The sequence below is a fragment of the Pelobates fuscus genome, chromosome 5, assembly GCF_036172605.1.
Source record: "Pelobates fuscus isolate aPelFus1 chromosome 5, aPelFus1.pri, whole genome shotgun sequence".
Lineage (NCBI taxonomy): Eukaryota > Metazoa > Chordata > Amphibia > Anura > Pelobatidae > Pelobates > Pelobates fuscus.
The window spans coordinates 339625681-339914038 of NC_086321.1; the positions used below are offsets into that span (position 1 = coordinate 339625681).

At 42.6% G+C, this 288358-nt stretch overlaps 1 protein-coding gene across 1 annotated transcript; it reads left to right on the plus strand.

The window, feature by feature from the left end:
- Positions 1 to 12661: 12661 nt before the first annotated feature.
- MMP24 (matrix metallopeptidase 24) lies at positions 12662 to 225596 on the plus strand. Its single transcript, XM_063455799.1, has 9 exons — positions 12662 to 13146; positions 159034 to 159182; positions 167677 to 167793; positions 184330 to 184634; positions 188033 to 188194; positions 210441 to 210655; positions 212621 to 212759; positions 216960 to 217226; positions 224449 to 225596. Exons 1-9 carry the CDS (start codon positions 13027 to 13029, stop codon positions 224784 to 224786), a joined length of 1812 nt encoding a protein of 603 aa, XP_063311869.1. The 5' UTR covers positions 12662 to 13026; the 3' UTR covers positions 224787 to 225596.
- The last annotated feature ends 62762 nt before the right edge of the window (positions 225597 to 288358 follow it).

The following is a 288358-nucleotide window of genomic DNA, read 5'->3' on the forward strand; positions in this document are numbered from 1 at the left end:
GGGGGTGAGGGTGGTGGGGGTGATGGTGGTGGGGGGTGATGGTGAGGGTGGTGGGGGGAGTGATGCTGAGGGTGGTGGGGGGGTGGTGAGGCTGAGGGTGGTGGGGGGGTGGTGAGGCTGAGGGTGGTGGGGGTGAAGCTGAGGGTGGTGGGGGGTGAAGCTGAGGGTGGTGGGGGGTGAGGCTGAGGGTGGTGGGGTGTGAAGCAGAGGGTGGTGGGGTGTGAAGCAGAGGGTGGTAGGGGGTGATGGTGAGGGTGGGGAGGGGTGATGGTGGTGGGGGTGAGGCTGAGGGTGGTGGGGGTGATGGTGGTGGGGGTGAGGCTGATGGTGGTGGAGGGTGATGGTGAGGGTGGGGAGGAGTGATGGGGGTGATGCTGAGGGTGGTGGGGGGTGATGATGATGAGGGTGGTGGGGGGGGTGGTGAGGCTGAGGGTGCTGGGGGGTGAAGCTGAGGGTGGTGGGGGGTGAAGCAGAGGGTGGTGATGGTGAGGGTGGGGAGGGGTGATGGTGGTGGGGGTGAGGCTGAGGGTGGTGGGGGGTGATGGTGAGGGTGGTGGGGGTGATGGTGGTGGGGGGGTGATGATGGTGGGGGGGTGAGGATGGTGGGGGGTGGGGGGTGAAGCTATGGGTGAGGCTGAGTGTGGTGGGGGGTGATGGGGAGGGAGAGCCTACCTTTCCCTGGTGGTCCAGTGGGTTCCCTGGTGGTCCAGTGACCACTGCTTCCGGTCTGCAGCTCTGCATAGCTGCAGACCATGTAATCTTGCGAGATTTCAGAGCGTTGCCGTGGTAACCCGCGAGTCACATGGTCTGCAGCTCTGCACACTGCGGAGCTGCAGACCGGTGCCTGCGATGGTGGCCGGGCAGCCAGGAGGGGCCTCGCACCTGGCGGCATACCGGGCAAGCCGCCGGGCCCCCTCCTGGTGTCAGGTCCTCGGTCACTGACCGAGGACCTGACACACTCTGCCCACAGGCGGTTTAGGCGGCCGCGAGGCCCCAGCCAGCGCGAGGCCTTAAGTGGCCGCCTAAACCGCCTAATTAGAGAGCCGCCTCTGACAGTGAGCATCAAACAGCGAAATACAGTAATTACAATAATATTCCCCAGTCTCTCTTTCTAGACTGTAATCCTACAATCCAACCCTTTACCAGGTCAACAGTAATAACCCCACCCTCCACCAGGTGGTCTCCAGCCCCTCACCGGCTGCCTGTGATTACCTAACCCTCTTACCCGGGTGGTCCCCAGCCATTCACCGGCTATCAGTAATAACCCAACCCTCTTGCTCAGGTAGTCCCCAGCCCTTCACCGGCTATCAGTAATGACCCAACCCTCTTGCTCAGGTGGTCCCCAGCCCTTCTCCGGCTATCAGTAATGACCCAACCCTCTTGCTCAGGTGGTCCCCAGCGCTGCCAACAACCCAACCCTCTAACCCGGATGGTCCCCAGCCCCTTACCGGCTGTAGCGTCCCCTGCCCGCTAGGCAGTCAAGCTAAGATTCTTAAAGGAACAAAACACATACACCGGCTATCACACACAAGCATACGAGCACTCAGGAGGCAGATAGACAATCGACAGGTTCGTTCAAAGAGGCACCGGATAAGAGATTACCTGTCTTGTAGCCTTCTGGAAGCCGGAAGTGGACACGGAGACAGACCGGCACAAAACAGGAGAATACAGACAACAGCTGTATTTTTGGAGGTGATCATGCTCCGGTTGTCCCACTTTCCGGAGGTCCGCTCCGGTCCGTTGGTTTCTGGCTCTCCAAACCGGCAAATCCGGGGCCCACACGTTGGGTGCCAAATTAAGTGGAAATCAATCAATAAATTGATTATTTTGTGTATCTGCCCCTGTCCAAATTAAGAAACAGTGCGTGCATGCTCCCTGAAGTAATTCACACCAGACACACGTTTCAGGTTAATGAAAAACTTGAGGAATGTTTATTAGAAGGGGGTGGCATGCCCCTTATAAAGCAAAATTACATCATAAGCATTGTCAGAGATAACATAGAATTATACATCAATAATTGGTTAGGGGTGAAGTGGTTGATTTATTGCTCGTCCTACCGGGTGTGATGTCACTGGCATCTTGCGGGTCTCCCCCAGATTCCAGCGCCATCTTGTTAGTGAGGGTATTATTCGATGACTATGGGAAACTCCCTGGCCCTAGCGGCCATTTTAAGTAAATCACATATGAAATGATAACTGCTGATCAAGAACTTATATAAAGTAAATAGACATTTTACTAGCTAAAAATTAGGGTAATATTTCATGTCCACAACAATCCACAAGTACATCACGAAGATGGCTCCCAAAGATGAACTGGTAAGATATTGCACGAGACAGCAACAAAGAGAGGATGCAGAAAAAGGAAGAGGTTCCATGGCAAGACAAACCTCTCCATGGGGTGTACCACAGGCAGATAGTGGACATGGCTCCAATACGAAATCCTACCAGTGGTTAGAAAATGCAGGACTGAAAGACAGCACTGAGGCACTAATCCTAGCTGCACAGGAACAGGCACTGAGCACCAGATCAATAGATCTTCAACCTATTATTTCTGTAAGTTTTCTTGTAATTGTCCTATTTATAGTTAAATCCCCCCTCTAATAATATTGTAAAGCGCTACGGAATCTGTTGGCACTATATAAATGGCGATAATAATAATAAGTGGGCAAGGATGGACTGATAACTCATGGGACAATAGGAGATCAGTACCCACCAACTTGCAATCTACACAAATATACATTATGCCTACATACACACACAATGTATCCCCACAGTTCCTCTTGTCTCCCATTAAAAATTAATTTTACTCACCTTTTTTCCAGAGCCACGCCAGTCTCCCCGCTGATGCTCCATGACTGAGATCATTACATTTAACAATCTCAGCCAATCCAATGCTTTCCCATAGGAAAGCATTGGTAGGCTATTGCGCATACGCTGTATACTGTGCAGCACTGACCCAGGAAGCACCTCTAGTGGCTGTCTGAGAGACTACTAGGACTAGTAACTAGAGTTACTAGGCAGCAATGGAAACAATGCCTTTTCTCTGAGAACGCAACATTTACATTAAAAAGCCTGCAAGGACATACTATACACGCCAGAACAACTACATTAATCTGTAGTTGTTCTGGTAACTATAGAGTCCCTTTAAACTTGCCTCTGATATATTATTCCACTGTGTTTTTATATTAATATTTGTGTAGCATTTTTTAAGTTGATAACCTGCATTGCGCTCAGTGGGGGAACTAAAGTAGAGAGGGCCCTGGTGCAACATTTTTTTTGAGGCCTCCCTATCACAATGATGGAAAAAAGGTAGATCCCCATCTATCGTACAACTCCCACAGTGCTTTGCCAGCTAGGTATCTACCATTTGCCCTTTCTTGCAAGGTTGTACTTAATACTGAGCAGTGTTTGTATGTGTGAATGCAAGTATGTCTTTGAATTTAGTAAGTGTGTGTGAATGTAGGGGTGTATTTGTGTATAGTGTTGTATGTTTTTATGTACTATTGCTATTTAAAAATAGTGGTTTGCTTGTGTGTAGTGTTTGTATTTGAATGTAGGGGTCTATTGTGTATATCCTTTGGCTTCCAATATCATTTCTATGCGGAAGACACACAAATCTATCTGTCCTCTCTTGATCTCTACCAGTCCCTCTTGACTAGTGTCTCTGACTGTCTCTCTGCTATTTCTAGCTAGATGGCTGCCCACTTCCTTAAACTCAACTTGACGAAAACTGAAATTCTGGTCTTTCCTCCCTCAAGTGTTCTTACTCCTGTGTCTGTCTCCAAGTCAACGATGTTACCATTAGCTCCACCACGCAGGCTCGCTGTCTAGGTGCTCTCTTTGACTCCGACCTCTCCTTCAAGTCTCATGTTCAGTCTATCACCAAATCCTGTTGTTTCCATCTCAAAAACATTGCACGCATCCGACCCTACTTAACGCCAGATGCGACTAAGGTGCTGATCCATTCCACTGTCCTTTCTCGCCTTGACTACTGTAATCCGCTTCTCAGTGGTCTTACGTGCTTCCAACTTGTGCCGTTACAGTCCATAATGAATGCGGTGGCAAGGCTCATCTTCCTGTCCGCCCGCCAGCCCGCACCACCCACGCCACACCCTTCTGTCAGTCCCTACATTGGCTTCCTGTAAGATACAGGGCCCAATTTAAAATTCTGGTTCTTACTTTAAAATTTCTACATAATGCTGCTCCCACCTATCTATCCTCCCTAATACACAAGTATGTCCCGTCTAGGCCCTTACGCTCTGTTGAAGACTTACGTCTATCTTCTCTCTGTATTTCCACCTCTGATGCTCGCCTTCAAGACTTCTCGAGGGCTGCACCATTCCTGTGGAGCTCACTTCCCTCCTCCATTAGATGCTCACCCAGTCTCCACTCCTTCAAAAAATCATTAAAAACCCACTTCTTCATAAAAGCGTATCAATTAAACTGTTAATAGCTCCCGACTGATTCCTCTCTTTCAACTGTCATTAGTCTAATACTATCCTTACCTTTTTGTGTCATTTTACCCCACTCCCTCTAGCATGTAAGCTCATTGAGCAGGGCCCTCAACCCCTCTGTTCCCGTGTGTCCAACTTGTCTGGTTACAACTACATGTCTGTTTGTCCACCCACTGTAAAGCGCTGCAGAATTTGTTGGCACTATATAAATAAACAATTATAATAATACTAATAATATAAGCTGCTGTAGCCCCAAGCAAAATAAAGATAATCCAAAGTATTTATCCACAAAGCGCAGCTCAATTATAGGGCCACTAGTGTAGCTCAGGTTTATTCACAGAGCATCCAAATACAGATTTTTCGGGACCACTGCACCTTTATCAGTGTTAAATGCCCCTGCCATTATGGAGTCATGAAGGAATTTGATATATTGTTTTTTGCACAACTGCCAATTGCTTCAATCTGGATTTTTCACCTTTTTTTGGCCCAACAACATAAACACAGATGTGTGCAGGATGGACTTTATATACTTGAGTCTTCTTATTTTACCTAGATTCAATAGGAAATAATATATATACGAAAATTGGTCTCTGAGCAAGTCTATACATACAACTTAATTGGTATAAAATAGATGTTAACAAACACAACTATTTCCTTGTGTACAGTCACATCACTGATAAATATAGGTATTTCCATGTTTCCAGTAAAATGTCAATGTGTGCAAATGTGCAATATAACCTTTAAATGTGAACAGCCCTTACTTCTTGTGCCAATTTACCCCACGCCCTCTTGTGTGTAGGTAGCGGTTACGTGTGGTGCGACACAATACATCACCCCCATTCAGACCCTTAACCCAATCAAAACCAGGAAACATATATGTGTGGTATAAAAAGGCCACAGCTTTTATTTATATTTCGTTTATAATTTATCAAACATATTTATAAAACCAACCATAAATAAAACAAGGTATAAACATTATTTAACTTGAACTAGTCCTTGCCAACCGTACCACCAACCCTCTAGGGTACACGCCCTACCGAGGCATCAGCCCTCCCCCCTCGTCCATGATACCTGGCCTTCACCTTGGCCTTCCAATACCACATGCCAACCCCTGGCCACCATTCCTGGCACAGAGGGCACGCGCAAATACCCAAACCTTTCCCGAGGTTAGGGGAGGGGACCCGACCCAGCATCCTTCTTTTTCTTGTACTCCTCTTCCCAATTGGTTCGGCAAGGACCATACCCGCCAGCTGTGACAAGATATTGAACACCTACAGAGGAAGGAAACAAAAACAGCAAAAAAAAGGGGAGGGAGGGAGGGAGATTGTCACCTTGCCGTTATTTTAAGATGGCTGAGGTGAAGGGGACAAAATGTCCGTTATTTATACAACCCCACCCAAACCCTTAACCTAAATGCCACACCCATTTTACACCCACACCCACCACACCCACACATGCCTCCTATCCGGCTAGCTTTCAGCCCGCCTCCTCTGGGCCTTGTGTGTAGGTAGCGGTTACGTGTGGTGCGACACAATACATCACCCCCATTCAGACCCTTAACCCAATCAAAACCAGGAAACATATATGTGTGGTATAAAAAGGCCACAGCTTTTATTTATATTTCGTTTATAATTTATCAAACATATTTATAAAACCAACCATAAATAAAACAAGGTATAAACATTATTTAACTTGAACTAGTCCTTGCCAACCGTACCACCAACCCTCTAGGGTACACGCCCTACCGAGGCATCAGCCCTCCCCCCTCGTCCATGATACCTGGCCTTCACCTTGGCCTTCCAATACCACATGCCAACCCCTGGCCACCATTCCTGGCACAGAGGGCACGCGCAAATACCCAAACCTTTCCCGAGGTTAGGGGAGGGGACCCGACCCAGCATCCTTCTTTTTCTTGTACTCCTCTTCCCAATTGGTTCGGCAAGGACCATACCCGCCACTAGCCCCGCTGCATTTACGCCTAAATCAGCGGGCGCGACCCCCAAGCAACGCCATGGCCTGTTCCAACGCATCCTGCAGCTCTAGGTTAAACAAGTCCAAACCGACATCAGTGAGATGGACCCCATCCGGGCGGAAAAAGATAGCCGCCTCCCGCTCAAAAGTACGGTGTCGAACTGCCAAGCCCCCGATACCTAGCACAAACTTGGAAACCCGTTTATTAATCTTTATGCGACAGCGCTCCATAGCACCCTGATCGCGTGCGCACTTCCAATAGTTCCTGGAAACTATTCCTGACCATATTAAGCAAATTTTTGGAAAAAGTACTCGCAAGCGCGCCAAGTCTCGCCTGATCAGCTCCCCTAAGCCCCACGCGGGCAGCGAACCTAAATCGTTCCCTCCCAGATGCACCACCAAGATATCCGGGATTCCTAATAACGTGGATAACTGCACGACCTCAGGCAACAGCTGACCCCATTTCATGCCCCGGAACCCGAACCACCGGACCTCCGCCAGCTCCCGAGGTATTCCGAGCCTTGTCCCACCCGGGCGAACCCCAGCCCGCAGGTGGGCCCAGTAGATGTAGGAATGACCGATTATCCAGATCCGTCGGCCGGGCCCTGTGGAGAAAACACAAGGGGAATACCGATCAGCCGAGTGGGCCGAACATAGGACCGAAACCTCCCCGATTCCCATCTACCAATCCTTTGAATGGCCTGGTCCGAGAAACCTAAACGAGAGGCTTCCGTAGCGGCCCCAATCCGAAAAGAGTGACCCCCAAAGTCTGAGCTCGAAATACCCAGATGTTCGAGTGCCAGACGGAAAACCCGGAGAAATTGGAAGCGGGAAAGAAAAGACCCATCCCCATGGATTAACAATGGGCCTACAACATCCGGGCGACACAGAAGGTAGGATTGAAAAGCTGCGACGGGACAGACAGCCGAGCCGGGAATGGCGCGAAGGGACACCCATGCCCCCCTACCAAAAATGTCAGTTTTCGACTTTCGCACCAGAAAACGCACCGTATCATCCACGACCGACACATCATGGAACAACAAGCCGCCTGGAATCCGCTTGCTAGGGCTCACAAGTTCCCCAATCCGCAGAGCACCAAAGAAGGCGAAAGAGAAAGCCACCCGAAACAAACGCGCTTCAAAATCGGACAAACAGACCCTGGATAAGACCGACGCAATACCAAGTAGCAGTGCGCCAGAAACCGGTCTCCTGGAATCCCGAGGCTGCGGACCTCTACGCCAGCCACGCATAGCGAGCCGGACCATGAAATCTTTGGTCACATCCGGCACGCGAGTCAGGTTGAACCAGAAGCTCAGACCTGATAGCTTCCCTGATACCGTGGCTGGGGAACAACCACTAGCCTCCCAAAACCAGAGCAACCGTAAAACCCCCTGAACCCTCTCCGCAGATGAAGAAAACCCACCTTGGTCCTGCTCTAGAGCGACCCAGTCACCCCATGCCTTACCGTACCGGGCCCAAGTAGCATCCGACACTGAAGACCGAATCCATTCCCTTATTCGCTCAGGCCAAGGGACCATAGCTCTCTGGGACAGGGAAGGCCCATCGTATCTGCTTCGGGCGCGATCTGACGAAACACCTGCCATTGGAAACGAGAAAGGGCGTCAGCCGTGGTATTCTCTACACCGGGAATATGCACAGCGCGACATGTAACGTTCAAAGACAGGCAACGCAGTACCAAGCTCCGCAGGAGCCTGACCACCGGAGGAGAAGAGGCTGTCAACCGATTAATGGCCTGGACAACGCCCAAATTGTCACAGTGGAACACGACACGCCTGTTCTTGATCTCCGGTCCCCAAAGATGGAGAGCCACCACAATGGGAAAAAGCTCCAAGAACGCCATGTTCCTGGTCAGGCCCGAGTCGAACCACGATCTTGGCCAAGGTTCTGCGCACCATTGTTTTCCCATGATAGCCCCAAAACCCGACGAACCCGCGGCATCCGTAAACAGGTGCAGCGCTGAGTTTGCTACCTCGGGCTGCTGCCAGTAAGACCTACCATTGTACTCTTCCAGAAAAACCGCCCAAACCGCTAAATCCTCCCTGAGCGGTTTGGTCAGGCGGACGAAGTGGAACGGCTTCAGTATCCCTGACGTGGCAGCCGCCAGGCGTCGGTTAAATACTCTACCCATGGGCATAATCCGGCAGGCAAAGTTTAATTTGCCCAACAAGGACTGAAGTCGTTGCAGCGTGATCTTCCGCAAGGAGCTCGCCTCCTGGACCACCCCACGTAGATCAGCCAACTTGTCCAACGGAAGCCGACATTCCCCGATGACCGAATCAATCTCGATCCCGAGGAAGCTCAAGCACGTGGAAGGGCCAATTGTCTTGTCAGGTGCCAGCGGCACGCCGAACATACAGGCCACATCCGACACTGCTTGTAAGATCTGGGAGCATATCGGGGAATGCGCGGGGCCCACACACAGAAAGTCATCTAAGTAGTGAAGCAGGGAATCGTAACCGGACTCCATTCTCACTACCCATTCTAGAAAAGAGCTGAAGCATTCAAAATAAAAACAGGATATAGCACAACCCATGGGGAGACACATATCCACATAATAATGACCTTCAAATGCACATCCCAAGAGATGATGACACTCTGGGTGAACTGGTAGGAGGCGAAAGGCAGACTCGATATCAGTTTTTGCCATAAGTGCCCCGGGGCCAGCGGCCCTGACTATGCCCACAGCAGCATCAAAGGACGCATAGGAAACGCGGCATAATTCAGCTGCAATGTCATCGTTTACCGAGCACCCATGAGGGTGCGACAGGTGATGAATCAGCCGGAACTTTCCCGGTTCCCGTTTGGGCACCACGCCCAACGGTGACACCCTTAGATCGGGGAGTGGCGAGTCCCGAAATGGGCCCGCCATTCGGCCCAGCGCCACTTCCTTCGCCAGTTTTTCCCTGACCACCCCTGGATATTCAGAAACAGATCTCAGGTTTCTGCAAAAACCGGAGACCTGCCGAGGCCGGTGAGGGATCCAAAACCCCTGCCCAAATCCCTCTAGCAATAAGGCAGCCGCCTTCTTATTCCTATAACGATTTAGCCATGGGCGCATCGCGTCGACGTCCACCGGCGTCTTCGCTCTTAGCGCCCACGGAGTCCCCTTTGTCGCCAGTTTTGGCTCGTTTGAAGCATTTTGAAGCGGGGTGAGACCCACCGCACCCCGAACACTCATGCTTGAAGCGGCAACTAGACCCGAATTTGCATTGGCCATCGTTATATTGCCAACAGCAGCCTGTTTTTCGTTGCCCGGCCGACGCTGCGGTTGAAGAACCCGCGCCGGCCCCCCCGAGAAAGGACGACAGGCCCCCTTGATGTGAGGCTGGGCGGGTCATGATAGCTAACCACAAGCCAATGTCCATTTGATCCCAGCCCATGGAAGGCCGAACCGCTAAACGTTGGCGGAACTGCTCATCATACCGCCACCAACCTAAACCGCCGTACACCCGACAAGCGGTCCATATGACGTCCTGGTAGCAGAATAGGGAAGAACATTTGGCGGGAGTCTTCTCACCTATCACGCTGGCTAAGATCGAAAAGGCTCGGATCCAGTTTCCGAAAGTTTTCGGAATCTTCCGGTACCGAAACTTTTCTTTGTCCTTTTCGGACTCTTTGGCGTCAGCGTCAACCCGGGGAAGATCTTCCATAGGGAGGAGAGAAAAAATTTCAACAAATTCCCCCTTGTCTATTTTGGCGCGCAATTCCGGCGTGAGATGGAGGCCCAGAGGGCCTGACCAGCACATGTACGCCGCACCGTGCGCAGCCGGAGCAACCCCCAAACCCGAGAGAGCAGCGGCGTCCCCGGCCGTGCCCACTGCAGATTCCGGCGTCACCGGCAGTAACGCCGAGGTTGAGGGGATGGGGGCCTGTGTTATATTAGCGGGCATTGGCGCCGCGACTGCAGAAGGATCAGACCCTGCGGAACCTGCCCAACCCGCCCGAAGTTGGTTATCTAACGACACCGGGGGGGAAGCCCCGGGGCGATAACCCCGCTCAAGGGTTAGCAAAACCTGCTTCATCGCCTGGAGTACAGAACCCAATTCTTGCACCTCCCCTGCGCCAGCGCCCCCCAAACCCGACCCCGTTATACCAGAGTACTCACCTGCAGGAGCTGAATTGGCAGGTAGTAGCGGGACTTCAACATGCCCACCAGGCTGCAACGGCCCCAAGGGAACTGCGACCGCAGGAAGCACTGCACCAGTCACAGCATCGGGGGACCGACTTGTCAGCCGACCAGGGGTGACCTGTGAAGACAGGACAGGTGAAAAAGAACCCTGCCCACCCAACCCAGGTAACTGGGGACCCGCAGAAGTGGCAAAGACTGTGTGTAAAACTGGCATGGCAGAAGGAGCCCCAGAGGGGGCAGCATGGACCATGGGTAATGGCGGGGCAGATGCAGAGGGCATCACACCCATAGGGAGGGGGCCATGGGGGGTAGGATGGGCAGGAGATAGTGTTGGAAGAGCTTGATGGGCGGCTGAGGATGATGAGAATGCAAGATGAACGGATGAGGTTGATGGGAGTGCATGCTGTCCGGCTGAGGATGATGGGAGTGCATGCTGGCCGGATGAGGATGATGGGAGTGCATGCTGGCCGGATGAGGATAATGGGAGTGCATGCTGGCCGGATGAAGCTGATGGAAGTGCCTGTTGAATGGATGAGGCTGATGGGAGTGTGGTAGTGGCCGGGCCAGGGGAGACAGAGCGGGGAGGATGATAAGGGGGGGGGCTGTGCCCACGAGTAGCCGGACCTGGCTCCATACCCCGACCCCCCGAACCCCCCAACCCCCTACTGGTTGCCCTGCCGCCTCGCGGCCTACTCACCACTCCTGAAGAAGAGCCGGCCGCCGACCTCACTTGCTCGCGCTCCGCCTGGGATCCACCATGAGCCGAGCGCCTGTCAGGTGCTCGGGTTGTCGCCATTGTTGAGCTGGAGAGTGATCTCGCGGACGACCTCCTGGAGGCCCGCGAGATCACAGGAGCAGGAACCGGCGCGGGATGGCCATCACCTCCCCGAGAAGCGGCAGCCGCACGGGTAGCTCTAGACCGCCTCGGGGAGGAGGCGACAGGCTGCACAGACACGTTGCCGCCCGCGGCCGCGGGGGACCTGGCGCGCGGGCCGGCAACGGGGCTCCTGCTCCTACCCCTCACCCGACCCTCCCGCGAGGGGCTATAACGGGTAGGAGGACGCGCCCGGCGGCGCGGAGTACCCTGGCTGCCGACCGAGGGAGCAGCTACCAGGGAGGCACCCTGCAGCCTTACCAGCTGGGCCTGCAGGTGCCGGCCACCGTCCTGGAGGGCCTCAGCCCGAAGAGCAGCAAGGATTCCGTCAATATCCATGCTTCTGGCCGTGGGGTAAGCAAAGCAACACAATAATAGGAAAGAGATTGTCACCTTGCCGTTATTTTAAGATGGCTGAGGTGAAGGGGACAAAATGTCCGTTATTTATACAACCCCACCCAAACCCTTAACCTAAATGCCACACCCATTTTACACCCACACCCACCACACCCACACATGCCTCCTATCCGGCTAGCTTTCAGCCCGCCTCCTCTGGGCCTTGAATGTAAGCTCGTTTGAGCAGGACCCTGAATACCCTGTGTTCCTGTGCGTCCAGCTCGTCTTGTTGCAAATACGTGTCTGTTAGTCCACCTATTGTGCAGCGCTACTTAATTTGTTGGCGCCTTATAAATATTAATAATAATAGTAATAATAACTAATATACACAACAATGTGATCTCTGTGCAGATATTATCAGCATTTATACAGTGCCGACTTCCTCCGCAGCTCTTTACAATATTTTAAAAGGGGGGAATATAACAATACATGAGAAAATAACAAAATACTACTGGAACAATAGGTTGATGATGACCCTGTTCCAAAGAGCTGACAATCTGGATATATGCCAAAGATTCCACAGCAGCTGCAGATACATTTGACTATTGATGTACACAGAGCTGTACATGCAGGGTAGTATGTGTACATGTGCTAAGCTCAGCTGATGAGTGGCTGTGCAGGTATTTCATTGGGGAGAGAGGATAATGTAGCTCAGCATCCTTCTCCTCCCAGTGACAGTGAGGCCAGCCTGCATCCTCTCTGGCCCCGCCCCTTGATTCCCATTGGCTGCTGCTGAGTGACTCTCCATCCTCCGTGTGCCTGTTACTAAGGCATTTTCTCCCCCCCACCCAGTTTGCTACTATGAGAAGGCGCCGTGTGATGTGAGCAGGGTGCTCGGTGCGCCCGCCGAGGTCAGCCCGCCCCTCCCTGCCATTGTCCCGGGGATGGGCGCCTTACCTGTGCACACAGTGCGGCCCTGGCTTCCTGATCAGTCCCCCAGCCAAGCTGTGTCTGCCCTGGGCGCGGCATCAAGGAGCCCTACAGCATCCAGGGGTGTCATGGGTCCTAAATAAATCCCCCCCTTGTGCACCCCAACACACAACTGCTTCACCCCCTCCTCTCTCTCTCTGCCTCCCCAGCTATGGGCATGTGATGCTGTGACCCCCCCTTTACCCCAAATGTAGCAGAGAGACTTGGTACCCCCCCTCCCTACCTCCCCAAACACAAACCAGAGCCACCGTTATGGCTGAAACTGGAATCCAGAGACGGAAACCTAAGATTCTGGGATTTTGTATCAAAACCTGTTTTTTACAATTTTTTGTCGTCTCGGTTTTTGGAGAGGAGAAGACCTTCATTGTAGAGGTAGGTCAGTGAGTGGCCCCTGGTACCAGTGTGCCTGGACAGCCCTAGTGTAATAAGATGCTCTGTGCTTGTATATATACAAATATATATGAGTTAATATTGTACTTTACTGTGCAATGCATTCTAGAACCTTATGCATTAATTTGGAGACAATCAGCTTGTTCTTGCTATATACTACGGGCTACTATGTCATACAGTATCTGTATGTAGACAGTGATTAAATACTGTATCTATAGACATGTTATGTCTAACACACACACACACACACATATACAAACATATAAATATATATAATGTGTGTTTAATATGTGTGTGTTTAATATGTGTGTGTGTGTGTATATATATATATATATATATATATATATATATATATGTATGTATGTATGTATAAACATGCATGTGTGTTATTGTGTTTGTATGTAGGGTATGTATGCATTCTATACATTCACTGCCTAATGCACATGTTTCTAACAGGCCGGCTTTATGTTTTATTGTACATTGTGCTGCAGGCTTTGACTGGAACATAATGCTTTTTCTAAGCATGATGAGGAGTATATACTTGTATATAGTTCATCATGCATAGTATAACGCTCGTTGCCAGGAATTGGCTTTCCTACGAACATTAATAAATAAAAAGGGTTTGAGTTTGATATAATTTAACCGACATGCATAGCGCATCTTAAGAAAACTATGCCCCAAGGAGCTCGCCGTTAAATGGGCTTATTGTAGGGTCGTGAATTTATCAAGCCTACTCAGCACTTCACAGCACTCCTGTGCCTTACGTTGGAGTTTAATTACTAAGAAACTGATTAGGTTGAATAAATAAAACATATTTATAAAATGTACTAAATTTTACCAAGGCCTGAATAGTCAAGTTAGGAATATAGAAGAAGTGGAGAATTTCTCGTAATCGGCTACATTGGCCTAAATTTTTTATTTATTTTTACCAAAACCACTGCTTTGTGAATAAGCCCTATTTGCTGCGTTCAGCGTTCAGATGATTATATCTCTGCCAATTATATATATATATATATATATATATATATATTTTGTGTGTGTGTGTATAAATATAAATAATAATAATAATAATAAAATATTTATTTTTTAATGGGACTGGGAATTGAGATTTGCTGAAGCTTGTAAAAAAAAAAAACGTATGTATTGTGCTCTTTTTTCTTTAAATTCAGATTATGTTGTTAAGACCTACTCTGACGTAAGTGAGATAGAAGTAGTCTTGACAGAGCTGAAAGTGGAAATAATAGAAGATGCACATTAATTAATCATTATGTTACAGGCCTCTCTGGCAGTACAATGCTGTGGAAAGAATTCATAGGTGCAAAGGTTTTCCTTCCTCGATGGGGAGTAGAGCGCTTTGGTATCCCCAAATTATCAATTATTAAGCATTTGTAGAATGATAAGATATGTGCATAATTTAAATATTAAGATCATGTCTTAAAGGATGACAGCAAATAGTAAGCTTTTTAAGTAGATCTGTCACTTGTCATGTATGTATGACATTGATTAGTGATTATATATGTAAATATTGTTTGCGAGCCCATCAGCTCATCCTGTCTTAAACAAGGAGAGCCGTGCTACATTCTTATGACATTTAAATGGTAAATATGCCAAAGTGAATTACGTAAACTGGACCGTATGCTGTTCTATCTTGTGTGTGGTTTGTTATCATGGCAGGAAACTAAGAACAACATGTTCAAGGTGGCATTTAAGAGTGCCCAGGTTTATTGGAAGGCGTTCTCTTTATTAGAAAATAACAGACAGTTGGAGACAGATTGCTACTCGAAAACAGCAGCACCTGTGTGACAAAACCAACAGAATTCAGACACGGGTTCTCCAAAAATAGAATTTTTTTTCCCCCTTAACAGACGATATATAAATAGAATTGTAGAATGAGCGGGACTAGGGAAGGAGGAGGTGAGTGGATTGGCTGAAATCAGATGCACTTATCAGCATCATTTGTTGCTAGACAAGCAATAAGGACCAGCACAGTGCAAGGAAGACATTGTCATTAAGAAGAGAAAAAAGATTGTACGCACATTCACGTGGTTAAAACAAATCAGTCAGATCACCTAGTAGCTGTAGTATGTTTGCTATGGCACACTTGGAGCGCATATTGGAGATATTAAGGCCATGGCAAAGGTTTGCTAATAATTATTATTATGATAATTAAAAATATTATAATATTTTAATTATTATTCTTAAAGGGGCAGTCCAGACCACTAAAGCAATTTAGCAGTCTAATGTGCTTTATGTGCAAAGAGTGTGTCCTTTTTTTTTATTTTACAAAAAGTGCAAATTTCAATAGAAATTGATACTTGTAAACATTAACATTGTCAATCAGAAAACTGGTTTTGTTTCTTCCTGGTTCTTTAGCTCAGTGGAGCTAAGTTAAAGAGGAAGACAAGCGCCCACAGCCCCTGCCTTGCAAAGACTTCTCATTGAGCTGCATTGGGAAGTCTGTGATTGGACAGCCACAGAAAGTCTGGGCTGGGAGAGAAGGGGGTGGCTTTCAAAGGCTGCAGACAAGATCAGCAGTTTTTGCAAGATGTTTTTAGACATACATGCATATTTAGATGCATTCATGTTTGCATTGGGGGTGCATTTACAAAACAGTAATTTTTTACATTTTTATTTGGGCAGTTTAACATTTCAAGCTATAACTGAATTCCGTTGTACTGTACAATGCAAGTATGAAATTTAAAGTCTACAACAAAATGTAATTATTTATTAATTATTTATATAGTTATTATAGCCCGCAGTTCGGAGCACTGATTCGTACATTCCCAAGAATCAAGTACAGCATGCAAGTAAATGCAGCGGTTCATCAGCCTAGTCTAGATGAAGGGTACAACAGGAATAATTTTATTCAGGCCAGATGGACGGCTTTTATGCAATTCAGGAGTACAATATACACGCCCACAAAAACTCCCACAACACGCCCACGAAATTCTGAATCACCATGACTCATAAAATAAAATACAAAATATAAAAAATACATAATAATACACATAAAACTGATAGAAACCCCCATAAATGTCATATCCCCGGATAGCCTGGATCTGAGCGCCCAAGTTGTCCAAATAGCGCTCAGATCCCACAAACACAGCCAAATCACCACCGGGGTAAAGTTTTGACCAACCGCTCATGAGGTGCCTGCCCGAAACAGTTCCATAGTTTCTGTGGTAGCGGTCGGTCAATTTCGGGAGTGCCAAACCGAACAAAACAACTAATGATTACCCTGGCTTATAGGTAGGGTTTGTTCGCCTTCTTCGTGGTAACAAACCTACCTAACAGCGCTCTCCTGGCTTGTCTAAGAAAAGAAGCAGGCGTTCGTGAAGTTGACCGGTGTTCACGGGGTCGAGTGTCCGAGTTCCAGTTCCAGACACTCGACGACCAAGTCACGCTGCCTCTTTTCATGCGACAAGATGGCTACAATTTTCTCCAGCATGTGGTGTTCGGTTATACGAACGGCAGCCACACAGGGAGCACACTTAAGTCTGTGGTTTTCTTTGAACTTAATGAGCCAGTGGGTGGTCGGTGTTCGGTAGATTTATTTACCGAACGCAGAAAAGTAACTTTTGGGGAATAAAATATGTGGTTTTGCAAATTAATAACTTGTGCTAATGAAGTATGTAGATTGAAATAGTAAATTTAAATAAAATGGATGTTAATCTCTGTCTCAAGCTCTACATGTGTCTCAATGTTCCCAGAATGCTGTGCATGGCATCCCACAATGCCTGGCTTGTGGTCTCATTGTACCCATTGTGGGGCGCCATGCTTCTTCTTGTTTGAGTGCCTCAATGCATGTTCAGCCACCATATCGGTAGTTTATGCCTCTCAAGTCATGCCATTGTGTCTATAACAACATGTACAATGTTGTTAAACCTAAATTTAGCAGAGTTAAAGAAGAAAAGAGATTTACAAACTATTCATTAACATATCTCCAAACAATAGGATGTATGAAATTGTTCAGATTATGGTGAGAAAAGGGGTGTGTCACTGGTGACACCACTTTCGTGACTGGTTTTTCCATAGAATACTATCACCCAGCTGCTTCAGTAAACGTTGTGAACAATTCGTTTTTGTTTGTGTTCATATTCCTGCCATTGCGGACCACCATCTGGGGTGTGGATAGTCATATTTTATTTAAAAAAATAATGTTTTGAAGTGGCCACTTTTTTTTTTATGAACCATTGAGATAAAGAATACAGAAAAAGAGGGTCAATGAAGGCACCCAGGTAGGGCATGCTCCCAACTGGCCCTGTTTAGGCGGGACAGTCTGTATTTTTCTAGCCCAAATCCCTTTGTCCCCCTTTTTATCCTAATATCCCTTTTTTCTATGAACTCCATATTGTTGGTTTGTATAACAGAGCTCCAGAGCAATCATATTCACAGTAATGTGTCTTAAACTACATTAAATGTGTTTGGAATTCAACCTGCGTAAATAAGATACATTGTACTTTTTCTAAATTATATTTTAGTTGCATAAATTATTAATAGTAAGCCACCTAAAAGTTCTCAGAACAGCCCCGCCCCTGGCCACATCCCCACGCACACCACTAAAATTAATGTGCTCCTCTTTGTCCATTTGAAATATTGGGACGTATGGTCCCATCTAAGATGGTGGCAGCAAAGGATAAGGCGGAGGTACTCAGCCTGCTCTAAATGCTTACATGCAACATTCTGCAGTACATGCCAAAGTTGAGTGTAGCCATGAACAGCATTTGATGACATGTAGGTGTTTGTACTCAATTAGAGCAGTAGTTTTAGAGGTAAGGACTAAAACAATTAAATAAGAAAAAACGGTTAAAGCACATTTTAAAGTCTCATATTTGTGAATGATTAAAGGAGCACTTGTATTAACTGTGGTGCAAAGAGTCTTTGGACTCTTTCTCCTTAGTTACAGGGCTATTTACTAACGTGAGAATTGCAGGGAATTCAGAGTGAATTTGAAATTGAAGGACAAAGTAGCCAAACTAAAAGTATAGCTGACTGGGAGAATGTTTCTAATTCAGCTACTTGGACCATACATTTGAACCCACTTCCATCTTAGTCAACAACCCTGTAGTGTCAAATAATTTTTTAGATGTTTTATAAAAAACAAAAAAACAAAACCCTCCTCATGTCTAAAACCTGCGCCCATTGACTGTGGCCCATAGACTGTGGCTTGACTTATTGACTTATATGGACATGGTACACTAAGAGCGCTTCGGGCGGGGCCTAAATGTGGTTATTTCAGATTACATGCTTCTAGATTCTAGTTTAACCCCTTAAGGACCAAACTTCTGGAATAAAAGGGAATCATGACGTGTCAGGCACGTCATGTGTCCTTAAGGGGTTAATATCCACACAACGAACAGCGTGTTAAAAAGGTCACATTTTCACATCATTGAAAAAAAAAAAAATTATTGAAAAACTTCAATTTTTATGTTTGACATTTATAGACCGTTTATGCCATATAAGCATAGTCATGTACATTATTTATCGAAGTAAATTTACAGTTAAACAAAAGTCAGGTATTGTGCTTTTGCACATTTATCTGAAAATATTTTTAGTTAAATCAATAATGCATGATGCTGATGTTTTAATTCTTCAAATTTGCATAATTTGAAATAGTGAGATATAATTAGCGTTTATTAAAAAAAAGTTAGATTCACGTAAAAAAAAAAAAAAAAGATTTTAAATGAATTACCTAAATAAAATGATTAAAAATAAATTTATTTTCATATACCCTGAGACAAAGGATTATGAATTAGGAAACTTTTATCAAAACAAAGCATAGTATCAGAACTTGGACGTAGAACAGATCATTAGTTAATATCAATTTCAGCCACTGTAAATATATAACGTATAAGATGTGCCTGCTTTGTGGATATTTAATAGGTGATTTGCAAATATTTTTTGCCATTTAGTAATGTGATGCCCTGACGTAAAAATGACGTCTGATCTCAAGCTTAGTAATCAGACATTTAATGCCGACATAACATATTTTTGTTTTCCATCTCAACAATGGTCTTGCCAATAGATGAAGTGTGACCAAATATCGACCCTTAGCTCTCTGCTCAGACCATATCGATCCAGGTTATGTAATCATATTTTGTACAAGCTTTCAGAGTAAGTTCAGTAAAAATGACGTGGAAAATTAAGATGTCTAATTTTTTTTTTTCTGGAAATAAAATATCTTGCCAGTTAAGAGCTGGCAATCAATAATGACATCATCTGCATGCTACTGTAGCTAGGCCGTAGGAGTAACGTAAACACAGAAGATACGGCTGACTAATCTGGTATTTACACAAACACTAGACAGCATCTGTGTGCCTCCGTGATGATATCTTTTACATTTAAATTTTACACCTTAATCTAGTCGTTGATATTGTGCACATTACAGCTGATTTAAACGTATTTCTATAGATAAGGGAAAAATAACTTTGTTGTCGCCACATTTTTTTAAAATCGAATTTCAGTCGGTGGTTCACAAAGGCATACAGAAATATTGGCAGAATTCCATCAGTGTTAGTCACTTAAGTGTGGGATTTAAATTTTATAACAAATTTTTAGGCCAGAATCGCCTAATTTGAAATGTTTTCCAAATCAGCCATGGTTTTAATTTTTATTTTGGTGTTAAATGTTTGGTTAAACAGGCAGATTTGTCATTTTAGTCTGTGGTGCTCCAGGCAAGTGGAACATTACTTTGTGGATAATTGCATAATGATCAAGTACCTAAAGGGACATTGTAGACACCAAGGACACTTTACCTCATTAAAGTGGTCTGTGTGCAGTGTCCCTGTCCCCGTATCCATGCAATTCTAAAACCCCATAGGAAAGTATTGCTTAAATTCTTTCCTATGGGTGAAGCCCTAATGCAATCATGGCGTTAGGTTCCCCACCCCTGCTGGCTGACGTCTGCAGAAGAGGGGCAGAAACCGAGCATGACCCAGCGCCAAGGGACATCGGCACTGGAATCAGGTAAGTGACAAAAAGGTTTTTAACCCTTTGTTGGTTTTGGGGTGAGGGGCGCAAGGGGTACTGTAGTGCTAGGAATGCAACTTTGTATTTCTAGCACTATAGTTTCCCTTTAAACAGATGCAATATCAGGGATTTAGTAAATCAACACAATCATTTTATTACATAATAAGACCACCAAGTGGAATTTAAAAAGAACGAAAGAAAAATGAATTATTGAGTATGGAGCAGCACTTCTGTACTAGAATGTTCCATAAAAGGAGCTTTTCTTGAAATATTTATCAGCCGTGTAGCATATGATAATGGAAATGTAAGGTGATATCTGACTAATGATAGAAGCTTTTTCTTTTCTTTTTTTTTTTGTAAGCTATGGGTAGGAAAATAGACCACCAAGATTGCAAATTAGAAAATGGGATGGGCTTAAAAAGCAACTTTCATTACCCAGGGTTTTTGAATATTATTTGGACAAATCCCCTCTACCTAAACATTATGTATTTGTGAGGTTTGAAAAATAAAATTAAAGGGATCCTACAGTGCCAGGAAAACAAAGCTGTTTTCCTGGCACTATAGGGTTAATAGGTCCCTCCATCCCTTGTGCCCCCCCTCATGCAGGGCTGAAGGGGTTAAAACCCTTTCAGCCACTAACCTGAATCCAGCGCCGGTGTCCCTCGGCTCTAGGTCAGGCTCTGCCCATGCTCCGTCGGCGGGGGAGACCTAATGCGCATGGACGGCAATGACCACGCGCGCATTAGACCTCCCCTCAGGAAAGCATTATGTAATGCTTTCCTATGGGGAAAATCTGACACTGGAGGTCAGTGAGGGCGTCCAGTGTCAGATAATGGACCAAAAGTCCTTTTGGATTCCAGAAGCCCTCTAGTGGCTGTCTGTTAGACAGCCACAGAGAGCAGACTTAGAGCTGCAATGTTTTACAATGTTTTTTACAATAAGCTGAAGTGGTCTGGGTGCCTACAGTGTCTCTTTAATGTAAAAATCCATACTTCTTTACTCTGCAACTGGGCAACTCCGTCTTGGCTATCTTGGCCCTCTTTGCCAGAAGTGCTGCTCTTTGCACGTGGTAGTCCGCATCAGAGAATAGGAGAAATCAAGGCTGTGTCTTCATTGAACTGGATTGTAACATTATTAGCAAAGTCTTAAATATACATGTAAAAAGTGTATCAGGTAAAAAAGGGGGGTTTTGGAGACAACAGATTGAAGGTTGAGTAGGTATGTATAAATGTCTCTAGAAATCCAAGATGACACTATTTTTTCATAATATATGCTTTACTGTTATGTATCTCTGTAGTGACAGCCACTAGAGGCGTCCTTAGCGAAAAAAAATTAGGCTGCAGGTACAGTCTCTTTGCACTAGAACTGCTACATTACACTGTAGTGGTTATGGTGCCTAGAGTGTCTCTTTAGATTACTCCAGCAAGTGTACATTTCATAACAGATAGAGACATCAATTCATTTATACTCCTTTGTGCCGGTTATGGTCACTGACCGTGATTTGCGCTACGCCATACCTATATGTAGGTTTTATTTTAAACAGCGTAAATTATATTATTTTTCTTCTTCTGTTTTTCTGCAGCCTTCGTTATCTACTTTCGCATAAAAGAGTGATTTTTTTAAAAATAACATTTAAATTTATATCTGGCAAGTTGGATATTTTTACATATATATTAGAATTCACTTCATATGACTCATGTTTTACTTATCTACTATTGTTTGACTAGAAATTACTACCGACGTATAAATTGAATGTTATTTTCACTTTTACTTACTTAGTAACAGTTCCAATCTGGTGCGGAGCGACAGATAAGATTTTTGTTTGTACAAGAGAATAGTTCAAACACAAATTTAAAAGCTGAATTGCAATAGACGATCATTATTTTATAGTATATGTATTTAATATTTGGATGTTTGAAAAAATTATTTGCAAAACACAACATTTAATGATGTTAGACAATTGATCTTACGTCTTAAAGACATGATCTCGCCATCTTAGCTGTTAGCTTTATTCTTTTGTTTACAAAGTAATTATGGTGCCCTCATTAGTCAAATAGATAAACATACAGTAAGTAGCTTATATCCTGTTTTCACTGTTCCCAAGAAGACATTATTGATTTTTTTTTTGTAACAATAGAATTAGGAAATGCAATTTCTTTAAGGATGACTGAATCTTTCAAAGGGAAATATTTTAACTTTAATCGTGATTCAGTTCTTTAACCATACAAGTTCTTCTTGTGCAATCTAAAGGAACTACATACTCTAAACATTATACCATCCTACCTTATTAAAGAAAACCTGTCACAATTATGTATTATTATGTAATATAAAATAATATATGCTTTATAGCTTCTGTGTCTATTATTTTGTAATGCATTCATAAAAATAAATACCTGTATTGAGTTCATCTTCTCGTTAATCTTTCTCTATGGATGTGGCTATCTTTAAAGGGACATTGTAATCACTGTAACCATTTTCTCTTATCGAATTGCTTATAGTTCCTGAAGTCCTCTGGCGCTGTCCCTCCATTCTGTGTGAAACCATTTTTTGTTTCTCACTCTATGTTGGTCCCTGGCCATCCACAGCCCAGCCCCTACTGGAGGTGTGGCTAAGGCAGAGATCACACACTTCCTCCTTGCCATGCTGATTCATACCTGCAGTTCGTATTATGATAGGCCTAAAGTGGTCAGCTGATACTTTCAGCCAGTCAGAGCTGCCCATGGCTGCTCAGGCTAATGTTTCCTCATTTGCCCAAACAGCACAGAGAGTATGGGTTGCTGGGGACTCCAATTTATCATTAATGAATGAAAGGGCAGCTCCAGGGGACTCTAGACACTATAACCACTGCAATCAGATGAAGCAGATACAGTGGTTACAGTCAGGGCCGGATTTTCCTATAGGCTAACTAGGCTTCAGCCTAGGGCCTCAAGATCAAGAGGGGCCTACATTCAAATTGTTAGCAAAATTGAAATTACACTTTTCTGAAAACAGTGAACACTAAAACAGTGAACCAAAAATAAGGAGAAATTCTACGCATATGATATGACCGGTGGCGTACTAAGGGTGGGGGCGGGTGGGGCGGTCCGCCCCAGGTGCCACTTATTAGGGGGGTGCCCGGGGCAGACTGCAATGCCCCTCCTGCCGCGATCACCGAGACCGGCGGTCTGCATTTTTGCAATGTGCAGAGCTGCAGACCATGGATCTCGCGTGCACTGCTCAATCAGAGCGTTGCCGCGGGTTACCACGGCAACGCTCTGATTGGGTCTCGCGAGATCCATGGTCTGCAGCTCTGCGGAGCTGCAGACTGGAAATGAGGGCCACCGGACCACCAGGGACCCCACCGGACCACCAGGCATCCCCCACAGGACCACCAGGGATTTAAGGTAATTTTTTTAGTCACCCCCCCCTCTCCTCATCACCCCCCTCCCTCATCACCCCCCTCCCTCTCACAATCACCCCCCTCTCCTCATCACCCCCCTCCCTCTCACAATCACCCCCCCTCTCCTCATCACCCCCCTCCCTCTCACAATCACCCCCCCTCTCCTCATCACCCCCCTCCCTCTCACAATCACCCCCCCTCTCCTCATCACCCCCCTCCCTCTCACAATCACCCCCCCTCTGCTCATCTCGACTTTTTTAAAATGTATTATCCGTGCCACATCACAACATGTTTCATTTAACATATTGATATATATCACAGTAATTATGTATTTTATTGTCTCTCAAGTAATTTACAAACTTAAAAATGGGAGGTGAAAGGGCCTTATAAGTGGAATAGCCTAGGGCCTCGTTTCATCTAAATCCGGGCCTGGTTACAGTATTCCTTTAAGTCATCTTTTGTCAAAAACACCAGTTATATGACTAAAAAAAACATGCAGGTAAGAGGTAGGGTGCACTAACTAATCAGAACATTCTGTGAAAGCACCAGTTACCTGACCAAGGAGGGCAAAAAATGGGTGCCCAGATGGAGCAAAGGTTAGTGAGCAGATTAATTGAAAAGTTAACATATATTTAATAATTAAAAAATAAAACACATCAGCACTCAGTAATGTTAAATATTGGCTCTTCCTTTTGAGGTAAATATATCTCCATCCATGGGATTTCTGTCTAAAGGCCTCATTACCTTAAAGGGGTACTCCAGACCCCCAAGCACAGCAAAAGAACCAGATTTTAATAGAAATGTAAACCTTTTATAAATTCACTTGGTTACACCCCTTTGCTTTCAAGCAGACAACAGGTCCTGTTACTTCCTGGTTTGGTTAGCTCATTGGAGCTAAACTTAAAAGGCAGCAATTGCCTTGTAAAGACTTCCCATTGAGCTGCATTGGGGAATCTGTGATTGGACAGCCACAGAAAATCTGGGCAGGGTTAGAAGGGGAGGGCTTGCAAAGAAAGGAGATCTGCAGTTTTTGCAAGTTGTTTGTAGATATAACTCCAATGAAAAAATGCATAATTAAATGCATGCAAGTTTTTATTTGGGTATATCTACTAAGTGTTTTTTTTTTTATTTATTTTGTATTTGGGCACTGGAGTGTCCCTTTAACAGGATGATGCCTTCAGGGACATGTTCCTTTCGGAACCTTTGCTACTAACATTTGTTACTTTTGCATTCAATTTCACAAATTCTTTAAATTTCTTCTCTCCTTGTCTTCTCCCTTTCTTAGCTCTTCTTCCCATTTACACTTCTGAACTGATATAGTCTGAGTATTTTTACTTAAAGCCATCTGAGAATATCATTATCGAGACAAGTGGGATTTCCTAGTATTGCACTTAGATACTTAGATATTAAAAGAGGGGCAGATCCCCATTCCCCAAAAGGTCCGCTGGTTATTATTTCTTACATATACAGTACACATACTAAATTCTAAGAAAAATGTATTTTGTAGTGGAGCTTCAGCACTCCAAAGAGTATCTACGCAAACAGTATCTCCCAAGTCCCGCAAAGTGTAGAGTGATTATAACTCTCTTTACCCAAGCATCAGCCAAGACTTGATGAAGGGTAAAACAGCTTTTATTAAAGACAACACTGATTTATATACACAGATGAGCATCGGGTGGGGGCCAGGAGGGAGGACAATAGGTCCCCCCTTATTGTAATTTAGGGCCCCCACCCTATGCTCAGGGGTGGGGGCCGGGGGGAGGACAATAGGCCCCCCCCACATTTTTATCTAGGGTCCCCACCTGCCGCTAATCAATGGGGACTGGGGGGGAGGACAATAGCCCCCCCTTATTATAATTTAAGTCCTCCACCCACAGCTCATGGGTAGGGGATAGGGGGAGGACAGTAGGTGTCCCCCCATTTTCATTTAGGGCTCCCACCCGTCGCTCAAGGGTTGGGGCCGTGGGGGGCGTAAGGTCCCCCCCATTGTCATTTAGGGTGGGCAAAAGGTCCCTTGTTCAGTTTAATAGCCCCCACTCACGTGGCACGGGTGGGGGCTCGGGAGGGGGGATACTAGGGTTTTTGTTTTGTTTTTTTACAATTTAATAGACATGCCCCTACTGGTGGCATAGCAAGTAGGGGCAGAATTTACTAATACTAAGTAGTCTTGACTAAGTATTGGTAGATAACTCCCTGATACTGTGGGAATTAGGGAGTTATATACTAAGGAGCTGCAATATGCAGCTGCGTTCGGATCATAATTTCATTCATTCTAATGGAATTCCGATCCGAACAAAGTCCCGAATTGCGTCCTAACACAAATGGAGAAACTGTTCTCATTCTGTTAGGACGAAATTCAGTGGTTTCGCCGGCGTTCTGTCTAAGTGACAGGACGTTTGGGAATACTGACAGGAAGCATTGCAAGATCATGGAGGAAAGGTACGAATTGTGGGAAAATGGCTTTCACCACAGGTAACGGAGCACACTTTATTCCCCCGCTGGTCAAAGCTGGTCAAGCGTACGAAACCTCCATAAGACAAAATAGTCCCTACTTTGTCTTATGTTTTAAAGAAAACTAGAGCAGACAGGAAGAAATGAAGAACAGATCCTGACAGAGGGAGAGAAGATGAATCAATTATAGAAAGGTAAGTTCGGCATGACAGTGCCGCTTTTGTAAACTTTTCTTTAAAGACAAATGTATTTTAAAATAAACTTTTCTTTAAAGACAATTGTATTTTAAAATTAGGGTTACCATGAGAACCCGGTATTAGAATCAGTTGTCCAATCGCACTTTGGAATCTTCACGATGGGGCATTAAATGATTGCATTTTCTCGCAGTCAGCTCATTTAGGAGATTTCCAGGTAGGCCGCTGCAAAAGTAATATTACCACTGCAGAGCACAGCAGCATTATCTGACTGCAGTCGATAACTGCACCGTCAAGGAGATCAGTACAGTGTCAGCTACAGTTTAAGAAATTCTTGGCGTTGTGAAGGAGGGATGGTTTTGAGGCTCCCATAACAAACACACAAACTGATTATTTGAAGTATAAAAATTCAAAGAAAGATTATTATATTACTAAATGACATAGTCAAGTAAACAATAAATACATTTGCCTAAATCAGAGGAGGACCACAATTTTCCTGTATTTTGTGTCAAATGTGTCATCCTTTTTTTCAATGGATGCTTCATTTAGGGAACTCTCAAGAGAGGCATTTGGGGGAAGCAACGTCAGATAATTATTGCAATAAAACAAAAGTATTTTTCATTACAAAATGGAGAAATATAGAATGGAAAATCTAGAATTTTAAAAATCATAACTGTGTTTTTTTTTGTTTGTTGTTTCTTTTTAGCTGTGTTGTGTCATTGTTCTTATGTATGTTTCTTTGGGTAAGCCTGTTTGGAGTGTATGTATAGAATGGTGTTTGTATATACATGTTGATTGGTTTCATCCATTTTAGAGACGGCTGGGGGAGTCAAATTCCAGGGATGAAATCAAGCGACCCACCATCTTAAATCACTAGATATTGCTGCTATTTTTTTTTATAAGAGATTAAAAGCAAATTACTGGAAACGTTATCAGAACTGAGACGATTGATAATAACACCCATCATCTGGGTGAGTGCTTCCCAAACTTCAAGGCACACCAACAAGCCTGTCAGAATCCCCTTTGGAAAATAATTGAGGAGATGCCCAAAACATAGACTCTTGGTTTACCTTGAGCACTGTTTTGGGGACCATTGACTTAGTGCCTAGGCTATAGGATGGGGTATTAAAGGATCACGATAGTGTCAGGAAAACAAACTCGTTTTCGTTAAAACCCCTTCAGCTACTTATCTTAATCCAGCGCTGGGCTCCCTTGGCGCTGGTGACCTCTCCTCCCACTCCGACGTCGGCACCCGAGTGGAGTGGAATGCGCATGCGCAGCCAGAGCCGTGCGCGCATTAAAAACGCCCATAGGAAAGCATTTCTCAATGCTTTCCTATGGATGTTCTGCACGCTGAATGCGATTTTCGCATTTAGTGCCACTTAAGCGCCTCTAGCGGCTGTCAGGAAGACAGCCACTAGAGGCTGGATTAACCCTGCAACGTAAATAGAAACTGCTATGTTTACATCTGAAGGGTTAAAGCCTGGGGGAACTGGTACCCAGACCACTTCATTGAGCTGAAGTGGTCTGGGTGAATATAGTAGTCCTTTAATGCTAATAGATACAGAACTGTTGTTGCATTTCCCCACTCGAAATCTCACCAATTAATACACTGAAAACTATGAAAATTAGACTGTGTTATATTTGAATTAATTCTTTCATAAAAAGCCTTTTATACATTGTTCTCTTTAGAAATTGTTTCCAGCTATGCTTCATTCATGGTAGTAGCAAAGGTGTAAGTTTATATTTTTGTCTGCATTCTAATTCTTCCAATTAGCATTCCAAATATATATTTACATATACTTAACATAATATATAGGACATGGTTTTTTAAAAATCTGATAATTCATGTACTGTTTTATTTGCTTATAAAAGGGGTGATACCATAACAATCATTTTGCTGATAATAAAAGTGAACAATCACTTGCTATATAACTTTGTCAAATTGTCTATTTTTTTATTTCTTTTTTATTTTTGCTGTTCAGCAGTTGTAAGGGTAATTCAATAGATGGTGAAAGGCTACCCACTGTGACAGTCACGCTGTGACAATTTTGGCACTATTGTAATTAACTTCTTATTTCCTGTTTTCTCCACCAGTTATGAAACATTACAAAATTATTATTTTTTTTTAAATTGCAAATAAATAGCCAGCCTGCAGGAGAAGGCTAAGCCAAGTGCATGCTGGGAAATGTCAGACTAACGAGCGAGAAAGTAAATGCAATTTGAAATGTGTTATTTAAATGGCACTTTACAAGTGCTGAGAAATAATTGGATTTGAGACCAGAAGATGAGGCTTGTAATGGCTGTAAAGAAAGTTTTTATTTTTTAAAGGGACAGTATAGGCACCCAGCCTATGTTATCTTCATTGCATTTTCATTTAACTCCACCTCTTGTTGCTGTCTTCCATATAGCCACTATAGGCGCTTCCTGGTGTATCATAGAGTTTAACTCTGTGAAATTATGCTTTGCATGACGATGTCCCGCGTTTTGAAAATCCCCATAAAAAAAGCATTGATTCAATGTTTTTCTATGGGCAAGCCCTAAAGCGTACGGTATGTGCACAATTAGGTTCTCCCATTTTCGTGACGTTGCGGAAGGAGGAAGATCCAGGGCCGATTGACCTCTTTGCTGGAATTAGGTAAGTGAAACAAAGGGTTTTTAACACTTTCATGACTAGGGGAAGGCCTCCGAGGCAGAGGGTCACTATAGCATAAGGAATACAGTTAGGGGTTATGGCTGCCTTCCCTCAGTTTCAAACTGTTTGGTAATGGTTTGTCATCCTACCTGTTAATTATTCACCTGGCACCTTTGATATCTTAAAACCGTCTGGCACTGCGGCTTGTCTCTCGGCAGCTGGAAACTTGTTTCACTGTAGCTAAGTCCGGGAGTGCTTGTTAAAGAATGCTAAGGTAAGCACCTAGCAGAGCTACCACCTACCCAATAGAGAGACGGATAAGGCAAATAAGAAATTAAACCTTTAAAGGAACACTATAGGGTCAGGAATACAAACGTGTAGTTTAAAATACTATTTAGGTCCCTGCCCCCTTAAATAGGATAAAATATTGCCTTTATTCCAGCTAGCGCGGGTCTGCCGGCAGTGGCCCTACCACTGATCCACCTCTTTGGCTGACATAATCAGAATTGACGATCTTAGCCAATCCAATGCTTTCCCATTGTGGTTAAAGACAAAATCCGGTCGATCTGTCGATCTTGCTGGCCTTTGAGTGTCAGCTGACCACCCACAGCCAATGGATTTGATTCTGTGCGTCAAAATGTTCACACTCTTGATTCCAGGCTGGCTAATGACACATCGATGGTGCGACCGGAGGTGAAAGGCTGCGCAAGCGGAGTGAAGGTACCATAACCACTTCAAATCACTGAAGTTGTCATGGTTTCTTTGAATAACCCTTTAAATCATTATATAATGGTGCTGGATAGAGATTTCTGATGATGGGACCTCTTAATTACTGACGGCCATTCTGTGGCCATGTATATTGTAATTAATGTGGACCCAAATCTCACTCTCCCTCTTTCTAGGTGCTTAGAATATTCTGTGGGTATAAATCTATCACAACGCTTTGCTATAATGTGTTTTTAAATTGCAGTAAATGTATTTGCAAATGAGTTAGATTGAGAAATGGAGAGCTGAAGTCTCTAAAATGTAATTGCTGGCAAATAATGTATTTATTATACTTGGATTTTCAAGGATTTAGCTGCTCCCATAAGTCTACAAAAATCTGCTGGAGTATGTCTTCATTTAAGGACTTAAATTAAAAATACATAACTTGATGTTTTTAACCCAGAGGTGATATCAGATAGGAAGGGGCAGCAGTGTTCAATTCTGCCTACTATGTGTACTTTTTTCTATGAGTCTGCTCTTATTTTTTTGTAGTATGACCATTTTCTCCCCCGTTGGAGGAACAAATCTTTGAAGGACCTTTGTTGCTGTGGCATCAAATCCCTTTAGCCTATCAAATTTTTCTGCTCGTCTCACGTGACTTTAGGGTTCTTTTAAAGAAACACTAATGTTAGCAATAAATGTATGGATGTTTAATGTTTAAGTGTTCTTGAATAGAATTCTGGCCCTTCTAAATATTTGTGGGTGCCTTAAAACAGCACTGTCACTGTCTAGGGACTTTGCAAAAGCTAATGGTCCATCACCGGTGACGACTGGATGGTTGACATTTCTAGACGGCGGTAGCTTCGCCCAGTATCTTGAAGTGTCTAGAAGTAGTCACTACTTTGTCTCAGTATATCTTTTGACAGGGTTGGAAATATTTTATCTTTATGACATTGTCATTATGCAGGGAGGGGTTATAGTGTCCCTTTAAATCTCGCCTTTATTCTGGCCCAGTCTCCTTGGAGCAGTTGCTCTGTCCTTTGTGAAGTTATCAGTAATAATGACTTTTGTTCAGTCCAGTGCTTCTAACAGAGACGCAGTGATAACAGAGGGAACATATGCAGCAATTGACTCACTCTGGCAATTGGATGCTTCTCACAGAGAAGCATTGAATCCAATGCTTGTATGAGAAGCACTAAAGACATTTATTATCTTCATGCTGAATGTGATAACGCTGAACATGAAGACCTTCAATTTTTAAAGGTCGTTATGAGGAAGACGTGGTTTTGGACAAAATGTAAACAGTGCCTTTTCTCTGAAATGACAGTGTTTTACAATATCCAGAAAGAGTGACAGCGTCAATGCACAAAATCACTTAAACATGAAGGTTATTTTAAAGAAACAAAATATGAATATGGCTATGTTTTAAGTCATTAAAGATTCCCATTCAGTATAGCTGGTGGAAACATACAAACATGTAGATGTGTTGGCTTCTCGTGGATGCTTCGAGGCTCTTTGTTTTCTTTTTTTCCTTTGATTGTTTCAAAATTGACTATAAAACCCTTTAAGTCGGTTTTTAATATTAAATAGGTGACTGCAATTATTTATTTGCATTTCAATCAACCGAATAAAGTTTATTTTGCGTTATTACAAAAGTTTGAATTTCTTGCACGTTTCCTTTTAGCATCTTTATTGCGGTTTTCTTTGTAAGATCTCGGAGTCTGAACTCAGGAAGTAGGTTAATATCTCTCAGCTGAATTCACTTAATAATTACTTCTAAGTGAAAATATCTATAAAGAGGTTCTTTCATTGCCAACGATACTAAAAGCCAGTTAGGACGCCATAAACATGATTTAGATTTAATGCTTGTGGGTTCTGAGGTGCTGGATTTATCACAATGCCCTATAGTTAAACGTCTGATATGTGAATAGACTAATATAATATTTTTCGCATCTCTTTGTGACTGTCAAGTTTGTAATTAAAGTTGATTGGGTGCAAAGGTGCACGGTTAATTCATTGCAACCTGCCTACTGTCACCTGAAACCATCAGGAACTTCGGACGACAAAATGAATTTATGGCAACCAAAGCCTCTTCAAATATATTGAAGAAACATTTGTATTTTTGGTCAATATAAGATACTACTAAAAATTTGCCTTAACTTCGTTTAACTTGTCACTCCTAATTGAAGCATTCAAGATTTGTCCTGTAACTTCAGGTAATATATTTTACTCCATAGCTTTCGTTAAACATTCCTCATTACACTAGAGGAAACATTAAATAATAAGTATTTCCACTGTACAAGAACGGTGAGAAATAGATCAGAGATTTCAGGTCAGGTATATGTGAGTATGGGTGCAGCCAGCCATCTTAGGACTCTATAGTAACTGTGGTGGAATCTCGGTAAAAATAAATTTAGTAGGCCGAGATTACCACGTGGCATGTGTACGTGCACATGCTGACGTATCGATCAGTTGGTTGCACGAGGCAAGATACGATCAGTAGTGTACGGAGCATGTGCAAGAATACAGGATATAGTATTCCCCCTCCTCCATTGTGCTGGACAAGCCATGCGGTCAAACAGGAAGTTAATTCTTATTTGTGTTGATTGGTTAAGAGAATGTGCGGGTGGAGCTTAATATGGGAGGACTTATATGCCTATATAAGGAGCCTGCACTATTGTCCGGGGCTCAGAACTTGCTGTATTTTGGTGACATTAGTCCCTCTGAGTCCCGATCGGTGATCCAATAAAGAATCTCTTCCTTCCTGAAGAAACCTGTGTCCATCTCTCTGTGCTTGGCTTCCGTCAGTTTCTCCGGTATCATTTGGTGCATTGGCCGGGAAGCTCATCGTTCAACGGTAGCTGAGAGGCAGAGGCGTGAGACGGTCTATCTTTGCCCACGTTCTCTACGGCTGCACCCCTGAACTTCTGCGTGGACCTCCCTTCGTCTCGGCGCCACTGGGCCGTTGTCCAGGAGATCATCGGCCTCTACGTGAGAAGTGCTGGGGTGTCCCCGTCGATGAGTGTGAACTCAGGTTCAGGAACGAGGAGGTAAGATAACTGCTGTTTTAGACGGCAGGACCCACTAGGGGTATACCGATTGTGCGGTAGGCCCAAAGGGGTTTTGAATCTGTGTATCTGCCCCCTCTGTCGGAGGGAAGGAGCGAAGGCGCACCGCTCGATCGAACGCTCTTTAGTCAGACCGTTTGATTTGGTTAGTCAGGCGGGGTTCTGGTGTAAATAGCCCTAGCCGGACACCGGTGTCTTGTCTAGACTAGCGTTCTAGGGTGTATATTACGTTCGCTAGGTCGGAGGGACCGGGAGACTAAGCGGCGCCTGTGTAAATTCGGTTCGCTAGTTCTCATCCTATCTGGGCTAAGTGGGAAGGCGTGTAAATTTGGAACCCACTAGACTTTTGATAGTGCGACTAAGAGGCGCCTGTGTAAATTCGGTTCTCTAGCTCGCTATATATGTGGTGATTGGGCAGTGTGGCTAGCCAAAACGGGTGTATATAGTTTTAGGTAGTCCATTCAAGGTACTGGCCAATAGTTTAGTTGGGAATTGTAAATGTGTTAACGATTGTTTTAGTAAAGTGTATATCTTGTTAGATAGCGCGAGCTCAGCCGTCTAGTGAGAGTGTTAATAGTGTGTTGCTGTATTATAGTGCACGGTACCATAACCCTGTATATTTACTGACACTGTATATAAGTACTAATCATTGTCGTCCATTGCATGTTTAACACCATAACCACTAATAATTGTATTGTGACCTTAACTTGTGCTTTGACCTATGCTAACCGTACTGTAACCGCTATTTGTAAAAGACGATGTTACTGGGGTGTGTTATAGACGGGTAATTCGTATATAGAGAATTATAGCGTGGGTGACTGTATAGTTACGCCAAAGGGCATAATATTGATTATATAGTGACTGGTGTAACAGCTGTGTGTGTACGGGAATTCCCTGAGTGTTTATTGTTATTGTGTACGTTTCACTTGGTAACCGTACCACGTGGTGCTGTTGCCAGAGGAAACGGGTGTGACTGTTGAATAGTACGCGTGTATAGTATTCGTTGTCGACGACGTTCCATTGTTAAGTATGGGTGCGTCGCAGTCAACGATTCCGGATCCCTTAGGTTGTATGGTGAAGAATTTTAAAAAGGGATTCAAAACTTGTGATTTTGGGGTTAAGATGTCTCCTGTACGTTTAGTTACTTTGTGCACTAGGGAGTGGCCTACTTTGGTTGCGGCATGGCCGCCACGTGGCAGTTTGGATCTAACTCTGGTACAGCGCTTACACGTGGCTGTATCAGGTAGGCCTGAACTTTACGGCCAGTTTCCTTATATTGACTGTTGGAGACAGGCCGTAAATGACTCGCCAAAATGGCTCCAGACATGCCACGAGGAGCAGTGTCGCCTCATGGTAGCTAGGACTTGTTCGTCCACTAGGACTGGTGTTAGGCCCATTTTGGACACGCCCCCTGAGTCCGAGATCCCTTTGCCGCCCCCTTACTTTCCGTTAAGAAGAAGTGACGCAAACGCAGGAAGCCCTGCACCCCTCCCCTCATTACCCTCATCCACTTCCGCTTCCTCCTCCAGTACAGGATCCACCCCCCCTCGTACTAAATCTCCCCTTCCGGAACCAGAACCCACCCCCATTAAAAACGAATATCCTGATTTGGCGCCACTTCAGACTTCCGGTCAAGCTTCATCTAGCTCGGCTCGAAGTGTTTTATTTACGACCTTTTCCCAAAACCAACCTCCCACATCCCCATACCCTACCTCTCCCCGACCGGAACCCATGACTGACGCCTCTCTACGTAGCCCCATCCAAACCCGACAGTTGACTGGTGCCCAACAATTAAAGCACTATCAGATGCCTCTTCGCCTAAATCCCGGGTCAGCTTATATCGATGCCGCAGGTCAAATGGCACACGCTGACCCAGTCTTCGTATATGTCCCATTTACCACTACCGACCTTTTAAACTGGAAGACCCATAATTCCTCGTATACTGAGAAACCACAAGCCATGACTGATCTGTTCACCTCAATAGTACAGACGCATAATCCGACATGGGCTGATTGCCAGCAGTTATTAATGACTTTATTTAACAATGAGGAAAGGACAAGAATAAATCAAGCAGCCATTAAAGCATTAGAAGATAGAGCCCGTGCTTTGAACCAAGCTAATCCAGCAGCATGGGCCGCAACACATTATCCCAACACTGATCCCGATTGGAACGTAAATGGTGCTGATATGGTTCAACTCAGAGCCTATAGAGACGCTATAATTGCTGGCATGAAAGCAGGAGGAAAGAAAGCCATTAACATGTCGAAGACAGTTGAGGTGATCCAGAAAAGCGATGAAGCGCCCAGTGTCTTTTATGACCGATTATTGGAGGCATACCGCTTGTATACCCCCTTTAATCCGGAAGACGCAGACAATTCCCGAATGGTTAACTCCGCCTTTGTCAGCCAAGCATACGGAGATATTAAGCGCAAGCTACAAAAGTTAGAAGGGTTTGCAGGTATGTCCATCACCCAACTAATGGAGGTAGCTAATAAGGTTTATATGAACAGGGATACAGAAAGTAAGAAAGAGGAAGAGCGCAAGATGCGTAAAAAGGCTGATATGCTAGCGGTAGCGATCGCAGGCGTAGATAAACGGGGCCCAGATAGAGGCAATAATAGATGGAGTAGGGAGCCTTTGAGTAGGGATCAGTGCGCGTATTGCAGGGAAGAAGGGCATTGGAGGAACGAATGTCCGCAAAGAGAGCAGTACGAGAGAGACCAACCCAGGGCAGGCTACGGAAACTTTAGAGGCAGAGCGAGAGGTAGAGGAGGCCCCGGAGGGAGTAATGGTTATAGAGGGAGTAATGGGAACAGAGGAAGTGTTAGGGAAGACAGGTATATTCCAGCAGCGCAAAGGTCCCGCGATAGAGAAGGTAGGGACTTCGTAGGATTGGCTGACACGGTCATGGAGGACTATTGATACCGACCGGGCTCCATCCCCCTTGGTCGAGCGGAGCCTATGGTCGATGTATCAATAGGGGGAAAAAGGAGTGCGTTCATGATCGACACTGGTGCTGAACATTCAGTGGTGACTAATCTAGTTGCTCCTCCATCTGGAAGGACTATTACTGTGATAGGAGCAACTGGAAGAAGTGCTGAAGGACCGGTTCTTAAAAGTCGACTCTGTACATTGGGAGGCCACGTAGTAAAACACCAATTCCTTTATATGCCTGAATGTCCAGTCCAATTGCTGGGACGTGATATGCTATCAAAATTACAAGCGCAGATTACGTTCCTACCAAATGGAACAACATCCTTAAAGTTTAATGGACCTTCAGGTATTATGACTTTATCCGTACCAAAGGAAGAAGAGTGGCGACTTTATACAGTGTTGACTAGCCAAAACCCTAGGAGTGATGAGACATTATTTAACATACCAGGAGTTTGGGCAGAGAACAACCCACCAGGACTGGCCCGCAATATTCCACCTATAAAAATTGAACTAAAACTTGGGGTTTATCCAGTGAGCCTAAGACAATACCACATCCCACAGAAGGCTAAGAAGAACATCCAATCCTATCTGGATAAGTTCATACGGTATGGTATCCTAAAATTCTGTACTTCCCCCTGGAACACCCCATTGCTGCCTGTTCAAAAGCCCGGTACAGATGAGTATCGACCTGTGCAGGACTTGAGAGCAGTCAATGATGCGGTTGTTAGTATACATCCAGTTGTACCCTATCCATATAACCTGCTTGCTTTAATTCCGGGCGGGGCTACTTACTTCACAGTCTTAGATCTCAAAGATGCCTTCTTTTGCCTCCGAATTGCCGCAGAAAGTCAATGTATTTTCGCTTTCCAATGGGAGAACGCTGTAACGGGCTCAAAACGCCAAATGACTTGGACAAGACTGCCCCAAGGGTTTAAAAATTCACCTACCCTATTTGGTTCAGCCCTAAGTCAAGATCTACTGGATTTCGAGTCTATCCCAGGAGAATGTGTATTGTTACAATATGTAGATGACTTGTTGATAGCAGCAGTTACAAAAGAAATCTGTCAGCAAGCAACGCACGATCTACTGCACATTCTCTGGAAGGCAGGATACAAGGTGTCCAGGAAGAAGGCTCAGTTGTGTTTGCCAACTGTCAAGTATCTGGGATTCCATATCTCTGAAGGTCAAAGGATTATGGGGCCAGAGAGAAAAGAAGCTGTCTGCCAAATACCAATACCCAAGAATAGAAGACAAGTGCGAGAATTCTTGGGGGCAGCAGGCTTCTGTAGGATATGGATTCCCAGCTATGCGATACTAGCAAAACCTCTGTACGCAGCTATCAAAGGTACAGAGCACGACCCCTTCTTATGGACCCAAGAACAGCAAACGGCATTTGAAGATGTGAAGAAGGCTTTGATGAGTGCCCCAGCATTAGGTCTACCTGATCACACACGACCATTCTACTTATATGTACACGAGCAAAGAAGAATGGCTGTGGGAGTATTGACACAGTACTTGGGATCATGGCAAAGACCTGTTGCCTACATGTCTAAGCAACTGGATGCAGTGGCCAGCGGACTTCCACCTTGTCTAAGAGCCGTAGCTGCAGCCGCCCTGCTAGTAGCTGAAGCCGATAAACTCACTCTGGGTCAAGAACTTTATGTACGAGTCCCACATGCAGTACAGACGTTGTTGGATTACAAAGGAAATCATTGGTTTAGTAACAGCCGTATGACCAAGTATCAAGCAATGTTGTGTGAAAACCCAAGAGTGCATTTAGAGACTGTAAACACCTTAAATCCAGCTACCCTTTTGCCACAACCTACTGAAAGTCAACATGATTGTTTGGAAGTAATGGATGAAGTATTCTCAAGTAGACCAGATCTTCGTGATTTTCCCATCCAGAACCCCGATGTTCAATATTATACCGACGGCAGTAGTTATGTGAAAGAAGGGATCCGCTATGCAGGATATGCAGTAACAACAATAGACAAGGTGATAGAAGCTCGGCCACTGGCGAAAGGAACATCAGCACAAAAGGCAGAATTAATAGCACTAACACGAGCGTTACAATTGGCTGAAGGTTTAAGAGTGAATATCTATACGGACTCTAAGTATGCGTTTTTAACCACTCATGCCCACGGAGCTTTGTATAAAGAAAGAGGACTACTGAATTCAGAAGGCAAAGAAATCAAGTACGCAGCTGAAATCCTACAACTATTGGAAGCAGTGTGGGAGCCGAAAGAAGTCGGTATCATACATTGTCGAGCGCATCTGAGAGGAGATGGTGATGTAACCAAAGGAAATCGGATGGCAGATAGTGCAGCTAAGCGTGCTGCTGAATCAGGAAGACAGGAGTATGTGGGGCATATAGCTGCTCTAATACCAACCCCACTGTCTCAATGGACTCCAGTTTATACAACTCAAGAAGAGGAGTGGTTAAAGACTGAACCGGGAAAGTATTTGGAGAACAAGTGGTATCAGCTAGAAGATGGAAGAATAGTCATACCAGCATCACTAGCGGTAGAAATTGTCCAAAATTATCACAACGGGACACATTCTGGGAGAGACAGTACTGAAGAATCTCTCAGGAAACATTTCTACATACCAAGATTGTCCAACTTGACTCAGGCCATTGTACGCAGATGTGTAACGTGTGCTAAGAATAATGCAAGACAAGGACCAGTAAAGCCACCAGGAGTCCAGTTTATGGGGGGACTCCCCATGTCCGATCTACAAATAGACTTTACAGTGATGCCTAAATCGGGTGGACATCGTTACCTGCTGGTAATTGTGTGCACCTATTCAGGCTGGGTAGAAGCATGTCCTACTCGTACAGAGAAAGCAGGAGAAGTTGTGAGATTCCTGCTACGAGAAATAATACCCCGATATGGACTACCCTGTTCTATAGGATCGGACAATGGTCCAGCTTTTGTTCACCAGTGCCTACAACAACTGACTCATATGCTTGGTATAAAGTGGAGGCTTCATACTGCATATAGACCCCAGAGTTCTGGTAAGGTAGAGAGAATGAATAGAACTATTAAGAACCAGTTGGCTAAAATGTGTCAGGAAACCCAACTTAAGTGCAACGTTCTCTTACCTATAGCTCTATTGCGAATCCGCAGTACCCCTACCAGAAGGATGGGCCTCTCTCCTTTTGAAATTATGTATGGACGACCACCTCCCGTACTTGGTAACTTAAGGGGGGATTTGAGTCAGTTGGGAGAAGGAATTACTCGGCAGCAGGTTGTAGAGTTGGGTAAGACTATGGAATAATGTACCGTTAGGGCCCAAGTGGAGAGGTCCTTATGTTGTTCTTTTGTCTACCCCTACAGCGATAAAAGTAGCAGAAGTGACTCCGTGGATACATCACTCCAGGGTTAAACCAGCAGCAGTCGATTCTTGGCAAGTTACAGCAGATCCAGAGAATCCCTGCAAGATCCGGTTGAAACGCACTACTCAGTCGGAGTAACGAGGAATTATTGTGGATTACAAATTTTATTGTTACAGGTGTGAGTGAGAAGGCCATAATAAAGCCTGTCCGCTTACCAACACATAGTGTATAAGCCAGGAAAGTCTCGAAGGGACACCTGTGAAGACGAGCAGAACTCCATTCCCTGCAGCCCTCACATCCTGGAAGCTGAGGTTCCATCGCACGGACGAAGACTGAGGATGACGGCGAAAGATGTGCTTTTGATTGTGTTTATTTATATGTGTTTTTATATTCAGGAAGGTAGAGGTACCGACACTCCTAGCTGTGAGGTATGCATTAAGACTACGAGAACAGGTAACCATATTTCCCAAACCCTAATTTGGCATTCACAATACGAGTGTAAAGGAGATGTATCGAGATGTAGATACTTAAATATAGACTATAGTGTGTGCCATTTAGGAGTAGGAGAACCTAAGTGCTTCAGTCCGGAGTATCAACCTCGTACAATTTGGTTGACTCTCAGGAATGGAGATCCTCAGGGGACCCTAATTAATAAGACGGTGTTAGAATCCGTACATTCTTCGGGTGTTCTGCTATTTGATGCGTGTAAAGCGATATCGAGTGGTAGAAAGCCGTGGAATGTATGTGGGGATCTTAGATGGGAGAGGACGTATGGGTCTAATGATAAATATATTTGTCCCAGTAGTAAAAATAAATATGTAAGTCCTAGATGCCCAAATAAAGACTATAACTTTTGCCCATATTGGTCTTGTGTGGGGTGGGCGACTTGGGGACAGACAGTAGATAAAGACATGATAGTGACTAAGTTGCCGACTAGCCCTTATTGTAAGTCTATGGAATGCAACCCAGTCCATATACTTATTAATAACCCCGACAAGTTCCTAGATAAGTATGGCAATTTATTTGGGTTTCAGATATACGGGACGGGTTTAGATCCTGGGACATTATTGTTTATAGGAATAGAGACTGATACGGTATCCTCCCAGACTCATCAAGTATACCATTCCTTTTATGAAGAGATGAGTATAGATAATAAGATCCCCCATAACGCTAAAAACCTGTTCATTGACCTAGCTGAAAGTATTGCCGGTAGTCTTAATGTTACCAACTGCTATGTGTGTGGAGGTACTAACATGGGAGACCAATGGCCTTGGGAAGCAAAGGAGGTAATGTCCGGTTCTGAGGCAGTTGACCAACTAATATCTACACAAGCCGATTATCATTTGAGTGTTAGAGGTAAATCTGAGTGGAGATTAAAGACCTCCATCATAGGTTATGTTTGCATAGCAAGGAAAGGAATAATGTATAATACTTCTGTAGGAGAATTAACTTGTCTAGGGCAAAAAGCTTATGATGATGATACAAAGAATACAACTTGGTGGTCGGCTTCAAATGTCTCAGAACCATCTAACCCGTTTGCTAGATACGCCAATTTAAAGGATGTGTGGTTTGATCTATCCATCACATCTACCTGGAGAGCCCCAGCAAATTTGTACTGGATCTGTGGTAAGAAAGCCTATTCGGAGCTGCCACAGGACTGGGAAGGGGCATGTGTGTTGGGTATGCTCAAACCATCCTTCTTCTTGTTACCGATTGAAACAGGTGAGACTTTAGGTGTTAAAGTGTATGATGTGAATCATAGGAAGAAAAGGGGACCCATAGAGATAGGCACCTGGGAAGATAATGAATGGCCTCCCCAGCGTATCATAGATTATTATGGGCCAGCCACGTGGGCTGAGGATGGTACCTTTGGTTATAGAACCCCTATTTATATGCTCAACCGCATTATAAGATTACAGGCGGTGGTTGAGATTATCACTAACGAAACATCACAAGCGCTCAATCTTCTAGCGAAGCATAACACCAGGATGAGGACAGCAGTCTACCAAAATAGATTAGCCTTGGATTACCTTTTGGCAGTAGAGGGAGGTGTATGTGGGAAGTTTAACCTAAGCAATTGCTGTCTTCAAATAGACGACGAAGGGCAAGCAATAGCTGAGCTTACTAGCCATATGGTTAAACTAGCGCATGTGCCTACTCAGGTATGGAAAGGGTACAATCCAAGTAGTTGGTTTGGTAGCTGGTATGAGTGGTTTGGAGGGCTTAAGGCAGTGGTAGGTGGAGTCCTACTGATTTTACTGTTGTGTCTACTCCTACCGTGTCTTATACCCTTAGTAGTTAGGTCTGTGCAAAGCCTGATAGGAAGTATAGCAGAGAGGAAGGCTGCTGCACAGATAATGGCGATATATAAGTATAAGGCTCTAGATCAAGGAGAACCAATGCAGGAAGATGAGTGTTAAAAGATTCACATCATAAGATAAGTCTGGTCTGGTTCAAGGTAACTTGCGGTGTAAGCAAAACTAAGGTTATGTGATGCCTCAAGTAATTGTAAAATATCAAGAGGCATCAAAGGGGGGAATGTGGTGGAATCTCGGTAAAAATAAATTTAGTAGGCCGAGATTACCACGTGGCATGTGTACGTGCATATGCTGACGTATCGATCAGTTGGTTGCACGAGGCAAGATACGATCAGTAGTGTACGGAGCATGTGCAAGAATACAGGATATAGTATTCCCCCTCCTCCATTGTGCTGGACAAGCCATGCGGTCAAACAGGAAGTTAATTCTTATTTGTGTTGATTGGTTAAGAGAATGTGCGGGTGGAGCTTAATATGGGAGGAGTTATATGCCTATATAAGGAGCCTGCACTATTGTCCGGGGCTCAGAACTTGCTGTATTTTGGTGACATTAGTCCCTCTGAGTCCCGATCGGTGATCCAATAAAGAATCTCTTCCTTCCTGAAGAAACCTGTGTCCATCTCTCTGTGCTTGGCTTCCGTCAGTTTCTCCGGTATCATAACGACCTGATTAAAGTTACAGACCTCCAACACAGAAGTTTGTCTTTAACCCCTTAAGGACACATGACATGTCTGACACGTCATGATTCCCTTTTATTCCAGAAGTTTGGTCCTTAAGGGGTTAATAAGATTAAGAGGTGGTCAGTCCAGTCTTGTCTGCCTTCCAGTTTGTGATTCATTCTTACAGTCAGAATCCAAGTCTTGCCTGGATTGTGTGTGGGCCAGTTCTGACCCTCCATGCAGGGCTGCCATCAGAAATTTTAGGGCCCCTGACACAGCTCAAGATCTGGGCCCCCAGGGCCAGCCCCGAGTCCGCCCACAAGGATGAAGTGTGTGTGTGTGTGTATAGTGGATGCGGTATGTATGTCATGGATGCAGTATGTATAGTGGATGTAGAATGTGTATAGTGGAGGCGGTATGTGTGTCATGGATGCAGTGTGTATAGTGGATGCAGTATGTGTGTCATGGATGCAGTGTGTATAGTGGATGCAGATTGTACGTTTTGTGTAATGTATGTAATGTTTGTATGCATGCATTAGATGCAGAGTGTGTGTGTAGTGAATGTAGGTGTGTGTATAGTGCATGCAGAGTGTGTGTTTTTGTAGTGGATGTAGTGTGTATAGTGAATGTAGTGTGTTTGTAGTGAATGTAGTGCGAAAATCGCTCTCTCTCTCTATATATATATATATATATGTGCTTCTCTATGACAAGCGTTCAGCGTCGACATGCAGAGCATGGAGATGTTGAATGTCAGTGCTGCACATTTTGCAACACTGACACAGGAAGCGCCTAGGTGTTCCTAGGCAGCAATGTAAACACTGCATTTTCTCTGAAAAGGCAGTCTTTGCAGCAAAAACCCTGCAGTGGTAGACTATTCTCACCAGAACAACTACATTAAGCTGTATAATATAAATTAAGCTGTAGTTGTTCTGGTAACTATATAGTGTCCCTTTATGTTTGTGTGTGCAAAGGGGAAGGGACTGCAGAGGGTGCCGAAAGGAAGGGGCTGTAAAGGGTGTGAGTGGAAGGGGCTGCAGAGGGTACAGAGGGGAATAGAGGCTGTAGTGGGTGCAGAGGAGGGACAGGATGTAGTGGGTGCAAAGGGTAATAGGAGCTGCAGTGGGAGCAGGGAGGTAGGGGCTGCAGGAGGTAGGGGCTGCAGTGGGAGCAGGGGTAGGTGCTACAGATGGAGCAGGGAGGTAGGGGCTGAATTAGGTAGGGGTTGCAGAGGGAGCAGGGAGGTAGAAGCTGTAGGGGGTATGGGCTAGGGGCTGCAGAGGGAGCAGGGGGTAGGGGCTGCAGAGGGAGCAGGGGCTGTAGGGGGTATGGGCTGCAGTGGTCGCAGGGGGTAGGGGCTGCAGAGAGGTAGGGGCTGTAGGGGTTATCTGCTGCAGTGGTCGCAAGGGTTAGGAGCTGCAGAGGGAGGTGGGGGCTGTAGGGGGTATGGGCTGCAGTGGGTAGGAGCTGCAAGGGGTATGGACTGCAGTGGGATCAGGGGCGTAGGGGATGCAGTGGGAGCAGGGGGGTGGGGATGCAGTGGGAGCAGGGGGGTGGGGGCTGCAGTGGGAGCAGGGGGGTGGGGGCTGCAGAGGGAGCAGGGGGGTTTGGGCTGCAGAGGGAGGAGGGGATACAGTGGGAGCGGGGGTAGGGGCTGCAGAGGGAGCAGAGGGGTAGGGGCTGCAGAGGGAGCAGGGGATGCAGTGGGAGCAGGGGGGTAGGGGATGCAGTGGGGGTAGGGGCTGCAGAGGGGCTAGAGGCTGCAAAGGGAGCAGGGGGTAGGGACTGCAGAGGGAGCAGGGGATGCAGTGGGGTAGGGGCTGCAGTGGGAGCAGGGGGGTAGTGGCTGCAGAGGGAGCAGGGGGTAGGGGCTGCAGAGAGAGCAGGGGATGCAGTGGGAGCAGGGGGGGTAGGGGATGCAGGGGGGGGGTAAGGATGCAGTGGGAGCAGCGGGGGTAGGGGATGCAGTGGGAGCAGGGGGGGTAGGGGATGCAGTGGGAGCAGGGGGTTAGGGGCTGCAGAGGGAGCATGGGGGTAGGGGCTGCAGAGAGAGCAGGGGATGCAGTGGGAGCAGGGGGGGTAGGTGATGCAGTGGGAGTAGGGGGTAAGGATGCAGTGGGAGCAGGGGGGTAGGTGATGCAGTGGGAGTAGGGGGTAAGGATGCAGTGGGAGCAGGGGGTAGGGGATGCAGTGGGAGCAGGGGGGGTAGGGGATGCAGTGGGAGCAGGGGGTAGGAGATGCAGTGGGAGCAGGGGGGTAGGGGGATGCAGTGGGAGCAGGGGGGTAGGGGGATGCAGTGGGAGCAGGGGGGTAGGGGATGCAGTGGGAGCAGGGGGGTAGGGGATGCAGTGGGAGCAGAGGGGTAGGGGATGCAGTGGGAGCAGGGCGGGTAGGGGATGCAGTGGGAGCAGGGGGGGTAGGGGATGCAGTGGGAGCAGGGGGGTAGGGGATGCAGTGGGAGCAGGGGGGTAGGGGATGCAGTGGGAGCAAGGGGGGTAGGGGATGCAGTGGGAGCAAGGGGGGGTAGTGGCTCCCAAAACCCTCCCAAACCTTACCTCTCTGGTGGTCCTCTTGTAAGTCTGCTCAGGGCAGCTCCGCATAGCTCACTGTGACTGGTGATGTCACTTCCTGCAAAACAAGCCTCACGGAGCTGCCCTGAGCAGTTACAGGCAGCTCAGTGAGGCTGTGTTTGGAGACAGGCACACTGTGGGGCAGCCTAGTGGGGTCTTTGGGAGGCCCCTTAGCTGCCCCTCAGTATGCCCTGCACGGAGGGAGAACATTTTTAGCAGCAGGGGCCCGCGGACGGCTGTGCGGGCCCCTTGCTGAGTGCAGGCTGGCTGGGGAGATTGTTTAACTCCCCAGCTCAGCCATTACTTACTGTAGCAGTATGTGGGGCTGGGGCCCCCCAGGACCGCCGGGCCCATGACAACTGTTATGGTTGTCATGCCCTGATGGCGGCCCTGCCTCCATGCCATGATTTCTGAGAAGCAACCAGATATATGATATGTTGATGTGTTTAAGTGAACTGAAACACAGATACATAGAGAGTCATCAGTAAGCAGGAAGCTATCATATTCAAGTCCAAGAATGACGTTCAAGGTAGGGCTGCCACATTTTTGGGGAACAAATACAGACCATGCTAATTTGCATAATTAATTAGTAAGTATGCATGATCACAGGACACATCATCACCTTATGGTACATAACATCTCAGAGATTGACATTAATATAAAAAAAATTGGAATGGGAGAAATCCCATAATCACTAATAAACTACTTACAATGTGTGTACTATGTTTGACTGTGCATGTAGCATTATGTATGTGTAGCAGTGTGTTTATAGCAGTGTGTGCATACAGTGTCCTAGTGTGTGTGTCAATGTAGACTGTGAGTGTGTTTGTCGCAGTATGTCACTGTGTGTCTGCTGTGTCGCAATGTGCGTCATTGTGTGTATATAGCAATGTGTGTACCTGCCATGTTTAATTAAGGTGCATATTCTGCCTCTGTTTCTCTCACCACTCTTTCAAAGCCCCGTTAGAGAAAAATACTGGCCTTTGCATTTGGCAACCCTACTTCAAGGACAGGCATTAAATAATAGTTGAGAAGAGAATGGTTTGAGGAACATGACAAAGAGTTCAAAGTGTTGCCTTGGTCTACAAGTTCCCCAGATGTCAATCTGATTGAGCATCTGTGGGATGGGCTGGAACAACAAATTTGATCCATGGAGGTCCCACCTCAAAACTTGCAGGACTTAACGGATCTGCTGCTAACGTCTTCATGCCAGATACCACAGAACAATTTCAGAGGTCTTGTCGAGTCCATGCCTCATCAGAGCTATTTTGGCAGCACAAAGGGAGACCCACACAATGTTAGGCAGGTTACTTTTGTGGCCGATCAGTGTATAAATTATCTATAAAAAAAACAGGATGTAAAGCAATTTGTGTTTCTACCAAATTTGTGTAGATTGTGGGAAAGTTTGATGTTACATGTGATAATTGCTATCCTAACTTGTGTATTCAGCATCTTTACCTCTTCTGCCAGTGCCTCTCAAACGTGTCCTCAAAGACGCCTATAGACCCACTTATGGAAACAATAGCTAACTTGGCCCTTAAGCTGTTAGTAGACTATGTTTCCTGTGATGCTTGGAAAGATGTTAAACGAAGCTTTCAGTTATCTGAAGACCTCAAAACTTGGCATATCAGACCAATAAACGTGACGTAAATCTATCAATTCTCTTGTAGATGTAAAATGGAAACTAGCATCTAAGCAAACCTTCAACCAAGATACATTTCTGCAACTTGGCTGTGTACTGCTTGCGTGGACTGAGCATAATAATTTATTTTTCCTAGAAAAAGAGAGCTGCACATTACCATAAAAAGATAAGCAGACCTAAAAACCACATAAAACATTAAAGGCACAGACATGCTAAATATGACATTCTCATCACAAGACCACTTGATACATAGCCTTTGCTGTTTGTTTATTTCCAATTCCATATTTCTCAGTGCTTCAAAAGTACCCTTACACCTTAATTTTCTATCTTTTTTTTTTTTTTTTTGCACAGTTATTTTCATTCTAATGGGGTTCTTCTTTTTTTTTTATTCATTATTGAAGTACGCAACAGATTAATTTCCAATTTCCGGCTAGGAATAAAGATGTCCCACACCACTTTCTAGATTTATTCACAAAGGTTTTAGCCAAGACCTTTGTAGTACATATTTTAGCCAAGCTATTTGATGTACAAATAAGCAACTGTTCGCCTTTCCTATGTAAAAGTAAACCAGTATGGTATCTTTGTGATAAAATGGGGCAAGTCATGATAATATATATATAAAAGTCTTTTAATGAAACTGTGGTTAAATAAAACAAGATCAGGAGATCTTACTTTTGTGGCCGATCAGTGTATAAATTATCTATAAAAAAAACAGGATGTAAAGCAATTTGTGTTTCTACCAAATTTGTGTAGATTGTGGGAAAGTTTGATGTTACATGTGATAATTGCTATCCTAACTTGTGTATTCAGCATCTTTACCTCTTCTGCCAGTGCCTCTCAAACGTGTCCTCAAAGACGCCTATAGACCCACTTATGGAAACAATAGCTAACTTGGCCCTTAAGCTGTTAGTAGACTATGTTTCCTGTGATGCTTGGAAAGATGTTAAACGAAGCTTTCAGTTATCTGAAGACCTCAAAACTTGGCATATCAGACCAATAAACGTGACGTAAATCTATCAATTCTCTTGTAGATGTAAAATGGAAACTAGCATCTAAGCAAACCTTCAACCAAGATACATTTCTGCAACTTGGCTGTGTACTGCTTGCGTGGACTGAGCATAATAATTTATTTTTCCTAGAAAAAGAGAGCTGCACATTACCATAAAAAGATAAGCAGACCTAAAAACCACATACAACATTAAAGGCACAGACATGCTAAATATGACATTCTCATCACAAGACCACTTGATATATAGCCTTTGCTGTTTGTTTATTTCCAATTCCATATTTCTCAGTGCTTCAAAAGTACCCTTACACCTTAATTTTCTATCTTTTTTTTTTTTTTTGCACAGTTATTTTCATTCTAATGGGGTTCTTCTTTTTTTTATTCATTATTGAAGTACGCAACAGATTAATTTCCAATTTCCGGCTAGGAATAAAGATGTCCCACACCACTTTCTAGATTTATTTACAAAGGTTTTAGCCAAGACCTTTGTAGTACATATTTTAGCCAAGCTATTTGATGTACAAATAAGCAACTGTTCGCCTTTCCTATGTAAAAGTAAACCAGTATGGTATCTTTGTGATAAAATGGGGCAAGTCATGATAATATATATATAAAAGTCTTTTAATGAAACTGTGGTTAAATAAAACAAGATCAGGAGAGGCACACGCAATACCAAGAAACACTATTCAAGTACATACCCCCCAAGTGTCCCTATTTAGGAAGGACAGTCCCTATTTTGGGTTCCTGGTCATTTCTGTGTATTGTGGAAATTTTAAAAGGCATTATATTTAATTTTACAGGTTTAACTCCTTAATGACAACTTCTGAAATAAAAGGGAATCATGACGGAATATTTCCGTCATGTGTCCTTAAGGAGTTAATATATGTTTTGAAAATGCAGAAATAATCGTATCCAACCGTCTACTCTAGGTTGTGTCAAATTGATAATTTTACTTTTTATGTATGGATTATTTTACCACTAGGTATGATACATATACAATTCTTAGAACATTGGTTTGTTATCTTCCCAGATATATTTTATTTCCTCTTCCTAGGTCTAGAAAAGGAGTTGGCGACGCTCTAGAAGTGTGTAGATGTAGTACCATATAGAAAATAGTACCTCTACCGATTCATTGGATAGTCACCTGTTTGGGGGCAGATAGAATCTAGGTAAGGAAGGAGTGAAATTCTATTTTTTTTACCTGGAAAAGCCCAACAATCATCTATATAACATAGAACACGAAGTGTACTATACCTAGGTATGATCTCAGGTCCATTAATATTCGTATGCATGGACTGACATAGGAATTCGTTTTTTTCTGTCTTTCCCGAAGAGTCATCCCTGCTCCAAATCATTAACATTGGCTTCATTTCTACACTGAGAACACATGTTGTGCTACTAATTTAATTAGGATATCAGGACAGCTGGGAGATTTTGACCCATTGGGTTAAAATGGTGTACCTGCCAGTATGCACTACACCTGCCAGTATGCACTATAACAACTTCCATATATAATTTATAGAAATGGGCAATTAGCTTTTATATATTGCTGTGGATTATGCTTGGTGATTATTATTATTATTCATGATTCATGCCAGGGAATGAATGTCACTGAACACTCTTGGAATCATTCATGATGTGTAGGATCTTCTGGCTGTGGATTAGATTGTGGGCAAGAGTTATAACCTTTTTAATTAACAGGGATAGCAAAAAAACACTACTTTTAATTGACTGTTCCATTACTCGGTAATTTAAGACATGTGTCTCATATTGCATTTACCTGCATAGTTATATTTTGCTCTCAACAATTATAGTGACAATAGCAAAAGGTAAATCTAGAGGGACGTCTTTGTGTTCTCAATCATGGTTTCTTATCTTCGTGTCAGGTCCTAGAATATTCTCTTTTTTAGCTCTTTGCTTGCTTTTGACTGTTTTATCTTTCTAAGGAAGCAATGAAGGCGATGTTGATAATGACAAAAGTAAATAAAATAGTCCGGGCAAGGCACATATCCGCATTGAAGTGGTCTGCAATAATTACCTGCTAGGGTTAACTCCTCCTCTAGTGGCTGTCTACCAGACAGCCAGTAGAGGGACTTCCGGGTGCTTAGACGACTTTTGGTTGTCTAAACGACGCTGGACATCCTCCCGCTATGCATGCAGATCTCCAGCGTCGCCAGAATCCCCATAGGAAAGCACTGAATAATGCTTTGCCATGGGGAGAACCTAATGTGAGCGCGGCCATTGCCGCGCATGCTCATTAGGTATCTCCCGCCGGAGGCCGGTGGTGGGGGAGGAGCTTTGGCGGAGCTGAGCCAGCACCAAGGGACATCGCGCTGAACCCAGGTAAGTGACAGAAGGGGTTATTAACCCCTTCTTCACCACGGGAAAGGACCTTGACAGAAGGGGAAGCTAGAGGGCCAGGAGAATAATGAAACAAAGAAATAAAGTATATACACTAAGAGAAAACACGTATACTGAGATAGTTCCAGGTGAACTTCACAACCACCTGTGGAAATATGTTACAAAAAGACAAAAGTGGAGACCACCCAGAATACGTATAATAAATGAAATACAAAGGGACAACCTGATATGGGTCAAATTCCCTAGAATGGGATCTGTGTGAAAATGGAAAACACTTTCATAGCGTAAAAAAGTAAATATAAATGGTGTTTAAAGTGAGATTAGAAATGCACTCACAAACAAACGGTTATTCAGGCCTTTCACCCTCTCAGGGGTAATGTGATGAGCACAGAGGTCCTCCAGCACGATATATGTGGATGTAAAGAATGCAATATAGTGAAGAATGTTTAGAAATATACAAATTCACATTTATTCATTGCACTTACAAATTTTCAGCATAAAAAAGGCATCTCTCCATAAACATATGGAACTCCTGGTGGTGATAGTCGAGTATCCACAGTCCAGAGTCAGGAAGAAGATACAGCATACAAATAAAATTAAATAAAAACAATTATAAGTACATAAGAAGTGTAGTAATATCCAACGCGTTTCGTCCTATTGGATGTCGGACTTCTTCAGGGATAATAGTAGATCCACTTCTGAGGGTTTATGTACCCTTCAACATCCTTTTCTTAATCCGGTACAGCTGTTAACGAGCATGCGATTCACTGTGAACCGCAGAAATCCGGCGCGAAATACAGGAGGCTTCTCCGACAGTTCCGGGTAGTAGTACGCATGCGCGTAATGTCCGCGCATGCGTCTACTGAAAAGACCACTGCCTGTGGGGGACAAAAGGCATAGAGAGGCGAAAAAACGCCTGAGAACCAAACCGAACATTTATTGCTACAGATTCTAATGAAGTAGAGGAATTACCGAAAATATTACATCATACATACTAATTATACATATAAATTATATCTTTCCTAACAGTATATATGCACACATTTGTATACATGAGCACAGAATAAACTGCATAATATGGATTGTACATATATATATGTACACAGCCATATGTAAATATAAATTAATACATGAGGATGGATTCAAATCCAATTAATATAAACCCACTTAAAGGGACATATAGCCCCATAATAAGTTAATTAGTATACAGGAATACTGGATGTGATTATTATTATAGGATTATTATGTGTTAAATAGAGAGTAAAGCTCAATTTAAAGGGCCATGTATACCTATCATATATTGTTGATATACAAGAAAAAAGGTATAGATTAAATTGGTTAAAGAGCTTCTTTATACGTGAATTAAGGAATGTATTATTTATAGTGAGGAATGTAAAGGTATATTCTATATATTTACATATAGGTTGATATATACATATAAACATATAAACAAAGAAAAATAGAGAAAAATAATGACATCTGGTTACAGATATTTGGACAACAAAGAGAACCATTAAGGAAATGATTAGATGAGACCCTGTAAATCTATTTCTTGGTTAAGTCCCATATTCAAGGTTTTTAGATTAAAAATCCACCAAGCTTCCTTCCTGATTAGTTCCTGTAATTTGTCTCCCCCTCTCCATCCTGATTGAACCAAGTCTATTCCATAAACTTGCAGAGTATTCCAAGAGAATGAGGGGCAGGAATTGCAGTGTCTTGGTACACTGTGGTCAGTTTTATTTTTGCGTATGTTGTTATAGTGTTCCAATATTCTGATGTGTAACTTTCTGGATGTACGTCCGATATATTGGGCACCACAGCCGCATTGCAGTAAATAGATTACAAAAATAGAAGAACAATGAATATAATTTTTTATTTTATATGTTTTTTTCGTGTATGTACCAGTGAAATCTTGGATTTTCCTTTTAAGATGTGTACAGGTAGAACAATGGCCACAGCTGTAAAACCCTTGTATTTGGGTCTTAAAAAAGGGGTTACATGGAGGAGTGGTAGGTAATAGACTGGGTGCCAATTTGTTCTTTAGATTGCTAGATTTTTTGTAGATTACTGTGGGTAAGTTTGGTAATACATCTTTTAGGATCTCATCTCTTTTTAAGATGTACCAATGCTTCTTGAGGATTTGTTCTACCTGTCTAGCTTGAGAATTGTATTGTGTAACGAACGCAAATTCAAATTTGCTTTTAGTATCATTTTTGTTGCTCCTATTTTTTCCTATATCTGTACTGTCACTTATCTCCTTATTTCTGTTTTTCCATTTGAACCTGTTTTTTATTTTTTGCTCAGCTGTTAGTAGTTCCAGACCCTCTTCATTTTTGTTAGTCAGTAGTAGTGATCTATCAGAATTTAGTACTTCAGATTTAGAAGTCTCCATTTTTTTCACATTATACCCTTTATCAGTATATCTTTGTTGTACAATCTTGGACTGTTCTAGGAACATATGGTTGTCTGTACAGTTCCTTCTGAGCCGGGTAAATTGGCTCTTAGGAATGTTTGAGAGCCAAGGAGGATAATGAGTGCTGGAGTACTCGATGGCTGTGTTACAGTCTGTGGGCTTAAAATACGTCTTAGTTTTTAGTTTGTTTTGTTCTACATATATGGTTAGATCCAAGAAATTAATAGTGGAATCACTGGATGTGGAAGTAAATTTTAAATTATAATCATTCTCGTTAACTTGACCCAAAAATAAATCAAGGTCTTCTACAGAACCATCCCAGATGATTAAGACATCATCGATGAAGCGCCGCCACAGGACCAAACCACACCCACCCCGTTCCGCCAACTTGATGTGCTGACGCTCCCAATGGGACACATACAAGTTGGCAAAACTGGGGGCGAATTTAGTTCCCATGGCGACGCCGCACCGCTGAAGAAAAAACTGACCATTGAACCAGAAGAAGTTTTTGGCGAGTACAAATTGGATACAACTCACCAGAAACTCAATCTGGGCATCCTCTAAAACTTGTGGTGATCTAAGGGTATCTTGAATACAAGCAATACCTTTCGCATGGGGTATGTTAGAATATAGGGCTGTTATGTCTGCTGTCGCTAGAATATATGAAGATTTCCACTCCATGGATTGTAAATCTTGCAAAATATGCCTGGTGTCTTTAATGAAAGTATGGTGTAATGGGACATACGGCTGTAAAAATAAATCCACATATTCTGATAATTTGCATGATAAGGAATTAATTCCACTAATAATGGGACGTCCTGGTGGTTTTTTTGTATTCTTGTGAATTTTTGGCAAAAAATAAAAAACTGCCACTTTGCAATTTGGGTTAAAGATGTATTTAAACTCATCTGTAGCAATAAATGTTCGGTTTGGTTCTCAGGCGTTTTTTCGCCTCTCTATGCCTTTTGTCCCCCACAGGCAGTGGTCTTTTCAGTAGACGCATGCGCGGACATTACGCGCATGCGTACTACTACCCGGAACTGTCGGAGAAGCCTCCTGTATTTCGCGCCGGATTTCTGCGGTTCACAGTGAATCGCATGCTCGTTAACAGCTGTACCGGATTAAGAAAAGGATGTTGAAGGGTACATAAACCCTCAGAAGTGGATCTACTATTATCCCTGAAGAAGTCCGACATCCAATAGGACGAAACGCGTTGGATATTACTACACTTCTTATGTACTTATAATTGTTTTTATTTAATTTTATTTGTATGCTGTATCTTCTTCCTGACTCTGGACTGTGGATACTCGACTATCACCACCAGGAGTTCCATATGTTTATGGAGAGATGCCTTTTTTATGCTGAAAATTTGTAAGTGCAATGAATAAATGTGAATTTGTATATTTCTAAACATTCTTCACTATATTGCATTCTTTACATCCACATATATCGTGCTGGAGGACCTCTGTGCTCATCACATTACCCCTGAGAGGGTGAAAGGCCTGAATAACCGTTTGTTTGTGAGTGCATTTCTAATCTCACTTTAAACACCATTTATATTTACTTTTTTACGCTATGAAAGTGTTTTCCATTTTCACACAGATCCCATTCTAGGGAATTTGACCCATATCAGGTTGTCCCTTTGTATTTCATTTATTATACGTATTCTGGGTGGCCAGGAGAATAAGTTTGTTTTCCTGGCACTATAGTTTCCCTTTAATCCTCACTTAGAAAAAGTATAAAAAATATAGTAAATAATCACAGGGGAAGCTAACGCAACAGGGGAGAAAAACTTCCTAATGCATTTCGGACTTTTTAGTGCTTAATTGCCACGGCCCCTGGCTCGTGGCTGCACGTGGTCGCACCCAATCGGTGCGACCACGCTGACAGGTTGGAAGACTTACCTGTTCAGCAACGAGCCGGGAGCCGGCCCGCTGGGGCACCCGTACCCTCCAAACGCGGGAACCAAAATGGCGCCGACCACGAGGTCGCGGCCATTTCTAGTTCCACCTCCAAAGGTCACACAAAAGACTTTGATGCACACGCACATTCTGGGGTCAGAGGCCAAGCTCTGACCAATCACCAATTTAAACCACTGAATTTCCCTAGCTCATTGCCCTGTCGTGGTTTCTGTTCCTGGTTCCCAAGAGCGTGTTTTCTTGTCCTTGTTATTGATATTCCCGGTATTCTGACTTTGGCTATTCCTGACTATTATGATCTCTGGTTTACCTGACTTGGCTTTCTTATCGATCTCGTGCATTTCTGGCTTCCTTGACCTCGGCTTTTCCTTGACCATTCTCTGTCTTTCAACGTATTTATCCGACCAGCAAAGATCAGCCGAACCCCTTTACCAGCATGACACAGTCCCAAGCTTCACGATTAGGCCAGTTGCCGCTATCACAAGTAAGTGGTTTCCAGGATTGTGTAGACCTCTAATGTTGGGTGGTAACAATGCAGTGGGAACTGTATTGAAGGAGCTGTCTGCGGTGAGAAATTGGAGTTATGTAGAAACTTTAGGCGGTTCGCGGTCCTTGATGATGTAGCTCAGCTGCATGGGTCTCAGCAGCCTGCTGCCTGCTTCCTGTGGTAACCGCTTTGTAGGTAGCCAACCTCCGCATGGATCTTCAGTGTCGATTGGTAACACCCCCAGACGGGCCTCAGGAGCCATGTGCGGCTTGGATAATATTGCCCAGAATTGCCTGTTAGGGGCGTCAAGAGCCCTGAGGGACAAATTATTACAGTCCAATGCTAAAATGTTAAGAATCAAAATTGTTTAAGCCCTTCTCGCAACTCACTATCAGGGCTATTTAATAATGTGTGAAATGTTGCAAATATAAACAGAATTAAAAATTTAATATAATTGGAAAACTCTTCAATTACCTTATATGTGTACTTTGACTATTGGCTAACATCAGCCATCAATCAAGCGATACAGCAGGGGCAAACAGTACAAATTGTGATATAAAAGACAGGAAAAGATAACTATGAAAATAATAAATATAAAGCAGTCTCTTATTTTATATACGGTAACATGAAAATTAGACATGTTGGAGCGGAAAGCACAACGTATAGATAGACACAAGGATAAAAACACATTTTAAAGGGACACTGTAGACACCATAGTGTCAGGGTACCTGAGGTCTCTACCTCTGAGAGAGGTAGAGACTTAGAAGTTTATCCGTCCGGACGGCATGTCCTCTCGGCCTCCCGCGGTTCACTCGGTCTTGCTAACGCCGGCCGCGAGGGAGTCACTTCCTTTTATAACAGGAGGACCGGAGGTAGACGTCATGACGCCAACCCGGAACGTCCTGTCACTCAAATCTCGGGAGACGAATCAGGACTCGCCGGAGGCGTGTCTTCTCTCCCTAGCCAGGATACTTAACAGTGGCTCTCTCATTCACTCATTGCCCTGTCGTGGTTCTAGTCCGCCTAGTCACACAGTGCTTTGTTATTCACTTGTCCTTTGGTTCTGACCCGGCTTTGTTGTTTACTCTCCTGCCTTTCTGTTATCCTTGACCCGGCTTGTCTCTCGCTTACCTGTTCTCTCGTCTCCTCGACCTCGGCTTGTCTCTGACCATTCTATTGTAGTTATACGTTAAGTCCGGCCATTCTAAGGACCGGTATACGTATCTGCTACTCTTTGTACTCTGCGTGTTGGATCCCTGACCCGATCCTGACATTACGACAGGGCCATGGATCCTGCAGGTACAAATTGTCAGCTTGGTTCTCCTGATCCTAGGTTTGACGCCATGGATCATAGGATGGATCAGATGGCTCTAGCACTACAGGCGCTGCTGTCTCGCCCTATTAATCCACCTGAGGAGATGCGTAATACGTCTGCTTCTTCTGTGGGTTCGGGGCTAGAGGTAGCTACTGTAGGTGCTTCTTCCCGAGTTACCCCACCTGTACGTTATGCTGGTTCTCCTGAGAGGTGTCGTGGCTTTTTGAACCAGATCAGTATTCATTTCGAGCTACAGCCCCGTTCATACCCTACTGATAGGGCAAAAGTGGGATTTATTATTACCTTACTCATTGAGAAAGCTCTGAGATGGGCTAATCCGTTGTGGGAGAATGATAATCCATTAGTCTATAACTATAATTCCTTTGTAGCTGCTTTTAAAAGAACTTTTGACCCTCCTGGCAGGAGGGCCAATGCAGCCAGATTACTGTTGCGCCTTAGACAAGACAACCAAACACTTGTGGATTATGCACTAGAGTTCAGGTCTTTGGCGTCAGAGGTAAAATGGAATGAACAGGCCTATATAGATGTATTCTTAAATGGATTATCTGATGTAATACTTGATGAGGTAGCGACAAGAGAGCTTCCCGAGAATCTGGAGGACTTAATTTCCTTTATCTCTCGTATTGACGAACGTCTAAGGGAGAGACAGAATACTCGAGATAGAACCGCTAAATCTTTCTCTAGACTAGCACCCTCATTTCAAATTTCTGAAACCAAAAATCCACAGGTTTCAGAACCTATGCAGTTAGGCCTTACTCGTCTCTCAGAGGAGGAGAGACAGTACAGGAGAAGAGAGGGACTGTGTATGTATTGTGGGGCCAGAGGTCATGTACGTTTGAGCTGTCCCAGCCGTCCGGGAAACGCTCGCACCTAAGTTTCTCTAGAGGACAGACCTTGGGTGTTTCGATTTTGTCCTCTACTCATAACTACAAAGAACATAGACTCCTATTACCGGTCTCTTTAACTTGGGAGAAGGGAACTTTAGAGACTATGGCATTGATAGACTCTGGCGCTGCTGAGAGTTTTATCGACCAAAAGTTTCTCACCAAACACACTATCCCATCCCAGTTAAGGAAGACACCCTTGGCTGTTGAAGCCATTGATGGTAGACCTTTAGTTGAGCCTGTGATTTTCCGGGAGACCACACCTCTTTACTTAACTACTGGTATTCTACACAAGGAGGAAATATCCCTACTACTCATTTCATCCCCTTCTGTTCCCATAGTCCTGGGATACTCCTGGCTTAAGAGACATAACCCCGTTATAGATTGGAGATCAGGGGAAATAGTTTCGTGGGGTCAGAATTGTCAAGAGAATTGTTTAAAGAAAGTGTCACCTCTTTGTAGTGTCAACTCATTTAATAACGCTACCGACTCTACCAAAGTACAGATACCGTCCTTGTATCAAGATTTAAAGGCAGTATTTGACAAAAGAAAGGCTGATACCTTACCACCACATAGGCCTTTTGATTGCAAAATTAATTTACTTTCTGGTACCATGCCTCCCAGGGGTCATGTATATCCTTTGTCTACGAATGAAAACTTAGTTCTAGAAGAGTATATTCGTGAAAACCTAGACAAGGGGTTCATTAGAAGATCCTCCTCTCCTGCTGGGGCTGGATTCTTTTTTGTTAAAAAGAAGGATGGTTCTTTAAGACCTTGCATTGACTACCGAGGTCTTAACAAGATAACCATCAGAAATGTATATCCGATTCCCCTGATCACCGAGCTTTTTGATCGATTAAAAAGTTCTAAAATTTTCACTAAGTTAGACCTTAGAGGTGCTTATAATTTGGTGAGAATCCACGACGGTGACGAGTGGAAAACTGCATTCAATACTCGATATGGGCACTATGAGTATACTGTAATGCCTTTTGGTCTCTGCAATGCCCCGGCGGTATTTCAGGACCTTATTAATGAGGTTCTTAGGGAGTTTCAAGATGACTGTGTGATTGTATACCTTGATGATATACTTATACATTCCAGGGATATTGAGACTCACCACGGACAAGTCAGAAGGGTTTTGCACAAACTTCTTCAGCATGGCTTATACTGCAACTAGAGAAATGCAGCTTTGACCAATCCCAAACTACCTTTCTTGGTTATGTGATTTCTGGGGAAGGGTTTGAAATGGATCCGGAGAAGCTCCAATCCATATTAGAGTGGCCTTTACCTAAGGGTCTCAAGGCTATCCAGAGATTCATTGGTTTCTCTAATTACTACAGACGTTTCATTAAGGGATACTCCTCTATCATTGCTCCCATCACCAATATGACCAAACAAGGGGCTGAGACTAAGAATTGGTCTACTGAAGCACTTCTGGCTTTTAAGACACTCAAGGAGCTGTTTGCTTCCGCACCAATTTTAGTTCACCCTGATACTACTCTACCTTTCCTACTCGAAGTTGACGCTTCTGAGACTGGTATAGGTGCTGTTCTGTCCCAAAGGTTGGGTGTAGATAAACCATTACATCCTTGTGGATACTTTTCCAAAAAATTGTCAGGTACTGAAAGCAGATATGACATTGGTGACAGGGAACTACTAGCGGTTATAATGGCCTTGAAGGAGTGGAGACATTTGTTGGAGGGTACTTTGCATCCTGTTACTATTTTGACAGATCATAAAAACTTATCCTATATTGGAGAGGCTAAACGACTATCATCTAGACAGGTTCGTTGGTCCATATTTCTCACTCACTTCAACTACGTACTCACATATAGGCCAGGTTCTAAGAATTCTAAAGCCGACGCCTTATCCCGCCAATATGAACCTGCTGCCGTATCTGAGCCGGTTCTGTCCTCTATAGTACCCAATTGTAACATTATCGCTAACACTACTCTCAAAGTTCATTCTCCGCTACTTGATCAGATAAGGAACTTGCAGCATCTGGCACCTAGACTGACTCCGGCTTCCAGACTTTTCGTCCCTCCTGAACTCCAATTGGAGCTCTTACAGTGTCTTCACGAGAGTAAGGTGGCTGGTCATCCGGGTGTTCGCAAGACGTATTCTTTGATCTCCAAGGATTTCTGGTGGCCGTCGTTACGGAAGGATGTTAAGGATTTTATCGGGGTTTGTGTGGTCTGTACTAAAACTAAACTACCGCATTCGCTTCCTTGTGGCCTTCTACAACCTCTGGAAATTCCTGACAAACCTTGGTCCTGTGTGGCAATGGACTTTATTGTGGATCTGCCTGTTTCTAAAAAGCACACGGTTATCCTCACCGTAGTCGATAGGTTTACCAAGATGGCACATTTCGTACCTTTGCCTAAACTCCCGACTTCCCCTGAATTGGCGGAAGTCTTTGCTAAAGAGATTTTTCGCTTGCATGGGATTCCTTCGGAGATCACTTCTGATAGAGGCTCCCAATTTGTTTCACGTTTTTGGAAGTCGTTCTGTTCTCAATTAGGCATCAAATTGAATTTTTCGTCCGCCTATCATCCTCAGTCTAACGGAGCTGCTGAACGAACCAACCAGAAGATTGAGCAATACTTACGTTGTTTTGTTTCCGAACACCAGGACGATTGGGTCGGTTTGATTCCTTGGGCGGAGTTTGCGCACAACAATCTCGTTTGTGACTCTACGCATTCAAGCCCCTTCTTCATGAACTATGGCTTTCATCCATCTATTCTTCCCCCGGTTTCTCCTTCCCAAGGAGTGCCGTCGGTTGATGTCCATGTGGCCAATTTGAGGAAGTTGTGGGATCAGACTCGACAGATTCTTCTACACAATTCTGTACTGGTTAAGAAACATGCTGACAAACGTAGAAGGGCGGCTCCGAATTTTGTTCCAGGCGATAGAGTGTGGTTGAGCACTAGGAATATTCGTCTTAAAGTTCCTTCCATGAAATTCGCTCCTCGTTATATTGGTCCCTACAGGATCTTGACTCGAATTAACCCAGTGGCGTATCGTCTAGCTCTCCCAGCTACTTTACGCATCCCGAATTCCTTTCACGTGTCATTGCTGAAACCTCTAATCTGTAACAGATTCTCCTCCACAATCGCCCCTCCGCGCCCTGTTCAGGTGGAGGGTCAGGAGGAGTATGAGGTTAACTCCATTATTGATTCTCGTGTCTCCCGGGGGCGAGTACAATATTTAGTTGACTGGAAGGGATATGGTCCTGAGGAGAGGAGTTGGGTACCACAAGAGGATGTTCATGCTCCTCGTCTTCGCAGGGCATTTCACTCCCGCTTTCCATCTCGCCCCGGCTCCTTCCGCCCGGTGGGCGTATCTGAGAGGGGGGGTACTGTCAGGGTACCTGAGGTCTCTACCTCTGAGAGAGGTAGAGACTTAGAAGTTTATCCGTCCGGACGGCATGTCCTCTCGGCCTCCCGCGGTTCACTCGGTCTTGCTAACGCCGGCCGCGAGGGAGTCACTTCCTTTTATAACAGGAGGACCGGAGGTAGACGTCATGACGCCAACCCGGAACGTCCTGTCACTCAAATCTCGGGAGACGAATCAGGACTCGCCGGAGGCGTGTCTTCTCTCCCTAGCCAGGATACTTAACAGTGGCTCTCTCATTCACTCATTGCCCTGTCGTGGTTCTAGTCCGCCTAGTCACACAGTGCTTTGTTATTCACTTGTCCTTTGGTTCTGACCCGGCTTTGTTGTTTACTCTCCTGCCTTTCTGTTATCCTTGACCCGGCTTGTCTCTCGCTTACCTGTTCTCTCGTCTCCTCGACCTCGGCTTGTCTCTGACCATTCTATTGTAGTTATACGTTAAGTCCGGCCATTCTAAGGACCGGTATATGTATCTGCTACTCTTTGTACTCTGCGTGTTGGATCCCTGACCCGATCCTGACACATAGCTACTTAATTTCAATTAATTGTGTCTGGAGTCTCCTGGTGCTGTCCTTCCATTCAGCATTAAATTAATTTGAATGTTTTAATGATAAACATGCATCTCGAGCAAGTGATCCCCTGTGTTCAGCTTGGGCTAATGAGGAAGCATTAGCCTGAGCAGAAATGGGCAGCTGTGATTGGCTGAAAGTGTCAGCCGACCGCATTCAGCCTATCACAGTTCCACTGCAGGTATGAATTGGTATGACTACAAGGTAGTGTATAATCTCTGTCTTAGTCACACATCCAGTGGGGGCCGGAGATATGAGAAGCCAGGAACTCTCATTCCGTCTTAAAGTGTTTTAAAATGGTTTGTCGCTAGCTGAAGGAACAGTGCCTGGGGACTCCAGGCACTATAACCAATTCAATGAGATGAAATGGGTTAATGGCCTACAGTGTCCCTTTAAGCAATCACAGATTTCCAATGCTTCTGGTTTGGCAAACATGATATTATATGCAGCTTTTCCACCATGGATAATTTAATCAAGATAATACTGCAGTAAACCACATTTTTCATCTCATGCAAGATTTACAAATTGACATTAAACAAGCTTCATTGATAAATGTGTAGCTAATGCCACACATTGCTGAAATAATACATTTATATGTTTGGATTTAAAGCAAATCTGATTAAAAGTTTGATCGAACATTTCATCTGTCACATTCATCAACTCAGTTTGAGCTCAACCAGATGGTAACGATTGTACTGATTCCTCAGATAAGTTTATCTCATTCATTGGATGCTGATTTGTCGTAGCCAGTAACATAATTATAAGGGAGCATCTATGGTATGGTAGGTCTCTTGTATAAATATTATTATTATTATTATTATTATTATTGGCATTTATATTGCACCAACAAATTCAATAGCACTTTACAATAATAGGGGGGAATAGAAGATCTGTAGATGTACAGATCTTTCAATGCGACTGCCTATCCATCACTTGACAACTCCGCAAAATATAACATCATTAAGGCACCCCTAAATCTTTTGGAAAAAGGTACCCCAAATACTCCTTAGTACAGACTACATCAGAATGTTCTCCCAGGTTTCCATCAAGAAAGTGATAGTTGGGTGAACTTATCAATTATAGAAATGCACCACATATATATTTTTGAATGTTGCCTCTTGGTTATGGTGCCGGTGTTGCCTTTTCCGGGAGACCAAGAAAATGATTGAAGCTGGCCTCAAGACAGACAAATAAATAATTTTCCAGGATTTGCCACACCAGGCATAAAAAAGCATAACTTGGGATATATATTTTATAATAATATTATAATATAATTAATAGGATCACTGTAATCTTTTTACATTTATATTATAAAAAAAAAAGATTATATAGCTTATAATGATAATAATATTGAATAATAATATAACTAATATCTTTGCATTTATATTATAAAATGTAAAAAAGATTATATAGCTTATAATAATATATTAATAATATAAATGAATAATAATATAACTAATATATTTGCATTATATTATAAAATAAAATGTAAAAAAAAGATTATTTATTATTTATGAAAATGCGTTTGAAGAACAAAATTGTAAATATCTGAAAGGCGATACAGTCATTTTACTCTGGTAAATGCTGAGAAATTGTCGAAAAAAAAAGAAAAAGAAAATATGATTACATCTTTTAAGAGTTATGGATCGGAACAGCTGTGTGTACCTTTTCTGGAACAGAATTTGTTGTTGATGAGTAAGTACATGAAGTCATCCTCCCAGAAGACTGTGGTTCTACTGTTGACTCTATTATGAGCTCATGCTACGATGGCATACAAATATCTTGCTATCAAATTTCATACTGTATTGTTACTAGATAATGCTAGTTTTGTTTCATAATAACGACAACATTTTATTATTTAGATTTACAAAGCATCATTAATTATTTTTTTTCCAGTGTGCTTATCCATACAATGATCATTCCTGATAACATTTCTAGTTAAGTATTATGTTTCGGATATGACTTCGTTCCGTAGAAGACTTTTTCTATATATTCTGATTTATGTATACTTTTAATTCAATTACTGAAAATCCAAAGTGGTTCTTTTTGCAAACTGATCTTTATTATATTTTTCAGTAATACAATTACAATAGGAAAAAAGGGCAGCTGTAGGAATGAAATTGATAAAGGTGCGATAGAAATCCTAACAGTACAAAAACACAAACTAGTCTAAAGTTTAATAGCTTAATGCTATTGTCATTCTTACGTAATAAAATTTGCATTGTTACCATAAGTAATGGGTTGGTAGAGAACTCTATATATATTATATTCTTTACAAAACTTTAGTCAAGACAGATCAGTTGTTCAGTCTAACTAAATCTCAAATCAGTCAAATTTAACACCCAATTATGCAATGCCATCTTTACTTTGGGTAAAAAAGTTGAGTATCGCGCAGTCCTCATTTCATTTAATTTATTTTGGGTTTAGTTTTGAACACTAAACTAAACTAAGATGTTTATAGAGGGCTACTTAAGAATGTGGCAGACCCTCTTTAATTAAAAAATCCTATTTAACATTACTGAAATCTTTCTCATATGTGATCGAATCAAGGACACTGTCATCAGTGTGTCTTTGTATTCACATTCCTACAACCTCTTCAGCATTTGTCGGATATTCCTGGGTAAATCTTTGACAATATTGAAGGGACCAAGTACCAGTAGAAATTTATTTTTAAATATTTTTTTCCAAGTTTTTTTTTTCTAAGTGTCAGAACTTTGAATTTTGTACCACACTGTAAAGATACAATTGAGATTGCGAAAACAATTATGTACAAACCCTTTAACCAAGGTGGCATGGGCATGCCCGACGTGACAGGATACTACAGAGCTGCTCACATAGCCCCCCTACTCTCAGCATTCCATCACACCAAACTACTGACTTGGATGAAGATCGAACAAGGCTTTGCAGAAGGACACTCGCTCACACATCTAGCATGGCTACCCAGAGATAAGCGACCCACATGCAGAAACATACTACCCACAACAAAACTCACCTTATCCCTATGGGACAACCACAGAACCAAGCAAGGCCTAATGAGACATATCTCTACAGCACTACCACTAGCATCTGTACCAATCCTGATACCCGATTTCAATTACAAGCTCTGGAATAGACATGAAGTACACTCTTTATCCCAACTACTCCCAAGACTTGCACCTCAAATCATTCACGGATCTCCAAGAAGAGTTCCACCTACCCACCATAGCTCAATTCTCATATACTCAACTCCAATTATGGATCAGGCTGAAACACAAAGAACAACCACCTGCAAAGCTGACCACACCCATAACAGAAGTAGAGAAAATATGCCTCCAACTCAAACCACCGAAAAAAACGTATCTCTATCATATACGCCTCCGAACACACCACGCCAACGTAGCATCTCTTTCATTCAAGGCAACATGGGAAAAATAATTCTCATATAAGCTAACAGACACGCAATGGCGGAGAATACTACAAGCCCAGAAGCGAATGACCCTATGCACATCGCATGTGGAGTTATCACGCAAAGTACTATACAGATGGTACCTAGTCCCCACGCGTCTCAAACACAGCTACCCAAATGTACCAGATACATGCTGGAGGTGCCAACCAGACAAAGGCACAATGTTACACACCTGGTGGCACTGCACGAAACTCAAAACATACTGGCAGGATGTCGCACATCTTGCACAACAATGCACAGGTATACACATCCCCCTTAACCCGGAAACATTCCTCCTACTACTACCACCGAAGGGACTGCAAAAGATGCAACAATACTTACTATACCACATACCCATAGCTGCCGTCAGGGTAATCAGCAGACACTGGAAAGACACAAAGCCACCCACAATCACTCAATGCATACTCACAATAGAAACCAACTGCAAATATGAACTGATGGCCAGACGAACACAACCAAGCGCAGAACCCTGGTGTAAAGTTTGGGACACCTGCAAACAATACATATCCCATATCAAGCCCTGTGAAATAGAGGGCAACCTAAGCAGACCTCTACCCTCTCGCTCCCCACCACCCCCCACCCTTCATAACGCCCCATGAATACCCCCTAACAACGTCAAAACCCACCTGAAGGAACCTATTCATGCCCTACTATACACTAGGCCGAGTACGACCCACGTAGCACCACTGACAAACAACAACCACACTACATGGCCTCATCAGAAGTACTACAGTATAGGGGCAACAGAGTAATGTGCTTTATGTTGGGAAATGTACGATGAATAAATCTGTTTGCTTCTTCCCCGTAACCACCCTTCCTTTCTGTACCCTTACAAAATTTGAAAAAAATCACTAAAAATCGTCAAAAAAAAAAAAAAAGATAATATTGAGTTAAGCTCTTAAGCTCTCGGGGTTTCTTTTTTTTTTAAATTCTTTATTTTTGTTGTGCAGGTGGTTACAAGTTTTGACAGACGCCACAATGGCGTATCTCAGGCTTTCACAGTAGTCAGACAGTGGCATGTTAATTCGCACAAATTTTTTGTTTTACATGCTTAACTGAGCAGGTACTTTAACAGAGTGAGGTTAAGTAAATTATTACAAAATATAACAACATTTAGCAAAATAATGATGCTAGTAGCTGGAAATTGTTAGGTCATCTATGTTAGTCTAGGTATGGTGTGTGAATTTGCTTTGTAGAGTAACAATAGGTGCTTGCACAGTGGAGCAGCAGTGCCCCATGTTTAGTATAGTGTAGTTTAGCGAAGCATATTAGAGACAGGCGTAAGTGATATGCTTTGTGTGATAAGTAGCGTAACAATGCCTATTAGAAGCAAGCGCATAGCAAATGCAATACGTAGATTACAATGTAGTCAGTCACATGCAAAATAAGGCAAGGAATAGTAGATTGGTCAGAACAATAAAGTGAAGACATAAGGCTATAATGACAAAGTACTGTCCTGCACATGGAGTAATCTAAACTAAAATAAACTAAATTGACGTCGCTTTAACTTTCTGCTCTTGGAATAAAAGTAAGACGCTGTATCCAGCGTAATGGCATTCATACCATACAACACTAAGGGAATCACTTAACTCGCTTAGGACTTTGTCAGTATTTATGTAGATGTCAGAGTAATGGCGACCTGGTCTGAGTCAGGTTTAAGAGCGATCCCAGCATGACATGCTGGTCTGGCATGGACTCGGCTAACGGAGGGTGAATGTTTAGTGCAGAGCAATCAGGCTAGATATCATGCGCTGCCTCTCTATAGGTGAGACAGGGAAAGAACCATCATAAACATATTAACCAAAGATAAAAATTAAACACGCTTATAACATGAGCCGTAAGACTTTTGGAGTTATAGTTATAGACACGCCTATCTATATTAGTCTAGCGGCACACTGCTGTATATAATTCAACTTTTATCATAGCAACAAGGCAGTATATAAGGCAGAGTATTAAGAGAAAATAGAAAAAATAAAAATAAAATAAAATATGGTCTGTCATGGTGGCAGGCTTGATATGCCAGCACAGCTAGGCAGTCATTAGGCCTTTATCCTGGGCTATAGGCTTACATGTGTAGTTAGTTCATGCCGTGCTGCCAGTGGTCCGTCGGGTGACAGGTGCAGTGTAGTCAGGTACAGTCCTGAAGTTTGCCAGGAGTGGCCAACAAACGGACCCATGAACAATGGTACACTGGCTGAGTCAGCTGTGCTGGGCTGGGCTCTCGAGTGTCCCTTAACCCACGCCCATTGCTGGAATATTGTTGTCCCCCCGAATGGCGTTGTGAGGATCTTCCTGCCAGAGTGAGAGTCGACCTGTAGGTGGGCGGTTGAGGCCTGTAAGCTGACCGTTTAGGCCTGCAGGGTGTCGCAGCCGTACGCTCTGAACATTGAGGTGCTCAGCGGCCCCTGCGGCTTTGCGAGGAATTGCTTGAGAGGGTCTTCGCTTGGGTCGTGGTTGCTTGATGGCTTTAGCTGTTCTTTCTGGGCACGATCCTCCCAGTGCACCTGTCTGTTGAGTTCTCAGCCCCGAAGGGTGGCAGTAAGCTTTGGGTGATTCTGGGCCAGTTGTGGCTCTTTTCTCCCCTGCTCTCTGTGTTTTGTGGGCTGGTCGGGTTGGTCCACCTGCTTCGTGTTTCAGGCCACCGGGAGGTGAGTGACGTCGCTTGTTGGTCTTCCCTGTAGTTTGTGCCCCTCTGCGCCATAGTTTCTGCCAGAGGTATTTAAACAGTGCATCCAGCCGCTGTTCATAATTCTCCAGCAGGCCGCATGTTAGAGGCGCGGTAGTCGCCATTTTGGCTTTGGCTGTGTTTCAGTGAGGTGCGTCCGGATCAGGTAAGTCCCGCTTGAGGCAGAGCCTGTTAGCTTAGCAGTCGATTGGTAATGCCGGGATATCCCTCACCGGCAAGGGGGGGTGAACGGAGCCCTATTCGCCGCAGCGTTGTCCTGCAGAACCGCCGGGGGGGAGGTCGGCCGCCTCTCCCGCGCCTGCATCCGCTGGTAGGCCGCAACGCTGAGTCCGCTTTATGGTGCCGCTCCGAGCCCGGCGGTCCCGCCTCTTGGGTCTCGGGGTTACACCAGCATTCTGCTGCTTCAGATTAATAAATTCCGCGTGGAGAGTTAGGGGTAATTCGGTTAATTGTAGGTTCTTTTATGGAGCTCTGGCTTCGTGCGGCCAGTCTGCTCGGCGGTCAGGCCCCGCCCCCTCTCAGGGTTTCTTAAAGAAGTTTCAACATCATATCATAGCAACACCGGCAGGGTATTCAATAAACTAAGAATTCAATGTGATTTCAAAGTGAATTTTAAATTTAAGGCCACAGTAATCGAACTGAAAACATAGCTGGCTTTGAGAATTGTTCCAGTTCGGCTATTTTGACCTTAAATTTTAAATTAATGTTGAATTCTCACTGTAGCAAACTCACCCCTTTAACAGAGTTTGCCATGAGCTTTTGGAGGGGGCTGCTTGCCCGCCTCCTGCCCTGTGATTATGGTCCCTGGGAGATTTGGCCCTTCAAGTGCAACATTTGGGCATACTGTATTTTATTATACTGCCACTGTCCCTTTAAGCAGCATATGGAATTCTATTGGACTGTGTATGTCCCTTTCAGACTATGGCCCTCTCATCAGCCCATGCTAAACTTAAACTCCATGGCGATTTGACTGTGTTTGTGGCATCTGAGCGCCGTTCAGATATATTGAGCGCTCAGATCCAAGCCATCTGGGGGTGGGTTGAATGTGGGGGTTCTGTTCAGTATGATAGGAGTTATGTATTTTTGTGTCTTTTTGTGTCTTTTGCTAACATGTGCTCAATTGAGTCTGCCTTTATCCCTGGATATAATTGGATTACCTCTCCATTGTCTCCAGGATAGAGGACTCTTGTGAAACTGGTTTGGGCCGGAAAGCAATGCTGGCAGTGGGTTTTATTAATACTTTTGCTAACTTTTGAACCCCTGGTCTGATTCGTACCATTTTTTGATATGTTGTTCCCCTGAATGGATTGACTGTGAATATGTAATTTATGTGAATGTGATGTATAGTTTTAAAGTTATAGTAAATTTGTAAAAACTGTATTTCTCTGCCTGTGATAATTAAATTTCCCATTGTGTAAGATAATTGTATCACAGGCAGAGGGAAGGAATTTACTGTGGGTTGTAACAGTTTTTTTATTGGTTATTTTATACCTCCCTGTGGGCGGTCTTGTATGTGCAAGACCGTAATAAAAACCAGGCTGGGTGTGCCAGCACAGTCAGTTCTTCTTCACCCTCAATTTGAAGTGTCGTCTCTTATTGGGGGAATCTGCTACAAGAGATTGCTATGCTCTGCATATTCCCTTGCTGTAATCACTACTAAGCTCTTGTAAGAGCTTGTTCCTGCTTCACTATCTTGGAGGAGAGGTTTAGCCCCTGGAGCCTTGTCGTAGGTCCAGGGTGGGCAGGAGACGGCGAGACCCCAACCAAGCTGCGGCGGTTCGTGGGGTCTGCGGTGCTTATGGTGTCTGGTGGAGTGCTTGTAGCCCTCGGGAAGCACTAGGAGCATCCATCAATGGAGGTACTCAGTCGGAGTGCCCGTCGATCCGTTACACTCACTTTAGTGAATAACTCTAAGGGAGTGTCATTTCCTAGAGTGGATTATTGCAGTAAAGTTTTTTCAGGTCTCAATGTTACTAACTTTGCTCCTAGTGGCTGTGATAAGTTACATCTAATAAAATAGGAAATAATAAATTTCAAATATATTATTTATATATAAAATAACACTCCATTTTAACATTTTGATTTAAATAAATAAATGTTTTCGATTAAAAATAAATATTAAAAAGATATAGAAAAGATACTCAACTTTTAAGTTCCTGCATTGGCTGCAAAATTTTAGGAAAGCAGTATTAGCTGTCAGCTCTTGCCAGACCAGGAAGAAGCTCTGCCAATCAGAGCCTCCTATTCTGATCTATGTGATGAAAAATAAAACCTAAATTACTTTTTCTATAATCTATCAGGGATTTATGTGATGTGTTAAGCCCTCTGAAATGATTTCCACACACCACATTGGATGGGTAGGACGGCTGAATAAGCCAAAAGCAACCATACCACTGCCTCTATTAGTTTATGGGCAGATATGTGCACTCTTTTTAACAGAAGATAACGACAATAATGGACTACAACATCAGTTTTGTCAATATGACTGTGCCTTGTGCTTTGTCCAAGCCTCCTGACTGCGCATGCACACCGACCCAGAGTGAGCAGGAGAGGACTTCAACAGAGTGCACTCTGAAAAAGGATCTCGGAATTCAAGTTTTATGATAAAGAGTATTGTAGAATTTGATTGTCTCTGTTTAGCTATATGGGTTCACTGACTACGAATATAATAATAAGTCAGAGATTTTGAGAGGAATAGTCTGTGGTTGGATGGTGGGATATTCCAGGAGAATGCACAGATCAGGGAGAATTGCTTTGATCTACCACTGATTTTTATTTCTGAACATTACTTCGTATCATCATTGTAAAAAAATCAATGCCTCTAGACTTAAAGGAACACTATAGCGTTAGGATTAAAAATATGTATTCCTAACAGTATAGAGCCGTAGTCACCTAAACGGTGACTAGGGCCCCGTTCTGCGACAAATCAATGGTTAATTAACCATTTTTTTTTCTTACCTTAATCCTCTTCCATCAAAGTCAGTTTCTGAATGGAGCCAAATGCGCATGCGCGGCCAGAGGCGCGCGCGTGCATTCAATCCCCCCATAGGCAAGCATTACTAAATGAGGACGTCCAGCATCAAATAAGTGCGATTTTCTCGTGTAAATCGCGGAAGCGGCTCTAGTGGCTGTCAGGGAGTTTTTCTGAAACTGCTATGTTTTCAGCTGCAGGGTAAAAACTAGGGGGACCTGGCACCCAGACCACTTACTTCATTGGGCTAAAGTGGTCTGGGTGCCTATAGTGGTCCTTTATTATGGGAAAGATAATATATTTTATTAAATGGATTTCTGTCATTAGAACAAGGCACATACTTGCAATATGAAACACAACACGAAGGTGCGGAGGCAGTCTTACATATGTTCATGGGAACATTGCCTATTCCGTGTTCATGAGATCTCTCCTGTCTCCTTCCAATTGGGCAGTGGGTGAGTGTGCTCTTAAATGGTAAGCTCCACAGGCAGTGGAAACAAAAAAATGGTAAAGAATTTTAAATTTGTGGGCTGAAACAAACATCATTAACAACAGACTTAGGCATTTCTTTTCAGACAAATACGTTTTCATCCAGATTTTCAACAACTCACCCATTCTTCTGAAAGAGGAATGGACGAATGCAAATTGCAGCAAATGAAACAACGAACGAATTGCTTGTTGGTTGAAATTGGATGGACTTTCAGTGGTGCTCCTGAAACAGGGAAAACAAACATGGGAGAATACAATAGAGGTCTCAAATCATGATAGGGCTGCAAGGATTGAAGCATTAAGGAGTCATATTCTATAGCAATTCTGGAGCATTCCCAGGTATTCCGATATAGGAGACATAGAAAATATTTAACACCTTCAAGAAACGAGGTATAGCAAATTATATCATTTCATGACAATCCTGTGAATCCACTGCGATAATCGAGTTGGACAGAGTAAACTTCAGAAGTATTCACTGTAGCACTGTTTGTAGATAGAATCCCCTAACAGGTCTACAAAATCTGTAGCACTGTGATTGCATTTAAATTTGCTGTTAAAGTAACTTGCTTCCCCACACCATCCAACGACAGACATATTTTCTATGCAGGTACTAAGGAAGGATTAAGAATCAAGCGGATTAGAGAAATAGCATTTGTGCCTCTGTTAAATAAGAAATAAAATTGTATTTATATCTAAAATGAGAATCGTGTGCAAGTTTATGTTCTACTTCAACTTATGGTGTACGGGGGAGGGAATAAAATAATAATGCTGTATCGCTTAAATAATTTGGTTTAGGTAAAAAAAAGCAATTCAGTTTACCCACAACCATGCACTGCTCTGTGAAACCGAAAGTTCTGAGATAAAAACATCTGTTGTTTCTTGGGGTTGCTATATAACACTTACGGTTGGCGTGGTGGTTATGTTGCCTAGAATCTCTATGCATTTGTGACGGACCGCCTGGCACCCCGACTGGGTGCCTCCACCAATCGCTGCTTCCTAGCTGTCGCCGAGTTCCATAAACACTGCACCGGACACCATAAGCACTGTAATCCCTTAGCCACCGCAAGCTTTCCTTGGGTCTCGACGTTCCTTCTCACTGTGGAACAAACTCTTGCATCCAGCTCCCAGTGAGAAGACCTCTCCTCCAAGAGAGTATAGCAGGTATAGCAGTGTAGCTCTTACAAGAGCTAGTGATTATAGCAATCCAAAGAACAATCCCAAGATCAGGGATTATAGCTGGTATAGCTTTCCCCTACAAGCACGAGACAAGGCTCTTTGTTGAGGGTGAACTGGAACTCGTTTATTGGCAGCCATAACTGGTCTTATATGCAGGTCCCCATGTAAGGGGCACTCCCCCCTGGACCTGAGAGTAGACTACAGTAAAAACACACACATAATTACATTAGCTCTCAGGTCCAGGACACTCCCACATAAAACAAGATAATCCCTCCTCTTTGCCTGGGAGATAATTAAGTCAAGCACTGTATTAAACTTAAATATCTCTAGGCACAGAAAACATACATTTTTACAAAATCCCCAAAATACCTTTAAACACACAAACCCCCCACACAGTTACATCCCCTGATAGCCCTGATCTGGGTGACCAACATATCCAAAAATCACCCAGATCGGTTCAGGAATTTCCTGGAAGTCATAATTTTACCGACCGCACGCATGGTCCCCTAGCCGAAAAATTGTTTAATAGAATCGTGGCTAAGTACCGCTGGGGACCGTCCGGAAGCCGCGAAGTCTTCATGCCGAAAATAGTTCCACGGCGTTCGTGGCTAAGACCACTATTCGCGATTTTGGTCCATGCGAACGGCCGCCAGTGAGCTAGCGTTCGGTTCTATGCACACGAATGGAAAGTGCCGAACCAGGGAGAATAAAATATGGGTCTTTACTGACCTGGTCCATAGTCTTTTGGCAGGAGGCTGGCAGGCAGGCCTCTCCAAGAACACGTGGCAGAGGCATTTCTGCCACAGCACTCTTACACGGTTTCATGCCAAAACATTTAGAAGTGGTTAGACCAAAAATAAAATGGAGTTCTTTTCAGCACATAGAGACTGCCCTCCCACAATCATAATGATAATGCAAAATTAAAACTTCTGCATTGATAAAGGCACTTTTGTTCAACATGGACAGCAGTGATAAGCACAGATGGCTTAAAAGAACACTATTGCGCTGGGAATACAAGCATTTAGTATCCTTGTATCATAGTGTCATGTGTGCATTTTAAAAAAAGGAGTTCTGCTCACCTTTATTGTCCACTGCGCCAATCTCCCTACCTAAATCTTGACAATCTTAAATCTTCCTGCTTCACAGGGAGCTGTGCGGAAGGAATGGAGGGAGGAGGAGGTTGGACCGCATGGAGGGGGAGGGAGGCACAGAAGCTGGTGAAGCTACCTCCTTGACATGAGGTTTTCCATGTTGGGATGTCTGAGGTGGTCTAGTGGCAGATACTATTGCGTAATAGCTGCAGAGTTTAAATGTGCCAAGGGTAAAGGGAAAGGCTGTTTTGCTTTAGGCTCAAGGCCCACGTCCTGATTGCCACCACCTCCTGTTTTAGAGCGGTCTCGGAAATGCTTTGTATGGTCCGGTATAGTCTTTTTGGGCTTTCTGATTTCATAGGACGAGGGCAAATGTCAATGTTCTTAAATAATGGAGCATAATAAAAAAAAAAAAAAAAACTTGCTTTGCATAGTATAATAATTGTTTTGAATATGTTTATTTGAGTCACACAAAAAGCGCAGGCAAACTTTTTTTTTTTTTGAATTGCTAAAATAACATTTGGTTGCCTGCGCAGAGGCATATAGATCAGATGAGGCATGCAAGTTAGTAAGGTAAATTGGATGTACATAGACTTTTCAAGATTTGGTATAACAAGGGCATTTAACAGGAATAAACATGCTGGTAATGAAATTAGGTATACATTAACTGTGCAAGATCTGTTTTGGCTGCAGAGTAAACTTAAAGAACTATAGCCATATGACTGCCAAAAGGGAAGCTTAATTATGATTAAAGGTTGTGCATCTGATATGCGGGTGTGAAGTATGAAATGGTCGATAAGTGCAGGATGTGCTTAATTGCATGGCTAAATGTTCAGGTCTGTATGCGTGAAGTAGGTTCTGCTCGAGCCAGGTGCATGCGCTCTAAGGTACAGTGTGAGCATGTCAGCATACGTTATATATGACATCTGTCTGGCTATCTAGTTAACAATAATAAACGGTATTAAGCGGTTGCCCCGGGGGGCTCTAAAATGTAAATAGCAAGGTCATCTGTTGAATTATGCATATATTACCTAACTAAAGAATAAAGGTATATTGCGATGCATAGCGGCCTGGTAGCGCAATCACAGGTATTAAGGCTTCCCCATCTAATGGATTTCAGAGGCCTGGTGCAGACAGGTCATATAGTTAAAAAATTTTGCAGCAGCTAGGCAATTACAACTTAGGTATGCCATAAAATGAGTATGCAATCATTTATGAAGACACGGAAGTGGTTTATATGCGTAACTGGCCAGCTAACGGTCCCTGAATTCTTAAAGGGTCTGTATAATGATGTTACCTGAGTAAAAATTAAATGCATGCGTGGAAATAATAAAGTAAAGAAAAATAAATAAATGCGAATGCAAACTGTAGAACGGCCGGGTGGCCCTGTCGGGCCGTAATGCCGTCTAACTGGGTCGGCTCAATATGTAGACTGGAGTCACTTCACTGGAGGAGGCGTTTTATCGCCCAGCATGCGGGGGCCATCCCGCCCGGAATCACCAGCCTCCCGACCACCCCCACAGACTTCCTAGTGTTACGGCTTCTGCTTGTGTTGAGGCAATATAAGCATTTGTTTGCTGCTCTCCGACTTCGCTTCACCACTAGTCCACACAAGGCATGCATGGTCATGCTGGGCAAGTTACCCACATCCAAGTCCCCCAGACACCTCCGATATGGCGCACCCCCAGTCCTTCCCCCCCCTCAAGGGTGCCCCCGAATCAGCCGAAAGCTCCGTCACGTTGTGGGCACTCAGATACCGGGGTAGTCCAGCGGTCTCCCCCCCTGTAGAGTCCGCAGGACCCCCGTCTCCTGCACCTCCCCAGCTGCATCGGAACCCCCATGGAGCTCCAGCTCCGGTATGCCTCACCCGCCTCCGGTCTCATGCTTGGTGCCGGCACGCGCCCACCCGGCCACCGGTCCGCCGGGGGGCTCATGCATCTCAGCTCCACAGGGCTCACAAAGGTAGGGGCATGTTCTCCCAGACCACCACCTAATCCAGGGACCGGGGCCGGCTCCATGCCGATCAGTTTGACACCCGGGGGAGTTCAGCCGCGGGGTTCACCACCTCGGGGGTCGAGGTGTCTCGGCGTGGTACTCTGGCGTTTGTAAGCGTGGCATGTTGTGTGGCTGTGTCGGTTTGAGTAGTCCGGCGGCCATTTTAACCCCGCGCGGGCAAGCTCCCCACGCCGGGTAATCCTCCAGTTTTTGAAGCTTGGACTCCTGGGCCGGGATCACCCCCCCGGCCAGGGGGGGGGGGAGCAGGGCCAGGCCGGGACCCCATCCTTCGTTCTTTCATTGTGTGTTACGGTCGTCGTTTGCCCCAGGCCTCAGGGTTTTTTTCCGCCCGGTTTGGGCTGCCAGCATGGCAATTGGCACGTCCCTTTACTCCTGGGCATGTCCCCACATGGTTGTCCATCTTTTCACCAGGTTCTGGTGGGTTTTCTTTTCATTTATCAATGTTTTAAGCGGCTAATAGCCAGAGCTCGTGTAGATGGCTGCCGCTCGGCTCGGCGGCCCGGCCCCGCCCTAGTATAATAATTGATCAGTTAAACAGTTGATGAGATTCTGAACAAAAATGAAATTACTTAAGCGATAATGCATTGTACTTAATGTATTTGTTCTACACGGTGTCTAGGATATAATTAGGCTATACCGAAAAGCAAATAAGGCTCATGTCTTTAGGCAGATATGAAAATAATCGACTAATGTTGCCTCTTACAAAACTTGGGTGTCAGCTGTTTCAATTATTGGTATTATCATTTATATAACGCTAACTTTTCCGCAGCACTATACTTTGTTCTAATTAAATATAAAATAGCAAATAAATGATGCAGCTACCTTTTGTTTTTTTTAACATATAATAATTCACATAGAATGCTAGATTTTCAGTGTATTTCTTATGCAATATATGTGAGGCAATATAGGAAAAACTTTGTCATGTGTACAAGTTGATTTTTGGCATAATGTAGGTGAACATTTCTGCATTCTCAGGTGATAAGAAAGCAAACGCATTTTGCCTGTTGCTGGGGCCCAGTCTGAGGCTTCAACATTGAAGTCAGGAACTGAGGCAGTGGAAGAGGGGCCGAGCAGATGACTGATGCTTGGGCAACTGTAGGGTTAAACCGTTTGTGAATTGTTTATCGTCTTAAGATAAGACAGTGCCCAGGACATCCCCAAGATTTGCTTCCTGATAAGTGGGACGCCGGTGGGAGGTGGGTAAAGGGGGCAGGCCAGTGATGTGATTGTGTCACTGGCTACACCCAAAATGAGCAGACCCACCTAAATTACTGGCAGGTCTGTCTGGTGTAACTGTGGGCCAGACTGACTGCCAATCAAAAAGCCAGCCCACTGAAGTTGGACCATGCAAGACGCACTGTGTCAGTGCTCTCTGCAGGGCCACAGTGCTCCAAGTGCAGAGCGAACACTTCTAATGATGTGCTCACTCTACACTTTTTGGAGACATTTCCCTGGTTTCCGGCTTGTCAGAACAGCGCAACAGGACCCTATTTATCCAGACTGGTCTGCCCAAATCGGGGTGTTTGGGAGGCATATATCCATTCACCATAACATAGTTGTACTCTTTTGACCTTAAATTTTAAAGCGGCACTGTCATGCCGAACTTACCTTTCCTCAATCTCTTCCTCTTCTACCCCTCTCTCAGGATCTGTTCTTCTTTTCTTCCTGTCTCCTTTAGTTTTCTTTAAAACCATAAGACAAAGTAGGGACTCTTTGTCTTATGGGATTCCTCCGCTTGACCAGCTCTGACCAGCGGAGGAGCAAAGTGTGCTTCATTTCCGCTGGTCAGAGCAATTTTCCCATGATCCCTAGCTTTCCTCCCTGTTCCCACAATGCTTCCTGTCAGTATTGCCAAACGTCCTGTCACTTAGACAGAACGCCGGCAAAACTGCCGAATTGCATCCTAACAGAATTCTCCATTGGTGTTAGGATGCAATTCGGTACTTTGTTTGTATCGGAATTTCATTCTAATGAATGAAACTCCGATCCTATTCATTGCTGTGGCTGCATCTTGCAGCCGCTTAGTAGATAACTCCCTAATTCCCACGGTATCAGGGAGCTATCTACTAAAAGGCTGAAAGACCTGAATTGGTCTTTCAGCCAACTTTACTAATACTAAGTAAAAATTACTTAGTATTAGTAAATAATATGCCCCTACTCGCTATACCGCGAGTAGGGGCATGTCTAGTAAGCAGTGAGCAGCCTGTGGCTGCTCACTGTAATAAAAAAAAACCCCCAAAAAAAACCAATAAACACCCCCCCTCCCCTGCGCGGGGGTTAAAGATTGGGGGGGGGGGGACCTACTGTCCCCCCCCCGCCCCCACTCCTGCGCGGTGGGTGGGGGCCCTAACAATAAGGGGGGGGGGGGACCTTCTGTCCTCCCCCCCGGCCCCCACCCCTGAGCGGTGGGTGGGGGCCCTAATAAAAACAATAAGGGGGGGGACCTATTGTCCTCCCCCCCTGGCCCCCACCCCTGCGCGGTGGGTGGGGGCCCTAATAAAACAATAAGGGGGGGGGGACCTTCTGTCCTCCCCCCCGGCCCCCACCCCTGAGCGGTGGGTGGGGGCCCTAATAAAAACAATAAGGGGGGGGACCTATTGTCCTCCCCCCCTGGCCCCCACCCCTGCGCGGTGGGTGGGGGCCCTAATAAAACAATAAGGGGGGGGGACCTACTGTCCTCCCCCCCTGGCCCCCACCCCTGCGCGGTGGGTGGGGGCCCTAATAAAACAATAAGGGGGGGGGACCTACTGTCCTCCCCCCTGGCCCCCACCCTTGCGCGGTGGGTGGGGGCCCTAAATGACCCCCCCCCCATCAAGGTGACTAGGGGTCCCAAGCCCCTAGTCACCCCCCACCCAAAACATTCTATCCCCTACCTACCCCCCTCACCCTAAAAATAGTGAGGGGGGAATAAAATAACTAACCTGTAAAAAAAAAAAAATTAAACTTACCATTTGACGTCTTCTTTTTTCTAAATTCTTCTTACTTCAGCCCCCCAAAAGGCCAAATAAAAATCCATAAACCCGTCGCACTTTAAAAAAAAAAAAAAAAAAAAACGAGCGCAAACAAAAATTAATCCATCTTCACCCATGGAGGGCACGCCGCGTACTGAGCTCCGCAGGGCGGGTCAAGGCTTATAAAGCCTTGCCCCGCCCTGCAATTAGGCTTAGAACACAATGATTGGTTGGTTTAAGCCAATCAGAGTGCTCTGTGTCATTTTACACAGCGTGGGAAAATTCAAAAGAACTTTCCCACGCTGTGTAAAATGACAGATCACTGTGATTGGATGGTTTTCAAACCATCCAATCACAGTGCTCTGTGTCATTTTACAAGCGTGGGAAAATTCCAAAGAACTTTCCCACGCTTGTAAAATGACACAGAGCACTGTGATTGGATGGATTTCAAACCATCCAATCACAGTGCTCTGTGTCATTTTACACAGCGTGGGAAAGTTCTTTTGAATTTTCCCACGCTGTGTAAAATGACACAGAGCACTCTGATTGGCTTAAACCAACCAATCATTGGGTTCTAAGCCTAATTGCAGGGCGGGGCAAGGCTTTATAAGCCTTCCCCCGCCCTGCAGAGCTCAGTCTGCGCGGAGCCCTCCATGGGTGAAGATGGATTAATTTTTGTTTGCGCTCGTTTTTTTTTTTTTTTTTTTAAAGTGCGACGGGTTTATGGATTTTTATTTGGCCTTTTGGGGGGCTGAAGTAAGAAGAATTTAGAAAAAAGAAGACGTCAAATGGTAAGTTAAAATTTTTTTTTTTTACAGGTTAGTTATTTTATTCCCCCCTCACTATTTTTAGGGTGAGGGGGGTAGGTAGGGGATAGAATGTTTTGGGTGGGGGGTGACTAGGGGCTTGGGACCCCTAGTCACCTTGATGGGGGGGGGGGTCATTTAGGGCCCCCACCCACCGCGCAAGGGTGGGGGCCAGGGGGGAGGACAGTAGGTCCCCCCCCTTATTGTTTTATTAGGGCCCCCACCCACCGCGCAGGGGTGGGGGCCAGGGGGGGAGGACAATAGGTCCCCCCCCCTTATTGTTTTATTAGGGCCCCCACCCACCGCGCAGGGGTGGGGGCCAGGGGGGGAGGACAATAGGTCCCCCCCCCTTATTGTTTTATTAGGGCCCCCACCCACCGCGCAGGGGTGGGGGCCAGGGGGGGAGGACAATAGGTCCCCCCCCTTATTGTTTTTATTAGGGCCCCCACCCACCGCTCAGGGGTGGGGGCCGGGGGGGAGGACAGAAGGTCCCCCCCCCCTTATTGTTTTATTAGGGCCCCCACCCACCGCGCAGGGGTGGGGGCCGGGGGGGGGGACAGTAGGTCCCCCCCTTATTACCATTTTTTTTTTTTTTTTACAGTGAGCAGCCACAGGCTGCTCACTGTTTAGTGGACATGCCCCTACTCGCGGTATAGCGAGTAGGGGTATTGGGGAGATTTTAATCTCCCTTGTCCTATTATGGGGGTCATATTGACCCCCATAGAGTGAGGAGGGGACCTGGGGGGCTTATGAAGTGGTGGGGAGCACTGCTCCCTGCCGCTTCTATAGTTACATATTACAAGGAGGGAGCTGCACGCCGGTAGCTCCCTTCTTGTAATAAACTGAACGAACAAACTAACACTGATACTCAGTGTTAGTTTGTTCATCTGATTTTTTCTATTCATTCATTCGTCTGTCTGATGAATGAATGAATAGATGAAATTCCCGTTCGCATGTCCAGGTGTTTCACTGGGCATGTGCGGGAATCTCACAGTCTGTGTAGTGTGGGTAGATGACGTGTCCCACAGGGACTTCACCTACCCACACAAAGATGGCGGCGCCCTGAATATAGATCGGGGCAGAAGATAAAGAATTAAAAAGAGGTAATGTGGGGGGCTTAGGGGCATTTGGGGGTGACTAGGGGGTCGATTGGATGTAGTGGAGGCGGGAGGGGGGTTAAAAAAAAAACGGGATTCGGCATGACAGTGCCGCTTTAAATTCAAATTGAATGCCAACAATAGCTAAAGGAAACTGACTGAAATTCACTAGTAACTTTTTTTTTTTTTTCATATGAGGCACCGTTTTCTATTATATCATAATTAAAGATATGGCAAATGGCACCACAATCCAGTTTAATTCAGGCACAGCCAGGGCACACATTGCAAATAAGTGTGCAAAGTATAAACATTATTCAATTTATTCTCTTCTGTGTGTATGCTCTCTCTTTGCTGACTGCCAGGTACAGAGAACAGAGCTTATAACTATGTTTGACAGGGGGCCAAGATGGCGGTGCCTATTTGCTGGATAAAGAGTTGTGGATTTCTACGTTTAAATTTATCTCCACAACTTGTAAATATTTGTTAAGTATTTTCTGGTGTAAAATGCCCTATTGGGCTCTAGGGGGAGATTCCCTCTCTCTCCTCTCAATTTGCAGAATAACCGGAAAAATAAAGATTTGTACCTACCTGGAATCCAGCGCTGGGCAAAGTTCCCAAACTTCTTCAATGTCACTGGGGCCTTGTGCAGTCCAGTCAGCTTCTGATAGAGAAGTCTGTGATATTGGACCATCTTTGTACCATCACTGGCCCTGCTGAGAGCTCATGCACATGCTCCTGGCAAGCAAGTGGAAGGAGTGGAGAGGGAGGGAGGCTTTTTTGTTAAAAAAAAACAACAAAAAAACAATGTGCAATGTAGGGAGCTCAATGTCGGATGGAATAGAAATATTCCCCTTGCAGGTGCTCTGTCTGCAAGAGGAAGATTTTCACGTCTGTAGGCAGCTGGCAGTGCATTCTGACAATAGAGTTTTTTTTATGCACAGAATTAACACTGGCAGCCCGGAACAGAGTCACATGTGCTGGGGGTGCAACAAGCCCCCAGCACACAATTACAAATATCTCAGTATGTGTTGTGCTTCAAACCCGAAAAACATACATACTCCTACCACCATGACCACTTAAAATCACTGAAGTGGTCATGGTGGTTAGAGTAACCCTTTTAACTGTGTTTTATACAGTACCCAGTGACTTCCTCCTTTTCTTAAATAATGCCACTAGTTTTGTAGTTGTGTTTTTATACTTTTTTTTCTATAATTATTCAGCTTTGAAATATTTTTCATTCTCCTTTTGTGTTGTATTATTTAAGATAGTCTTTCAGTCTGCTCTCTCTACAGGTGCACTAATTGCATTAAAATGTGTTAATTTTCAATTTGCTGTGTTCGTTAATGATTTATTTTTTTATTTTTAGTTTTTGTCAATCATATTTTATTGAAATTTTTCACAGGTATCAATAATATCACATAGCTCATATGTCAAACAGAGTTTTGTGCATAACATTTGCTAACATAGTTACGTCTAGTGTGGTCTTGAAACATTGTTAGGATACATTTCTCAGGGTACCAAAGCTAGCTAGGTTTTCTTTCACTTAGTCACGTATTGGTCACAATTGCATGCCTCTTCAATTAGTGGTACGTGTTCTCCTCCCCCCTAAGATTGTCAGCTTAGTTCCTGTTTTGTTACAGCGTGGGTATCTCTTTAGTACACTGATGCCTTTGTCGCATTGAGTCAGTAAAGCTCTGTGCATGCGTGGTTACCGCGTGAAGTACTAGCCTCAATAGCATGCGGAGCGAGTTTGGTCGAAGGCTTCTTAACAGGGAGGGGGGGGATATTCGTCGCCCCTTGTGATTCCCTTCTCAGTGGGGTACCATGTCAGGGCTGCTAGCTGTGTTAAGGGGTCAGGGTTTGTTCGTGGACCCATGTCTGGGTGACTTTTGGCTCCTGTGTCTATGTGTGTGTTTATATCTGAAACGTGTGGGTCTGCCTGTTTGGCAGTTACCGGACTTGTTCCATGTGGCCGGGTTTTGGCTCTAGTCAATATCTGCACCTAGCGTCGCTTGTCTGTCTGGGTAGAGTCTTGTCAGGGTAGGGCTAGCTTCGCCTTGTGCCCTTGTTAATGCTTTATAAGCCAATTTCAGGTAAAGTAAAACTGTGATGGATGTGCCTGAAATTTTTCCTTGTGTGAATTTTGGAAACAGGCTTTGCATTATTTGATTTTTCATTCAGTGAGATTTAGCTTCTAGTTAAATCATGGTGCGTTGTGCAAATATTTGAAAGTGGCTTAATGCCATTTTGTTTTTTTCTACTGCAACGTATCAATTTTATTCTATATTAGGGATAGCTAAAATCTCACAATTTATTTTATTTTCCACAAATTATAAAAATGAGTCAAACGGAAACACCCAGCCTTTTCGTTACCCTTCATAATGCTGTATGAAAATGAGAACTTGACCACCATACTGTTTGGCCACAATTCTTTATTTATGTCGTGACACATTGTGTGGCTTGCGCAGTAGCCGATATGATCAATATGCTCAAATGCACTTTGTATGCATGACAAATATATGCATAATCTCTCACAGTTTTACATATTTATATAAAGAAAAATAGAACTACATAAAAAACTTTAGAAAAACGTAGGTACCATTGAGTGAAGGCAGTATTGTCCCTTGACATCCACACGGGCCATTGCGTGTTGTATCGAAACCAGAGCCGAGGCGCCAAAAGCAGTCTGGCGGTCCAAGCCCCGCCCGTCGGTACCCCCGGGCGACCCCGGGCCAGGGCTCTGTAACGGCACCCCCAGGCATAAAAGGGTTAAACCGCAGTTTAGTAGATCTTCCCCTTCCAGAGACACAGGCACAGCTACCGCAGAACCCCAAACTCCCGAACAGGATACAAAGTAGCACTCCAAACTCCCGAACTGGAACCTCACGAATAGCTGCTAGCAGCTGAGCAGGAAAAGCACCCAAGTGGCTTACACTCCTGGCAATCAGTCTCTTACAGCATACAGTAAATCCCCCCCAAGAACGAGACAAGGCTCTGTATTGAGGGTCAAACAGGAACAGACAGAGCTGTGGGTTTATTTTTTCTTATATACACATTAGTACCACCCACAGGGTTTTGGAAAACAACCAATAAACACATACAATACACTCAGACACTCCCACACAAAATCCTCTCCTCTGCCTGTGATACAATTACCTTACACAATGGGTAATGTAATTATCACAGGCAGAGAAATACAGTTTTCCCACATTATTCATAACTTTAAAAGTATGCATCACATTCACATAAAACTTACATTTTCAAAATCAGCATACTCCAAATACAAACATACGTCAAAATCATACAATTTGCCCATTGGTTCAAAAGATAGATCGCAGTCCCCTGTGACCAAATGAAGCATGGCTTCTCTGCCCAAAACCAGTTCCACAGAGTCGTTCATCCTGGAGATAACTGGGAAGTAATCCAATTATCTCCAAGGACAGAGGCAAAACTCCATTGAACACATGGCAGTAAAAGACAACAAAATACATAAAAACATATAACTGTGCAGCCATTGCACAAAACTGGTACATTCAACATATCCCCAGATAGCTCAGATCTGAGCGCACATTATTACTGAATGGCGCTCAGATAACACACACACAGTTCAATTGCCATGTAGCCAAAGTCTTTCCCATAGTCTTTCATTATACGAATGGGCTCCATGGCATAGCTATCTGGGGTATCACCGCTCAAACAGGGCAAGCACCGAATGACCCGACTTTCGTGTCTCTGCAGGGGAAAATCAAGCGTCCCAACATGGGGCCATAGTCTAAAGGCAGCAGGCGGGCAACCAGGCTCCTCCAATGCACAGTGTCGAGATTGGTCTCGTCACAGGCTCCTTAATGGCTTTAAGCCGTGACCCCGACCCGGTTCCACCCCGGAGCACCCGGCCAGGTGCTATCGTCCACCTCCGTCCCGTCCCCTCTGCCCAGCCCTGTGTCTGTGGGGATGTTGCCACTCCTAAAGGGTTACTCCAACCAAAAACAATGTTTTGTTAAAATCATTGTTTTTTTTGTAGTAAGCCCTACTGACATGTTCCTCCCACTGCCCTAAAAAAATACAGAATAAACTTTCCTTAGACCACATGTCAAGGCCAAGTTCTCCCTGAAGCCCCAAGGTTCATCTGGTGACATCCCTTCCTCTCCCTGTGGAGGGACTACCCAAATTGCGGGGCTGAAGGGAGGACTTGGCCTTAGGCTGGAATCTAATGTAAATGTATTCTTTATTTCTCTATACTTTAGCATATCAGAAGGCCCACTGACGCCTGACAGATTCAGGTAGCTGTCAAGCAAGTCACTAGTTTGAAAGCTTGTTGTGGGATGGTGCTATGGAACACCTGGCATCATTACCACTTCAGCATGCTGTAATGGTACCAGTGATTGGAATATCCCTTTAATATATACAAATCTGTTATGAAGACATGGCTTATTGCATTATGTTGGCTACTAAAATCTGAGTTTTATATTTTTTGAGTCTTCGAATTTGAAACTAATTTATCAACTGGGTGTTTTATCTTTAAATGAGCTGTGTTTCCGTCAATTACAAGTTTTGTTATCTTCTACTCTGTGAAATTTCTATAAACTGCTTACAGTTTATATAAAAGAAAATGTAATTGGTGTTTTTAAGCTTTTCATTAACAAACAACTGGAGGTAAGCCGTGCGTGCGTGATGTGAGAAAATATTCCCTAATGATAAGAAATCTTTGTCTTATACATACCTGAATCATATTGTTTGGCATAGCTAACTTCAGTGTTCTCTGAGAAAATATCTTTGAAATAATAATTCATTATCCAAACATTTTTATTGGAAATTATGCACCGTGTCAGCAGCTTTATGGGTGTCCGGACTACATTACCGAATACCCTAGATGACAGATTCAATTTAAAGAAGATAAACAAAAACGATCAAAGTGTCATACAATACATATATCTGAAGGTGAGGACATCATGGGAGAGACGCCAGAAAAACTGTTGTTAAACAAATACAAGCAAACAGTAACCATGTGCCCGTTTAGGGAGGGTAACACAGGAAGGCTGAACAAGTTTGGTCCGTTGGTGGAATATAGGGGTATCGTCCCCAAGTTAGAAAAAAGAGGATGAGGTAGCATCCTCATTAAAACCTGTATTCAAATGTTCCACCCCTCTCTACCATTAGAGTCTACTTGAGGGCCGCCCCCGAAGGTTTCTCAGGGAATACCAGCTAGTACATTGAAATTTATTTTATTTATTTTTTTAATAAGTGCTCTATAGTCGATGTCTAAAGTTTGTATGTAGGGTTCCCATTTTTTTAAATGTTGATAAATTACTTTCTGTATGTTGGGAGGCATCAATCTAATCCATTCTAAACACATGGGACAGCTTGGTGTGGCACAATGCTGGGTCGGCTTGTCAATTAAGATCCATGTTTGCAGAATGGCTTTCCTGGCTGCAGCCAGCACTATCTTAATAAACCTGGTGTGTCTTGAGGTGTTGTCAGGAAAAATTCCTAAGATGGACAGCTCCAGCAGCACTGCAAAGTGCAGAGTAGCCTTTATGTATTCTTGCACTTCTTCCCAAAGCACCCTGATTTGCCGACAGCCCCAGAAGCAGTGCAGCAAGTTAGCCCCCCACCTCCCCGCACTTCAAGCTGCTTGAGAAGGTTAAAAGCCTTTTTCTATATTAAGTGTCAGGTGCTAGGTAGGCATGCAGTACTACCCACAGATGCATCTCTTGCTATAGAGGAACTAGAAGAAATTCAAATTGTCTATTTGCAAGAACACTTGCAGATACAGCTGTCCTAGAGAGAATGATCTAAAATTGTGCAATTATGGCCAAGTAGACTTGTTGAGTATTGAACTTGGGATGGTTTTCAAAGCAAGGCATCAAGGGAGTGAGTAAAGTCATTGTCAATGTAGTGTGGTAGAGTTGAGGTGACATAACCTCGAATTTGTAGCTATGCGAACAGAGGTATGTGGATTGATAGAAATTTGTCCTGTAATTGTGTTAAGGTCCATATTTTTTGAGTGGAGAAGTCCCCAATACAGCCTGAGTGCCATGTTTTTAAAGGCATGTTGGCCATGCCATCATGCAAGTGGAATATGAGGAAACTAGATTTTCCATAAGTTGAATGTGGAGAAAAAAAGGATTATGCTTGACATTTTCCAGGAAAGTTATGTAGGGTGTGTGAAGTAAATTGTTGTCCCAAAGTAGAATTGGAAAATGTTTTGTGGCCCGAAATCCAGTCAAGTGCATGTCGATATCTGGCTGCCAGATTATAGCCAAGTAGATGGGGAATGTAAAGACCTAGATTAAACCATGGTTGCTGCAACTGTCTCAGGGCCACCCACGCCCACCTCCCATGCCAGAGGAAAGTAATGAAAAGGGAGTGTAACCTATTTACTTCATGCTTAAGGAAGATCAGTGGTAAAGTTTGAAGTGGGTACAGTATTTTAGGAAAAAATACTGAATGGCATGCCCTACCCGAAATAGTGTGGGACAGATAGTCTATTCCCGGAGCTGATTTCAAACCTCCCAAAGGCCAATGGAAATATTAAGCCTATAAAGGTCAATTGCCTTTCTGGGTATTAAGGCTAATAGGTATTTGATGTGGAATGCAGACCATTGGACAGTCTCTAGTATAGGTGAAGTTTGTTGTGGGTGTGATTCGAGGCTCAAGGCAGACTATATCCACCAATTGACATGGTAGCCTATAAGAGGGCCATAGTATGTTATCTCATATATTATAACAAGGCAGTATGTTGCTGGATCAGTCACATATACTAAGATATTATTGTCAGGATTACTATTTGATCCAGCACGTAGAATTGTGTCACACATAGGACTAAAAGTTAAAGTATTACCGAGCCTTAGAATGGCCAGACTTAACACACCAAAGAATAGTCAGGATACTTGCCGATGTCGGGGGACACAGAATGGGACTCAAGAATACAGGGAAGTCAAACGGAGCCAAAGTCAATAACCAGAAATAAACACTCTGGAACACACTCTCGGACAACCACTAGGGAAACCACGACAGGGCAATGAGAAAAAGTAAATTTGATCTTAAATAAGTGTTTTACAGTTCTGATTGGCCGAAAACGGTCTTTGACCCCCAAAAGTGCACACACGTCTCCCGCGTGACGTCACGCACACGCAAACGTCGACAATTAAGTCACAGGAAAACAATGTCTGTGCCTCTGTGAATACTATTTCAGCCACTGTCTTACTGTTGGAGGTTGCAGGTATATGATGATATCACAATAAAACAAACTACAGACTCCACAAAGGACCAAAAAGGTGAATAAACCGAGATTGAAAAAGAAGTCTTATAATCATTTGAAAACACAAAATACCCAATAAAATTATAGATATTCTATGTAATAAAGGCATCTTTAACTAAATTTGAATTAATGTGAACTAAATAGATTAAATATTTTTAAATCATATTTTTGTTCTATAATTTTTAATACATGGTACAATGGAAAAAAAAAGGTTTGCTAACGATACTAATAGCATTTCTAAAGGCATGACTCGTCAGCATAAGTATACTAAAACATAAATACACAATCATCTATGTTTTCAGTTCAGGCTGTTGTCCAAAATTTTGTAATTGAATTTCAATTGACTTTGGAGTCCCGACAGTTCATACTTGCGAATAATAATGTTTCAAATACAACTATGTTTATAAAAACAAAAAAAACAAATCAGAAGAAATTGCTAAAGGTTATAGAGACAGGGAATAGTGTACTTTTTTAACTCTTGTATTGGATTCTATTTTTGTGATATCAAATTATACTAACAGGGCTACATACTAAACTAAGAAGAATAGATGATGGAATTGCAAAAACTGGGCAAAAGTCCTGAATCGAGAGAATTTTCATCTCATCAGCTTGTCTGCTTTTGCCTAAAATTTGCAATTCCTTCTGGAGAATTTACAATTGGCTCCAGAGGCAGCCCTGTTTGGCATTCTCCCTTGCTTCCCTATTGATCAGGCAAAATTCATACAGATTGCCTTGGCACCTGGAACGTCGATCTTCCACCAGTGTGTTCACCCAACTCCACCGCCACTGACTTTGTTTAAATCCAAGATATGCTGTTTGTTTTGTATAGATTGGATTGAGATGTGCCTTCATAAGGACATGCTTACAAATGAGTTTTTTTTTTTTTTTACCAATCATGGTGTGCCCATATTAATTCCTTAGACCGGGCATGTGCTATTCAATTACAACTCCCACGACTCTTTGTTGATCTATTGCATTCAAAGAATTCTGTGTATTATAGGACATCAACATCTGGGTGGCCAGAGTTCAAGATCGCCGTTTTAGAGCCATCTTTAAAGATGAAAGTTAAAGCCACATCCAATTGCTACCATGCCAAACTGATTAAAAGTCGACATCCGATTTCTGTTTAGATTAATTCACGTTGTTATCTCGTAGCTTACACATTGTATCTCGTAGCTTACAAACTCCCAACCTACAAGACACCATGGCTCATACAACATTTCCAGAAAAGTAAAGGTAAAATATGAAACAGAAAATGATTATTTTATTGCTTTACTTAACTGTCGGGTTTATTTGTTAAAGTGACCATTCAAGGTGAATTAAAAGTGAATTTCACATTTTCACGTAGCTGAATGGAAAGCATAGCAGAATAGTTTGTCTACTTTGACCTTTAATTCGAAATTCACTTTGAAGTCACCTTGAGTTCTCACTTTAGTAACTAACCCTGAACGTTGATTTCTATTACATTGTTTAGAAGCCAATGGGACATCTGTACTTTATGCATTGGTGTTTCATCATGCTGATCGTCTATTATTTGCACATAACGATATGTCACCACTTCGCTGTCCATCAATAAAAATGATTGACAATAAAATTTGCAATTCCCTTGTACATTCTTCCCTATTCCCACACACATACAGGAGAAAAATGGATCAAACATATAGAGTGTCAATTTTAATATATAAACAGGGAAAAGAAGAAAGGGAAATAAATTGTGATTGTTGCCTTTTTCTAGATAAGAAAATATTGTTGCTTTGAAAGTCCGTATTTGTTAGTCTTTATGTTTGTATTAAAGGGATACTATAAGTGCCAGGAATGCAAAGCTGTATTCCTGACACTATAGCTCCCCCCTCCCTTGCACATCTCCCCCCTCTATGACGTGAATAAAGGGTTAAAAACATTTCCAAGCGCTGTGTCTCTGACTTCCCACGACGAGCGGGTGCTAATGCGCATGCGCTGTAAATGCCATGCATGCATTAGACCTCCCCACAGGAAAGCATTTAATCAATACTTTCCTATGGGGAAATATCTGATGCTGGATATCCTCATGCAGAGCCTGAGGACATCCAGCGTCAGTTACCGGACCAATGGTGCATTAGGATCCAGGAAGCGCATCCAGTGGCTGTCTGGGAGACAGCCCCTGGAGGCAGACTTAGTAAACATTGCAGTTTCTCAAGAACTGCAATGTTTAACATTACAGCATTAAGTGCAAAATGGACACTGTACCCAGACCACTTCAATGAGCTGAAGTGGTCTGGGTGCCTATAATGTCCCTTTAAACATCAACTATCTAAACATCAACTGTCTAACTATGTATGTATAAGCTAAAAAAATATGTGATTAGGTACTTATATAAAACCAATTTACCAATCTAAGTTAAAATTATTTAAATTAATTGTTTTGTATGAAAAAAAAAAAATAGACTAACAAAATATAATAACCCAGAGCATTCTTATTCAAACCCCAAATTGTAAATCAATAGAGCAAAATAAATCATCAAAAGTATTAATGTAGCCACAGATAATCAGTCCAGTGAATACTCCAGTCTGGCTACATGGGACTTGGCAAAAGAACAGATTAGAATTTATGAAGAATTGATTTAATTTGATTTGAAAACTCAAGCCTTATATACAGTGATCTGGATTGATTATATGACTTCTAGGACTAGGGATCGACTTGTACACATGATCGATAATACTAGCTTGTCCTGGAAGCTCTTTTATATGTGTTTCATTTCCACTTCATTCCTTGATTAATAGTCACTCTACTTACTCTTCCTATCTAAACCCCCAAACTGCATCGTCTTCCCCCAAAAATGCCCCCCCCCTTTCCTCTCCCCCTCCCCTCCCCCCTTAAAATGTTGGCAATATTTCTGAGAGTATGTAAAATAACTGTAATTAAGGTTGTGACTAAGAGTGACAGGAGGAAGCTAAACGTAGACCCCAGAGATCTCAACAGAACAAAGTACATTGCTTGTCTGCTGACAAGTATTCTTACCGGGGAAAAGCATGGCAGGACTGTCAATGGAGAAGAAGCGAAGACATAGAATAGGTTAAAGGTGTCACATCCTGAACCTGGGCTGTCTTTCTTCATAGCGCATATTAGAGGATGTTGCCACGCGTGCAGCTTTTTGTTTGTGATAGAATTTCTTTTCAGACAAGTAATGTGTTTAAAGGTAAACATTAGGCAAAAATAACGTTTTTTATGTATTTTGCATGTATACTGCATTAAAAATCATTCTGCAATATTGCAATATAGAGCCGTATTTATCCCATAAATCCATATCCTGAATTTAAAATGTTAAAGGGACACTATAATCACCCAAACAACTTTAGCTTAATAAAGCAGTTTTGGTGTATAGATAATGCCCCTGCAGTCTCACTACTCAATTCATTGCCATTTAGGAGGTAAATAACTTTGTTTAGGCAGCCCTAGTCACACATCACTGCATGTGACTTACATGGCCTTCCTAAACACTTCCTGTAAAGTGAGATCTAATGTTTACACTTCCCTTATTGCAAATTATGTTTAATTTAGAAGTTCTTATCTCTTGCTCTGTTAGGAGCCTACAGGAAACTCCTGTGTGTGATTAAAGTTCAATTTACAGAGCAAGAGATAAAAACTTTTAAAGTAAGTTCACATCTGATTGACTATATAACAATTTTTTCATGCAGACTGTGTGAGTCACAGCCAGGTTAGGTGTGGCTAGGGCTACATGGACAGAAACAAAAGTGATTTTAATCCTAAATGACATATAATTGGGCAGTGAGTCTTCAGAGGCATAATCTATAGACAAAAACTGCTTTATTAAGCTGAAGTTGTTTTGGTGACTATAGTGTCCCTTTAAATAAACTGATAGCAACCAATTTGCTGCATTCATGGGCCATTCTCAGTAGGGATGCTGAATACTTTCAGCGACATAACCTTTGCAGTGATGTAAAGTTGTTATAGTGCTGAGACTGATCCTGTAAATTTAACAGTAGAGCTCCATGTACAGTGCAGTCTTTAAATATTTGGACAGTAAAGCTTTATTTATCAAGTGGCTTATAGTGAAGTACATTGGATTGGAAGAGTCACTAAGAAGATAGAATGGAGACTGTCATCTGTACTTTCCATAAACAGTGAAGTGTGCGGGAATTACGGTCCTCTTTAAAACATAATCCCTTCTGCAAATTTTCATAATCTTACAATTGTCATATTGATTATGTGGTTGCAAATCATTTGCATTTAATAACTGCAAGCCACAGACATCACCAGATGCGGAGTAAATTCCATGATCATGCTATGGCAGGCGTAAATTGCTGCCATCTTTGTTAATTTTTTGTTTTTGGGACATTTTCTAAATAGTCTTAGGAAGTCTAAGGAAGTCCAATACAGCTGTTGTGGATTCCAGATGGGTGATGGTCTTGGCCAATGAAGATTATTTAATTTTCTAAAATCTTGAAAAATCCCTTGGTTATAATTTGACTAGAGTTCTTGTCCTAGCAGTCATCTTGAGATCTCCCCAGGTAGTTGTTATAACTTAAACAGACCCCCATTTCAAGTATGGATGTTAAATCTTCTGCTGAAACTCCATAATTATATTATAAAAAGCATATTATAAGGATGGGGTTAGACTAACTTGAAGGTCAGGCTAAACATTGGATGAGTATTGTCAAGGCAAGTCTAAGATTCAAGTTCTACAATTTTGAGGCCCTAAAAGAAGCCATGGACACATTACAAAATTCTAAATTCAGAAAACCAGGAACCAAATCTATTGAACGGACATCTTTGACATGTGTGTACAAAAATGGTATTGTGCACACACAACTACCTGGGAGGAACACATGTATGTACCTACTCCACCAAACATAGAGCAAAGCAAGACTCACTTGGCAAAAAACCTACCAGGAACATACAGAGCATAATAGATTGGATTGGATATATGTGGCAGTATTTAACAAACGTGGACTTTAAAAAAGATTTTAAAACAACAGCACATGGAGAGACAAAACAATATAAGAACAGCCCGGTGCAAACCATATAAGCACTCCCTCAAGTACTTTAAATATTCAAATGTATATAGAATATAGAATGCACACCATAACAATCTCAAAAAAATATTTAAATTTTATTGTGTACAAAAAAGTACCAGAATGTAAACATATAACAAAAATGAATATAAACAAAGTAACAGAAGTAAAGGCAGATACAATAAAATAATAGTAATAAATTACCACAAAAATCCTTACAAGCCTCAGACAGAAACACGAGTAACCAAACCCCCCAACATTTCGGCACCAACTGGCTGCCTTTATCAAGGATAAATTATAACTTTTAAGATTTTAAGATTTTTTCAAGATTTTAGAAAATTAAATAATCTTCATTGGCCAAGACCATCACCCATCTGGAATCCACAACAGCTGTATTGGACTTCCTTAGACTTCCTAAGACTATTTAGAAAATGTCCCAAAACAAAAAATTAACAAAGATGGCAGCAATTTACGCCTGCCATAGCATGATCATGGAATTTACTCCGCATCTGGTGATGTCTGTGGCTTGCAGTTATTAAATGCAAATGATTTGCAACCACATAATCAATATGACAATTGTAAGATTATGAAAATTTGCAGAAGGGATTATGGTTTAAAGAGGACCGTAATTCCCGCACACTTCACTGTTTATGGAAAGTACAGATGACAATCTCCATTCTATCTTCTTATCCTTGATAAAGGCAGCCAGTTGGTGCCGAAACGTTGGGGGGTTTGGTTACTCGTGTTTCTGTCTGAGGCTTGTAAGGATTTTTGTGGTAATTTATTACTATTATTTTATTGTATCTGCCTTTACTTCTGTTACTTTGTTTATATTAATTTTTGTTATATGTTTACATTCTGGTACTTTTTTTGTACACAATAAAATTTAAATATTTTTTTGAGAAGGTGTGCATTCTATATTCTATATACTTTAAAAAAGATTTATCATATGTTTGTTAGCAATGGTTTCTTTTTTTGTGTCAATCAATTTTTATTCAGTAGTCAAAAGGTAACAAAAATAGGCATAGTAAATACAATTTTTGATCTTTACAGTGGTGACATAGTTAAACAGGTATACATGAGGTTAGCTATCAGTACACATTAGTGGGGTATGTTTGAGTGGTATTCAGGTTAACATAGTCTTTCAGCTCTGAAATGAGGTCAGTTTCTGGTATGCATGAACACGATTTTGTGGAGGGGCAAACCTCCAGGACAGGTGTCATCCCTTCTCCATATACGTCAGGGTTTGTGTGTAGACGCAAAGGTGAAAAAACCCTTTAGGCGAATGTTATCCTAAGCTAACGTTCTAGTGGGTGCGTTTGGCATTAGCCCTCTTGCGGTCAGCCTCGTCTCCATCCCTGTAGGATGTTGCTCATTTCCTGTATCTGTTCGGGTGTTTTTGTCTCATGTCTTAGTTGTGTTCTGGCTTAACGATGGTTAGTCCGACCTCTCTTATTATCGTTCCCCAACCACCCTCTTCCCGTTGGTCTAACGGTCCTGTCTGTACTGTAGATGCCATGGGCATCCCTGTCTGTGTGGTGTGGTAGCCAGGGTTCGCCCTATTTCGGTCTCGTCTAACTCTCTGTTCAAAGTCCAACCCGTCGGGTTGTGCCGTCTCTCGTCTGGTGTGTCAGGAAAAGGGGGGGTGCAGTAATGGGTGATTGTCGGGGTAAGGGGTTGGAGGGGAAGGGTAGGGGTCAATGAAGCTTCTGGCCAACATCCCGGGTGAGGTCCCCCCGGGCGTGCTCTAGTTCCATGTTCGGACAGCGCACGTCTAGGTCACACGTCCTTTCGTACTGGGCCCAGTCCTCAGCGCCCGGCATGTCTCTGTGTCTTTATGCTCTTCCCGTGGAAATGTAGTGCCTCCACGGGTACCATTGTAGGGCGCACTTGTCCGAGCGTCCCTGCAGGGACGCAGTCAGTATTTCCATCTCGTAGATAGATTCCACCTTATCAACCCATTGGCTAAAAGTGGGCACCGAGGTCCTATTCCAGTGCACGGGGATTAGGGCTTTTGCGGCATTCAGCATATGGATGGTCAGTGATTGTTTATATTTCCTGATGGGGACTGAGGTGTGGTGAAGGAGCATCGTCATAGGCAGTAGGGGGAGATCGCATCCAGTTATTTCTTTTATTTTCGAATTAATCTGTCGCCAGAATGGTACCAGTCGGGGGCATGACCACCATATGTGCACGGTCGTTCCCACAGCTGAGTTGCATCTCCAGCATGAGCCTGCGTTGTTGGCGAAGTGTCTCAGGATATCAGGCGTGCGGTACCAGTGGGACAGTAGTTTATACCCGGTCTCCTGGACCTTAGAACTAATGGAGCATTTATGGGTGAGTAGTACGATCTTGTCCCATTCTTGATCCGTGAGTTGCGTGCCCGTGTCCCTTTCCCATTTGCTTCTGTGGCCCAAGGGGGTGTTGTCCATGGTTTCTCGTAGAGTTTTGTACAGGAGTGACACTCCGTGGTCCAAGTGAGCTCGATTTGTACACAGCCGCTCGAAGCTGGTTAGTTGTCTGTGGAGATGGTTCTGACCCGCGATTCTGCCTATATACGTCCTCACCTGGTGGTAGCGGAATTCGTCCAGTTGTGTGGGTCGTGCATCTCCCAATAAGTCGGGTAATGGTCTGAGCGTTGCTCCTGTGCACCATCGGCTCACATAAATCCAATCGGGTTGCGGGTAGCCCTGGAAAGCTGCTGGGGGTAAACCTCCTGCCAACTCCGGGTTGTGGGTGATAGGGGTCAGGGGGTTCGGTGACGTGGTTAGTTGCAGAGTGTGGCGGGTTTTGCACCATGTCTTGAGGGTCGCGTCGATCATGGGGTTGTCTACTCTTAGTTCCGGGAAGGTGGCCTGGCCCAACCATAGTTTAGATGGGAACTGGCCTTGTGTTTGCTGGAGTTCCATCGCCACCCATTGTTTCGGGCTGTTACTTACGTGCCAGTCTACGATCCTATGCAGGTGTGTGGCTTGATAATAAGATTGAACCGACGGTAGTCCCAATCCGCCGGCCGTCTTAGGACGTTCCATGACAGTCTTACGGATGCGTGAGGGTCTGTGATTCCATACAAATCCGCGAATGGTCGAGTCCGCGTCCTTGAAGAATGTGTGTGGTATAGAGATGGGCAAGGTGGCGAAGAGATATAGCAGCCGTGGCAGCACGTTCATTTTGACCGCGTTAATACGGCCAAACCAGGTGATGTAGCTCGTCGTCCATCGCTGCAGGTCCTGCTTTATGCATTTTAGGAGGGGAAGGAAGTTCAGCTGGTAGACCTGTGATAGGTTTTTGGGCAGCCAGGTACCTAGGTAACGCAGTTTCTCTGTGCACCAGGAGAAGGAGAATTGGTCGCTGAGTCTGCGGGCGCCTTCTTCCTCCCGCATTATCGGCATCGCTTCCGACTTATCCAGGTTGAGCTTCAGGTTGGACACTAATCCGAAGCTGCGGAATGCCTGTAGGAGGTTGGGGACAGAGATCAGGGGCTGTTCAAGAAAGAACAGCATATCATCCGCATATGCCGCTACTCTATGTTCCACCTTACCTATGCGGACCCCCGTAATGCCCCCATCCCGTCTGACCGCCTCCAGGAATGGCTCCAGGGAGAGGGCAAACAGGAGGGGGGACAGGGGACATCCCTGGCGAGTCCCGTTACATATGGGGAACGGTCGCGATAGGCCTCCGTTCACTCGGATCCTAGCAGTCGGTGTCGAGTACAGGGCGGAGATCCAGGTGCGCATATGTGTCCCAAAGCCGAAGTGCCTTAGTGTCTCATTCAGGTATATCCAGTCTACTCGATCAAACGCCTTTTCGGCATCTGTCGAGAGCAGTACTGTATCTCGGTCTTTGGATCTCACGTAGTGTATAACGTTTAAAGCGCGGATGGTGTCATCTCTGGCTTCTCGCCCCGGGATGAAGCCGACCTGATCTGGGTGTATTAGGTCTGGTAGGATCCTGGATAGTCTCAGGGAGAGCGCCTTTGTGAACAGCTTCAAATCTGCATTGAGCAATGAGATCGGCCTGTAGCTGGAGCAGAGTGTGGGATCTTTCCCATCTTTAGGGATCACCGTGATCGTTGCCGCTAAGGTGTCCGATGGAAAGGCTCCGCCATCACGTAAGGCATTGAGGCTCGTAAGGAGCTTGGGCAGGAGGACCTCTTGGAATGTCCGCAGGTATGTCAATGGGAGGCCGTCTGGGCCCGGTGCTCGGTGTGGTTTTGAATGTTTCAGGGCTGCTGTGAGTTCCATTAAGGTCAAGGGTCCGTCCAACTCCTCCGCAAGGTCCGGTGTGAGCTTGCGCGTGACGTTTTGTGATAGGTAGTCCGACACCCTCCGGCTATGAAGTCTCGCTGCATCTCCTGTTCGGGCCTGCGACTGGTGGTAGAGGTCCTTGTAGTATTCCCTAAAGGCTTCCATAATCCCCTCAGGCAACCTCGCGGGTCGTCCCTGCGGGTTGTGGATTTTGAGTATGTGCTGTGTTCTCCTCTTTTCTCGGAGCATTTTCGCTAAAAGCTTGCCGCTCTTATTGGAATGCTCGTAGAAGAATCTCGCGGACTTCCGCAGGGTGTGTAACAGGCCTTGAGACAGGTGATCGGCCAGTGCCCTGCGGGCCTCCGTGAGTTGTAAGTACACATTGTCATCCGCAGATGATTTGTGGGAGTCTTCTAGGCCGGCTATTTTTTGGGTGAGATCGGAGATGATTTTGTTTCTGTTTTTCTGTCGTTGTGAACCCAGGGCTATGAAGTGGCCTCTGATGACACACTTATGCGCCTCCCATAGCGTCAGGGGGGACATGTCCTCCGTGGCGTTTGTGTCGAAATAGTCGGTGAGGGCCCGGCAGGTTGAGATCCGAGCTTCCAAGTCATCCAGTAAGGTCTCATTAAGTTTCCAGTGACGTTCCGCGGGTCTAAACAGCGGGGATTTCATCCGGATTTGGATGGGAGCATGGTCGGATTGCTGCATGATTCCAATTTTCGCTTCCTGGAGGTGGGTCAGCCGTTCTTGGGGCAAAAATACATAATCAATTCTGCTATAGCGCTTGTGGACCGCCGAGTAGTAAGAGAAGTCTTTGTCTTCTGGGTGTGCGACCCTCCAGCAGTCTTGGAGCCCTGCTTTGGTTAAGGAGTGTCTCATGGAGCGCAGGCAGTGATCTGGGATCGCGCTTGTGCCGGTTGAAGAGTCTACGTTTGGATCTAGCGGGGCGTTGAGATCCCCAGCCATGACCAGCAGGCCCTCCCGGAATCTCTCAAGTTTGGTCAGGGTTTTAGCCAGGAAGACGTGCTGCTTGCGGTTAGGGCTGTATACACATGCGAAAGTATAAGGGATGTCAGCAATGGTACCCTTTAGGAAGATATATCGACCATCTGGGTCCTTGCATGTATCCGTGAGATTGAACGGTATCGTGTGCGCGAATAGTATCGCCACCCCTGTCTTCCGTGCGTCTGGGTGATTTGCAAAGTAGCCTTGCGGAAAGCGCCTATTTGACAGAGTTGGCGCATCTCTCTCTCTGAAGTGCGTCTCCTGCAGGAACGCAACGGACACTCTCTCAGCCCAGAGCCTACGCAGGAGCTGCGCACGCTTCTCGGGTATGTTGAGCCCGCGGACATTGTGCGACCACAGTGTAAGCTGCGCCGGTCGAAACTGTGCCATGCCCGGTGGGTACAGGGTCCTAACTCAGGGGTGGCCCGGCTTCGGGGAGTGGGTGGGGGGAAGAAGGGGGGTTGTCGGGGAAATGTGTACGTCTGGGGTTGGGTAGTCCGTGGGCGTAGTCAGAGCAACGTCGAACCTCGGTCAGTTGGGTTGTTCGGGGGCCGTCTGTGGGTCGTCCCTCTGAACTCTGGCCGGTATTTACAAAGTAGGTCAGTTGCGTGGGGTGCGCGGAAGGCTCCCTGCAGGGTATGTCGTCCCTCTGTGTAGGTTGTGTAGTTCGCCGTCTCCGTCGGCTCTCTCCTCGCCGGTAGTGGCAGCTGCGGGGTAGTGTATGTCTGTCAAGTGGGCCCTCCCGTCTCGGGCCGTGCGGGAAGCAGTCGCCCCCCCCCCGGTCTCAGTCCGCCTAAGGCGCGGAGTTCTGCGGCCCTCACCTCTGTGGGGTCACCCGACTCAACTGGAACAGTTCAAGTCAGTCTCAACGTCTCTCTAAGTCTACCGTCAGCAGATAGTGTGTCAGTTCTCTGTCCCACTCCCTCCCCCTCGGGCCCGTGCAGGGACATGGCCAGTGGAGGCCCTAATTCTCTCTGCTTCCTTCTATGAGGTGTGTTGTATGGGGGGCCCTTAACGTATATGGCCGAGGAGACTGATCGTTCGGCAGATAAGCGACTCCTATAGTGAGCCGCAGAAACAGTTTATGTACATATGATAAACATGGCAAGGTACGGTGTTTGCCTGAGAGATAAACACCTCCTATCCTGTGCATGAGAGACAATTTATATACAGATTATGCAAATTGCTAGATAAGACGGTAACGTGAGAGTTTACTATCCCTATTCTGCGCTACATAAACCGTATATGTACCGAATATGGATATCGGTAAGTAAGGTGATAACATGAGAAATATACAATTCCTATACCGTGTAACAGAAACAACGAACGGACAAAGTATGCATATTTCTAGGTAAAATGATAACAGGGGGAATAAACCGCTCTTGTTCGGTGCTATGGTAGCAGATAGGGAACATGTTGGTTACCGTGCTAAGTAAGATGATGGCTTAACGGATTAAATAAACACCTCCTATCCTGTGCATGAGAGACAATTTATATACAGATTATGCAAGTTGCTAGGTAATACGGTAACATGAGAGCTAACAGTTCCTATTCTGCGCAACATAAACAGTGTATGAGCCGAATCTGGGTCTCTGTAAGTAAGGTGATAGCATGAGATATATACAGTTCCTTTACCATGTAACTGAAACAACGTATGGGCAAAGCATGCATATTTCTAGGTAGAATGATATCAGGGGAGATAAACCGACCTTGGTCGGTGCCAAGTTGGCCGCTAGGGAACATGGTAGTCACCGTGCAAGGTAAGATGTTGGCTTAGCGGATGAATCGCACCGTTCAGGTGCAACATGAACACCACAGGCATACATTATACATAATCTTTCCATAAGTCCCCCAGAGACGCAGTCACCCCGCTCCTCGTCCAGACCAGCCACCGTATGCTGTTGGTAGGCGACATAGCCTGGGTTTTGGGTCTTCGGTGCAGGGTGGGTGCGTGTCGTTCCACCCACTAACCTCCCTCCCCGTCTGCCACTCTCTCCTCCCAATGGTTTCTTTTTATACACCTCCATTAAATATAATTATATTGTTTGTTGTAGTGACGTATATAGCAGAGGTAAAGAATGTCAAAGCCCATCTGCCACCAGAAGTGGATAGTGCCTACTGTTACAAAATCATAACAATCACCATTATCAATCATGTACTTTCTTTGCAAAGAAAAGAAAATATCTGTGCCAGGAGTCATGGTGGCATGATCCTTCAAGATGGCTGCTCCCGTCTCCTGTAGCAATAGTAAATATTTTTCTTATTGTCTGTGCTGCATAAAAATAACAAACTTTATACAGGGTTACATGAGCAAATATTAAATGACCTAACATAAACCAAAATGATCACAGCTCTATTATAAAAAATGATGCATTGTTAAAATGAGCATTGAGTTGAGCACAGTTACAGGATTTGATGGGAATATGGTTTTGGAAGGAAGGCGATAACACAATGTGGAGAGAGGACGCTTTGTTTAAAGATGGTGAGGATACTGGCTACAAAGTACACAGATCAGATTAAATTGCTTTGGGGGCTGCAAGTTTGACAACAGTATCTTAAACTTAAATAGCCTTTTATCATCAAATGCCATTTAAATTGGCTGTAATCAAACGAGATCTGACACAACATCACAGTAGCTTAAGTGATGACGATGAAGCAATTCACTTTCCTGCCTTTTGCTCTAATTTCATGGGAAGCGCCTTTCTTCTGTTTAAGAATTCACAGTAATATTGACTTGGATAGCTGACAGTTTTAAAGTGCAAAATAAAAAAAAACGGAAAGCTTAAATTCAGACAAATGTTCCATTTTAATAAAATCAGAGTAAAGAAAAACAGAAATTAACACCTTAATAATATAAGGAAGTCGTGATTGACTGGTAATCTGTCTCTAAGAGAATAATAGAACAAATATATATATAAAAAAAATGATAAACTGTAGTTTAACAGAAAGGAGAAATACATGTATGTTTTTTTTTGTTTGTTTTTTTAGCTTTTTTTCTATAGCAACACTATAATCTTAGCAATCTTTTTGGGAGGCTGTCTTGGTGGAGGAGTACCCTTTGTAAATGTATATTTAAACTATACATTTCTGTTAATTTATCCCAAATTTTTTTGTACTGTCAACTGTGTTGATATGAGTTCACGGACATTCTGAGTTTTTTGGGGGGGGGGAGTTTGCTTTCTGTACCTTACTGTAATTTGCATAGTGTCATCATATGCTTTATAGTACCTTATTGCATTTGAGTTTAGATCACTGTATTTATTCCTTAATTACGTAACTGAGTTCCACCATAGAACTAATAGGAGGAAATACAGTAATACATGCACACCCATTAATATAATAAACTAGTATGGATATAAAAGACAATATTCAAACATTTTTGAAAATAACACTATGTAGAATTTAGGTATATATCTCTCTATATACAGTTGTAATAAAAAAAAATATTCAACCCCCATTGAAATGTAGCCTACATGAAAATAAAAAGGTTTCATTTTCAATGAGATGTTAACTTTTTTTTTTTTTTTTTTTTAGTTTTTACATCCTGATTTGCAAATTGAATTTCAGACATAGGATGCTCCTACAGGACCTTAAGGCTATCAAAAGTGCAGGAGAAAAGAAATTCAAAATTATTCAGAATATGTGATAAAGGAAGTTTAAAAATTAGGTCTCTCTTTACAGGAAGTGTTTAGGAAGACTTTGCAAGTCACATGGAGGGAGGTGTGACAAGGGCTGTATAAAACAAAGTGATTAAACTCCTAATCTCCTAAATTGCAGATAATTGAGCAATACACCAACACTGCTTCATTAAGATAAAGTTGTTTTGATGCCTATATCATCCCTTTAAGTGTAATGCTATGGTGTCATTTTTCTCCTAAAGCACATATGCAAACTGAAAATCTATGGTGGACAGGGGACATTACTTACATGTTGAATTGGTCACTTTAGAGGGAACATTGTCTCTGTAATGTAATAATCTGCCATTTCTGCCTCGTGTTTTATATCGTCTGCAGCATATGATCTTGTGGTTGTGTAATATACGGCAACCTGTTTTGTTGACAGGCTGTGTTCTCTCCTTATGGTGAAATAATTATCAGGAGAGATGAGGGGGAGAATCCAGCCTGACTCACCCGTGTTCCCAGCTTTGTTGTTAGTGATTTGGGTACACTGACATAGACATAACAAAATCTGAGTACAATGTAAAAAAGAAAAAGAAAACAGAAAAATTGTGAAACCCTACAGAGTGAAGGCATCCCGATATTTAATTACATCAGCTATTAAAATGTGACGATGGTTGGGATAGAAATGATTATACATTATCAACTGTTCTCTGCTCCCCAACAAAGTCTCATTGACTTGTAGTCATCAGTTGTAATTATGCCTTTCTGTATTCCAATGCAGAATTATCTGACTCTATATAAAGTACGGGATAGGTGGACAGTGGATTAACCCCTTAAGGACCAAACTTCTGGAATAAAAGGGAATCATGACATGTCACACATGTCAGGACCATTATAGGCACCCAGACCACTTCAACTCAATGAAGTGGACTGGGTGCCAGGTCCCTCTAGGGTTAACCCTGCCTGCTGTAAACATAGCAGTTTCAGAGAAACAGCTATGTTTACATTAGGGTTAATCCAGCCTCTAGTGGCTGTCTCTCTGACAGCCTCTAGAGGCGCTTCTGCGCTTCTCACTGTGACTTTCAGAGTGAGAAGATGCCAGCGTCCATAGGAAAGCATTGAGAATGCTTTCCTATGGACTGACTGAATGCGCGCGCTGCTCTTGCCATGCATGCGCATTCAGCCGATGACATCGGAAGGAGGAGGAAAGTCTCCAGCACCGAGGGAACCCAGCACTGGAGAAAGTTGAGTGTTTAACCTCTTCCTCCCACTTCAGCCTGGCGGGGGAGCCATTAGGGTGGGGGGGGGGACCTATTAACACTATAGTGCCAGGAAAACAGGTTTGTTTTCCTGGCACCATAGTGGTCCTTTAATGTGAAACTGGGAGTATGCAGGGAATCTGTATTTATTAGATATTTATGTATATATATATATATATATATTCGTCAGAAAGACAGAAACAAAAGTATAGGTGAGATAGGTGCAGAAAGTATACACAAGTCACGGTACACATCATATTTTGGTAGCAAATAATGAGAAATAAGGAATAACATATCAATGCTAACTGTCAGGCGTACATTTGTGCTTATTATTATAGGTACGGTTAGACAAGGTCTGAGGCTGATGTCACATATTACTACTGAGCATATAATAATGACAGACCGAAATCCAGTCTATCAGAAAGATTGCCAGGCACCGCCATGGCGATACATCAACAATCAACAATATCTAGAGTTTAAAGTATAAACAAAGTCTAAGCGATTGTAGTAAACTGCCATCCAAAAGATTGCCCAATAAGAAAATAGTTGATACAATAATAGGTCGAGACCGAGGTGTTAAAACTGGTGTACATTAGAGGAATTAATTACCGTATATACTCGAGTATAAGCCGACCCGAATATAAGCCGAGGCCCCTAATTTTACCCCAAAAAACTGGGAAAACTTATTGACTCAAGTATAAGACTAGGGTGGGAAATGCAGCAGCTGCTGGTAAATTTCTAAATAAAATTAGATCCTAAAAAAATTATATTCATTGAATATTTATTTACAGTGTGTGTATATAATGAATGCAGTGTGTGTATGAGAATGCAGTGTGTGTGTATGAGAATGCAGTGTGTGTGTATGAGTGCAGTGTGTGTATGAGTGCAGTGTGTGTGTATGTGTGTGTATGTGTGTGTATGTGTGTGTGTAATGCAGAGTGTGATGCAGAGCCTTGGTGGGAGGTGGGCATTTTTATTTTTTAATTATTATTTTAATTTTTTTTTTGTTTCATTTCATTTTTTTTATTATTATTATTTTTTTATTTTATTATTATTTTTATTTTATTTTTTTTTTTTTTTTTTTTATTATTATTAATATATATACATTTTTTCGTCCCCTCTCCCTGCTTGCTAGCTGGCCAAGGAGGGGGGCTCTCCTTCCCTGGTGGTCCAGTGGATGGGCACTGTGTAGGAGGGGGCTGTGGGGGCTGCAGAGAGATGTTACTTACCTTTCCTGCAGCTCCTGTCAGCTCTCTCCTCCGCCGGTCCGTTCAGCACCTCGGTCAGCTCCCAGTGTAAATCTCGCGAGAGCCGCAGCTCTCGCGAGATTTACACTGTGAGCTGACAGAAGAGCTGAACGGACCGGCGGAGGAGGAGAGAGCTGACAGGAGCTGCAGGAAAGGTAAGTAACATCTCTCTGCAGCCCCCACAGCCCCAGTCTGTATTATGGCAATGCAAATTGCCATAATACAGACTATTGACTCGAGTATAAGCCGAGTTGGGGTTTTTCAGCACAAAAAATGTGCTGAAAAACTCGGCTTATACTCGAGTATATACGGTATATATGCAAATGGTCTTTTCTCTTAAATTCCCTTCCACCTATCTAGCAGAGGCAGACACGTCACTAATTTATATTTCATTAATTGATGGCCTTATTATTATTATTATTATTATTGCGATTTATATAGCGCCAACAGATTCTGTAGCGCTTTACAATATTATAAAAGGGGGTTTAGCTATAAATAGGACAATTACAAGAAAACTTACAGAAGCGAAGGGTTGAAGAGGGCCCTGCTCAAACGAGCTTACAGTCCATAGGAGGTGGGGTATAAAACACATTAGGACAGGGAATAGGAATCAAATTAGGTGGGAGTGGAGCAAAGCTGGAGGAGAGAGTAGAGTGCTGCCCTTTAGGAGAGAGCAAGAGACAGGTATGTGAGGTAGAGGTTAGTCTGGGGGGCCATAGGCTTTCCTACAGAAATGAGTTTTAAGGCACTTCTTAAATGATTGAAGACTAGGGGAGAGTCTGATGGCAGTAGGCAGGCTATTCCATAGGACGGGAGCCACCCGTAATATATATGCAAGGTCTACAAAATACTTAAATATCACAATAATATACTGAATGTACATATCTAGTCTTAAAGTTCTTACAGTGGGGACAGTGCTTTGTCTGTTCATATATACAATTTTAGCAAGTTTTTTTTATTTCTGTTGCTGGCACTAATTCTTCCTATGTCTTTCTAAATATATTTATTTATTTTTGCTGAGCAGTACATGTCATTTATGTATGTATGTCATTTATCCGTACTAGTATGATTGTGTAGCACGTTTGTGTGTTTTTAACTTGATTTTCTCAATTTTGTCCTCCTCCTTTGTCATTCCAGACCCATACTTTATACCCATAGCGCTCTTTCTTACTGTGTCTGCCTTCCCTGTCCTCTCTTCTCTTTGTTGACCTTTTCTGCATTTTGTTAAAGCCATTTTTGCATTTTGATAAAACCATTTTCTGAGTTCAAATGTCACATCTTTAAAGGACAAAATATATGAATATGCTGTATTTTTCTCTCTTGCTCTGTAACAATTCACAGAGGGTCACCTTCGTGATTCCAGGCACGTTCATATATAATTAAATTGACAAGAAAACAAAAAGAGAAAAAAAAATTGCTGCAAAATGTATTTTTTTTCTTTTCTTCTGAAGTCGTGTTCATTTTTTTTGTGGACGATTATTTGCGAGCGTTACTGTCGCCAATAACGACAAAATAATCTGGACCTTCAAAAATAAGCTGGAACTTCTTAATATGCAAAAGGTTGAAGTATGAGTCATTGCTGGGTTTCCAGCAGAGCTAATTTCTTACGCCTTTACTCACCATCCTGATAAACCTAGACAAGCCCATGTGTTGGAAAGGGTCATGGATGCTGTGTCTTCGGAGCTGCTTCCCAAACCATTTAATTTTCTATAGCACAGCAATGGCTAGCATATCCACAAAAAAACATAATCCTTAAATATCTGCCGTCGTTAGCCATTATTTAAACAAAAATGGTAATTCTGTAACCGTTGGTTATGATCACAAAGAAAAAAAATTGTATAGAATTAATCAGAATCCCTCAATACACCTTATCATTGATGAATATCCTATTTTTAAATTATACCTTAGTTTTATAATTTTGTGCAAACTTAATATCACAACCGATGACCAAAATAATAAATTCCAATTATTTTGGGACTCAGCAACTCAATAATAGCTAATTATTTGTTTTACCACTGTATCTTTTTTAATTTTTTTATTCTTTATTTTTGTTGTGCATGGATTTAGACAAAGGCATGCTTGCAGTGCACAACAGCTTCAGCAAGTGCATCAACATGAGATAATCAACAAGTACATGGCATATGGAAATTCTGCACGTTTTTATATTAAAAGTTAAAACTGACTAAGGAAACACAGGTAGATACAAGTAAGACAGAGTAAAGTATACAAGGCTAATATGCATGAGTGATATACCACCCCAGAAGGCCCTTAAGATAAACGTCCAAAATGAATTGTATGAAGCTGAGGGATGAGTATACCCTAACCCCACCATGATGCCGTCCGGCTGAGTGTGATGGTGTATGAGCAGAACGTTCGTGTAGCTGTTCAGCTGATGCCCTCCATAGGCAGTATGCTGACCCAGAAAATGGAGTGAGTTATCAGGCTTAGAGACTGAGCTGTGTTCAATGCGGTGCCCGTGTAATAGGGTATCTCCTCCCGCTTCTGCTGCTCTCTTCTCCGTGCTGTTTCCCGCTTGAGTCTCGCACTGCTGGCCCTGAAAGTACTTAGCTCGGATGCAGAACTGTTCACTACGCTCCTCAGGAGCCGCCAACGCGGCCTTGTCCACCTTTTGCGCTTTCTGCCGGCGCCCGGCACCACGGGTTGAGTCTGAAACCCTCGGGGAGAACTCTCGGGTAAGTGCTTTTGTGATGTTTGCAGGGCGGGGATATGCAGCTGGAGGGACAGTTTTCTCCAGAAGTCCTGGAAGGTGTTATTTAGCTTGGACAGCACTCTGTCAACGTTGAGCGAAGGGAATGCGGCATCCTCCATTTTAAGTATGCTATAAGGTAAGTTCTCGCTGTTCTCAGCTGTACCACACTTCCCAGCTGAGGAAAGAGAGCCTCCAGAGTAGGGACCGGGATCACCCCACTGGTCCATAGGAGGGTAGCAGGGCGCCATCAGGATCTATTGCCAGAGATCAGCCTGATCGACCGCTTCTCCTTTCAGCAGCATCTGGTAGGCCTCACTCCAGTCTGCAGAGGACTCCGTCCGGAAGGCTGCCAGTGACCGCCGGGAGCACCCACCCAGTCTAAGGTGTTTTTTAGAGTCTACGGTGTTTTTTTTTTTCTAAACACTTTAGACACACCCAGGTAATCCCTAAATCCTGGACTGGTAGGGGGTCCTTGAGGACTGGGTTGAGAACCCCTGGCCTAGAGTATATGTTTTACTCGGAGCTCCATGGAAATATGTCAAGCCATATGTTACTTTTCCCTCTGTTCTAGCAACAATATTTAATTTGCAGAATAATTAATTTCTGTGCCTGTGCTCCACATTTGCTGCTTTTGGGGTTGTAACGGAGCTTACTATGTCCTCCCTAGACAGGAGTGCCAGGGAATCGATGCTCCAAAAATTCCTTTCCCAACATGTAAACCCCAACTTAACTATGCACTGTCCAAAGAACGCCTGGATTCCCAGTACCCTGCCCACATAATAGTACATAAAATTTGATTGGGTTGCAGCCATCCGATTCAGGACAGAGTTGCACATATCTTTGTGGCTGCTTCTGGTCAAGTTTCAAGCTGTCTTAGGAGCCCCCAGGCTGGTAGCTCCCCCAACTCATTGATATCCACAGATGCCACATCACATCCCCCACATCCTCCTCCCCAAAGAACGCCGTGATTCGTGGTCAAGGAACCGAGCAATACCAGGTCAAAGTGAATCACTATTGAACTATTCATCGGATCAGAACTATGCAGATATCTGGTGAATAGTTTGCTTGGTGTGAGAATAGGTCCAGACGATCCCCACAGTGCAAACAGCTCCAGCTGGGGGGTAGAAGTACCCGGGGCGTCCATACCACCTCCCCCATGCCTCTTCCCCACAGTGACAGTAACTATCTGGGTATTTTTCAAGGGTTCTAGGGCAAGGACCATAGTCTGTGAGGTGGAGTGTGGCCTCTAAGCCCCTTCACGAGTTCTAGGAACAGAGGCATCCGTAACAGAGGTTGTATCTCTCACTTACTCTACAGGAACTCAAACTGGGGGAGGCTGCAATTGCACCGCAGGACACATCTTTAACAAGGCAGCTATACTTACTTTATGTGATCATTATACCTGTACATAGGAATTCATTTTACATTCTGGTGGCTGCATTCAGTAAAATACTAATGTGTTCCTTACAAATAAGGGATGTTACTATTTGTATATATAATTTGCTGTCATGCCTAATGTATTTAGCACAATCTGCTTGTAAGCTAATATTTTAGACCCAGTATAATCTGTATGAAAATGTATCCACCACTTTATAAATAAATCAATACAATGACAATTATTTTAATTTGCATAATTTAAATTGATAAAAAATATCCCTGAACATTATTCTGTATATAAAACGATTTGTAGATCAGAGAAGCAGTTTTGTCTAAGAAATACATGAAGAATGAAGATTTTTAAAGTCACCTTTTAAAGTCCTGCTTTTGAAGTGTGTTTTGCCAGTCCCATGATCCAACAGGAAGAACTGATTATATCAGTGTCCTGTGACTGTCCATGATAAGCTATTTCATAAACAGGTCCTTATTAATGGAAATTCACTTTAATTATTTGTATTTTGAATTATAATCGTTATTGGTCAAAATGTGATTATACATTCCTTTTAGAATGTTTTCTTCCGTCCCCCCAGTTTATTTTATTTTAATTGTATTATTTTTCTTTTCTCTCTCTCTTATTGTTATCTGTATATTTTGTCAGTTGTTCGTATTGTTCATACTGCATGTTATAAGTTTATTCTTATTTTGCAAAAAAAAAAAAATGTTGTAAAAGAATTTGACAAGAAAAACAAATCTTGACAGTTTTAATGCCTTATTGATGAATGCAAGATTATTTTATTGGTGACAGGCGAAGTTAAAGAGGGTAGTTTGGCAACACTAAGAAAGTATGTTTGAAAGATTATATTATTAAAATGAAGATTACAATTCAGCCTGAGTTCCTTTACTTTAGATATGATGCACCAGCATTATTAAATCTATTTTACTAAGGTAATTGTGTTACATTGCATCTTCTTGTCACTTGGAGACTGTTGAATTATATTAATCTTTATGCTACCTGTCACTTTGTATATAATAAGCACTTATACCAGGGTAACAATATGGCAGCTTCATTTACTATTATTCAAAGTCAGGACAATCACTCAGCCAAAGGTTCTTGGGCTATATACTGTGCGTATCTGAAGCATTGTATGAAAATGACAGCAAGGTCATACATAACAAATTTGTTTTTTGTTTTTTCTTCCCAGGAACAAAAGGTATCATGTCGGCACCCTATAGAGACTGTCATGATATCTAATATTTGTGTTAAATTTCAATTTTATTATTTTGTCTTTCAAAGCTTAGTAAAGGTAAAGCATTTTACAGCATATTAAATTATTCCCGTTGTGGGCGATTATAGAAAACAGTAGAATTGAACATAGGCGTAAGCTGAAAATACTGCACTAAACTAAAGATTTAACTGGGAGATAAAAGACATAAAAAACATTCTATAGCAATGAATATATGCCTATTTAGGCAATACCATGCAGTGTAGTACAAAAATAGCACATTATTATGTGGACATAAACAGAAATGTTCACTTCTATCGAGTTGGGAGATAGAGAATCAGAGAATCAATGCATCTCTGTGGGAAAGTTCAGTGTCTCCATGCAAAGCTTGGAGACACTGAACGTCAGTGCTGCACACTATGCAGCACTGACCCACAAAGCACCTCTGGAGGCCGACTGAGGAGTGACCACTAGAAGTGTTCCTAGGCTGTAATGTAAACATGGTCTGTTACAGCAGAAAGCCTGCAGAGGCATGCTATACTCACCAGAACTACTACATTAAACTGTTGTTTTTTCTGGTGACTATAGTGTCCCTTTAAAGTTTCAATTCTTTGTCAATCCTCCAATATTTATCACTCAACAAGTGTAAGGTTGATTCATCAAACTGATAATTTCAGTGAACTGGAGAAAACAATTGCAAAATCTGAAGATTTTTTTTCTAAACCAGCCATTTTGGCTTACATTTTTGATTTTCAACTACAATTAACTCTTTATTGTACATGCATATATTAAATATAAAGGGGGCCCAATGGTCAAGTTGCAGCCAGTCCGTCTTTGCTACTGAATGTCTTTTGTGCCGTTTTTAACGTAGTTCTGTTGTATTACGTGGCTTACGATTGATGACGTCTGAACGTGTATTATGCGCAATATGGTAGAACACGGCGATTCATAGAGATAGATTATCAAACATCTTACTGAAACTGTGGTAACCCAGTTTGGATAAAGGGACATTTTTAATGACCGTAAAAATGCTTTCAATTGTCGGCCTTTGTTAAAGATCACAGCTTATGCACAGTAAAAGATAATCACCATTCTTAACAAAGTTAAGGATAAATAGTCATAAAATTAAAAAGTTCCCTTGATCTCACATTTTTTTATGTTCTAGGCTTCCAATATTTATTTGTAAAATCAACAAAACCTGGCTGAAGAAAGAAGACATGTTTTCTTATCAGGTCTTGGCAGAAACGCATTATCTCGGGAGGATTAAACCACTTGGTGCCTTCTGTGATAACATTGTACATAGACATGTAAACAGTGAGATTTTTTTCGAATCTCTGTTCAGAGGAAAACGCTCAGTGGGTTTGCTATTAACTATAGAATTGCATACTATAATGCTTTGGAGTTAAGATAATTAATGCCCATGCAGCAGGTCTATTATGCCAAGTTTTAGGAATGTAAATGTCCTTGAAAGCAGAGGTCAAGTACTAAAAAAAAAAATCAAAAAAATAAGTTTGGGAAGTTCTTGGGTTCGTTACCAAACTTACATGTTAAAGGGAAAGTTTAAGCGCCAAAATCACGTCATTTTAATAAAATGTTTATGTGTCATATATGCTGTCCTTTCTGTCTTGCAAATGAAAACAGTGCCGTTTGTGAGAAATGTCACTGTTTACATTTTGAAATTTCTACGTCTACTAGTGGCTGTCATCTGTACAGCCAATAAATGCTTGCAGTTCAATTAGATTCAATCAGCCCGGGCTTTGGGATGTGTGAGCTGTGCGTCAGAAACACAACAGCTTCCCTTTCTTATATACCCTTTAAACTCGAAGTGTCCCAAGATTATGAATGTGACTCTTTCGACGTGAAGCATCTAGACACGACATCGATGTCATAGGTTACATTTGTTTTTGCCAAGCATCATCAATGAAATGGACTTTGCCAAGATTTACCAAAACAAAATGAAACAAATACATACGGTGGTTTAAAATGGAAGCAAGTAAAACAAAATGGCAGTAGGTGGGCCAGACAGCCGGTGGGTAGGTGGAGAGTTATTTTGGTGGCATTGGGGGGTGGGGGGTGGCAGTGTGGAGAGATGGCCATTGGACAGGCAGCCTAGAAACTCACTGTTCTTTTAGACCTCACAGATGAACCCATTTCACACTCCCCAGGGATATATCTACTCCACTCCATAAATCCACTCTATAGAAGAGCTCATCATGTCCTGTGCAGTCTATCTTGAGAAATACAATCTGTCTGTTTTTATTGGACACGATGGCTGTCCCCTGGAACTGCCACCCCAGTATCTGCAGGGCAGGGCCAAAGATAGTGCTATCTTCTGTCATGTTACAGATGCATGCGGACCTGGCAGTGGTGGTTCTCCACCCCTTCCCATTACCCCCCCCCCCCCCCCCCGTTTTTAATTTTTTCTTCTCATAGTATGTCACCCTTTTTCCTGTACCCCATCCTGTTCCATACATCCTTTCTCCTTTCTACACTCCAGCCCCCTCTCATTTTAACTTACTAAGTAGTAAAAATATCAATATTTGAAAACAGAATACTCCTACAGAAGCTTTGCAGTAGAAGTCTAATGTTTTATAGACACAGATTTAAATATCTGTAACTTTATGTTCTGTTTGTACAGGTATACCTTTACTTTAAAAGATGTATACGTTGCTAATTATCTCTCTAAATTGAGGGGCATACGTGAAGTTATGCAGATGATTAATTTTGCCTGAAAACAGCAAAACAATAAAAATAAAACACCAAATACATGAATTGAGTTTTGTTATTCATAGAAAGCTATTTCTGCTAAATCTCTATTGACGTACATTCAACATGAGTAACAAGATAGTACAGTCTAGCGCGTTCTTCCACACTTGATTTGTCTGTTTAAAAGTCATGTAATTTATGAAAATAATATTCCGGATGCAATGCGGGGACATTTTTAGATGTGTGTCATTGCAGTCTATTACCCCCAATGAATGCATTACTTACCTCTAAATAAATGTTCCATATATGTTTTTGTCCTTATATTCTAGAGTGCTAGAACTAGGAATTACTGTTGCTCAACAACCTTGAGAATAGTGTTTGAAAATGTATCACCAATGTATTCTAAATCGTAAAATGCAGCCAGCAGTGAATTGAAATGACATAATAATGTTACTTTACACACATTTATAGAATAAAGTGATTCTAGGGCATTCCAGGCTAATGTTGTTTACCGTCATTGTTTCACTAAAACATTACGAAGATAATTAAAGGACCCCTCTAGGCACCCAGACCACTTCAGCTTAATGAAGTGGTCTGGGTGCCAGGTCCAGCTAGGGTTAACCCATTTTTTTTATAAACATAGCAGTTTCAGAGAAACTGCTATGTTTATAAATGGGTTAATCCAGCCCTCAAATCCTCTAGTGCAGGGGTAGGCAACCTACGGCACTAGTGCCATGCACGGCACTCCAAGTGTCTTTGCACGGCACTCAAGGCTGCTAGAGCCAAGCAGGCTCTGGCTATCAGGAGTCCCAGTGAAATTTCAGATATCTGCTAATACGAAAAGGTGGTGAAGGACAATCCTCAATTTATGCATTGCAGATCACTTCCTCCCAACACTTGTGAATGGGAATCCACAATGTAGTAGAGCAGCCTGCAGCTGCTTTTGCAGCTCCTGTCCTTGACCTGTACCTGGCCAGCTTGGTCCCCCCAGGGAAGCCACCTACACTGCTAGATTTACACAGAAATGCACAAGAACCCTCCCCTCATACAAACAATACTAACAGCCCACAAACAAACATATATATACAATCCACACAAAAGTAACCTGCTAACAATCCACATACATGCACATAACCCCACATGCAATACCCCAAACAGCCCCACACGTACACACACTACCAAACACACAATGTGACATATCCACCCACACACACAATTCCACAAGCAGCCCCCATACACAGCCCACATTCATATGTATCATACACAATACCACAAACTCCTGAACATATACAATATAATAGCTCATATACGCACAAATACAACAATACAAAATTACAGTATGTGACAGACCCCTCTGTCTTGGAACTATGCTCTATTCCGTTGCCTTCGTCTATCCTTCGGTTAACCGCAGCTTAATTGGTGAACGTTGGGAGTTTGCTGTTCATGTTACTCCAATATGGTGGCGGCCATTTTAAAGTCCCGAACGGCCAGCGGTGTTCGGCACCCAAACTATGGAACTGAAAACGGACACTATTTTGCATGGACACCGCTGAAGCCGCCGACCTCCCTTCTTTGCCATCCAACACACAAACGTCGGTCCGTTCAGTACTTTCCGGCATGAATAGACGCACCCCAGATAGCCATCCCATGCAGCCCATTCATATAACGAAAGACAATGTGAAAGACTTTGGCTCCATGAACTGTATGCATAGGATCTGAGCGGCATTCGGTAATAATGTGTGCTCAGATCCCAGCTATCTGGGGATACGTTGAATGTGGGGATTCTGTTCGTGTAATGTAAAGTTATTGCTTTTATTGTATTTTTATGTTCAGGTACAAAATGGAGTTTAGCCTCTATCCATGGAGATAATTGGATTATTTCCCAATTATCTCCAGGATAGAGAGGAGGGTTTATCTACATCAAAGGAGAGTGTTTATGCTTGTGCCACTGTGATTGGCTACTGTATCCACATTGTCCCAGTCTTCCATCTGGTCCCCTAGGGGAGTGTCCACCAGGTGGGAGACCTGCATAAATACCGGGCAGGTATCCCTCAATAAACCAGATCTCTGCTTATGGAGGGTTACCTCAATACGGAGCTTGGTCTCGTACTTGGGGGTATTGGATCATATGATTTACTTGTTCGGCTGTTTGCTTCGTGAAGGATTTCGTATGGTTCCGTTAATTGGAACTGCTGTTAGCTGCTTCTTCATTCGTAAAGGGAATGTCCTCAGCGGTATTAACCCCTCTTATACCAGGGTGTACCGTAACACAGTATAAATAACACAAGCAGAATCCGGCAGCATACACACCTCAATTTAAAAAAAAATAGGACCGGCACGCTACGGGACATCACAATCCTATATCGGCACAGTGCTGCTAAAAGGTTGCCTACCCCTGCTCTAGTGGCTGTCTCATTGACAGCCGCTAGAGGCGGTTGCGTGATTCTAACTGTGAAAATCACAGTGAGAGCATGCAAGCGTCCATAGGAAAGCATTGATAATGCTTTCCTATGAGACCGACTGAATGCGCGCGCAGCTCTTGCCGCGCGTGCGCATTCAGCCGAATGGGAGGAGAGGAGGAGGAGAGGAGGAGGAGAGCTCCCCGCCCGGCGCTGGAGAAAGAGGTAAGTTTAACCCCTTCCTCATACTTTATGAGTTTGAACAATTTAGACATGTTAAATGTTGGATTTTTGGGGAGTTTTTCCACAGTAATATAAAAAGTGGCATTTGTACACCTTTTCTCTCATTCTGGGTCAGAACGTTAGAAAAGTCCCTTTTCTCCTTTGCAGGTATTTTTGATGTTTATTCACCTAGTTAATGCTTTTTTAAAAAAATCTCTAAAAAATACAGTTTTTACAACAAATAGTATACAGGTGATTTTGTGACCTAGCTGTTTTCCGACAGCTCGCACTTACGAAATTTCCCTGAGCATAGATTCGAGGGATTCCCTGCTCTTGTGCGTTTGTCTTTGTTTGGGGAAATGTCCCCGAACACAGGCATCGCTGCCCTGCATCTACCGAGCAACTTACCATAGGATTACCTACTAAAATTGCATACCCCCGCGACTCTCACACCCCAGGCAGGGGAGGGACTTGGTCCGCATGTACAACGGAGTCAGAGAACTAGCGATACCCACCCTTATACAGACCCGGAGCTGGAGGAGAGTCCTGTACCGGTACACTGTGGCTGATAATCATTGGGACTTCCCTACACATGTCTCACCTCTGCCGGGGATCAGATGACTGGGCACCCAAAACTACAATCGGAGCTCCTTGTTACTCACGGGAGGCACCGAGCGATGGGACATGCTCCTGAGACTCCTGAATCAATGTAGAGGACGTGTATAATACGCTGTGATTGTTTAGCTACTGGTAATCTTACTTAGCCACCTTGCCAAGCATAGCTACACAAGATATTCGACCTCACAGGTTGTGCAGTTCCCTACCTCTTGGTTTAAGCCCCGGTGGTATAAATTGCGTGCACTGCTATCCGAAAGCAGCATGTTACAACTCCCATTATTACTGTGAGCTACATCCTAGGTTCAATGCTGCCTTTACCTATATCTGCCCAATCAGTGCACAGTCATCACCACTCACAGTATGTATAGCAGACATACCACAAAGCACACACCTCAACTTAACCTGTACGGTGTAACTACCAAGCCTGAGTCTTACTATATAACATGCGTTGATTTACCTCGTAATTGATAAACCTCACTAAATGGAATAGCTGGTCGTTACTAGTTAGAATAGCATGCTTACTATGCATAAAGTATCTATATACGTGACCTTACCTAACTGTTTCTTGTTTCAAGTATTGAACCCACTTTTAAGCTACGCGTAACAGAAGTGACCTTTTACATTAATATAAAAATTGTGCAAATATTACTATGTTTCCCAATGTTGTGAATGTCATTGAAAAGCATGTGGAATGCCTTTGGGGTACCACATACGCGTTGTTATATCTTTATGCACTACAAAAATAAATTTAAAAAAAAAACCCTTATAACCATAAACATCATAAACATCATACATTATCGAGTTTCAGGCCCTTCATTCTCTCTACTGTTATCACCTTTCCTTTTAAATTAGTTTTGTGCTTACTGTGTATGTTAATACACCACCATGCTAAAAAAACAACTTTTAGTTTCTCCCAGATTGGTATGTATTAGTTTTGATATTTTACCACGATGTAGTAGAATGTATAGCGTGACGCTATACATTCTACTACATCATGGTAAAATATCAAAACTACTAATGTCTAAAACACGGATTCCAGGCATTGCAGAACAACTCTCACAGTACCTGGCATGCCACAATATCTTACCTCCTGATTCTGGCCTCATGTCTGACGCAGAATACTGTTCCTTTGTGTCTTTTTATAGTACTCTGTACTAACTCACCCTTTTGAACACAGGACTCAATGCGTCACCAACATGACTCTGTACCCATAAGATCCATTGTCACAGGTTAGACAAAGATGCTTTCTTACATCTATATAAATTCCCAACTATGACAAATTAGTTCGCTGTCATGGTTCTGTGATACCCAAGAGGGTGTTATTGTGTCTGTTGATCTTTGGTATTACAACCCATATCTAAAATGAAATAATTGTGGTGGTGGTATTAAGGATAATGGAGAGTAAAAAATGGGTCGCAAGAGAATACTGAGAACGGGCAGCAACTGAAATAGCCTGCCCTTCGGTCGGTCACCGCTCAATTCTCAAGCTGTTTTTTGCTCATCTTGTGCCATTACAGAGAGAACTTCTCTGAAACATATCAGACTGGTCCCACCCATACGGGCAGTCCAGATCCGAAATGCCAGCAAGTTCCCTCTGCACGAGAGACACAGCAACCCCAGACGATCGTTTCAGCCTTGTAAGGCATCATCAGTGAGGCATAGCTGATATCTCCCTAGGCACCGTGAGCAAGGGGTCCACGTCTGGATTATCCCTTAAACTTGTGGAGAGCAAAAAATGGGTCGCAAGAGAATACTGAGAACGGGCAGCAACTGAAATAGCCTGCCCTTCGGTCGGTCACCGCTCAATTCTCAAGCTGTTTTTTGCTCATCTTGTGCCATTACAGAGAGAACTTCTCTGAAACATATCAGACTGGTCCCACCCATACGGGCAGTCCAGATCCGAAATGCCAGCAAGTTCCCTCTGCACGAGAGACACAGCAACCCCAGACGATCGTTTCAGCCTTGTAAGGCATCATCAGTGAGGCATAGCTGATATCTCCCTAGGCACCGTGAGCAAGGGGTCCACGTCTGGATTATCCCTTAAACTTGTGGAGAGTAAAAAATGGGTCGCAAGAGAATACTGAGAACGGGCAGCAACTGAAATAGCCTGCCCTTCGGTCGGTCACCGCTCAATTCTCAAGCTGTTTTTTGCTCATCTTGTGCCATTACAGAGAGAACTTCTCTGAAACATATCAGACTGGTCCCACCCATACGGGCAGTCCAGATCCGAAATGCCAGCAAGTTCCCTCTGCACGAGAGACACAGCAACCCCAGACGATCGTTTCAGCCTTGTAAGGCATCATCAGTGAGGCATAGCTGATATCTCCCTAGGCACCGTGAGCAAGGGGTCCACGTCTGGATTATCCCTTAAACTTGTGGAGAGTAAAAAATGGGTCGCAAGAGAATACTGAGAACGGGCAGCAACTGAAATAGCCTGCCCTTCGGTCGGTCACCGCTCAAATCTCAAGCTGTTTTTTGCTCATCTTGTGCCATTACAGAGAGAACTTCTCTGAAACATATCAGACTGGTCCCACCCATACGGGCAGTCCAGATCCGAAATGCCAGCAAGTTCCCTCTGCACGAGAGACACAGCAACCCCAGACGATCGTTTCAGCCTTGTAAGGCATCATCAGTGAGGCATAGCTGATATCTCCCTAGGCACCGTGAGCAAGGGGTCCACGTCTGGATTATCCCTTAAACTTGTGGAGAGTAAAAAATGGGTCGCAAGAGAATACTGAGAACGGGCAGCAACTGAAATAGCCTGCCCTTCGGTCGGTCACCGCCCAATTCTCAAGCTGTTTTTTTTGCTCATCTTGTGCCATTACAGAGAGAACTTCTCTGAAACATATCAGACTGGTCCCACCCATACGGGCAGTCCAGATCCGAAATGCCAGCAAGTTCCCTCTGCACGAGAGACACAGCAACCCCAGACGATCGTTTCAGCCTTGTAAGGCATCATCAGTGAGGCATAGCTGATATCTCCCTAGGCACCGTGAGCAAGGGGTCCACGTCTGGATTATCCCTTAAACTTGTGGAGAGTAAAAAATGGGTCGCAAGAGAATACTGAGAACGGGCAGCAACTGAAATAGCCTGCCCTTCGGTCGGTCACCGCTCAATTCTCAAGCTGTTTTTTGCTCATCTTGTGCCATTACAGAGAGAACTTCTCTGAAACATATCAGACTGGTCCCACCCATACGGGCAGTCCAGATCCGAAATGCCAGCAAGTTCCCTCTGCACGAGAGACACAGCAACCCCAGACGATCGTTTCAGCCTTGTAAGGCATCATCAGTGAGGCATAGCTGATATCTCCCTAGGCACCGTGAGCAAGGGGTCCACGTCTGGATTATCCCTTAAACTTGTGGAGAGTAAAAAATGGGTCGCAAGAGAATACTGAGAACGGGCAGCAACTGAAATAGCCTGCCCTTCGGTCGGTCACCGCTCAATTCTCAAGCTGTTTTTTGCTCATCTTGTGCCATTACAGAGAGAACTTCTCTGAAACATATCAGACTGGTCCCACCCATACGGGCAGACCAGATCCGAAATGCCAGCAAGTTCCCTCTGCACGAGAGACACAGCAACCCCAGACGATCGTTTCAGCCTTGTAAGGCATCATCAGTGAGGCATAGCTGATATCTCCCTAGGCACCGTGAGCAAGGGGTCCACGTTTGGATTATCCCTTAAACTTGTGGAGAGTAAAAAATGGGTCGCAAGAGAATACTGAGAACGGGCAGCAACTGAAATAGCCTGCCCTTCGGTCGGTCACCGCTCAATTCTCAAGCTGTTTTTTGCTCATCTTGTGCCATTACAGAGAGAACTTCTCTGAAACATATCAGACTGGTCCCACCCATACGGGCAGTCCAGATCCGAAATGCCAGCAAGTTCCCTCTGCACGAGAGACACAGCAACCCCAGACGATCGTTTCAGCCTTGTAAGGCATCATCAGTGAGGCATAGCTGATATCTCCCTAGGCACCGTGAGCAAGGGGTCCACGTCTGGATTATCCCTTAAACTTGTGGAGAGTAAAAAATGGGTCGCAAGAGAATACTGAGAACGGGCAGCAACTGAAATAGCCTGCCCTTCGGTCGGTCACCGCTCAATTCTCAAGCTGTTTTTTGCTCATCTTGTGCCATTACAGAGAGAACTTCTCTGAAACATATCAGACTGGTCCCACCCATACGGGCAGTCCAGATCCGAAATGCCAGCAAGTTCCCTCTGCACGAGAGACACAGCAACCCCAGACGATCGTTTCAGCCTTGTAAGGCATCATCAGTGAGGCATAGCTGATATCTCCCTAGGCACCGTGAGCAAGGGGTCCACGTCTGGATTATCCCTTAAACTTGTGGAGAGTAAAAAATGGGTCGCAAGAGAATACTGAGAACGGGCAGCAACTGAAATAGCCTGCCCTTCGGTCGGTCACCGCTCAAATCTCAAGCTGTTTTTTGCTCATCTTGTGCCATTACAGAGAGAACTTCTCTGAAACATATCAGACTGGTCCCACCCATACGGGCAGTCCAGATCCGAAATGCCAGCAAGTTCCCTCTGCACGAGAGACACAGCAACCCCAGACGATCGTTTCAGCCTTGTAAGGCATCATCAGTGAGGCATAGCTGATATCTCCCTAGGCACCGTGAGCAAGGGGTCCACGTCTGGATTATCCCTTAAACTTGTGGAGAGTAAAAAATGGGTCGCAAGAGAATACTGAGAACGGGCAGCAACTGAAATAGCCTGCCCTTCGGTCGGTCACCGCCCAATTCTCAAGCTGTTTTTTTGCTCATCTTATGCCATTACAGAGAGAACTTCTCTGAAACATATCAGACTGGTCCCACCCATACGGGCAGTCCAGATCCGAAATGCCAGCAAGTTCCCTCTGCACGAGAGACACAGCAACCCCAGACGATCGTTTCAGCCTTGTAAGGCATCATCAGTGAGGCATAGCTGATATCTCCCTAGGCACCGTGAGCAAGGGGTCCACGTCTGGATTATCCCTTAAACTTGTGGAGAGTAAAAAATGGGTCGCAAGAGAATACTGAGAACGGGCAGCAACTGAAATAGCCTGCCCTTCGGTCGGTCACCGCTCAATTCTCAAGCTGTTTTTTGCTCATCTTGTGCCATTACAGAGAGAACTTCTCTGAAACATATCAGACTGGTCCCACCCATACGGGCAGTCCAGATCCGAAATGCCAGCAAGTTCCCTCTGCACGAGAGACACAGCAACCCCAGACGATCGTTTCAGCCTTGTAAGGCATCATCAGTGAGGCATAGCTGATATCTCCCTAGGCACCGTGAGCAAGGGGTCCACGTCTGGATTATCCCTTAAACTTGTGGAGAGTAAAAAATGGGTCGCAAGAGAATACTGAGAACGGGCAGCAACTGAAATAGCCTGCCCTTCGGTCGGTCACCGCTCAATTCTCAAGCTGTTTTTTGCTCATCTTGTGCCATTACAGAGAGAACTTCTCTGAAACATATCAGACTGGTCCCACCCATACGGGCAGACCAGATCCGAAATGCCAGCAAGTTCCCTCTGCACGAGAGACACAGCAACCCCAGACGATCGTTTCAGCCTTGTAAGGCATCATCAGTGAGGCATAGCTGATATCTCCCTAGGCACCGTGAGCAAGGGGTCCACGTTTGGATTATCCCTTAAACTTGTGGAGAGTAAAAAATGGGTCGCAAGAGAATACTGAGAACGGGCAGCAACTGAAATAGCCTGCCCTTCGGTCGGTCACCGCTCAATTCTCAAGCTGTTTTTTGCTCATCTTGTGCCATTAAAGAGAGAACTTCTCTGAAACATATCAGACTGGTCCCACCCATACGGGCAGTCCAGATCCGAAATGCCAGCAAGTTCCCTCTGCACGAGAGACACAGCAACCCCAGACGATCGTTTCAGCCTTGTAAGGCATAGCTGATATCTCCCTAGGCACCGTGAGCAAGGGGTCCACGTTTGGATTATCCCTTAAACTTGTGGAGAGTAAAAAATGGGTCGCAAGAGAATACTGAGAACGGGCAGCAACTGAAATAGCCTGCCCTTCGGTCGGTCACCGCTCAATTCTCAAGCTGTTTTTTGCTCATCTTGTGCCATTACAGAGAGAACTTCTCTGAAACATATCAGACTGGTCCCACCCATACGGGCAGTCCAGATCCGAAATGCCAGCAAGTTCCCTCTGCACGAGAGACACAGCAACCCCAGACGATCGTTTCAGCCTTGTAAGGCATCATCAGTGAGGCATAGCTGATATCTCCCTAGGCACCGTGAGCAAGGGGTCCACGTCTGGATTATCCCTTAAACTTGTGGAGAGTAAAAAATGGGTCGCAAGAGAATACTGAGAACGGGCAGCAACTGAAATAGCCTGCCCTTCGGTCGGTCACCGCCCAATTCTCAAGCTGTTTTTTTGCTCATCTTGTGCCATTACAGAGAGAACTTCTCTGAAACATATCAGACTGGTCCCACCCATACGGGCAGTCCAGATCCGAAATGCCAGCAAGTTCCCTCTGCACGAGAGACACAGCAACCCCAGACGATCGTTTCAGCCTTGTAAGGCATCATCAGTGAAGCATAGCTGATATCTCCCTAGGCACCGTGAGCAAGGGGTCCACGTCTGGATTATCCCTTAAACTTGTGGAGAGTAAAAAATGGGTCGCAAGAGAATACTGAGAACGGGCAGCAACTGAAATAGCCTGCCCTTCGGTCGGTCACCGCTCAATTCTCAAGCTGTTTTTTGCTCATCTTGTGCCATTACAGAGAGAACTTCTCTGAAACATATCAGACTGGTCCCACCCATACGGGCAGACCAGATCCGAAATGCCAGCAAGTTCCCTCTGCACGAGAGACACAGCAACCCCAGACGATCGTTTCAGCCTTGTAAGGCATCATCAGTGAGGCATAGCTGATATCTCCCTAGGCACCGTGAGCAAGGGGTCCACGTTTGGATTATCCCTTAAACTTGTGGAGAGTAAAAAATGGGTCGCAAGAGAATACTGAGAACGGGCAGCAACTGAAATAGCCTGCCCTTCGGTCGGTCACCGTTCAATTCTCAAGCTGTTTTTTGCTCATCTTGTGCCATTACAGAGAGAACTTCTCTGAAACATATCAGACTGGTCCCACCCATACGGGCAGTCCAGATCCGAAATGCCAGCAAGTTCCCTCTGCACGAGAGACACAGCAACCCCAGACGATCGTTTCAGCCTTGTAAGGCATAGCTGATATCTCCCTAGGCACCGTGAGCAAGGGGTCCACGTCTGGATTATCCCTTAAACTTGTGGAGAGTAAAAAATGGGTCGCAAGAGAATACTGAGAACGGGCAGCAACTGAAATATCCTGCCCTTCGGTCGGTCACCGCTCAATTCTCAAGCTGTTTTTTGCTCATCTTGTGCCATTACAGAGAGAACTTCTCTGAAACATATCAGACTGGTCCCACCCATACGGGCAGTCCAGATCCGAAATGCCAGCAAGTTCCCTCTGCACGAGAGACACAGCAACCCCAGACGATCGTTTCAGCCTTGTAAGGCATCATCAGTGAGGCATAGCTGATATCTCCCTAGGCACCGTGAGCAAGGGGTCCACGTCTGGATTATCACTTAAACTTGTGGAGAGTAAAAAATGGGTCGCAAGAGAATACTGAGAACGGGCAGCAACTGAAATAGCCTGCCCTTCGGTCGGTCACCGCTCAATTCTCAAGCTGTTTTTTGCTCATCTTGTGCCATTACAGAGAGAACTTCTCTGAAACATATCAGACTGTTCCCACCCATACGGGCAGACCAGATCCGAAATGCCAGCAAGTTCCCTCTGCACGAGAGACACCGCAACCCCAGACGATCGTTTCAGCCTTGTAAGGCATCATCAGTGAGGCATAGCTGATATCTCCCTAGGCACCGTGAGCAAGGGGTCCACGTCTGGATTATCCCTTAAACTTGTGGAGAGTAAAAAATGGGTCGCAAGAGAATACTGAGAACGGGCAGCAACTGAAATAGCCTGCCCTTCGGTCGGTCACCGCTCAATTCTCAAGCTGTTTTTTGCTCATCTTGTGCCATTACAGAGAGAACTTCTCTGAAACATAACAGACTGGTCCCACCCATACGGGCAGTCCAGATCCGAAATGCCAGCAAGTTCCCTCTGCACGAGAGACACAGCAACCCCAGACGATCGTTTCAGCCTTGTAAGGCATCATCAGTGAGGCATAGCTGATATCTCCCTAGGCACCGTGAGCAAGGGGTCCACGTCTGGATTATCCCTTAAACTTGTGGAGAGTAAAAAATGGGTCGCAAGAGAATACTGAGAACGGGCAGCAACTGAAATAGCCTGCCCTTCGGTCGGTCACCGCTCAATTCTCAAGCTGTTTTTTGCTCATCTTGTGCCATTACAGAGAGAACTTCTCTGAAACATATCAGACTGGTCCCACCCATACGGGCAGTCCAGATCCGAAATGCCAGCAAGTTCCCTCTGCACGAGAGACACAGCAACCCCAGACGATCGTTTCAGCCTTGTAAGGCATCATCAGTGAGGCATAGCTGATATCTCCCTAGGCACCGTGAGCAAGGGGTCCACGTCTGGATTATCCCTTAAACTTGTGGAGAGTAAAAAATGGGTCGCAAGAGAATACTGAGAACGGGCAGCAACTGAAATAGGCTGCCCTTCGGTCGGTCACCGCTCAATTCTCAAGCTGTTTTTTGCTCATCTTGTGCCATTACAGAGAGAACTTCTCTGAAACATATCAGACTGGTCCCACCCATACGGGCAGTCCAGATCCGAAATGCTAGCAAGTTCCCTCTGCACGAGAGACACAGCAACCCCAGACGATCGTTTCAGCCTTGTAAGGCATCATCAGTGAGGCATAGCTGATATCTCCCTAGGCACCGTGAGCAAGGGGTCCACGTCTGGATTATCCCTTAAACTTGTGGAGAGTAAAAAATGGGTCGCAAGAGAATACTGAGAACGGGCAGCAACTGAAATAGCCTGCCCTTCGGTCGGTCACCGCTCAATTCTCAAGCTGTTTTTTGCTCATCTTGTGCCATTACAGAGAGAACTTCTCTGAAACATATCAGACTGGTCCCACCCATACGGGCAGTCCAGATCCGAAATGCCAGCAAGTTCCCTCTGCACGAGAGACACAGCAACCCCAGACGATCGTTTCAGCCTTGTAAGGCATCATCAGTGAGGCATAGCTGATATCTCCCTAGGCACCGTGAGCAAGGGGTCCACGTCTGGATTATCCCTTAAACTTGTGGAGAGTAAAAAATGGGTCGCAAGAGAATACTGAGAACGGGCAGCAACTGAAATAGCCTGCCCTTCGGTCGGTCACTGCTCAATTCTCAAGCTGTTTTTTGCTCATCTTGTGCCATTACAGAGATAACTTCTCTGAAACATATCAGACTGGTCCCACCCATACGGGCAGACCAGATCCGAAATGCCAGCAAGTTCCCTCTGCACGAGAGACACAGCAACCCCAGACGATCGTTTCAGCCTTGTAAGGCATCATCAGTGAGGCATAGCTGATATCTCCCTAGGCACCGTGAGCAAGGGGTCCACGTCTGGATTATCCCTTAAACTTGTGGAGAGTAAAAAATGGGTCGCAAGAGAATACTGAGAACGGGCAGCAACTGAAATAGCCTGCCCTTCGGTCGGTCACCGCTCAATTCTCAAGCAGTTTTTTGCTCATCTTGTGCCATTACAGAGAGAACTTCTCTGAAACATATCAGACTGGTCCCACCCATACGGGCAGTCCAGATCCGAAATGCCAGCAAGTTCCCTCTGCACGAGAGACACAGCAACCCCAGACGATCGTTTCAGCCTTGTAAGGCATCATCAGTGAGGCATAGCTGATATCTCCCTAGGCACCGTGAGCAAGGGGTCCACGTCTGGATTATCCCTTAAACTTGTGGAGAGCAAAAAATGGGTCGCAAGAGAATACTGAGAACGGGCAGCAACTGAAATAGCCTGCCCATCGCTCAATTCTCAAGCTGTTTTTTGCTCATCTTGTGCCATTACAGAGAGAACTTCTCTGAAACATATCAGACTGGTCCCACCCATACGGGCAGTCCAGATCCGAAATGCCAGCAAGTTCCCTCTGCACGAGAGACACAGCAACCCCAGACGATCGTTTCAGCCTTGTAAGGCATCATCAGTGAGGCATAGCTGATATCTCCCTAGGCACCGTGAGCAAGGGGTCCACGTCTGGATTATCCCTTAAACTTGTGGAGAGTAAAAAATGGGTCGCAAGAGAATACTGAGAACGGGCAGAAACTGAAATAGCCTGCCCTTCGGTCGGTCACCGCTCAATTCTCAAGCTGTTTTTTGCTCATCTTGTGCCATTACAGAGAGAACTTCTCTGAAACATATCAGACTGTTCCCACCCATACGGGCAGTCCAGATCCGAAATGCCAGCAAGTTCCCTCTGCACGAGAGACACAGCAACCCCAGACGATCGTTTCAGCCTTGTAAGGCATCATCAGTGAGGCATAGCTGATATCTCCCTAGGCACCGTGAGCAAGGGGTCCACGTCTGGATTATCCCTTAAACTTGTGGAGAGTAAAAAATGGGTCGCAAGAGAATACTGAGAACGGGCAGCAACTGAAATAGCCTGCCCTTCGGTCGGTCACCGCTCAATTCTCAAGCTGTTTTTTGCTCATCTTGTGCCATTACAGAGAGAACTTCTCTGAAACATATCAGACTGGTCCCACCCATACGGGCAGTCCAGATCCGAAATGCCAGCAAGTTCCCTCTGCACGAGAGACACAGCAACCCCAGACGATTGTTTCAGCCTTGTAAGGCATCATCAGTGAGGCATAGCTGATATCTCCCTAGGCACCGTGAGCAAGGGGTCCACGTCTGGATTATCCCTTAAACTTGTGGAGAGTAAAAAATGGGTCGCAAGAGAATACTGAGAACGGGCAGCAACTGAAATAGCCTGCCCTTCGGTCGGTCACCGCTCAATTCTCAAGCTGTTTTTTGCTCATCTTGTGCCATTACAGAGAGAACTTCTCTGAAACATATCAGACTGGTCCCACCCATACGGGCAGTCCAGATCCGAAATGCCAGCAAGTTCCCTCTGCACGAGAGACACAGCAACCCCAGACGATCGTTTCAGCCTTGTAAGGCATCATCAGTGAGGCATAGCTGATATCTCCCTAGACATCATGGTAAAATATCAAAACTACTAATGTCTAAAACACGGATTCCAGGCATTGCAGAACAACTCTCACAGTACCTGGCATGCCACAATATCTTACCTCCTGATTCTGGCCTCATGTCTGACGCAGAATACTGTTCCTTTGTGTCTTTTTATAGTACTCTGTACTAACTCACCCTTTTGAACACAGGACTCAATGCGTCACCAACATGACTCTGTACCCATAAATCCATTGTCACAGGTTAGACAAAGATGCTTTCTTACATCTATATAAATTCCCAACTATGACAAATTAGTTCGCTGTCATGGTTCTGTGATACCCAAGAGGGTGTTATTGTGTCTGTTGATCTTTGGTATTACAACCCATATCTAAAATGAAATAATTGTGGTGGTGGTATTAAGGATAATGGATGTACACATTTCCTATTCCCAAGATGCACAGAACGTTTTAGTTCTTCTTGAGAAATAGGGTGTACATATTTAAAATAACATCACAATTGGCTCTTCTGTACACATGGCCACATCACAATATTTTTATGGGGGGGGGGGGATCTGATTCAATATAAAGTTGAATCTTTTCACCAATAGTATAATAATACCTTAATATTTTAAACAATCTGACTCTGAATTTATAGTGGATCAGACACCAAAAACATGGAATAAGAAATATTTAAATAATTTATTTCAAGATTGGTCTCAAGACCCAAGCTAAATCAGAAACAAAAATCACTCATGACCAGTTCACATGAGGATTTAGGAAATAGTATGAATACCAAATTCACCATATGTAGTTAATATCCTGTTTTGGTAGAGAATAGTTTATTAATTCATTAAAAAAAGAGCATTCTATTGTGACTTTCATGAGATCTAAAACTACTGGGTTTGTGATATTCTTTCTCTGATAACCAGTTTAAGGCCTTACCCCACAATATTTGAACTTTTTTTTTTTTTTTGTAATTCTTTATTTTTGTTGCACAGTTAAGTACATTAACAGCGACAAACGCCACAACAGCGTATATATGCTTATTACACAGGCTAAACAGTGGCATTGACAATAGTGCATTTTTTAGATTAGTAATTTTATGAAGAAGAGTTACAACTTTAACAGATATAGACTTATTAGCTAAGTGTTGCAGGACTAAGCTATTTAGAGCTATACTCAAGCTTAGACTTCGTGCTAGAGGCAGGTAAGTGATCATATCAAGATATACATTCTGCCATAATGTTTAAGATTACACCTTATGTTTAGACAGTGCCTAGTCCTGCCTGCCTCAATCACGTTGATAGTATGATTTAAACATGCTGATTTTCAATTTCAAGAGATATAATAAAAGAGCAAGATTGATTACATCAGTCAATTAGTAAATGCGATTAACCTATACGATAAGTTACTGAACTGAAAACAATATACATTACAGACTAAGCTGAACATGTCTAGGTTAACTTTTAGACAGGAGAGACTAGGCTATACAAACACCTAGGCATGTTTATTGGGATATTGAGAGCAGTTCACTCGGTGATAGGAAATGCTGTGTCTGGATTGCTTCCCAACCCTGTGCCGCAGTAAATGGAGAGGTGGAGGTATTAAGAGTGAGCCCATAATGTGTAGCTTGTCAGCATGTGAGTTGCCAGCATGTGCACTGAAGGTATAGTGCTTGTACTTGTGTTTTAATGGGTAACATAGAGGACACAAATGTTGCCTAGTGTCTGCTGTGAAGTATGACGTGTGTTCAGGGCTGCCATCAGAAATTTTGGGGCCCCTGACAAAGCACAAGGTCTGGGCCCCCCCCCCCCGACCCCTCCCTCCCGGGCCCGCCCACGCCCTACCTAGTCCGCTGACAATGATGCGGGACTGAATGTGGTGTGTATAGTGTAAGTGAATTAGAATGTGTGTAATGGATGTAGTGTTTGTGTGTATTAGATACTGTTTGTGCAGTGAATGCAGAGTGTGTTAGTGTAGCAGATGCAGTGTGTATAGTGAACGCAGAGTGTGTTTGAGTAGTGGATGTAGTGTGTGTACAGTGATGTAGTGTGTGTTTGTGTAGTGGATGTAGTGTTTGTATGTACTAGATGAAATGTGTTTAGTGGATGCAGTGTCTGTAGTTGATGTAGTGTGTGTATTAGACGCAGTGTCTGTGTATAGTGAATGCAGAGTGTGTGTTGTGTCAGTGTATGCAGTGTGTGTGTTGTGTCAGTGTATGCAGTGTGTGTGTGTTGTGTTAGTGTATGTGGTGTGTGTGTTGTGTTAGTGTATGCGGTGTGTGTGTTGTGTCAGTGTATGCGGTGTGTGTTGTGTTAGTGTATGCGGTGTGTGTGTTGTGTCAGTGTATGCAGAGTGTGTGTTGTGTTAGTGTATGCGGTGAGTGTGTTGTGTCAATGTATGCAAAGTGTGGGTTGTGTAAGTGTATGCGGTGTGTGTTGTGTCAGTGCATGCAGAGTGTGTTGTGTCAGTGTATGCAGAGTGTGTGTTGTGTTAGTGTATGCAGTGTGTGTTGTGTTGGTATATGCAGTGTGTGTTGTGTCAGTGTATGTAGTGTGTGTTGTGTTAGTGTATGTAGTGTGTGTGTGTGTGTTGTGTCAGTGTATGTAGTGTGTGTGTTGTGTCAGTGTATGCAGTGTGTGTGTTTTGTCAGTGTATGTAGTGTGTGTGTGTGTGTGTGTTGTGTCAGTGTATGCAGTGTGTGTGTTTTGTCAGTGTATGTAGTGTGTGTGTTTTGTCAGTGTATGTAGTGTGTGTGTGTGTGTGTGTGTTATGTCAGTGTATGTAGTGTGTGTGTGTGTGTGTTATGTCAGTGTATGTAGTGTGTGTGTGTAAATTTGTAATGAGGAGGGGGAGGGGGGGTCATTTTAACATTATTAAAAAAAAATAAAAAATGATTAATTAAATTGTTTCTCCCCCTCCCTGCTTACCTGTGTCTAGGGAGATTCCATCCCCGGTGGTCCGGTGGCATGGTGGGGCCCCCCGGCTCCCTGTTGCCGCAGAGGGGGCCCAGGCCTCCAGCTTCTCCTCTTCTCTCCTCCAATAACTCTTGCGAGACCCGCGGAGCGTTGCCATGGCAACCGGGTCTCGCGAGAGTTATTAGCAGGGAGGAGAAGAGAAGAGGCTGGAGGCCTGGGCCCCCTCTGCGGCAACAGGGAGCCGGGGGCCCGCGGCTGCACACATAGATCGCGATATTCGCGATCTATGTATGCAGAGAAAGAAAGTGGGGCCAGGACTGCCAGAGCAGTCCGGGCCCCCCAGGGCCGCCGGGCCCGTGACAACTGTCACGGTTGTCACCCCCTGATGGCGGCCCTGCGTGTGTTTTACACATTTTAAAATAACATTTTATATATTGGGTCTCCCTGGAAAGCCAGGGAGACAGATCATACCACGAATATCTACATGTTAGGTCACTCTGGCATGCCCAGCATCAGCTGCCTCCAAGTCCTGTAGGTTGCCTCCTTTAATATATCAAGGCAGGCAGGGTTTGGTGGTGGCCTGCAGCGTCCAGACTCTCTGCCTTCTATGTCGGCTATCAGCCTTCTCCCTTCCGGGGCTGAGTTTGCGAGTCCGTTGCTTCAGGGATGAAAGCTGGAAAGGTGGCAGTAGTGTACGGGTGCAGTACGCGCTCTCGGTTCTCCGGTTTGCTGGAGCCTTCCGTGGGCTGAGAGGGGCCTCGTCGCTGGTCGGCTGTCAGTATGCCGCGTGGCGTCTTCATCGCTGGTCGGAGTGTGGTGTGCAGCCATCCAGGTGTGGGGCGCTGCATTTTGTATGGGGGGGGATCAGCTCTCCGGTGCATCTGAGGTTCTAGTTTCTGTGTAGTTCTTTGTAGTGGGTTCTTCTTTGATGCGGGTGTTGGTTTGCCGTGCCCCCGTTTCTGCCGCTTGATACTGGCCTGTTCTTGTGTCGGAGCTTCAGTCCAGTACTGTGCCCCTTAAGGTAAGCACTGTGCTGGGGCGCTCTGGAGGGTGCCTACAAGTGGCTGTTGTGGGAAGTAGTTTGGCTCGCTCCTGGCAGCTGTGCCATGTGATATGAGCATCTGCGTGTCGCTTTTTCTCTCCCTGGGTTCGGTGCATGTGGCATCCGCCATCTTAGGTGGGACACCCAGGCCGCCATTCAAGCTGGTAACACTGCTGGGCTTTGGTTGCTTTGTTGCTCTCCGAGACACAGGGTGGGGGCCGGGATCACCCCCACCGGCCCAGAGGGGGGGGGGAACAGGGCCAGGTCCTCGCCGGTCTGGGCCTCTGGCCGGGCACTGTCAGGCAGGATAGTGGGGCAGCGGCCGTCCGCCTCACTCACTGCCGGAGAAGGCCCCATCTGGAGCAACAGTTTCTCCCCCAGGGGACTGCAACTCGAGGAGTCAGCCTCTCCCTGGGTCCAGTGTTCCCAGCGCCCTGAGGACTGGTGCTGATGATCTGCCATCCCGGAATAAATCGTGTTTTAGAAGCTTATTGTGTGGGAAAATGCAGGAGCTGAGGTTGCTTGCGACCATCCAGCTCGGCGGTCCGGCCCCGCCCCCCAATATTTGAACTTTTATGCAAATCCACAAGACAACTTCAGGGGCCTCTCCCTTGATCAAACCCAACTTCATATTATTAAGAAGGTAGCTAGGATATTGACTAGATAAAGAATTGTGGATGCAATTAGAATTCAGATTGATTAGATGGAACTGACTCGAGCATGGGATGGATGATTATATATACTGGAAAGGGACTTATATGTGGAAATCTAATTCTGTCTCCTTCAGATGCACCAGTAGTTCAGATGAACTGAACAGAAGGCTTAACCCCTTAAGGACACATGACATGTGTGACATGTCATGATTCCCTTTTATTCCATAAGTTTGGTCCTTAAGGGGTTAAAGGGACACCCCGCTGCCCAAAAACAAAATTAATTGAACAAAATGAATAATTAAATCACTGTTTAGTAGATATACCCCAAGTAAAACATACATGCATTTATGTCTGCAATTTTACATTGGGGGTATATCTAAAAGCAGTTTTCAAAAGCTACAGCTCTCTCGTATGCAGCCTTTGCAAGCCCTCCCCTTTTAATTCAGCTCAGACCTCTGTTGCTGTCCAATCACAGACTTCCCAATGCAGCTAAAGGAGAAGTCTTTGCATTTGAGATGCTTAAAACAATTGCTGCCTCTTGATCTTAGCTCCACTGAGCTAATCAAACCAGGAAGTAACAGAACCAGCTGTCTGATTGACAGCAAGGGGGCTGGAACAAGGTCATTTTATAAAAGTCCCAATATCTATTGAAATCTGCACTTTTTGTAAAATGAAAGAAGAGGACACACAATTCACACATAAAGCACTTCCGCAAGCTAAGAAACGTTTATGTGTGTGGAATGTCCCTTTAGTGTAAGAGTAACATCAAGTTTCAGTTTATTTGAAACATTAAAATACAATTTGACAATATCCATGTTCTATATATTAACAATATATTATAAATACAGCTTTTGACATCTTATAAATTTTATGCAAATTGACACCTAAATTGATCTTGAGAACACCCTACACGACATGTTTAACTGTAATTGTGATAATAAACAATTTTGTGATTGCTTTCTTTAAAAAGATTATCTTATTGTGCCTTATACCTAGGGGGATTTGTACTCAGAATATATATTTACACATTGTAATAATGACATATTCCTGCAATATCTTGTGTCGGGAACAGTACAATGTCTTCTTCGTGTTATATTTATAGGGTATAATCAACTTGATTATGATCAAACAGTATTAATATTCCCGAGGACTTTTAGATAACAACAAATAATGATTTACAATCACCAAACCATGTTGGATTCACAGAAAGAGACGGCTGTATCATACAATTTTTAAAGCAGTTCATTTAAATGCCCATGTCACATTATAAATCGTGATAGGACGATGAAAGCTTTCTTGCTGGAGGACTTCAACAACATGACATTTATAACACAACAGGCAGATGCAGAAAGTAACATTCGCTGCTGGGGAGTAATTCCGTGTAAATGCTTCTGTCATTCATAGAATGAGCAAGACCAGATGTTTGAATTTTACTTTGCTATTTCATAAAAACAAAAAACAACACACACACACACACAAAAAAACAACAACTCTGCTTCATCATTATAATGGGATTTGTGTAGATAACAGGATGTGTGTATTTTAGTCATGCTGTTAAACTATACATATTTATATGTATGCTATAAGTAGTTGTTACCTGTATATTCAGTGATTGAAAATATCCAAATTGTGCGCAGTTAGGTGAGATCCTTTTGGGGACACCAGGAAACTGTCCACGAAAAGTGTATTGCAAGTGCTTCATTAGACATGCTTCCGCAGGAAGCATGGCAGTAGGACCTTGCAGAGGGCACTGAAACAGTGCATGGCCAGACTTCGCTGGGTTTTCCTTCTTGATTGGCAGATGACCTGTCATTAATTCCAGGTGTGATGCCCATTTTGGGCCCACCTGCTTTACCCCCTCACATGGCATTCCGCTACTCGGGACAGAATGTTGGGTGATTTGCCTATTCAATGCCATGGAAATTATATATACACATGGCTATATTAAGCTTTGATTCCATTTCTTAAACTGGTAGCTAATATTGACAGGCTGAATGTATTTGTTTGCTAGAATATATCGATCCATTTAGGCTCCAACATCTCTGCATTAATATGGAAAGAAGTGAAAAATCATGGCTTAAAATGCTGAGAATATATTTATTAGCATTTATTAATAGAGCACCAATAGATATTATCTTGTATATCTGTCCAAGAGGTTATAAATGTCTTACATACTGCAGAATAAAAGATAAGCTTTATATAAAACTGATTATTCACTTAACTATAGATTTTCTGGAATGAATCCAGTTATTCCAATTGAGCTTTGTTGGCCTAAAATATACAAAGTCCTAACAATTCACATTACAGGCACCCAGAGCACTTCATTTCATTGAAGTTAAGTGCACTGTCCCAGTCCCCTTAATCCTGCAATGTAAAACATTGCAGTTTTAGATAAATGTTTACATTGCGGAATTAAGACTAGCCACTAGGGTTAAGACTGCCTCTAGTGGCTATCTTCCAGAATGCCAGAATATGCGGTTCCTGCTGTTTCACGAAGTTTGACTCCGTGAAACGACAATGGACATCGTCACATGCATGAGGACGACCAGCATCTTCAAATCCCCCACAGGAAAGCACAAGCCAATGCTCGCCGCGCACGCTCATTAGGTTCCCCCTCGCGATGACATCGGAGGAGGTGGAGCCAGCGCCAAAGTCCCTTTTGACTTGGGTAAGCGTGTACAGAGTTATTTAACACTTTCATTGTGGTGGTGGTGTGGGTGGCAGAGGGACCATGAAGTTTTAAGAATTCAGCTTTGTATTCCCAACACTATGGTGTTCCTTTAATGAATAAACCGGCTGGTGATTATAAAGTGTAAGGGGATTAGAACTAAGTCTGATCGCAACTGATAATGCATTCACAGTGGTGAATTTAATTTAAAAACATGCACAGTCTCCAAATGTATCCTTCTTCAACAAGATTACCATTCCTTGCGAAGTACGGGTAGACAGAAGAATAAGTTTTGAATGTCGATGCAGTAATTTACTCACATAACTGTGAAGAGACTGCAGTCAGCTGCAGGCACAAGCTGTTTGGCACCGAACGCTTTTGTTCTTCTTAATATATGAACGTTGTGTAGTAAACTGTGCAGGAAATTAAATCTGGGTTTCTTCATTAGCAAGTAGTAAACGCATTCATTTCATATAGAAGAGTATTGTGATGTGTTTAATGGGCCGTGTTTGAAACAATTCTGTATTTGTATTACTCTTTAATATCTACCCTAGGCTTACACACTTACCAACCACAGCTCCAATCTCCTGTTTCTTCATCACAGCTATGTCTCTGTATCATTCTGTCTTAATTCACTAAGGTCATCTATCACTCCCCATAATGCTGCTTTCTCACTCGTATCCCGATATAGCTATTATATTTCATTTAATATTCTTCACCACCACAACTGGTTTTCTTCCAAACCATTGGGTAGTGATCCTGATGCTTCACAATTATCTCCACCTTTCACTGCCTGCTGTGGTGGTTATGGTGCCAGGAATGTTTTGACACCCCGCCCAGTGTGAGTAGTCACGCCATTTGCCAATGTTTTGACTTCTTACGTTAGTTCCCCTGGGCAACCACTCCCTGCCTCCACTACTTCCCTCATGCTCTCTATTTGCACTCAGTGAGGGTTACTGGTCGCAAAGAGCCAGGACTCTACTGGAGGTATGGCTAAGACTGAGATTACATACTTGCTTCTAGAAACAAAATACCAATTCATACCAACAATGGCGGCTGTGTTAGGCTGAAGGCAAAAAGCTGATAATCTAATCCAATCACAGCTGCTCAGGCTAATACTTCCTCATTAGCCCAAGCAGTTAAGAAAGGAATGATGCTGGGGACTCCCATTTAGCATTAAAACATTGCAAACTGTTTTACACTGAATGGAAAAACTGTGCGCGGGGACTCCAAACGTTATAATCACTTCAATGAGATAAAGTTATTTGATGAGCTGTGTAACTCTCCCTAAACCTGATGGTGTATCACTTGCTATAACACTATAGGTAGGTAGGAGTTAGGTTAAGCCCCAAATAGGGTGGGCCTGCCTGGAAAGGGCCCAGGTCCACCCGAGTTAATGGCAGATCAGTCTGTTGTGAATACACATCAGGATGCCTGTCCATCACTTAGGCCAGTCCACTGAGGGCAGGCCATGCAGGTAGCACTGTTTCAGCAGGCCATGCAGGCAGCACTGTTTTGCTCCGTGCAAGATCCTAGTCCCCTGAACAAAGCGCAAGCACATCTCATGATGCTCTTTCGCTATGATTGTTGGGAACAGTACCCTGGTGTCACCAAAAGCAGGACATCAGTGAACTAAGGTGGAACAGCAAGACAGGACCCGTAAATCGGGACTGTCTCGACAAAATTGGGAAAGTTGGGCGGCATGATATAGTAGCGGATGAGCACTCCCTACCATGAGTAAGATTAAAGTAAGGAAAATTTAGTTTCAGGTTTTTAACTTCACTGTTTTTCTATGACTCTCAGACGCCAAATAATAAACATGAATGTTTGCTGCTGCATTTGTAAATAGCAGCCATTATATATGATAAGGCGATTAAAAAAAAAAAAAAATGAGATCTGCTGTTAACTGGTTTAGCATTTTCACCATAGAAGTTTCTTGTATCGTAACAAGACTAGCAGAAAAAAATATATTTTACTTCTGCATCCCTGCTGCTATTTTAATTATTGAAAGACTTAAAGCAGAAAGTATAAGCTGATTTATGATCATACTTTAACAGATTTTAAAGAGCATTTCACTACAGTAAATTTGTAATTCACTGTTGCGCAAATTATAACACAAGCTCTATAATAGGAACATTATGCATTGTACAAGTTTAGTCACTTAACAGAAGACTGGCATTGTCTGAAATGTGAAAATCTTCCAAATTGCCTAATAATGTGGCTTCCTAGACATATTAAACAGACACTAATAGACAAGGGGTACTTTGTAAACTGTCACATCGCAAGACATATGCTGTGCCTCCAAATTGGGCAACTCATCTAGAAACCTCACAGAGAAAATTAATGTAGTCCCAGAACACATCTTTGCATCAGACAACTCAGGGAAGAGCAAGGCACGCATACTTCGCCTTAAAGTACTGAAAAATATATTTTACTATTACATTGTCATGACCTAATATGACCATAATATCAGCTTTACGCTGATGACACCCAGATCTACTTCTCCTTACCTGATCTTTCCATCTGCTGGGTTGTGTTACTGGCTGCCCTTATCCTCTGTTTCTGACTGGAAGACATCATGAATCCTAAAACTCAAACCTCTCCAATACGACTTTTCCTTACTCCTTCTAAGGCTACATCGGTGTCCATTTTTCCACATGTCAACAGAGCATAGCTTTTACCGTGCAATAATGTTGCCTTGGTATGCTCTTTGACCTTTCCTTTACCCCTTTACATTACTCAAATTGTGATGTAATTCCAGTAAAATACAAGTTTAGCAGGCTAAGATTGCCACAAGGCATATGTATGTATATGTGTTTGTAGTATCAGTTGGTTAATTACACGTAGCTAAGATACTGTCATCACTGTACTGACCAGGTGCAGGAATGTAAGAACTGGAATTACGCGTCCCTCTCCTTTGTATCAGATGAGCCACGTGGTTAGACCGGATGGATGAGTTTAGACTCTATTCATTAAATAGGTTAAGGGTATGTGTGGGTGTAGTTAATTGTGGGAGGAGCTACAGTGCTATATAAGGAATGTACTCTATGTATTCAGTACTCAGACTTTGCTGTATTTTGGTGACGCTAGTCCCTCTGAGTCCCGATCGGTGATCCAATAAAGAATCTCTTCCTTCCTGAAGAAACCTGTGTCCATCTCTCTGTGCTTGGCTTCCGTCAGTTTCTCCGGTATCATTTGGTGCATTGGCCGGGAAGCTCATCGTTCAACGGTAGCTGAGAGGCAGAGGCGTGAGACGGTCTATCTTTGCCCACGTTCTCTACGGCTGCACCCCTGAACTTCTGCGTGGACCTCCCTTCGTCTCGGCGCCACTGGTCTGTTGTCCAGGAGATCATCGGCCTCTACGTGAGAAGTGCTGGGGTGTCCCCGTCGATGAGTGTGAACTCAGGTTCAGGAACGAGGAGGTAAGACAACTGCTGTTTTAGACGGCAGGACCCACTAGGGGTATACCGATTGTGCGGTAGGCCCAAAGGGGTTTTGAATCTGTGTATCTGCCCCCTCTGTCGGAGGGAAGGAGCGAAGGCGCACCGCTCGATCGAACGCTCTTTAGTCAGACCGTTTGATTTGGTTAGTCAGGCGGGGTCCTGGTGTAAATAGCCCTAGCCGGACACCGGTGTCTTGTCTAGACTAGCGTTCTAGGGTGTATATTACGTTCGCTAGGTCGGAGGGACCGGGAGACTAAGCGGCGCCTGTGTAAATTCGGTTCGCTAGTTCTCATCCTATCTGGGCTAAGTGGGAAGGCGTGTAAATTTGGAACCCACTAGACTTTTGATAGTACGACTAAGAGGCGCCTGTGTAAATTCGGTTCTCTAGCTCGTTGTATAGTGCGACTAAGAGGCGTCTGTGTAAATTCGGTTCTCTAGCTCGCTATATATGTGGTGATTGGGCAGTGTGGCTAACCAAAACGGGTGTATATAGTTTTAGGTAGTCCATTCAAGGTACTGGCCAATAGTTTAGTTGGGAATTGTAAATGTGTTAACGATTGTTTTAGTAAAGTGTATATCTTGTTAGATAGCGCGAGCTCAGCCGTCTAGCGAGAGTGTTAATAGTGTGTTGCTGTATTATAGTGCACGGTACCATAACCCTGTATATTTACTGACATTGTATAATAAGTACTAATCATTGTCGTCCATTGCATGTTTAACACCATAACCACTAATAATTGTATTGTGACCTTAACTTGTGCTTTGACCTATGCTAACCGTACTGTAACCGCTATTTGTAAAAGACGATGTTACTGGGGTGTGTTATAGACGGGTAATTCGTATATAGAGAATTATAGCGTGGGTGACTGTATAGTTACGCCAAAGGGCATAATATTGATTATATAGTGACTGGTGTAACAGCTGTGTGTGTACGGGAATTCCCTGAGTGTTTATTGTTATTGTGTACGTTTCACTTGGTAACCGTACCACGTGGTGCTGTTGCCAGAGGAAACGGGTGTGACTGTTGAATAGTACGCGTGTATAGTAATCGTTGTCGACGACGTTCCACTGTTAAATATGGGCGCGTCGCAGTCAACGATTCCGGATCCCTTAGGATGTATGGTTAAGAATTTTAAAAAGGGATTCAAAGTTTGTGATTTTGGGGTTAAGATGTCCCCTGTACGTTTGGTCACTTTGTGCACTAGGGAGTGGCCTACTTTGGTTGCGGCATGGCCGCCACGTGGCAGTTTGGATCCAACTCTGGTACAGCGCTTACACGTGGCTGTATCAGGTAGGCCTGAACTTTACGGCCAGTTTCCTTATATTGATTGTTGGAGACAGGCCGTAAATGACTCGCCAAAATGGCTCCGGACATGCCACGAGGAACAGTGTCGCCTCATGGTAGCTAGGACTTGTTCGTCCACTAGGGCTGGTGTTAGGCCCATTTTGGACACGCCCCCTGAGTCCGAGATCCCTTTGCCGCCCCCTTACTTTCCGGTAAGAGGAAGTGACGCAAATACAGGAAGTCCTGTAACCCCTCCCCTCATTACCCTCATCCACTTCCGCTTCCTCCTCCAGTACAGGATCCACCCCCCCTCGTACTAAATCTCCCCTTCCGGAACCAGAACCCACCCCCATTAGAAACGAATATCCTGATTTGGCGCCACTTCAGACTTCCGGTCAAGCTTCATCTAGCTCGGCCCGAAGTGTTCTATTCACTACCTTTTCCCAAAACCAACCTCCCACATCCCCATACCCTATATCTCCCCGACCGGAACCCATGACTGACGCTTCCCTACGTAGCCCCATCCAAACCCGACAGTTGACTGGTGCCCAACAATTAAAGCACTATCAGATGCCTCTTCGCTTAAATCCCGGGTCAGCTTATATCGATGCCGCAGGTCAAATGGCACACGCTGACCCTGTCTTCGTATATGTCCCTTTCACCACTACCGACCTTTTAAACTGGAAGACCCATAATTCCTCGTATACTGAGAAACCACAAGCCATGACTGATCTGTTCACCTCAATAGTACAGACACATAATCCGACATGGGCTGATTGCCAGCAGTTATTAATTACTTTATTTAACAATGAGGAAAGGACAAGAATAAATCAAGCAGCCATTAAAGCATTAGAGGATAGAGCCCGTGCTTTGAACCAAGCTAATCCAGCAGCATGGGCCGCAACACACTATCCCAACACTGATCCCGATTGGAACGTAAATGGTGCTGATATGGTTCAACTCAGAGCCTATAGAGACGCTATAATTGCTGGCATGAAAGCAGGAGGAAAGAAAGCTATTAACATGTCGAAGACAGTTGAGGTGATCCAGAAAAGCGATGAAGCGCCCAGTGTCTTTTATGACCGATTATTGGAGGCGTACCGCTTGTACACCCCCTTTAATCCGGAAGACGCAGACAATTCCCGAATGGTTAACTCCGCCTTTGTCAGCCAAGCTTACGGAGATATTAAGCGCAAGCTACAAAAGTTAGAAGGGTTTGCAGGTATGTCAATCTCCCAACTAATGGAGGTAGCTAATAAGGTCTATATGAATAGGGAAACAGAAAGCAAGAAAGAGGAGGAGCGCAAGATGCGTAAAAAGGCTGATATGCTAGCGGTAGCGATCGCAGGCGTAGATAAACGGGGCCCAGATAGAGGCAATAATAGATGGAGTAGGGAGCCTTTGAGTAGGGATCAGTGTGCGTATTGCAAGGAAGAAGGGCATTGGAGGAACGAATGTCCGCAAAGAGAGCAGTACGAGAGAGACCAACCCAGGGCAGGCTACGGAAACTTTAGAGGTAGAGCGAGAGGTAGAGGAGGTCCCGGAGGGAGTAATGGTTATAGAGGGAGTAATGGGAACAGAGGAAGTGTTAGGGAAGACAGGTATATTCCAGCAGCGCAAAGGTCTCGCGATAGAGAAGGTAGGGACTTTGTAGGATTGGCTGACACGGTCATGGAGGACTATTGATACCGACCGGGCTCCATCCCCCTTGGTCGAGCGGAGCCTATGGTCGATGTATCAATAGGGGGGAAAAGGAGTGCGTTCATGATCGACACTGGTGCTGAACATTCAGTGGTGACTAATCTAGTTGCTCCTCCATCTGGAAGGACTATTACTGTGATAGGAGCAACTGGAAGAAGTGCTGAAAGACCGGTTCTTAAAAGTCGACTCTGTACATTGGGAGGCCACGTAGTAAAACACCAATTCCTTTATATGCCTGAATGTCCAGTCCAATTGCTGGGACGTGATATGCTATCCAAATTACAAGCGCAGATTACGTTCCTACCAGATGGAACAACATCTTTAAAGTTTAATGGACCTTCAGGTATTATGACTTTATCCGTACCAAAGGAAGAAGAGTGGCGACTTTATACAGTGTTGACTAGCCAAAACCCTAGGAGTGATGAGACATTGTTTAACATACCAGGAGTTTGGGCAGAGAACAACCCACCAGGACTGGCCCGCAATATTCCACCAATAAAAATTGAACTGAAACATGGGGTTTATCCAGTGAGCCTAAGACAATATCACATTCCGCAGAAGGCTAAGAAGAACATCCAATCCTATCTGGATAAGTTCATACGGTATGGTATCCTAAAATTCTGTACTTCCCCCTGGAACACCCCATTGCTGCCTGTTCAAAAGCCCGGCACAGATGAGTATCGACCTGTGCAGGACTTAAGAGCAGTCAATGATGCGGTTGTTAGCATACATCCAGTTGTACCCAATCCATATAACCTGCTTGCTTTAATTCCGGGCGGGGCTACTTACTTCACAGTCTTAGATCTCAAAGATGCCTTCTTTTGCCTCCGAATTGCCGCAGAAAGTCAATGTATTTTCGCTTTCCAATGGGAGAACGCTGTAACGGGCTCAAAACGCCAAATGACTTGGACAAGACTGCCCCAAGGGTTTAAAAATTCACCTACCCTATTTGGTTCAGCCCTAAGTCAAGATCTATTGGATTTCGAGTCCATCCCAGGAGAGTGTGTATTGTTACAATATGTAGATGACTTGTTGATAGCAGCAGTTACAAAAGAAATCTGTCAGCAAGCAACGCACGATCTACTACACATTCTCTGGAAGGCAGGATACAAGGTGTCTAGAAAGAAGGCTCAGTTGTGTTTGCCAACTGTCAAGTATCTAGGATTCCATATCTCTGAAGGTCAAAGAATTATGGGGCCAGAGAGAAAAGAAGCTGTCTGCCAAATACCAATACCCAAGAATAGAAGACAAGTGCGAGAATTCTTGGGGGCAGCAGGCTTCTGTAGGATATGGATTCCCAGTTATGCGATACTAGCAAAACCTCTGTACGCAGCTATCAAAGGTACAGAGCACGACCCCTTCTTATGGACCCAAGAACAGCAAACGGCATTTGAAGATGTGAAGAAGGCTTTGATGAGTGCCCCAGCATTAGGTCTACCTGATCACACACGACCATTCTACTTATATGTACACGAGCAAAGAAGAATGGCTGTGGGAGTATTGACACAGTACTTGGGATCATGGCAAAGACCTGTTGCCTACATGTCTAAGCAACTGGATGCAGTGGCCAGCGGACTTCCACCTTGTCTAAGAGCCGTAGCTGCAGCCGCCCTGCTAGTAGCTGAAGCCGATAAACTCACTCTGGGTCAAGAACTTTATGTACGAGTCCCACATGCAGTACAGACGTTGTTGGATTACAAAGGAAATCATTGGTTTAGTAATAGCCGTATGACCAAGTATCAAGCAATGTTGTGTGAAAACCCAAGAGTGCATTTAGAGACTGTAAACACCTTAAATCCAGCTACCCTTTTGCCACAACCTACTGAAAGTCAACATGATTGTTTGGAAGTAATGGATGAAGTATTCTCAAGTAGACCAGATCTTCGTGATTTTCCCATCCAGAACCCCGATGTTCAATATTACACCGACGGCAGTAGTTATGTGAAAGAAGGGATCCGCTATGCAGGATATGCAGTGACAACAATAGACAAGGTGATAGAAGCTCGGCCACTGGCGAAAGGAACATCAGCACAAAAGGCAGAATTAATAGCACTAACACGAGCGTTACAATTGGCTGAAGGTTTAAGAGTAAATATCTATACGGACTCTAAGTATGCGTTTTTAACCACTCATGCCCACGGAGCTTTGTATAAAGAAAGAGGACTACTGAATTCAGAAGGCAAAGAAATCAAGTACGCAGCTGAAATCCTACAACTATTGGAAGCAGTGTGGGAGCCGAAAGAAGTCGGTATCATACATTGTCGAGCGCATCTGAGAGGAGATGGTGATGTAACCAAGGGAAATCGGATGGCAGATAGTGCAGCTAAGCGTGCTGCTGAATCAGGAAGACAGGAGTATGTAGGGCATATAGCTGCTCTTATACCAACTCCACTGTCCCAATGGACTCCAGTTTATACAGCTCAAGAAGAGGAGTGGTTAAAGACTGAACCGGGAAAGTATCTGGAGAACAAGTGGTATCAGCTAGAAGATGGAAGAATAGTTATACCAGCATCGCTAGCGGTAGAAATTGTCCAAAATTATCACAACGGGACACATTCTGGGAGAGACAGTACTGAAGAATCTCTTAGAAAACATTTCTACATACCAAGATTGTCCAACTTGACTCAGGCCATTGTACGCAGATGTGTAACGTGTGCTAAGAATAATGCAAGACAAGGACCAGTAAAGCCACCAGGAGTTCAGTTTATGGGGGGACTCCCCATGTCCGATCTACAAATAGACTTTACAGTGATGCCTAAATCGGGTGGACATCGTTACCTGCTGGTAATTGTGTGCACCTATTCAGGCTGGGTAGAAGCATGTCCTACTCGTACAGAGAAAGCAGGAGAAGTTGTGAGATTCCTGCTACGAAGAAATAATACCCCGATATGGACTACCCTGTTCTATAGGATCGGACAATGGTCCAGCTTTTGTTCATCAGTGCCTACAACAACTGACTCATATGCTTGGTATAAAGTGGAGGCTTCATACTGCATATAGACCCCAGAGTTCTGGTAAGGTAGAGAGAATGAATAGAACTATAAAGAACCAGTTGGCTAAAATGTGTCAGGAAACCCAACTTAAGTGGAACGTTCTCTTACCTATAGCCTTATTGCGAATCCGCAGTACCCCTACCAGAAGGATGGGCCTCTCTCCTTTTGAAATCATGTATGGGCGACCACCTCCCGTACTTGGTAACTTAAGGGGGGACTTGAGTCAGTTGGGAGAAGGAATTACCCGGCAGCAGGTTGTAGAGTTGGGTAAGACTATGGAGGAGGTACAGAAATGGGTACAAGATAGATTACCTGTGAATATTTATCCCCCTGTTCATAGTTATCATCCAGGAGATCAAGTGTGGATTAAAGAGTGGAATAATGTACCGTTAGGGCCCAAGTGGAGAGGTCCTTATGTTGTTCTTTTGTCTACCCCTACAGCAATAAAAGTAGCAGAAGTGACTCCGTGGATACATCACTCCAGGGTTAAACCAGCAGCAGTCGATTCTTGGCAAGTTACAGCAGATCCAGAGAATCCCTGCAAGATCCGGTTAAAACGCACTACTCAGTCGGAGTAACGAGGAATTATTGTGGATTACAAATTTTATTGTTACAGGTGTGAGTGAGAAGGCCATAATAAAGCCTGTCCGCTTACCATCACATAGTGTATAAGCCAGGAAAGTCTCGAAGGGACACCTGTGAAGACGAGCAGAACTCCATTCCCTGCAGCCCTCACATCCTGGAAGCTGAGGCGCCATCGCACGGACGAAGACTGAGGATGACGGCGAAAGATGTGCTTTTGATAGTGTTTATTTATATGTGTTTTTATATTCAGGAAGGTAGAGGTACCGACACTCCTAGCTGTGAGGTATGCATTAAGACTACGAGAACAGGTAACCATATTTCCCAAACCCTAATTTGGCATTCACAATACGAATGTAAAGGAGATGTATCGAGATGTAGATACTTAAATATAGATTATAGTGTGTGCCATTTAGGAGTAGGAGAACCTAAGTGCTTCAGTCCGGAGTATCAACCTCGTACAATTTGGTTGACTCTCAGGAATGGAGATCCTCAGGGGACCCTAATTAATAAAACGGTGTTAGAATCCGTACATTCTTCGGGTGTTCTGCTATTTGATGCGTGTAAAGCGATATCGAGTGGTAGAAAGCCGTGGAATGTATGTGGGGATCTTAGATGGGAGAGGACGTATGGGTCTAATGATAAATATATTTGTCCCAGTAGTAAAAATAAATATGTAAGTCCTAGATGCCCAAATAGAGATTATAACTTTTGCCCATATTGGTCTTGTGTGGGGTGGGCGACTTGGGGACAGACAGTAGATAAAGACATGATAGTGACTAAGTTGCCGACTAGCCCTTATTGTAAGTCTATGGAATGCAACCCAGTCCATATACTTATTAATAACCCCGACAAGTTCCTAGATAAGTATGGTAATTTATTTGGGTTTCAAATATACGGGACGGGTTTAGATCCTGGGACATTATTGTTTATAGGAATAGAGACTGATACGGTATCCTCCCAGACTCATCAAGTATACCATTCCTTTTATGAAGAGATGAGTATAGATAATAAGATCCCCCATAATGCTAAAAACCTGTTCATCGATTTAGCTGAAAGTATTGCCGGTAGTCTTAATGTTACCAACTGCTATGTGTGTGGAGGTACTAACATGGGAGACCAATGGCCTTAGGAAGCAAAGGAGGTAATGTCCGGTTCTGAGGCAGTTCAACAATTAATATCTTCACAAGCCGATTATCATATGAGTGTTAGAGGTAAATCTGAGTGGAGATTAAAGACCTCCATCATAGGTTATGTTTGCATAGCAAGGAAAGGAATAATGTATAATACTTCTGTAGGAGAATTAACTTGTCTAGGGCAAAAAGCTTATGATGATGATACAAAGAATACAACTTGGTGGTCGGCTTCAAATGTCTCAGAACCATCTAACCCGTTTGCTAGATATGCCAATTTAAAGGACGTGTGGTTTGATCTATCCATCACATCTACCTGGAGAGCCCCAGCAAATTTGTACTGGATCTGTGGTAAGAAAGCCTATTCGGAGCTGCCACAGGACTGGGAAGGGGCATGTGTGTTGGGTATGCTCAAACCATCCTTCTTCTTGTTACCGATTGAAACAGGTGAGACTTTAGGTGTTAAAGTGTATGATGTGAATCATAGGAAGAAAAGGGGACCCATAGAGATAGGCGCCTGGGAAGATGATGAATGGCCTCCCCAGCGTATTATAGATTACTATGGGCCAGCCACGTGGGCTGAGGATGGTACCTTTGGTTATAGAACCCCTATTTATATGCTCAACCGTATTATAAGATTACAGGCGGTGGTTGAGATTATCACAAATGAGACATCACAAGCGCTTAATCTTCTAGCGAAGTATAACACCAGGATGAGGACAGCAGTCTACCAAAATAGATTAGCCTTGGATTACCTTTTGGCAGTAGAGGGAGGTGTATGTGGGAAGTTTAACCTAAGTAATTGCTGTCTTCAAATAGATGACGAAGGGCAAGCAATAGCTGAGCTTACTAGCCATATGGTTAAACTAGCGCATGTGCCTACTCAGGTATGGAAAGGGTACAATCCAAGTAGTTGGTTTGGTAGCTGGTATGAGTGGTTTGGAGGGCTTAAGGCAGTGGTAGGTGGAGTCCTACTGATTTTACTGTTGTGTCTACTCCTACCGTGTCTTATACCCTTAGTAGTTAGGTCTGTGCAAAGCCTGATGGGAAGTATAGCAGAGAGGAAGGCTGCTGCACAGATAATGGCGATATATAAGTATAAGGCTCTAGATCAGGGAGAACCAATGCAAGAAGATGAATGTTGAAGATTCACATCATAAGATAAGTCTGGTCTGGTTCATGGTAACCTGAGGTATATGCAAACCAAGGTTAAGTGATGCCTCAAGTAATTGTGAAATATCAGAGGCATCAAAGGGGGGAATGTGATGTAATTCCAGTAAAATACAAGTTTAGCAGGCTAAGATTGCCACAAGGCATATGTATGTATATGTGTTTGTAGTATCAGTTGGTTAATTACACGTAGCTAAGATACTGTCATCACTGTACTGACCAGGTGCAGGAATGTAAGAACTGGAATTACGCGTCCCTCTCCTTTGTATCAGATGAGCCACGTGGTTAGACCGGATGGATGAGTTTAGACTCTATTCATTAAATAGGTTAAGGGTATGTGTGGGTGTAGTTAATTGTGGGAGGAGCTACAGTGCTATATAAGGAATGTACTCTATGTATTCAGTACTCAGACTTTGCTGTATTTTGGTGACGCTAGTCCCTCTGAGTCCCGATCGGTGATCCAATAAAGAATCTCTTCCTTCCTGAAGAAACCTGTGTCCATCTCTCTGTGCTTGGCTTCCGTCAGTTTCTCCGGTATCAAAATTAGCCCCGCACTTGGGATGCAACCAGAATGCTCGTGCTTGTCTCCTGCCTCGATTATCGAAACGCTGGTGATCTCCTGAAAAGTGTCCAGATTGACCCTCTGCAGTCTGCCTGATATTAGGATAGTTAAATACGGTAGGTGGATAGCTGTTAGAGATAAAAAGGATTGTAACAGCAAAATAATTTGCTAACTTGCAGAAAACATGTTCTACATCAGCTCTGCAAAATATTTACTTAACTTCTTACTTAGTGAACTCAACTCACAGTAGTCATCAGTCCCTACCTATGGTACATCAAAACTTTAGGGCTAATGAATTTTGTAACCAACATTCTTTTACACCCTCGTCATATTCTTGGAAAAGGAAGTAGTTATATTAATCTATCATATTTATTGATAACGGCATACATTTATAAGTAGGTGCTTTTTAGCATTACCTTTCTTCACACTCTTGAGGTATGAGCAGACTACTGCTGAAGCCACAAGACAGAGAACTCTGAAGATGTAAACCAAGGTCACAATACAAAGCATACATTTCAAACTGACCTCACAATCTGAGTCATAGTAACTAGCAGAAAAACAGAATCAAGTACATAATGCTTAGGTCAAACACTGTCAAGGCCATCATCTAATATCCATACCTCCCAAAACCATATAGCATACCTCCCAAATCCGATTCTCAGGACACCGGTGGGATGGGGGTAAAGGGCTTGGGCCACTGGGGGCAGTACATGCATGGTCCTAGTGCCCTGAACATAGCACAAGCGCGTCTTATTGTGCGTTCATGCTATGATTGTTGGGGATAGTTCCCTGGTGCCTCCAAAAGCAGAACAGCGGGGAACTAAGTCGGGTCAGTGGGACAGGAGCCTAAAATTTGGACTGTCCTGACGAATTTGGCACGATTGGGAGGCATGAATATCTCTGGGAATTAGCCAAAATGTGCAATGTATTTTGTGTTGTCATGTACTCCCAATGGTTAAAGATAAATCTAGGCACCTAAAATACCATAATGTTAGCTGTCTTTGGAGGTCAGAGGCCACATCTAAAATGTAAGAATGCAAACATTTCCTGTTTCAATCAAATACTTTTGTAATGTGGTTTTACAAGAACACTTTTATACATGATGACTAAAGAAAAAAAAAGTGGTTGAAATCAAGCGTAAAGGGACACTTTAGGCACCATAACCACTTAATCTAATTCTCTGTTCGGTGTTAAATCATTTTCAGGTGGTGTGACACTAAATGAGGGTCCTCACTGTCTGCTGCTCATACTGTTGCTTCCACCTTAGCCAGACCAGTAACGAGTGGCTTATTGGCTGGGAGTGCAAGTTGAGCGTTCTCATTCTATCCCTACCACCCATTGCCCATATTACTTGGTATGGCTAAAGAGTCTTATCTCTAACAGGAAGCAGAGCTACTGGCACCCAGGGACCCCCATTCAGTAACAAGCGATCAAAAACATTTGAACACTGAACTGTGAGATGGCACCAGGAACTTTAGGCTCCATAACCACTTTAATGAGGTGAAGTAGTAATAGTGCTTAGCTTGTCCCTTTAGAGCAAGGTGCCCATCATTTCATACACCTGTTATCCAGTGAAGATAACCGAATTCAGAGTAATTTGGGAGAACAAAGGTGACATTTGTACAGCGCTACGGAATCTGATGGCGCTATATAAATAATAAAATAATAATAATAATAATAAAACGTTGAATTCCACTATTTTTGTAATCATAATATAAGTAATCAGGGTCATTTTGCTTTTAGCATAATCAAATGATTTATTAAAATCTGTCCATATGTATTTTTACTTATTCCCTTGTGTCCTGATTTAACATTATCATTGTGTACAGACTGTTTTATCCTGACTATTTCTATGGGTATCTCTTCCTGATCAGATAACAATATGCTGGTTGGCATTCCCTACTTGGTAATGTGATTGATAGCAGCCCCTTGGTATATAGGTTGTAGCCTGTACGTTGCTGTGTTTGAATGTTTATTCATTTTGTGATATATTTTTATATTTCAAACTACTGCTGTGAAACTCTATAAGTAGACTGCATTTTGAGCACTTATCAAAGCCACTTCACCTTTGCTGTTATCTAGACCATTAAAAATAGTTATAAATACATCTATACTTTAATAGTTATGGCACATATAAAATGAGGCTAAGTGAGCATTTAAGAGAAGTGCAGGTGGATTCTGGGAAATATTATCTTCCCAGCACATGGACAGGAAAAATATTAAGTGCAAATGCATTAATAGACATATCTTGAAAAACCGCTGAACCTTCTAAAATATGTTAATACAATATATGGACAGGTTTTTTTTTTGCTTCAGTGATTAATGTAAACACATTTTAAAGGGATGCGTGTTGTGCAACCCAGAATCATTAAAAATCTTGTTAAAGTGAATGAATTTTATATTAAAGTGCTACTTTTGCTAATTTAATACAAGTTATAATCCCCAAAAAACCTTGCGCAAAACCAATTTTTTTGCTTGTGCGCGAATATGGTATATATACACAACAAGCAACATCAAGAAACTGTGGAAAAATCAAATATAAATACGTAAAATCCCATGTTGTTTCTTTTACTCCTCTTTATTGATATTTGGCAATATAGGAAAAGTACAAACAATTCTTATAGCCTCTACCCTTTCACCTCTGGATGCCCGAAAACAAGAGGGACTACTAATAGGGTCCTATTGTTATGGCCTTTAATTGTACCAAACATATAAAAGAAATCAGCTTTCATTGTTAAAATGTGAGCGTTGCAATACTGTTTACTCACTGAAGTGGTTATGGTGCTTGGCGTGTTTCTTTTCGCAGCAAATGAAATGATGGGACAATTAGAAACGCTGTATTCGCTAGCAGACAAGTGACAGTCCAAACCTGTCATGCCATGATCATGGTCAGGTAAATGCCCATAACAATTAATCCAAGACTGGACCACTCAGTCATTTACCTGGCAATGCATTTCCTGGCATTCATGGAGCATTACATGCTGGGCAACAGTGACAGACAATGCAGCATTACTGTCTGTAGGCATTATATTCTAGGTTTGAGGCACTATACTAATTACATCTCATTGAAGTGGTTCTTTTGCTTAGAGTCCCCTGACCGTTTGATAATGGTTTGAGGTCTTCCTGGGGTTTGCCAGGTGCTGCCTCCTCTAAGCCAGAACCTCTCAGCTCTGAGCTTAGCCTGGCGATTCAGGGCATAACTCATTGGCTGACAGCGATCAGCTAACACTCTCAGCCAACAAGCTGGCCATTAACTGCAGGGCTTAAATCAGGAGAGATTATGGAATCTTCTGGCTGGACCTTCCAGCTTCACTTCCTGCTGAGAGGAGGCAGAGATTGGCTCCCAGGTAAGTGGACAAACCGTTGTGTTTAAGGGCAGAGCTATCTTAGTGATTAGATACATGAACTGTTCTAAAGTCTTTTGAAGATTGTTGCCCTATTATATTTGTGTTTTGGGAAATTCGGGGTTCATTGATGACCATTAAACAGAGATCCCTGGTAGTAAATACATTGAGTTTTGAAACGGCAATTTCCTTTTTGACATGACCCGTAATTATGAAAGATAGATAAATTTACATTTGCATCATTAGCTTTCACTGTTCTAGTTGTTTATACATTATAATTGGCAAAGCTGTGAAAAAAAAGTATGTTGATAAAAAGAAAGGCACATGTGTTTTGAAAAATAAATTGTATTTGTTGGAACACTAAATCAGTAAAAAAACAAATTACCGTTGAACAAAGATATAAAAAAATTAAGGTACAAAATAAGGTCTCGCATTTTACTCCAAAAATATTTTTTTTCCATGAGGATTTATTTTTAGAACTCAATTTCAAGACAAAGATACACATTTTTATCAACAGCTATATTTTCAGGGAGGGGGAGTTGGGCTGTGTTTTTGTTTTTTTAACAATGCATACAACAGTGCTCGCCAACATTGGTACTGAAGATTTTGGTGCCGTGCCTTATGGGAAATATAATTCATAAATACCCCCTGTACAAGATCAAACATCAATGGTATAGAGAAAGATGAGAACAAATATTACATATATATACCTTGTGTATTTGTTTTATATTGATTGATTGTGTGGAATGTCATGCAGGATGCCTCTAAGTGCATCATCCCTTTAATTCAATTCCTGTAAACTGTCAGCTTGTGCATTACTATCCTTTATTCAACGTATTTTAATTTTTACATAAGTGTGTTTTTTTTCATCTTTCCTTTAATTTTCTGTGGCCATCGCTTTCATATTCCCAATTCTACCTCGTCTCAAATCCCCATTATAACCTTTAGATTGTAAACTCACGGGCTATCTAACTAGACACTTTATATAAAAAAACTTCAATGGCTAGATCCGATCTCAGCTCACAGCCCTTTTTTACCGTCTGCATTGGTCAGTGTACTGTTCTTTGTTTTTGTTTTCCCCTGATTGTACAGAATATTTTGGTGCATTATAAATGCCAGTAATTGTAATTATAATCTGTTTCAAGAGACATATAAAATAGGGGCGTGTCCTGGACTCCGGAGCGAGCGGTCGCATGTAGCCGGAGCTCCACGCTGCTAAGGCCTAAACTACCCACAAACGGTGACCAAATACCGGGGAAACACGCAGCCACAACATGTCCCAACCCAAGCAAAGGCGCCAGACAGAGAGAGGCGAAAAAAATAACTTCTTCGGCGTCAAAACGAGTCAGGCACGAGGCCCTTTACCGCAAGGGGAAACACAAGATGGCGGTGAGGATGATCAAAACCTACCCCAAACAACGGCAGCAGCCGACTTACCTGTCACACAGGGGATCCTGCAGACAATGCTGGACGCCATGTCAGACAAGTAGACTGCCTTACGACCAAACTGGAAACACAAGAAGGGAAACTGGCAGATATGGAAGACAGGGGCAGGAGGGACAACCTACGCCTCAGAGGCATCGCCGAAACTGTGAGTCAGACAGACCTTATGGCATACTTGGTGGGCTTGTTTAAAGCCCTGGCCCCAGCGGTACCCCAAGACATGTTCCTGATGGACAGGGCACACAGAGTGCCGAAACCCTCCTTCCTGCCACAAGAGACGCCCAGAGATGTTATACTGAGAATGCACTACTTCCACATAAAGGAAGACATCCTGAGAGCGAACAGAGCCAAGAGTAAGGCAGACCTGCCGACGACATACCAAGCTATCTCGATATATGCTGACATCTCCGCGTATACTCTTCGACGCCGAAAAGATTTTGCAGAGGTTACCGTGCAACTTCGCCAACACCACCTCCCCTACAGATGGGGTTACCCGGTAAAGCTAGTGGTGCAGAGGAACGGAAAAACAACCATTTTATCGACGCCGGAATAAGGAGCGAAAACACTCAGCAGCTGGGGAATTGAAATTCCAAACACGACAAAAGAGACTCAGAGACTCCCTCCATCATGGAGGAAGGCCAAACGCTAGACTACTCCCCATGGGAAGGCGCTGTGCAGACCGGCCGGGGAGTGTAAAACCCCACTACTAGGTTCAGGCTTGTATGACAACTGTGATATAACTGCCTTCGTCTTGCTTTTATCTTTAATATGGCTGTATTGGTGTCAGACACGTAGATTTATGTAAAGCTAGCCAACTAACATACAAGGGATGCCGACATCGGGGGGGAGGAAGGGGAGACCATGAAGGTGGAGCGGGATAGCGACCCACCCGCTGCCCCTAGATAATTGAGCCTGGAAGGAGATAGGACGCTGGGAGCCTAACTGAGATCAGAGATATGACGGCCCATGCTAACACAGACCTTATTGGGTGCAGGGGGAGCTCACCCCGTCTCCACTCCTCCCGCCTTGAAACCCAAACAGCACGTGTCACCAAGCTATGCAAGGGAATGAGTAAGAGGAAAGGAAAAAAAAAAACACACCTGATAGCCATCCTCCAATGCCCAAGCCAAAACCAAACTGCACAGGGCAGCCCCCCACCTGGGCGGTCCAATCCACAGGCCTTCAGCACTAACCCACCCGAGAAAAGGTCACCGCAACTAAACATAAGATAACATAGGCCGCGGCCGCAGAACCGTAGTCATGACGGGAGCCATTTGCTCCCACCCCCACAGCACCACACCAAGGTGCATAGCCGGACAACCGGCGAAATTGGTTTCAAGTTATTGTTTATTAATTTCTGTTATGATGTATGTTAACATGTATATATTTATGTCTGTAACACTAATGTCTGCTATCAACAGATCTTGCTCTGCCAAGCACACACCAAGGGTAAACCAGAAGGCCCAGCAACAACCCCCCCACAGGCCTCCACACAGCCAACGACACCACCAGGTAACATAGGGACGCCCCCTGAGTTCGTTGGAACTGGGACAGAGGGGACCCCCCACACATAGTATCCACACACATACAAACACACAATTCCACGCCCACCAACCACCGTGAAGATCTATTCACATAACGTTAGAGGACTCAGCATCCCGGTAAAGAGACACCTCTTGTACAAAGAGATAAAACATAGGAAAGCGGATGTGTTATGCCTCCAGGAGACACACTTCATGACAGGTGCACACCCCAGCATACTGCAGCGAGATTACCCGACCCAATTCCACGCTACATCCGCGAACCGGACTAAGGGCGCCTCAATATTAATCAGTAAAAACGTAGCCTGAAGTCGCAGCACATAGACTTAGAAGGCAGATATGCATTTTCATAGGTACACTCAACGATATGACATACACCATAGCAAATGTATATGCCCCGAACAAAAACCAGCGTAATTTCCTACATAAAATAATACAAAAACTAAAAGCTATACAACAAGGTACCACAATTATATGTGGGGACTTCAATCACGTGTTCGACCCCAAGATAGACACGACACTAGCCCCAGCCAAGGCACGCACCACGCCACTCAAGAAACAAGGCAAGGCAATGAGAAAGCTCATACACGACTCCCATTATTACGATGTGTGGAGAGCCACCCATGTCGGGGAGAGGGGATACACATTCTTTTCTTCCGTACACAACACTTACTCCCGCATCGATGGATACATCAGGTAACCCAATGTGCAATAGGTCGGATCGAGTGGTCCGATCACGCCCCAGTCGAGCTGACTCAAAAACCTTTACGACCCAACTCACAGGAGCCCGTGGCGCGTCAACACTACCCTCCTGACAGACAACGAATTTACCGCATAACTGAACAAGGAACTAACACACTACTTCCATGACAACGACACTACAGACACTACACGCAAATCCGTGATTAGAGGGCAACTGATAAGGCGAGCTTCTTATCTAAAAAGAAAATCTCAATCACGACTCCTAACATACCAGACAGACCTCCAGCGAGCCACGACACAAAACCAACTCACACCCACACGGGAACTGCGGGACCAAATCACACAACTCACAAGGCACATACATCAAATATCCCTAGACCAGGTGGGATACCACTTGAAAAGACTCAAAGCGCAGAACTAGATGCAGGGCAACAAAGCGAGTAAACTGCTGGCCTTACGGCTCAAGACACAACTAGCAGCCCAAAACATAGCATACATGGTATCTCCTAGTGGATAAAAAATAGTAGCACCAAAGGACATCAGTAACGTGTTCGCCAAATACTACGAAGACCTATACAACTTAAAAAACGACCCTAACACGCCCCAACTACAAGACTCCAGGATTTCCACGTGTTTAGATAAAGTTACTCTGCCCACACTCACCCTCGCTCAACAAGAGTGCCTATCTGCACCGATCACAAAGGCAGAGGTACTGAAGGCTATCGCCTCCATGCCAGCAGACAAAGCCCCAGGCCCGGATGGGTTTGCGAACAACTACTACAAACGTTTCCAACAAACCCTAGCCCCACACCTCACAAACGCCTTCAACGAAGCCGTAGAGAGACGGACACTGCCCCAGGAAGCCTTGAATGCACACATCATCACACTGCCTAAACCAGGCAAACCGCCCACCCACAAAACTTTCGCCCCATCTCTTTACTGAACACAGACACAAAACTCTTTGCAAAAATTTACGCCACCAGGCTAGGAGACATACTTCCAGAAGTAATCAAAAACGACCAAGTTGGATTCGTAAAAGGCCGCCGGGGGGGGGGACAACACGAGAAAGGTCCTGGACATTATTCACAGCGTACACAAACAACAATCTAAATGTGTGGTTCTCTCGCTGGATGTGGAGAAGGCTTTTGACCGCCTGGGCTGGAGGTTTCTAGAAGCGGTGCTCCGTAAATTCGGGATGCCGGAGGCCTTCTGCTCGGTGGTCAGAGCCCTGTACAGCAAGCCGACGGCGCAGGTGGTCACAGCGGGCTTCACCTCGGAACCAGTTAACATTACAAATGGTACGAGGCAGGTCTGTCCACTCTCCCCGCTGCTATATGTACTGGCCCTGGAGCCACTGGCAGAAATGATCAGAGCACATCGCTCAATACACGGAGTGTCAATAGGTGACAGGGAATACAAAATCAATCTATTTGCAGACGATGTCCTGCTGACACTGACCCAGCCTCAAATTTCACTTCCAAACCTCATGGACACTATTAAGGAATACGGCCTCAACTCATACTATAAATTGAACATCACCAAATCCCAAGCCATGGGCATACAAATCCATCAGAGTCACCTAGATCACCTCAGTAAAACGTTCTCGTTCGATTGGAGCACAAAACATATTACATTCCTCATTCCTCATACCCCCCCCATCTGCCCCGCCTGTTAAAACTAAACTTTGCCAAACTAATTGGGACAATTACAAACACACTACAATCATGGGAGGGAAAATATCTTTCATGGCTTGGCAGGATGGCGTCAATTAAAATGACGATACTCCCCAAACTCCAGTACCTCCTACGTACGATCCCCATTCACCTGCCTAGACAATACCTAACTAATCTCCAAAAAATGCTGGTTAAGTTTGTATGGGCAAATCGTAAGGTACGGATAGCAACCAGACTTCTGCAAAAGCCTATCACAGACGGAGGGCTGGGGCTGCCCAACGTCAAAAACTATTACAGAGCCACACTGCCGGCGGCCATAGCAGCGGCCAGTTCCCAGGAGCCCAGGGGGAATGCTGGAGGGGATGTGGACAGCGACAGAAGCCAGTGTACAAGCAGAGCAGATCAAAACACAAGCTATCACAACGATCCCAGTTTAACCCCCCCCTCCCCCCCACAACCACCTACGGCTCTATCCGAAGCCACATTCCTTCCAAAGGGTATTAGAATTAATGTAAACAAATGTATAGAAGGTTACAACACCGCTCACCTGGAAAGACACCGTCCCCATAGGGGGCCGACACCAAGTGCGAAATGTCTGTAAAACAATGTAAATGTCCAATGGAATGTCATGTGCAATCGACCCAATCCCCATCCCTTAACCCGATTTTCTTTCTGTACCCCCCCCCTCTTAAACTTTGCAAAATAAAAATTGTCAAATTGAAAAAAAAAAAAAGAGAGACATATAAAATAAAAATAGAATTAAAATCAAAACGTATCAAGTCTAAACAGTACGCAGTATTGCATTTTGGGATTACCAGCAAGTTATTTGTGGGAAATAAATACCTAAAGATATTTTTAACATAAATATATCAATATTTTTTTGGTTTGTTTATGCTTTTGGTTCAGCAATCTGACGAGGTAGCAAGCAGACAGTTAGAGAAAATAGTTGGAACCTAACATGTAATAAATATATACATTAGCTGCAATAAATGAGAAAAATATGGATTAAATCGAATACAAGAAGTTCAGTCTGTAACCTAGTGTGTCTATATGGGGAGCTTGGGTTGTTGCTAAGGCAAGTAGTACTGTGCTCTACAGATATGAATCAAGAGAATCCCACTGGCTCATTGACTGTTATGACATCACTGCAGCCCAGCACTCTGATAGGACGTCCTTGTCGCTGGCTGTTTTCCGTGTTATTTTTTCCCTTAAAGATTAGTCAGGGGGCATGACGTGGGTGGAGGACAGAGGAACGATAAATAACTTTTTCAGCTCTACTTTCCTGTAATACATCCTACTGATGCATATTGTATTTTTTTTTTTATTTACAAAGGACACTGTATCTTTAAGTAAAAAACTGTCGAGTACCTGAAGCATCCATTTAGGTAAAGATAGGATTCTATAATCATGTCCCATTTATTAAAAAAAAATAAAAATGAAAATTTGAAAGAGCCATTTCAAGAATAATAGCTATTGCCTAACAGTACAGTTGATCACAGAGCGTAACAAAAATGATCAATCACAACAAAGGCTCGAGTGTTTCCACATTGAGACAAATATGGCTATAGATTCCAGTGTTAAATGAGCGAGCAAAGAATGTAAGATTTAGGTTTTCATTTTTACAATTATTTTTTTTTTTTTTACAGATTAAAAGGTGCGTATTTTACAAATAAAATAAACAGAAAAGAAATCGGGGAAAAGAAACACAAAAGCAATATTTTTTAGACAGATCTATGCATAAGGAAGGCATGGATTTTTTTTTTTTTTTTGTGTGTGTCTGCAGACAGTTCGAAGCTGTCTGTTCATTCATATTCCGTTCCCACAGGACGCAGGAATTGTGTGGCAACTGGAAGCTATTTTTAGCCTGTTACATGGTTCACAGGTAGTTGCAATTAATTTAGAAGCAGCGGAACACTGAGCAGCCATAGTATTAATATATACCTTATGCTAAGTGATACACAGAGCTTGGTGCTTTTGTTACAGCTGGGTAACCAACTGCCCCCCACCCGAACCCTGTCTCTCCCACATCATGGTCATGAGACATTACAAAAGGCCTCTGGAAGCATCAACTAAACTGAAAAAATAATAAATCCAAAAGTTTTAGAATTAAAATGGTTCATTACATAGTTTTAAGCCTTCCCTAATGCTTGTTAGTTTTGAATAATGTGGGCCTGACTTAATGAACGACAATGGTGCAGTAAAGTACACAAAAACATCAGCCTAATGCATCAGCCTTTAAAATTAATGAGGTGTTATATGGATGGGTGCATATGCTTGGCTAGGTCTCAGTGCTGGATTTCGTACCTGGAGTTGAAAAATTTGATTGGCTTAATGAGAGAAGTAGATTTAAAAAAAAAAAAAAAAATTATTCTTCATTTAGGTTACATAAAAACCATACAAGTAGCAGGTCAAGATACATTTTAAAATGTCAAACGTTTCACATTTGCAAATGTTAGAAAGACTGGGTTAAAGAAAAGACAAAATAACAGGTACAGAAAAGGAATAGTGTATATTGGGCATAACCACCGCTAAGAATCTGGAGAGTCAGAGAGGAAATGCCTGGATCTAAGAGTGGGAGGCGTAGCCAAGGATCACACATTTTATACGAGGGTAGAGTAATGAACAAAGTGCCACCAATTGGCTCATTAAATAGTTGTCTGCAATTTTAGATCTGGCCTCTCGAAGCGGTGGGCAGTTGTCCCCAACAAGGATACAAACACAGCTCTCCTAGCAGCTAATTTTATTAAAGTGCTTTTGAGCCCTCACAGGAAGACCCACTAAAGGCCCAAAAACTTTAAATAGCAGTCTCCCTACATTACCCCCTGGAAGGCAGTCTCTTACCATCTCCCAGAAAGGGATCACCACTGGATATGACCAGCACAGTTGAAAGAATGTACCACGATGACCACAAAGTCTCCAGCAATCTAATCAGGTTTTCCCCATTCTTAAGAGTTGAACTGGGGTGGTGTACCACCAAAAAAGAATCATTTGCTGTAGACTGGTAACGCAAATTGAGGCCCTGGCGGCAGACTTTCAGGAGAAGAAAAGTTGATTTTACATTTCTATTGTCACAGTGGATATGAAAGACATGTATGTCATCTCACAAACCTTTTGCTGATCCACACAACCTCTACCTTCTGTGTGATTTCAATATCACATACCTGACTCTGTGGCTGCACACGATATGAAACACAGTCTCTATACACAGTAAAGGCTGAGTACCAAAAAGCCATTTATAAATAGAAAGGGATTTTTTATATGAGTAAAGGGCCAGTGTTGTTGCAACTGTCTATTTCATAATAACAAAGAACTGAATATTACTATTTTGTGCCTATTTGGGCTTATTTTAAATCACAAACCTGGAGCTGCCACTCTGTAAGCCCCTATGTTGAAGGGACACTATAGTCACCAAAACAACTTTAGTTTAATGAAGCAGTTTGTGTGTATAGCTCATGCCCCTACAATCTCACTGCTTAATTCTCTGCCATTTAGGAATTAAAAAACTTTGTTTATGCAGCCCTAGTCACACCTCCCTGCATCTGACTTGCACAGCCTTCCATAAACACTTCCTGTAAAGAGTCATCTAATGTTTACCCTTCCTTTACTGCAAGGTTTGTTTAGTTCAGAATTTCTTATCTCCTGCTCTGTTAATAGCTTGCTTGACCCTGCAGGAATTAGTGTATGTGATTTAAAGTTCAATTTACAGAGCAGGACATACACAACTTTTAAACTAAGTTAACATGTAATTGAAAATAAAACCTTTTTTTTTCATGCAGACTGTGTCAGTCACAGCCAGTGGAGGTGTGGCTAGGGCTGTGTAAACAGAAACAAATGTGATTTAACTCCTAAATGGCAGAGAATTGAGCGGTGAGACTGCAGTGGCATGATCTACACACCAAAATGGTTTCATTATGCTAAAGTGGTTTTGGTCACTATAGTGTCCCTTTAATCTGGTCCTGCAAGACCTAGAGAAGCAAATACCACCCAAAAAAAAAATCACTGTATGTGCTGTGAGCAAGCTGCTTCTTTTTTTTGATGCTTCCCAATAAGGGAGAATGGATTATTGGCTGCCCCTGGTTTACACAAAGCAGAAGATCAGTACCATGTTTAACATTCTTATTAAAGACCTCATGTTTCCTTTTTATTGTGGCAATAATTTAGACACCATTTTATCACAATTCATTATTGGTTTTGTAAATGCTACATCAGAAATATGATAAATGTTGAAATACCACCTTATTTCAGCAGCTTGGGCTGTTGTTAAGCCAGTGATTAATACAGGGATACTATAGGCACTCAAACGAATTTAGCTTAATAGAGAGGTTTCAATGTATAGTTCATACCCATGTAGTGTCACTGCTCAATTCTCTGCAATTTAGGAGTAAATTACTTTCTCATTCAGCCCTAGTCACACATCTTTGCATGTGACTTATGCATTCTTCCTAAACACTTCCTGTAAAAATAAATCTAATGTTTAAACTTCCTTTATTGCACATTCGGTTTAATTTAGAATTTCTTACCTCCTGTTCTGTTATTAGCCTACTGGAGCCTACAGGAATCTCCTGTGTGTGATTAAAGTTCAATGTACAGAGCAGGAGATAAAAACTTATAAAGTAAGTTAACATCTGATCGAACCATTTTTTCATACAGGCTGTGTTAATTTGGCTAGGGCTGCATAAACAGAAACAAAAGTGATTAACTCGTAAATAGCAGAGAATTTAGCAATTTGACTGCAGGGGCAAGAGCTATACATTAAAACAACTTCATTAATCTAAAGTTGTTTTGATGCCTATAGCATCCCTTTAATCATTATTAATATTAACAAAGAGCATAAATTCAAAACTTAAATTAAAAGGATTGGGTTAAATAAATTCTACTTATAATTTGGGTGTAATTTCAATTTAACACATTTAAAAATGCTTTCTGAGCATACTGCATATATTATGAACGTGTAAATGTCGCATCTATTGAGAACGTAAATACGTCTGTCAACAAAATCGGAACGTATTTCAAGGTTAACCCTTCTGTTTGTTTGTTTTTTGTTTCTGCAGAGTTGGTTAAAAACGTATGGCTACTTGCTTCCATACGATATCAGAATTTCAGCTTTACATTCAGGAAAAGCTATGCAGTCTGCAGTTGCAACAATGCAGCAGTTCTATGGGATTCCAGTGACTGGCGTGCTGGACCAAACTACAATTGGGTAAGATATGGTTGTGCCATTTTTAAAACATTTGCAGGCTGCCAACTTTTCTTTATAGTGGCCCAAAGCCTTCCGGACAATGCACTCTGATTCGTCTGTCTCACAATCACTTTCCAAGTTGGTCAATGGAAATCCAAAATGGAACAAGTCAATCAGAGTCATTGTCCTACTTTATTATATTGAAAATGTGGATATCTGTGTCTATATACGTTGCTTACGTGATGTTCGTGCTGAATGTCCCTTAAAAAAAATAAAGAATTCCGTAAAAGTCAATTGGTGATTGTATGTGCCTGTATCCATAATTTCTCCATAGGCATTAGTTTATATGTGGATCTAACAGTGACAAATGTGTTGAGGGCCATGTTTCTTTTGAGATAGCCGATACAGCGCATTATAAAGTTATCTTACTGTCCTGTGATGTGTACTCGTGACCTCCCACGATCCAATCACTTCAGTGTGAGAAAACAGTACATGCTGCCACATGCAATGCATTGTGGCATCACAAACTATGCATTATTGATGCGCTCACATGAATGCCTGTGCTCTTTACACATTTATAATGCATGTCTCTAAAAAAATAAGCCGTAACCTGGGAACAACAGCGCACAAAAAAAATAGTATAATTTAATTTACCTAAACTTAATATAGCAAAATATACATACATATGCGATTTTTTAAATTCTTTATTTTTATTGTGCACGAGATAACATAAAAGCTGACGATGCCACAACAGCATAGTTATAGCCCATTAACCCCTTTATTCCAGAAGTTTGGTCCTTAAGGGGTTAAAGCAAGGTGTTTCACATGGATGGCATTGAATTATTAGCACATTTTTGTATTTGTACAAGGATAAAAAAAGCTAGGTACACATATATCTAATTGTAGGTCACCAGAGTGACAAGCAGTAACATCTGCATGCATGACGGAGTTGGCATTATAAGAGTAGCTGTGATGCAACTTAATGTGGTGTGAGTTCTGACAGCCTGACTAGTCTGGATAATGATATACCTTTAATTGGTCTAATATAGGCTAATCTAACGGTCAATGCTTCAGATATCAGCAAATCAGTCATATAACACATTTAAGCTAAACTTTGCCTTAGAGGGTCTGTGTGGGTTTGCGTAGCTAATGCCCATTGTCGTCAGGCTATTAACACTGGAAGATCTAATAGCATGGAAGTAGCATGCATAGGGGTGATAAGGTACACGAGGGCTGGACACGCGCATCTAAGTGTAGACTAACTAAGAGCTAGATCTGCTAGGCTTATTAAACGGTACTATATATGTAGTAACAAGCTTATAAAACAGATAAAACAGATTGACTATAACGTTGCACTGCTGGGTATTTATCAGTTAATACTATTGCGGACACACATTAACCACCTTCCAGCAGGACAATGACCCCAAACACACTGCTAAAGCAACACTTGAGTGGTTTAAGGGCAAACATGTAAATGTGTTGAAATGGCCTAGTCAAAGCCCAGGAGGATGGCTGGTATAGAGGTAACTTCACCCGATACCACTGGTATGCTTTGACAGGTAGTCCATTTCCCCTCTTGGGCCCCCTCGGTAGCTTCGGGGGGGTGGGGGGATGGAGAAGCGTGTGGGTGCTGCTCTGTACGGGATCAGTGGCCGTGAGCTTGTGGACTTGGTCTGCTCGGAGCCTCAGACGCTCCCAGAAGGCTTCACATATTTTATCAAATGCTGCCACGAAGGTTAGTGTGGGTCTCGCATGCTTCTCGGTTCCGTGTTCCAGCACCATTTTAAGAATCGCAGCTATACCCGTGGATTTTGGCGTTGTGCACGCAGGGCAGATCCAGATGCAGGTAGGTGGCTGGAGTTGCCGGGAGAGTGGTAAGCAGGGCAGTCCTCTGTGGCTCTGACTGGAACGTGGGCTGAGGGATCGGCCGTGTCTCCCAGACCTGCGCAGCCAGGCCGCTACTAGGCCGCGGTATTGTTGCTGTGAGTCGTCCAGCGGGAGTTACCTCGTAGGTCGTCGGATGGATGAGCTGGGAGTCTGCTGACTTTAGGTAGTCCAAATTTTAGGCAGTAGAGGCGTTAGAGCCGGCAAATTTGGTCTGTTTTAACCAGATTGCTCCCGGAGCTTTGGTAGTGTGCGACCGTTCGCCATGTTTGGCAAGCCCAGCCCCCCTCTTATACCCCTTTTGTCACTTACCCCCTCTTGATTTATTCACCTGCGTCTCACCCCTGTATTTGTGTGTCTGACTCCGCCTTTGTTTATTTTTCCGGTTCTCATAATAACGAGATTTTCATTTGGAAGACTTACACAACAGATTATTTTACTCCATGTCTTCTGAGGTCTGCAGTATGGGTGAACCTGATGATCTAGATATGGTTGTCCATCTTGTCTCTTCAGACAATATCCTTTCCACCAAAGCTTACATCAAGACTCTTTTGTAGAATATCTGCTTGCTTGTACAGGCTGGTCCCAGGAAGATTAGGGAAGAGTTGACTATGATATCTGACATTACGGGAATATCAGATATCAAAACGACAGCAGTAGAAACAGCAGTGAAAGTGTGTACTAGGTCACCACTTGGACATGGTCAACATTTCCCCTTTTTCCCCACGTGCCAACCTAATTCAGTACCTGAGTCAAGTTGCCTAAGCTAATTTCCATGCTTACTGTATTTACCAAGTCCACTATTATTTATTTACTCTTTGATGTAAGCCTGAGTGTTTCAATCACTTTTAATTACTGATAAACATTTCCCAGTTACCATTAGCCTGTATAGTGTTTTCCCCATCAGTAAACCAGGTAGCTCAACTTTACAATGAGAGATAGTCTTTTATTTTTGCTCATTTACCCCTCGCATTGTACGATTGCTAAATTCCAATAGTGGAAAACCGTGTAATTCTTGTGATGAGCGTTTGTTTATCTGTGTATCTTCTGAACTAATCAATAGACAATTAAATTTAAACCAGTGAATAAATATCAAAACACCCTTTTATCTCTGCATGTGTTTCTAGTTTGCCTAGTACCACGTATTAAGTAAATATTGACACCAATGCATGTTAAGCCATGGGCTTTATATAATGTAAATTATTGGTGTAAGGCGTGTTTTTGGTACATGAAAAAAAATATATATTAATTTACTTGCTGTTATATTGAATATTTTCACAAATCGCTGGTTAAAGGAACACATGCACCATAACCACTACAGCTATCTATAAGTTACTAAAAACTTAACATACAAAATTAAACCCTGCGCTCAAACTCCCACTACTTCTGGGCAACAGCAATGACTATAGTACTCATCAGCTGCAATGCATAGAACAGCCCTGCAAAACCTGCGGCTCCCCCGGATGTTTTTGAACTACAATGCCCTTGATTCTTTGAATTAAACAGATAGCTAACGTCCATGATTCATTTAATGAAACAGTCAATGCCCATGTGGCAAGCCTGGCATAGAATGGCATGTTTTTGCCTAAGTTACAAACTACAATGCATTAAGGGCATTCATCTGGTATTCCTGTCATTGGGTATTTTCCCCAAACAACCGGCAGTTGACTGTATAAACCTATATAATTAAACTAGTAATGATACACATATACAAACAGTAGTAAACATACAATAACATACCATACAAAATAAATCCAAAAGTATCCAATGATAACTATCGTTATCAATAGACTACTGAGAGCATGATAACTCCCCGCGTCGGGTGCCTATAGTCTACAAAAGTGAGACTATGCTGCTCATACATTGACCAGTACCTCTGATAAGCTGCAAATTTTGTAGGAATATAAATAATGTAATTGAAGTGTGAATCAAGGAAAGTCCAGCAAACCATACATAACCGTTCTATTTCCAGTTGGGAATTATGTTTGTGAAGGTAAAATAAAGCTACTCATTCAGGTGTGGGAAAAAAAAACCCAGCGTAAACATAATGGTTTAACGTGCAACAATCAACAGTATATTTACCACCTATATGTGCCGCAGAGGTATGAGGAGAATTTAAAGCGACTTTGGCTGCGTGTCACATTTCTTGTAGACGTGTGGCAGATGCTTGAGTAAAAGGCGGTCGTCTCCAGCTAAGTTGAATAGACATGCATCAGCTGGAAGTAATATCTGATTTGATTTTAAGTCACAGAAGTCATGTCTGAGATCGCTGTCTGTGTTTCTTTTTATACCTGTCACCCACCTGTGGTGTAAGAGACTATTTATGACCGTGTTCGCCCAGGGAACATAAAAGTGCCCAGGTCTTGACGTATGATGTATCTGAAAGTACAGACCTCTGTTAGAAAAACTTTTCTCAAATATTTAAGGGAAACAGGAAGGATAGTCCATCATGCACACCTTTAAACGTTTTGACGATATTTCACTGTGTAATGATTGATTAAAAAAAAATAAAAAAAATAACACCATTAACCACTTGTAGTAATTTTTAGATGTTTATCTTTAACAAAACTATTGGGTTGTAGACAGTAAATGGAATGCCTAACCTTGCAGTAGTATGTCTAGGCATAAGGCTATCCTAGACTTAAGATAAGGCCAGGGATTAATTAAAAGTATTTCGAAAATTGGGCAGACTAGATGGGCCAAATGGTTCTTATCTGCCATCACATTCTATGTTTCTATGTTTTTATGTCTTATCATGCAATATTTCTAGCAGGTTCTGAAATAGTTCAGTAGAAGCAAAAATATATTATTTTAACATCCTATATACACTATATGAAATTAATAAAACAGTCAAAGATCCTAATTATGTAAGGGAGATGATGACATTTTGGGGATTGCAACTTTCTAGAAATACCACCAGAATGCAAAACAAATGTTCGTATGTGTATATAATGCATACACAGTATTTACTGTCACACAATATGTTTTTATAATACATGGATTTGAAAATCCCGCTTCTGCTTTCCCTGGTTGCTGTAATGCATCCCTAATGTTTGACCTACAAATGTTGCAGTAGAATGTGGGATTTACATAGATTAACATAATGCAGAGGGACATTTTATCCGCAAACTGAAAACCAGCACTGGTGCAATGTGGAAAATAAATAGGACTTCATGGGTAAAACTGCAGTTTGCATTGCGGTGCAGTGCACATTAAATACACATTGGCCTTTTCTCAATGCCTGTCATTAAAAAGCAGCCCTTAAGCATTGCTGTTAACAACAGCAGGTATATCATGGCGGCAAATTAATACAGACAGCTTTTCATGGTTTACACCTGTGTGCGCACCACCACTCACATCGACTTCCACGGACGCCAAACACCTGCTAGCATTTACCATTAACTATAAACTCGCCTACATAAAAAAATTAAGTATATTTTAACACATTTAAAGGGACACTTAATGTAGTGATTCTGGTGTTTATGTCATGCCCCTGCAGACTTTTCAATGTAAACATTGTCTTTTCAGAGAAAAGGTAGTGTTTACATTGCCGCCTCCTGGAAAAACCATAGAATGGCAAAACACATTGGGACTTATATTTAGCATGGGGAGGCATCTACTAGACCTCATTTTTCAGACATGCTATATCAAGATTAGACCCCACATGATTTTTTACTATTCACAATTTTGTTTTTCCTAATTTTTTTGCAGTTATTACAGTTCTTTATTCATATACAACAGATTTGATATTGGGGATGTGGGCCTTTAGAGGGGTGCGCTTAAAGGCACAGATTATGGCTTCTTTTACTTATTACCTTTTTGGGTTTCAGCCAACTTTTGTTGGTTTTTCCACAAATGTGTATTCCTGACCCTGTGGTATTAAAAACACATGTTAGGTGGCCAGTCCCCCATTACCACCCTTAAAAAGAGTTAAAATGTAACTTTATTCCAGTGCTGGCTCTGCCTCCTTCACTGAGATCTTCAGAATTGGCAATCTCACCCAATCCAGTGCTCTCCCATAGGGAGGCAAATGCGCGCATGCAGCAATATGCCGTGCGGCAGCAATCAGTATCTCCTCATAGTGGAGCACATTGTGCAGCACTAACCCAGGAAGCACCTCTCGTGGCCGTCTGAGTGAGTGCTGCTGGAGGTGTCCCTAGGCAGCAATGTAAACACTACTTTTTCACTAAAAAGTGCAGTGCTTACATTAAAAAGCTTGAAGGGACTAACTATACACACCAGAACAAGTATATTAAGCTGCAGGTGTTCTGTGAGTATAGTGTCCCTTTAACATTTGGATGTCAGACTTTCTATTTCACGACTATATAATTCTCACAATACCAGTTTGTTGGCTGATACTTCAGCTTCCATGTTTACGTGACATTCCCTTCCTGGCTTTAATGATACATCCTCAGTACAATTTACCACCTGCAGAAACTGTCTCACTTAAGATTAAGTTACATTGTTTCTTAATCTCTTCATTTATTAATGCTTGTAGTTACATCATAGCATATCTTTGCTTGATTTGGGAATTGTATCCAAGTCCCATTTGGCTAGGACTAGCTGCCAGGCGCTATCTTCTGGTTTCTCCTTTCATTCCAATTAATTGTTATCTGGCAGTTAATCACTACCTCACGTAACCCCCTATCTTCTTTCTAACTAATTATTGGCTCAGTATATTCCTCTTTCTATTGTAATTTTGACTAACAACGTGATAGATATATTTGTCACAATTAGCTTTGTGGATCACATGAGGTAATTTGGATTATGAGATTAATGAACCTGATTTTATTTTTTACCATTATGTCTTTTTAATAAATTTTAGTATTTAAGGGCGGCTCTTTCTTAAGGTTTGTTTCTTGTCTCTTTACATTTTGGTAAATTTGTACATTGCTGCCTAATAACACCTCTTGTGGCTGTCAGTCAGACGGCCACTAGAGGTTTTTCCTATCTCAGTGTGCAGCACCTATGTTCACCAGCTCCACGCTCTGCATGGAGACATTGAACTCTCCCCATAGAGATGCATTGATTCAGTGCATCTCTATGAAGAGATGCTGATTGGCCAGGGCTGTGTTTTGCTGCACAATCGTCTCTTAATGCTTTTCTATTGGAAAGCACTGGATTGGTTGAGAAAATCAAAACTGATGATCTCAGCCATGGAGGCAGGGCCAGCCTCGCTGAGTAAGTAAAATACCTCTTCACTGCAGTCTGAAGGGGATCGGGGACCTACACAGTCACTCCAGGACTATAGTGTTAGGAATACATGTTTTCAAGGGAAAATCCAACAAATGTTGGTGTTGCCATAGCAACGTTATGAGTAAACACTAAAAGATTCCCTTAAATGTACTGAAATATAAAATGAAATGTATTTAATTCCGATGTTATCATTCATATAGCGCCACAATATTCTGCAGTGCTTTACAATTATATAAACAGGATGTCAGACAACAAGTAAATGACGGAGATAAAAGGTGAAGAAGGTCATACGCAAACCAGCTTATAGTCTATGAATAGATACTAACATATCTTTTCCACTTTACAATGAGCTGACGTTGGTGTAAAGTTCAATAAGGCAACCACTGCATCAAAATTTGACCATCTAGCATGGAAACCAGATGTTAGCGTTTCTCGTCTCCTATAGCTTTTTGTGAAAGGTGACCAATTATTACCAGTCGCTAACAGGAAAGCATAGCATTTTAGCAAGGACACAGTTTGGAGATGCAATGTTAGAAAAGACCCGCTTGTCAGTAACTGATTGCTACAAGCATAGAAACAAGCCCTTTGTTGGAAGGGAAGGTGTTAAACCTAGTTTTGCATCAAGTGGGAATTATATCATTTCAAAGACAGTGTGATAATTTACTGGTTTATCATTTGTTTAATTATTAGGCAGCAGGTAAGAATGTGATGTTTTTCTTCCCTTTTGGCAAACGACTACCTATGTCCGTTACCTTTATTGACCACTAGATGGTGGGGGTGATTTTATAATTCCAACCACATAAATAAAGGTCAGTATGATTGCTGGCTTATGTCCCAGAAACACGACAGAGGCTAGGAGAATAAGGACCTAACTTAATTTTCTGCATAATTCAGAGTTCTACTGTGAATTCTTGTCAAATTATCAATATCAATATCACAACTTTGATGGCAGGTAGTAAGCAGAAAGGTCAGGAGAGGGGGCAGACATTAAAAGTCAATAAATAAAACCAAACAGTTGGTACATTATAGAACCAATATATGTTTAATATGAACCCTGAGGCAAAATCAGGTCACTTAGTCTTCTCATTCAGGTCATAAAAGAATGTTTGTGCATCCTTGGAATGTTGCATTCGGTCAGGTGTGGGGAGGATAGACAAAATGGATGCCTGTGAAATGCCTTAAGATCACTTACAAGAAATAGTATAATTTGCAGTTTCTTTAACCCAGAAAAATAAAGCTTACTTTTTACATGCAAAGAGATCTAATAAAACATTGTGTTCCCTATGTTTTGCATAATAAAAGATATGTATCCGGTATTTTGAAAGACGTATAATTTTCTGGCTGATACATAGTTCCCTTTTGTGGCATAAATTCACGTCTTGACTAATGATCACCGCAGTAATTTCTATTTATTTCCTCAATAATTACTGCGTAGGTGGATGAAAAAACCACGCTGTGGGGTACCTGACCTTCCACATTTAAGCCATAGAAGAAGGAATAAGCGATATGCACTAACAGGACAAAAATGGAGGCAAAAGCACATCACATACAGGTAAGTTTTACCTTATGGAACGAGATGTATGTGGAGAATTTTGTTTTAACAATTTTAACACATTTACAATAAACATGCTTTGTTTTAAAGCAGTCATGTCATATGTTTTTATTTGGTTTGAAGCCTCCTATCCTTATGTCTCCTGCTTCCCCCCTGTATGTTAATGAGTTGGCAATTTGCCTTTAAATTTTTAAATGTTAGGCCTTATGCCAGATATCAATATCTGGGCACTGCCATTTTGTTTTCTGCTAACCATGATGTCTGCTGTTTGCCCTTCTGTGGGATTAATTTTACTGATGGCTTGTGGGTACATTTTGACCCTATTTAAGCTATGCTTACTGTAGAATTTTGTCAACTTGACTGCTATATTTGGTGCAAAGTAGTCCCTACTTTTACTTATGTAATTCATGAAAACAAGAGCGTTCAGGAAAAAAAAATAGAAAGCGATTCAGACACAGGGAGCTATATAGAAGCAGATTAGATACAGTTTATTTTTGGTGACAGAGCAGCCTTAACAAAACACCCCCAATGTTGCCTATCTGCAGTATGGTTTATAACAAGCATGTCAAACTCAAAGGCTAAGACTGGCCAAATAAATAAGGTTTACGTTTGTGTGGGCCGCAAAAAAAAAACCAAAAAAACCATCAGTTTCCATAGAAACGTAGGTTTATTTAAAAAAGTACAGTATAAAAAAAGTTGCCTAACTGACACTGAACGTCCTCGTGCTCATAGGGCTTCAAAATAAACAAAAGAGCAAATTTGTTTTAAGAAATTCATTTGCATATAAACAACGTTTCAGTCCAACTACCTTGACATATTAAGAAATGTTTGGTAATGGGACTGAAATGGTGAATGTATGCTGTTGCTGTAAAAAACAAATTACCTTATCTTGTTTATTTTGAAGTTCTATGAGTGTTTTCTTCACTTTGGCTGAGATCATCAAACTTGATGATCTCAGCCAATCCAATGCATTCCAATAGGAAAGCATTGGGAGGCTATAGTGCATGTGTCGCAAAAAGCTGCGCGGCCAATCAGCATCTCCATGGGGAGCGTTCAGCGCCTTAATGCAGACCTAATCTAATACACTACCCCTCCTCCCATTCTAATACACTGCCCACAAATCCAATACATTGCCCTAAAATCCAACACACTGACCCTCCTCCCTTCACTCATCCACTGCCCCCTTCACCCAATCTAATACATTGCCCCTTAATCTAATACACTGCCCCTCCTCCCTCCACTCTAATTGAATAGACTGCCCCCACTCCCACCACTCTACTTTAATACACCTCCCTCCCTCCCCCAAATTAATACAGTGCCTCCTCCCTCCCTCAAATTAATAGTGACCCCTTCCTCAAATTAATACAGTGCCTCCCTCCCCCAAATTAATACACTGCCTCCCTCCCCCAAATTAATACAGTGCCCCCTCCCTCAAATTAATACAGTGCCTCCCTCCCCCAAATTAATACAGTGCCTCCTCCCTCCCTCAAATTAATACAGTGACCCCTTCCTCAAATTAATGCAGTGCCTCCCTCCCCCAAATTAATACAGTGCCCCCTCCCTCAAATTAATACAGTGCCTCCTCCCTCCCTCAAATTAATACAGTGACCCCTTCCTCAAATTAATACAGTGCCTCCCTCCCCCAAATTAATACAGTGCCTCCCTCCCCCAAATTAATACAGTGCCTCCCTCCCTCAAATTAATACAGTGCCCCCTCTCTCAAATTATTACAGTGCCTCCCTCCCTCAAATTAATACAGTGCCTCCCTCCCCCAAATTAATACAGTGCCTCCTCCCTCCCTCAAATTAATACAGTGCCTCCCTCCCCCAAATTAATACAGTGCCTCCCTCCCTCAAATTAATACACGGCCTCCCTCCCCCAAATTAATACAGTGCCTCCTCCCTCCCTCAAATTAATACAGTGCCTCCCTCCCCCAAATTAATACAGTGCCCCCTCCCTAAAATTAATAAACTGTTCTCGCTCTCCCAAATTAATACAGTGACCCCCTGCCTCCCTCAAATTAATAAATGTCCCCCTCCCTCCCTGAAATTAATAAACTGCCCTCCCTCCCCCAAATTAATACAGTGACACCCTCCCTCAAATTATTACACTGGCCCTCTCCCTCCCTCAAATTAATACAGTGCCCTCCCTCCCAGGGGTCAAGTCCTGGGTAAAAAAGTGCAGGAACTCACCCAAGATCCACTCCCCGCCCCCTCACCCCCAAAAAATGATACGCTTGTATGCAGGGGCTGAGCAAGGGTATGGGGCTGAGGAGGGGGACAGGAGCTGAGGAAGAGGGACAGGAGCATAGGAGGGGGGGGGGGCATGGGTTGAGGAAGGGGACATGGGCTGAGGTAAGGGATAGGGGCTGAGATAAGGGATAGGGGCTGAGATAAGGGATAGGGGCTGAGATAAGGGATAGGGGCTGAGGAAAGGGATAGGGACTGAGGAAAGGGATAGGGGCTGAGGAAAGGGACAGGGGCTGAGGAAAGGGACAGGGGCTGAGGAAAGGGACAGGGACTGAGGGGCTGAGGAAAGGGACAGGGACTGAGGGGCTGAGGAAAGGGACAGGAACTGAGGGACTGAGGAGGGGGACAGGGCCTTAAATAGGGGGACAGGGACTGAGGAGGGGGACAGGGCCTTAAATAGGGGGACAGGGACTGAGGAGGGAGACAGGGACTGAGGAGGGAGACAGGGACTGAGGAGGGGGACAGGGACTGAGGAGGGGGACAGGGACTGGGGAGGGGGACAGGGACTGAGGAGGGGGATAGGGACTGAGGAGGGGGACAGGGAATGGGGAGGGGGCAGGGACTGGGGAGGGGGACAGGGCCTTAAATAGGGGGACAGGGCCTTAAATAGGGGGACAGGGACTGAGGAGGGAGACAGGGACTGAGGAGGGGGACAGGGACTGAGGAGGGGGACAGGGACTGAGGAGGGGGACAGGGACTGAGGAGGGGGACAGGGACTGAGGAGGGGGGCAGGGACTGGGGAGGAGGACAGGGCCTTAAATAGGGGGACAGGGCCTTAAATAGGGGGACAGGGACTGAGGAGGGGGGGCAGGGCCTTAAATAGGGGGACAGGGACTGAGGAGAGGGACAGGGACTGAGTAAGGGGATAGGGCTTGAGGAGGGGGACAGGGACTGGGGAAAGGGACTAAGGAGGGCGACAGGAACTGAGGAAAGGGACTAAGGAGGGGTACAGGGCCTTAAATAGGGGGACAGGGACTGAGGAGGGAGACAGGGACTGAGGAGGGGGACAGGAACTGGGGAGGGAGACAGGGACTGAGTAAGGGGACAGGGCTTGAGGAGGGGGACAGGGACTGAGGAGGGGGGCAGGGACTGAGGAGGGGGGCAGGGACTGAGGAGGGGGACAGGGCTTGAGGAGGGGGACAGGGACTGAGGAGGGGGACAGGGACTGAGGAGGGGGGCAGGGACTGAGGAGGGGGGCAGGGACTGGGGAGGGGGGCAGGGACTGGGGAGGGGGACAGGGACTGAGGAGGGGGACAGGGACTGAGGAGGGATACAGGGACTGAGGAGGGGGACAGGGACTGAGGAGGGGGACAGGGACTGGGGAGGGAGACAGGGACTGAGGAGGGGGACAGGGCCTTAAATAGGGGGACAGGGACTGAGGAAAAGGATAAAAAAAAAAACAAAAAAAAACTAAAGTGCCTTCCCCACTCCCTGAGGCTTACCTTGGGCCAGGAGGGGTGGGACTGTATCTGGAACCTGCAGCCTGTGGAGTAAGCCGGCCTCTCCTGATGATGTCAGTAGGAGGGGGCGTGACTTCCTCTGCTCCCCAGCGGTCCTGTGAGAAGCGCAGAGAAAGTCACGCCCCCTCCTACTGACATCATCAGGAGAGGCTGGACGACTCCACTGACTGCAGGGGGAGAGGTGAGTTTAAAAATCCGAGTCCCCAGTCAGAGGCAGGGGATTCGGATTTGTGCTCCCCCCTGCTCTGGCAGCCGCTTGTGCCAGCCCTGGGTCCTGCAGGACTAGTAATGGGAACGGCGTTCCTGCTGTGGAAAAAGTGCAGGAACGCCGTTCCCACGCGTTCCTGCAGGACTCGAGCCCTGCTCCCTCCCCTAAATTAATACAGTGCCATCCCCCAAGCCCCTCTTCTCCTACCTTACAATGTGCTGTCCATTTTCCAGTTCCAGGCGAGACGCTCCTCTGGCACTGCGAGCAGGAGGGAAGGGGGAGTGGCTGCTGTGGTCTGTTTAGCAGACAGACAGACGCTCTGCCCTCTTGTGGGCGGAAGAGCAAGAATCGGGAAATATTTTTCCTGTCTTGATGGTCGCAGCCAGAGCTGAAAGCGACCCCAGGGCAGGCGGGCCGCAATTATGTTCACTGTGGGCCGCATGTTTGACATGTTTGGTTTATAATTATTCCAACACTTGGGTAGTATAAGGATTTAACATTTTGCTATCTAATAGCCAGAAAGTGCAAGCGCTTAGTAGATCATCCCCTGATATAAATGATCAGTGATGTCCAACAAACATATGTATCTTAACCCCTTAAGGACCAAACTTCTGGAATAAAAGGGAATCATGACATGTCACACATGTCATGTGTCCTTAAGGGGTTAAGACAGGGGCGTATTAGCCGCGAGGCAAACAAGGCATTTGCCTTGGGCGGCATTTTCCAGGGGGCGGCAACAAAAAGCCGCCCCCAAATGCCCAAGGCAAATGTCTTGTTAGCCTTGCGGCTAACAAGACATGCTGGGCGGTCGGCCGGCGCTGGCGGGCAGCTGGCGAGGGAGCACTTCCTCTGAGCTGTCTGCTCAGCTCCCTCGCGCGCCGCACAGTGAGGCTGGGAGCCGGAATATGACGTCATATTCTGGCTCTGCCTCCCAGCCTCACTGTGCGGCGCGCGAGGGAGCTGAGCAGACATCTCAGAGGAAGTGCTCCCTCGCCAGCTGCCCGCCAGCGCCGCCCGACCGCCCAGCAGCCACTGGACCACCAGGGAGAAAGATGACCGTTCCCCCCCCCCCAGCATTCCCAAAGGTAAGGAGGCTGGGGGGGGTTAAAGTAAAAAAAATAAAGTGTTAATGTGAGTGTGTGTGTGTGTCTGTTAGTGAGTGTGAGTGTGTGTGTGTCTGTTAGCGTGAGTGTGTGTGTGTCTGTTAGTGTGTGTGTGTCTGTTAGTGAGTGTGAGTGTGTGTGTGTCTGTTAGTGTGAGTGTGTGTGTGTTAGTGTGAGTGTGTCTGTTAGTGAGTGTGAGTGTGTCTGTTAGTGAGTGAGTGTGTGTCTGTTAGTGAGTGTGAGTGTGTGTGTCTGTTAGTGAGTGTGAGTGTGTGTCTATTAGTGAGTGTGAGTGTGTGTGTGTCTGTTAGTGAGTGTGAGTGTGTGTCTGTTAGTGAGTGAGTGTGTGTGTGTCTGTTAGTGAGTGAGTGTGTCTGTTAGTGAGTGTGAGTGTGTGTGTGTCTGTTAGTGAGTGTGTGTGTGTCTGTTAGTGAGTGTGTGTGTGTGTGTCTGTTAGTGTGTGTGTGTCTGTTAGTGTGTGTGTGTCTGTAAGTGTGTGTCTGTTAGTATGTGTCTGTTAGTGTGTGTGTCTCTTAGTGTGTGTGTCTGTTAGTGTGTGTGTCTGTTAGTGTGTTTGCCTGTGAGTGAGTGTGTGTCTGACTGTGTGTGTCTGTTAGTGTGTGTGTTTGCCTGTGAGTGTGTGTGTATGTTAGTGAGTGTGTGTGTCTGCTAGTTTGTGTCTGCTAGTGAGTGAGTGTGTGTCTGTTAGTGTGTGTCTGTTAGTGAGTGTGTTTGTCTGTTAGTGTGTGTCTGTTAGTGAGTGTGTTTGTCTGTTACTGAGTGTGAGTGTGTCTGTTAGTGTGTGTGTCTGTTAGTGTGTGTGTCTGTTAGTGTGTGTGTCTGTTAGTGTGTTTGCCTGTGAGTGTGTGTGTTTGCCTGTGAGTGTGTGTGTCGGTTAGTGAGTGTGTGTGTGTGTCTGACTATGTGTGTCTGTTAGTGTGTGTGTTTGCCTGTGAGTGTGTGTGTATGTTAGTGAGTGTGTGTGTCTGCTAGTTTGTGTCTGCTAGTGAGTGAGTGTGTGTCTGTTAGTGTGTGTGTTAGTGAGTGTGTTTGTCTGTTACTGAGTGTGAGTGTGTCTGTTAGTGTGTGTGTGTGTTTCTGTTAGCGAGTGTGTGTTTCTGTTAGCTAGTGAATGCGTATCTGCCAGTGAATGTGTGTGTGTGTATTTAGAATGCGGGGCGGGGTAACCACTGGGTTAAGTTGTAAAATGTTATCAGTTATAGCAACAACTTAGAAAAAAGGTTCCTGAGGAATTCTTGAAAAAGGTAACTTTGCAGAGTCCTTCAATCCAAGTCCAATGGCACAATGTATCTCTATATTCAATTGATGTGATGAATTTCAAATACCTTAAAAGATACAAAATCGGCAATAGTGTAACCCTGTTTATTAAAAAGGAAACCTTTCACCCCCTCTAGGAACACTTACATTAAAACAATGTGGTGCTCGTCTTCAAATACCACAATAAAAGCATGTATGCAGGCAGATAGGCAGAGTTACCACTCCGTTCAGGTGCTGTCCAGGACGGTCTCTGGTGTGTAAGCCGAAAGGTGATGCTCCCTGTTCGGAAGAACGCCGACGTAGATTCCCGCTGTTCTGTACTGCAGTGCCAAACAACCGCTGGCGTATCTACGCGTTTTGCCCGCTATTCGCTGGCTTTTTCAAGATAATGCAGCAGCCACTTCCTGCAACTCTTTTATACAGTAAAGATTTAAAGTGTCCAAGTCCATTTTATCTTTTCATTCACAAGTGAAACTAATGCTGTTCATTATCACTATCAAATCTGTATATATAATATACATTTGTTATTTTGCATGACACATAAACAACTAATATATAATTCATATATATATATATATATATACACAGTAAAATAGTGCAGTTACATCCTCCCCTTAGAAAAAAAAAATATATATTTTGGGGGATGTTTTCTAAATCAAAATTACAAATAAGACAAATTCCATCTAGAAATATATAAAGATATAAAAAATATATAGATATATAGGTATTGATATAAAAAATATCAGTGTAGATTGACCTGGCTTCAAATACATTTATTGCTTCATGGCTGTTAAAAGAGGTAATTCTCCAAAAGGGTTAATCTATTCTACAAAAACACCACAGATTACTCCAGTTTAAAAAAAAAAAAAAAAAATATATATATATATATATATAGATAAAAATATATAGATAAAAAAAAAAAAACGTTCATAGTCCTTCAGATGTAATTGTCTCCAGATACACTCCAGAAAAAACGAAACATGTGCAATTACGAAAAAAGATAAAGATAAAAATGCATGTGTAATTAAAAATGCATATATAATTAAAAATAAAAATAATATACACCAAGACTGTATAAATCATTCTCACTTTCATAGTTTACAGAATATTAAAAAGTTCAAATTCTGCATTCAAACCAAGGTGGGCCAAAGTTTTTGTATTTTTTAATTCTTTATTTGTCGTGCTCGTTTTGTTTCAATAAGAATACTTAGAATGAAGTCGAGCTTCATTATACCCTGTGGGTGCGATAGTAAGTCTAGCCCATTTTCCGAACCGAAATAAAGACCAGCAAAACATAAAACATAAATAACAGGCAATAGGAACTGGGTGGTAAGCTAGTTGGCAAGAGCCCTGTTACAGGCAAACTATTTTGGTGCCACAGTCCTTGGATACATTCAGGTGTCTGGGGCCTGTGGGCTTCGCATACTTGGGCCCAGCGGGGTGCTGTCATCTGGTTCCCAGTTTTCAGGGTGAGTAGCAGCTGCTGAGGGAGCTTGGGAAGGAAGTAGTCCTATTGCTTGCCAGAAAACTGAGGCTCCGGTCATAGTAGTGAGGTTGTGAGCAGTCCTGTTACGGTGGACAAGTAGGGAGCCAGTGTTCCCCCATGCCGGTCTTTCTTAGCATAGTTGTCACTATGGTTTTCTTAGCATAGTTGTCACTGGTCCAAAGTACTTGTGCCGGAGTAAGGTGGCTCTGGTGAGGTCTTGGAAGAATAAGAGCTGAGAGCCTTCAAAGGTCAGTGGTTGTTTACCTTTCAGGGCTGACATTACCTGCATTTTGTCGTGTACTGTCACACACTGCAGTATTACGTCCCGTGGTGTGTTGTGTGATATGCGGACTGAGCTAGTCACTCGGTAATTTTCTTTGCAATCGTCTCTGACAAAATTGAGGAGAGTAGGCGATGGATATAGTGCGGCAGTTCTTCAGTTGGAACTGTGCGGCGTTGCTCGTCTTCAAGGGACATTATTTGGGAAGCTAGCACCTGCTTGCAGTTGGAAGACCGAGGCCTTGAGTGTAGTTACATGTTCGTGAACTTCCACAAGGTCGTCCTCTGCGGTTATGACGCAGTCAGAAACATGTTGTATCTCCTTTTTGACAAGTGCGACATCCTCTGCTAATAACTTTTGTATGTCAGCCAAGAGTACCCTTAGGTCTCCTTTGGTGGTGGGGGCTGAGTCCTCAACGGATTGAGGGGTTCTTGTGTTGTTAGTTTCCCCACTTTCAGCAGCTGGAGCAACATTCAGCAGTTGTACCGCGGGTGCTGGTTCAGGTTGTGCGGCCTGAGCAACATCTCACCGATGTCCCTACCCTGCAAACCATTGCCGGCTGCGAGTTTTTGGGTGCGGAGACCCATGGTAGGAGAACCTGTGTCTGTTTGAGGTGGGGAATACTCCGGGTAGCTGCTTCCTTCTCCCTGTCCGCTTAGTAATGCCTCAAGACCCAGGAGTGGCGAGGCGTAGGCCGCGGATTTGCGCCACTACTTAGGCTGTTTGGGTGCCTGAAATAAAGGCATCAATCGATGCGGTGCTTTTTCAGGATGCCAGGTAAGAGCTTGTTGGGTTTGGATGGACCCCGGGTAGGGAGATATTTTGGTGATTGTGTCAGGATACAGGAGAGCAAGCAGAAATGGCGTCATTACAGGATGGCTGTCAGGCTTCGCCCTGGCCAAAGTTTTTAAATTGTAAATCCAAGACATTTTTTGGTAAGCAAATTTTTTAGCCAATTCACCTCCCCTCCAAGGAATGTTAACCTTCTGAATGCCACAATATTGCAAACCAGTCAGATCACTAGTATGGCAATCCATACATTTTTTAGAAAGGGAATGTTTACTAAACTGTCTTTTTATGTTATTCACATGTTCCCCCAATCTAACTTTCAAATTTCTCTTGGTTTCTCCCACGTATTGTAATCCACATGGGCAACTGAACAAATAAATAATTTGTTTAGAGTGACAAGTAATACAGTCTCTGATTTAGAATATTTTCTTATTCGCGAAGGAATGGAAGCTGGTGATTTTGCCATATGGTGGACCCACCATTTTGCAGATATTGCACTTCCCGCATTTAAAAAAACCTCTCTGAGTATTTAAAAAACGTGCCTCATGATTTATATTCCTATAGCTATGGACTAACTTTTCTTTTATGGTTGGTGCTCCCCTAAATATTATTTTTGGTTTTGGAGGAAAAATGGGAGCCAACAGTGAATCTTGCCCTAAAAAGGGCCACTATTCATAAATAATCCTTCCTAAAAACTGTGATTGTGACTATAATTAAAAACTATCGGACATTGACATTTATTGGGACATTCTGACTTTTTTATAGGCGGATTAAGCAATGATTTTCTATCTATAGTGATTATACTCTCTCTATAGACTCTGTAAGGAGATTTAAATCATATTCTTTCTCTAAAAACTGTTGTTTAACTTCCAATTGCTCCCCACAGATGTCAGGGTCCGTGCAATTTCTCTTGATCCTCTGGAACTCTCCATATGGGACATTTTTCAGCCACGGAGCAGCTGTTTTAGATTTAAGAACCCCACAGTCTAAATAGAAAACCAGATCTAAAAATTCAATGCTATTCGGACTATATTTGGATGTAAAAGAAAGATTAAAACTATTCTGATTCATATATAATAAAAAACAATTTAAGTCTTTCTCCTCTCCTTCCCAAATAAAAAAGCAGTCATCTATGAAGCGTCTATATAGGACAAGGTTCACCACCCAGAGATGTCCATGCCAGATAAATAAGTCTTCCCAGTAGGACATAAAAATATTGGCATAACTGGGCGCGAACCTAGTCCCCATTGCTGTGCCAGTTGTTTGTAGATAAGTTCCTAGAAGGGGTGAAAGGTTTCCTTTTTAATAAGCAGGGTTGTACTATTGCCAATTTTGTATCTATTAAGGTATTTGGAAATCATCACATCAATTGAATATAGAGATACATTGTGTCACTGGACTTGAATTGCAGGAAGCTGCAAAGTACCCTTTTTCAAGAAAACATCAGGAACCTTTTTTCTAAGTTGTTGCTATAACTGATACAATTTTACAACTTAAGATACATATGTCCGTTGGACATCACTGATCATTCATCTCAGGGGATGATCTACTAAGTGCTTGCACATTCTTGCTATTTCTATTTCATGAAAACTTGGGGAATGTTTTTTTATGTGTTGAGCTGCATTATAATTGTTGTACATTTGTAGAATTATTGATAGAACTTAGTACCATATATATATTTTTAGAGCTCTCTTATTGTTTTTATATTTTGCTGTCTAACAATGCCAAAAGAAGAAAATAAATACCCAGTGCCTTCATATTGTTGGTTTTTTTTTTTGGATGCTTTGGAGGGATAGACACATTGAGGTTGCGTTGTATGCAGTCTCTAAAAGCATGCATGCAGGTATTAGTTTTGAAGGTCACCATTTTTATCAGTTGATGTCACTTTGAGGCAAAATGTAATCTTTAATGAGATGAACTTAAATACACATTGAAGCAACAAAGCTCAAGAATAAATTGAAGTGCTAATTAAAGTGGACCTGTCAATCAAACTTGAGTGACAAATACCTTTTTTTGTAGGCATGACTATTTAACATGCACATTTTACTAAAGAAAACTAATATACCAATTTCTATCTGATGTTGACTCCATGGCTGGTGTAGTAAGCTGAAATGGCTTCCACCTGTCAACATATTAACCCTTGTATTTTTTGTGGTGGGACATGCTCTAGGGTAGGCAACCATCAGCACTCCAGATGTTGTGGACTGCGTCTCCCACAATGCTCTGAAAGCCATAAGGCAAGCAAAGCATCAGGGGAGATGAAGTCCACAACATCTGAAGTACCAAATATTGCCTACCCCTTCTGTAGAGCATCATGTCTTGTAGAAAATAAAATATACCTTTTTAAAAGTGATTGTGACCTAAAGTTGTCAGGCAATTTTTGCATTAATGGGTTAATTAAACTGTAAGCTATCCCAAAAATATATGCCATCTTCTACGTGTTTCATGAAAATCAGCCAGTGAAAAATAAATGTATTATCTTAAATTGTGGTGTATTAGACTTGCAAAAACATTAGTTTGAAGCATTTCACTCAAATAAAATTGCTGTTAATGGATACTGGAACAAATAGATTCCAAATTGCTCTTAATGAAATTGCATATTTTTGCATTTCGGGCAGATTTTTGTTTGCATCCTAAGGTTAACCACAATGCATCAAGTTTACTTATCGGCAACAAAACAACTTTAGCTTAATGAAGCAGTTTTGTTGTATGGATCATGCCTCATGCCAGTTCTCAGGGCCATTTAGGAGTTAAATCACTTTTGTTTCTTTTTTCACAGCCCTAACCATACCTCCCCTCGCTGTGATTCCCACCTCCTGCATTAAAAAAAATTGTTTAATTTTTAACCACATGTTAACTTGCTTTAGAAGTGTTTTATCTCCAGTTCTGTAAATTGAACTTTAATCAAACACAGGAGGCTTCTACAGCCTCTAGAAGGCTATTAACAAAGCAGGAGACAATAAATTCCAAATTAAACAGACTGTGCAATAAATGAAGTTTAAACATAAAATCTCTCTTTACAGAAAGAGTTAAGAAGGGCTGTGCAAGTCACATGCAGGGAGGTGTGACTAGGGCTGCATAAACATAGTGATTTAACAGCAGTAACACTACAAGTTCATGATCTACACACCAAATCTGCTTCATTAAGCTAAAGTTGTTTTGGTGCCTATAGTGTCCCTTTAACCCCTTAAGGACACATGACGTGTGTGACACGTCATGTTTCCCTTTTATTCCAGTAGTTTGGTCCTTAAGGGGTTAAACTGTAAGGTCTTCTAAAAATGGCATATCACTTTCGTAGGTACCACAATGAATTCACTTTCCATCTGCTCACCACCAGACCGTGCAAATTCACCCAGTTAAGTCCATTTGCAACCCAACCCTGAATTTTGTTAGTGCTCTGCGTGCTTCTTGTGTCACCCATAAGGCTATACTCCTGAAGTCCACTGCTATATGCAGTAGCAGAGGAACAGATCACAATTGCTAGGGCAATGGGGCACCCAATATATTATACACAGATACAGCTGTTAAACAATTGTGCTCACTCTCCAACTAATTCCCAGCAATTTCCCAAATGCACATGCCGCAGTACACGCTGTCACAGATAAACCAAAAAAAAGTAAATACACAATGGTAGTAAAAAATTACTTTGATGAACTTGAAAACTTTCACATTATGAACGTTAAGCACATGCATTGACACTGTTGTATTCACATAAACACAAATGCTCGCACAAACACTTGTTCACAAACAAGCACAACCACTCCAACCTGCTCTAAATATGGACTGCTCACAATACACATATTTTATACTGTATAGAAAATTAAATGGCAAACATCTATTTCTGTTGCAGTATATCTAAAAAAAAAAAAAAGGTGACAGACAGAAGAATTAAACATGGTATGTTTTTATAGAAACCGATAGACACAACTGATGGGCCAAGACCTCACCTGTCACACTGATGTGGCAGCTGTCATCTTCATTCAAACATTCAAACTAATGTTGCTGGATAAATAACAACCTGTCCTAGGTTGCAAAGAACTTCTGGGAAATAGCACAACCCTTAAAATAAAAAAAAAAAATTGTTTAACCCCTTCATAACAGATAGTGCCATCAACGTTGTCTCTTCCCCATAATAGAAGACATTTGTAATCATTTATATAGTGCATCTACTTATACACAATAAACACACAGACTCTAAGTTCAAGCAAAACAGGAAGGTCTTATAAAACAATCAAAATACCTTAGAAATGATATGCCGCAAAGATACGCATAATTATTAACAGAACACAGAATGGAACAAAAAAAGCAGAAATAGAGTGGACAGAGTAATAAAAAAAAATTAAGACGATGACTTGAAAATATAGTTAAGAAAACATTTATAGGAAAATGTTGAACTAGGTAAACCATAATTCATGTGTTTTTGCTTTCATGCAAGTTTTCTTTATAAGTTCTATGAGAATTATTTATGGAGACATTTTTACGCAACCACTGCCCCCCCAAAAAATGTAAAGAAAATATTCTAAGACTCTGTTTTACCTAATCTGCATATCTGAGTTACTCATAGGAATGGACATAGTTACATATAAATCTAGGTTGCACAAAAGTTAGTCGAAGTCAACCATTTAAACGCATCGTTTTGGGGGCGGAGCTAGCTGCAGACTAGCAAAGACGCATTGTACACAGCTCCGTACCAACGCAGGCAAAATACCCAATTTACCGGCGGAGATCGGTCACCTACCTCTCCCAAATGTAGCCCACGGGTAGGAGAAGTACAGATGGGCAAGAAAAACAAAAAAATCGAGGCCAGACAAACCTCCTTTCAGCCATGATATTGGCGAACTCCTGCGGAACTCGCAGAAGGCCGCGTGGGAGAAAATGGCGCTGGGGGAAGCTGAGTACTCCGACTCCTCAGAGGATTTTGGGAGCAGGTGCAGTGGCAGCCCAGTCCACCGGACACACAACCAAAACACCCCCAGCAGGGGAACCGGTCACCGCAGCCCTGTTCACCAAACTGTTCACAGAACTCAGGCAGGACTTAGCTGCCGACCGGGTAACCTTTAAAGAGGCTATGGAAAAGGCCAACACAAGGCTTACCTCTCTAGAGACCACCGCAAACGCCCAAGAGGCACAACTAGCTACTCTGGAACTGAGCCTGTCAGACCTCCGCAAACAACAACTCGACACAGCAGAAAAAGTGGAAGCCTTGGAGGAACACAGACGGAGAACCAACCTAAAGCTCAGAGGGGTGCCCGATGACATTGGGCTTGCTGACCTCCCACACTTCATAAGGCACCTTTTGGCAACGCTATTGCAGCCTAAACAAGCTAAAACTGTGAAGATAGACGGCCTGTTCCGCCTTCCCAAACCGGCAAACGCACCGCCAACCGCCACAGCTGACCTCATTCTGAAATATCAAACCCACCAAGACAAGACCGCAGTCTTGGCTGCAACCAGGGGGAAAATCCCTCTATTATTTGAGAACTCTCAGTTAACATTGTTTCCTGACCTTACAAGGAGCACACTAAGTTGGCGCAAATCGTTTCAACCGAACCTACAACACCTGAGAACCAACAATATCCAGTACCGCTGGGGTGCACTTTCACCTTCCAAGGGACTGCATACCGGGCAAAGAATCCGCAGGAACTTGACACCCACTTGGCCCGGCTGGGCCTGACCGCCCTGCAAAACGTAACAACGACCACCCTGACCCGGCTAGACCCCACCACAGTACCGGAATTTGTACCCAGATCGTCCCGGCGCACCACACCAGCAGGCAACACAACCTGAGGGAGTTACACAGAAAGGACGATTCTCCATCCCGTAGGATGCCATTGATCCCGCCGCCACACTCAATGACTATACTTACTACGTTATATTCGTTATTTTGCTTAATGATAACTATGATAGCACGCTGTTTATGTTCTCACAATTTTGTATTTTTACCCTGCCGTACCCAGCTAGAATGGGCCACTGTTCCCATTTATAGACTCCCTCTTTTCTAGCTGAGCCACACACAAGGGCCCGCACTAAGCGCGGATATTAGACAGAGAATTTCATTATAACGCTGGCTCCGGTATTCCCCCCTCCCCCCAACCAAGATGCTTCAGTTTACCTACTAATGTGAATCCCCGGAGGGGGCCACACCCACTACCTGGAGCACTTAAGCTAACACTTGACAGCCCAACTTCTGAATATACCTTATACTTATGCCCAGGGGGCAATACGTTTGCTATGTTTGCAATGTTATGTCGTTGACTACCATGTTTCTAACACACAAAGAAAAAAAATTAACTCACTCAGCGTGGCACCATGTTCCAGCCATTAACAACACTATTATTATTGTATGTGAACTTTAAGGGTGATAGCCCACATATTGTATTGATGCTTTTTCACATGCTGAGTGACCAAAATAAAGAATTTAAAAAAAAACAAAAAAAAACGCATCGTTTTATTACATTAATGGTCCGGAGAGCCAAGGCTGGTTAGAAAAGGAAACTTGCTCATTGGAGGTAGTAAGACAAAAAATGAGAGACAACTTCCTAATAGACAAACCCACAACACACAATAGAAACGCTCTCACCGTATTCCAGAAAACATGGGCTCCCTGGGAAGGATACAAGGAAACAGGTGGATCGGGAACTTGAGAGCTTTACCCCACACCTCATCTTTCTCCCTCACTACTGTCGATACTTCCCCTCTTTTTTAACCCTACATAAAGGACACCCCTTTCATATACTCTATCAACGAAGACAATGCAAATCCTTGAACCTAAAATACTCACAGTAAAACAAACAAGGTCATACCAACCTACCGCAAGAATTGACATGCACTGGATAAACCTCAAAATGGATCAGATGCGTGTGACAGAAGATCACCCTGGAGCGTCTGAATTTCCTTTTCCAAAACCTATGTTATCTATGTTTAATTGTTAGTATTTTGTGTTACTGATTACGGGCTTGTCGCCCTGATTTATAATATGTCTGAAAATATGCTGCTTCTGTTGTTCTGTTTACCGTCACCATTAAAACCATTATTATATGTGGCTATAAATAATTCATGTAAACATATTTTTCTGTTAAATAAAGGGAAATCCTGAATGGCACAGCGTGGCACTTTACCATGCATACGCGATAGCCTCCCAATACGTTTCTACGCAAAAGCATCGGATTGGTTGAGATCATCAAATTTTATGATCTCAGCCAAGGAGGCGGATCTGAGGCAGAGCCAGCGGCGGCAGACGCGCGTAGCGCTGGAATGAAGAAGAGTTTTTTTTACTTATTTAATGGGGGCAAGGGGAGTCTGGCCACCTAAAATTAGTTTTAACACTGTAGTGTCAGTAATACACATTTGTATTCCTGACACTGTAGTGTTCCTGAATACCATAATGGCAATCAGATTTCTCCTTGGATCAACAACTTGTTCACATACATATTAATTATATCTTTCAATATTCTTTTTTTTTTTTCAATAAAAAAAAAAAAAAAAATTAAAAAAAAAACATAAAACCCTTTCCTAGGCCAAATACTGTATTTCCAATTAGGATATTTCCAATTGTTTAACTAGTTTGCACAGACAATAAGATTCCTTTGTTTAACTTGGCTTGTTTTCCATAACAGTTTCTAGCTTTGTTTTATGATATGTGTACAGTGATTATGGTACTAGCGTCTATTTTCTTTATTTCAGCATACACAACTATACTCCCAAGGTCGGAGAGCTGGACACCCGTCGAGCTATTCGACAAGCTTTTGACGTATGGCAGAAAGTCACTCCACTGACATTCGAAGAGGTCCCGTACCATGAGATTAAAAATGAACGGAAAGAGGCTGACATTATGATATTTTTTGCCTCTGGTTTTCATGGAGACAGTTCTCCGTTTGACGGAGAAGGTGGTTTTTTAGCACATGCCTATTTTCCTGGACCTGGTATAGGAGGTGATACTCATTTTGATTCCGATGAGCCATGGACGCTAGGGAACTCAAACCACGATGGTAAGCCAATCAGAGGGATGGGAGGCCCTTTTTTTTTTTAAAGAACAAAAAAACATGTTTTTATTCAGAATGTCAGGCAGGAAATACACTACATGAGAATTGAAAGTAAAACATTCAATATGACATCAAGGTGACATTCTCTTTTCTAATAGCAAAAGGATTTATTTGTTAATATAACATTGTAAGCAGTGAGGAGAGAGAGATTGTTTAGGTTGTGAAAAAAACAAAGGGACATGCATCATTTTGAGACAACTGTCTCAATCAAAAGCTTTAGCTTTGGAGGAGACAGTTGCCTCAATATGCTGGCTGAAAAAAGCAGGCAAATATAATTAATTCTATTTTTTTATTCTTCATTCAGGCTGTCCTCACGGTCGTAAAACAAATTGCTCGGTATTGAGGATGTGCTGCCAAGCATGCGCAAGAGAGCAGGTCTACTTTCAGGAAAACTTCCCTGAACATAGATTAGCTCACTAGCGCAGGAAACCCTGCGGATCTATGTTCGGGGAAACTTCCCTTGAACTTAGATTAGCTTACTAGCGCAGGGAATCCCGTGAATTAGCTCACTACTGCAGGGAATTGCTGAAATCTATCTTTGGGGAAAATTCCCCAAACATAGACCAGCTCTCTAACGTGGGGAATCCCTTGAATCCACACACTAGAGAGCTGGTCGTAAGTGCGAGCCGTCATAAAACAGGTAGGTCGTTAAGTGAAGACCACCTGTATTTATCTGCTTCTTCTTATACTTTACACACACACTCCAGGGAGGACACTGAGCCAACCAATTAGTGTGCTATCCTTAGGAATGCTGGAAAATTGCATTGAACATGTCTGACAGATTTACACATGTGCAGATGGAAGATCTCTTTACCATGCCAAATGGGGAGAAGAGAGAAAGTCTGATCAGTGTGATCATGCAGACCAGGCTCTGGTGTTTGATTTATCTCTCTCCTGCTGCTGCTCAACGATGACCTGTTTATGTCATTAGTAGACTGGTCTAAAACTGAGATGGGTACTTAAAAGGTGGGGAGCTGAAGAAACTCCCATAGCTGATAGGCATGCCAATAATGCAATATGACATTTATCACATACTTCTCATACTGCCTTATTTTGGTTTGTATATTTGTTTAAAAGTGTCTGCTTGCTGGTCTAAAAATCTATTTTCAAGTAAAGTATGTCCCTTTAATTTGGTTATCTCCATGTCAGATAAGAGACATGGTTAAAGGGATTCTATAGTGCCAGGAAAATAAAGCCATTTTCCTGGCACTATAGAATCCTACAGTGCCTCCCTCGCACCCACCCTCTTGCTGCGCTGAAGGGGTTAAAACCTCATTCAGTGACTTACCTGAATACAGCATCGATGTCCAATGGCCGCGCTCGCATTAGGATTTCCCCATAGGAAAGCATTATTTAATTCTTTCCCATGGGGAAAAAATCTGACGCTGGAGTTCCTCATGCAGAGCATGAGGACATCAAGTGTCAGATAACACCAAAGGTTCGTTTCAAACCAGGAAGCCCTCTAGTGGCTGTCTGGTAGACAGCCACAATAGGTGGGATTAATACTGTATAGTAATTATTGCAGTTTCTCAAAACTTCAATAATTACTATTGCAGGGTTAAGGAACATGGGACATTGCACCCAGACTACTTCAATGAGCTGAAGTGGTCTGGGTGCCTACAGTGTCCCTTTAAGCATAAAAGCATGCAAAAAAAAAACACTAGAAAACTAAAACATAAAACAATAGCAAACATATAATTATAACAAGGAAGACTCCTTTTTAAAATTATATATGGTTTGTTTAACGGTCAGTTGAGTTTATCTGGCATCAGAAGGTGGACAGCCAAATAGTCTGTTTTTCTAGTTTTGGAGATCCAGAAGTACAAATCTAATCATGAACCAATTATTCAGATTAACATTTCAGCTGGTTTAGGCAGTGTAGAAACTTAGCTTCATTGCTGCACGCATCAACTTGATTCGTAAAAGGAATTCTTGCAGTAAGGGCACATTCATTTGTACTGATTTTTGTACTGATTTTTGTATCCACATTTTCAGTGGGTTTGAACAATATGATTAATGACTTAGTGTTAAGCCTCTTCTAACAAATGTAGTAATAGGTAGAACAATGGCATAAAATAAGTGTATGCACATAATAGATTTATATGGGAGCGGCTGACAAGTTCTACAGTAGAAAACTTTAGCTATTATAAGCCACCAAAGTTGTGCCTAGTCTGTATTTGAGTTAAAATATAGAGTTATTAAAAGGATGGTTTTCCATAGTGCTTTTAACCTACTTAAAGGAAACCTGTCATTTTTTGTCATTATTAACAGATAACCTGAATTAAAGACTCTGTAGATATTATTTTGTAATTTATACATGTAAGTAATACCATCCAAGCTTCCCCTTGCTTTGGAGATGGCCATCTTTAACCCCTTAAGGACCAAACTTCTGGAATAAAAGGGAATCATGACGTGTCACACACGTGGTGTGTCCTTAAGGGGTTAAAGAGACACAAGAGACCCCTGCCACTTCATCTCATTGTCCCCTTAACCCTACAATAAGGAGAAACCTCAATGTTTACATTGCAAGGTCAAGGCAATCTGTAGTGACAACGCTTCCCGGATTCTAATGGAGTTTAGCTTCGTGAAACAACACTTTTCATAAGGACATCAGTGTCTTCAAAATCCCCATAGGAAAGCTTTGATTCAATGCCCCCCTCCCACCCTAAGCTCCAGTCGCACACTCTCCTACATTTTAATCTATTCCAGGGTGCTGTCTCTCCTAACATTCTGCGGTATATCGTTCTGTTGCATCTACTTTTCCTTTTCCTTTACGCTGTTGAATTCTCACAAATCTATTGTATTTGAGATTCGCTCTGTTTTGTCACAGGCGATGTTTACTATAATATAACAAAAACACAAATCAGACAAATCAACCTTTTATTGATATTGTGCATTACTTATATACTTATGTAGATCTTTTTTTGCATTATGTTACATCTACCCTATTTCTGACTGTGGACTAAATAAAGAATATATATATTAAAAAACATAATATACAGGGATATAATTTCTAATAGGTGGGGTAATAGCTGCTTGATCCAAGGAGACATCTGACTGCTATTTTGGGGTCAAGAAGGAATGTTTTTCCTAGTTTGTTGCAAAATTGGAAGTGCTTCAAACTGGGGTTTTTTGCCTTCTTTTGGATCAACAGCAAAAACATAAGTGAGGAAGGCTGAACTTGATGGACGCAAGTCTCTTTTCAGCTATGTAACTATGTAAAAATGCAATATGTTATTTTATTAAGACCATATTGTAGGCCATAGAAAGTAATGCAATGTAATTCTGTGCAGGTGATTTCAATTTCCCATGTACTTACAATCTATACTTTATTCTCTGTCTAGGTAATGATCTATTTCTTGTTGCTGTCCATGAGCTTGGTCATGCCTTAGGGCTGGAGCACTCCAATGACCCTAGTGCCATAATGGCCCCTTTCTACCAATATATGGATACGCATAACTTTAAGCTTCCCCAGGATGATTTACAAGGAATTCAGAAAATCTATGGTGAGTATTCTAGACTTGGTGTATACCAGAGGAATACTCTCTGCCTGACTTCATAGTGCCAACTGTAAACTTTGCTGTAGGTGTAATGGTGGTTTGGGGCTGTGTTTGAAGGCTAGGTGCTACAACATTTAAGAACATTGCAGATGATTCCATGTTTCCTTCTTTGTGGTATTAGTTTGGTTAAAGTGAGGGCCTTACAGATTTTACCAGTGACTCAACAGTGATCTCAACCTCACTCAACACATTTGCTTATTAATTGGAACTGCAGATGTGAACCAGGTCTCACTGACCAACATCAGTCCCCAGGCTTACTAACCCTTGTTTTCCAATAAAAGCAAATTTCTGAAGTTTTGAAAACGTTTCCCAGAAAACAGGAGATTGTTTTAGCAGCAAAGACTGAACCAACGTCGTATTGATGGGGAAGATTCTGAAATCAGATTTTCAAAAGCAGGTTTCACCTTTACCTAATGTCGAAGTTATGTATATATTTTTTTTATTTGGCCAGCAATGCCTTCATAAGGAATGGTAGTTAGAAGAAGAGCGATATATTTTGTGTCTGTTGATAACTGGAATAAGCTTAGCTGTTTTAAGTCTATGGTTACAGTTACAACCATGAGTCTTTTGGGGTAAGTCTGTGTAGCGGACCCTGGGTAACCCGACTGGTTACCTCCGCTAGGCATAAATGAAGAGACCCATTTCCACTCCAGTAACTGGACGATACGCAGTTCCAGGGGTACAACAACAATCTTTATTGGCCACCCTCTGCTTTATACTCTCCCTGTGCAAGGGGTGGAACACAGGTAAATGACACTGTGCCCTCCAAAGGTCCTCCCCCTCCCAGGGGTCATATATTGGAACCGGAACCCTAGTACCTTTGTCCCCTGTTCCTGTAACCAAAATACAGTGTTTCCGGGGGCGGGGCTTAACCGCGGAACGGAGCGGACACCATTTTCGCGAGCTCCGACGGTGCTCTGCTCATTCCGACGGATATCCTCGGATAAACTGTCCATCCACCATATCACACACCAGCATCTACATCCCGGTGTCTCCCAGTATCGGCACATGCCGTTCTTTGCTGGTTACGGACAGAACCGGCGACGGAAGAAGCCTGCGGCCTACCATCATGCTACACGCCTGGAGGATTTCCTGGGGCACATCTCCCTCCAGCACAACTGGAGCACAGTCATCCACTTACCTGCAGATCAGCCCTCAACCATGGGAAGACACTCACAGAAACCTCTCTCAGGTACCTCAAGCGAATCCCAAGACATAGGGGCCCTATTACAGCGCCAAACCCTTCCCAAAATGGCGGCCCCAGCCAACCAGCAGGCCCTAGCAGACCCAAACACCTGACTACCCTCAAGCACAAACCCTGCCACAAACACCAGAACACACAGCTGCAGCCTTACCTGATATATCAGCTCTGGCCACCAAGCATGATATTAAAAATCTCTTCACCGAATTCCGCCAGAAGCTAGCAACTGACATAGCAGTCATCCAGGCTTACTTACAAGTGGTTACAGACAGGGTGAGAGCCACAGAAGAGGACATCATAGATATGAGGCGGGAAATGATAACTGTACAAGGCTCCCTGCAAAACGTCCACAAAACCCAGCAAGCATTTTCCACGCAACTTGCTACGCTGGAGGACCGTTCCAGGCGTAATAACCTGAAGATAAGAGGGGTACCCGAGTCCGTCACCATGGACGAAATGCCCCACTACCTGCGATGACTAACAGCCTCCCTATTACCGCCAACACATGCCAAAAAGCTCGCTTTTGATGGCATGTTCCGCCTACCAAAATCACCTAGGGCCTCAGCAAGTGCCGTGAGTGATATCATAGTTCGCTGCGCCCTGGCTCAAGACAATAAAGCACTCCTCTCAGCTATACGAAACCAAACACCATACACATTTGAGGATACTGACCTGTCCTTCTACCAAGACCTGTCGAGGTCCACCCTGCAATGGCGCAAAACGCTCCACCCAACTACGAGCCAACTGAGAACCGCAGGAGTTACATACCACTGGACCACTCCACGAGCCCTCACAACCCACAACGGATCTAGCCACGTGATCACCGCGGCCGAAGAAGCACCTACACTGCTGCGGGCACTGGGACTGTCTGCCCTTGGCGAGGTGTCAAGAGATCGGAGAGGAACATCCACTTGGGACCCGACCACAGTAGTTCCCTTCACCCCACGAAACTGCCCGACCACGAGCACCGGGACATGACTAAGCTCGGACCGCAACGAGCAGCAGGCAACAAGGGACTGTACTCATAACACACAGTTTGACCTAAGTTTAAACAGTTTTCTTTGGTTTCTGTTCTCCAGCTGGCTAGACAAGGCTACCGCAACCTACATACCCCCCATGTGCAGAGCTAGGGATATACTGACCCTCCCTACGAGGCTTTGAATGGAGGGGCAACGCTCCGTGAGATAGGGATGCAGGAGTAGGGCTCTACACCCACCGCAACTCCCCCCCCTCCCGCAGCCCCCTTGGTTAGGGGCCCCGCAACCGGCCCAAGCTCCCCTCGAAGCAACAACACTATCATCTTTAGCCCAGGCCCGACAAGCGAGGCTGATTAAAAGACGGAGGCACACACTACCACGCACACCCATATACTTAAACCCACATCAAGCTACATGACCATACTTAGCAGCCACCAAACTGCCTACCCCCAATCGGATTCAGCTCAGACAACCTCAGCTACAGTTCACTTCCACCCGGCTACATTGCAGGCTCGGCATCAAGAGAAGCACAGGTTGAAGGGTGCCGTCCCTAACATGCAAAAGGGTACCCGAAGAGCACTCCCTAGACAGACACGTAACTCCGTCAATAATAATAATAATAATAACAATAGCCTAAGCAAAAGCAGTATTTATGCCTGATTTTGCACATGCTAGCACACTATATCATCACAACAAGCACCCTGTCAGACATGCAAACCAAACGTTTAATATTGTTGTTTTTATGCAAGGTCTGACTCAGGTCAGAACCTTTTACCTATTGCCTGAACCACAAAAATGGTGCATCTTTATCCATATGCTTTGTATACGCAAACTGCTTTCTCGCATTGCCTATTAATGTCATTTTATACCCTGCAAACGATATTTCACATGCACTGAAAAAATAAAGAATTATAAAAATACAGTGTTTCCCACTTCCCGTGGCAGAGGGGTCTTCTACCCAGGATTTTCTTTGCCTGGGAGTCCCAGAGCAGGAAAGGTTCCCAGGCACAGAAAGCCCGCCAAACCGCCATTGTCCCCACAGAGTGTCCCCACCAATTTCAGGGACCCCCAGAACGGTAACCGGTAGGAACCGCCTCTGTTCGTCTCTGGGTGAAACCAAGCAAGGGAAGCGTCTCTTTTTGGGACACAAATGCTCCCCCTGGCCGGTGTGCGTCTATTTGAAATGCGGCCACCCAGGGAAGCACTCATTAATTACTTCCCTTGCGGTTTCACACTTATGTTGCAAGTTGCCAACGTTCTAATTGATTGGTGTAAACACTCCAAGGGGAGCTGGAGAGGTCCTCGTTCGGGAGCTGAACGAGGTAGGAAGCAATCAGCGAATGCTCCCCCTGGATGGCGTTCATCTAACTAATGGGTCAGCACCCACCGAGGCTTCTCTTGCGTTAGCGAGGTGTAAACATTCTAAACAAACATTCTAAATCGGGTATTGGGGTGGTCCCCATTTGAGAGACGAACGGACTAAATTCGTACGCGGTCTCCCGAACGGGGAGCAGGTAAGACACACAAGTAATCACGAATACATGGGGAATATAATCAAATACACTACCACACTTCACGGTTTAGCTGTGATCCCGCTACAGTCTGTAACACCTCTTTGCAAATTTTGAATCTGTAATTTGTGATCCTTTTGCAAAATTGCTCTTAATTGTTTTCCCTGTTGGGTGGAAAATGTTTGCTGAGCTTGTACCATATTCTTTCTATGTTTTATGATGGACTTAATGGTTCTCTGGAGTATATTCAAAGTTTAAGATATTTTTTTAATAACCAAGAATGTCTGCAGAGCTTTATCTAAGACTTGTTTTGATGGTATCTTGGTCTTCATAAAACTGTTTTTTTTTTTTAAACATGAATCCTGGATACCATTATTGCACCTGAGTTTATTTTGATGATTCAAAGGAAAATGGACGGATATTTACGCAACCAGCAAATGTCTGTTTCTATTCTTTAATTAACTATATTTTCACAAAAAAATATATACATATTATGCGCCTTCAATGTGGTAGATACCGGTATATCGTTTAAATCAAAAGTGAAAAATCTCAGTAATATTTATCTTAATTCCATTTTGTAACACTTAAAAGGATGGAAACCTCAAAAGGGCTAAAAATTGTACATTTTACAGTGCACCTCCTTTATTCCTCTCTGCCATTTTCTTGAGTGTTGCTGGGGACTCAGAAATAGGTCTGTTTCTCAGTCCCAGTGGTGTTTATTAGTGCAGTCATGATGGATAATGTAGATTGGTATGTGGATCTCACACTGCCGACAGGTATAAGGATGGCCAGGTAACATTTACAGCCTTATCGATGTACATCGGGTGTCGTGTAACATTAGCTTGTGTCATTCTTCAGCACGGTTCTATAGGTCTTGTTCCCCAGTGAGCAATTATGTCCTCATTTACAATCTGTATCCTTAGCCTAGAACAATTCACATGGATTTAGCATACTTCCGTCCTTAACTTGCTTCATTTATCATACCTGTCACCTAAAAACTGTTATGAATCTCAACTTAGTTGTGGAGGGAAGAAAAAAGAGGCCAGGTCCCATTTCTGATATATATATATATATATATATTATAGTTGTAAAGCTTCTACTCTTCATTTGTACCGAAGGCTACTGTAATTTGGAGCAATGCTAACTGATTGTTATCTAAATTTGGTAGCTCCGACTGACATTCTCCAAAAAGCTTATCATTAGTAGAGCAGCTCGGATGTGGATTAATTATAAGTTCCTATTCAGTCCTACAGCTGTCTTCAGCAAGCTGCAGGATAGAAAAAGCAAGCGAATTTAAACATAGTAGTTTAAAATAATCTCAAATACTGCACTAGTAAATTTTACTGCAATAAAAAAGTCTTGCTCTTCCAGTTTTTAATGATTGTCCGATGGAGGAATCAAAAGGAAATTAGAATAGTCTTCATATCTTTCTTAACCGCACTTATCACTTTTGCAAATTCTAAGTACCTTCTAGTTCCATTATTTAATTCTTTGTAATTGGCATTCATATGTTTGTAAACTTACGCCATCCTACAATGGCCTCTGGAGTATAGTTGAGGTCAAAAACCTAAAAAGCACCATTTATAGAATTGTCTCTCCCTCTTTCCTCTTATAAACTTGCGTTCTCTGCTCACCTCACTGAATTTATAATTAATACCTAATGAGTACATTATATATGCATTCAACCACTTCCTGGTGCGCACCGAATTATGTAAGATTATACAAACACAAACTTCTACATTTGGTCTCATATCGTCTCCAAAATGTGATATTCCAACATTTGTATGAAACCATGAGTGTAGAACCATCATTCAAAGGGAGATGTGGTGATTGTTTATTTGAGAATATTGGACCCCAAATTTCAGGACATTGTTTTGTTTAATTCAGTAAAAGGAAACAAACACACACAAAAAAAACACATACACAAAGTAGTGATACTTTAGTTGTGTCTTTGATGTATATGGTGTGTTTATGTACAAAAAAATCTATAGGATATCAGTATGTGTTGTCATTGGATATCAGTGTGGGTTTTGAGTGTGTGTAGGGATAGGATATCAGTGTGGGTTGTGATTGAATATCAGTGTGCATTGTCAGTGTGTGTGGGGATAGGATATCAGTGTGTTTCGATTGGATGTCAGTGTGTGTTGTGATAGAATTTCAGTGTGTGTAGTGTGCTTGAGTTTCAACATATTGAATTTAATTTTAAGATTGAAAAGAAAAGATTGTGTTGGAATATCATTGAAATTCTAATGCAATCCGATTATATCATAAAAAACAAAGTCGAAATTACTTTTTTTTAAATTCTTTATTTTGGTGTGCATAGAAAATACATACACGTTGGCACTGCCACAACAGCAGGTACTGGCGATTCTGGGTTAATAGACATAGATTCAGACTGCACAATTTTTGTATATTATTCATGCTTGACTCTGGGTTAAACTGTGGTTGTGTCAGTAAGCTGGCAACATAAATCATAAACGACTGGCATATAAACTGACATCAAGGTTAAGTAATATGAAATAGTATTATACATATACATGCTTAGCTGTCTGCTGTAAGTGTCTATGACCTGAGGCTTGCTGGTATAACATACCAGGTAGTGATCCACGCTAGGTGTAGTGTGTACGTTTTGCTTTTATAAACTGATTGTATGTAGTGTTAATCAGCGTGTCTGGCTAGGCTTGGTAATAGACAGTTTAAGTGCGAGAGTGAAGTGCATGTGTTTAAGGCAGTGGCAGCAGACTTAGATTTCCTTTCTTGTTCTGCAAACTCTTGTAGAGTACTGTGGCTTTCTAGACAGGACAGGTGCTATCCTTAGTGTGCTAGATTGGGCTAACATGCTATGTAAATTATCGACAAAACAGACAACAACTGGAGCACAGTATTGTTTAAACTGCTCGCCTAGTGACAGGTGGGATGTAGTAGGGCAGGACAAGTCAACAGTTTCTCATGCTAGTCCCCTCACCCCTTCATCGCTCCCTTTGTCTCGACATATAAAGGTGTAAGGCTTACGTATGAGGCATACACAGGGGTAAAGAACCAGAAAAAGAAAAAGAATGTGTGTCCACAACAAGTGATATGGCAGTTATCTGAGTCTTAATGGGCTTGTGTATTAGGCAACTGGCCTGTTGTTGTACCGGAGTCCCCAGTCAGCCAATTCCTCGCGTCGGGAGGTGCCTGGATTTTGCCGATAGATCGTGCAGTGTCTCCAGCGGGAGTGGTTGCACCAGCTGGTGTCCCGCTGTCGCTAGCTTTAGGTTTCCTCTGTGTCTGCCTCTTAGCCTGGTTGTGCGGGTTCTATTGCCCAAGTATCAGTAGCGGGGGTTGGTTGTCCGGTCGAGCTTGGGTCCACAGTGGAGCAGGTCTTTACAGACTTCTGGTCATCTCCCTGTGGGGCGAATGAGTGTGCCTTGTCTTGTTTTTCCGCTGGGCCTTGAGACCTCGGCGATGTCGCATGTAGCGTTTCCGCCTCTCATCCTTATTGGTTCGCCGCCATGCCGAGGCCTGTCCTGCAGGTACAGCTGTTGTAGTGTTCCTCCATTTTGGAGGCGGCCTGTTGGCGAGATGGCAGCTTGGTTGTTGTGGGGTGGGTGAGTTCCTTCTGACCTCGTTATGAGGCAATCTCCGCCGCATGTCATCACTTCGCGGCTTCTCTATCCCCTGTCGTGGCTGATGTGCACTCATACTCTTGCCGGGTTGGTGGTCCAGCTCAGCTGCCAGTTCCTCCTGTGGTGCAGGTAGTGCAGGGTCTCGGGTTCGGCTCTGGATGTGATCCCAGAACTCTTGGCATAGCCTCTCAAAACGGGCTTTGAAGTGTGCCTGCCAGCACTGGCTCTGCAGACTCTGCAGGGGGCTATGTTGTTGCTCATGCTTCGCTTGTGTGCTCGTCGGGTGCCTCTTACTGCCAGCCGCCATCTTGGACATGCCATGTGCGGAGCTGTCTCTTTATGGTGTTGGTTCAGGCTTGGTAGGCTGTTTCAGCTGGTAGCCCTGGTATCTAGTGTGGACCGGGATTACCCCTGCCGGTCCTGGGGGGGGGGTTGGGAGAGAGGTTGGATGCGCTGAGGATTCTATGTGCGGCTTTGTCATCGTGGAGAGCGGCCGCTGTGTTCCAGCCCATTGTAATTTCTAAGGGCGGAAAGAGATAACGACCTAATTTGTTTCCCAATAACGTGTGAAAACCGGGAATGCACATTGCTGATGCAATTTTAATTGTTCATAATATAATTCTGTCATGTCTTTCTACATAAACTTCTATATCAAAACCTAAAAGCCTATGTAAATCTTATCTAAAATACTGAGCCATGAGAGCTGTATAAGGGCTTGTAAATCTAGAGTCACCACTCTAGATAACATAGCTGACAGTCAACCCTCTAGACAAATCTTATTATCTATCTAAACTCAGTCATACGTAGAAATTGTGCTATATTTGTGTTTATTTTCTTTTTCTTGTTCCCTGGTGATTCCTGGTTGCAATATCTTCAACCGTGAATGATAATATGCACGTGCACACCACTATCATATTCTATTATTTAACTAGTAAAATAATTTTAATTTAAAATAGTTTTATTTACATTTTCAAGAATATGTTAAAGAACAAGTATTTATGCAAAATACAGTCTAAAATATCAGCATACTAAAACATTTTTGAAATGTATCATTCAAATATTCCAAGTTTCCCCCGGTTACTAGTTTAATTTTAGTAACACATTTTTAGTTTAATGTCTGTATTAATATTTAATATGTCATTATGCATTTATGCCTTTAAGTACTGCAAGAGCAAAAAAAACAGGGTGCACGAGAATACTGAGAACGAACAACAGCTCAAGTAGCTTGCCCTTCATTGCATACCAGTGGCGTCTCTAGTATTCATTGTTAGGGGGGGCACATGGTGGGCCAGGGTCAAAAGTAGGGGGGGCACACTAAACCCCGCCCTCGCAGCAGTTTGACCCTGCCCCTGCTGCATGTTAGCCCCGCCCACGACACAATGTATGTATTTTTATTTTTTTATAATCCCTGGTGGAGAAGTCATTATTTTCCACCAAGGATTATTAAAAAACAAACACACACACACAGACGGCTGAGTCCTTACACACACACAGAGACTGCTGAGTCCATACACACACACAGACACACAGACTGCTGAGTCCATACAAACACAGACACATAGACTGCTGAGTCCACACACGCACACACAGACTGCTGAGTCCACACACACACACACACACACACAGACTGCTGAATCCATACAGACACACACACAGTCTGCTGAGTTCATATATACACACACACACACACACACACACAGACTGCTGAGTCCATACACACACAGACACAAACACAGACTGCTGAGTCCATACACACACACACACACACACACACACAGACTGCTGAGTCCATACACACACACACACAGACTGCTGAGTCCATACATACACAGACACACACACACAGACTGCTGAGTCCATACACACAGACTGCTGAGTCTATACACACACACACAGACACACAGACACTGCTGAGTCCATACGCACACACTGCTGAGTCCATACACACACACTGCTGAGTCCATAGACACAGACACAGACTGCTGAGTCCATACACACACACACACACACACTGCTGAGTCCATACACACAGACACAGGCTGCTGAATTCATACACATACATAGACTGCTGAGTCCGTACACACAGACTGCTGAGTCCATACACACAGACACAGACTGCTGAATCCATACACATAGACTGCTGAGTCCATACACACAGTCTGCTGAGTCCACACACACACACACACACACACAGACAGACTGCTGAGTCCATACTCACACAAACTTCCTCACGAGCAGACAGACAAACACACACACACACACACCTGAGCATATCAAGCCTACCTGTCACTGGAGGCTGTTGCTGGTCGGTCATCTTCTGGCCTTTCCAGCAACAGCAATGTCTGCTGCTTAACGACGGGGGTGGGGCTTCATTTGGGGGTGGGGTCTATGCCGGGGAAGCTGCTGAAAACACCCAGCAGCATTCTAGCTCCTCTTTCCTGCATTCCCTCGGGCTATAACAGACTGTTACAGTCCGATGGAATATAATTTAAGCCCAAATGCCAGCAAGTTGCTGGCATTTGGGGGACACAGTATGATGTAGGGGGGGGGGGGCATGGCCCCCTCTGCCCCCCCCCTAGCAACGCCACTGGTGCATACCCACTCAGATCTCAAGATGGTTTTAGCTCCTCTTGCCATTACAAAGAGAACATAGACTATTTGTAAATCAGACTGGTCCCACCCAAAAGAGTGGTCCAGATAGAGCAACCCCAGACAATTGTTTAAGATTGGTCCCACTCAAAATGGGGTTGCACAAGAGATAGAGCAACCCCGGACATCAATGAGGTATAGCCGATACCCCTCTAGGCACAGAGTCCACATGTGAATTGCCCTTGGGAAGAGTAAAAAAAAATAGGGTACAAGAAAAACTAAGAACGGACAACATATCGGACATGTCCCACCCAAAATGATGGCCCTGATCTGAAATGCAGGCCAGCTCTCTCTACATGAGATATACAGCAATCCCAGACAATCATTTTGGCCTTGTTACGCCTCATCAGTGAGGAAAAGCAGATACCCCTCTAGACACCGTGAGCACAGGGTCCACATATAGATTACCCTTTAAAAAGCAGGGTGCAACAGAATACTGAGAACGGACAACATCTCAAGTAGCTTTAGATGTTGTCTTCGGTGGGTCCCTACTCAGATCTAAAGCTGGTTGTAGCTCATCTAGTCCCATCACAAAGAGAACCTAGGCTATCAAAATTTAGTCATGTGTAGAAATTAACAAGTTATACATAGTGTGCTATATTTGTGATTATTTTATTTTTTCATATTCCTTCGTGATTCCTGGTTGCAATATCTTCAACCACGAATGATAATAAGCACGTGCACGCCAGAATTATATTCTATTGTTTAACTTACAAAACAATCTTATTTACATTTTCAAGTATGTGTCCAAATAAACTATTGAAACAAAATACAGTCTGAAATATCAGCAATTTACTAAATAAGATTTTTTTGAAATGTATCATTATCAATATTCCAAGTTTCCTTTAATAACTATACAATTATTGCATTTAATTTTAGTAACACATTTTTTGTTTAATGTCAGTATTAATATTTAATTATTTAATCATTATACATTAATGCCTTATTACTGCAATTTCCATTATTTAAAATATTACCACTATTAATAAACATAGATTTTTCCTCTCAGCTTTTTTCGAATCAGTTATGCTCCATGTACGTATATAGTATGACGAATCGCTTCTTTACATATAAGAACATTGTGATTGCACAGTTGGTTCATCATGTCCTTGGACATTATAAAAAAAAGAGATAATTTGATGAATGGTGTAGTTGATTTGGCAGTAGTTACCATTCGCTAGCATCTATTGCTGTTTCTGCTAATAGATTTTATAAATGTGATATAATTGCAGAAGATTACATTTTTACGATGATTGCAAATGAAGATTGCAGTCTGCACAGCAAGTTTTTATTTTGAGCCAGGCATCACAATACAAAATAAAACCAAAATAAAACAGCAAGGAAATTGAAAGTTGTTACAGGAAGTATGTTTATTTTTTCACGTAACTTGGAACGATTGCAAGTTTGGAGAGTTCCCGTATAGGTGCAGGGAACTGTCCGAACATGCCAATAATGCTAAACAAACTATTGTCCAAATCACAGTCCAGTCAAATAAATTAACCATTTTATGTCCATGATGAGTTCTTTATGCACATACCAAAAAAGACATATACTTAATACAAGAAAATATTTTTTAACACTCTGTTATGTACGGTAGTTATTACTTATAGCCACTGCGTTTAAAATTCATGAATACAACAAAAATGCAGTGAACTTTAGAAGTAATTTGTCCAAAAAAATTACCTAAAACAAGTATTCCTAAAACCCACTTACAAAATGTTGTTGAAGTCACTATATACTTTGGTGAATACAGAATGACCATCAAGGGCAACGATGATTCTTCTGATTGCAAGATCTATATTTTGTGCTATTACATCATTGCATAGTAATAAACTAGGTTGAAAAAAAGTCTCATGTCCTTTGAGTTCAACCTTTAAATTCCATATTTTTATTCTGTTGATCCAAAACAAAACACATATGAAGCAAATTCCACTTATGCCACGTAAAAGGGGGGGGGGGGGGGGGGGGAGGGAATCCTTCTTGACTCCATAATGGCACTCAGATTTTTCATTGGATCAACAAAAAAAGACAAATCAGGAATCTGATAAGACAACCTCTTTAGGCAGAGAATCCCACATCTTTATTGTTCTTACTGTAAAGAACCATTTCCTCTGCTTTATGAGAAAACTCCTTTCTTCCAGTCTTGCCTTTCTTCCATAATGATGGGTGACCTCTTGTCTGTTGTATATTCCTGCTAATGAAAAGGTTAGCACATAGTGGTTTGTACTGATCCTGTATATATTTGTATAGTGCTGTCATATCCCCTCTGAGATCGTAATTTGATGGTGTTTTTCAGCTGGCTTAATTTCCCATGGATAAACTCTCTTTCATTTCAAAACTGATTATTAACTTGTTGTTTCTGATGCTATGGCAACTTTAGTTTTGCAATTCTCAGAGTTATTCGTCTCTTTATGATTCGCATCTTTCGTCCATTTGAAATATCTTGGCAGATTTTAGCTGTGTTTGACAAGCATTACTATTTGACTCCAACAGCTGATGTCCCAGCTTGTTGTATTAACGTAGTTCTTTATTCTTTAGCCCCTTAAGGACACATGACAGAAATATTCTGTCATGATTCCCTATTATTCCAGAAGTTGTGTCCTTAAGGGGTTAAAGACTGTATCTTCCTTAATGGTTGTTTCTTTATTGTTACGAGCTGTTGCTCAATACAAACTTAAATACAAAATTGAAATGTAAAACAACAAGATAATGTAGTATAAAGGAGAACAGAGGTTACAGAATTGAGTGTACTGGTAATGATGCTAAACTTATTCAAGATAAAATGATAGATTATTATTATTATTATTATTGGTATTTATATAGAGCCAGTTTATTCCGCAGCGCTTTACGCATAAGAGGAGGATTTACCAAATGAGACAATAACAAAATGTAACAGGGACAATAGGTAGTGGAGGACCCTGCTCAAATGAGCTTACAGTCTAGAGAAGGTGGGGTATAAAAGCACAATAGGAAGGGTATTGAGAGAGACAGCAAATAGACATGGTGGGAAAGTTGCAGAACTGGAGGTGAGAGTAGAGTGTGGCCCTATAGGAGAGAGCGAGAGGAAGGTTTGAGAGATAGAAGTTACTCTTGGAGGCCATAAGCAATCCTGAAAAGATGGGTTTTGAGGGACTTCTTAAAGGATTGAAGATGAGTGGAGAGTCTGACAGGGGGAGGCAGGCTGTTCCAGAGGAAAGGAGCTGCCCGTGAGAAGTCTTGCAGGCGTGAAATTTGCAGTAAGGGTGAGAGCAGCAGAAAGGAGAAGGTCACCAGTAGAGCGGAGAGACCGAGATGGGGCATACCTATGAATGAGTAAATAAATATAAGAGGGGCTAGAGTTGGTTAGAGCTTTATAGATAAGGGTTAGTATTTTAAATTGACACCTGTAGGGGAAAGGAATCCAGTGTAAGGATCAACAGAGGGCTGAGGTGTGAGAGGAGCGACAGGAGAGAAAGATCAGCCTGGGAGCAGCATTCACCACAGATTGTAGGGGGGCAGCACGGCTACTGGGGAGACTAATTAGGAGAGAATTACACTAATCAATGCAAGAGATTAGTGTAATTGGCAGCATCTTGCATTAGAAATGGGCATATTCAGGCAGTGTTTTTAAGTTGGAATCAACAGGTTTTAGCAACAGACTGGGCATGAGGCGCAAAGGTGAGGCCAGGATCAAAAGTGGCACCAATACAGCCAGCTTGAAAGGATGTGGTGAGGCAGGTACCGTCAACCTGCAGGGAGAGTGAAGGAGGAAGATCAGAGATTGAGTTTCAGAAAGCAGGATAGACAGATGGACGGACAGGCAAACGGACAAAGAGACAGACAGAAAATATGTTTTAAGTTGCCACAGTCTATAGAAAATACTGCACAGCAAAAACACACCTACCTGCTGGTCCATAGTTTTTTCTTTAGTCTCTGGCTTTTGGTTACAGCCAACCCACTGGCCACACCATCACCCACACCCCTAAAATGAAAGTGTCCCTTTTTGTCCAATGATGGGGGGTTTGTTGGCCCAGTGATGCCAATGTTGTATATTTCATAACTGGCACACCTCACTTCGGTTCTGCCCCTACTTACCTCCTAACTCGTCGTACCTCCCAATGTGGGTAAGTATATAAATGCAACAGTGCACGATATAACGAGCAGTCTGTACAAGTGTGCGTGCTCCTGGCATGCTGAATATAGATTACAGTGCGTTTCCTCTTTCACTGTAGTTTTAGCCTCTGATTTTTCCTAAATGCTAGAAAATAAAGAGAATTCTATATAACGGAGGAATATGGTATAACAGAAATGAAAAGAGGGTAAACAGTTATCATAGTGCTATGCAGCCACTTAATTTGAATGAAAGGTATTTTTTTTCTGTGAGCTAAGTGCTCAATCACAAAACTGGGTTACGGTGTTCGAGTGTCTTTCTCTGGAGATACACAGCCTCCGGCAAAATATAATGAAAAGATTACTCTTTTTTTTTTATTTTTTCTAACAGTGTTTGGTTCTCATTACATTCTCTCTTGATAGGATGCTAATCAGACTGGTGGAGCCCCTGGTTGATAACAAGTGTTTTTGTTAGCATTTTTTTTCTAATTGGCAATGCAAATATTTTGGAGGTTTATTATTTTGCGTTATTTTAATACAGCACAGTCCGCGTTATCCTTGTGTATCTTCCTGCTGTTCTTCTGATTTTCAGATTACTTAGAAGAAATGACTTGACATTTATAGGGGAGATTTTTTTTTAAATGCTTAAAATGACTTATATGCCAGCAAATAGTGTCCATTGTAATACACTATATTGTAATATAATTACCGGTATATATAAGAAGTGAGGAGTACCGTATTAGTTGGAGTATATCATTGTGCCTTATTTTGCATATCATTGTGCCTTATTTTGGGAACATGCTTTTTTTTTTTTTTTTTTTAATAGAAAATTCTAAAAGTATGTTTTGTAGTTAATTATGATAAAATGCTATGGTTATTATGTTCTTTCCTTTTTATGCTGTCCTACAGCTATACTTACTTGCCAATTTGTTATACAAGACCAGATGAGGTATGTTAGTAAGAACAACTCCTTCGACAGTTTGGAAATCTCACCTCTATTTCTTGTCAAGATTGTTAAACATACGTAGGATAACTAACGGTAAAGCATGTGTTATAGGGAAATAATACAGTATAGAAGGCCATTGAGATATTAAAATAAACCACAAGAACAGATCGAACGGTTTATGATTTTCTCCAGATTCTCCAGATGACAATATTTCCTGCAAACACATGGTTCAGCATTATGTACATTTTTTTGTTGTTTTGTTTTTGAATTCTTTATTTTTGTAGCGCATAGATGTAACATAAGCAGGCGAGAGGTGCCCCAAAGGCAGTCCTCCAGCTTATCCCACACGGAACATGCGGGGCACAAGAGTAACATGCACAATTTTACATTTAAAACAGGTTTAAGCATACGAATACCTTAGTAGATTGTAAATATGGTCTAGGAGTATAAGCAGTTTCGGCATTGCAGTTTCGACTAAACATAGACACCTATACTGCATACATGCTTAGTCAGAGCTTGAGTTAGGTTAGTTTCCTACGATTAGTGCAGGCATATATCTATAGGTATACATTGTTAGTTAGGTATTTAGACTAGCGTAACCACACTTTAGCATTGGTAAATATAAAACAAAGTTATGTAGGTCAGGCAAAATAGAGAAGATAACGCTAAACCAAAGGCTGCATAGGTTAAAGTGGGTTAGGGTTAGTTAGCTTAGTGAGTGTAATAAGGGATTATACTTATACGTTGGACCAAAAAGCTTAATTTATGAACATGCTGGGTCTAAATCGTGAGCTTCGCAAAAAATATCACCCTGGCTGGTCTAAAAGGCATGTACTGATACCGGCTCCAGGGGCTGACTGCAGGGCGGGCATGACATTTCGCTGGTAGGGGTAGATCGTTCTGCTGTGTCCGTGTTACAGTGCATGAGTGTCCGCCAGAGCAGGGATCCGAGCAAGGTCCAACCATGCGTGCCGTTGGACTCTTCGTTGGCTTCGCTGTGGGAGTGCCTTGCTTGACTGCTGTGTTGGAAGTCGCTGACGTTGGTAGTCGCTGTGCGGTGTGCCATGGGTACATTTTCTGGATTTCCCGAGGTGAGCGCCTGTCAGGACGGCTGTTTGGGCACTGTGTGATACAGTTGGCTGCTGGATGAGACTGTTGTTATGGCCGCCCGTGATCAGAAGGTGTGTGCAGGTTGCAATTGTGGTCGGCCTTATCTGCTGCGAGGTCTGCAGTCTCTGGTGGTGGAAGGCCGGGTGCAGTGTGAGCCGGTTCCGCTGCCCTTGTGGCTAGCGCTAGGCCTCCTCCGCTGCTCGCCTGTGGCAAGGTCCGTGTGGTGGGCTGGCAAGTAGTCGCTTGTGGGGTTGCGGTATTTAGTGTGAGGAGCTGGTGTTCTTCCGGCCCCCTGGGCCCTTGTCCAGAGACCCATTTCGTTGCTCTACTCCCTGCAAGGACGCACTTCCTTTCCCCGGCCCCTGCGCACATGGTAATCGCCATCTTGGATGCCGTGTTCAGGCCTATGGGCATGATGGTGGTGCCGTCGGGCCCTGGATGTGTAGCCTCTGGGTGAGGACCGGGATCTCCCCCGCCGGTCCATAGGGGGGGAACAGGGCCAGGACTGCCCGGGTCTCGATCTCCGGCTTGGTACCTTTAGACAGGATAGTGGGGCAGCGGCCGCCTGCCCCTCTCACCGCCGGCATAGGCCCCAACTTGGTAGTCGTGGGCTTCACCTCCTGGGGACTGTAGCTGCGGGAGCCAGCCTCTCCCAGGGCCCGGTAACCTCGTTGTTCTGAAGACCCTTGCTGCCGGTTAGTAGTTAGGTCGTTTGCCATATTTTTAAAGCTTATTTGTGGGTATAGTGCAGGAGCTGAACTTGTGTGTGACCTTCCAGCTCAGCGGTCCGGCCCCGCCCTCCATGTATATTTTATATTATATATTGTTGTTTTTTAAAAAAATTAGAAGTGGGGTTAAAACTCTTCAATCTTAGGCAGCACCAGGACATAAATGTCCCAGCCTGCCCGAAATTTGTAGGAGTTACACTTTGAGACATCTGCTGCTATTTGTGGCTCTTGTCATTAAAGGAACGCTAGGTGTCAGGAATACAAACATGTATTCCTAAAACTATAGTCCTGCAGCGACTGTTTAGGGTCCCCCTCCCTCCTCCCTCATATTCCATTGAAAAAGTGATTTTACCTGTCTCGCCACTAATGGTTCCGCCTACAGTCTTGATGATCTCAGCCAATCCAAAGCTTTCCCGTAGGAAAGCGCAAAATAAATGCAAGGCAAAGGCAGCACAAGTAGATGCCAAATTTGTGCAGGGGGTGCTACGTACAAGTTATTTGACTTTGGCATTGACAAAGGGAAATCCCAAAACATTTGTTTCTATATGGTCCTTTAAATAAACTGTATGTAGCACTCTCTGTGCACATTTGGCATCTAGTTACACTGCCTTAATGTTTTTATTGTTTGTACTTATATTTGACCCTGTTTGGAGCAACAGGGTGCATAACATAAGTTAATAGGCTATAGAATTTAGATTTTTGGGTACTGCAAATAGGAAAGCATTGGGAAACTGTTGTATGCCAGCAAAATGCCACACTGCACCAAATGCTATCTCCTTCTAGAAATGCATTGACTATGTGGCCCCATAGGAAAGCATTAGGAGGCTATTGAGCATGCGCAGCAAAACGCCACGCCAATCAGCATCTCCACAAAGAGACGCAGTAAATCAGTGCATCTCTATGTAGAGCATGAGACGCTAAACATAAGTGATGCACACTGTGCAACACAGGACTAGGAAGCACCGCTAGTTCCCGTCTGAGTGACTGGCACTAGAGGTGTTACTAGGCAGCAATATAAACGCTGCAATTTCTATGCCTGCCGGGACAGGCTTATTGACACCAGAACCACTACATTAAGCTGTAGTGGTTTTGGTGAATATAGTGTCCCTCCCAAGCAAACCAGGGGATAGATAATCTCACTGTTTCTGTCTTCCCAGCTCCTTCTCCAGTAAATTGGTTTTGGAAGATGAACTGAATTAATGAGTTAATTAACAAAATTGAAATAAATTAACAAAACTGAAATAAAATAAAATTATTATTAGTTCTTCATCTATACCCACAATAAACAAAGCACACATTTGACCCAGGCCGTACCTCTCATGTTTCATATATATATATATTGATATATGTGTGTGTAATATGTGTATGTATCTTTAATGAAACCTGATCCTTGTAATTATTACATTCATGCAAAATATTCCATGTGAATATTTATAAGTTGATAAACCATAATTTACATTCTTTTCACAAAAAAAGGAAGTTTTCACTAAAAAGGAAAGAGCTCTGAAAGAAACCACTTATTATCATCAAAGTATTCTGTTCTTGGTTACAAAGATCTGCAAATAGAATTGTAGAATGTTATGCAATTAGCAAATCTTTACCAGCCCCGTTTCATTGTGTACTGTATTCCAATGCCTTTATAGAAGGGACATTGTATATTTATAGCAAATAAAAAAAATTTATAGCAACAAACCATGATATTCTATAACAGCTGTAGAGGTAACCCAGGTACCAAAACATAAATCTTACTGTTAATGAGCCAAATATGTTAATAATAGTAATCTGGTTTTACATTTATAAGCTAAAATATGCAACACCATATGAGCTTTTAAACATGGTGTTAAGTATTGCTCTTTAAAATTCTATTTTAGATAAGTGCCAAATTGCATATAATTACATGGTTTAGAAAACATATTATTGTATAACGCTTGAGAACAGGAAGGCAAATAAAATAAAAAAAAATAGAAAATAATTTGTGTTTATATGCAAAGTAACACTAATCTCTGCTTTTGGAGAGCATTTAATATAGCTAGATCACTTTAGTTATAATATAAGTCAGATGGTAGAATACTCAAAGTAGGACAGATAACATCAAAGAGAAACTAGAGGGAACTGATACCCTGAGCTATCGGTGAAATGGACCAGTCCATCCACAAAAACCCTAATTAAAGTGTGTTGATGTTTTTTTTTTAGAACTTTTTATCACTAAGGGGATCCATTAGTAACCAGGTAGACAAGTTGAAGTTGTCATCCACTTAACAAAATTAAGTGGAGTCTCCAGAACACCTTTAGTAACCAGTCAGGACGAGATGAGTAGACATTTGGCTATATCGGGTGAAGAATGAATAACCAGGTATCTTTGCCCTGTAGTGCAATGGATTGAATAGCTAAAAGAGAATGATGGGTCTTTAAGCACTCTGGCACATATACAAAAGGACCAGGGGACACCCAGTACTGTAGTACTCATACCTCTCTCTTCAATATATATGCTACGTACTTACCATTTGATGTTTACCCAATATCCCTACAGGACCAAGGCATAGTTCATGATCTGGTTCTTAGTGTTTAGACCCACCACCAAAGTAGCCCCTTGGACTGGGGTCCAAATCTCCGGTTACCTGTTGCAATGGTTCTCCCTCTGGTATACAAATAATAAACAACAATTTTCCTACTCAAGCCCCCTTATCTATTTTTTTAAAAGAGTGGTTTCTTTCATAGCATTAAAAACTAAAGAAAAGAAAAACAATAAAATAATCAATTCGTTATCAAATGATTAAGTTAAGGGTGATAGATCAGGACTTGGGGGTTATGGCACTCAATGGGGCCCTATCAGTATTTATCCTTTTGAGTTTTTATCAGGAGGGGTTAGGGTCAAGTGGAAACCAAGACCAGAGGACAAGGCAACCTCTTATCATTTTATATGTGGTCAGTGTGTTTATGGAACTCTTGAACCACCATTCTATATTACCCTACCAGCTCATTGCACAATGGAGTACCGATGCAGTCCTTTCCACATAATTTGGAGTGATGATTTTGGATTTAGAGTGGCTGTCTTTTCATCATAAAAGTGCTCTGTACGTAGTTGGGAGATTCACCATTGTGATTGGCTAATAAATGTTTAAAGGGAAACTAGAGTCACAGGAATAACTACAGCTTAATGTAGTTGTTCTGGTAAGTATAGTATGTCCCTGTAGGCATTTTAATGTGAACACTGACTTTTCAGAGAAAAGGCAATGTTTACATTACAGCCTAGGGACACCCCCAGTGGTCACTCCTCAGATGCCTACTAGAGGTGCTTCCTGGGACGATGCTGCACAGACATTCAGTGTCTCCACCCTCTTCATGGAGACACTGAACTTTCCTTTATAGGGCTGCTTTGATCCAATGCATCTCTAAGATCATCAGAATTGACAATCTTAGCCAATCCAATGCTATGGGAACGCATTGGGATTGGTTGAGATCATCACTTGTTGATGTTGTCAGCCAAGGAGTGGGATCAGAGGCAGAGCCAGCACCAGCAGACTGGAATAAAGGTAAGAGTTTACTCTATTTAGGGAGATAAGGGGAGGCCAGGGGGGTCAGATGGTGGTTTAAACACTATAGGGTCAGGAATACATGTTTGTGTTTCTGACCCTATAGTGTTCCTCTAACATTTTTAACTGTATTATTATTTATAACATTATATGTGTACTTTTGTTTTGAATGCTGGACATACGCACATTTTTGATTAGAGAGTGCTAAGTAGCCAGGCTTCAAAAAATTTATTTTGTACAAAAAATCCAATCTTTTTGAAATCTATCCTCAAATGCCCCTAAACAGGTAATCTTTCAAGGATATCATTTGCTGTGTGTGCCCAAGTGGACTTGATAATCATTAGAGCTGTCAAGTGAAGAGTAATTACTTGCTTGTAGACTATATACATAAAAAGATATTATTAAAACCTTGCCTCTTAGGAGTACCTGAGGACAGGCCTGGAAAACAATGATTCATTAATGAAAATTACGTAGCCAACTGAGACATCTAGTGGTATTAAACGGAATAGCAAGAACAGACATCTTTACAAGTCTTAGTGAAATGTAGTAACAAATGGATGTGACAAAGGTTTATTTTGGTACGTTTTTAAATTTTATTTTTCAAACTGGTTTTATCTGAGAATGTTTAACAAATTAGTTAAGCAATATAATCAGAGGTGAACAAGCAGACCAATAAAAGTATCGATAAAATCCTGGAAGGATGCTAAGCAATACGCATAGTTAGTTCTCAGATATTTGTAAGTGTAGTCAGCCCACCACCACCTCCGCTGAGTATCAGGCTGTCTATTATTGTGTAGAACGAATTACACGCTGGAATGAGGAATCTAAAGTGGCAATATAAGCATATATTGAGCATACCGCAATACAAAAATAAAGTGGCTCGATCCTCATTTTCCTACAGAGCACCGCAATTATGGAATAACCTGGAATGCCCAGCATCAGAAATTCAGAGTTGTAAGATACTCCTGAACTTCCCTCCAGAATATTTTGATTACCGGATAGCCTCATAAACAGTGATAGAAGTTAGCTCGGTCCATTGAACACTTAAAACATTTTGTATCAGATTTTCTGCCCATTGCATATAATCTGATAGGAGTATGGAAGGCACAGTAGTGCATCTTCAAATTAATTTCAACTGTTTTGGTTTTCCACAGTCTCTTTTTAACTATACACAGTGCAGGTATTCATGTTTATAGAGGACAATTTTTGCTTTCTAAATGGTTAAATATGCTTTCGTCTTGCCTTCAGAGGATAATTTAATCCCTTTCTACATAATATATAATTGATCATACACTATATATCATTTATCCTGTTTGAAGCTGTTTGTTATATTTGCGTATATAGATGCATTTGCTTATGTATTTAATTTCTTAACTTCTCAAGGATCACGGCTTTTTTCTATCTTGTTGGGACCTGTCAGCAGATAACTCTCATCAGAGTAATAGGAAATTTTGGGACTATTCCAAGACCGTTTTAAAAAAAAATTAGTTATTTTCAGTTATCTTGTACATAGATTGAAAAATTTAAATAAACATTAAAAAATCAACTTCACTATAGGGATGTTGAAATGCCTTGTTCTACAGTGATACATTAAAAAGGCATTTTAAATCCACACCTGATTGTCAGTTAGGGTGACGATACATTTGAAATAAATAAAAGACCTTAAATTTAAAATTCACTTTGAATTCATTTCTTTAGTGAATAGCTCTGACAGTGTCTAAACTGGTTAATGAGCATTGCATTCGTAACCGTTCTGACCGTTTTGTAAACTACTTTTCTTTATTTCTTGTGATTTCTTTCTTTTTACACTATAATACATTTTCTTATTACTATTTTATAGGCCCTCCTGCCCAAACGATGGAGCCTACCAGACCGTTACCAACCCTACCTCCACGTAGGATCCATTCCACCTCAGAAAGAAAGCATGAAAGACAGCCTAGACCTCCTCGACCTCCACCAGGAGACAAGCCTTCTAGTCCTGGCTCCAGACCTAATATATGTGATGGAAATTTTAATACAGTGGCACTTTTTCGCGGTGAAATGTTTGTCTTTAAGGTAATTGATACTCATCAAATTCTTTCTGCTCTTGACCGTTTATGAGAAGATTGTTTCCTGAATTTGGCGGTTGGTTAAAAAGCTCGACAGCATGTGCCCCATTTAAAGTTGAGCCTTCTGTATAAAAAAGATCCATAAAAATGTCTATAGAAGAGTGACTCTGCGTTGTTAGGTATGCTCAAAACATTCCTCGAACATCACCAAGCAGGGCTAGTGCTAGGACACATCGTGCTGCCCCAAAACGCATCTTTACTGTGCAGCGCTCAACCACCCCCACCCCCCTTTTTCATTTTCCCCCTTTTGGGCCTTTTCATATTCCATCTCCCTTTTATTGTTCATATTCCTGCTTTTGCATTTTTGTCCCTTACCCACTTTTTGTGTCTCTAACACCCCATTTTGTGTCCATTACCAACCATTTTGTGTTTCTTACACGCCTTGTCTCTTGCTCTACCTTTTTGTGTCTGTTACCCCTCTCTGTAGTGTGGCTTTACAGATCGCAGTAGAGGATCTTCTTAACCTGGTCTGATGTTACCTGCACACTAAAAAATGTATTTGAAATGTATTTAAACTGACATTTAGAAAAAATATCCATCATTTTCTACTTCTTAAATGAAACAAAAACATGTAAAGTTCTCTTCTGGATTTCCTCAAACTCCTATCTACCAGTTTTCAATATAAAGGAATGGAATGATCATACATACATATATATATATATATATATATATATATATATATATATATATATATATATATATATATACCTTATAAAATGGGATAGTATGATATTAAAGTCGAATGACAACTCTGCAAGTGTTACAAGTACAGATCCATTTAAAGATCACATCATACATTCCCAAAGGGTTGTCAACTCTTACATAAACTGTGAGATTATATTGGTTTATCAAAAACATCATTCACTGGATATCTACACACAAGCCATTAAAACATCATATTAGGAATTGCCACTTTCCTCCTGGGGAATATTAAAAGAGCAACTCAATTTTTTTTAAAACAAATTCAATTTACAGTTTGATATGTTTCATAAAACTCTGTAGAGGACTTTGCAGATTAAATATATAACATACTATGTGCATATCAGAAAGATGTTTAATCTGCCAGTGAGATTAATAAACCCTTGAGGTTACTCCTCGGAGTCTGATGGTAGCTTAGAATCGAGGGTACTTCTGTCCTAGACAACAGCTCTCAAAGGCATAGCGCTCTAATAAATCATTCTTCAAGCCATATCTTCTCTCGCTGCAGGTGGATGATTCAAAGGTAATGTGAGGATATGCAAGAAAGGGCAATAGATGCTTGAAATAATATTTCAGTGAAGAAGTAAAGGCTAGCACATTAATAGAGCTTGTGGTTTCCTAAAACAGAAGAAATACCATCCACCATGAATGGTACATAATGGGCAGATTAGACCAGAAGATCCCAAACCAGTCTTTGAGGTACACCAGTAAAGAATGTAAGTATTTCTTTTCCAGTAGATACTTACAAAACCTTGACCATTTGGATTGTCTTGAGGACTGGCTTGGGAACCCCTGGACTAGACTGTTTTATTTCATAATGTGTGGGCCCGTGACTTCTCCACCTATGTGTATATCTGTACAATGTCCAACTAATGTCCATGTTAACCTTCATGTCTCTAAGCCAGGAGTGCCCAAAACGTAGATTCACCAAATGTTTTAAAACTACACATTCTATGATGCTAAAGGCATGCAAAGCATAATGTGACTTGTGCTTCTACAACATCTGGGATCTACCTTTTGGGCACCCCTGCAGTAAGTATGAGCAAAATGTTTTGGTTTTATATAAAAAAACATTGCTTTAACTGCTAATTTATAAAAATTCTTGACACAAATCGTGAAATCCAATGCGATTTTATTTTAAATCTATATGTTTATACTGAGGGTTAAAGCAAATTACTAGCATGCTGCAGTGATTTTTTAAATATATTTTTAGGATCGTTGGTTTTGGCGTCTTCGTAATAACAAAGTACAAGAAGGTTACCCAATGCAAATTGAACAGTTCTGGAAAGGTCTCCCTGCAAAAATAGACGCGGCATACGAGCGATCAGATGGGAAATTTGTCTTCTTTAAAGGTATTTTATCACTATGATGACAATATAAAATAGGAAGAATTGAATTAATATCTTAAAGATGAAGATGAATGCACAGACTATTTGGTATTTTTTTTTATTTGTTTTTCTTTTTTCTAACATCTTTGTGAGTATACAGATATGACACTAAATTAATTGCAAGATATAAGCTTGCGCACAGTTATATACTAGTGGTGGGTAAACATAGCCCTCCATGAGAATGTGCAGGGTACCCAGTAGACATGTGGAGTGGGAAGCAAAGAGGAGAGACAGCATGGATCTGAACCTTGAAGGACAATAGATAACATGGAAAAATAAAATGGTTGAGGAGAAAAGAGTGGGTGTATCCAAGTCCCCATGTTATATATACACTGTACAGTAGCATAAACTACTACAGAATAGCCCTCCAAATGATAGGCTAACAGCTGAAAGTACAAAAATATCCCAGGAAAGGCTGCTAGGCACAGAAAGTGGAAAACCTCAGAAGGCAAAAAATGGCCCAAAGAAAATCACAGAGTAGTTTATTTAGTACCCAGACCTTTGTCCAGATGTCCTAGACTCTGCACACACATCAAGCAAGCCTTTGATGGGGAGGGGTGATAACCCTCAGGGGGTTAGATAATAAACTATGGTGCTATAAATAGATGTCTCAGATTGGATTTGTATAGTATGAGAGGAAAGGCTATCATCTGGGGTACAGCCATTACAGATCTACGGGGTTCGGTGAGCTCTGGCCCTATACTCCCAATGAGTATCACTATATATATGCACGCACGTGGCCCGGACTTGCTGGCTTCTATAGTGAATAGGGGGCTCAGAAGACTCTAGCTTTCATCTACGGCAGGTCCTCTCCAACTCTCGCGAGCCCACTCAGTGAGAGCGTTGTAGCGGGTTACCAAGGCTTGATGCGGCAGAATGCTATGGACTGCAAGAGAGGCAGAGGACTTACTGCGTGCCAGAAGTGAAAGCTGGAGTCTCCTGGGCCCCCTCTCCACCATACAAGCCAGCTAGCTGCTGGGAGCCTGCATTGTGCTACCAGACCACCAGGGAATATACTGTTCCCCTCCCTGGCCACAGGTAAAAGGCAGGGAGGGGGGAATAACCTTTAAAAGGTTACTCCAACCACCATGACCACTTCTGCCATCTCTCCCTTCAGCCCTCCCTGCCCCCCTTTACGCTGAGAAATGTTTATTTTATGTTGCCTCCTCCCTCTTGGTCTTCCTCTCCACTCCTTATCCCCTCCTCTTGTCATCTCAGAGCGTACACACACGCTCTGTGCCAGCTAAACGGTCCAATTGAAAGCTTCTCTATAATATTTTAGAATAAGCTTTTCAAATAATTTAATATATTTTGTATACAGTTTTTATTTATTTTAAAAAAATATTACAATATTAAAAACAAATCATATTAATATTCAGCTAAGGAGTAGCTGTGACGGTTACTATAAACCTATATGGTTATATTACAGAGGTTCAAGGAATGAATGTTATTAAAACATTTTGGAATTGGGTTTGGAACTCATGACCCCTTGCTTACCCTCTGGAAAACTAAGAGAACGGAAGAAAAAGGGAAAACAAAAACAGAAAAGGGAAAAATGTTAAATACTATTAAATTTTATTCCCATGAGACATTGTACATCTTCACTTTCCACTCTGTTGTTAAACTCCATTTGAAAATATTGAATAAATAAAAATTGTCACAAAAAATATATATCATATATAAACATATATCAATGTATCACAAAATATCAAAATATTTCTAAAAATATTAAATCATGTAAAAGATTTTCCAAAAGTATTAAATCATTTAATATTACTATCCAAAAATATTCAGTTGAGTCCCAAGACCCTTGGTCACCCCCAAACCCAAGCCCCCCTAAATCAGAAGTTTGTAATCTACTACTACTTCTTGCAAGCCATTTTTAAAATGCTTCCAATTTGGTTATTTTATCATAAAATGTACTCATTCACCTTGAAATCTGGAAATCTCACACTTTAGTGAATAGCATAGTAAGTTTAACTTTTCCAAGTTTAAGTTTTTCAAGTGAATCAACATTAATATTGAGATAAAAACAAGTAGAACATTGCTCAACAGAACAACCACCATCTTTCTTCAAATTCCTGTTATCGCTTGATTTAACATAAACTGTCCCCTTGTGATTGTCCTGATGCTACCTGCGTAGGAAGAGAGAGCAATCCAGGTAACTTACCTTGTTCTAGCTATGTAGATACTAGATCTCACAAATTCATTCTAAAAGGTCAACATTTTTCTTCCAAAGAAAAGACATTTTGCAAAATAGACATAAAGTTTGTCCTATTATCAGAACTAAGTAATTTAACTTCTATGTTCAGATTACATTTTTTGATAATACTTTTTTAATACCAAAGCAATGAGAACATTGTGTTCTGCTAAGTGTCCTTGGAATTTCTCCGATTGCTAATTTCACGGGTCATAGCAAATCGTCAGATGAAATTCAAAATATGCCGCAGTAAAGACAGGGTTTGTGGAATAATTCCAAGAAATTTCATTTTGTCTTAATTATGGTGTTCAGCAAAAATGTTATGGCAATTAGTAATTTATTAGAGGTAAGGTCACATAAATGGCTTTTTTGCACTTTTCTCATGTACCCTCCCCCCTGCCCTGTTTTTTTAAAGAGAACTTTTAAACTGTGTTGATTAATGTCTGGTTTTCCAGAAAGGAGAATATTTTAAAGGAAAGCCATCACTCCCCGGGATTTTTAATCTTATGTTTGCTTATCCCTATGATTAAAAATATGAACCTGTATGTGCACTTTACCCTGGAACCGAGTGCCACGATCTTGTCTCCTCGTCAAACATTGTTATAACCCCATCCACATGCACCAGTCAGTATATGGATAGGATAGACAGAGGAGGAGAACCAGAAGCAATGTTTCTGTTTCTTGTCCTCAATTACAATGGTTGTGCTTGGAATTGGATTGTGATATCAATTGCTAAATCTTTACTATACCTTTTAAAGATAGCAGAGTGGTGTGGCTGTACCACCAAGACAGACATCTCGAGCTCCGCAAATCTTGCCACACTCACTCTGGGTCGTAAGATAAAAAAAAAACAAGATCACTAAATAGCTTGGACATAAGTGATATGCTACAGCAAGAGCAACATAAGTCTAGACTGACTATAGAGCCTCATACAGAACAGATTACTATTTTGCCTCCTTGGAAGATAGTTCTATGTACTCTGATAAAGGAGACCCTCTATTGCACTTCGTGCTGCACTACTGCGTAGTCTGAGGCTAAGGACTGCGATTCCTTACCCATTACTAAATAGCTGGTGTGGTAGAACTGATGAAGGCTATAGAAGACAGTGCAGGCCTGCAAGATATGAGATTAACTTTTCTGACAAATGTGGGTCCTGGATGTGCAAAGGGCCCAGCAGGTGACAATTTGAGATTTAGACTCTGTATGGAACCGTGGAAGGTATTGACCCAGTTGAAATGCAACATTGCTTTCAGACTGTCTCTGCATTGTTATTGCCCAGAAGCAAAACTATCCAACCAGACAGAATCTACTAATTCCCCAAGTATGCCAAATCCCCACTATTACCACAATTGCTTGATTGTAAAGTTCCAGGACAGCTAGGAGAAGGCTATATTTCTCCCAATTATTAAGGAAAAGACTCCTTGTACAGCTCTCACATGTTACACAGGCCTCCCCAGAAATAGCCTGACAGAGATCCCACCATTCTTTTACACACCTTCTCTGGCCTTAGAACCAGGTAACCAAATGTAACACTTGAACGCCTCATGTTCAGATGATTCCTCATGGTGGTTCTAAAGGCAAGAATGGAATACTTAAACTTTGCTTTAACTATTCCGAAAGTTATAAAATGTTATTGATAATCCAGTTTATTTAGCAGTACGATTTTTTAAACCTTTTATTAAAAGTTTGTGTTTATATCCTTCCTTTATCTGCTTTTTCTTTTCTCATCTCTTCGCACCTCTGATGCCAAATATATAATAATTTCGCTCATGGTGATTTTGTTTGTGATTTTCTCATATCAGAAGGCAAAAATATTCATGCAGGGAAGACAATTGTATGATAGAGGAGGAAACAGATGTAGAGTAGTGGATAGGTGAAAGTAATGTTAAAATTTGATTATCAATAACCATACGTTTTATTTTATTTAAAAAGTTTGTAAATGTAGTATTTTCTTTGCACCGTAGGGGACAAGTACTGGGTCTTTAAGGAAGTCACGGCTGAACCAGGTTACCCTCACAGCTTAGTGGAGTTGGGAAGCTGTCTCCCTCGTGAAGGTATTGACACGGCTTTGCGATGGGATCTTGTAGGCAAAACTTACTTCTTTAAGGGGGACAGATACTGGCGCTATAATGAAGACAAAAGGGCCGCAGATCCAGGATATCCCAAATCTATCAGTATCTGGAAAGGAATCCCAGAGTCACCGCAAGGAGCCTTTGTAAGCAAAGAAGGATGTAAGTCAAATATATTTTATTATCATTTTGTTCTTATCTTTGATCTTTAGTAATGCTAAAGGATTTTGACATTTAGCCAGGTATATCACAGTATATACAGAGTGACTGTTTTGATGATGAGTGGTTATAAGACATATTTTAATGTATTATGGGAGTTGTTGTATGGGACAAAAGGAGAAGAGCGTTCTGCTTTCACTTCTAAAGTGAGGCTTCAAGTGCAAGCACAGGCTTGTTACTAAGTCTGTCTGTGTTTATAGAGTGTTTTCCTGCATGCGAATCTGAATTCTCCACCCAATGGACATATTTTTTAGTTAAAATTCCTTGTTCTATTTACCCACGGCAACGTTAACTGAAAGATTTAAACATTACAGCAGGGGGGCGTGGCCTGACCGAGGAGCAAGCTGGACGTGTCCCAGTAGAGCTCCTCCGAAATCTCATTGCCAACAGCTAATAATAGCACTTTTAACGACTCAAACCTGGGTCTTACCTACCCCATCCTGTTAAATGGATAAGAGAGCAGTTCGGAAGCCCTCCGGGAAGAACCCACACCCAGCAACCACGGTCCTGGACATATTTGCGGCCTCCCGCGACGCTCACCACGAGCCACAAGATGGCGGCGAATTAAGCCCGCGCGCTCCTGCATCGCCAGCCAGATCGGACGCACTGCCGCTGCAGAGCTCACACATACCTGACACCCTCCAGATCTTAGCCAAACTGGCAGAGGTGAAAACTTACTTAGCGGGCGAGATAGAGCGCAGCTCCCCTGAGGTGAAGGCGGAGATCCACACGCTGGGAGCATGGACCGGGTAAAGACAATCTACTGCCTGAGGCATACAGGCCTATATCTCTGATTAACCCCTTAAGGACACATGACATGTGTGACATGTCATGATTCCCTTTTATTCCAGAAGTTTGGTCCTTACGGGGTTAAAGGGACACTTCAGGCACCCAGACCACTTCTGCCCATTGGAGTGATCTGGGTGCCAACTCACACTACCCTTAACCCTGCAAGTGTAATTATTGCAGTTTTCATAAACTGCAAAATTTACCTTGCAGGGTTAACTCCTCCTCTAGTGGCTGTCTGCCAGACAGCCACTAGAGGGCACTTCCGTGTTTATAGCACATGAAAAGTGTGCTATAATGTCGCTGGACGTCCTCACGCTATGTGAGGACCTCCAGCGTTGCTGAAATTCCCATAGGAAAGCATTGAAAGCATTTTTCAATGTTTTTCTATGGGGAGGTCTAATGCGCATGCGCGCCATTGCCGCGCATGCACATTAGGTCTCCCCCGCCGGCAGCTGCGCATGCTCAATAGGTCTCCCCCGCCGGATGACGTCGGTGGGGGAGGAGCGTGGGCGGACCCTGACCCAGCACCGAGGGACATCAGCGATGAATACAGAAAAGTCACTGAAGAGGTTTTAATCCCTTCAGCAACATGGGATGGGGGGTGGGAGGGAGAGGGGACCTGCAGTGCCACCAAAACTGTTTGTTTTCCTGGCACTGGAGAATCCCTTTAACCATGACGCAAAGATTTTAGCAAAAATCCTGGCAGAGAGACTTAATCCATTTCTGGGTCGCTTGATCAATGCAGACCAAGTGGGCTTCATCCCGGGGTGACAGTAATTTGAAAACACACGGCGGAACATCAACTTACTCTGGAAAGAGGCACAGAACAGGACACCATCCCTAATTTTATCTCTAGATGCTGAAGAAAGCATTTGATCGCGTGAGATGGCCCTATATGTTTGAAGTCCTATGACAGCTGAACTTCCCGGATCCCCCGTATTTTTTTTTTGTCCCAAGCTGTGCCTCTTAATATCTCGAAAAAAGACCTAGCCCCCTTACAGACGGCAATCGACAGGTTTGTCTGGCAAAATTAAAGACACAGGGTAGCCCAAAACATCTTGTACAGATCCAAGACAGCAGGAGGTTTAGGTCTACCTCACCTACACTTTTATTATTTAGCGACGCAAATTGCTCAAATAGCTATATGGCACACTCCCCCTGAGGAAAGGAGATGGGTGGACTTAGAGTCCCTGATGATGGGCATTGACTTACCCCAATTTTACATCTGGTCCCCCCGGAAACATAGGGCGCTACTACACACAAATTGCCCGACCATAACAAACGCCATCCGGGTCTGGGATACTCTGGCTCAGAAGTATTGGCTTATGTCTGTTCCATCCCCTTTGATGCCCATACTTCAGAATTGAGCCTTCTTACCCGACATGCGAGCCAGAGAGTTTAAAGGCCTCGAATATGCAGGGCTCCATCCCCAACTACACACTGGGGATTTGGTGGTTCCCTTCAATGTCCTCCCTTCTAGAACCACGTTAACACCAGGAGACTTCTTTAGATACATACAGGTCAGGGATTTTGCCACCCAACCACACATTAAACAGGCAACTCGCACTCCACTGACATTTTACGAATGACTCTGCGACGCTGAAACCTATCAGAAAGGACTTATCACCACATTATATGCACACCTGGGCGCCAACACTACAGACTGGGGCAGATTAGACTACACGGACAAATGGGAGGCAGAACTAGGGGAGGTCCGCGAAGTAATAGAATGGCAGGACATTTTGGAGGCCAACAGAAAAACCTCTATCTGAGTGACCCTCCAAGAACAGGCATATAAGACGATGTTCCGCTGGTATACAACCCCTGTTAAATTATACCATACGCACAAGACCCCAACGGATCTCTGATGGAGACTGTGTGGGACCAGGGGCACCTACTATCACATGTGGTGGAGTTGCCCATTAGTGCAAGAGTTTTGGAAAAGCGTTGGCACACTAGTCTCCCAAATCTTACACAAACAACCAGACACGGGTCCATGGGTGTTCTTACTCTGTAGACCAAGCTTCCCCATACTCCGGCCAGACGTTGCTGAGCTACAACTCCCATGATTCTCAGCCTATCTATATCATTGAAAAAATCATGGGAGTTGTCGTTCAGCAACATCTGGAGGGCCACAGTTTGGGGAAGCCTGCTCTAGACCAATAGATGGATGGACTAAAGCAGAACAAGCACTACTTCACAAAATTACACTGGCAGGCAGATGAGCTTTAGCTCAAACTTGGCTTCGACCCACGTTACCCCCAATAGATACAGTACTTTTCAAACTGATAGATAATTATCACATGGATAAATTGACAGCGCAATTTATCCAAAGGCCTTCAACAAGACTTGGGAGCCCTGGCAGGAATACACTGATGCATACTAACAGAGCGGGCGCCCAAGTCTTCGGGGTACTGGGGCGCTCTGGTGCGTGTTTCCCCAATGTCAGTTGCCTTCTTCCCGCTCCCTAGCTCCCCTCAACTTCCTATGCCGCTCGTCCTACCCACCTGCCCTTTTCTCTCTTTCTCTTGAATTCTATCTCATTCTATCCCCCCCTTGGAGGTACCTTTTATGCAAGACACACCCTTAGAGAGTGGACACATACACATCCAAGCAATAACCGACACGTTGACAGTCTCAGAGATACCTAACTCAGTGATCTCTAGTGTACTGCCTACTCTTCCTCACCGATTTAGGCGACACACGCTAGTGCATACGAATAAGTGTATATAACACTGATTTCTTAATCATCTTTTAATGCTAACTGCAGAGCCATGTTAAGCTACCGAGAGTCCGAACCAGTCTCAACTTCCAATAGAACAGTAGCAGATCTGAGCACAGTCATGTAATCAGGAGATGTTGAGCCCACATTGTGCTTTTCTATAGACCACCCATTGTCTGAGGCCTAATTCGAAAATATGAATGCTTATTTAAAAAAAAAAGGATACGTGAACTAGAGATTGGGGGCGAAGGGACGGTATCGCAGCACGGTGATACAAGGAGCTTGTTGCCTGCGTGCAACACATGTCCACTGTGCAATGTATTATATGGACACATGTTGTATGTCTTATACGCCTGTTGTACAAAAGTGTATTTCTGATATATGTCTCTTCACCTGAATGCCTATTCACAAATAAAGATTTTTTATTTTTTTTTAAATAAAAAAAATTACAGCCAATATGGAAAATAATAGAGCAGTTCTTTAATATGTTTTATCTAAAAATGGTAAGGTTTACATTTCCCACATGTCCCAGATTACAAAGATTTCCTGGTTATTTTATTCAGTGACCTTATAACAAAGAAAATAAGTAGTGTGTAGGCGCTTCACAAAATGGAAAAATAGTAAATATAGGTGTAGGTACAATATAGTGGTTGATATAACAGTGTTTCCCAGACACTAAATAAAGATAGATGTAGATAGATAGTATATATCAAAACCACATTTAAAGGGAAAACCCCCAAAGTGAAGTGGTAGTAGAAAAACATAAAATACAACCTGAATATTGAGGGATAGCAAGATGCAATATTTACCAGAGCCGTACCAGGCTCTGTATAGCAGGCTCAAGGGTGCCAATACAGGCTAGCGAATTCCCAGAGAGTAGATGGAGAAGCTTTCGTAGTATAAAATGCTTTTATTAAGGATAAAATAATCCACAAGCTCAAGGTACTAAGGGAGTGGAACCCAATGGCAAAGCATAAAGAAAGGGTATCCACTTACCCTAAATAAAGTAACCGAGAGAGTAATAAAAAACAATAAAATAACAAGCAAATAAATAGCAGCAAACATGTTTCGGCTCGATAGCCTTCTTCCAGTGCTGGTGCTTGAGTCTTCAGTGCTTGTTTAAATATGCCCGGCATCTCAGTTCACCTGTGTGTGGTTTCTGTCCGCGTGCGTCACTTCCGGTATTATTAGATGATGTCACTTGCGGTCTTCGTCAGTTGGAAGGCATGGTGGAACGCAAATAGCATTATACCATTTCAGGTGGCCGGAAAAAAGTACTTATATATAAGTGATACAGCTCAGTAAAATGAAAAAAAGTAAATATAAGTAAAAGTGGGAATATAAAAATACACAATAAGTATATATACACCAATAGGTAACCCCAATTTTTTTTTTAAATATATGACACATATGTTTAACATATATATGTGAAGCAAAATACATATGTAGGAGACAAGAAGGGGGAGGTAAGAGCTGGCAAAAACAAATAAGAGCAAAAGGAAAAATAAAAAATATGAACATAAACAAAACATATAAATATAAAATAATCAAAGTTAATAAAAAAATGAATAAATTCAAAATCTAACATAAATAAAAATATAAAATAAAAAAAAAAAAAAGACTAGGGAGGACTGACCACAAAACACTCGAATAACGCTGCACAACTACCAAATGCACACCGGACACATTGGACAGGCCTTAGATGTGACACCTCCCTGAAGAGCCGACAACGACTCACTTTATGACACGAACCCGGGACCCAGCATAGGAACCATATATCTTACATGGGAACAACATTACAACCACAAATTCCCTACGGAGGTCCTCATAGAGGGTCTTAGCACACCAACCGACGACACGTACTACCCTAGCTAGACGACTCGCAGCCAGAGAGTCACGGTCATTCACAATGAGCCAGCGGGACCGATTAGGATACTTACCCAGAGAGGAGCCCAGAAGAGGCAAGGGACCCGAAAGGGAACCCATTACCAAGGGAGCCTAAGAAGTTGAAACAGGTAGTCACACAATAGGCAGGGTTGTATGAGCACAAACCCGAGACCTGCGTGGCCTTACGCTCACACAATCTATTACAGTATACATGCTTCCCCACACACGAAAATTGTCTTACACACCAGCAGAACACTGCCGGGTCATGCTGGAAGGGCATCGAAATTGTTACCGTGCATCAATGCAAGATATATGCATGTTGTCTGATGAACACTCAGTTTACCTTGAGACCTGTGTGTCCCCCTTACCATGGTTACACATGAGATCTGCGTATCTCGATTGAATAATTACTAATTGTTTTTCTTTTAGTTCATTTGCTCATCTGAAACCTGCGCGTTTCTTAGCATTTCAACCTTTCTTGTTAACTATTCTGAGAATCCTTTCAATAAAAAGATATTTACAGTAAAAAAAAAAAAAAAAAAAATTCAAAATCTAAATTTAGTCCGTTAGGAGATAAACAATCTACATCAAAAATCCATTTGCTCTCTATCTTTGCCGGCTCTTTAACATTGTTTTCACTTATCCAGTTTTTATCATTTTTTAAAGACAGCCATAAATGATAGTACAGATAGATCAATCCTATGTTTATCAGCAAAATGTGCTGAAACACTGTGTTTCATATACCCCCTCTGGATATTACCCACATGCTCTGCAACCCTAGTCTAGGAATTCGCTAGCCTGTATTGGCACCCTTGAGCCTGCTATACAGAGCCTGGTACGGCTCTGGTAAATATTGCATCTTGCTACCCCTCAATATTCAGGTTGTATTTTATGTTTTTCTACTACCACTTCACTTTTGGGGTTTTCCCTTTAAATGTGGTTTTGATATATACTATATATCTACATCTATTCAGTGACCTTAGTTTCCCTTAGTTTATGGGAAATTATCCAAACCTTTAAACTTGTTTGTTATAAACTATTATGGAAGAGGATACCTACTAGTGTCTTATAATGTGAATAGATGGACTCTCAGGAGAGGGGAATACTATACTCTCCTCACTTGCTCAAAACAAAACATGGTATACACATTGTGATGGACCTTTTACATTTATGACTTAGAAATGTGGTATGTTATTGTATATTTCAGTATTTTCATTAATTAGTAAACCAAAAAGCTAAAAATTCTCTTGGTCTCCAATATTAGTATTATTATTATTTATAAAGTACCAACAGATTCCACCGAATTTGCAGCAGAACATGTTTAACAAACAGGAAGTGGTGAGGCCCCCTTCATCGAGGAGCCAACAATCTACAGGAAGTGAGATATTATTAGGCTACTGAATTTAAAATGTAAAAGAAAATTGTTTCTTTAAGAAATTATAAAAGTTTTAGGGATAGTTGAGGAGAAGAAAATGGGATTTTGTAAGAACGGTGCATTCCAAAATAATTCTTGAAGGGGAAAGTTAAATGAGCAAGTGCGAGCAAAGAACAGGAGCAGGACATTGGCAAAACAGAGTGACATGATTGCTGATAACTAGTTTGTAACACATTTGTAGCAGGTTGTGTAGGTATAATTATTTTCTATGCATTTTTGAATGTTTTTGAACAATTCTGGGTGGAATGAGTATTGGTTTGTGGACTACTGACGTTTAGCTATTTAATTGCAAGCACATGATTTGTAATTTTTGTAACTTTGTATTTTTTCAGCTTATACATATTTCTATAAAGGAAAAGAGTACTGGAAATTTGATAATCAAAAACTGAATGTGGAACTAGGTTACCCAAGGTCGATCGTTAAAGATTGGATGGGCTGCAACTTGAAAGACCTTGAAAGTGGCAAAGACCGGCATCTTCCGCATGACGACGTGGATATTATGGTTACAATAAATGATGTGCCCAGCACCGTAAACGCTATAGCAGTGGTAATTCCATGTATATTGTCATTGTGCATACTTGTCTTGGTATATACTATTTTCCAATTTAAAAACAAAGGGGTACAGCAAAATGTTACTTACTACAGACGCCCAGTACAGGAATGGGTATGACAAGATATGGAACGTTTTTTTGATTTTGCATTTTAGTTTCAACGAGGGCTAAAAGGATACTTGGATCATAAGTCCATCTGTCGAACTTTGTAACAGACAGGAATTACTGAAGATCCTGGTGTTTACCAGTAAAGAAAGACAATAAGGAATTCAGAGATGGCCTTACACAATGGAGCCTCTTAACATTTTTCCTGCCTCATATTCGTATCTTTTCTTAGTGTGCCATTTTTCAGGTCCACTTCGTGAGTGCCAGGTTCTTTACTTGGAATTTATTCACAAAAAAAAAAAGAACAAAACACAACAGGATGTATCTGACTGAGAACACATCTTCGAACCAGCTTTCTCCATGAAAAGTCAGATACTTCCAAATAAACTTCTTTCTATAGATTTGAAAAGAAACAGTTCAAGGATGAGTTTCTCTGATCCGGCAAAAGGATCGTCACTGCAAAATGTCTTTTAAGTGACAAGCCATTCTGAGGAACTGGTGTTTTTAAATGCACAAAAAAAAAAAAAAACTCACCATTTTTCAAGCCCTGCTGGTCAGAAATATTACACACAATGGTTGTTAAATATAGATTATTGAATTTGAAAAAAAAAAAAACTACTAAGTAATAATTGTAAACATTTCAGAATCTGTCTTTCTTGCAGGTTGATATCTCATTATCAAAGAAGAAATGGAGGATAGAATTTCTAATTCATATTCATCCACAATGATCACTGGCTAATGTTATATTCCTGTAGAAGCCTACAAGAAAGTGAAATAAAACACAAATATTACAATAAAACCATGAATTTGTTGATTCTGACAAATTAAGGCATTTTCTCCTATTTGTAGTCTGACTAGTTCAACTCTCTCGTCGATATTGATAATAATGAAAACTTGAGTTACTTGCTGGAAACTGTAACAGTAACTTTTTTATGCCTTGAGAAAAAGGCTTGTTTTCCTAAAAGGTTTTGAATAACTGCCTTCTAACTTAGTTTGACCATTTCCTAACAAGTGTTATAATATACCTATTATATATACGTATAATATTCTTTGCAATATATTTTAATAACATGTGGAAAGAACACTGATTGTCCAGGATTGAGATATTACCCAATTCTTTTTCAAGAGTGTTGACAATTAATACAGATTAATGAAACACTGGTGGTAATCAATGTGCTGGACAATTTTCGGGACCAGTTGAAATAGTTCAATCTTCCTAGTGGAGATAGGATGGTGGACAAGCAGTTGCTGTTGGTGTCTGGTACTCATAGACAGTAGAGACAAAATTGTATTGTGGGCAGATATTGGAACTTAATAAAATATAGAGTAAGTGTGTAAAACAAAATAACACATTTGGAACTTCTTTCAAGTGCTTAGTCTGTGAAGTTGTCTATTATGTAGTCATGAGGTGCGTTAAAGGCATTGTTCCAATAGCCCAGTGAAAGGAAATATACGGTTTGGTATTTGAATAAAACAGTAAACAATCAGTCTTGATTTAGATTATAATATACAATATTAATTTTACTTTATGAAAAGTGTTGCTTTTTTATGAATATCAGCCTAATATAGGTTACAAATACATTTCTTAGGTCCTGGGGTTTCATCAAACCACAGTCAGAGCCATCCCACTCAATGGTTGGAACAGTTGTGAGTCTCCACAGGAGGTGGTCTTCTACAAAAATGTCTCCAAGAAAAATATGTTAAATTATTGAGGAAGTTACAAAATAGAACATTAAGGAATTAGCAGGCATATGAAGGATTCACAGCAGAGTAGCAAGACAGGAACCACTAATCGCAAAGAAGAACATGCAAAAAGCATCAGAAAATAGCACCCAGAGTATCCTCAAAAGTTCTAAGTATGAACAGTTGGGTCTAATGTCTGTAAAAACCAACCAACAATACGAACCTCATTCTAGCTGTTGAGCATGGTGAAGATAGCCTCAATTGTGTTTATTTTATATACACAACTTGCCATCATTAAAGGAACAATGGACCCTGCTTTCTATCAAGCAACTCTACGTCAGAATGCTAAGCCGTCTGTCCGTGAGATGGTGTACAGCAGGATCACGCAGGAAAGCAATGCCTGAAGTCTACACGAAAAATGTTGAAGAACACGAAATGCAACGTTTTCACGAAAGTCCCTTTAAGATGCTTGGTATAACCCAAAGCAAGCAATTCATACTAAAAAAATAACAAACATAAAAGCATAAATGTCTCTGTGCTAAAGCAGGTAGGAATGGAGGTATGGGGCAAAAATTCCTACGCACCACTGTGAGAGCCTAACCAGTATTTATAGGGAATTTTTGGTTGCTTTGAGAAAAGAGAGCATTATTAGTTTTTTTTTTTACATCTAGTTGTTGATTGATTTTTCACACTGAGGCATGAAATAATAAGTATCAAAATTCTCAGTTGTTTGTGTTTCTAATTTTGTAATAGATTTTTATTCAAACTTAAAAATATTAAAGGATTCTTCCAGGTGCACTAGTAAAGTAAGTTAACCAGGTATAATATCCCTAAAGGTAAGAATACACAATGCATCTCTATAAGGAAAATTCAGCGTCTCCATGCAGAGTGTGGGGATGCTGAACGGCAGGGCTGCTTACTGTGCAGCCCTGAGCCAGGAAGCCCCTCCAGTGGCCACTTGGAGGTGTCCCTAGAGCAATGTAAACACTGCGTTTTCTATGAAAAGGCAGTGTTTACATGAAGATGCCTGAAGGGAGCTATTATACTCACCAGAACAACTACATTAAGCTGTAGTTGTTCTGGTGGCTATAGTGTCCCTTTAATGATTAGTAGGTGTCATAATTTACTATTCATATATTCACATAAATAATGTGAACGTATGTTTTTGTAAACATTTGTTTCATTTTCAGATATATCTGGACAATATTGAAACATTTGTTTAATTTTCAGATACATATGCCCAATATATTTTGCTGTATACGTTATACTTTGGGACATGTTAAGGGTTTGCTGGGTTTATGACTAATGGCGATGTAACAGAAAAGCACATTTATCTCTTTGTATTTAATGCCTCAAACAAACTAAAATGGTGGTAAGAATGTTGTATGCTAATAATTTGTTCTGAGGACATCAAACCTATATTGTTTTGCAGACACTGACGTCAATATATATGTGTATTTATAATAATTTGTGAAAGGAGAGCAGTTAAGGGGCGTAAATTGGCACATCAATCTATAGCAATCTGTAGTTTATTTGTCAATTTTCAAAATGCTGAGATTCAATAGATAGTAGCCTTATTTTATTCTACATTATTTTAAGGAATATAGGCAAAGTTCACATTTTTTTTTATATTTCTGCTGATCCAAATTTACTTAAGGACCATAACATTTTCTAGCTAATTTGAAATTATTGGTATGCTCATGAAATGTCAACGTGTAAATCCCTAAATATTAAATGCTGCATCCTGGCCCACCACAGCATGTTTAAGTTATGTGTTCTAATAACCTTCAAATTATTCCATATAAAAATTGTGAATTTGTTCCAATAACTGGGCTAAACATACCTTTTGGCAAACAGACACTTATACTTGAGAACATTGGTAGGTAAATGGTCGATGATCTTTCCTTCATCCAAGGAAGGAGGGGGATTTCAAAATGGTGGAAGATGATTTATACAGGTGGCTTCAATAGAAGGCATGGTGGCTCAGAATATGTATGTAAATTATTAGGCAGTAGTTGTGCAACAGTAGTGACCTTGAACGTCCTTGACCTTGAAGGCTCCAGTAGTTTGTATCGTGATTACTGGAGGTCAGGTGAGGCCCCACCCAACTCATATCTTCTCCATCTTGATGTCCGTTATGAAACAACAGAGTATGGGCCAAAATGGAGAAAATATGAAACGTAAGCAGGCATGAGTGCATTATCTTTTACCATGGGTGCAGTGGTCCCCCTAGTGTCAGGAAGTAAGAAAATTATCCAGCGTATTAAAAGTCATAAGACAGTTGCACACAAACTGAAAATGAAAATACATAGTATTGTCAGTCTATTGTCAGTCTACCAAACAAAAACAGTATTGTCAGTCTACCAAACAAAAAAAACCTATATATATATATATATATAAATAGCGAGGACTTGCACTCCTGGTGTAATCCTGTGGTGCCCGGTGCTGGTCTGGCAAGGATCATGTAGACATAGCAGAAATGACCGCACTCCAAGGACTTTGTAGAGATTTTCAAATAAAATTTAACTTTTATTCAATCCATTTAAAAAGTCAACGTTTCAGCTCCCACATGGAGCTTTCATCAGGACAAAACATGTTTGTAATGAGTAGCACCACCTCTAGGAAATTCTCATTAGCACATTAACCTTATTGGTTTGAAGGAAGTCAGTAGCAATTATTATAGATTAACAATTTGCTCATAATTTCAATCTGTGCAATGCCCCAAAGTAGTCCTAGATTTTCATGTTTATGCCATGAGATACTAATTTGCGATCATACCACTTTAAACACCATGGAATTGTCATAGTTAATCTATTAGATAAACAATCAGATCTTTAGCGAGAATGCAATGACCAATGTTGTTTTTGATGATCATTAGGGTAGCTTAAAGGAATACTATAATGTTAAAAATACAAATCTTTATTCCTAACGCTCAAGAGCCCTTGTCAAGATGGGTATATACACATAGCCCCCGATGCTCTATAAGGACCACTGGGGAACTGGTGCACATACGCGATGAGCGTTTTCCTATGGGTTTCTGCGTCACAGGTTTTAATCCCTCAGTGCTTTGGAAGCACCTCTAATAGTTGTCAGGAAGACAGACCCTAGAGATGGATTTAACCCTGCAATGTAAACATTTCAGGTTCTAATAAAATGCAGTGTTTTACATTGTAGGGTCAAAGGACTTGGCCACGTTACCCAGATCATTTCATTGAGATGATGTGTCCCTTTAATAGTAAAAAAAAATAGTTTGCAGCAGGGTTTCGGAGTAAATTCATGGTCATCTTCTGGAGTTGCAAAACAGGTATCATGAAAATGAATATTCACATCATATGTGCCTTAAAAAGGTAGATCCCTTGATGATTTGCAAGCCTTATGACTAACAAAGCATTATGGGGATTGCAGTTTGACAAAAGCTTTGGAGTTACCTGTTAGCCTCCTCTGTTCTAGATATAACACACATCTGCCAGTTTACTTTGTACATGTATTTAACTGTATATACTTTATCTTTTCCTAGTTATTAATATTTAAAGGAAACGCATGGTAATAAGACAATACAACAAATGACCTTTAAATTAAAAGTTCTATATTGTTATGAGTTTTAATGTTAACATGGAACATAAATGTAACTGTTGTATGCTTCTTATTTATTTGATACATAGTTGAAAAGAGACATGCAACCATCAAGTTTACCTTTTCTTACATCTGTTTTCGCTGTTGATCCAAAAGAATGCAAAAAATTCCAGTTTGAAGCGCTTTCCAAATTTGCAACAAATTAGGAAAGCCTTCCTTCTTGACCCCAGAATGGAAGTCAGATCTCTCCTTAGATCATGAAGATCACAAATGAAAAATTATATCCCTTAATATTATATTTTTGCAAGTATTCATCCAGTTGCTGTTTATACATCTGTACAGACTCTGATAAAACCACTTCTTCAGGCTGAGAATTCCACATCCTTAATGTTCTTACTGTAAGAAATCCTTTCCTTTGCCTTAGACTAAATCTCCTTTCTTCCAGTCTAAATGTGTGTCCTATGTACAGTCCTGTTTATAATTAGATAAATTGACAATAGTCTATATTGGCCCCAAATTTATTTGTAAAATGCTATCATATCCACTCTGAGGTGCTGTTTTTTCGAAACTAAGCAGATTTAAATTTGTTAACCTTTCTACATAGCTACAATTTCCCATTCCTTTCTATTAATTTTGTAGCCCACCTCTTTTTCTACTGCCATAATATCCTTCTTTAGAACAGGTGCCCAAAATTGCACAACATATTTAAGGTGTGGTATTACCAGTAATTTATAAAGAGTCAAAATCATTCGAGAATGAATGCCCCTTTTTATACATAACAATACCTTACTGGCCTTAGCAACTACTGATTGACATTGCAAATTGTTGCCTAGTTTGTTGTCTATAACAATAGCCAAATCATTCTTGTGTGTTGCTATCCCTAATTCATTACCGTTTAGGGTATAAGTTGCTTGTGCAGTCTACCCAGTCCTATTATAAAAGTTCAGAATGTATACCTCATAGCCTCTAAGCAATCTTCTGTACATACCACACATCTATCCATAGTCCTTGAACATTGTACACCAGGCAAAAAATATTTTTTATTTTACTTAGTTCAATTACTTTGATTTAGCTTTCTTCCACTTTATCAATTGGTATTATTTGATAACGTTAAAAAATGGTTTACACATTATACAATGGTGATCTTTCAACGAGTCATTAAAGAGCAATATAAATTGAAAATGTGCTTTTATATACACTGTATATACATAATAATATATAAGCAGTTTGGGTATATAAAGACTATAGAATTCGGAGTGTCATTAATGCTTCTCTCTACTGTTATATCATTTTTGAATTATGTAACTTAAAGAATATATAAGGAGACACACGTAGATCACATTTAAAAAAAATTCTAGCATTTTAGGCTTTATTCAATTCCCATTATTAGGGTCAAATGAAATTATACTAGTAAGAAAAAAAATAGCTTGTTTGTTTTTTCTTCATCTATTTTGGATGGGTCTTTCCTACAACTATTTTAGTCTATTTTGGCGTATTATTAAATACTCACATTGACTGTGTCGCTATTTCACTGAAATTATAATGCAGTTAAAAGATATACTAAAATTAAGAAAGTAGGGATTACTGTCTTAAGTATATTCCCTACACCTGACAAAACTTGACAAAAGGCAGAGCTACCACATGCGCAAGATTTCAGTGAAGCAGATAATGCACCAGGAGTCGAAGAGGACTGTCCGGATGATGATGCAGCGGCTGTGAGGGACAAGTTCCAATAAGTCAAACTCACCTTTCCCCGCACCCCACTGCAAAAAAAGAGATTTAAAAACCGTAGAATAAATCCTACTAAATAAAGCATGGTACTATACAGTAGAAATAGAGACAGCATGGCGTTTAACCCCCCCCCCCCCCCTTAGTAAAAGGGGTTGGATAAACTGTATGATATCATGATAGCCCTGGCAGACATGCGTCATGAAGGGTTTAATTTAACCAAAGGGTTAACATTTTAAAGATCGCCAAATCATAGTACTAGTATACTTTGTATCTTAAAAAACAAAAAAATCCCTATACACGTATTTCAATAAATCTTTCTATGTTAAAGCAATAGACCAGGTACCATAACCACTACATCACACTCACCTGCTGAGAGTGATTAGCACAGAAAGTGACTGGCGTCCAGTGCAGCCCAGGTAAAAAGTTACATAGGGGGCGCCAGGGCAATCCTGGCATCATAACCACTGCAGCACATTGTAGTGGGTATGGTGCTTGGATCGTTTCCTCTAAGTAAATATTTTATTACTCTGTTTAATAAATGGAAAATGTAATTATTAATTTTGGAACACAAGTTTAGTATTATTTCTGCCTTGCTAAACATTGTTTTTTTATCATTTTAAACATCCCTATTTTACAGCGACTCTTGTGTTAAGTTTTATTCGTATTACGCCACAGAGTTATACACTGAAAAGTGAATTCTTAGGAATGCAAAGTGAATTTTAAGTGAATTTTACATCTTAGGCACACACTTATAAACACGACTTAATTCTAGGCAATAATAATCTGAAGATGCTCTCTGATAAACAGACATGTGCGTAATACATTAGGCCTTCGTCTAATTTAATTTTGTTTTTCTTTTATTAGTGTTTGCTTGACTTTTTTACTTTTTTGGAAAAACACAAAAAAGTATAATTAATTCTGGACATCTCTTATGCAGAGGAGTGATTGTTATCAGCAAGGTATACAGTTAATAGCACTATAACTATTACAATTTATCTAAAAGTAGCTCTGAACAATTCAACAAAAACAAAAAAAATTGGAGGGACTTCACCCAGAGCCACTTAACACTATAGAAGAGCAATATGCTGTAATAGTTATGGTTCTTGGAATGTACCTTTTACATTTAGGAGAGAGAATTCTTCTTCTCCCCACGTAACAAGGGAGAGACTGAACTTTACTGCATAATCAAAAAAATAAAATAAAAACTATAATATATATAACTATGCTGCTTACTTTAACCAGAGTACGAAGGTATAGGAAGTAAAATGATCAAATTTACAGAATTTTATACCCACGCATCCTGTGCAATTTAAACAATTACAAAGACTTTTTGATACTTGACACTGTGTTTTATTCTCTTATTGGAACTGGCTGTTGTATTCTGTCATAGGGAACACAGTGACTGGGATTTAATAGAACACTATACCTTTTTGTCATTTTTGCCATATTTTATGTGAAAAAGAGAGAAAGAATTAAGAAAAAGAAGAAGTGCTCTGATACAAGACAACGCGTTTTGAATCATTTACTAAAGTATGGATTCCTGGGAATTCAAAGTGAATTTGAAGTTTTAGGCCAACGTGGCCACATAGCACGCACGCAAGCACACACGCACAGACAGACACACACGTTATATACATAGAGTCTTAAACTGGCACAAACTATATGATGTCATAATAGATTTTCTGATTTTAATATATATATTTGGCGTCATTTTATTTTTTACAAAAGCACATAAGTGATGCAGCAGGTACAGTGGGTTTACGTTTACAGTGGTGTTTTATAAGTTACACATTTCATTGTGACATCAAGTAATATATACATGTTTATATTTTACTTTCTAATAGTGTTACATATCTGCCTCTTGCTGGAATTTAACCATTATTTTAAGCAAAAGGTTTTATTGCGTTGTTACAATTCTACAGGATATTGTGTACTTTCACTGTGCTTTACAATAAAAAGGTAAACAGCCATACTGTACACTCTTTTAATTTAATTTAAAGCAGTTGATTTTCCTGTAGTTATCTAAATCATTGCCGTTAGGAATGATTGTCGTGTATGTACCAGGTGTATTTTATAATAAAATCTTTATATATATGAACAAATTGGAGAAGAAGAAAAAAATCACATTACATAATGTATGTAACAGAAAAATAAAAGTATCTGTTTAGTGCAAAATAAAACTAAAATTTAAAGGTTATCGATTAAACGTATATTTATACAATATGTCTTCTTGTACATTTTACAGAGGTCGTTTATGGGAACTTTAATATTTTAGCGCACATTAACTGAACTTAGTTTATTGCTTCTGAAATCAAAGTGCTTAGATTATGTCTTCTTAACTATGCATTTATATGTTGGATGTTTTCCATAACTTTTAAAAATACACGATTTACATTTAGGATTGGGGCAGCATTATAACTTATCTTTTTCCAAGTACGTATATTATATTGCCGGGTAAATGTGCCCGAACATCTTTTTTTAAGGAGTGGTTCAATGTGTACCATTTCCTTTAAAATGTTTCTCATTTCATATAATACAAATGTAAAATATATGATCTTTAAATGGAATCTAATATTCATTTTCTTAAGCACTTTTACATATATGGTAGACTCATGGGCTGTAGACAAGCCTTCAGATAAGCACGTTGATCAGTTTTACACGATGACAACTGATTTAAGTGTTCAAACACAGCCATCTTCTTTCGTCTTTTCGTCATTTATTGTCACTAATATAAAGGAAAGCTGGTGTAGAGATGTCTGTACTCAGAACCAAATAATATCACGTAGAGTAGGTTACCTACTCCAACATTGTATGGTTTTAATTGTTTTATTAATTGCATATTATCAAAGTTTTAAAAATCTCGAAGAAGTGCAGCACTCTAGATAGAGTTTTTATTGTCAAACTTTCTCCGTTATGGGGGGAGAGGGGTCCTTGTTGACAGTTGCAAACTGTAACGCCTAGTCTGATTTTAAACAGCAATAAGTAGAAGGTAAAACCAACAATAAAATCCAACAAAATGTGTGTAAAAATGTCATCAATAAAACAGATATGATTTATGGCATCATAAATAAAACAAACAAAAGTGATGGTTAAACATGGTCCATAGGTATGGTATATTATGAAAAAAGCATGTTAATCACAGCTTTCTTTTAAAAATCCAAAGCATTCAATCAATTGATCACTATTTATGTAACGTGACGCATATGGTTATACTAAATGAAGACATGCGTACGTGATTTGCATATTTTATGTGCTTGATGGGTAAACGGCTATTAGTGACTTGATCAATGTGTCACTAGTCTACCTTTTAGACTGAAAACTTTGAAGACAGTGACAAAGAAAGCATATGATCTATACTTTAAATTTCCACTTTATACAGGCAGTCCAACCTAACTTGCCACAGGTCTAAAATCGCCAAGCTGTTTGCAAATTAATTTTGCCTCATCCGTCTCTGCGATCCTAGGAAGGGGCTCCATCATTTAAAGGGAATGTATCACCTTTCTGCAACAATGCTAAATAACTGGGAGACCATGAAACCTACCTTACCATGAAAATGTTTACTACTGTGGATGCTGTATATTTTTTGATACAATAAATTAGTGTCCTTTTTCTCACACACACACAGGCACATATACTAAACTCGACTCCTGCCACTGTGATAACAAGCCTTTTTTTTTAATTGCCGGGAAGCAGACAGCGGTGTGCATACCTTATACTGAATTGTGTGTCTTGGGCCTTGTAACCTAATGCTGTAACTCTACACTTAAAACCAGAAAAATTGTAACTTTACACGGGCAAGCATTTTTTTTCAACTAAAAACATGGCAGCAACACCACTGCCAACAGTATCAATGTAGGTAAAGCGTTTACCTATTTATACAGAAATGCTTAATAATGATATTTTCCCTTTTTAAAGTGAGTGCGGACATGTTGAACAAACAGTTTGCTACACAGACTATTGTTTCATATGCCTTAAACATAAGGTGCCGAGGCATCACACCGCAATGCCTGACAATAATTTGAAACAGTGTACGTTATTTGCCTTTTTTTGTGTAAACATGCCGGCGTTGCTATTTAAAGGGACACCATTTTGTCTCTGCAGTGTATACATATATTACACACTATGTTTCAAATGTGATGCATCATGTTTTATTTAGCATCTATACATGTTTCTCATTCTTGATTTTGTATCCTATTTAGAGAGCTGTGTCTAGAAAGAGCAAATTGTATACAAGGCTGTTACAGGATGTATAACAGTTATGAATAAATAAAAAATAAACTTGGCTCTACTTTATATCTTGCGTGTTGTTTCTCATTCAATGGTCAAGGGACTAATCTCATGATCATACTAGTTTTAAGTCTTCTGCGTTACAAAAAAAGAAAATCTAAGTACAGGTTCAAGATAACGCCGTGTCGCTAAGTCATATTTACCGTGAAATTGTTTATCCGTCTTTGGGATTTTTGAGATCACAAAACCTTTTCATGACTTTATACAATTGAAGAAGAAAGAATTTGAAATTCTATTTTTATTTTATGGACTTGACACATTAAACGAGTCAACAGTGTGCCAACAATAAAGCTTACATACACAGCCTGTCAATAACCCATTTTTGTGAGTGTCAAGTTGAGGTAAATGGAGGAAACAAATCACCTCTAGATCTTTAGAAATTGTGACAAAGTTAGTGGTAATGAGGCGTATTGAATGGCAATTTTCAACTGTACAACAAAAAAGGACCAAGAGGTTGAAAGCTTTCTAAACATATTACATACATTTTAAAACTGCAAGATTGAAATAGTGCTTAATAATTTTATTAGCAGTAATAAATGTACACTAAGCAGTACAGGTCAGAGGGTGGGAGAAAAGGATCCCAGCCACTGTAGCTCACTAGTCAATGGGCTAGGTGGGAAAAAAAAGACATTATCAATAGTGGAAAGAAGTATTAGAGAAATAAACATGAACAACGAGGTAAATCATGAGGTCTCCTCACACAAAGAAAGCAATATTATTGCATCAAGTATGTAGGGCCATTGTTTACTTGAAGCAGTCAGTTGAAGGCTTAAGGCTTGCAAAGGAGTAGTAACAGTAGTAAATTGGAGAGGGACTATTGTTGTCTGCTATGAGATAGTAGGTGCACCCTATCAAAATTGAATTCGCAAGTTTAATAGCTGAGAGCTGACTGAGCATTCTGTTGCCATAAGATTATGTAGTTAAATAATCTCTATAAAAACACCAGCAGTAAAGTTTCCGAAAGGTAGGGTTGCTTGTCACTAATGGTGGCCATCAGGGCATTCTAGTTGGCCACGTGCTTGAAGACAGCAAGTTTTCGTGGTAGAGAAGGAGCTCTAAAGGGTTTGGAAATTCAGCAAGTGTATAGCTTTAGCATGCTTGTGACGGAGTAAAGAGGCTATAAAGCACCCAATGGGTTGAGGTAGTTCAGTATATTCAAGTTTGTATAATATTCCTCCGCTCTTTATGTTGCTCGGGTTATGAATATCTTGATAAAATCAATACTACCAGTGTGGTATGTGTGGACTGGGCGTGAGCCAACTGTTGGGTGTGTTGTATTAACTTCTATATTAGGTCTGTGGTGTCCGTATCCACAGCCTTTACTCTACTGGTTACGTATCTCTTCCTGAAGTATGCCAAACTCAACAGAGATGTGCTGTTGCAGGTTTAGCATCAGAACTCATTAACAGATAGAATCTAATTTTATTCTCTTACTGATGGGTCAGTACAGGTAGGTGTTACAGATGGACTGGTTTCCGCAGAGCACGAACTTAGCTGTATGTAAACAACACATTTTGCAATAAAAAAACGTGGAGATGAAGATAGGCTTCAATGGAGTTTTTGGTATTACATAGACGTTTACTGAAAGAAAAAGAAAGGAAATATATGAGATAGAGGATCCAGTAAAAGCCAGGGATGGAAGAGCAGAGCCGAAAGTCTGGGTGAGCAGCGCAGGTTAGGATGTCCAGAAACAAGCTGAGAACCAGGAGTCAGGAGGGTTGAGAGTCCACTAAAGCAGACGAGAAGACAGGGAGAGGGTGCAGGAACAAAGTAGGGATCCAAGGCAGACAGGAGCAGGTTGCTGGGCCTCTGGCAACAAGGAATCAGATTAACCAAGCACTGGGTTGATGGTACTCAGGCATTTTATAGGCAAACACTGCTAAAGTGCAAGTGTGCCACAATGAACTCTCATCATCATTTCATGGCATAGTATGTGTTGGCATCATCCCTGCCTGCACAGGTGGAGTTAAAGCTTGAATGCAACACTACTAAGCAACACTAGAACCCCCACCACTACCACCACAAGAGGATGGAGAGCTACATGTGGGGGAAGCCCACAGAATCCATATCAGCAGTATGGGGTGTACGGAAATAGGCTCCTCATTTGGAGAACTTCTGCTTCCCTCTCGACATCGTCTTCTTGAGTCTAGAAGAAAATATCCCCAGGATTTCTCTGCCAATATTTGGTTTTGCTTCTTCAAATGGTGCCCCGTGATTACTGGTGGGGAACCACTGCTTAAGGAATGAAACTTATTTGGAATAATCTACTGAAAAGCTGATATAAGCACATGAACCGCAAAGAGACAGAGAAGTCTCTTTGAATTCTCACTTTAGTGAATTACCCTAAGAGACTGTTTATCCCTGTAACGCCATTGGGCATTCTATGTCATCCTGGAAGAGCCAGGCTTTAATAATACAGGGTAGCATAGAACGCCCTGCGGTTCGGTGCCCCTCCGGCGATCTATACTTACCGATTGCCATCATCCCAGTCGTGGAGACTGAGACTGCATGACAACCCCCCCACCCCGGAGCACCTCCCCGTGGGCCATGTCATCGAACCATAACAGGCAATATAGCTGTCTGCAGGGGGAATGCCTGACAGCTTTTAGTGCCTGAAAGTGAATATATATATATATATATATTAGTGGGAAAATATATATATTTAAGCACATTAATATATATATATTAAAAATAAATTCAAAAAAATATGTAAAATATTTTTTTTAAATTATATATATGTATATTTAATTTCATTCTAACTGTATTTTAAATAAATGTAATATATGTATAAATCACAAATAAATAAAAAGAATGAAAAACATTACATATACATTTAAAACACGTAGACTTTAAATATATATATATATTGTATATATATATATATATTTAACTTCTACATGTATATTTATGTAATCTTTTCACATAATTATATGATTTTACTCATTACAATTTGAGGGACTTGCCTAACAACCCAGGCAGAAAGTCCAGAGAATTTAATTTGCAAGCCCTATATTTGACCCTGTAACTCTCCAAAACACAATTAAACCTGTACATGTGGGGGTGGGGTGGGGACTACTGTTTTACTCATCAGACTTCACTGAACACAAATATGAGTGTTTTAAAACAGTAAAACGTATCACATGTGATGATATCACCAGTGAAAGTGCAGTTTTTTATGTAAAAAATGCAAAAATCAAATATGAACACTAACTTTGGATAGGGCTTGTGACTAAGTGGCTACTAAAAAAAAAGGACATACCTCACTTTGAATACACTGGGTTGTCTTCGATGGGGTAATTCTCATTCCTAGGCTGCCATACGGTCTCAAAGACAACATAACCAATTGAAGCTGGCAAATTTCAATGTGCAGAAACAGATATGGGCATTGGGCAAGTCTTATATTTGAGCTTGTAACCTTTCAAAACAAAATAAAACCTGGATATGGGAGACATTACTGAACACAAATATGAGTGTTTTAGAGCAATAAAACATATAATGATGATATCTGTGAAAAGGCAGTTTATTTGTAAAAGAAATGGATCAAAAAAAACTAAAATGAAAGCTAAATATGCCCATTGTTTGTGACTAAGTGGCTACTAAGAAAGATTGAACATACCCCATTTAAAATACCATGGTTGTGTACCTTTTCAAATGGTATGCCATGGTGGGAGGAATATTTCATTTCTGGGCAGCCATACAATCTCAAAGACAACATAGCCAATCTAGCAAATTTCATTGTGTAATAAGTGGAAAGGGGAAAGCCCTATATTTGACCTTGCAACTTTCCAAAACACCACAAAATCTCTACATGGAGGGTACTGTTGTACTTGTAAGAGATAGCTGAACACAAATATGTGTATTTTACTGCAGTAAAAGCTAACTGTATTATGACATTCACAGTTAAAATGCCACGCAGAACTAAAAAAAAATAACATATTCAAAGTTATGCCAGTTATTCAAAGTGTGAAAAAGTTCTCACACTTTTTCAGTTTTTATTCCTATAAAATTATGTTTCATATCTAAATGTTTGATGTGAAATGAAAGCCCTGTGTCTCTTGAACAAAATCATATATAATAAGTGTGGGATTATTGATATAAGCATTTAATATAAGATGTGAAATAAGGTTAAACAGACAGATTGCGCAAATTAACCCCTTAAGTCCGGAGGGCGTACTATTACGTCCTTTTAAAAGCGGCTCTAAACGCCGCCGGACGTAATAGTACGCCCTCCGGTTTTTAGTAACTTACCCGGTCGCCGGCGGTCCCACGCCGGCGATCGCGGTTGGGGGGACTCCCAGGGAGCCCCCCCGCGGCACATCTTCCTCCTCCGGTGCCTCCCGGTCATGTGAGAGTGAGGTCCTTGCGAGGACCTCACAATCACATGGCCGGGATAGCTGGCTCAGGCATTGCCAGCAGGGGGACCAACTGTAATGACAGTTGGTCCCCCTGCTGGCTGAAAATAAACTAAAAATAATGTTAAAAGTGTAAAAAAAAAAAATTTATACTTAGATCATATATATATATATTATATATATATGATCTAAGTATATATATACACATATACATACACACACATACACCGTCTAGGTGTATTTTAATATTAATATATATATAATTATATATATATATATTAATATCAAATTACACGTAGACTGATACTGATTAAATATATATATAATTATTGTTATATATATATTTATAAATAATATAAAAAAAATAAATATGTAAATACGTAAAAAAATAAAATAAAATAAATAATTAAAAATAAAATATTAAAAAATATATAGATGTGTTTTATTTCGTTCTAACTGTATTGTGATATTAATATATATATATTTATATCAAAATACACGTAGAACGAAATAATATATATATCTATATACATAAATATATACGTATATATCACTATATATATACCTATATATAAATAAAAATATTTAAAAAATATATATATATATATACGTATATATACACATATGTATATATATACATATATTAATTCTACACATATATTTATGTAATAATTTTACATAATTAGGTATCCTAATTAATTACAATTAGCGGGACCTGCCTGACCACCCATGCCGAAAGTATAGGGAATTTAATTTGCTAGCACTATATTTAACCCTATAACTTTCCAAGACACCATAAAACCTGTACATGGGGGGTACTGTTTTACTCGGGAGACTTCGCTGAACACAAATATTAGTGTTTCAAAACAGTAAAATGTATTACAACCATGATATCGCCAGTAAAAGTGACGTTTTTTGCATTTTTCACGCACAAACAGCACTTACAGGGACGATATTATTGCTGCAATACTTTTTACTGTTTTGAAACACAAATATTTGTGTTCAGCGAAGTCTCCTGAGTACAACAGTACCCCTCATGTACAGGTTTTATGGTGTTTTCAAAAATTACAGCGTCAAATATAAGGCTTGTGTTTAATTTTTTTCACATTAAAATTCGCCAGATTGCTTACGTTGCCTTTATGACCCTATGGTAGCCCAAGAATGAAAATTACCCCTATGATGGCATACCATTTGCAATAGTAGACAACCAAAGGTATTGCAAATGGGGTATGTCCAGTCTTTTTTAGTAGCCACTTAGTCACAAACACTGGCCAAAATTGGCGTTTTTTGCATTTTTCACACACAAACAAATACGAACGCTAACTTTGGCCAGTGTTTGTGACCAAATGGCTACTAAAAAAGACTGGACATCGCTTATTTGCAATACCTTGGGTCGTCTACTATTGCAAATGGTATGCCATTATGGGTGTAAATTTATTTCCTGGGCTACTATACAGTCTCAAAGGCAACGTAACCAATCTGGCGAATTTCAATTTCAAATGTAACACGCTATATTTGACCCTGTAACTTCCCAAAACACCATAAAACCTGTACATAGGGGGTACTGTTTTACACGTGAGACTTTGCTGAATACAAATATGTGTATTTTATTGCAGTAAAAGCAAACAGTATTATGACATTGACAGTTAAAATGTCATGTAGAACGAAAAAAATAAAAAAAAATCTTATTTTGTCCCATTTTTTTCATATTAAATTATGTTTCATAGCTAAATATTTGATATTAAATGAAAGCCCTGTTTCCCCTGAATAAAATGATATATAATAAGGGGGGGTGCATTTAATATGAAAGAGGTGAATTACGGTTGGACAGACATATAGCGCAAATGCCAGGTTTTGTTTACATTTTGTTTCGTTCACAACTTGTACATTTGGCTGCGGTGTTAAGGGGTTAAAGGTTTTGTTTACATTTTGTTTTGATCAAAACTTGTACAATTGCCTCCACCCTCAAGGGGTTAAACATATTTATGAACAGAATTAGAATGACATTCATTGTGGTTTAGAGATACATTTTTACACCTCCCATGATGCTTTGCCAGCATTGTAGGTGTAAGAGCATTATGGGGGATGTAGTCCACAACATCTGGAGTGCCGAAGGTTGCCAACCCCTGTTATAGGCACAGTGACATGCCACAATCTTCTAAAATGGTATCTGTTCAATGTTATTGTATATATGTTTATTAGTATTGACAGCCTGCCATACAGCTGCAGCTCAATAGATAAGGTGAGCAGAAATAGATTTTTAGTTGTTCAACCAGGAAGTTGAATGCTTATGGCAGCTTTGATCATGGTACAATTGTTAGGGCCAGAAAGGGTGGTTCCACTATATTATCCCATCTAACTTCTTGGGATTTTGATACATCATAGTCTCAACTTTTTCATAGAATTGCGCAATCGACATCCAGTAAGCATCAATTTTGCAAGTTCAAATACATCACAGTCTAGTGGAAAACAGGAGTGTTACAGAAGGGGGGTTCTGTAAGTGGACTCTGAGTGGAGGCCAGTTCTAATTTCAGGATCTGCAATATGGAGAGAAAAATAATACGTCCACTTACTGAAACTCCAGTGTCACCAATGTCACGTTAATGCTCCTTTATTTGGAGCTAATTATGTAGCAGACTGAGGGGGTTTGCTGTGGGTTCAGGGTCTTAATACAGTGGGTTCATGGATAATGAGGCAATTTAAGGTTAGTTCAACAGGTGTGGCATTTATAGGTTATACATTGGCATACCAACAATGGCACAGCGCACACCAGTGGCGGATCCAGGAGGGGGGCAACTGGGCAATTACTCCCCAACCCCCGAAAAAACAGAGGAGGTCGGAGGTCGAGGCTCTCCCCTGCCAGCACATGAAGGGCTGGCGCTATCCAGCCCTCCTGTGTGCCTTCACGAACCAGAGGGGAGATCAGTGATCTCCCTCCCCGGGCCGCAGGCACTCTGCTGGCAGCCGGCAGGGGAGGGAGGGAGAGAGGACCCGGGGGAGCTCTAACCTGCAGCTCCGCCGGGTTCTCCTCTCGTGAGCTTGGAGCGTTGCTGCGGTTGTCATGGCAATGCTCCGCTTTTGCAAGAGTGAACTCTCGCCTGAGCTGCAGGCTAGAGTTCACTCCTACCACGGGACCGCCAAGGCTTCCCCACTGGACCACCAGGGATGGAAAGCAATAACTCCCAGGCAACAGGTAAGGAGGGAGGGGGAATATACAATATATTTATTTTATTTTTATTTATTTTTTAAAGAACATATAAAAAAGTTATGTTTGCTTTAATCTGCTTCCCTCCTCACCACACTCACCTCACCACACTCACATTGACACATTGCCCCCCATACACACATTGCCCACACACACATAAACTGCACCCCTCACACAAACACTCGCCCTCATACACATACACTGCCCCTCATACACACATACTGCACCCCTCACACAAACAATGCTCCTCATACAAAAACACTGCCCCTCATACACACATACTGCACCCCTCACACAAACAATGCTCCCCATACACAAACACTGCCCCTCATACACACATACTGCACCCCTCACACAAACAATGCTCCTCATACACAAACACTGCCCCTCATACACACATACTGCACCCCTCATACACATACACTGCCCCCATACACACATACTGCACCTCTCACACAAACAATGCTCCTCATACACAAACACTGCCCCTCATACACACATACTGCACCCATCATACACATACACTGCCCCATACACACATACTGCACCCCTCACACAAACAATGCTCCTCATACACAAACACTTCCCCTCATACACACATACTGCACCCCTCATACACATACACTGCCCCCATACACACATACTGCACCCCTCACACAAACACTGTCCCTCATACACATACACTGCCCCATACACACATAATGCACCCCTCATACACATACACTGCCCCCATACACACATACTGCACCCCTCACACAAACAATGCTCCTCATACACAAACACTGCCCCTCATAAACACATACTGCACCCCTCATACACATACACTGCCCCCATACACACATTCTGCACCCCTCACACAAACACTGTCCCTCATACGCATACACTGCCTCATACACACATACTGCACCCCTCATCCCATCATACACACACACACTGCCCCTCATGCACACATACAGCACCCCTCACACAAACACTGCCCCTCACACACACACTGCCCCCCACACACACATACTGCACCCCTCACACACACTGCCCCCCCATACACACAAATTGTACCCATCACACACACTGCACTCCTTACCCACACACACTGTATCCCTCACTCACACACACTGCCCCTATACACACAAACTTCAGCCCCATAAACACACACACACTACACCCCCACTGCCTCCCTACACACATTGCCCCTTCATACACACACACACATACACTGCAAGCCTCACACACACTGCACCGCTCACACACACACACACACCATGAAACTCTCACACACACTGTAACTCTCCCACATACATTGCTCCCTCACTCACACACTGAATCCCTGACATACACTACCCCCTTGCACACACACTGAAACCTTCACACACAAACTGCACCGCTCACACACTGTCCTACTCACACACACCCTCACACACCCACACTGCACCGCTCACACACTACACCCCACACACACTGCCCCACACATACACACACTGCGCTCTTCACACATACACACAAACTCACAGTGCGCCTCTCACACACAATGCAACTCTCACACTGCACCCTTCACACACACACTGCACACCTCACACATTGCACCACTCACACACACCACTGCTCCAATGCCCTACTACAGCCCCAGATCCCAGCAGACCCCAGGTAAGTTTGCAAACTGTTCTTAAGTGGTTTGACTACTTACTCTGGGAGGCGTGCAATATGTGAGGCGTGCAGCCCTCGTAGCGCCATAACAACTACACAAAGCTGTAGTAGTTATTGTGCCTGGATTATTTCTTTAAATAATTTACAAGTGCCCCTCCCGAGATCAGGCTCTGGATTCGCCCGTGGTGCACACCCCTACCACCTGAAGAGGCATCTACCTATTGGCACCGCACCTTGCCCGAGGGGGCGCCACGTGGCAGGTTCCTGTTCTGAGGATCTGCCTTGGATTCTTGCAGTGCAGTGTGCAGCTCCCTTGTGCACCCTTTTCTGCCAGAGCGCAGGGAGTTGGGATGTTAGGAGGGATGAAGTTTCCCTCCAGCTGTCCCTGTAAAGGTAAGAACAGGGAGGCTGGGTGGATCTCAGTGTGAAAAAAATATATACTATTTAATTATTTATAACAATAAAAATTAATAGTGTGTGGACTTAATTATAAGTGTGTATATGTATACTTACCTGTGTGTATGAGTCAGTGTGTGTATATGAGCCTGTGTGAGTATATGACTGCGTCTGTGTCTGTGAGTCTATGTGTGTATATGTGTGTGCGAGTCAGCGTGTGTTTGTGTATGGGTCTCTGTGTGTGTTTGTGTAAGTATGTGTATATGTGTCCGTGTGTGTATATGAATGTAATGTGACATGAATGTAAGTATCTGTGAATATGAATGTGTACAGGGAGTGCAGAATTATTAGGCAAGTTGTATTTTTCAGGATTAATTTTATTATTGAACAACAACCATGTTCTCAATTAACCCAAAAAACTCATTAATATCAAAGCTGAATATTTTTGGAAGTAGTTTTTAGTTTGTTTTTAGTTTTAGCTATTTTAGGGGGATATCTGTGTGTGCAGGTGACTATTATTGTGCATAATTATTAGGCAACTTAACAAAAAACAAATATATACCCATTTCAATTATTTATTTTTACCAGTGAAACCAATATAACATCTCAACATTCACAAATATACATTTCTGACATTCAAAAACATAACAAAAACAAATCAGTGACCAATATAGCCACCTTTCTTTGCAAGGACACTCAAAAGCCTGCCATCCATGGATTCTGTCAGTGTTTTGATCTGTTCACCATCAACATTGCGTGCAGCAGCAACCACAGCCTCCCAGACACTGTTCAGAGAGGTGTACTGTTTTCCCTCCTTGTAAATCTCACATTTGATGATGGACCACAGGTTCTCAATGGGGTTCAGATCAGGTGAACATGGAGGCCATGTCATTAGATTTTCTTCTTTTATACCCTTTCTTGCCAGCCACGCTGTGGAGTACTTGGACGTGTGTGATGGAGCATTTCCTGCATGAAAATCATGTTTTTCTTGAAGGATGCAGACTTCTTCCTGTACCACTGCTTGAAGAAGGTGTCTTCCAGAAACTGGCAGTAGGACTGGGAGTTGAGCTTGACTCCATCCTCAACCCGAAAAGGCCCCACAAGCTCATCTTTGATGATACCAGCCCAAACCAGTACTCCACCTCCACCTTGCTGGCGTCTGAGTTGGACTGGAGCTCTCTGCCCTTTACCAATCCAGCCACGGGCCCATCCATCTGGCCCATCAAGACTCACTCTCATTTCATCAGTCCATAAAACCTTAGAAAAATCTTGTCTTTAGATATTTCTTGGCCCAGTCTTGACGTTTCAGCTTGTGTGTCTTGTTCAGTGGTGGTCGTCTTTCAGCCTTTCTTACCTTGGCCATGTCTCTGAGTATAGCACACCTTGTGCTTTTGGGCACTCCAGTGATGTTGCAGCTCTGAAATATGGCCAAACTGGTGGCAAGTGGCATCTTTGCAGCTGCACGCTTGACTTTTCTCAGTTCATGGGCAGTTATTTTGCGCCTTGGTTTCTCCACACGCTTCTTGCGACCCTGTTGACTATTTTGAATGAAACGCTTGATTGTTCAATGATCACGCTTCAGAAGCTTTGCAATTTTAAGAGTGCTGCATCCCTCTGCAAGATATCTCACTATTTTTGACTTTTCTGAGCCTGTCAAGTCCTTCTTTTGACCCATTTTGCCAAAGGAAAGGAAGTTGCCTAATAATTATGCACACCTGATTTAGGGTGTTGATGTCATTAGACCACACCCCTTCTCATTACAGAGATGCACATCACCTAATATGCTTAATTGGTAGTAGGCTTTCGAGCCTATACAGCTTGGAGTAAGACAACATGCATAAAGAGGATGATGTGGTCAAAATACTAATTTGCCTAATAATTCTGCACTCCCTGTATATGAATGTCAGTGTGTGTGTGTGTGTACTTTCCCTAACCCTAAGTTTCCCTACCCTCCTTTGTTAAGTTGTGAGTAGTGCAGAGACCCCAGGATTATATTTTTGGCGGTTGCCAAAAAAATGTCATTCTGGGTGACATGTAACCTAGGTATGCCTCTGGGCTTTTATAATATTCAATTTCAGTCAAAGATTTAGTGTCATAATGAGATTCATAGGATATGTAAGGGTTTAGGATTGGACATAATATACGGTATATGACTGAGTTCTGATGAGTGCGTAAGTCAATAAATGGGGAGGGGACATTAAATTGACCTTTGGGGTGAAGTCCCTGGTGCTTTTGCCACCTAGTAACATCCCTGTAAAAGCATTACAAAACTCATTTTGGTGTGCCATGAAAACCCCAATTGGTCAAATAATCCCTCTCTAGAGTGGTGTGCAACAGGCAATGTACCATGTCACAAAGTGCTTATAGTCTAAATATAATTCTACAAATATGACAGTGGCTTCATATATTAAAAAAAAAATATGTGAACTCAAACTGTTAGTGTTCCTTTAATAATATATTATTCATGTTTGCACAAGCCAATGATAGAATACTAAGAATACTTATACTAAATATCAGGATACAAGAATAAAACAGTCTACATCTTTGTTGGTGCACATGTTTGTTATAAAGGTGCTATATGAACTTCCTACATTATACACTAGGTGGTGCTATTGTATACACAACGTTTAGCTCTGAATAGTTTTGTGTGGTGTAGTACAGCTATTGCGCTTTTAGATTTTCTTCTAATATGTCAAGTAATAATTCTAAAGACCAAAAGCTTCATTGTATATAGCCCCAAACAATATTGTTTGTAACATGATTGTTTTGAATAATTGTTTTGTTAATCAAATGCTGCCCCTAGATTTGCCCTGGTCAAGTTTTTTTTTTAATATGGCTCTTTTGTTGGGACCTGAAGACGACAAGAACCCAGAAATGTTAAGAGAAGACTAAAGAATAACATTACAAAATACAAAATGTAACGCAAATGTAACAAATGCAAAATATGTCTTTGGGAAAACATCGGAAAATTCTATTCAAATTTTCTCAATTTGTTCCTTTGTGTCCACTTCATATCAGCTGCGCTACACCAGGTTCCTATTTAACTTTTGTGTTTTTGTTTCTTTGTTTCTTTGTCTGTTTTTTTTTTCTTTTTTTTGCTCTTATCTACAGTAAACTGGATCATTAGAAATGTTATAATAAACGTGCCTTAGAGCCATCGTTTCTCTCTACACATTATCGTTTACTAGTGCTTATCCACTTTGTTCTTGAACGTCATGTCTTACTTATTTGTGAAAATTCAATTAAAAAAGAAATTCTGATTTAACATAAATAAATAAATGTTCCTTAAATAAATGTTCTTTTCTTGAATGGTTGCATGAACTGTTAAGGGCAGTGCCAGACACCTAAGTCAAGAAGGCAAGGGAGTTTTGCAAATATGGCCCTATGGTTGTTTTAAACTAAACATGTCAGCTGGAGTTCAGGTGGGTATTCATCCAGATCAGATACATACATTTTGCTGGCAAAAGAGGCAGCAAATGCAGAGATTAAAGATATACTTACCTTCTCACGTGCTCGATTCCTAATTCTGGACTACATGGAGAGGCCGTTGATTTGGCCACCTACCTTAAAAGGCACTAGCCACTTACTGCAATTTCTAACATATATCTGCTTGTTGCCTCCTTAGATGTGGCCTTTAGTGCTATACCAGTCACACTGTGTTATAGATCGGGTCAAATATGTAAAATACTAAATAACCTTCTAGTTTAACTGCATATATATTGAGTTATTCTGAAAGTGGCAACAAATCATTTTAGGTATAATAGGTGTGCTGTAAGTCCTTAAGGCTCTCTATCTTAGACATTCTTTTTACATTAATACGACTGTTTGGAGTTTATATCTTTTTTTGGTTTGCATGCTTAATTTATATATTTCGTACTTGAAATTGATAAAAAAAAAAAAAAAGGGAACTATGACTTCTGTGGAAATTACAGGAATAATTACATCATTAAAAATTACCTATAACTTGCGTTAACCTTTTTTTCATGTGATTCTCTATTTTTATATTTAAATTATAAAAATTTAGAAACTGACTTCACAATCCATTCCAGTCGCGGCTCAACCAGCGCACACGTTTCAATGGAGGTAGAAAATGAAAATATACTGTGGAGAAAATGTACTAAAGGGGTGGATACAGGTAGAAGACGAGTATTCACCAATTTAATGTGCCTGCAGGCTCCTCTATTTTTCTTGGTGATTGCTCCAATTTCACCCCTTTGCACTATTTTTCGGAACTTGTCAATCTGATAAATCTCCACCACTTGCTTTGTTTCTCTCTATGCGGACTGCTGGTTGCGAAGGGTAAAGCTTAGACCATTGATAGACGAGGCCAGATGGAGGCTCCCAGTTTGAGCATCCACCTAGCTCCTTGTCAATCAAACATTTGATCAATTGAAAGGCTTGTTCAATAGAATGAAATCGAGGCCATTATTTTAACATTTCCTGAGAAGCAACAGTTCCCTTTTAAAACGAACAGTGTTATTTATCAAAGTGAGACTTGAAAGTGAAATCTAAGTAAATGTTATATTTAAGGCCAGAGTGGTTAAACTGAAAGCGTACCGGACAAACAATCTTGACCTTAAATTAGAAAAACATTTTGAATTGACCTTGAATTCTCACTTCAGTTAATAAACCTGAAAATATCACAGCTTGTAGATGTTTAGGAGATAACCTATGTTGGTAGTTAGATATCTGGTAGTGGGGTTCAGCACAGGTAGGTATACCTCAATACTGTACAACTGTGACCCTTAAGCTGTAAACATCAGAGACAATCCTTGAATTGCTACTTGCATAATGAATTTTCCAAATTGTGGACAAACTCACATATTAGTCTCAATATTAAGTTATGTGTCTGCAAGCAAATTAGGGCAAATTTCCAAATTTAATACAAAAAATTGTCATTCTGTAACTAAATGCTGAATTTGCACATTATTGTTAACCTGCTTTTGTTGAGATTAAATTACAGAAAAATCTATCTATCTATCTATCTATCTATCTATCTATCTATCTATCTATCTATCTATCTATCTATCTATCTACCTATCTACCTATCTATCTATCTATCTACCTATCTATCTATCTATCTATCTATCTATCTATCTATCATCAATCTCTATCTATGTATCTATCTATCTATCTATCTATCTATCATCAATCTCTATCTATGTATCCATCTATCTATCTATCATCAATCTCTATCTATGTATCTATCTATCTATCTCTCTCTCTCTCTCTACTGAACTCTCTACTGTTTATAAGATATGGGTTTCCTGGAGGAGTAAGACACTTTAAATACTACTTGGAGGGCCAGTAAGCCAGAAAATCTGCAGGGAGACCTATTTCTGTTTAGGGTACTGGCATCTTGTTTGGTAAAGATAAATGTGGGCCAAGGAGAGCCAAGGGAGCACTGGTCTTGGTCTCCAGTGGTTCATTCTTGCCATTGCTCCCTCATTTCATGTGCTGCCTACACAGGATACAAGGCCAAATTCAAATCTCCACTCTTTACTCTACCTGCCTGTGGCCTAGACACATACCATTGTCAGGGTTATTTACTACAGTGAAAATTCTAAGTAAATTAAAAGTGAATTTCACATTTAAGGCCAAGGTAGCTGAACTGAAAGCATCGCTAACTCAGACAATGTTTCCAGTTTGGCTGTTTTGACCTTTAGTTTGTAATTCACGTTCAATTCTCACTTTAGTGAATAACCATGTCTGATCAGAACATACCTGTATCTGTGTGTCTGTGTTTCTGCATGTGTGTCAGTGTGTGTATTTTTGTGTCCGTGTATTTACAAGTGTGTCAGTGTGTGTATCTGTGTCTGTGTATCTGCATGTGTGTCATTGTGTGTATTTGTGTGTCTGTGTTTCTGCATGTGTGTCAGTGTGTGTATCTGTGTGTCAGTGTATCTGCATGTGTGTGTATGTCTCTCAGTGTGTGTGTAGCAGTGTATGTGTATACATGTATACATCTCAACATTCAAACATTAGTACTACACACAAATACACCCCTGCATTCAAATATCAACACTAAATACAAACACACCTCTGTAATAAAACACCAATGTTCATTCAAAAACCAACACTATACACAAGCAAACCCTTACATTCAAAAGCCAACACTACACACAAGCAGGGCCGGCGCTACCATTAAGGCGAATAAGGCATTCGCCTGGGGCGCCGGCCTCTGTGGGGCGCCCACCAGCAGGTTTTCTGGTGGGCTGCCCTGCTGCTGCTGTCTGGGGATGCTGTGCTGGGCGAGCGGCTTCTTAGCCACCCCCCAGCGCAGCCATTCAACTGCTTGCCTGCTCGGGAGAGGGGTATGCTGTAACCCCAGCACCCCTGCAGAGCTCTGTGCTTCCTGCAGGCAGGGGAAGCGGGACATGACTTAATATCCCAGCTGCCCCCTGCCTGTGAACACCGGAAGCACTCTGAGGGGAACAGGAAGTAGCCTGTGCTCACAGTGCACGGCTATCCTGCTCCCCCACCAGGAACAGCACCAGCTACCTGCAGGATGGACCCCTCTGCTCCATTCACAGCACTTATGAATGATCCATCTGAAGGTAAGTGGAACTGATTATGAGTATGAGTGTATGATGGTAAATTGGTCTGTGTGTATTGAATTGCTGTGTTTGTGGGTGTAAATACATTGTGACTATATGTAAAGTGGTATGAGTTTGTGCTTGAGTGACAGTGTGTGTGTGTGTGTGTGTGTGTGTGTGTGATACTGTGTGTGTTAGTGACTGTGTAAATGACACTGTGCATGTCAGTGAGAATGTGTGAGTGACGCTGTATGTCAGTCAGTGTGTGTGTGTGTAAGTGAAGCTGTGTGTATGTCAGTGACAGTGTGTATGTCAGTGAATGTGTAAGTGACACTGTATGTCAGTGAGAGTGTGTGTTAGTGAAAGTGTGTAAGCAACACTGTGTATGTCAGTGAGAGTGTGTGTTAGTGAGAATGTGTATGTGACATTGCATGTCAGTGAAAGTGTTAGTGAAAATGTGTATGTATGTCAGAGTGACCATGTAATTAGATACTTATATATTAAATTATATTTAAAATATATATTAATAGAATTCTATATTAAACCGAGAAAATGTTTGTAGTAACATAAATTAAATCTCAATATTATTAAAAATTAAACAGCACCAAATACATTGAAAAAGAGTGTGTGGATATATTTATTAGGCAGTATGTGTCTATTGATGTATGCATTAGGCAGTACATGTGTACTGATCTATGCATTCGGCAGTATGAGTGTATGAATGTATTTATTAAGCGGTGTGTGTGTGTGAGGATTTATGAAATGTGCATATGGTTGATTGTATGTAATAGGCAGTGTGTTTATATGGATGCATATACTTGATGAGTGTTTCTATGCAGTGTGTTCATTGCAATTCAGAATTTAGTGAATAAACATGTGATAGAATGTAGTTGCCTTTATGAGGGGGCGGCAAAATGGATTGCTGCCTAGGGCGGCAAGAATCCTTGCACCGGCCCTGCACACAAGTACACTTTGGCTTTAAAATGACAACAGTACATACAACACACAACTGCATTCAAATTCCAACACTACAAACAAATACACCCCTACATTGACACACGCATACTCCACATAAAAACATGCTTACATTCACACACGCATACTCCATATAAAAACATGCTTACATTCACACACAGTTCAGGGCTAAACACAACTCTGCAAGGATGGATCAGTGAGTAAAAAGCCTCATTGCCACTGAGCATACCTCCCAAGCGTCCCTGTTTAAGAAGGACAGTCCCTATTATTGGCCCAAATCCCTCTGTCCTTCTTTTCTATCATTATGTCCCTTTTCTAGGAGCTCCATATTGTTGGTGTTTCTGAGTGTAAAGCAGAGTTCCACAGCAATAAAACTCCCAGTAATGTGTCTTTAAACTACAATAAATGTGTTTAGAAATCCATCTGTGTAAACGAGATACACTGTTCTTTTCTAAATTACAGTTAGTTGCATAAATTGTTATTAGTAAGTCACCTAATGTTTTTCGGAACAGCCTCACCCCTCACCACCACCCCCACTCGCACCCCTCGAATTAAAATTACCCTCTAAGTCCATTTGAAATGTTGTCAGGTATGACATCTTCAGATTGATAATCCCATCCCATCCCCACAAATTCTAAAATAAATATATTATGGGGCTCATCTCATACCTGTGGCCAGATTAATTTACTTCTTTGCTACTTTCACTAACAGATATCTGTGTAATCCGTAGATGGAAGGATGCTCTTTCTCCCATGATCTATGGGTCCAGGTATCGTTAGATTTGACAGACCCAGTGACAGTTAGTGTTTGCTTGCATTCAAGCACAGGTGCCCTCGAAGGCACAGCAGAGAATCTTATGTTAGCAGTACTATATATTTTTTTCTCTTTTTTATTTATAAATTGTCCCACTCTTTAGTTTTATTATATATGCTTTTTTAAAAAAAATTTTTACAATTTTTTATGGATAGTTTGTTGATTCAGAGTGCTACTTAGCCAAGGTTCCCCCTTCTTACATACAACCTCAAGATAAACTGTGGCTTTTTAGAGGAAACTCAGCAGCGTTTCTTTCTGCTATTGCTTTTGATACACGCACTGCCCTATTCTGTGGGACATACAGCTAGATACCATATACTGCCCTATTCTGTGGGACATACAGCTAGATACCATATACGAAGTCAACACTACGACGATTCAGGACCACTATAGTTCAAGGACATAGCAGTACTTTTTGTAAGCTCGGTCATTGTCTCACCAACTACATGACATATTTGACACCGGTATATACAGTATATATATATATATATACAATAATATACTTTATATTTATTTTCATTTTATTTCAATCAACAACGACTTTTGTTCAAACACCAATATGGTTGATTCTAATTTATATCTGTAAAAACTTTTCTTTACACGGTTGATTTATCACATGAGTTTACTCACTTTAGACCATTTATTAACTTCTTTCTACATTTTCAATATTGGTTACATTTAAATTTTCCATTTGATCTTTAGGTCAGGGCATTCATCCACTTTTGTTTTCTACATAAAGGGTTCATGCCCCTCCCTGCCCTCCTACTGCTGATATCAGTTATCTCACCCCTCTTCCTATATTAAAAATAAATCAAGTTTTAGAAGAAAACTCCATATATTTGTACCTATTTTCAGCATTAGACGATAATAAGACCCAACAACAGTTACGCTCTCTCTTATCAGTTATCCATGTGTTGACCACAAACCTACACTATTTGCTTTCCATTGATCACTGATGAAGTTAGCATGCAACCACGGAAATTTTTTTAGGACTTATCTAAGCTGAACAGGTGCTATTTTGGGTAAAAAGTGTTGAGATGCATTATATGGGTTTCCACGGTGATTGCTCCTTATTTAGCACCCCCAAATAGCACCTATTTTATTCCCCTGAGAAATCTTCCCTATATATCTGAGAAGGTCAAAATGGTAATAAAATATATGTAATAAGATATGCATCTTGAAAAAAAAGAGCTCAAGGCAGATTGAACTGAAATGAAAATGAAATTGCAAAATTTAGGTTAAAACACACAAGCTGCAAATGGTTTCTCAGTTTGGATTGTTTTTTTGTTCTGTAAGTTCAAGTTAAAAAAAAATAGAGAGAGTTGAAGAATTTTTCCAAATGTGCACTTTGTGTCTAAATTTTCATTTTATTAATGAATTATTTAGGTTGGTTTTTAACTCACTACAAGAAGAAAACTCAGAGGATCTAACATAAACCGCATTTATTTATTGTTTCTAATCATCCTTTAATACAGAAACCAGGTATCAAAACATCATTTAAGAATGCTTGTGTAAGATAATGTTGAGTCTTTACCTATTTTGGGCTTTTTATCACAGATATAATCAGAGTGGATTTTACTTCGTCTTTACCAAAGTCTCTAAAATTGTCATCTAATTTCCACGGTTAATTAAACCGGAGCATTACTAAGCATTTGACACAGAACATTTGAATGTATAAGCACTCTACTGCCTGTTAGATAAGAAGGAACATTTTATAAATATTAAACTTTATGTTGTTGCCCAAAATGAAGATTAACAAAATAAAACATATTTCTTCACATTTGCTACTTTCTGTTAAATCACTTCTTTTTTTTTTTTTTGACAATATTAATTTCTTTAAAGTTCTTTTTTGTTTACAGAAGACAAATTTTCTAGTACAGAACAAACAAACTTTTCTAGTACAGAAGAAGTTCACCAAAATAACAGCAAGGGAATGTGCAATCATGAATTAATATTTATATCGTAACAAAAAGTACTTGTTTATAAGTTGTGTGTATGTGATTTGAGCAGTCCAAAGGAGTAAGGACCTAGAAGCTATAGCTGGGGTCCAATATGGATTCCGCAACTTCAATCATAGTTAACAACTTCACCTGAAGTCACACAGTTGATGAAGCCCCTACGCCACAGAAAAGTAAATAGAACCAGGGGAGAAAGAGATAAAAAAGGGTGGGGGTGGTGGGAGAGGAAAGAGAATATGCAGTATGTAAAGGTGAGAAGAGGGAGTTAGAGGTCCACTTAAAAGGGAAGAATTGCCTCGCCCCTCACTCCAGGTATGGCCTCACTATGATCACTATACCCTGATCTAAGTTCGACTAACAGCTGCCATCCGCACACCTGGATGCATCCTTGTGCCAAGGTGCCCAAGTCTGTGCACAGCGCTCGACTTTTCCATGAAGGGAGACCATAATGTCCATCCACCACCTTTGCCATCCATGGCTGGAGGGAGGGCACTTCTGTCGTATGCATCTGGCAGGAATCAGGAATTGGCTGCCATAAGAAAGTGCTTAGTTAATGATTTTTTATATGATGTAGCCCAAAGGTTTTTCCATAACCCACCTTCACAGAAGTACAGAGTAGCATCAGTAGTGACTGTAGGGGTTGGTCGGTGTCAAGAATCACATGAATTTCCTTATGTATATTTCATAATTTAGCTCCTGTAGTTTGGAGCTCATGGCAGGTTGATAGGTTAGTATCATCTTCTCCCATTGTTGGTCAGTCAACTACACCCCAGTTTCTTTCGCATGTGGCGTATTTGGCTGGTTCTCTTAGAGCTGCAGTGAACAACAGAGAGTAAAGAAAGGATATTCATCTATAAAGATGTTCACAATTTGTACAAATTGTTTCGAAGACTGTCAAGCCTCTGTGGACCAGATTCAGAGAAAGACAAATGTGTGAATTACAGGCGCTTATTATTTAATAATTGTTTTAGATAATAGCAGCTTGAACACTTTGTGGATGCTCCAAAAATCACCCACTATTTAGAAAACAGAACAGGACACACAGAGAGGATAGAAAGTGAAAGAATCGTCTCCACTCTGTGCAATTGTAGTGCAGCGCTAATTTAAAATAAAGTCGACTCACCCTATAGGTATTGGTATGGTGGTTCAACTTAATTGGACATATGTGGAAAAACAAAATAGAAAATATATAGTGCAGGGTTGTTTAAACCACAAATTAGAGTTGTCTATACAGTGGCACACTCACATGGTAACAAGCCTTTTTAGAAACAGGCTCTAAACTTTCCAGCTGGTATGTTATAGGGTAACATACACCCCCCTTTTTTCTGTCTGGATCTCCTCTCCGATCACACTTCCAATGTATATGGTAGAGAAAAGGAGAGAAGGATCTCTAAGTGAGATCTGCAGGTATAAAACACACTTTTAAATATTATGAAATTTGCTCACCTGGCTCAGAGCCTTCCAAACTGGCTCTGAGTTTCAGAAGTTTGTGTCAAATAAAGGGTGACAACCCCCTCTTGAGCCTGGGCAACACCAAACACAGGATCCTTTTTTTGGACGAAATGCACAAAAAAGTGCTTTTAATAAAATTAAAATTGAATGCAATTCAAATGCATATAAAAGTACAAATAAAATACAAATAAAAAATATATATAAATAAAATGTCCGTTTGGATCCTCCGAAACGCGTTTCACCTATCCTGTAGGCTTTTTCAATCGGCATGGTGTTGCTTCCTGGTTCCGGTATTTACATCATCAGTCTGGGACTTCCTCTTCAACTCCAATCCTATCGGAATGCACCTTGGTGCTTGACTCCTCCCTTTCACAGCTTAACTCAATGATCTTACTCCATTATGTCATCAAAAGATAGACGGGACTACATATCCCGAAATGCATTGCGGCCGCATTGTTCTGTCACTTCCGGTTCGGCAGAAATGACAGTCCCATCACACTTAGCAACACTATAGCGAATTTCGCTCAAATTTGGAAAGAGGAGGGGGGAGAAAGATTTATACAGCATCAATTGGGTAAAGAACTGAATCTGGTAAATGTAAAATAATGAAGAAATATGACTCCGAAATCCACAAGTATATGCATAGTACCTAACCATATGAAATTCACAAATCCCTTATATACAACTATATACAAAACTAAAAAACCCTGATATTGGATCAGAAAGAGGACTAATAGCTTCTAATTAGGCAAGGATCTGACAAGAATGTAATAAACCTTTTTGAAGGGTATAGGTCTGACAGGGATACAATAGGGCACATGTAACCCTAATTTGATCAGGCAGAGGCACAGTGGATCACAAGAAATGGTACAACTCAAAGTCCACATTGATATAATATAGATGCGGTATTTGTTCACCCATCCACAGACTCAGATATGGTTATTGAAAGAGGGTTTGATACCCAGGATTGTAAAAGATTTTTAATTAAAGTTAGTCAAGAAATCCGAATTAAATGGGAAGTAGCCACCCTAGATAAATACCTGAGAGAGAATATCTCACCTAGGGGTTTAAGGTATACCAAATATCCCACATTTGATCTTGATGAACACGAGTTTATGGATGAGTGGACTGATATGCTGGATTAATTTGCTTTGAAATCTATGTCTTTGATTGTAAAAAGAAGAAATGTGACTCTAATCAAATTAGATAAACAAATTAATGAGATGCAGGAGTTGCTAGTTAAACATACAAAAAGTGAAGAATATCAGAGGATTACTGATGAAATTCAAGGTATTCTAAATAGGATCGAAAGAGAGACTATAGAAATCAAAAAGAAAAAATATAAAAGAGACAGATATGATTTTGACCATAATCAAGTCAGATCCTATCAAAGATCTAAACAGGAAGATACGAGAGAGATACACCCCTACCGGTCATGGGATAAATATAATAGCAATTCGTATAAGCGACCGTATAGAGGAAACAAGAATATACCATTTGAAAGAGAAAGAACCCATTATCACAACACACCTAGAAAAAGGAAACCATCAATAAGAAACAAAAAAGAATATGTTCCTACTCCCCGCTATGAATCGAAACGTACAGAGAATCCATTAAGAGAAAGGGTGGAATATCCATCCACTTTACATCAGGATTCCAGACGGTTTGAAAGGCCCAAACAGAAAGAAAGAAATTATAGATCAAAATCCCCTATTCTCCATCAAAATAAAAATCCTCAAAATCAAGTCACCTCCCACAACAGGTTTAGTGTCTTAAATAGGGAACCAGAAACTTTTTTTCAAAACGAGAGGCCCAAAGACAAACACAAAACCTTCGCTCCCACTTGGAGGAGGTCTCCACACCTCGATTCTCCGCACAAAAGAAGGAGGAGTGTAGAGGAAGGGGAGTTAGAGGAGGAAAGAGAACTAAGAAAAGCGAAAAGGGACTGGACACACCACCATCATTAATTTTTAACTTGTCCAGCAAAGTGTTAACTAAGGCCCAAAGTTCAGTTCTGAATAAGGGACTAAAATTTGTTCCGACTAAAGAATTAGACAGATTTGAGATGTATGTGGATTTGAACAAATTTAAGAGACAGCTTTGTCTGAAAAAGTGTTTTGTGAGGAATGATAGACACCTCAATGAAGAGACCACCCAATCTGAGTTTGTACATACAACACTCAGAGAAAAGTCTGTCTTTTTTCCACATAATTTCATTTCTGATTAAATGATAAGCTTTGAAAAGGCAGTTATGCAAGAAATTAATAATATTAAGACTAAAACCATCAATAGGAATCTAAATAAGAAAGAGTGGCTAGCTCTGAAGGAATTACAAAAAGATCAAAACATAGTGATCAAACCTGCGGACAAGGGGGGGGGGGGATAATTGTGATGGACGTAGACAAATATCTCCAGGAGGGTCTGAGATTGGTGGGGGATTCAACTACCTATCTCCGACTTCCCGGTAATCCATCACAGGAGATTGAAACCAAATTCAGGAGTTTCTTTGAGGCTGGTAGAGACAAGGGGATCCTTAATGATCAATAATATAGTTATTTAAATATTCAACATCCAAGGGTCCCAGTGCTCTACCATCTCCCAAAGATCCACAAGCATCCTGTTGCTCCACCGGGTCGTCCGATAGTCTCTGGAATCAATTCGATTTCCAGTAGACTATCGGAATATATAGACCACTGTCTCCAACCCCTTGTCCAACAAACTCCGAGTCATCTCAAGGACACCATAAGTATACTTCAGACCCTACGAGATATGACCTGGAAGGAGAGTTACATATTAGTTACGGCTGACGTAAGCTCTCTTTATACAGTTATTCCCCACAATAGAGGAGAGGAGGCGGTAAGATTCCATTTAGAACAGTCAGAATTATATCAACAAGACCAAATAGACTTTATCATCCAGGGCATTCATCTTATATTATGTAATATTTTTTTCTGGTTCTCCAACGATTTTTATTTACAAATATGTGGCACGGCGATGGGAACGAGGTTTGCACCCAGTTATGCGAATCTTTTTATGGCTCTATGGGAGCACGTTTTTATTTTGGATAACGCGGACTGGAGTGCAAACCTCGTTTCCTATCGCCGCTATATAGACGACATTTTCTTTGTCTGGGATGGTCCAGAAGAGACTCTCCAACTGTTTCTGGCATATTTGAATTTTAATAATTGGGGGATTAATTTGGTAGCAGAGCACAGTAGACAAAGTGTGAATTTTCTAGATTTGACAATCTATATTGAAGAAAGCACTATAAAAACCAAAACCCACTTCAAGTTGGTAGATGTATATAACTATATAGATCTACAAAGTTGCCATTTTTCGCTGTGGCTTCTAAACATTCCAAAGTCACAGTTCCTTCGGATACGAAGGAACTGTACTGATACAACAATATACAATGCCCAAGCGAAGAAATTGAAAAGCCGCTTTATAGAAAAGGGATATAATAATGAGATCCTGCAAAGCACAATAGAAGAAATAAAATCTCAGGATAGACCAAAACTTTTGGAGTATAAGAGCAAGAATGACAATACAAATCAAGATATCCCCTTCCTGTGTAACTTTAATTCGAAAAGTAAACAGGTGAAACGAATTATTACAAAATTCTGGCCAATACTGAGGACCGATCCCATATTATATAATTTATTACCAGAGCAGCCGAAAGTTGTCTACAGGGGAGCCCCGAGTTTAGCATCAAAGCTAGTTAAAAATCACATAAAAAATGACAATAAGCCCAAAACCTTTTTATATAAAGACGTTTTTTTTGGATGTGGGTTATGTATATCATGTAGGCGGACAGGGAGTAGTAAGAGACATGTGACCACCTTTCTACATCCTCAGGGTAAAAAGAAATATACGATCAAAAATATGATTACGTGTTACACTAAGCAAGTCATATATGTACTTAAGTGCACATGTAACTTATATTATGTAGGAAGAACGAAACGACCGTTGTATATAAGGATAAACGAACACGTTCGTAATATTAAGAAAGGATTTATACAACACAGTGTTTCGTCTCACTTCAAAGAACATCATGGGTGTGATCCCCAATATTTGACTTTTTTTGCCATTCAAAAAATCTATCCCAACTGGAGGGGTGACGATATAATTAAGAAATTGGGTCAGGCGGAGATGCGGTGGATCTTTGATTTGGACACTCTGGTCCCACACGGTCTCAATGTGGACTTTGAGTTGTACCATTTCTTGTGATCCACTGTGCCTCTGCCTGATCAAATTAGGGTTACATGTGCCCTATTGTATCCCTGTCAGACCTATACCCTTCAAAAAGGTTTATTACATTCTTGTCAGATCCTTGCCTAATTAGAAGCTATTAGTCCTCTTTCTGATCCAATATCAGGGGTTTTTAGTTTTGTATATAGTTGTATATAAGGGATTTGTGAATTTCATAAGGTTAGGTACTATGCATATACTTGTGGATTTCGGAGTCATATTTCTTCATTATTTTACATTTACCAGATTCAGTTCTTTACCCAATTGATGCTGTATAAATCTTTCTCCCCCCTCCTCTTTCCAAATTTGAGCGAAATTCGCTATAGTGTTGCTAAGTGTGATGGGACTGTCATTTCTGCCGAACCGGAAGTGACAGAACAATGCGGCCGCAATGCATTTCGGAATATGTAGTCCCGTCTATCTTTTGATGACATAATGGAGTAAGATCATTGAGTTAAGCTGTGAAAGGGAGGAGTCAAGCACCAAGGTGCATTCCGATAGGATTGGAGTTGAAGAGGAAGTCCCAGACTGATGATGTAAATACCGGAACCAGGAAGCAACACCATGCCGATTGAAAAAGCCTACAGGATAGGTGAAACGCGTTTCGGAGGATCCAAACGGACATTTTATTTATATATATTTTTTATTTGTATTTTATTTGTACTTTTATATGCATTTGAATTGCATTCAATTTTAATTTTATTAAAAGCACTTTTTTGTGCATTTCGTCCAAAAAGCGGATCCTGTGTTTGGTGTTGCCCAGGCTCAAGAGGGGGTTGTCACCCTTTATTTGACACAAACTTCTGAAACTCAGAGCCAGTTTGGAAGGCTCTGAGCCAGGTGAGCAAATTTCATAATATTTAAAAGTGTGTTTTATACCTGCAGATCTCACTTAGAGATCCTTCTCTCCTTTTCTCCACCATATACATTGGAAGTGTGATCGGAGAGGAGATCCAGACAGAAAAAAGGGGGGTGTATGTTACCCTATAACATACCAGCTGGAAAGTTTAGAGCCTGTTTCTAAAAAGGCTCGTTACCATGTGAGTGTGCCACTGTATAGACAACTCTAATTTGTGGTTTAAACAACCCTGCACTATATATTTTCTATTTTGTTTTTCCACATATGTCCAATTAAGTTGAACCACCATACCAATACCTATAGGGTGAGTCGACTTTATTTTAAATTAGCGCTGCACTACAATTGCACAGAGTGGAGACAATTCTTTCACTTTCTATCCTCTCTGTGTGTCCTGTTCTGTGGACCAGATGTTTTCCTCCAAGCAATGTATAGAATGTGTGTATTTGGAAATTTCGAAGTCTATCTAAGCCAGATATGCTCTGTCACATACTAGAGCGAGTAGTGTTTTTAATAAGGTGGAGGTGCACCACTTTTGTAGGTAGGACCAGTCTGTATCTTCAGAGTTTTGTATATTGCTAGGAGCCAAGCCACCTGCAATTGAAGGGATGAATATTATAGGGGTCAGAGGTCCCGGAGATGTGGTGAGCTGTAATTTCGAACGTTGGTCCAAACCTTGAAGGTTGCCATGATAAAGGGATGTCCTAAGAGCTATTGATCTTTCAGAGAGTTGGCCAGCCAGATATGCAAGGGTAGTTTACCTCCAGCTAACTCTGTTAACCACTGCTAAGATATATTTAATATTTTATTTTTGACTAGTTTACAGAAATCTGATGGTTAAATACTAAATATTTATATTCTAGGAAGCCCACTATTTCATTCATAAAAAATGCTTAGACTGTATTTAAAGGGACTCTCCATTGCAAGGAAAACATATCCGTTTTCCTGGCATTGCAGGACCCTCTAGTGCCCCTCTCCCTCCCGCCCCCCATCCCAAGTTGCTGAAGGGGTTAAAACCCCTTCAGTGACTTACCAGAGTCCATCACCGATGTCCCTCGGCGCTGGGTCAGGCTCTGGCTACGCTCCTCCCCTGCCAACGTCAGCGGGGCCACGCATTAGACCTCCCCATAGGACCTGATGCTTTCAATGCTTTCCTATGGGGATTTCGGTGATGCTGGAGGTCCTCACATAGCGTGAGGACATCCAGCGTCGTATAACACACTTTTCGTGTTCTATGAACACGGAAGTGTACTCTAGTGGCTCTAGTACTCTAGTAGACAGCCACTAATTGAGGACTTAACCCTGCAAAGTAATTATTGCAGTTCATGAAAACTGCAGTAATTACACTTGCAGGGTTTAGGGTGGTGGCAGTTGGCACCCAGATCACTCCAATGGGCAAAAGTGGTCTGGGTGCCTGGGGTGTCCCTTTAAAGGGGAACAATCACTTTGCTGGAATTGAAACCATTGAAAATCACATCTACAGTTTTAATCAAAATGATTCAACCCCCACTGAAAATCATGTTTATTGTCAAAATATACAGACTTTCAGCTGTTTGCAATGAACAAATCAAACAAAAGCAATTAAAATACCTCATCACAATGAATGCTACAAGTGGTGTACCCAAATTCAGCTGGAAATGCAACCTCCAGGGGAATTCATGAGGAAGAGTCACAAGTGGAGAATGTAGAAAAAGTACAAGTTACGGGCACCAGTGACCGAAGGGTTGGTTGAAGAGAGACACAAGTAGGGTGTAATAGGAAGAAGGATGTGGAGATTAATGGGGAAGAGACAGAAATGAACAGGCTAATGGAGTGAGATGAAAGAGACAAACTGTACATGTAAGGAGATGGGAAGACAGAAAATTCAGAAGAATAGGAAGATGCGGGAAGCCAAACAATAACATGGATTAACACCAGTAACAGTTACATACACAGTGCAAATATCATTTCAGGGCCGGATTTAATAGGGGCTGATGGAGCTGCAGCTCCGGGCCCAGGCCCATGGAATAGGCCCATTTAAAAAAAAAGAAAAAAAAGTTTTAACTTTTTTTTTTTTTACACACTACTTTTAGGTTTGCCACCTGACTGGTATTTTACCAGCACAGCTGGTAATTGAGGCTGTCTAGCCGTGCTGGTATTGCAGTAATACCAGCAATACAAATGCAGATATTTTTCTCAGTATAAAGGGAGATTACTCTGAAATACATGCACCAGCCAGTAGGGGGTCACTGTGTGTGGAGAGAGGCAGGGATAGAAAGTTACAGCATATCCCTCCCTGCCTCTCTCTACTCACTTATCCGCGGGGGAGGAGCTACACAGCACAGAGAGTTCAGACAGCAGCTCCCAGCCTACAGAGACAGACTTCAGCTCAGGGAAGTGAGGGATGAGGGGAAAGGCAGCAGAGAGACATGGGGACACTGAAACACTGGGGGACACTGAAACACTAGGGGACACTGGGAGACCTGGGGACACTGAGACACTAGGGGACACTGTGAGACATGGGGACGCTGTGAGACCTAGGGACATTGGGAGACACATTGGGACACGGAGACACTAGGGACACAGTGTCTCCATGTCTCCCAGTGTCCCCATGTCTCCCAGCCAGTGTCCCTAGTGTCTCAGTGTCCCCATGGCTCCCAGTATCTGTGTCCCCATGTCTCTCAGTGTCCCTAGTGTCTCAGTGTACCCATTGCTCCCAGTGTCCCCATGTCTCCCAGTGACCCAAATGTCTGTATCCCATGTCTCCACGAGGCGGCGGCCATCTTTGTTCGCGGAAAGCCAGCGGGGTTTTGTCGCCAAGTGCCTGGAACTAAAATCAGCTACTCGGCAACACAAGCCCCGCTGGACTTCAAAGCCGTCCGGGAGTTTACCAGTTTCGGTAGTTTTTTATTTTGTAAATCTTTATTTTTGCAGTGCTTATAGTAATTACATGCTTACATATGGTACCCCAACGGCATTCCATATGTAGGTTTCAAAACATTTGTTACATAGGGTAATAGGTGAACAGAGCACTTTTTTTTTTTTAGTTAATACAAATGAATATCAATCGGTTAAGAGCATTAATTTAACATTTACGTTGAGTGTCCTCGCTTTAGATGGGTGTACATGCTTTACTACGGTTGCTATTGTAAGTTATGATGTCACACTATGGGTATTACAGTAAAAGGTATAGTAGGGCACATAAGATTCTGCAGTGTTGGCTACTGGAAAACACGGTAAAAGCTAGCTGGCAAAAGCATCTCTGCAGTCTAGATACCATTATACCATGCGGTAAGCAGGGAGACAAGAGTGGTGGCAAGCTTCTTCATGGTAGCCCATCCAGAATCGGTGAGGGGTGGCATAACTGGTTAACCAAAGCGTGAGTTGGTGAGAGTTCCTGCAGGGGGACGTAGAACAAGTATCACTAGTCCACAGAACAGTCCCATTTGGCCCATGCCAGTTCCTGGCTTGTAGATCTTAGGTGTCAGTCCGCTTATGTGCGCCCCGGGTCCGTTGGTGGTCGCTGTGGGCTGGCGTCGCTACGCCGCGTTCCCATTGGTGGCTGCCCTGCTGTCTAGGGCCGCTGGTCTTCGGCCTGAGGACTGTGTAGGTGCTCTTGCCTTTCGCCATTGGGCCCATCACCAGGTCCGTGGGCCCAGGGTTCCACCGGGTCGGTACAGTAGTCGGTCAGTTGTTCGGCCAAAGGTATCAGTGCCGAAACAGCAGGAGTTTCCCCGGCTTTTCCCTGGGTGTATGGCAGGCTGTGGGGGGAAAATTCCTCCCCTGTGAGCACCCAGCTCAGAAGAAGAGTGAGCGGGCCTCTAAACAGTGGCATGAGTTGGAGGGTGACATAAGTCAGGGGCATCTCTGGGTGTGTGGGACCCCGTGTGGCATTACCCCTCATGCAGGAATACAGGAAGGCTGTTGGTCGGTCTGTGCTCGAGGTAGCTTGCTGTGCTCACATGGCCACCGCCATCTTGTGTGCTGGTCGCGGGTTACCCGTTATCCATGTCTCCGAGGATAGAGGAGTCTGGCTCGGTTTGGTTTGGACCGGGATCACCCCCCCGGTCCGGTGGGGGGGAAGCAGGACCGGGTCCGCCGGCTCTTCACGCGGGTCGGGCTCCGTCGGGCGGGATAGCGTTGCGGCGGCCGTCCGCTTCACTCACCGCCAGCATAGGTCTCGCCTGGTGCAGCGGGCCCCATCCTCCGAGGGACTAGAACTGCGAGAGCAAGCCTCACCTCGGCTCGGCAGCCCGGTTACATCGAGGGTCGCAGGTAAGTAGTTGCCGGAATTTCCCCTTAAAAGTGCGTTTTGTTGGCTATTTGTGGGCTATTTGTAGCCCTATGTGCAGGAGCTGAGCTGTCCTGCGACCGCTCAGCTCGGCGGCCCGGCCCCGCCCCCAGTTTCGGTAGTTTTATTCCCTCAACTCAGGCAATCGTTTAAACGAATTGAGCCTGATAAGGGAAACTGAATGGCGTTCGGTCAATTGTGCTGAGATCTGTGCTCAAGTTCACTTAACTGTGTGTCTAGGTCCCAGCTATGTAATAAATGGTTATAAAGCTGTATAACATAAACATTGTGTGAGTTATGGATTTTAATGTAAAAACTGTATTCCTCTGTACCAAGGGATACTCCCATTAGCAATGCATGCTGGGATAAGTATCTCCTTGGTACAGCAATGTATGCTGGGTAAAAGATTTGTAAAACCCAGTCCCCCATGTAGTCCCCTACTGGACAAACCCTGCATTGGGACTTGGGAAACCCTGTATATCTGTTACCACATAAATACTGTGCCTGTAATTAAAAACGTCAGTTGACCTCCAAGCTATGTGTCGTCTAGTTCTTGGAAGGAAGGGATTGTAACTACGCTACCTGCATTTTGCCTGTTATGGGATTGACCTATCCTGTCTACCAGCGGAGATACCATGGATAATACTGCTACTCCGCTACAGACTCCCAGTGTCCCCATGCCTCCCAGTGTCCCTAGTGTCTCAGTGTCCCCATGTCTCCCAGCCAGTGTCCCTAGTGTCTCAGTGTCCCCATGTCTCCCAGTATCTGTGTTCCCATGTCTCTCAGTGTCCCTAGTGTCTTAGTGTCCCCAAATTTATCAATGTCCCCATGTATCCCAGTGTCTGTATCCCCATGTCTCTGTGGCCCTTGTGTCTGTGTCCCCATTTCTCCCAGTGTCCCAAAATGTCTCAGTGTCCCCAAGTGTCTCAGTGTCCCCAGGTCTCACTGTGTCCCCATGTCTCTCAGTGTCTCCTAGTATCCTAGTGACACGGGACACACTGAGACATGGGGACACAGACACTGGGAGACTAGAGGACTGGGCGACATGGAGACACTGACACTGTAATACATAGGGACACTGATGCCAGACTGGCCTTCCAATTCTTTGGACAGTTATGCCCCCTTTTTTGGACATGTTCGCCCCTTTTCGCAGTTCTGATCACGTGATTCGCATCAGTGGCCCACCAACCCGCCCATTGACTTCCCGCTTCACTGGACACTGCTGTTAGGGGGTATGGATTTACTTGAAAGATGAAAGCATAAATTAGAGAGAGATTAGCATAGAGTATGTGTTTTCTTATAGCTGCATCCTTTGAGTTTCCCTCCAACACCATCTCCATCAGATACATGACGCTTGGGAGGTATGACGGTTTTAGTGTTTTTGGTCGATAAGATTCTGTAATTAGGCCCATCATAATTGTCAGCACCAGGCCCAATGGGCTCTTAATCTGGCCCTCTATCATTTACATATACTCAGTCCATATAATTTAATCCCTGCATTTACACACAGACAACGAATTCCACACAGCTACACATACATCTCATAAAAATTCCAACACATTCCAATTAAATTCGTGACTGCATTCACAAACACTCTGCATATCAATTTCACACTGTTGATACTGCTAATAAATAGAGAGCCGCGTTGATACAAATTTGTGCTACTTACATGTAGCATCCTACATTATATACACTGCATACACGCACTTACTACACGCAGAACTCTGCATTTACACACACAGATACTACATACATATAAACCCCCTTAATACATACTGATGTTGCATACAAATACACACCAGTATTATTAATATTATTATTATTACTGGCATTTATAAAGCGCCAACAAATTATGCAGTGCTGCACGACTGTATTCTCTCAATTATAGACAAATACAACTCTGTGAAGTGAACTTTTTGCCACACTGTAGATTATTTAGACTGTGTGATTAAACTTCATTATTAGGATTGTATGACTGGAGGGTCAACCAGACCCATTTCTTTTTGTTGATTATATATATTTATGCTTGAGGAATACCTCTGTATGGAAATACTCATTAATTAACAGATTATTTTTTGTTCTGGCATCTCTATTTATACAGAAGGCTGAGTTTTCCATTATTTGTTATTGTATATAAAATACATATATCTAGAAAGGAACAAATTCACTTTTGTACTCAGATTAGATGCCCTTTGTAGACAGGTACCTATAGATAGTTGCCTACTCAGCCTAGTGAGATATCCAACCCTAGGGGCATCATGGCAGTTCAATAAAAAAGAGGCCACATAGCATGGAAGTAAAAACAAGAGGTAGTCCTACTATATAAAGTGTTAGCAAAGCATTGTATATTTATTAGGCTATGTATTTAATGACCCTTGTTCGTAAGTGGTGATATCACTTGTATAAATAGCAACGGTGTCAGTAGACGTACTAGGTCAGCAGAAATAAATGCTATGTGGTTTTGGTTGTGTTAGCCATTTTTAACTGTTCTAATTTTGACTGTCCTAGTTACTATATTTAGAACTTTGGGTTTCAGGGTTTGCTAGAGCAGTTGAAACACTCATTTCATACATTGTAGATTATGTGCAATAGTCCAGAATTATCTCAGTTCTGCGGTCACACGTTCAGCAATTACAGTGTTAGAAAATGAAATATGCTTCTACCGTTCAGTAATTAACAGGAAGCCTATCACAAGGTAATCTTGTAGTGATCATGAGATAGTTCCCTGGGCAGCAAAAGCAAGAGGCCAAATGCAAAGTCTAAGGTTACGTTTGTGATAATATAAAACATGTTACAAATGTCACTTGTGTTTATCTGAACAGTTTACAGAGAATGGTGCAATAGACAAAACAAAAAACAGTGATCTCTGGAGTTCCGTGCATGGATGGCGGTTAGAGACAGGAATCAGAGACGGAGGACAATGGTCAGACCCAAAAATATGAAGGATATATAAGTAGCTCAAAGCAGAGCCATTTAAAGGGCCATTAATGGCACCCAAACCAGTTTATCTCAGTGAGGTCGTATGTTTGCACCAGCCCTTTAGTTTTAGCATTTCAATCTAAAACATTGTCGTTTAGTAGAATGTTATGATTGAAGGGTTAAGCACACCTCTGGTGCCACAAAGTTTCACTTAGTTATGTGACGTTCATCATGAATTCCTCATGAATTCAGAGCTCAATTATGAAAAGCATTTGATTGGACGTCTGTGCAGCACACGCATCATTTCCCCAATGCTCCTCTATGAAAAGCGTTAGCATGGAACGATCATCATGGAAGCGATGACATTGCGGGCGGCTGCACCAAGGGAGTCTTGGCGCTGGAAAAAAATTAAATAAAACCTTTTTTCTTTATTACCAGGGGGGAGGCGGAATCTAAATATGGACTAGGACACTATAGAGTTAGAAATACAGCATGTTTTTAACACCATAGTTTTCCTTTAAGAACCATGTTGCTTGATTAAAATGAAGTTGTAGCTTTTAGAGATAACACATTGCTTAGTATTGTTTTTTCCTTGTTTGAGAAATCTGCATTGTGAAAGAAAACATCTAGTCCAAATCATGCATTTACGCAGAAACATTGATAAGATCATTCGAGAATAAATTAACGTGTTAAGTTACTAAGAAGTAGATATAGTATGTGACAAATGGTAACAAGGGGATATACCTAACTGACTATAGATATCTGTGTAACACATAAATGTTGCTGAGAATCATGTTCTCATGTCTGTAACCTGGCTAATGAAGGCCTGAAAGGGTTAAAACAAAGACACAGAAAGTTATCCTCCTGGGTGATGTGATTTAGTCACAGAATTTGCCTGTAACAACAATAAATACTTCTAATTGCAGGAGTATGATCCTAAGCATCAGTTCCATTTTAAGAGTTCTCCTAAAAGAGAACTGATCCTTTTAAATGTGATGTTTTAAATATAGTTGTATTTTGGGTGCTTATTAGAGTACAACAGGGATTGACTGAGAACTCAGGCGATTGGTCATGAACTCAGGGCCCATGGCTCTGGACGGGCCTGCCTAGACAAGATCAGCTAGCCACAGGCATGCTGTAAAGTTCAAAGAGCCTCAAAACACCTGCTAACCGCATGGGGCACAGCCATCAACAGGGGCACTCTAAGGACCAGAGCCACTACATCTTAATGTAGAAATTCTGGTGCAGTAGAGGACACCAAAAAGGGAGAAGAAGGGGAAGCGAAGGACACGTGATGGAAGAGTGGAGGGATATACTTAAAGGGGGTGAAGGGAGAGATATTAGGGAAATACTGAAAAAAAGTACAGGAGTAATCACTAAAAAAGAAAACAGGAGTATTGAGGAAGGACATTTAAATTGGAGTCTGGCAGAACCTTGACCTTCAAATAACCCAGGATCTAGCTTTCCGCAGGATCCCAGACTGTGGACAGTCTGTCCTGGCAATACAGTTAGTCCGAACTAGTTCAGCTCTACTGAATGCTGCCCGGTCTTAATCTAACCCCTTTTTAACAGTTTGGAACATTACTTTATCTTGATTTAAATTTACTTTATTTAGTCCTCCTTCATCATCCATTTTAGTTGCCTCTGGTTAAATTAGTTTCAACCACATTTACAAACTACAAATGTTGTCAAAGTTTAGTAAGCTCCCTTTGCCATTTGACATCTCTCTTCCTATCATTTTTAGTTTCATTCCAAATAAATCCATTGAATACACCATCTTCAAACTTTTTTTAGTTCCTCATGGCATGCATACATTAGACATTGGAATACCATGCAGATGAGAGAGTAAATGGTAAACCTTGGATATTTCTTATGGAGTTAAATTAGCGCTACAGTTAAATTAGCATAGGATCCTGGAATTTCAGGTCAGCTCCCAAGGGGATTAGGAGCGGGCCTTTACAAGGGAATAGGGCTCTTCAGGAATCCCAATAGGAACACACTTTATTTAGTCCTCCTTCATCATCCATTTTAGTTGCCTCTGGTTAAATTAGTTTCAACCACATTTACAAACTACAAATGTTGTCAAAGTTTAGTAAGCTCCCTTTGCCATTTGACATCTCTCTTCCTATCATTTTTAGTTTCATTCCAAATAAATCCATTGAATACACCATCTTCAAACTTTTTTTAGTTCCTCATGGCATGCATACATTAGACATTGGAATACCATGCAGATGAGAGAGTAAATGGTAAACCTTGGATATTTCTTATGGAGTTAAATTAGCGCTACAGTTAAATTAGCATAGGATCCTGGAATTTCAGGTCAGCTCCCAAGGGGATTAGGAGCGGGCCTTTACAAGGGAATAGGGCTCTTCAGGAATCCCAATAGGAACACACTGTATGTTGGAATGGACACTTTCATTTATAGTAAATCACTTTAGGTAAATGAGGGATAAATGTGACAATTTTGCAAAAAAAAAAGTTTGTAATATATTTGTCTCTATGGAGAGACATTTGAACGTTCAAAAACTAAAAACACCACTATACAATATCAATACTGTAAATAAAACACCACTATACAAAAAAAGAGAGACCACAACTAGTGCCAGCTCTTAGGCCACCCAGGACTTAAAGCTAACAAGGCATCCGCTGGGGCGTTTGGGGGCAGCTTTTATTGCCACACCCAGGAACGTGCCTCCCAAGGCAAATGCCTTGTTAGACTCACGGTGAATACACCTACCACAGAGAGGGCTCGGTGTGCCATAGATTCGCTATCGCTGGTATAGGAAGTATGATTACTAGAATGGATCCATCTATTTCACTGGGGTGTGTCAAAAATGGAACATATAGCTTGTTTCCGGTTCTGTCCTTTCGTCATGGCCGCGCCTGAGTTCAAACACTGCGCGACGTGGGATGAGCATGGGTGCCACCATCTCCTAACGTGTGTGTTCCATCAATACGTCGGCTCCCAAGCCGATCCAAAGATACAGCGATCACAAATAGAGTGAGAAAAGACCATGCTAATAATGGTGCATAAATATGGATCATCAACGTATATCTAAACAGAAAGAACTGAACAGAAATAAATAAATACTATAGGGCAGGCTTCCCCAAACTTCAGCCCTCCAGATGTTGCTGAACTACAACTCCCATGATTCTATGAATTAAATAGATAGGCTGAGAATCATGGGGCTGGTTGTAGCTCAGCAACATCTGGAGTGCCGGAGTTTGGGGAAGCCTGCTATAAGGAATGCCATGATGGTGTACTCGTAAGAACAAATATAAACATACATAAACTGGATATCAAATATACAAATTAATAATAATAATAATATAATCAAGGAACACGTGATTGTCCTTTGTAAGTTATAAGACCATTTTTGAATGGTTCGACTACTTACCTGGGATCCACTACAGCTAGAGGAGTGCTAGAAACTCTCTCCCTGAGCTAAGACTGGTGGTTGACACACTATCGAAGTTATTAGAGACTCCTAAGTAGGAACTTCCAGCTCTCTTGTAGTTGTAGTGGAGACAGGAACTGGCGCTTCACAGATAGCAGGTGAACAGCCAAACCTACGAAAACCTGTAGTGGTTATGGTGTTAGGAGTGTTCCATTAACAAGCGTAGTCTACTAATGATATGACTTCCATCCAAAACTACTTGTTGCTCTCATGTCTCAATGAACTGTAACTTTTGAATTACATAGAAAACATAGTTTGTCTGGGTATTCCATTCCTGCATTCTAGATATTCAATACTCCTGTAAAATATTAACAAATTGTGTGCGCTTTATGCCAAATACTTCTCTGCCACTATCTGTATTCATTGTTCTATATTGTTTCCACTCACCTGTAGTTCCAGAGATTCCTTTTCGGGATTTCCTGATAGCTAAACTGAGATAGTAGAAATAGATTGTGGATTGGGCCTTGAATAAAGATTCCCCTGCACTTGGATTCCTGTCTGAAACCATCAAACAGTAAATAAATTACTGAGTCATTCTACATCAAGCACGTCAAACTCAAAGGCTAGCACGGACCACATAAACAAGGCTTAAGTTTATGTGGGCCGCAAAAAAAAAACCACTTAAATTTTCATAGAAACGTAGCTTTGTTTTGTATATACAAATTAATATTAGAAGAGCCTTAACGACGAAACGCGCGTCGGGACGTTATTTGTATGGTGTGGCTTCTATGAGGGAAGACATGCTTTAATATATTCAGACTATACCACCCATACAAGATGTATTATTTTATATATATGTATTTATTTATTTATTTCATTTGAACTTTTTCTTCTATTCTTTATTCCAGTTTTCATTCTGTGATTTCTAAACATCCTGCATTTACTCTACTTAGAGGAGTGGTTACTAGTACTTTTTAAGGGGTGCCCTCAAAGGCACAGCAGAGTAGGGAAGCTAGTCTCTCCATTCTTAGCTTTCTCTCCTGCCTATATATACGATCTTTTGCAGGGCTTGCCGCATTTATCTTTTTCCCAACATTTGTTACTTTTGCTAGCAGTTACATTTGCTGTTATTCTGTATCTACTTTTTGCACTATTTCCTCTTACTTCTAACTAGTGATGTACCGAACTGTTCGCTGGTGAATAGTTCCTGGCGAACATAGCGTGTTCGCGTTCGCCACGGCGGGCGAACACATGCGCGGTTCGATCCGCCCCCTATTCGTCATCATTGACTAAACTTTGACCCTGGGCCTCACAGTCAGCAGATACATTCCAGCCAATCAGCAGCAGACCCTCCCTTCCAGACCCTCCCACCTCCTGTACAGCATCCATTTTAGATTCATTCTGAAGCTGCATTCTTAGATAGAGGAGGGAAAGTGTAGCTGCTGCTCATTTGATAGGGAAATGTATAGCTAGGCTAGTGTATTCAGTGTCCACTACAGTCCTGAAGGACTCATCTGATCTCTGCTGTAAGGAGAGCACCCCAAAAAGCCCTTTTTAGGGCTAGAACATCAGTCTGCTTTTTTTTTTTTGTGTAATCTAATTGCAGTTGCCTGCCTGCCAGCTTCTGCGTCAGGCTCACAGTGGATACTGTGCCCACTTGCCCAGTGTCACCACTCATATCTGGTGTCACAATAGCTTGCATTTAAAAACAAAAAAGTTTTCACTGTAATAGATTAATTAGCAGTTAGTTTTCTGCAAGCGTCTGTGTGTCAGGCCAACAGCGTGTACTCTGCCAGTGCACAGTGCCACTCATATCTGGTGGCACAATAGCGTGCATTTAAAAACCCAAAAACTTTTTTATCACTGTAATAGATTTAATAGCAGTTAGTTGTCTGCAAGCGTCTGTGTGTCAGGCTCACAGTGGATACCGTGCCCACTTGCCCAGTGCCACCACTCATATCTGGTGTAACAATAGCTTGCATTTAAAAACAAATTTTTTTTTGCAATGTAATAGATTAATTAGCAGTTAGTTGTCTGCAAGCGTCTGTGTGTCAGGCCAACAGCGTGTACTCTGCCAGTGCACAGTGCCACTCATATCTGGTGGCACAATAGCGTGCATTTAAAAACCCAATGTAGCGGAGTAGAGGTATTATCCAAGGTATCTCCGCTGGTAGACAGGAAAGGTAATCCAAGACAGGTACAAGACAGGTAGCGTAGTTACAATCCCTTCCCTCCAAGAACTAGACGACACATAGCTTGGAGGTCAACTGAGGTTTTATTCACACACTCACAGTATTTATGGGATTTCCCATGCAAGGGGTTTCCCTACAGACAATTCAGGGGTGAGGAAATAGGGGACTACGTGGAAAACTGCACAAGAGGGACATTTCTCCCATAATACACTGCTGCACGAGAGGGACACTCCCACCAACATATACTGTTAAGTGGATTATCCCCTCGTGCAGCAGAAACCATATTTTACATTAAAATACATAAGAGGAATATTGTTCGTCAGATTTAGACGAACGGGTGTTCGGTAGATAGCTGGGGTCGGAGCACACATTCCCTGAAAGTACCGCTCCGATCCCAGCTTAAATAGCCGAACGCCGCATGAAATACATTTATTTTCTAAGTTCCCCCCAAACTACCGAAGGATTCCATAGAACCTAATACCGAAAGACCGGGGCTCCCGAACGGCTTGGAAGTCCAGCGGCATTCGTGCCGCCGAGCAGCCGATTTTAGTTCCAGGCACTCGACGACTAAATACCGCTGGGCTAACAAAGGATCCAAGATGGCCGACCGCCACGTGGTCGGTAGCCGAACGACGGCCACCCTGAATCCTCTTAATTTACGGTTTGCAACAATGTTGCAATCTTTAACGAGAGCCACACGACCTCCTGAGGGTGGTCTCCATTCGGCAGTTTGTTCGTTTCACACGAACGCTATGAACCTGCAATACATTACACCCGCGTACTCTTGGTTCTTAAAGCGGTACGTACATGTTAAAGGAAAAACGGTTTTAAAAGTGGCTGCTGCTGCCACAATGCTCCCCCAGAACCAAGCCAGCATACACAGTCTGATCCCAATGTATCGGCTTGGGGATGTCTGGAGGAGTACCCACAGATCACTTGTCCAGTTCAGTTTGTCAAGATAACCCGTCGGCATTTCCGTTTAGCTTCCCTGGGCGGTATTGGATGGTAAAATCAAAGGGCTGCAGCGCCAAACTCCAGCGCAGCAGCCGGGCGTTGTCCCCTGACACCCGGTTCAGTCAGACCAACGGGTTGTGATCTGTGAGTAGCGAAAAGGTTTGTCCGTACAAATAGGGTTGCAGTTTCTTGAGGGCCCACACCACGGCAAGGCATTCCTTTTCGATGGCGGCGTAGCTTACTTCTCTGGGTAAAAGTTTTCTGCTTAGGTAAGCTACCGGATGTTCGCCGCCATCTGCTCCGACCTGGCTCAGTACTGCTCCCAATCCAAACATAGAAGCGTCTGTATGAACGAGAAAACGTTTAGTTGGATCAGGAGCAGCCAGAACAGGTGCGTTAACAAGGGCAGTTTTCAGGAGTTGGAATGCCTGTTCACACTCTGGGGCCCATACTACTAACTTAGGGAGGTTCTTGCAGGTTAGATCGGTGAGGGGTTTGGCCAGGGTACTGTAATTAGGTACAAACTTCCAATAATACCCTGCGGTACCCAAAAAGGCTAGTACATGAGGTTTAGTGCGGGGGGTTGGCCATTGGGCTACGGCCTCTATTTTGGCCGGTTCTGGTTTCTGTTGGCCACTGCCTACTCGGTGTCCTAGGTATTGGACTTCTGCCATCCCTATATGGCATTTACTGGGTTTAAGGGTTAACCCTGCCTCCCTGATGCGGTCCAGGACGGCCCCTATGTGGTTCAGGTGATCCGTCCAGGAATAACTTTTTTTTTTCCAATTTTAATTTTATTGAATTATTTTGCATTAAACATCTTTACCATATTATGGGTAAGGTAATTGAACACTGATGAAGTGGCATATTTGACTGTATACATCATAAAGAACAATTTACAAGACAATGTGAAATTACGTGAGGCATAGGCATGCACAATAAAAAAAATATGAATGGGTGATGGGAGTCTGGAAATATCCTAAATACAGGAAAGCTTGGTGGGAATAGTTCTGTGTCTGAGCATACATCTGTCTTTATTTCTGAGCGTGCTGAGTCGGAGTGAGATGAGCCCCGACGCCTGGGAAGGTTCAGCAGGCTTCAGTGGCTCTTTGTGTTGAGCCCGCAGGGTTTCTGGTATGTGAGTCTCTGAACTTTGAATTGTCCGTCTATATGTCGCGGTTTGCTTGAGCTGGTGTCCTTGCCCTGTATTGCGGGTTGCGTCTGTTTGGCCGGTGTGAGCAAACTTTGCCGGGACTCAGGGGTGCCGCTGGTTGTGGCCTCTCGGTGTTTTTTGGGTGACTCTGCTTGTGTCTCTTCAGTGGGTGTTCGTATACTAAGTGGGAGCCCAAGTTTCTGCAGCAGAGGCTCAGGATCTTCTGCCGACGTCAGTGTTGTAGTTACGTCTCCACTGGTCACTACCAGTGATCCCCCCTGCCCCCAGCGATACCTTATGGAGTTTTCTCTTAGTTGCCTGGCGGTTGAGGCCAGCTTCCTCCTTTCCGCTAGAGCAGAGAACGGTATGTCCGCATATATTGAGACCACTTGGCCCTTGTGTTGTACCGGTCCCCCTTCCCTGGAACGCTTCATAATCTCTGCTTTGACTGAGATATCTCTGGTTACGGCTATGATATCTCTAGGCGCGTTGCTTGGAGCCGCCGCAGACTTTCTCACTCTAAATGCTGAGTTTATGGTATGTTGTGCAGGGGTGTCTGTGATGCCCATAGTGTTTGTTAGGTCTCTTACAAAGGTAAGTATCATCCCATCAGGTATCTGTTCTGAGACGCCTCTGAGACGCAGATTTTTTCGTCTGTGGCGTGTTTCTAGTGTGGTCACTGCTTGGGTCAGTTGTTGTACCTGGGAGGAGAGGCTTTCCAGTCTGCTGTCTGTGGATTGTATGTGTTGAGCTCTGGATGCCTCTCTGTCCTCCATTTCCTGCACCCTGTGACGGATCATCCCTATTTCAGCCTGGGCTGCCTGTAGGTCTTCTTTCCAGACCTTCCTGAGGTCGGTCAGTAGCCTCCTGATGTCTCCTTTTGTGGAGGGTGTCTCATCTTCCTCGGCCTCAGATAGGCTAGACTCCGCTCTGGAGCATGGCGAGCTCGTTGGGTCTTCCTCCTCCTGGGAGGCCTCTGAAAGCTCCGGCGTCCCCTGCTCCTCCGGCGCCATTTTGGTCTGGCGCTGTGCCGGCGGCCTCTCGAAGGAAAGCCGAATATCTTGCTGCCGGGGAGCTTCTTGTTGGTGAGTTCTCTTGTGTTTGCGCCCCATTGTCACTATGTGTGGGGGGGTATCGTTTTTAGCTTCGGGTTTGCTATTTTCGCGGCTCTTTTGTCGATTATTCTCCCAGGCCCTTACGGAGCTCAGGGGAGACACGTCTGCTTGCTCGCTCTGTAGGCCACGCCCCCGGCCGGGGCATTTTTCATCCCAAATGGCATGACCCTAAATTGGTACAGGCCAAATGGGGTGACAAAGGCCGACTTGGGGATAGCGTCCTCGGCTAACGGGATTTGCCAATACCCCTTGCAAAGATCAATGGTGGTTAGATATTTTCCCCTGGCCATTTTGTCTAATAACTCGTCTATCCGGGGCATGGGATAGGCGTCGGACACTGTTTTATCATTGAGCCTCCTATAATCTACGCAGAAGCGGGTTGTTCCATCCCGCTTCGGCACTAGTACCACTGGAGATGCCCATGGGCTTTTCCGAAGGCTCAATTACTCCTAACTGCAACATTTCCTTCAGTTCTTTGTACATATTCCCCCTGACTGCCTGGGGAATGCGGTAGGGCGGCTGACGGAGGGGTGTTTGGTCTGGGGTTTCTACCCGGTGAGTGGCTAGCGGGGTATATCCGGGGAGGTTGGAAAAGGTAGCTCCTTTTTCCCTAATTAACCTTTGGGCCTGAGCTTTCTCCTGGGGGTTCAAGCGCTCTCCTAACTGTACGGCGGCTAGATTCTCTTGGTGGGTTTCCCGGGCGAGAAGGTCAGGCAGGGGTAGGTTATCTGCGTCCTCGGCGGCCGAGGCGCAGATGGCGGATACCTCCTCCGTGCGCTCGCAGTAGGGTTTCAGCATGTTCACATGGAGCATGCGTCTGCCCCCTGTCCCGGCGCAGGGGCCAATTATATAGGTGGTATCGCAGACTTGCTCTACCACCTTGAATGGGCCCTGCCAGGAAGCCTGCAGCTTGTCAGTAGGGACGGGTCGTAGGATTAATACCTTCTGGCCGACCTGAAAGCTGCGGTCCCTGGCTCCCCTATCATACCATCGGCGCTGTCGTTGCTGAGCGCTTGGAGGTTGATACGTACAGCCTGGGTTAAAGCCTCGAAGCGGTCCCGGAATTCTAGCACATAGAGTACGATAGGCGTGCCATTAGTGGTCATTCCCCCCTCCCAGTGTTCTCTGATTAAATCTAGGGGACCCCTCACTCTCCTTCCGAACAACAATTCAAAAGGGGAGAACCCCGTGGACTCTTGGGGAACTTCTCTGTAGGCAAACAGTAAGTGGGGTAAAAACCGCTCCCAGTCTTTTTGTGTGTCTACGAACGTTCAGATAATTTGTTTCAGCGTTCCGTTGAAATGTTTGCAGAGACCATTGGACTGAGGGTGGTACGGGGAGTTAAGGATGGCTCTAACCCTGCATGCTTCCCAAAGCTGGTGAGTGACCTCTGCCGTGAATTGGGTGCCTCTATCTGAAATAATCTCCCGGGGTAATCCCATGCGGGAGAATATGCACATAAGGGCATTCACTATGGTCTCAGCATGTACATTGGTCAGGGCCACTGCTTCGGGGTACCTGGTGGCGTAGTCCACTAAGGTCAAGATATACTTCTTGCCGGAGGGACTAGGTTTTTTCAGCGGTCCGATTATGTCTACCGCTACTCTACTAAAGGGCTCCTCTATGATGGGTAGGGTGTGGAGTTTGGCCTTGTATCAGTCCCCCCTTTTTCCAACTCTCTGACAGGTATCACAGGTATTACAATAGTGCTTAATATCCTGGGAGATCCCTGGCCAGAAGAAATTTTGCATCAGCCGATGTTCGGCTGATCCCTAGGTGACCTGACAGTGGTATGTCGTGGGCTATGCGCATTAGCTCCTGCCTATACTTTCGAGGCACAATTAACTGTTTTATAGGAACGGGAATAGTTCCAGCTACTACTTTCTCAGCGTACCGGTATAATAACCCCTTATCCCAAGCATATTTCTCCCCTTCTAGGCCTACCTGGTTCTTATCTATCCGGTCTTTGTAAACCTGTAGGGACGGGTCTAGGGCGACCTCGCTACCAAATTCTAACGGGGCATCCCAGGGTAGGACAGTGTGATTAAGAAGGGCCGGGCTTACCTGAGCCGGTGGGTGGTGCCGTGGTGCGAGCCTGTTGACGGGTGACGACGGGGTAAGCCTCCTGTGGAGTTGGTCGTGTAACAAAAGCGGAGGTTAGCTCCCCCAAGTCATTCCCCAAAATAACATCCGCAGGCAAGTCCTGCATCATCTCCACTTCCACTTGCCCTGCCCCCGCTCCCCAATTCAAATGTAGTTTGGCAGTGGGGACCTTGTAAATGGCTCCCCCTGCCACCCGTACTGCTATACAGTCTCCCGTGAGATGCTCTGTTGCCACTAGGTGGTTCCGGACCAAAGTGATGGTGGCCCCGGAATCTCTCAACCCCTCCATCCGTTTTCCTTCTACATGGACCACTTGTCGGTGACCTTGGCGGTTGTCAGAGGCCGCTTGCACCGGGTTTACTTCGTGGAGGGTGCCTAGTGGTTCTTCCATCTGGGTAGGGGTGGAAGGCTGGGCAAATGCTCCTGTCTGATAGCAGTGTACTGCTGCTCGAGGGTCTTTGAGGGGGCCAGGATGGTCGAACCCTGTTTCGGGGACAATCCCTTTGTAAATGTCCCAGCTGGTTACAGGCATGGCATCGGATATGTGCCCGGTTGTTGTATCTGGGAGGCTGTGGATGGTAGGTCCCTCCTGGTCGGGGAGGGTCCACCGGGGTAGGTCGGGGAAGGTTTGGTGTAGGATACACTTTAGGTGAGGAGCGTTGTTCCCGCCTGATATCCTGGTGCTCATCAGCTAGTTTAGCGGCCTCTTGCAAGGTACAGGGTTTACGATCCCTTACCCAGTTCTGTAGTTCCGGTAATAAACTTGTGTAGAACTGTTCCAGTAGCAATAACTGCATTATCTCCTGTGGAGTGATGGCTTTTGCTGCCTCAACCCACCCGGTGGCTGCACGCTGTAGGCGGTGTGCGAACTCAGCGTGTGAGTCCTTCTCTTGTTTTTTTCAGTTCCCGGAACTGCAGTCGGTATGCCTCAGGTGTAATGGCATATCGTGCTAGGAGGGCTAGTTTTACCTTCTGATAGTCCCTGCTGTCCTCTTCAGGCACGGCTCGGTACGCTTCTGCTGCGCGGCCTGATAGGTTACCAGCTAACAAAGGCACTTGATCTTGAGGGCTGATCGCATGCAGCTTGCATAACCGTTCAAAGTCCTGCAAATAGCCATCAATGTCACCCTCTGTATCCATAAAGGCTTTAAACGCTTGGTATGGAATCTTTGCTTTTCCTGGCAGGGTAGGGACAGGCATTGTGCCTCCCTCCCCCGCTTGCTGGTTCATCTGCGACCTTCGAAGCATGATGTAGTCCTGCACATCTGTGTAAACCCTGTCAGCCATTTGTTCAGCGAGGGCTGGTGAGAACAAAGCCATCCTGCTCCTATATTCCTTAGCAAATTCGGTTTCCTCCTCCTCCCTTGGAGGTGCTGCAGCAGCTGCGGCTCTGTCTCCTTCCATGAGTTCTGCGATTAGAACAGCCTTTGCTTTGTTGCTTGCTATTCTCCCTCTCGCTTCCAGTAATTCCTTTAATGTGTTCCGTTTCAAAAGGGAATAATCAGTTTCCATTCACCGACTGTTCGTGTGTTTCTCTGTATGCCCGAACTCCGGTTTCATCCGAATGGTTTAACTCACGGATTAGTATTTCTTTCCTTCAATTCGTTTAAATTCCTGCTGAACTCTTCTTGCTGTGTAGTTACGATCCCGTCGCTTGCCACCAATTGTAGCGGAGTAGAGGTATTATCCAAGGTATCTCCGCTGGTAGACAGGAAAGGTAATCCAAGACAGGTACAAGACAGGTAGCGTAGTTACAATCCCTTCCCTCCAAGAACTAGACGACACATAGCTTGGAGGTCAACTAAGGTTTTATTCACACACTCACAGTATTTATGGGATTTCCCATGCAAGGGGTTTCCCTACAGACAATTCAGGGGTGAGGAAATAGGGGACTACGTGGGAAACTGCACAAGAGGGACATTTCTCCCATAATACACTGCTGCACGAGAGGGAAACTCCCACCAACATATACCGTTAAGTGGATTATCCCCTCGTGCAGCAGAAACCATATTTTACATTAAAATACATAAGAGGAATATTGTTCGTCAGATTTAGACGAACGGGTGTTCGGTAGATAGCTGGGGTCGGAGCGCACATTCCCTGAAAGTACCGCTCCGATCCCAGCTTAAATAGCCGAACGCGGCATGAAATACATTTATTTTCTAAGTTCCCCCCAAACTACCGAAGGATTCCATAGAACCTAATACCGAAAGACCGGGGCTCCCAAACGGCTTGGAAGTCCAGCGGCATTCGTGCCGCCGAGCAACCGATTTTAGTTCCAGGCACTCGACGACCAAATACCGCTGGGCTAACAAAGGATCCAAGATGGCCGACCGCCGCGTGGTCGGTAGCCGAACGACGGCCACCCTGAATCCTCTTAATTTACCGTTTGCAACAATGTTGCAATCTTTAACGAGAGCCACACGACCTCCTGAGGGTGGTCTCCATTCGGCAGTTTGTTCGTTTCACGAACAGAGATGGAAATCACTGTTCGTGGAACGATTCCCTGAATGCCGACGGGTTTTTATGCTGCCAGCATACGAACGCTATGAACCTGCAATACATTACACCCGCGTACTCTTGGTTCTTAAAGTGGTACGTACATGTTAAAGGAAAAACAGTTTTAAAAGTGGCTGCTGCTGCCACACCCAAAAACTTTTTTTTCACTGTAATAGATTGAATAGCAGTTAGTTGTCTGCAAGCGTCTGTGTGTCAGGCTCACAGTGGATACTGTGCTCACTTGCCCAGTGCCACCACTCATATCTGGTGTAACAATAGCTTGCATTTAAAAACAAAACATTTTTTTTCAATGTAATAGATTAATTAGCAGTTAGTTGTCTCCAAGCGTCTGTGTGTCAGGCCAACAGCGTGTACTCTGCCAGTGCACAGTGCCACTCATATCTGGTGGCACAATAGCGTGCATTTAAAAACCCCAAAACTTTTTTTTCACTGTAATAGATTGAATAGCAGTTAGTCGATTGTGCAAAAGGAAGTAATGGCATGTCTGGCACACAGTGTTGGGGCAAGGGTCCATCTGACCACTGATACCTGGTCTGCAAAGCATGGTCAGGGCAGGTATATCACCTACACTGCGCATTAGGGTCTCTGAGGGCAGGTATCAATCCATATCTGCCAAGTGACCCTATGTAGGAGAAACAGTCCCTATTCTGCTCTGTGTCAGTGTGTATCAGGGTCCCTGAGGACAGGTGTCAATCCATATCTGCCAAGTGACCCTATGTAGGGGGAACAGTCCCTATTCTGCTCTGTGTCAGTGTGTATCAGGGTCTCTGAGGACAGGTGTCAATCCATATCTGCCAAGTGACCCTATGTAGGGGGAACAGTCCCTATTCTGCTCTGTGTCAGTGTGTATCAGGGTCTCTGAGGACAGGTGTCAATCCATATCTGCCAAGTGACCCTGTGTAGGGGGAACAGTCCCTATTCTGCTTTGTGTCAGTGTGTATCAGGGATCATAAGGATAGGTGTCAGTCCATATCTGCCAAGTGACCCTATGTAGGGGGAACAGTCCCTATTCTGCTCTGTGTCAGGGTGTATCAGGGTCCCTGAGGACAGGTGTCAATCCATATCTGCCAAGTGACCCTATGTAGGAGGAACAGTCCATATTCTGCTCTGTGTCAGTGTGTATCAGGGTCTCTGAGGACAGGTGTCAATCCATATCTGCCAAGTGACCCTATGTAGGAGGAACAGTCCCTATTCTGCTCTGTGTCAGTGTGTATCAGGGTCCCTGAGGACAGGTGTCAATCCATATCTGCCAAGTGACCCTATGTAGGGGGAACAGTCCCTATTCTGCTCTGTATATAGAAAGAATCCCAGGCACTCACTGTGATTGTTCTTCAAGCAGGTTTATTGCAACGTTTCGACCTCAATGAGGTCTTTTTCAAGCTTGAAAAAGACCTCATTGAGGTCGAAACGTTGCAATAAACCTGCTTGAAGAACAATCACAGTGAGTGCCTGGGATTCTTTCTATATGCATACATTTCTTGGGTTTTTTTTTTGCTGGCCCTTGCCCAGTAGCACCCTGTGTTTAAATTGAGGTGATTGAGTGCGACCCTATCTCCTTTTTTCAGTACCTATTCTGCTCTGTGTCAGTGTGTATCAGGGATCCTTAGGATAGGTGTCAATCAATATCTGCCAAGTGACCCTATGTAGGGGGAACAGTCCCTCTTCTGCTCTGTGTCAGTGTGTATCAGGGTCCCTGAGGACAGGTGTCGCCAGGGACCTCTCCTCCCCGGCCAGATAATTTTGGCAGCGTAGGCTCCTGCAATGTGGGGCGAGCCTACTCTGCTTTAGTAAGCATGGCAAACTCGTGGCTTGCCAGGCTGTAAAGATATTAATTGTGGGCTGCATGTGTCCCGCGGACCACGAGTTTGACATGCTTGTTCTACATGATCCAGCCCTTTCCCACTTCTGGAATGTTGAGTCAGAGTGAGGAAATAATGCCATGATGTCATAATACTGCCTGTTATCTTGTTGATCTGGGTCATTGAATCACACACTATTTATAACAGCATTATAAGAAGGCTCTTTTTACATTTAAACTTGAAATCAAGACCAAACTGAGACTCAACTAACAAATGGCAGCTAGGTGTCACGACTAGTAATGTGGTCCAGCACGCAGAATCTATGTAAACATATACATAAGTCAGAAAAGGAAAAATAACAGGACAGAGCGTAAACCGGACCTTAGAATGGCCGGACTAATACGCTAGAGACAGAGAATGGTCAAAGGGAAAGCCGAGGTCAAGGAAGCCAGAAAATACTCAATACCGATAAGACAAGCCAAGTCAGGGAAACCAGAGATCAGAATAACCAGGGAAACGCCAAGGATCAGGATACCAGGAAATCAGAAACACGAAACTAGCACTTTCAGGAAACCAGGAAACTGAAACCACGACATGGCAAAGTACTAGGGTGAATTAGGGGTTTAAATACCCCTCTCTAAGCTATGATTGGTCAGAGGGCGACCTCTGACCCCAGAACGTACGTGTACGTTGACGTCGTGACGTCACGCACACGTTAGTATAATTCTCGGGGGCGGGGCTATCCATAGACGCGACCACGTGGTCGGCGCCATATTGGATTCGGGCGTGATGCCCGGAAGAACTACACGTGCGGTTCCCGGCTCGCCGACGAGCAGGTAAGCTCGTGTAGTCGGAGCGGTCGTGCCGGTCGGGCACGACCGTGAGGCTCGGCGGGCCGGTGACCGCAACAGTACCCCCCACTCGAAGACCGCGCACCGAGCGGGAAGGACCCGGCTTAAGAGGAAAGCGGTTGTGAAATGACCGGATAAGACGGGGCGCATGGACCCGGTCAGCAGGAACCCAACAACGTTCCTTGGGACCATAACCCTTCCAGTCAACGAGATAGGACAAGACACCTCTGGATAATTTGGAGTCCATGATAGAACGGACTTCGTATTCCTCTTGATCACCCACTACCAAGGGCGGAGGAGGAGTGGATACCCTTGTGTAGCGATTGCAAGTAAGGGGCTTGAGCAGAGACACATGGAAAGTATTCGCTATTCTCATATGAGCCGGTAGTGCCAAAGTATAGGTCACTGGATTAATACGTTGGGTAACTCGAAAGGGACCAATGTACCGAGGGGCAAATTTCATGGACGGGACCTTAAGCTTGATATGTCTTGTGGAGAGCCACACCCTGTCACCTGGATTATAGACAGGATTAGCGCCCCGTTTCTTGTCAGCTTGGACCTTCGCTCGTAATGAGGCTTTTTGCAGAGCTGAATGGACGGAATCCCAAGTATCATGAATCGAATCTAAACGGGTGTTCAAAGCGGGGATTTCTGTGTCTGAGAATGCAGAAGGAAAAACAGTGGGGTGATAACCCTGATTAACAAAGAATGGACTGTGATTAGAAGATTCATGAGTGGCGTTGTTTCTGGCGAACTCAGCCATGGGTAAGAGCTCGTACCAGTTAGATTGATTGGCATTTATAAAGCAACGTAAATAGGCTTCTAAAGACTGATTCGCCCTCTCTGCTGCTCCATTTGTTTGAGGGTGATATGCTGACGAAAAGGAGAGTTCGATGCCCAATTGTTTGCAAAAGGAACGCCAAAACCTAGAAACAAACTGGGTACCTCTGTCAGATACTATGCTTTTGGGTACACCGTGCAACCGAAAGATCTCTCTCAAGAATATTTGAACTAGATCTTGAGCAGATGGTAATTTTTTAAGTGGGACGAAATGTGCCATCTTCGTGAATCTATCAATGACCATAAGGACTGTATTAAACCCGTTTGAACTGGGTAGATCCACAATGAAATCCATGGCCAAGTGGGTCCATGGAGCACTAGGTATGGGCAGTGGTTGTAATAGTCCAGGAGGTGACCTGGGAGGAACTTTAGAAACAGCACATATTTGACATGCCCCAACATAATCTTTGACATCGTTTCTAAGAGCAGGCCACCAAAATCTCCTGGAGATGGCAGAGAGAGTTTTATGGACTCCAGGATGGCCCGCTGTGAGGCTGTCATGGAACAAATCTAGTACCTTCTTTTGAAACTGAGGTGACACATACAGTTTGTCCGGAGGTTTTCCCACAGGTGCCTGAGTTTGATCTGCTATTATGGCACAGAAGAGTGGAGAAGACACTTCGGAAACAGTAGTGGCAATGAGGCATTCAGGAGGTACAATAGGATATATCACCTGTTCCGGAACTTCATCTGTCTCAAACTGCCGAGAAAGTGCATCTGCCTTGGTGTTTTTAGTACCAGGTCTGTATGTAATTACGAAATTGAATCGGGAGAGGAACAATGACCACCTAGCCTGACGAGAGGACAGTCTCTTAGCGTCCCCAATATAAGCCAAATTCTTATGATCAGTAAAGATCAAAAGTGGCTCTTTGGAACCTTCCAAGAGATGCCTCCATTCCTTAAGGGCAAGTACAATGGCCAAAAGTTCCCTATTCCCTATGTCGTAATTCCTCTCTGCAGGTGTGAGTTTACGAGAGTAAAATCCACAGGGATGTAAAGGCGTATCAGGACTCTCTCTTTGAGACAGAATGGCTCCAACTCCTGTCTCTGATGCATCCACCTCTAGGATAAATGGTTTGGATGGATCAGGATGGGTCAGGACAGGTGCTGAGGAAAATAAAGATTTTAATCGTTCAAATGCCTCTCTTGCTTCTTTGGGCCAAGATATACAATTTGCTCCTTTTTTTGTTAAATTGGTTATAGGGGAAATCACGGAGGAAAATCCCCTTATGAATTTGCGGTAGTAATTCGCAAAACCTATAAAGCGTTGAGTAGCTTTAAGGCCCTTGGGTAATGGCCACTGTAAGACTGCCTCCAGTTTACGAGGATCCATCTGGAAACCAGACGGAGATATAACGTATCCAAGGAATTGTATCTCCGTTTGGTCAAACTGGCATTTCTCCAGTTTACAGTAAAGGCCGTTCTGTAACAGGGTTTTCAGTACAATTCTCACATGTTCGTGATGTGTCTCTAGGTCTGGGGAATAGATGAGAATGTCGTCCAAATACACTAGAACGAACATGTGAAGGTACTCTCTTAGGACATCGTTGATAAAATCCTGGAATACCGCTGGAGCGTTACATAATCCAAACGGCATAACCAGGTATTCGTAATGTCCCATTCTGGTGTTAAATGCGGTCTTCCATTCGTGACCGTCCTTAATTCTGACTAGATTGTAGGCACTTCGGAGATCGAGCTTGGTAAAGACTCGAGCTCCCTTTAATCTGTCGAATAGCTCTGATATAAGGGGAATAGGGTAGGCATTT

Bases quoted from the DNA above. Each gene is read 5' to 3' on its own strand.
- MMP24 (XM_063455799.1), top strand. From the start codon at position 13,027: ATGGCTGAAACTGGAATCCAGAGACGGAAACCTAAGATTCTGGGATTT. The intron at 184,635-188,032 runs GTAAGCCAATCA...TTCTCTGTCTAG, and splicing joins AGGGAACTCAAACCACGATG to GTAATGATCTATTTCTTGTT. The intron at 217,227-224,448 runs GTAAGTCAAATA...GTATTTTTTCAG, and splicing joins CTTTGTAAGCAAAGAAGGAT to CTTATACATATTTCTATAAA.